The sequence below is a fragment of the Trachypithecus francoisi genome, unplaced genomic scaffold (genome assembly GCF_009764315.1).
Source record: "Trachypithecus francoisi isolate TF-2019V2 unplaced genomic scaffold, Tfra_2.0 Lachesis_group10, whole genome shotgun sequence".
NCBI lineage: Eukaryota > Metazoa > Chordata > Mammalia > Primates > Cercopithecidae > Trachypithecus > Trachypithecus francoisi.
The window spans coordinates 71614157-71902514 of NW_022681455.1; the positions used below are offsets into that span (position 1 = coordinate 71614157).

General features: G+C 36.3%; 1 long non-coding RNA gene across 1 annotated transcript; it reads left to right on the forward strand.

Annotated features, from left to right (window-relative positions):
• The first annotated feature begins 151976 nt into the window (after positions 1–151976).
• On the forward strand, positions 151977–164051 carry LOC117088731. The gene is made up of 3 exons (XR_004439291.1): positions 151977–152292; positions 162695–162916; positions 163760–164051. It is a non-coding gene; the product is annotated as an uncharacterized LOC117088731 (long non-coding RNA).
• Positions 164052–288358: the final 124307 nt, after the last annotated feature.

A 288358-nucleotide genomic window follows, 5' to 3' on the forward strand; every position in this document is an offset into this window, starting at 1 on the left:
GCCTCTCTCTCTGTCAGCTGAGATCTGGGGTTTATGTGGGCATAAGATAATGGGGAGGACATGCCAAAAAGCAACATTTAGGTAGGAAAACAGGGATGTGAAGTTCTCATTTAGGGCCAGGGGCCCAGGCCTGAGGGTGGAGCCCTTGTATGGGACCCCATCTTCTTCTGCCCAGTATTTCCTGGCCTCCTGACTATATCACAGCCAAGGAATGCAGGCAGCCTCTACAAGCTGGAAAAGACAAACAGATTTCCTCTGGAGCCAACAGAGAGAATACAGTCCCACCACCACCTTGATTTTAGCCCACTGGGGCTCACTTTAGACATCTGACCTGCATAACTGTAAGGTAGTAAATTTCTGTTGTTTTAAGTCAGTAAGTTTATGAGTTCACTATGACAGCAACTGAACACTAATATGATCCTCCAAAAATAAAAAATTAAAAATAAATCATTAAATAAAATACCCTGAGGTGTTTTCATCAATGAGAGTTATCTCATTGCTCCTCTCCAAGGAACATACCCACTGATCTATTTGTCCTTCTCAAAGTCCAGGAGAATGATTTGAATTTGAACTACCAGAGGTGGAGAACTTCATTCTTCCACAATGAACATAATGGATGTGTGGATAATGAATAGTGATTATGGATAGTGGATAATGACAGTGATCGTGAAAATAATGGATGTTTTAAAACATTTACTCAGTAGGTAAGGAAATTCTTTCAGAGGCCCAATTCAAACTCCAGTGTTAGGGTGTTTTATCTTTGTCTTGCCCTCGCAGCTCTGTCCTGAATGTCTATACACCTTTTAATCAAATAGAAAGTTTTGACTGACTATGTTAGCCCAACATGTTAGTCCAAACTAACATGTTTGGACTGGCTATTACTTCATCTCAATTTTAACTTAATCTTAATATTTTCTCCTTATTGGTCAGCATCAGCACAGAGTGTTCACCTCATTAATGGGTACCTTCAAGCCATGATTCATTCCCTTGAGAATAAGAATTAATTAGGTGTAATAACTAGGGAAAATTGACTATACTCATTGATGATATTATTCCATGGAAAATATCATGTACATCGTGTCTGTCATCATTCTGCTAAATAGCTGTGAATCAATACATTGTAGCTGTACTGAAGACAAAGGTTGTAATCAATTTATAGTCTTAGGCTATTTGCATGATTGAAATCTGAAAATTTCATGAAATTAGGGATAATTACAAATATCTCAATGCTTTGTGCCAGCCACAGAAACTCAATAACAGACTATTTGACAGAATGGTGTCATTTTAATCATGACATTGCAATGGAATATGAGAGGCGTCAATAAAATACTGATAGTGGAGCAAAAATCTGGCATGACACCTGATATTGAAAAAGTCAGATGGAATACAACCACATCCATTTGTTTCCATGTTGTTTATAGTGGCTTTCACACAGAAACTGCATAATTGAGTAATCGTGACAAAGACTGTACATCCCACAAAGCTTAAAATATTTACAATCTGGCCTTTTAGAGAAAAGTTTTATGACCCTTGCAATATAAACACAGAAATCTCAGAGATGCTGTCTTCTTCTTAACCTTTAATATTTAATTCTACTTCTGATTGTGGATGAGATTAGATCCTCCAACTTTCCATGTTTAAGACTCATTCAAAAAATTCACAAACCTCAAAATATTAGAAATGCAGGATATTGACTGATGATTTGTCAATTACACGATAAATTATCTTAACTATATAATTAATATGCTGGATTAAGAAATGATCCTCTTTGTGCCTAAGCTTCTAGGGCAAGAAAAAAAATGATCAGAAGGAGGAAGGTAGTTTCCCTCCACTTCAGGAGAAATCCTATTGTCATCTATATGTCTCTGGAAAACATTTTTTGAGCAAATATGCCAACTAAGGAAAAGATGAGCATAAGAAAAAGCTCAAGAGAGGAAAAACACTATTGAAATGCTAGGGGAATAGCACTGGCCACAGTAATATGACAATACAGTTAAATATATTAAAAACATATTAAAAATATATTTAGTGAAATAATCCAAGGATAATATTTAGGACACATAGTTTGAAATTATTGGAAAGTAGAGAAGTGAGGAAAGTAAAAGAATTGTAAATAGCACTGACATATAAATTGTGGTCAAAGTTGTACCATACTTGACTTTGATAATTAGAAAAATATAGATTAAAGCTTGTTTCTCAAACACTGAAACATTTTAAATATTTATTATTATGTATTTAATTTAAAATATTGTATATATTATAATATTTAGAAAATATTAAAGTGGCTAAATCATAATTAATAAAGCAAAAATCAGAAAGGAATATAGCAAGTGAAATTTAAAATTTGGTCTTCTGTAAAAATGCCCTTAAAAAGGCATTCGGCTGTTATAAATGTAAGTTCTTAATGAAGTTTAAATAAATGGAGAAAAAGAAAGATCTCATATGTTTTACAAAAGACAAATTAAATAGAAACATTAAAAGATTAATAAATCTAAAATGTGGTTATTTTAGAAAAGGCTACCAGTACAATTTTAAAAAGGGGGGGCAGTATAATAAAATTAGGCAAAGAATAGAAAACAGAAGTAAAACAAAAATAGAAAGGAGAATGTGGAAATATCAACATTAAAGAGTTTTGCTAAAGTGTAAGAAAAACTATGTAATAGCTTTTGCTCATTAATTTTGAAAAACTGTTTGAAAGATATTAAAAATAATTAAAAATGAGACAATATATAGCAAAATTAAAACACAAAGGAAATAGCAGATTGACAACCATGTAAGCAACTAACTTTTTTTTTTTTTCAAAGAATTACATATGAAGATAGCTCCAGGTGCAGTATGGGGCATTCTTTAAAATTTCATATAATATGGACTCTTTCCAAAGATTCAAAACAATGTACAGCCACTACCATTTGCTTGAATTAGCTTCATAATGATAGTAAAAGCTAATAATAGCACAAAAAGAAGAAAGGTAAAGACAATTATATTTGTGTGATACAACAATTCTAGGTAAATACTTAATTAACACATTTCAATAGCTCATAGAAAGACCTACTCACTCTAACAAGTAGAATTTATCTTAGGAATTAAAGGACGGTACAATGTTATAAAAATGTAAGTTAAATACCTCATTATCAATAGGTAGGCTATAAATAGAAATATGGTAATATCAACAAATTTGTCTGCCATTTTATGATTACATTTAATACATACTGATTTTTGAATAAAACAAACTCCTAGATAAATAGGAACAGAAAGTTCCATACTTAATATAATAAAAACTATCTTAAACTAATAGCCAGATTTGTACTTAAAATGGAGCTCAACAACTGTTTCCCAAATTGTTGGCTTTTTTTGTACACCAATCTTGCACATTGGTTCCTTAAATAAAGGAGGCTACATGGTCAAAATTTTGGATAGGGCAGCCTATTCTTGGTGTTATACAATTTATAGAATTTTAAAGGCTCCAAGAAGTCTATCAGTGAAGAGACCAGACTATTGTTTAACCATCATTTTTCAAACTAAAGGAACACAGAATTCATTTTTTCAATCACATATTAATATAAATTATATTCCACAGAACCGGCAGTATGCATACTCATTAAAATTAAGAAAATGACAAGGATTCTAGATTTCATCACTGTTGTCCAAAATTGTTTTGGAAATTCAAGCCAATATCCTCTCGCTTTCTAAAGTTAGAGAAAATGATCATAAGTCTCCTGGGGATATCTGTCAGTCAAAAGATGAAGATTTGAGTCTCTGAATCATCATTTGTAGGACTGCTGCCAATTCACATTAAAAAAATCTTCCTTGGGTTGGTACAACAGTGAGGAATAAAGTTCTATTTAAATCCATACATACACACAGAGGCACAAATACACACTGACTATTTGGTACCAGAGTTCAGCTCCCTATAACTAATACACTGATTATCAAGAAGAGCTGATGGTTCCACTAACCTCTAAATATATCCTACATTTGTTCAATACTTTCCATTTTCTGCTACCAGCTTTGTTCAAGTCTCTATCATCTTCTAACTGAACTGTTATAAATACCTCCTAACGTATCTCCTTACTTCCACTGCTGCCTCCCTACAATCCATTCCCCATGGAAAACCTAAAGAGAGGTTGATACTGTCTTTTTAACAAGAAATCACATCATAACTGTTATGGATGAATTTTGTTCTCCTGATTCATATGTTGAAGGCCTAACCACCAATACTTCAGAATGTGACTATATCTTGGAGACAGAGCTTTTAAAGAAGCAAGTAAAGTAAAAATGAGGCCATGTGGGTGGGCCCTATCTAATATGGCTGGTGTCCTTGTCAGAAGAGGAGAGTAGGACACAGGCAGGCATGGAAAGAAGACTGTGCTAAGACAACAGAAGCAGGTGGCCATGTGTAAGGCAAGGAGAAAGGCCTCAGAAGTAACCCCTGCCAACCCTCGATCTTAAGAACACCTTGATCTTGTACTTAAAGCCTCTGGAACTGTGAGGAAATACATTTCCACTGTTTGAGACACCAAGTCTTTGGTGCTTTGCTATGGCAACCCTAGAAAATGAATATAATATCCTTGTCCTGTTTAAAACTCTTCAATAACTAAATAAAATCTCAATATCTTCCCTTGGTGGAGAAGCTACTGCATTATCTGGCCCTCCTGTATCTTGCTCTTCTCATCTTCTCCTACTCAGCACCTTGTCCTCATTCATTTTCAGCAGCACTGGCATTTTTTTCCTTCCTTAAACATATTAAGACCCTTCCTGCCTCAGGTCATTAGCACTTGCTGTTCCTCCAATTAAGACAGTTGTTCCTGGGTAAGATGGCTGAATAGAAGGTGCCACCAATTGTCCCCTCAGCAAGGACACCAAGCTAACAACTATCTACACAGAAAAAAAACTTGATAAGAACCAAAAATCAGGTGGTCACTCATAGTACCTAGTTTTAACTTCATATCACTGAAAGACGCACTGAAGAGATAGGAAAAAACAGTCCTGAGCCACCGATATCACCCCTCTCCCACCCTTCAGCAGAGGTGGCATGGTGCTGGGAAACCATCTCTGGGTTTTGGGGGAAGGACAGCACAGTATTTGTGAGGCATTGAACTCAGGGCTGTCTTAGGAGAGTAGAAAGGAAAACTGGACCAAACTCAGCTGATGCCCACCCATAGAGGAAGCATTTAAACCAGTCCCAGCCAGAGGGGAATCTCCAATCCCAGCATTCAAAACGTAAGTGCCTACAAGCCTCGCCACCACAGGCTAAGCACTCTGTGTCTCCAGGGAAACTTGAAAGACAGTCTAAGACATAAGGACTGCAACTCTTAGGTGAGGCCCAGTGCTGAACTAGGCCCAGAGACAGTGGACTGGGAGGGCATATGACATACTGAGACACCAGCTGGGGCAGCCAACGGAGTGCTGGTGTCACCCCTCCCCTAACCCCAGCCTGCACATCTCACAGCTCCAAAAGAGATCCTATCCTTCTGCTTTAGGAGAAGAAAGCAAAAAAGAGGGAGGTCTTTGTCTTGCTTCCTGGATACATGCTCATCCACAGCAAGATAGGCACCAGTCAGTTGTGAGGCCCCCATTCCAGGCCCCAGCTCCAAGGCATTTCTAGACATATCCTGGGCTAGAAGGGAACCCACTGCCTTGAAGGAAATGACCCATTCCTGGCAGCATTCATCACCTACTACCTGAAGGTGCTACCTGGGGCCTTGAATAACCAGCAACGATACCCAAGTACTACATTGAGGGCCTTGGACATGTCTCTCAGACTTGTTGGTTTCAGGTGAGACTCAGCACATTACCAGTTGTGGTGGCTATGTCGCAAAACTCTTTCTGCTTATAAAAATCAGAGGGAAAAGTAAAGGGGATTTTAACTTGCACCTTATGTAACAGAAAGGCCACAGATGGGTAGAACACCAAGTGGGCTTTTGGACAGCATTTCTGGACCTGCCCTGAGCCAGCAGGGAACCCACTGCCCTGATGAATGAGTCCCTGGCCAGGCAACATTCATAAGCTAACTTAAGAGATATTGGAACTTTAGGGAACATCAGCAATAGACTGGCAGTACCCCTTGTGGACTACGGTGGCAGTGGGGCTATAGGGTGAAGTGTCTCTGCTTTTGGAAAGTTGAGGGAAAGGTGGGAAGGACTACAATTTGCGGTTTGAGTGCCAGTTCAACTGTAATACAACAGAACACCAGGTAGACTTCTAAGGTTTTTTACTGTAGTCCCTGACTCCCAGATAGCACTTATATGCACCCAACTCTGGAGCATCCAGGTATATAAAGCAAATATTATTAGAGCTAAAGAGAGAGATAGACCTAATATAACAACAGTTGGAGACTTTGACATCCCACTTTCAGCATTAGATAGATCTTCCAGACAGAAAATTAACAAAGAAACATCAGACTTAGTCTGCACTATAAATAAAATGAATCTAATAGATACTTACAGAACATTTCATCCAAGAGCTGCAGAATATACATTCTTTTTCTCATCACGTGAACTACTGTCATGGATGGACTATATGTTAGGTCATACAACAAGTCTTAAAACATTTTAAAAAATTAAAATAATATCAAGCATCTTTTCTGACCACAGTGGAATAAAATTTTGGAAACTATACAAATAAATAGAAATTTAACAATATGCTCTGAATGACCAGTGGGTGAGTGAAGAAATTAAGAAGGAAATTGAAATATTTCTGAAAATAAATGATAATGAAAACACAACACACTAAAACCTATGGAATGCAGCTAAAACGGCACTAAGAGGGAAGTTTGTAGCTACACATGCCACATCAAAATACAGGAAAAACATCAAATGAACAGTCTAATGATGCATCTTAAAGAACTAGAGAGTCAAGGGCAAACCAAACCAAAGACTTGTAGCAGTAAAGAAATAATAAAGATCAGAGCAGAAATACATGAAACTGAAATGCAAAAAAAAAAGATCAATGGAACAAAAGTTGTTTTATTGAAAAATTAAACAAAATTAATTAATCTTTAGTCAGACTAGGAAAACAAGAGTGAAGATCTAAATAAAATCAGAAATGACAAGATAATAGAACTGATACTGTAGAAATTTAAAGGACATTAGTGGCTACTATGAGAAACTATTAATATATGCTAACAAACTGGAAAATCTAGAATAAATGGAAACATTCTGAAACACTCACAACCTACCAAAATTGAACCAAGAAGAAATTCAAATTCTGAACAGACCAATAACAACAAGATCAAAGCTGTACAAAAAAGAATCCTAGTAAAAAAAATAAAAAAAATAAAAGCCTGGGACCTGATGGCTTCACTGCTGAGTCTACCAAACATTTAAACAAGAAATAATAGCAGTTCTACTCAAACTATTCCAAAAAATAGAGGAGAAGGGAATACTTCCAAACTCAGTTTATGAGGCCAAGTATTGCCTTAATAGCAAAACCAAAGACACAGCAAAAAAAGAAAACTACAGGTTAATATCTCTGATGAATAGTGACACGAAAATTCTCAGCAAAATACTAACAAACCAAATTCAACAATACATTAGAAAGATCATTCATCATGACTAAGTGGGATTTATTCTGGGGTGCAACAATGGTTCAACATTTGCCATCATCAATCAATATGATTCATCATATAAACATACTAAATAATAAAACGCATATGATCATTTCATTTCAATTAACGCTAAAAAAGCATTTGATAAAATTTAACATCCCTTCATGATAAATATCAACAAAAAACTGGGGACAGGAGGAACATACCTCAACATAATAAAAGCCATATATTACATACCCACAGCTAGTACCATACTGAATGGGGTAAAACTGAAAGCCTTTCCTCCAAGATCAGGAACACAACAAGGATGCCCACTGTCATCACTATTATTCAGTATAGTACTGGAAGTCTTAGCTAGAGCAATCAGACAGGAGAAAAAAATAAAGGGCATCCAAATTCAAAAGGAAGAAGGCAAATTATCCTTGTCTGCAGATAATATGATCTTATATTTGGAAAAACCTAAAGATGATACCAAAAACTATTAGAACTGAAAAAAAATTCAATAAGGTTGCAGGATACAAAATTAACATACAAAATTCAGTGACATTTTCATATGCCAACAGTGAACAATGTGAAAAAGAAATTTAAAATGTAATCTTATTTATAATAGCCACAAATAAAATGTAATACCTAAGAACCTAATCAAATAAGTGAAAGATCTCTACAATGAAAACTATGAGAACTGATGAAAGAAATTGAAGACACCAAAAAAAGGAAAAAAATTCCATGTTCTTGAATCAAAATTGATAAAATGTCCATGGTACCCTAAACAATCTATAGGTTCAATGCAATTCCTATGAAAATGTTAATGGCATTCTTAACAGAAATAGAAAAAACATTCCTAAAATTTATATGAAATCATAAAAGACCCAGAATAGCCAAAGCTATCCTAAGCAAAAGGAAGACAACTAGAGTGATCTCATTACTTAACTTCAAATTATACTACAGAGTTTTAGTAAACAAAACAGCATGGTATTGGCATAAAAACAGACATACAGACCAATGGAACACAATAGAGAACCAAGAAACAAATTCACCTACAGTGAACTCATTTTCAACAATGGTGCCAGAACATATACTAGGGAAAAGACAGTCTCTTCAATAAATGTTGCTGGGAAAGCTGGATATCTATGTGCAGAATAATGCAACTATATCCCTCTCTCAGCATACACACACAAAAAAATCAAATCAAAATTGATTAAGGACTTAAATCAAAGATCTCAAACCATAAAACTACTACAAAAACATTGGGGAAAATCTTCAGGACATTGGTCTGGGCAAAGTATTTCTTGAGCAATACCCTAAAAGCACAGGCAATGTAAGCCAAAATGGACAAATGGGATCACATTAAGTTAAAAAGCTTCTGCACAGCAACGGATACAATCAACAAAGTGAAGGGACAACCCACACAATGAGAGAAAATATTTGCAAACTACCCATCTGACCAGGGATTAATAACCAGAATATAAAAGGAGCTCAAACAACTCTATAGGAAAAATATCTAATAATTTGATTAAAAAATCGGCAAAAGTTTGAATAGACATTTCTCAAAAGCAGACATACAAATGACAAACAGGCATATGAAAAGGTGCTCAACATCATTGATCATTAGAGAAATGAAAATCAAAATTACAATCAGATATCATCTCACCCCTGTAAAAATGGCTTATATCCAAAAGACAGGCAATAACAAATGCTGATGAGGATGTGGTGAAAAGGGAACCCTCACACACTGTTGGTGGGAATGTAAATTAGTACAACCACTGTGAAGAACAGTTTGAAGGTCCCTCAATGTAATGGTTAATACTGTCAATTTGGTTAAAGGATACAAAGTATTGTTCCTGGGTGTGTCTGTGAAGGTGTTGCAAAGGAGATTAACATTTGAGTCAGTGGGCTGGGAAAGGCAGACCCACTCTTAATGTGGGTGAGCACCATCTAATCAGTTGCCAGAGTGGCCAGAATACAAGCAGGCAGAAAAACGTGAAAACACTAGACTGGCCTAACTTCCCAGGCTATATCTTTCTCCCATGCTGGATGCTTCCTGCCCTTGAACATTGGACTCCAGGTTCTTCTGTTTTGGGGTTCAGACTGGCTTCCTTGCTCCTCAGCTTGCAGACAGCCTATTGTGGGGCCTTGTGATTATGTGAGTTAACACTCCTTGATAAACTCCCATTTATATATACATCTATTCCATTAGTTCTGTCTCTCTAGAGAATCCTAATACACTCAAAAAACTAAAAATTGAGCTATCATGTGGTCCAATAATCCCACTGCTGGGTATATACCCCAAAGAAAGGAAGTCAATATATTGAAGAGATATCTGCACTCCCATGTTTGTTGCAGCACTGTTTACAATAAGTAAGATTTGGAAGCAACCTAAGTGTCCATTAACAGAAGAATGGATGAAGAAAATGTGATACACATACACAATGGAGTACTATTCAGCCATAAAAAAGAATGAGATCCAGTCATTTGCAACAAAATGTATAGAAATGGAGATCATTATGTTAAGTGAAATAAGCCAGGCACAGAATGACAAACATCACATGTTCTCACCTATTTGTGGGATCTAAAAATCAAACAGTAGATATAGAGAGTAGATAGTTGGTTACCAGAGGCTGGGAAGGGTAGTGGGAGGCTGGGTGGGAGGTGGGAACAGTTAATGTGTACAAAAAAAAAAAAAATAGAAGAACAAATAAGACCTACTACTCAATACAATAAAAGGGATATTATAGTCAATAAGTTAATTGCACATTTTATAATAACTTTAAGAGTGTAATTAAATTGTTTATAACTCAAAAGATAAATGCTTGAGAGTATGGATACCCCATTCTCCATGACGTGTTTATTTCCCATTCCATGCCTTTATCAAAATATCTCATGTACCCCCCAAATACGTATACCTACTATATACCCATAAAATTTTTTTAAGTAAAAATTAGGGTAGTGGGGAAACAAAGAAAACTCTTCCCATTGGTCTTCATGGGATAGATCCTTCTCATCATTCAGGTCTCAGCTTAAATGTCACTTCCTCAGAGGAATCTTCCTGACTACCTTGTCCAATGTGCTTTAGCCTCAGGTGGGAATAACTTTCCACTTTCTTCCCCTAATTTTCTTTATAGCATTTACCAGTTGTGAAACGTTCTTGTCTATTTAGAATTTAAGCTCTACAGTAGCAAAGATGTATGTTTGCCACCATATTTCTGGAGACTGAAATGGTTACTGGCCCATTGTAAGTACGAAAGAATATAAAATGTATTAGCAAGTACTCTTGAGAGCACTTTAAACCAGTGCTAGTCAGAATATAGGTTTGTATCATCTTTGTAGAAAGTAATTTCCCATTATGTCTCAGTTCAATTATTTTCAAACCTGTTTAACCCAGTAACACTATTTCTATAAAAACAATTTTAAAAATCAGAGTTAAGAGCAAAGATTTATAGAGTTGTGTAATACACATAATACAAAAAATATATACACCTACTATGTATGCACATAATTATTTAAAACAAAAATTAAAAATTTAAAAATATAAGGTAGTGGAAAAACATATTATTTTATATATACGTGAGCATATATATACACACACATATATATAGTAGCATAGTGTTATATATAATAAAATTAGAAACACCTCAGAGGTCTGACAAAGAGGAAATGGTAAATTAAACTATGATATCTTCACACAAATGGCAGTATTCATTCCACCTTGCTTTGGTAATCATACTTCCAAATATCTCTCCCCTACTGGATATGAGATTAGGTGTCCCATATCCCCTTAGCCAAGGGATAGACATTTGACCCACAGTAAGCTAATGGAGTCCTTATCTGAAATATGAATATTTTGCACACAGAGAGAAAGGAAAAATGAAATATTTATTTATTCTTTCCATTGCTGGTGCCTAGACAAGGCTCTCAAGCAATTTTTGCTAATAAGCTTCACCAGGGCTCTCTGATTTCTGCTATGGCTGACATCCCACTGGATACACTGTTCTGCCTTTCTGGTTTGAAATAATTTCAAAATATAAAATTATTTCTAAACTTATTCATAAGTAGTTGTTGCCGTCTGAGAGTTCTTCATTGCCACAGCTAACCCAGCCTCTGCCCAAGTACCTTCTGCATGACCCAACATTCCAATAAATAAAGGGATAATGCCTAGCTCAGCAGCTGCATGGTTGGCTTTGGTTCAGAAAGGTACAGTGCTTCATGCCATTCAAGATATTTTCAATTCCACTCTTGCTTCCTGTCCTTAACAAGTCCCTTTGATTTTGTGTGTTCAGCCATATTTTTCCTTTAATTTCATATTTGCTACATTAGTTCAATTCAGTATTTGTGACTGGCAAAAGAAGAATTCTATTTGATGTACTCTAAGTCTTGTTTTCAATGTTGGAAAATTCTTAAGTCAAAAAAATAAGGACACAAAACTATGTGAGGCCTAATTTTATTTAAAATATATTTTGGCATTTATATCAAATATTTGCATACATATATACATAGATACATGTAAAATATAGCAAAATCTTATAATGCTCATCTTTTGGTATTATAGTATAAGGAAAATATTCTTTATAATTTTCATTATTTTCCAAACTTTCTGCATCTATGTATGTATACACCGCTAAAGTTATATAATTTTAAAAATAATTAGGATGGATTATAGCTCTATCAGGGGACTCAGCTGTTATGTCAGGAATTGTTAGAAGTGAATTTATAACCCTAATGACTAGGAATATTTTAATTGCACGTGTTGATCTTCTTAGCCTCATATGTCTATGTCATATACATCAATTTCATGATGTGTAATTCTTGCTGTGTTGATAAACAGACTTGATGCTAACTTATATCATTTTACAAGATAAATTACTTGATCACCCACTTTTTAGCAATTATGCCTATTCTCAATTCATACAATGTTTAGGAAACTATTAACCCTTCAGCTGTCATTGGCCTTTACTATGGTACTGGAGTGTACCTAGGAAAAATTTCTATCTAGAAAGCATTGAAACACAAATTCATTCACTTTTTAAAGGGAAAAATTGGGAAACATGGTAGTATTGTCCATGGATAGAGTTTGTAGCTAGATCTTGTCTTGTATGAATGCTTTGAAAAATGCCACATTTTCATAAAATTCTGGAAAAAATTTCTCACTTCAAATTGCTGAATTAGTGTTTATAAACCAGAAGACAGAAAGTGTTGTGTTCAACAGCCAAACCTCCTGGTGACCCACAGCTGTGTCTGGACCAGGACTGCACATTTAACTCGAGGATGAAGTGCCTCTTTGGGTACCTCACTCCCCAGCATGGAATGTTAATGAGAATTCTCTACCAGATGTGTGGATTTAATGCTAGACAGGAATAATATTGAAAAGTATGCAATTAAACTTTTAACTTTTTTTTTCAGATAAAAAGAATGGGAAGGTATTATAAATAAATATACTTTAATGGTTGTTACTATTATATTAGAAATTAGTTGCATAATTCACTTCACAGTTTAATAATAGGTAAAATTAATTGAGGCCACATGTACCTACTTATGGCCATTTGAATGTATCTAGTGTGGTAGGTGACCCTTGCAATTGTTCCTGAGATTCTCTGCTGAATATTTCTCTTCTCTCATCTCCTGGCCAGACTCAGAGGAACCAATGGGGTATTTGGAGCAACCACTATGTGGAAGGAACCCAGATTCTGAGTAAGCAGGTGGGCCACCAGCCAAATAATTAATTGACATGAATGAGTAATAAAGATGATGCGTTAACAAATAAAGACACATATAGAAATAAGCATATTTGTGATATATAATATATACTTATAATATCTAAATAAGTATAAAACTTTACCAACATCATAAGGAAAATAAAAGTCGTGTAGGGCTTGAATGAAGAGGAAAACACATCTGGAGAGGATATGACTCAGGATAACCACTGCCTTTTCTAGCAATTCCTGACTGCTCAGGTTTGATTAGCACTTCCCACCTGACCCTGTGTGAAGCTCACTTGGCTTATTTGTCTGAATCTCATCTGTACAGTAAGTTCCTTGCAGCCAGGCTATTATCTTATTTATCTTGAATTACTTGTAATCACTTAGTCCCAGAAACATACATAGATGTTTCTCAGTAAATTTTTTTTTAATGAGTGATGTATGAAAATGAGAAACATTTCACAGCTGGACAGTAGAGATTGCATTTGTTAATAGAATTTTGATGGTGGCGACTCTGATGAGAAGGATATTCCAATCGGAGCAAACAATGTTAACAAAGAGCATCACAAAAAATAGGTGAGCAAGGCCATACAATGCTAGGCTGGAGGTCTCTGTAGCTAAAATTCACATTTTCTAATGCATGTTAGTAGGATAAATGTCTTTTTGTCTACCGGTGTTTGTCTCTGTTTCTAATGTGTATATGGCAGCATATGTGAATTTCGAAAGTAAGCACAGAGAAAATGGATAACATTCTAGAATATAAAACTAACATAGTATCACAGAGTTTCAAAATGACAATGACATCTATATGTAGAAAACAAAGTTGGTGAACATTAACAACATGAACTTTCTATTTTAATAAGAAAAATTGAAAATAAAGAATAATGGTATTGTAGAGATCAAAATAATTTACCAATAAGATTAAAAATTTTGTTAACTAGTTTGCTTTTTACTGATAAATCATGTAAAAACACTTACTTAGTCAAAGTATATTGATTGAGTGTGTATTATGGGTTAAGTGCTATTCTGAGTGCCATTTATGCACTGGGAATAAAATGAACATAGTCCCTGCTCTATTTTGTAACTATAGTCTGGTAGGTTAGTTAGATAAATAAATAAATAGTGTAAAATGATAAGAATCATGATGAATACTATGAATAAAGTAAATAGAGTGCAGAGACATAAAATAATTGTGAAGAATCTTCTTGTTTAGAATAAGTAGAGAGGCTGTTCTAACAATGTGACAATTAAGGTTAGTCATGTAAGGCAGAATCAGGCAAGTGTGTTCTAGGCACAGTGCCAGTTGCAGATGTTATTCCAGATATTAGTCAGAGCACCTGCCATCCTTCCTTCATTCACCAAATATTTAGTGTGTGGCTACATTAGGTAAATCGACATACTCAGTGCTTAAAGAGATAGAGAAATGGACCAGGCACAATTTCTGTCTTCGAGGAGGGATTGTAATTTTGAAATTATAACTGGCCATGTTGTGCAGCAGCTGGCTCCTACACATATGAGAGCTGCTTGTTAAATACTCAGGAATGTTGTAACCTGCTTGTTAAATAGTTGGTATCCTAAATCATCCATGGTAAGAGTATTTACACTACAATAATTGGCAGTCATTATAAATCAGGGTGTTTTCTTTTCTCTAGAGAGTTTGTGGTTAAATATTTACCAATAACCCATAACTCATCAGTTGTAAGGCTGACTCAAAAGGAACTGAAGCTACTTGTTGACTTTAGGCTCTATTATATTCTACTATCAGCTGTTTACATAGGGTGCAACTTTGAAAAAGTGCAAAAAGGATTATTTTATATTGCCATCTCAATATTGACAATGCAAAGTGCTTTCAGTAGCTTTTAGGGTTGGAAATTTGAGACTGTAAACTTGATAAGATCGACATTATGACTCTTATTCCCCCTCTACCCTCAGCATTAGCCAGACCTGTGATCATTGCTCATGAAGTTTGCTCTTCCAGGAATACTCTCCCCATCACAATCTCCATCTGTCCAATCCTGTTGTCTTTCAAGTATGAAATGATATCTCCCATCTTAGAAGAAAGATTTCATTTCCCCCACACTCCCTCCTTCAATAGCTCCATTTCTTCATTTTTCATTCCAAGTTCCTATTTTCATCCCAAGCCCCAAAGTTCCTATTTCAAGATTTTGTCTCCATCACGTCACTAAACTGTTACTGTGAAGGGCAGCAAATTCAAAGGACAATTATCAGTCCTTGTCTTCCTCAATCTTGCAGTGATATTTGATACAGATGGTCCCTCATCATTCTTCGCACTTGCTTGTGTGAGGCACATTTTCTCCATTTTCCTCCTACACCACCGGCCACTCCTTTCGGTCTGCTTGGCTGTGTACTTATCCCAATTTCAAATTCTAAATACAGGAGTTCCCTAGGTTCGGTCATTGAGAATTTTTCCTCTCTATTGACTTTAATTGGTACTTATGTATTGATTATGTATTAGGTATTGATGACTGACTTATTCTGAGTTCCAAGCACTTAGTGCAGCATAGAAAGCCCCTTCACAGTCCAGCCTCAGCCCAGCTCTCCAACATCATGGCCTTCCATGCTTCAATTGACTCACCATGCTTGATCACAGAGAAGTTCTAATTTTTTTCTTGAAGAAATAAAGCTGAGTCTTTAAGACTTCATTTCAGTTTCCCTCTGCTTATAATACTCTGCCCCTATTTCTTCAATGACTTACTGACATACTTTTTTCAGGGCCCTGCTTTAATGTTGTCTCTCAGACCATCTCATCTAGAATGTCAACACCATAATCTTACAATTCTTTATTTTTCTTCATACTAATTATTTTTGCATCTATATAATATATATGCACATGCATATGTATAAAATCTCACTAACATAGTGGCAAAACACTTTCTAAAATGTCTACCAATACAATATTATTTAATATACTATTTAATATATAGCATAAATTGCAAAGATATAGTACTTAGCATATAGTATAATGTCATGTAATATAACATAATATACTCTCCCTAGAATGTAAACTTCCTGAGAACAGAAAGCTATCTTTCCATAGTTCCATCACCCAAAAACAGTAAGAACTTAAAATACATTTTTTGAATGACTGCAAAAATCACCTAAAAATTAATAATCCCCATGTAGTCTTTTTATTTGACTATTTTTACACTTCTTTACCCTCCTCCTTTTATCCACTGTTGCACAATAATCTAGGCCATGCAGTAGTAACTTATGAGAACCAGGGCTTGAACCCAGATATTTTCATTACTTTTTACGTCAAATACATTTTTTCCATTATATTGCCACCTCTAATCATATATATTTTTAGAACCAGTTAGTTTGTAATATCAAATGCCATGGGCAATTTCTGACCACAAGATTTAATCATCAGGAAGATCTATTGAATATCTATGAGGTGTGTCCACTCTATTGGTGCTTGGGATCCAAAAACAAATAAAACACTGCTCTTGCATCCAAAGGACTCTGTCTTACACAGTATACATGCAAAAAATTATTGCACTAATTTCTGGGGAAATTATGTACAACTTGTACAGCAAAAGCCTCATATTTCAATGTTAAAAATTATTTTTGCAGAATGAATTTCTACACATACTTGCACATATGCACACACACATATGCACAATCATACATACGCACTTTTTAACAACCTTAAGTGTATGACTACATGATATGAACTCTTTCTTTTTGAGGATATTTATATTTCAGGGCCAGATATAACCACAGAAACATCTGACCTTAGCAGAAATATTATTCCTTCTTATTTGTCAAAAGTTGAGCATTAAAATCAAATGTGAGACTAGGAAATAGCAGCTTCACTTGGAGATTTCTCCACAGAGTTCTTGCTTTCAAAATAAAGTCAGTGGAAAAGAAAACGCAAATCCCTTTTCAATTATTCATTTTTTCCAACTTGGAAATTTTTTCAATACTTATTCTTTACTCTGGATATCAGTTATTCTTTTCACTGACTTGCATTATCTTTCCATATACACATATTTTCCAGGATCGTATTTGGCCTACAAATAACCTCACAGGTAATTTATTTTGCAAATAGTTCATGTTTGATCTAGGTGGCAAGGCAAATAGTTTTCATATTATTTAGCTGACTAGGGTGGAAGGTGGAAAAGAAAATTTTATTTGACGTTTCCTGTCAGTAAGCTGCTAGCGCTAAGAACAGAAACTCTGCGTAAGTAATAGCACTGGCTACTAAACTCTTTCATGCAATGATGATGCTAACTGTATCTTAATAGAATGATGTTGGCATGTCTTCCTTGAATATATTAAAAAGTGTATAAGGTTGATTAAACAGTCCCAAGCAGTCAGCGTTGCTCTTGGTAAGAACGTATTCCAAAAGCAATATGGATTTGAAAGTGTCATCTAAAAAGCACAAAAAGCTTTTATTGTAAAATTTGGTATCTAGCCTCTACAATGTATAATGATGTTGATTTTTATTACCATTCTGAATACAATAATTAAATTGAAGATTGATGGCTTAAGACACCCTCTTCATTTAGAATATGCAAGAACAATACTAAAATATTAATGATGATAATAATTAACATTTATACCACATATATTTGTCAGTCTTTTGCAATATAATTTCTCTGAAGACTTTAAGAAATCCTTCAATCAGAGATCTATGAGGTAACTTAGCATAGATAATTCATATTTTTAAGTAATATTAGCCTGTAAATTTTTAAAAATCATAATTTATAGTTATCTGTCTTTCTACAAAATTATTCTTTGGAAACAAAAACCTCTCACATTCGCCACTCATTGTTTGGGGAATCTACAAGTGTATTCCATGAATGTGCTGCACACTAGTGTCCTTGGCCACTGGTTAGCACCCACCATTTTCCTGCCCCAATTCCTGCTTGCTGTGGTGGAATCTCCTGTCTCTGTTGATGCCAAAGCAACAAATGCACCATCAAATATCCTGTCTATGAGGAAAAAGGAAACCTCAATCTGAAAGAGCCAAAGAAAACTGCTGACATCAAGGCAGTTCACAGCATGAACTATGAAAGTTCCATAGAGAATTTACTCAAAGACCATAAATTTTTATCTGCCTCCCCCCTCCTTTTTTTTTTTTGATAGTACAAGTTGAACTCAAAAACTGGGCCATCCTCAGAACCAACTGCCTCCTCAGCCCTTCAACATGACATTGAAACAGTTTTTCCCTTCAAATTTACAAGGAGAAAGGCCATCCCAACAATGTTAACTATCACTTTCCTATGAAAGTCATAAATAAGAATGTTTATGTGCAATCTACTGATTTTTAAGTCTTGATAGCTAATTTAAACCTTGTGAATAATATTCTTATTATAATATAGAAATAAACTTTAATTATGCATTACACGTAGAAAAAGAAGAGTTAGGATGTTTATAAAGAAGATTATTTTTAAATCAATTCAGTTCAACAATATTGTTTAATAGTTGGGGGAAAATCTAGGTTTACAATCAAAGCGCATTAAAATCACAGCACTGGTTAACTAGTCTACAGGATGAATTCGTTCTTCTTCATCCTCAGGAAATATTCCTGAATACTATTGTGGGAACAGCTCTTAACTGGACAGCTGTTATATACATCTTTAGTAGAGACAAGATTCCTGAGAAACTCTTATGTGGGATATAATTTTGCCTCATACATCCTCTTTAAAGAAAAGCAAGAAGTTCTGACATGGATAGCAAATAAGAAGCAAGTAAAAACATGTCAACACTTCCTGTGTGGCACGGCATAAATAATACGGCTGTGTGCAAGAAAACTATAGAGAATATAAGCACTTTAGGGAAAACTAAGGCTGATGGAAGGGATAATGGTTAAAACAAGGAGTAGCCTGGGGGACCATAAAAACTCCATGATCTCTACCAGTCTCCATCAAGCCACCTGAAAGAGACATACTAAAGAAAATGTCTGTTTGCTATGCAAATATAGCCTTGAGACAAATATGCTATTCCACTCTTCAAAAAAAATTGCTGTCCATAAATTTCCCTTGTGAGGTAAGGCAAGAGCAGGACTGGGGGAGGAGGGGCGGGGGGAATCAGCACGGTACTGAAGTGTCACTGCTGCCCAACATGGAGGAAAATAAGGTAGCTACCACAAGTCTCTGGACTCCTGTGGTAATATAAGGGTAATAACAAAGAAAACGCATGAAATTTTTGTATCATGACATAAAGTAAAAGGAGATTTTTATAGACAAATTAAAGTTTTGAAGTTTTGAAGTGAGCAATTAAGCTTATGATTAATCACAGAAAATATGTTATTGTCCTTGATTTGAGAATAGCTTCTGGCAAGAAAACTCAGCAATGTTGCACTCCATCAGATTCCACTCTGCAGTAGAGAAAGTAATCTCCCTAAAATAAAGATGATTCAGCACCATAGTTCTCACTCCATGAGGTTTAGATCTGAGTATGAGATCTGAGTATGAGATCAACATTTATCATGATGAGAGCTACCTATCATTTATTAAATTTAATAAAGATCTTAAATCAGTGAATGATAAATCATAGTCATTTCATTTTTTTAAATTTTACATAGTTCTTGGCTGTGTATGTATCTAAAAATGATTGAATTTAGTTTCTGTTGAACCTTGTTTCTTCACAGCTTGAACAGAATTCAATGTGATCACATAAAACTAAAACTGATAGCACAAAAACTTCTCATAAGACCTGAAAATAAAGTGAATACCAAGAAAAAGAATGGTATGATTAAAACTATTGTACAAATCTTAAGCAGATTAACATAACTTTATTAATTGTACTACATCATTTAAATATTTGAGACTTTCATATTTTCAACAAAGGCAGACTCTAACAAATTTTATATACTATCAGAAAGGCTTAACATCAAAGATTTCTCTTATCTGGAAAATGTGTGTGGTACTTCCTTGTGGATTTCAATCTACAGTGAAATGCCCTGAAAAGTGATCTTCTGAACCCCAGATTTTCCTGATATACTTTAGCATGTGATTTGAACAGCTGCTAATTCCACTTGCAATTTAGTCATCAAAAGTGGCTAACAGATTAAACAATAAAGTGGCAAATGTCATCTCATACAAAGAATAACTTGTGAGTGAACGTGATTTAGAATTCATGAAGTTTGCCTACCAAACAGGGACATTTGGAATTGCCTGTGGCGATAAATTTACTATGCAATTTTTCTGTGGAGATAATTCTTTTGGAGACTATTAGAAATATAATGCTGTAACACTGATTGTCTTAAAAATAATTTGTCTGCCACTTTAGCCCAGAGTCAGGCAAACTATACTCCCTGGGCCAAATCTGCTGTATCTCCCATTTTTATAAATAGAGTTTTTTGAAACACAGCCACACACAAGCATTCCTTATTGTCTATGGCTACTTTTGTGCTACAACAAAAAAGTTGTTATTACAGAAACTGTATGGTCTGAAAACCCTAAAATATAGTCTTGCTCTTTGTCGAAAAAGCTTGTCAAGCCCTATGTTAGTCTTAATTATTTGTTATACAAACAAGACTTAACGTTTATCATGAGAGCTACCTATCATTTATTATCCACCAGGCATTGTATTAAACCTTCCCATACTTCTTTCGTCTCACTTCAGTTCTGTGAAGTATTGTTATTCCCATTAAATGTATGAGAAATGAGAAGCTTAGGAAGTTTAAGTGCTTTGCCCATGTAAACAGTGGAACCAGGATCCAGCCTCAACTCTGAATCAAAATCCATATTATTCCTCTTAATCCATCTCATCTCCAGTAACTCCATGGTCTTCCTTTCTCCAGACAACTTGTATGATTTGAATCTAAGAGAAATAGTGCCAATAGATTAAGTAAGTGTCTTAGCCACTTGGATGTGAAGTTACGCTTAATATAGAAGAGAGGGAGAAATAGCTTTTAAAGTTTCCTGGAAGTGTAAAGAGTTCAATCTAAGTACTCAGATTGCCACAGTCTGTTTCAAAGTTTTCAAATAAGCCTGTGACTAATGGGAGGCACAATTTGTTTATTAATAAGTAAGTGTCTTTTGGCAAACAACATATGTCAAGCTTCACTTCTTCATCCTTTAAGAAGGAATAAAAATCATGGGAATTTGGGGTTATCACGAGAACATCTGCATGCTCAGTCTTGTCTGGCCAGTTTGACCTTCTGTCAAAGTGTTATGAAAAAATAGTTTTTACTCAAAGCAGACAGGCAAAACAGTCAGCTGTGACTTTTGGCAGAGGACTTTTTTCCCGTACCCCCACCCGCCTGTCCATGGACTATTTATTATTTTTCTCCTGAAACAGGTATGCCTCGCCTGTTCTCCAAGATATGTCATATATTTCTTGGGAATTATCAGCAAAGTATTTCAACGTGGTCTTTCTTTTCCATTCCAGGATGACAGCCTTAACCCAAGTTTTAGGACTCTCATGGGAAACTTGCAAAGTAGATGACTTGTTTGTTTACATCTTTAACCCCACATTTACCCATGGAGAATTTGAGATAGTTCCAAGAATATAAACGTTAAACTAACAGGCTGTATCATCTGAAAATAGCAACTTGATTCTGTTCTGGCAACTTCCAGAGGCGGGATATTTTCACACAGAAGGATACATCCCTTGGTGTAGAAGGGAAAAGAAAGAGAATAAAGATATATGTCATTATAGTTTGAAACTCTTATATGAAAACCTTAAAATTTCAAAGGAAAAGTATTCTTAAAAGACATCTAGTCTAACGCCCAATTTGTGAAAGAGTAAACTGAGGACTTCATCCCAAGGTAGGATGTAAGACGCAGGCTGTCCCAGACTCCACTTCGCAACTGTGCAGTCAAGGAGCATCAATCACATGGACACAATGCAGAACCCTCCAGGCATCCTGTGAAAGACACTGGGCTATCCTGTAAATCTACTAGTTATCTAGGGAGTCCTTCTTTTGAGTTTGGAAATTATGCAAATTTAGAAAATATATTTGGTTTACAAAGAATAAATAAGATCACCAATAAAATGACTTTGAAAAGTTAAATCATTATGCAATCTGAGATGATATTATTAGTAATAACCTGCTCTCCACTCCCTTCTAAAAATTTTAGTACTTATGACAAAAGAAAAATTATGGAAATTTGACATTAGTTGTTAAATTGTTTTCTTCTAGTTGTGAAATCATTTTTTTAATAGCCTATAAAAGCAAGAGCCATGTAAAAAAATTATTTTCTTCATCTTTTCGTCTTTCTTCGGCCCTTCTTCCAACTCCAACCCTTGCTGTCTCTCCCTGTTCCCAGTCCCCTTTGCGTCTCCACCCAAGAGGGAAATGCTATTTCTGAACCATGAAAATGGGGAGACTGAGATCAAGGAATTTCTGGAATTGTTGAGTTTCCATGCTGGAGTGTTCTTTGCAACAGTGGCCAAAGTTCAAATATTAAATAATACATTTAAAATTACATTGACAGAACTCAGGGGCATATTTTCACTAAATGAAAAGCACAGGGTTCTTAAGTACATATTTCCTCATTTGGTTTCATTTCTTAGACCAAGTTCACATTTTTTTTCACTGCCTAATGTGTACAGAGTTTGTAGCCAGGCTGTGACACCCCGTTTCCATGTTCCTTCCACAAATTAAGCTACTAAGGACATTGTCCTGCTCATCATATTCATCATTTATGTGTCCTCGTGGTATTGCATTTGATAGTGGAAAATATTATCAGCATATTATTCCAATGACTTTGGCAAAATATACTCTCCTTAATTGTAGTCTATTACATACACTATGTGAGACCAAGACTTGCAAAATTTTTCCCCCGTTTCCTGAGTCATCTTGTCTGGCATTTCACAATACATTCCAAGGAGCAACAGAAGGAGAGTAACCGCAACAGTAGCAGAAGCAATTCTTTGAGAGGAAATGCCTTTGTTTGAGAGGAGGAAAGAAAAACAGAAAAAGTAAAGGGAGGCAGAGAGAGGGGGAATCAGCACTGTGAGAGATTAAGAAAATAAGGAATATAGGTTATTCATTATTCACCTTCTTGTAGGATGGTTCTAACGACTCAATGGGTGAAACAGTAGAAGATAAGGATAAAGTAACTCAGAAAAAGAAATTAGAAGCAAAAACAGGTCTTGATCTTGGTCTGTCTTCTACCCAATTATACTTTGGTTTTGTTTGGGGGCAGGCCAAGCAGATTTAGGACACTTTAGGATTGGTGCACTGGGGGAAGAGGTATGAGCTTCCAAGTTTAAGTTTTAGCCTTTGATATGGTGCTATTATTTAGTCTAAGGATTTTCCTGCTGTGTTCAGTGGCATTATACACAAATAAATACCACTTTCCTTTCCAAAACAATCTCCAAGTGTGGATGATTGAGGAAAGTGGCCACAAATTTTCTGTTGATCCCGGGGATATTTATCCAGTTTTTAAGGGAAAATCAAGGATTTTTTTTTTCTCACCTATCAAGCAAAGCTACTATTAATTAAATGGCAGAGTCCACCAAAAAGACCTATCATCCCAGAAACAAAGGTATGCAGTTTGCACCTACACTTTGACTAGTTATTGAATAGTGGTAAATGGATGTATGACAGCACAGACAGGAATAGTAAAGGATTGTATGAGTAGGATCAAGCAGAAACATATTCTCAAGCTGTTTCATGCTCCCAAAAAGATTCCTGAAAATTATACATACTGGCCAAAATATTTTTGAGACTATTTTTCTGACATCTTGCTGACTTTGTATTTCTACAATTTGAGTTTCACAAAGACAGTATAGTTAGACAATATACTTTATAATAGATATTCTTTGTATACAAATAATATTACCTTGTAACAAAGCAGAGAGAAGGCTGAAACTAGCTCCAGTCAACTGCCTTAAATGGTTGCATGTCAGGAACACTTTAGATTAGGGTCAGGAAAGGAAAGGTAACTTCATCAACTGGCTTCATTGCCATAGTAAAAGAATTTAGTTGTCATCTAATAATTTCCCAAAGACAAGAAACCTGGGCACAACAGGACCTAGTGGCACTAAATGCACTCACATAGATGGGATGGAGGCAGAAATTGAGATTAAAAATCCTGAACTTTCTAGAGCTTATTCATTTGTTTATATTGCAGAGTATGGGGTTAACGAGAGGCTGATTAATGAAGTTTCTACAGGAGGATTTGTGTTACGTTCTGTCATTCTACCACAGAAAAGTTGTCAAAGCATTTGATTTGAGTTTAGGTCTCCCATCCACCTACACAGAACTGAGGAGAGACTGAAATGTATGCTTGCAAATGACCATTAAGCTGGGTTAATTCTTCCTCAAAGGGAAAAGGAACAAAGGAGAAGAGTGTCACAGCATCAGGGAGCCATTATACAAGACTGGAGTCCCAGGAAGGTGCTTCAGTCTTTCTGTGTTCCTGCTTTTTTTCCATAAGAGAGTGCAGCTAGGAGTTGTTGTTATTGTTGTTGTTGTTTTTAATATAACTTTTATTTTAAGTTCAGGGCTACATATACTGGGTTTTTATATAGGTAAATGTGTGTCATGGGAGTTTGTTGTACAGATTATTTCATCGCACAGGCATTTAGTCTAGTACCTATTAGTTATTTTCCCTGATCCTCTCCCTCCTCTCACCTCCAGCCTCTGGTAGACCCCAGTGTGTGTTGTTCCCCTCAAAGTGTTCTCATCATTTAGTTCCCACTTATAAGTGAGAACAACTGGTATTTGGTTTTCTGTTCCTGCATTAGTTTGATAAGGACAATGGCCTCCAGCTCCGTCCATGTGCCTGCAAAAGACAGAATCTTATTATTTTTTGTGGTTGCACTGTATTCAATGGTGTATATGTACCACATTTTCTTTATATAATCTGTCATCAATGGGCATTTAGGTTGATTCCATGTCTTTGCTATTGTGAGTAGTGCTGCAATGAACAGACACATGCATGTGTCTTTATAACAGAATGATTTACATTCCTTTGGGTATATACCCAGTAATGGGGTTGCTAGGTCAAATGGTATTCTGTTTTATGTCCTTGAGGAATAGCCACACTATCTTTCACAATGATTTCAACTAATTTACACTCCTACCCACAGTGTATAGGTGTTTTCAATTTTAAAATTTGTAATTAATTCTCTCAGCAGAAATAATTTCTGCAGGACCCTGATGGCAGTTGACAACATGCTCATCTTTGACAGAGTTTACCAGTTATTTACAGCCAAAGTAGTGTTGGATAACAAATCCCAGAAAACTCAGCAGCTTAGAATGATAAATATTAGCTAGCTTATAGGTCTTTAGGTTAGCAATTTAGATTGGGCTTAGCTAGGGTACCTGGGGTGACTCAGCTCTCCTTCATGTCCCTTTTATCCTCAGAAGGCCCACCTGTTTGTTCTCATGGTGGTCATCATGGCACAAGAGGGCAAAGGTGGTAACAAATAAGCACTTTTCAAGCCTCTTCTAGTGTCAACTCTGCTAACATCCCATTGGCCAAAGGCAGCCCCACTGCCAAACCAGAGTAAAGGGGACATCACCCCAACCATGGCAAACAGTATAGATGCACAGTGAGTGAAGTATTGGAGTCATCAATCTAGCATTTCACTCAAGGCAAACATGTGTAGTTATTTGGGCAGCCTGTGGGCCTTCAGCTTTCCTGGAATGATAAGATGCTGGCAGGAGAGAGATAGCAGTAAGAGGTGAAAGACTTTTAAAGAAAAGAAATGTTTTTAGTAGAGTTAGATGAGCCCTTGGCCAAGTAGAAAAACAAGCTATGAAGATCTATGTGAAATGACCTGCTGATGTGATTGGCAGAACATCAGCACTTTGGCTGACTGTTTAGGGAAGAAAGAAAACACATGCTTTTTGTTTGTCTGTTTGTTTTTCATATTATCCGCTATATGCCAGAGTCACATTAGGCTATTAGTATTCCTCATTTCAATGAACCCTTGCAATATTTCTAATGTTTTTGTGTAAATATCTCCATTATCTCCATTTTATAGGTGAAAACACTGAATATGGGTTAGCTTTTTAAAACATAACAGTGCAAGCAAATGGTGGAGTTACCTTTTCTGATTTCAGACGTTGTACTCTCTCTACCACTGCATTCTGTACACATATTTACATCTAGTGTGAATCATCTCCTGTCAACTTTTTTTCCTAAAGAATTCCCACAGGAACAATGAGTTGTGAAAACAGGCACCAGTCTGGAAAAAAAAAAAAAACCTGGCATAATTCACTTTTCTGACCTTTTCTCCCAGGACTGTTTTGAATGGTTTTTCTTTGTAATAGATGAAGAACACATGCACAGGTCCAACCCAGAGCACAAAAGGCAGAACATCTACATGAAGCAGAATTTTTTAAGCAGGATGTTTTCTTGACTTTAGGTCACCTGGGAATAATTATCTGCATTTATGCTTTAAGGTATTTTACCTTATTGAAAAAATATAAGACAAATGTTGTATGAGGGACTTCTGACTTTCATGTGTTTGCTGCTCTGGGCTGACAAAATGTTCAGCTCTCTCCTGTAACATATGCTTCAGTATTACCAATCATCGACAAAAGGTACATGCCCCAAATTTCCACTTACTGCCATTGACTTCTGGCCACAAGCAAACTTCTTCACAGCATGTATGTCATTAGCATTAGCCACTGAGTCAATCTGCTGAAAGACTGTGGAGATGGCATATAAGAACCAGCACCAAAGCCTGGGCCCCACCTTCATCCAGGAAACCCTCAGAAGATTCTACCGACACTGGGTATCCAACTTTCAGCTTATTCTTGGCAACTTGGACATGTGTATTAGAAAGGTTTCCTTGAGCAGAATTTATATGAAGTCTATACAGGGCAAAGCAACTCAGCTCACTCATGCTGACTCATGAGACTCATTAGATAATGAGCAACTATAGCCCCATCTCCTGGTACCCTTTGTACCCATTCAGGCTACACATGATTTTAAATAACCATTTGTCAGGTCTCTTTCTACACTGAGTGATTGATTTGATGCCGGTGTATTTGTATACAGCCTCTGGTTCAAGGGCTTGACTTCCACAAGCACTGAAATACAAAAAAAGCAGAAGGAAGGGAGGGCAGCTTGGATCCAGACTACTGTTGAAGCCTAGCTCTAAAATATATCTCTAGACACATATTTTATAGAATAAATTTTTATAATAGAACAGGGTATAAAAGTTAAAAATAATAGAAAATTACATATTTTCTATAATATATTCTTGACCTCCTGATGTTCCCACCTCAGCCTTCTGAGTAGCTGAGACTATAGGCATGCTCTATCATATCTGGCTAATTTTTTGTAGAAATAGTGTTCTGCCATGTTGCCCAGGCTGGCACCTACCCTTGATAAACTGTCTATCTAGATCCCTGGAACACAAACTTGGAGCATTCTAGATTGTGTCTACTTTTTCATATCCCTCGTCTGATCTTATCATAAATCATTTAGAGTTTCCCTCATAATTAGGCCTCAAACAACATTCTTCCCTCAATTCCAACTGTCATTTCTTTTGTTAATATTCTACTCATTTTTCTCTTGGATTCTTGCAATGGCCTCCTCATGGGTCTCATCTCGTACACTCTCATCTTCTCCACATCCATTTTCTACATTTAAGGAAAATTCTCTTTAACTTTTATCTTAATTTCAGGAGTATGTGTGCAGGATTTTTATGTAGGCAAATTTGTGTCATGGGGTTTTGTTGTAGTTGTGCAGATTTCATTACTCAGGCATTAAGCCTAGTATCCATTAGTTATTTTCCAGATCCTCTCCCTCCTTCTTCTTTCCACCTTCCAATAGGCCCTAGTGCATATTGTTCCCCTCTGTGTATCCATGTGTTCTCATCATTTAGGTCCCACTTACACAGGAGAACATGTGGAATTTGGTTTTCTGTTCTTGCATTAGTTTGACAAGGATAGTGGCCTCCAGTTCCCCTGATATACTTGCACAGGACATAATCTTGTTCTTTTTTGTGGCTGCATAGTATTCAATGATGTATATGTACCACATTTTCTTAATATAATCTGTCATTGATGAGCATTTAGGTTGATTCCATGTCTTTGCTATTTTGAATAGTGTTGCAATGAACATACAAACATGTGTGTATTTATAATAGAATGATTTATATTCCTTTAGATATACACCCAGTAATGGGATTGCTGAGCCAAAGGGTATTTCTGCTTTTAGGTCTTGGAGGAACTGTCACACTATCTTCCACAATGGATGAACTAATTTACACTCCCTCCAACACTGTATAAACATTCCTTTTTCTCTGCAACCTCACCAGCATCTGCTATTTTCTACTTTTTGATAACAACCATTCTGACTGGTGTTAGATGGTATCTCATTGTGGTTTTGATTTGCATTTATCTAATTATCAGTGATGTTGAGCTTTTTTCAATAGTTTGTTGGCTGCTTGCATGTCCTCTTTTGAAAAGTGTCTGTTCATGTCCTTTGCCCACTTTTTAATGGGGCTGAGTTGGAAAACATCACTGTCTTGCTACAAATACTTCAGTAAAAATCCTGAACTCTTTCATATGGCCCCAAAACACTTTGTAAGCAACCCACGTCTCTGGCTGTATGCCAACCACCTCCTACAATGCTGACAAAAGGAGAGGATGGATGAGGAGTTGGTTAAGTTTTGAAATGTAGGAGAAAGAAGCAAGTTAATATGATTAATGGGTCTACAACCATGGCACTCAGGAATCCAAATGACTTGTCTTTATTGATTTACTCATTTTATTAACAAATACTTTCTGTGAGCCTCCTGGTAATGGCTGGAGGCTAGGGATCTAGGAGTGAAACAAAGTACATCTAGGTGCTAGGGATGTATCAGTGAAATAAAGCAAATTGTTGTTCTCAAGGGGGAGATAATGACAACAAATAAAAACATAAAGCTATAACATAGCATACTGGCATGTAATGTGAAAAAAAAGAAAGGAAACAGGATTAAAGAAACATGCAGGGGAAGAGGTGGTTAGAACACGCTATTTTATACAAGGTGGTCAGAGACGGCATCACCGAGAAGGTGACATTTCAGCAGAGACCTAAAGAAAGCAAGAGAGAGTATGCCGTGAAGATATGTATGGAGAAAATATTCCAGAGAGAAATAACAAGTGCAAAGGTCCTGAAGCAAAGTCAGATTAAGGATATTTGTGGAATATAAATTAGGCCATGGTGGCTAGAGCAGAGAAAGTGAAGGGAGAGAAGTAGGAGGTGAAGTTAGAGCAGGAATCCATGAAAACTTGAAGGTCATTCTAAGGATTTTGGCTTGTACTAAGAGGGAATTGGGGAGCACTTGCAGAGATTTGAACAGTGACATGATCTCTCTGGACTTCTCTCTTCGTATCCATGTTTTGGGGAGGGGCACACTACTTGGATTTCCTTATTCTTACTCTCCTGAGTATCTCCGTATGCTGCTACCTTTGCCTGGAACATCCTTCCCACTCACATCTGACCCTCATTTGACTGTCAGTCATGTAGTACATCTTCAGGTTTCATCATATATATGGTGGAAGTATCAATTCTTCTCCAAGAATGATGGAGTTGGTGCACTTCCTAAGTGCCCCCATGACATTTTCTGTCAGGACAATTTTGGGTATAAAAAAGAAAGCCTAACAGTGGTTTAAACCACAAGAAATTAATTGCTTGCCTGTGAGATATCCAGAGGTAGAGAGTATTGATATTAGTTAAGCATCTCAGGAATATTCACAAGGATCCCGACTCTTGCTATTCTTCTGCTTCACCACTATTAGCATGTTGTCTTTCATGTTCCAGCTTGCCCCTAAGGGTTGCAATGTGATCACCATCTTGACCTCACAGTCATGTGACTTCAAACAATGGAATCCAAAACAAGGTCAGAGAGAAGGGATTCCTAGAGCTTTCCTTTTGCAGTGTCCTTGCCTCTTGTCAGGGGAGAACAGCATTCCCAGAAGCTCACTAAAAGTCTCTTTATGTCTAATTAGCCAGGACTAATGCATGTCTTTTACATTAAGTTTTTATTTAGCAATTTATTTTTAATCTTTTAATCTTTAATCTTTTAATTTTATTTTAGGTTTGGAGTGCATGCACAGGTTATATAGGTTAAATTGTGACTCAGGGATTTGGTGTACAGAATAGTTTTTTGTTTTTTTGTTTTTTTTTTTGGCACCAAGGTACCAAGCATAGTACCTGATAGGTTTTTGTTTGTTTTTTCTAAACCTCTCCCTCCTCCCACTCTCCATCCTTGGATAGGCCCCAGTGTCTGTTGTTCCTCTCTTGTTGTCCATGTGTTCTCATCATTTAGCTCTCACTTATAAATGAGAACATGTGGTATTTTTTTTTTTTCTGAATTAGTTTGCTAAGGATAATGGCCTTCAGTTTCATCCATGTTCCTGCAAATGACATGATCTTGTTCTTTTTATGGCTCCATAGTATTCCATGGTGTATGTATACCACATTGTCTTTATCCAGTATATCACTGATGGTCATTTAGGTTGATTCTGTGTCTTTGCTATTGTGAATAGGAGGAGTGCAGTGAACATATGTGTGCATGCTCTTTTTGGTAGAACAATTTATATTCCTTTGGGTATACACCACAATAGTAGTTCTGTTTTTAGTTCTTTGAGGAATCACCACACTACTTTCCAGAATGGTTGAACTAATTTATACTCCCACCAGCAGTGTATAAGTGTTTCCTTTTCTCTGCAACCTCTTCAGCATCTGTGGTTTTGTTTGTTTTTTACTTTTTAATAATAGCTATTCTAATTGGTGTGAAATGGTATCTCATTGTGATTTTGGGTGGTATTTCTCTAATGACTAGGGCTATTGAGCATTTTTTCATTTGCTTGTTCATATTTATGTCTTCTTTTGAAAACTGTCTGTTCATGTTCTTTCCCACTTTTTAGTGGGTTTGTTTTTCACTTGTAGGCTTAAGTTCCTTGTGGATCCTGGATAATAGACAAGAAATAAAGCCACACATCTACAACCATCTGACCTTTGACAAAGCTGACAAAAGCAAGAGGGAAAGTACTCTATTCAATAAGTGGTGCTAGGATAACTGGCTAGCCATATGCAGAAGATTAAAACTGGACCCCCACTTTATACCATATACAAGAATCAACTAAATGATTGAAGACCTAAATGTAAAACCTAAAACTATAAAATCCCTGGAAGATAATCTAGAAAATACTGTTTTAGACATAAGAACTAGCAAAGATTCCATAACAAAAATGCCAAAAGCAATTTCAACTAAAGCAAAAATTGACAAATGAGACCTAACTAAATTAAAACTAAAGAGCTTTAATTAAACTAAAGAGCTTCTGCACAGCTAACTAAACTATCAACAGTCAACAGGCAACCTACACAATGTGAGAAAATATTTGCAAACTACACATCTAATTCATATTTATAAGTGCATGTTTACCAGTATCACCCAATCATTGTACCCTAACACCTAACCCAGATCGTGACACATAGTAAGTGCCTTGATAAATACTTGTCAAATTAACCAATGTTTCATGACTTTAATTCTTTTTGTAAAATAGAATGTGAAGTTGAGGGTGGGAGTTTCATGAAAATCACATACTTCCCAGAAAAGAAAACAAATGTTGATTAAAAATGAGTAAAACAATTACAAAAGTATATTGTGGCCTTGCCTATATCAGAGAATAGCAAAATAATAATGTTCCAATTTGTATTTTAGAGTTCCCAAATAAAAATTTATAAAATCCCAAAAGGGTTGTACTGAAGTTTGTATTTCTAAAACCATGGAATTTAAACATTCTTTCAATATTTCCTCCTCCCTGGTTTTGGTTCATGGATAATAATCTTCAAAAAATTGTTCTCATCCACTGAACTGTATCTGAACATCACTGGTCAATTGCATACCATCAGCCGTCCAAAATAGGACAAGCATGAACACAAAATCACACATACATACATACACACACATATACTCACACACATATACAACCCTGGGGAACTCTGTTGTTGATGGTTCAGTGGGAAATTTCCAAGTTGGTACAGGTATACATGATATTTAATAATTTAAAAAGGAAAGTGACATAGAGTCAGTGAATTTTTTCAAGTATCACTTGCCTAAAGCTGGTGGCTAAGCATGCTTAATACCTTTTTGAGTCCCTCCTATCTTTGAGCCAACCTACAGGTTCCCTATGGAATGTCCTAGGGCTACAGCCTGGAGACTACTTCTAAGGGAATCTCTAGGCCTACCTCCCACTTTCTACTCCAAACCACGTGGTCTTAGTGTCCTCAAAGGAAGACCAAGAGCTAAAGTCTGAATCTGGCCAAGTGGCCTCTTCTGCTGAGAAATCAGTCTGAAGGTCCTGGGAAGTAAAAAAGAATAGGATGGAAAACGAGGACACTAAGACCACGTGGTTTGGAGTAGAAAGTGAGATCTTATTGAAATAGAAAGATTGTGTATTATCTTTAATGAATTTCACTTGGAATTTTGACTAAATATTAACTTAAGGATAGATGCAGGTAATATAAAATATAGGCCAGAAAAGACAAATAAATAATGTCTGATTTATTTAGATATTTGGCTTTCTTTGGCCTATTAAACGTATCACTGCTAACAAAGTTTTCACGACCAGAGAGCTCTAGAAAGTTTTATGGCAGCCATTTAAAAAATGATATGTGTATCAGTTTCTCCCCTTGACTGCATTTTATAATGTGAAACCTTCGTTTAAAGGAACAATTATAGGGCCAGGTGCGGTGGCTCACCCCTGTAATCCCAGCACTTTGGGAGGCAGAGGCAGATAGATCACCTGAGGTCAGGAACTCGAGACCAGATTGGCCAACATGGCAAAACCTTGTCTGTACTAAAAATACAAAATTAGCCATGTGTGGTGGCACACACCTGTAATCCCAGCTATGTGGGAGGCTGAGGCAGGAGAATGACTTGAACCCAGGAGGCAGAGGTTGCAGTGAGCTGAGATTGCATCTCTGCACTCTAGCCTGGGTGACAGAGCGAGCTCTGTCTCAAAACAAAAACAAAAACAAAATCAAAAACAAAATAAAAAAAATAAAAGAATGAACCACTATAGAATATCTCATTGTTGTGATTTATCTGAGTCCCAACCAAATATGTTTTATCTAGCTCAGAAATTCTCAATTTAGCTTATAAAATGCTATGCTTTACAATACTATAGTTTTAATATTGTTCTTTTCATACAGATGACTATTTTAGCACACTATTGTTGAACTCTAGTAGAATCCTTCATGAGACCCATTTGCTGCAAATAAAATAGTTTTCATTTTGATTAACAATCATTTTAAATGCTATAAAATATTCTATTATAAAAAATAACTGCAATTTAAATGAACATAATTAAATTTGATTTTATTCAAGCATTACTATTATCTGATTTAAAGTGTTCTATAAGAAATAAAAAAAAATTTTCACAAAATTGTGGAGTGGAGCATAAATTAAAAGAACCAATACAAAATAAATCTATAAAACTGGCAGCACTCACCTCATAGTTGGTTCACAGTTCTTAATTTTATAACTATATTTAAATTGATCTAACTTTTTTGAAAATCAAATAATCCAGCATTTGAAAAAATTTATGTACCTTTTCAGGTAAGCAGTATATTAATAAAGCATATTTCATTTTCAATTAAGTTTTTAAATAATTTTGTGAAGGTAAGGTATTAGTTCTTATCCTTATAGACTGGAGAAATCAAAGCATAATGATATTGTCTTTAATCACAGCTAAATTTTTAAATGGATTAGAACACTGATCTTTTGAATTTTTTAATGAAGTTAATTGTGTTTTTAAAGAAGTTGAATCTAGTAAGTATCTACTTATTACTTTCTTTGTAAAAGAAGTAAACCGGTTTTTATCTTGATACATGCAAACATTTACTCTTCCCTTGTATTAAGCGACATAGGGTCAAATTTAACTATTAGCATAAAAGTCTGAGAACATTTTTACTTAAAATATATATAACAGTTGAGGAATGTCATTAAAATAAAATTATTGTATATTTTTATATGCCCAGTATACATTGGTCCCTATGGCTACTAACACAAATTTAGTCAACTAATAACTTAAAAATACAAAAACACTTAGCTTTCTGACTTAATAAATTTATACATTTTACAGTGTTTAGAATAAAAAACTACTTGCATAAATTAAAAACCATGTTAGTAAAGTTCTATATCATCTTTATAGACATCTCAGTTACATTGAAATTATCTAATTACTAGTCTTCTCTCTATTAGAACATATTTTTCTCAGAGAAAAATAGTCTATATTCCATCTATTCTATGTCCAAATTATGGCATAAATTATGCCATAAAGTAGAGTAGTTGAATGTATCTAATCATAAATAACAGTTGTCTCTAGTCTTCTTGCTAAGTTTACTCAAGACCTTTGACAATGTATGTTTACTATTTTTATTTTATATTTGATAAAGTTAGGCTTTGTGTCCACACCCAAAACTCTTCTTGGATTGTAATCCCCATAATCCCCACATGTCAAGGGAGAGACAATGTGGAGGTAAATGATTCATGGGGTCAGTGTCCTCCATGCTGTTCTTATGATAGTGAGTGAGTTCTCATGACATCTGATGGTTTTATAAGGGGCTCTTCCCACTTTGCTCAGCACATTTTTTCCCTGATGCCTTGTGAAAAAGGTGCCTTGCTTTCCCTTCACCTTCTGCCATAAGTTTCCTGAGGCCTCCCCAGCCATGCTGAACTGTGACTCAAATAAACCTCTTTCCTTTATAAATTACCCAGTCTCAATTACTTCTTTATAGCAGCATGAGAATGGACTAATACAGTAACTTGGTACCGATATAGTAGGGTGCTGCCCTAAAGATACCCAAAAATGTGAAAGCAATTTTGGAACTGGGTAATGGGCAGAGGCTGGAACAGTTTGGAGAGCTCAGAGAAGACAGGAAGATGTGGGAAAGTTTGGAACTTCCTAGAGACTTGTTGAATGATTTTGACCAAAATGCTGATAGTGATATAGACAATGAAGTCCAGACTGAGGTGATCTCAGATAGATATAAGGAACTTACTGAGAACTGGAGTAAATGTCACTCTTGCTATGCCGTGGCAAAGAGGCTGGCAGGATTTTGCCTTGCTGTAGAGATTTGTGGAACTTTGAACTTGAGAGAGATGATCTGAAATTGGAACTTACATTTAAAAGGGAAGCAGAGCAAAAAAGTTTAGAAAATTTGCAGCCCAATGATGCGATAGAAAAGAAAAACTCATTATCTGGGGAGCAATTTAAGCTGTCTGCAGAAATTTACATAAGTAATGAGGAGCCAAATGTTAATTGCCAAGACAATGGGAAAAAGTTCTTCAGGACATGTCAGAGGTCTTTATGGTGGTCCCTCCCATCACAGGCCCAGAGGCCTAGGAGAATAAAATGGTTTCATGGGCCTTCCTGCTTTGTGCAGTCTCAGGACTTGGTGCCCTGCATCACAGCCATGGCTGAAAGGGGTCAACATAGAGCTCAGGCTGTTGCTTCAGAGGGTGCAAGCCCCAAGCCTCGGTGGCTTCCACATTGTATTGGGTTTGCAGTTGCACAGAAGTCAAGAATTGAGGTTTGGGAACCTCCACCTAAATTTCAGAGGACCTAAGGAAATGCCTGGATGTCCAGGCAGAAGTTTGCTACAGGGGTGAAGCCCTCATGAAGAACTTCTGCTAGGGCAGTGTGGAAGTGAAATGTGGGGTTAGAGCCCCACACACAGTCCCCATTGTGGCACTGCCTAGTGGAGCTGTGAAAAGAGGGCCACCATCGTCCAGACTCCAAATAGTAGATCCACCGACAGCTTGCACCATCACCGTAAGTTTGGAAAAGCCACAGACACTAAATGCCAACCCATGAAAGCAACCTAGAGGGAGGCTGTACCCTGTAAAGCCACAGGGGTGGAGGTGCCCAAGGCTGTGGGAGCCCACCTCTTGCATCAGTATGACTTGGATGTGAGACATGGAGTCAAAGGAGATCATTTTGGAACTTTACAATTTGACTGCCCTGATGGGTTTCAGACTTGCATGGAGACTGTACACCCTTCATTTTGGCCAGTTTCTCCCATTTGTAATGGGTATGTTTATCCAATGCCTGTACCCCCATTGTACCTAGGAAGTAACTAACTTGCTTTTTGATTATAAAAGCTCATAGGTGGAAGTGACTTGCTTTGTCTCAGAGGAGACTCTGAACTTTGACTTTTAGGTTAATGTTGGAATGAATTAAGACTTTGGGGGACTATTGGAAAGGCATGACTAGTTTTGAAAAGTGAAGGGGACATGAGATTTCAGAGGTGCCAGGGGAAGAATGATATGGTTAGGTTTAGTGACCCCACTCAAATCTCATCTTGAATTGTAATCCCCATAATCCCCAAATGTCAAGGCAGAGACCAGGTGGAGGTAACTGAATCATGGGAGTGGATTCCCCCATGCTGCTCTCATGAGAGTGAGTTCTCATGAGATCTGATGGTTTTATAAGGGGCTCTTCCCTTTTCACTCAACACTTCTCCTTCCTGCAGCCTTGTGAAGAAGGTGCCTTGCTTCCCCTTCACCTTCCACCATGATTGTAAGTTTCTTGAGGCCTTCTCAGCCATGCTGAACTGTGAGTCAATTAAACCTCTTTCCTTTGTAAATTACCCAGTCTCAGGTATTTCTTTACAGCAGCATAAGAACAGACTAATACAATATCCCTTCTGTTTTAATTTAGAGGCACATTTTATTATTCTTAGTATTTTTCCTTGACTCACAATTTACTCCTCTTAATTTTAAAATACGCGATTTTGGGGGAAAGTAATTTCTATGAGTAGTTGTAAGGGTCACCAATTTTGGTATGAAACAGATCATTCTCTCTACATTTGAAAACAAACCAACAAAGTCTTGTTCATTATACTAAAGATATCATGTGTTCTAAGTAATTTCATTTTCTAGTAAATACACGATTAATCAAGTAAACATTTTGATTTAAGATGGAGTCACTTAAACAGCACACTTTGCTGTTTTACTAATATTTTATGAAAATGTATGCATTGATTATTAGAAATTTTCTACAGTAGTTTTGTAAACACATTGTGTATCTTCATAGTGAAGGATGTATAAAAGATTGGATTAAAAGAAAACTTTGTTATTTGCTAAACAAGTCTTTTCTCTCTTGTCACTATCTCCTAAATTTGAACTTAAACAAATAATTACATTAAGAGATATAAAATATGAATTCCAAGTCATCAATATTACTTTAGAATCAATAACTAGAAGGAATTCCATTTTAATAAATGAACAAATCCACATTACAAATCATTACTGAAAGTATCAACCACTCACTGGTTATGAGGTTTCTTATTAATTATTTTGGCATCAAAGAGAGAAGAAATATTCAGATACTGAGTCAGTTCTCTCACTGTGCTGTGTATATTTTCACTAAACCATAAATACTCAGAAATTTTTGAAGATTAAAAAAGTCAATGATGGAGTATAGGAGAGAAAAGAAATTAAAGTTTCAGGCTAGTGTTACTGATTAAATGATAATTACAATTGCATTAAATTCAGAAGAAAAATTATTTTATTTGGGAGGAGTTTGAACTCTTTGAGTTTGAGATACCACCACCAGCCTACTGTTGACAACGAGGCATTACAGTTTACAACCATGTTAACACAGCCACAAATTATGTTTAGAATCCTCTGCGAGGAGGTCAGAACTGAATATTAAAGTGAATAAGATTACTTTGAGACTAAATATGTGACACAGAAGTGAGAAAACTAAGGAAAAACACTATCTATAGTTTGAAAATTATATGAGAAAGAGAAGCAAGCAAACAGACAGGGAAAAGGTCAGAGATATTGGAAGATAAACAGATGATGGAATGGTAAGGAACCCAAGGAAGGATAGAATTTTTAGAACAGAGATAAAGCCCAAACCAGTGGTTTGGTGGTCTATAAAATTTGTACTGACATTCCTCCTAAAATAATTTTGAAAAACTCTAGCCCCTCACACATTTAAAAATATTCAACACAAGTATAAATAATTTTAGAGAATGTAATTTACAACATACTATAGATGTTGATATAAAATAGTGTTATATGACTCTTCTCAATATATTCAATGGAACATAAAAAACAGCAAGTTGACACTCACCATCATCTACTATAAAAATAGATTAGAGGAGGTAGGGTCAAGATGGCCAATTAGAAACAGTGGTGTTCAGAGCCTCCCATTAGGAAAACAAAACAAAACAAAACAAAACAAACAAAGCAAAAGAGAATAAGCATGTGAATCCTTCACTGGCAACCAAGATATCCAGGTTCTCTCATCAGAACTGACTAGGAGGCTGGCATGACCCACTGAGAGAAGGAAGAACAGTGTGGTGTGATGGCCCACCTGAGAGCCACACAGGGTAGGGGAGCCCCTTCCTTCCAGTCAAGGGAGGCAATGAATGAGCATGCTACCCAGCCTGGGAAATCATGCTTTTGCCACAGAACTGTGCAACCCACAGACTGGAAAATCCCACTCTCAAACCCATGCCACTGGGGCCTACCTGTCCCAACCCTGGAATGTGCAGATTCTTGAAAGCCTCTCAGCTGGAATCTGCTTAAGCCTACCAAACTCCTGTGGGAAGGGGTGACCAGCACCTGCAGCTGTGGCTGTCTGCTGTCTAAACTGTTTGAACTCCTTGGGGGAGGGGTAGCAGCCAGCACTGGGACTGGCAACTGCCTAACACAGTAAAGCTCCTTAGACAGGGGAAGGGTAGCATCCATCTCTGAAGCTACAAGCTCTGCTTTTCCCCTGCTAGAGCCAGGGAGACTGGACGGCTTGGTCCCAAGGCTTGTCCCCAACAGCCTAATACATCGGCCGTGGCAGTCTGCAGCCAGAGTGCCCCTTCAGGCCTGACCATGACCCATGCATCATCACTGGGCAGGGCTTTCCTGCAGGAGGAACTCCAATAACTCCAGGCAGAGACTCAAGGGCAGAACCCGGATCTCCCTGGGCCTGAGCCCCTAGAAGGAGGGGTGGCTGCAGTCTCTGCAAACCAGTAGACCTAGCCTTTCCTCCTGGTAGTTCTGAGGAATCCAGGCAGCCCAGTCAAGTGGATTTCCCTGCAGCAAGGCACATCCCCTCCACCAAGGGACAAAGTGCTTCATTAAACGGGTCCTATTCCCCATGCCACCAACTGGGTGAGACCCTCCAACAGGGTTGTCAGACACCTTATACAGGAGCAATCCTCCTGGCATCAGGTTGATGCCCCTTGAGGTCAGCGGTCCCAGAAGAAGGGGCAGACACCTAGTTTTGCTGTTCTCCAGCCTTCTTGAGTGACATCTCTGGGTGGAGGAGCAAATCAGATGAATAGAGCCTGAAGTGAACCGCCAGCAAACCACAGCATCCCTACCAAAGAGGAACCTAACCACTGAAAGAAAAACAAGCAGAAAGCAACAACTACAGCATCAACAGTAACAACAACAAAAAAAGCTCCCACAAAAACCCCATCTAAGGGTCAACAGTCTCGAAGACTAAAACTAGACAAATTCAGGAAGATGAGAAAGAATCAAAAATTTCTGAAAACCCAAAAGGCCAGAGTATCTCTCCTCCTCCAAATGATCACAATGTCTCTCCAACAAGGGCACAGTACTGGATGGAGGATCAGATGGACAAATTGACAGAAGTAGGCTTTAGAAGATGGGTAATAAAAAACTATGCTGAGCTAAAGGAGCATGTTCTAACCCAATGCAAACAAGCTAAGAACTTTTATAAAAGGTTAGAGGAATTACTAACTAGAATAACCAGTTTAGAGAGGAACTTAAACTACCTGATGGAGCTGAAAAACAGAGCATGAGAACTTCGTGAAGCATACACAAGTATTAATAGCTAAACTGACAAAGCAGAAGAAAGGATATCAGAGTTTGAAGACCACTTTTCTTAAGGCATGCAGACAAGACTAGAGAAAAAAGAATGAAAAGGAATGAACAAAGCCTACAGGAAATGTGGGAATTCATAAAAAGACTGAACCTATGACTGACTGGAGTACCAGAAGGAGAGATAGAGAATAGAAATGAGCTGGAAAACACACCTCAGGATATTATCCAGGAGAACTTGCCCAACCTAGCAAGACAGCCCAACATACAAATTCAGGAAATTCAGAGAACACCATTAAGATACTCCTTGAGAAGATCAACCCAAAGACACATCGTCATCAGATTCTCGAAGGTTGAAATGAAGGAAAAACTGTTAAGGACAGCCAGAGAGAATGGCCAGGTCTCACACAAAGAGAAACCCATCAGACTAATAGCAAACCTCTCAGCAGAAACTCTACTGTCCAGAAGAGATTGGGGGCCAATATTCAACATTCTTAAAGAAAAGAATTTTCAGCTCAGAATTTCATATATGGCCAAAGTAAGCTTCATAAGAAGAGGATAAATCCTTTCCAGACAAGCAAACTCTGAGTGATTTTGTTACCACCAGGCCTGCCCTGCAAGGCCTGAAAGAAGCACTGAATATGGAAAGGAAAAACTGGTACCAGTTACTGCAAAAACACACCAAAATATAAAGACAGATAACACTATGAAGAAACTGCATCCAACAATGTGCAAAATAACCAGCTAGCATATGATGACAGGATCAAATTCACACATAGCAATACTAACCTTAAATGTAAATGGGCTAAGTGCCCCCAGTTGAAAGACACAGACTGGCAAATTGGATAAAGAGTCAACATCCATCGGTGCGTTGTATTCAGGAGACCCATCTCATACGCAAAGACACACATAGGCTCAAAATAAAGGGATGGAGGAAAAATTACCAAGCAAATGGAAAGCACAAAAAAGCAGGGGTTGCAATACCAGTTCTGACAAATAGACTTTAAATCAATAAAGATCAAAAAAGACAAAGAAGGTCATGGTAAAGGGATCAATGCAACAAGAAGAGCTAACCATCCTAAATATATACGCACCCAATACAGGAGCACCCAGATTCATAAAACAAGTTTTTAGAGACCTACAGGGAGACATTCCCACACAATAATAGTGGGATACTTTAACTCCCCACTGTCCATATTAGACCAATCAACAAGACATAAAATTAACAAGGATATTCAGGACTTGAACTCAGCTCTGGATCAAGTAGACCTGGTAGATGCCTACAGAACCTCTACCCCAAATCAATAGAATATACATTCTTCTCAGTGCCACATGGTACGTATTCTAAAACTGACCACACCATTGGAAGTAAAACACTCCTCGGCAAATGTAAAAGAACTGAAATCATAACAAACAGTCTCTCAGACCACAGTGCAATCAAATTAGAACCCAGGATTAAGAAGCTCACTCAAAACCACACAATTATATAGAAATTCAACAACCTGCTCCTGAATGACTCCTGGATAAATAATGAAATTTAGGCAGAAATCAAGAAGTTGTTTGAAACCAATGAGAACAAAGAGACAACATACCAGGATCTCTGGGACACAGCTAAAGCAGTGTGTAGAGGGAAATTTATGGCACTAAATGCCCACATCAGAAAGCTAGAAAGATCTAACATCACAATTAAAACAGCTAGAGAGGCAAGAGCAAACTAATCCAAAACTAGCAGAAGATAAGAAATAACAAAGATCAGAGAAGAATTAAAGGAGATAGAGACATGAAAAACCCTCCAAAATAATCAGTGAATCCAGGAGATTATTTCTTGAAAAAATTAACAAAATAGATAGACTACCAGCTAGACTAATAAAGAATAAAAGAGAGAGGAATCAAATAGACACAATAAAAAAATAATAAAGGGGATATCACCACTGACCCCACAGAAACACAAACTACCATCAGAGAATACTATAGACACCTCTATACAAATAAACTAGAAAATCTAGAAGAAATGGATAAATTCCTATATGCATACACCCTATCAAGACTAAACCAGGAAGAAGCTGAATCCCTGAATAAACCAATAACAAGCTCTGATATTGAGACAACAATTAATAGCCTACCAACCAAAAAAAAAAAAAAAAAAAAAAAAAAACCCAGGACATACACATACATAATTTACTTATCTTTTGTGTTTATGTTTCCTTGTCTGTTTTCACTTACTAGCATGTAAGCTCCATGTGGAAGGCAGTAAGCTTGCTGACTTTTTCCTTCCTTCCTTCCTTCCATCCTTCCTTTCTTCCTCCCTCCCTTCCTCCCCCCTCCCTTCTCTTCATCCTTCCTCTTTCTTTCTCTCTCTCTCTCTCTCTCCCACACACACACATACACACACACACCGCTCTCTCTCCCTCCCTCCCCAAACACCTAGAATAATGGCTGGCAAATAATATGTGCCCAGAAGTGGTTTTATAAATAAAAAGCATTGAAACTTCACATATACTTCATTTGATGTATGGAAAATAGCCCCATAAAAAAATAAAATTACCAGGTCAGTCCCAATTATCAACCTCAGCTAAATCTGACATAAGTTCTTTCCAAAAGTGTCTGATTTCCTCTTTCCTTTTTAAATAATTGTGTTAGTACTCAACTTCAAGGCAAGCATCATAATTTTGAATTGGAATTCTAAAAGAGCTAAGTAAGGTTGGCAGGGAGATTCAGTAGAAGGATGAAGCGCAGGACCCTGTCCAGAACTGGTGACCTGGATAGAATGAGGTGCTGCTACCTTCAGTACTCTTTTTTTTTTTTTTTTTTTTTTTTTTGAGGCGGAGTCTCGCTCTGTCACCCGGACTGGAGTGCAGTGGCCAGATCTCAGCTCACTGCAAGCTCCGCCTCCCGGGTTTACGCCATTCTCCTGCCTCAGCCTCCCGAGTAGCTGGGACTACAGGCGCCCGCCACCTCGCCCGGCTAGTTTTTGTATTTTTAATAGAGACGGGGTTTCACCGTGTTAGCCAGGGTGGTCTCGATCTCCTGACCTCGTGATCCGCCCGCCTCCGCCTCCCAAAGTGCTGGGATTACAGGCTTGAGCCACCGCGCCCGGCCCTTCAGTACTCTTTGATGGTAGCCCAAGGATGAAATCAACAAGGGTAAGAATACACATTCTCATTACGCTGGGAATTCAGAACAGTTACACACATGACACAATCTCAAAGTTCTAAAATCAAGTTTAACGTTAAGGATATATGTATATAACAGAGACAGAGAAAATAGCCAGCCCAGGCCTTAATCAATATTTTGGATTGTCCCTTTATTTGCAGCCAGAAGGCTCTTTTACATCCTGCACTCCCCGACCCCCACCCCACCCCGCCCCTTCTTCCAGGGGAATGTATTTTAGTAAGATTGATAAATGAAAGTTATAACTCTCTTTTCTAAAATGGGAAAAGGAGTTGTCGTAAAGCAGAACTAGAGTAACACTTAAATCCAGGACCAGCTACGTAATTTGTGACTGGAAATGTACAGCTCTTTTTGTTTAAAAAAATTATTAAGAATTTTCAGATGATGACAGAGAGCATTAAACCAGGGTGTGACCTTGTGCTACTGCACAGATCACATGCCTGTGAAGCTGGCCCTGACTGAATGACTTCAATGTACACATTCCAGGGGCAAGTCAGTTTTGGGAAAGAGTACCTAAAGAAGGTGAGAACTTAGAAATAGATTCCCTTATGACTCTCCATTTTCATTTGTCTCTTAGAAAGTCTGTGTACCACCAGAGATATGTGAACTCCAGCTTATCTGGGGTTTCCCACAAACTACATCCTCAAGTAAGTTCAAGATTGAATTACACATTGAGAGGGTTTATGTCACAATTTTCTGACATCAGAAAATTCAAAAAAGGCTTTTTAGCTTTGCTTTTGAGTTACTCCTGTTGACTGCATGAAAAAGTTATAGCTCTGGGCAACACAGCATGCATTCCTTATTTTATATCTATGAAATCCACAAGATAGGAAGGCCAACTAAATCTTATCAGATACCAAAGAAAATAGAAAGTAATAGACCTCAATAAATCCTATAAAAATGCTACATATGTGATTAAGGTCTTTAAATTTATGACCATTATTAAAAACTTCCAACATTAAAAATGGATTTATAAGGAATTCTGTGTGTTTGAAACTATTAAAAAGGGGAAATAACTGAACAACAAAGTAAAAAAAGTTAACTGGGACAGAGATCAAGGAATTAAGCTGCATAATCACTGTGACAATGACTCAGGTTTGTTTAAAGAGGGTTGGATGACTCTTAAATGTTTATAGGACACCTCTCTGCAAGCTGATGACTGATCATATATCTCTGGAATATATTACATCAGGGGTCCTGGTGTCTGGGGTTATATATGAACAGTTGCTAGCTTCTGGTCTCCAAGGCTATACTACAGTCTGTGCAAATTAATTTCATTACAACTATTTATAATTAATTTCATTATAATTTCATGAGCATTTGAAAACAGTTCATCATGGGGTTTCTTAAAGTTTAGTTCCCTACCATCTACCTCCTTTGTATCAGAATCCCTGGAGGGACAGCCCAGGAAGCTGTATTTTTGAAAAAGCTAGTTTCAGAAAATTTTTGTATCATGAGATATGGAAAACTAAGGCCTAGATGCCAAATCTGATCCAACACCTGTTTTTGTAAATAAAATTATTTTGTAACACAGCCATTCCCATTCATTTGCCCATGGTCTATGATTTATTTCACACCAAACGACAGAGTTGAGTGGTTGAGTCACAGACTGTGTGGCTTGCAAAGCCTAAAATGTTTACTGTCTGACACTTTAAAGAAAAAGTTGACCAATCTCTTTTCTGTCCTTTCAAGCAAACTTTAACTTTTTCATCCCAATAATACTTTTACCAGTATTGATGATAAATTTTGAAATTTTGAAAAGCATTTCCATTTTTTGTCCTTAGTAGAAAAGTAGTGTTAATCTAGAGTGCATATTTGTGGTGAAAGGTGGTCTTTGTTGCTGCCTAAAAACAGAATGTCTCAGATGCAATCCATAGTCTTCTCGCTGGGGTTATATGTCAGCAAAGATTCATTCACTGATTCACATTTCAGTCTACATTTATAAAGCAAAACTTTGGGTCTTTAGTCCTTTGCTCAGACCCATAATTTCAGGATTGAATTACACTCCGCTCCTCTCTAGAGGCTGAACCTTGAGGAAAGACCACCCAGTTTTAGCTCTGCAAGTCTCCAAAACTCTGAGGCAGTCTGTGATCTTTTATGGCTAAGCTTTGCTTTCTTCATCTCTTGCATGGCTATGCAAACTTATAGCTCACAAGGTTAAAGTTATCATATATGCCTTTGAAAATATAGAAGTACTGAGATATCTGTCTGTCCCAATAAATACTCTATTAAGCTTATTTAAATAAAAGAAGCATCAGATGATGGCCTTGTGTGTTTAATGCTTCCTCAAAGGAATATACATGGAATATTCTGTTTGAGCTTTCTTTTTCCATTATAATCATGTGATTTTTGGTCTTAGAACATATACTCTGTTTGAATAACATTAGATGTGGATTACTTATATTGTGCACTACTCATCTGAGATGTTTTGACTCAAAGAATTCAGAGGGCATCATTGACAACAAATATGCCCCTCTTATTATTTTTACTAGTGAGTATATCTAGGCTCCAAAAAGCTTATATAACTCATAAATAGTTGATCAATACAATAACTATCTATTGAACACTAGACAATGTACTAAAGCTTTAGCAGTCCCAGATTTTGATCTGTCATCAATTGGTAATGTTCTATTAGGAGAAAATGATCAAAGCTATTTTATAGGGAAATTAATTGGCATTTCAGATGATTTGAAAATAAGATTTACTTAGATTATTAAAATTTTCAGGATGATTTGTTGATAAGATTTTCTATTTAGAAGACATAGTATGGAAAAGTGATGAAATGTTAACGCTAAAGGAACTTTAAAAATTTTTCGAATCCATGTTCCTTCATTTTATTTGAGCTATTTGAGGAGAGTTATTCCCTGCTCCATATAGATTATAATTTCTCTGACACTGGAGAATTTGATCCTTACCTCTCTTTCCTCCCATATTTCCCATACCCTGTAAAAACCCTATATTCCTGCCAAATGGAAGACTTACCTGAATGTGGTTTCTAATATCCCACCTCTTGCTTACTGTCATCCTGGAGTGTCCTATTTCAGGATCTATAGTCATTTAAGTCCTACCATCTCTTATCTTCACAAACTTAGAGCTAGCTTCTTTTGCCTGGAATGTGGCACATCCCTGAGTCTCTCTCTCTTTCTCTCTCTTCTGTCTGAGTAGTTGAGTCAAGGTTGAGTCCACTCAACCTTGTTTGGTGTGCAGAACTTGGGCCTTGGGATGATGATCAAGATTTAAGACACAATTCTGAATATAACTTTTGGTAATTCAAAAGACTGTGGTAAGTTTCATACAAATATTGTTACAAAAACTGAATTGGGTGATGTGTATTAAAATAATGTGTCTTTGAGAAGTTCTACACATAAGTTGCTATAGTCATGTATATATTTTAATCCTTATAAGTGCAAGCACGGTCTTATTTATCTGTGCATCCATGAAGGCTAGGAACTTGTTATATTTTTCCTGGTATAGTTAGCACCAAACATAATGCCTGGCATGTTTGATATTCAGTAAGTCTTTATTACTTAACTGATTGATAAATGAGTAAATTATTAAGAAATGAAAAGGCATTTAATAAATACAGAAAAGTATGTCCTCTCTTGTCCATTTTTATAAATTTTTTTTTTTTTTTTTGAGATGGAGTCTTGCTCTATCGCCCAGGCTGGAGTTCAGTGGCATGATCTTGACTCACTGTAAGCTCCGCCTCCTGAATTCACACCATTCTCCTGCCTCAGCCTCCTGAGTAGCTGGAACTACAGGCGCCTGCCACCACACCCGGCTAATTTTTTTTTTGTATTTTTAATAGACGTGGGGTTTCATTGTGTTAGCCAGGATGGTCTCAATCTCCTGACCTTGTGATCTGCCCACCTCGTCCTCCCAAAATGCTGTTGTTTTTCTTGGTCTGAACAATTAACAGTACATTAATCTGTATTTCCATAGTATTTGGAAAATAACTTTAGACATAGTTTTTGACTTTGTAACTTCCTTTGGCATGATTGTGACTTATCATATTGAATAGTAATTGTGTAACAATATAGTCATATCAGAATGAGATTAGCTATTTTATTTTGTGTTAATCTCAGTACCTTCACTATGTCAGACAAAATAGGTGCTCAATACATTTTTGTCACATTGGATTAAATTAAATGTGTTGCTTGTGCTCTTGTATCATCACTCTGTTCTCTCTATCATAAAGAGGCCTCCCATTCACCCTGCTATTCTGTAGTTTTGCCTTCTGAACAGTGGGGGTTTTTAGGGGATGACATGGGGGAGGGGAGATCCGAATTTGTATTTACTACATCTGAAGCAGATCATCGCATGGGGACATATGAGGTGTACGTATAGGAGTGAGGTCAAGTCAAAGGAAAAGAATGGCTCCCCTTCTGCTACATTCATGTGCCCTATTTGATATTAATTGCCTTTCTAGATGATCAAATATCTGGAATATGAAAATACAATTATGTACTTCTCTGAACTAAACCCTTCAATGGCCCTGGGGATAAAGTTCAAACACTTTAAAATAAGGTTAGAAAGTCCTTCTTCACTTGGTCCTCCTTATTTCTAGGCTCTAGGCACAAGCAGCCTCTTGCAGACCTTTGTACCTACTATTTTCTCCCTGCCTCTGCCTAGAACATTCCATATGCTCCTTTGCCTTCCTCACTCTTTCTCACCTTTCAGAAATTCCAGTGGGGCACTTAAGTTAGTTATCACGTAAGCCAGAGGGCCAGAATGGAAACTTGAGAGTAACATGATTAGTTACAGAAAACATAGGGAACCAAATTCTTCACATCCTGAAAGTTACACCAAACTTATTCCTCAGATATTGGTAGTTCTCAATGTCACCAACAAATAAACAACAAAAATGTTTTCTTAAGCATGCTAGTCTTCACTGGAAGAATCTTAAACAGAAAGATCACTTCCCTTCTACATTGGTCTTTGAATGAACATTTTTCTTTTCTTAATCTCTTTGTTTCACACATAAAATGCAAGTAACCCAGACTGATTAAATAAGCTTGTTCATCAAAAACAAAATACAAACACAAAATGTCATTTTGCATTTCATAAATATTTTTCCGGTCTTAAATCCACTGAAAAATACCCCCCACCAAAAAAAAAAAACAGTGAGACTTACAGATGAAGCCTTATGACTGACCACTTATCAAAGAGGCCCTGAGTCTTTCAGTACCTTCTTGACCAACCAGGCCTGCTCCCAGCCACACTTTCACTGTTGACTCTCCTCCCGGTTACCCATGGGAAGGTTTCACACCACTTTCCTTTTTTTTTTTTTTTTTTTCTTTGAGACAGAGTCTCGCTCTGTCGCCCAGGCTGGAGTGCTGTGGCCGGATCTCAGCTCACTGCAAGCTCCGCCTCCCGGGTTTACGCCATTCTCCTGCCTCAGCCTCCCGAGTAGCTGGGACTACAGGCGCCCGCCACCTCGCCCGGCTAGATTTTTTGTATTTTTTAGTAGAGACGGGGTTTCACCGTGTTAGCCGGGATGATCTCGATCTCCTGACCTCGTGATCCGCCCGTCTCGGCCTCCCAAAGTGCTGGGATTACAGGCTTGAGCCACCGCGCCCGGCCACCACTTTCCTTTTTATCTGCTTGCCATTTCTCACTAAGATTTGGCAGTCAGGATATGGCTTGTCTGGATTCCAAGGGCATCCGAAATTTAGAACCCAAATAGAAATGTGAAAAGGGAGGTTTGGGTTAACCTCTGGCCACTTGAAGGGCAGTCCTTTCGAACATTATAAGGTCCATAGTTCAGGAGAATGGAGAAAAAATTTAGAGCACAATGATGTCCTCTAAAATCTTAACGTGTACTGGAAGTTGACCTGATAAATGATCTCTCCCTATTAACTGCAAACAGACTTCCCTCCTTAATATCTCAAGTAGGTCAGAAAGCTTGTTTCTTGAGATAAAAATAATAACATTTTATTTCACTTTTCTATTTTTCAAATGTGTGCATATGAAACTTTTCAATAAGGACATAAAGAGAAAGGACAGTTTTTTCATAATTCCCATGTTCAATATAGTATAAAACTTAAATTTTCATCCAAATTACCTTACTTCTTTCTCTTAAATAGGTTATTCATTCACAACAACTTCCTGTTAAAAATGTTTGTCTTGAGAGAGCTATTGTACTAGAGTAAGCAAAGAGAAGTAAAATAACAATGAATATATTCTACCTTGAAACTTCGTAGGGATGATCAGATTATTTCTCTTTGTCCTGCTCCCATGGATGGACTTTCTCAAATCTAAAAAAACAGGATTATTTTTAAAGGAAATTAGTATACAGTGAAGAAAACCTAAAGGAATGAAAATTTTACCCAGAGATGTTTTTTGTATTAAACTACCAACTATAGACCCCAAATAGATACAATAATTAACCGTCAATGAATGAGCCAATGAAGTTGTAGGACATTGTTTATTTTGTTACAGAAGTTCAAATACTTCCCTGATTTTTCTCTAAAATAACACCCTGAACATATCTATAGTCCTTTTCAATTTACAAAGGGATTTTTTCTCATCTCAGGTCTCATTTGAGCCTTATAACAAAGGCTTCTTTTGAGTCAAAAGTAGATATCACTTTTAATACAAACTTATATTAAAATTTTATTATTCTTTCCCGTTTTACTTATTATACCTCCTAGTCATAATTTTCATGTTCTTTTAAAAAAATAGTTTATCAACCAAATTGCTATTTATTCAACACTTTTATGCACATGTCACCCTGCAGTTCTGAAATAAAACTGTGTAAAATATAATCTCCCCAGTGGAGTCTGTATTTTATTTGGATAGAGAAAAAAAAAACCCTAATATATATTCTAAAATTACAACTTATTTAAATAAATGTTTATAATGTTCATATGGTTAATGTCAAACACTCAAAGCATCATATATAAATTGATTTCAAATAAGTAAAGAACAGATACCAGTCTGATTCCTTTCAAGCAAAACTGTAGAATGTACATATTTGAGAATTTAAATTAGTGTTGCCAACCCTTGAAATTTTCACATTAAGATTGCACTTTTTTTTTTTTTTTTTTTTACTTAGCATCCATGGCAACATCAGGCCCATATTCCCATGTAGTTCACGTGAATGGCTTGGAAGGAAGGCAGCTTTATCCAAAAGAGGTAAGTTGCACCCAACATTGGGGTTCTGTAAGGAACTATCTTGCTACAACCAGCTCAGTTCATTCATTAAGATCCTGACCTCCATATGCAGCTAAGCTTGCAAACTCTGTGTTAAACTAATAACTGCTGTGGACATTTGGAAGAGTGAGATACCACAGGCTTGGGTTCTAGGGTTCTAAAGATAGGGATGTATGATATGAGTTTCATGGAAAAGGAAATAGCTTTATGCTCCCACAAAAGCACAAAAAAAAATAAACCAGAGGTGGCTTTAATAAGAAAGAGGTAATCCGGTGGGCTAGATCACAGTGTTCAGTGTATCACCCAAAGGTTCTTGAAAAGGGAAATCACATTGGTGTTCTCTTTTATCTACTCCAAACTGTTCCCTGCTTACTGCAATCTGACTACTTCCCAGTCAGGACATGCTTGTTGTGCTGGTCTGTTTAACCTTTAAAGTGGCAGTCCTCAGTGGCTGTTCATCCAGCATGATCTATCCACAGTAGACATGATCTCCCTGTCATGGTTGGTGACTCGTGGTCAGAGCCACTACTAGAGTAATATGCATGGGCTCCTATTGGGGATAAAGAAAATAAGAATACATTTTCCTGTGGCTCCTCCCACAAACCCTTCTGATAAGTAGTTGCCAAACAGTGTTCTTCAAAAACTGAAAAAATTGTGTTTCTGGATTATACTAAAGTCAGAAACACTCTAACTTAAATATTTACTTTTTGTTTGTTTAAAGAATATGTTGGAATTATACAGACAGAAAAATGGAATATATAATAGAATAACTATAAATGAACTTCACTGCATACACTCACAAAAAGTTTATTTTGCTGGCTTAATAAAATATTAATTTTGGTGGAAACTAAATGATTTAATATGAATAAAGTAAAGCAAAATATAAAAGGAATCTTATTTTGTGTAAAGAAGCAGTACTTGTAGAACAGAGCATGTAAAAACATGATAAAGTAACTAACAAAGTCACTGATTCCTATTAATTTCCCCAAAATACTGAATGATGTCAGCCTGTGAAAATGAATTGCATTACTGTCAAGGTAATTCGGTTGCCGTGTATAAGTTCAGTGGCTACAATGTCATAGTAATGAACATTAGTCTTTGTGGAAAAAAAGTTCAATGTGTGCTTTGGAATGTCCTGCATCTCTGCCCTTTGAAACTTCATCTGGTCCAAATTACCATCTGCTTCTAATTTGATTCAGTGGCAGAGAATGAGCTGGGCTTCTGTACTTGAGCCGAAGCAGACATACTTCATTAAGTCTGGTTCTCGTGTTGTTCTTTATATATCAGCTAAAGTTTATAGTAACTTTATATAGACTTAACAACTTTATGAAGTTCTATTCATAATGCAGAGTGTTGCATTTAAGTAATGCCTTTTTGGTCACTTAACTATCAAATTAACTTGAAGCTTGTATGTGATTTTTTAGCTGAACAAATAAAAGCTTCTGCTATATCTCTTATGTTATATTATTTTGTCTTCCCACCTCAGAATTGTTATCATAAAGCAATTGAATGTATTCATTTTGAACAGATTGGGTATATGTTTGCTAGGGGTCTAACAGTCACTGGCCTATTCAGTTTATCTAATATGTAAAGATTGCTATTATGTGCCAGGTATTGTACATAGCCTTTGCCTTCCTTGAATTATCAGGCTTTTGAAGAAGACAGACATTAACCATGAAGACCCCAAAGCCAAACCTGTCTTAACAGTTCAAAGGAGATGATTTGTTTACTCCTCGCTACTATTCTGTACCCACAGTGTCCTTGGGTGCTAGTCAAAACAGAACTGGGTGTGATCGGCTCTGGCCATATTCACCACAGGCATAGCAATGTGGTATGTGGATGCTGCTCGGGCAAATTCTCTGATTCCTAGCCTTGTTTTTCCATCCAGACAAAAATTCATCTATTCATCTAAGGTCAAATCTGGCCTGCTGCCTGTTTTTATATGGTCCAGGAGCTAAGAATCATTGATTTTACACTTGTAAATGATTGAAAGCAAATCAAAAGGAGAAGAGTATTTTATGACACATAAAAATTGCATGAAAATCAAATTTCAGTGTTAACAAAGTTATATTAGTATACAGCTATGCTCACTCATTTATATATTGTCTATGTCTGCTTTCACAGTACAATAACATATTGAGTGGTTATAATGGCGGCAGTATGGCCTACAAAGCTGAAAAATTTACTAACTGTCCCTCTATAGAAAAGTTTGCCAGTCCCTGGTGTTAAGTGCCATATTTTCTCTTTTCTGATTTTTCTCATTAATCTATTCACTGTATAATGGAAACTGCCTAAGATATTATTCGTTCATTTCTTCTTCTAGTTCCTGAATTTTTCTTCCACACGCACATGACAACCTCACATTACAAAACCCTACAGTTTATTATTCCCAATTTACAGAGGGGAGGTGACAGATGCACAGAAGCACATGACCCCTGGGAATTTGACCTGATTTTTTTCAGCCTCATAATGTGACACAATTCATTTACCTATGTTTAGGGTGTTTCCATTCTAAGGACAAAAACCACATTCCTCCAATTAGCTACTAGATGCCATATTTTGAATAAGACAATTCTATAACATAGTTTGACACATAATACATTTTGGCTTCTTAATTCCCTAAAATCATAAGGGGTAAGGTTACATAAGTTTTAAATGAATTTGACAATTAGCCCTAATTTCTAATATCTTTCCTCCTCTAAAACTTCTAAGAATTTCTATAGTATAAATATTCATAAATAGCTAATATATTTGCAAAATGGCAAAATTTGACCACTATAGCCAGCTCTAATGAGCACCTATTTAAATATCTAAGTATGCTACCTACTTACTGAAACTCTCGAATATATAACAGTGATAACTGATTTATAGGAGTGAATTATATTGTTTAAAATACATTTCATCTTCCATATTTATCTGCATATAATATGAATGACTGATTATAACTATCTAATATGTTCCATTTTAACGTTTTCCGTACACAGATAACTGAAAACAGTTTTATCTATCATAGCATAATTTCACATGCCATTAAAATGCTGACTTCAAAATATAATGAAACTTCATTTGATTCTCTTCATTAGAAATATTACAGCAAGCTAAATACATTTAAACCATTTTTATTAGATTCTTAATTCTGAAAAATAATGTTTTATCATGAAGCAATATACTTTTGTGCCAAGAGAAAATAATTATATTTAACCTAATTCTTTGAACAAGACCCAAATGCTTTCATTACATTTCAAAGACACTTCTCCAATTATTAATATTGAACAAAATCATACATTTAAATAATATGTGTAGGGAAACAAATGTCTAATATTTGGCTTATACAGAAAGAAAAAATGAGCTATAAAATTATTCCTCAGAAAATTAAAGAAGATGAGTCACAGATCTTTATATTATTCACAGCATAGACGCTTAACAAAGACTGGACAAATATTTGTTGAAATTGAAGTGGAAGCTCTGCCTTGAACTGTGTAACTTTGGCCAAGTTACTTAATCTTGCAAGACTCATGTATTTAATTCTAAATTGGGAATAATAAGATTATTTGCTTAGTGAATATGTAAAACGTAGATTCAATGGTTTATAAAATTTAAAGCTCTGGACTATTTGCCTGACACAGAGTAAGCAATCGCCTTTCTTTACCCAGACTCTTTCTCTTTTCTCTGTTCTGTCTTCTATTTCTTCTAATTATAGTTTACTATTCTCTTTTGTATTTCATTCTTCCTTGCCCACTGTTCCTATACTAGGTACTATTAACATCACTGGAAGAAATCAGTGGATAAAATTAGAAGAACTAAACATGCCAAACTTCTGTTTCAGTCCATTTCTAATCCCCTTTTATAAGTGATTGTTTTGTTGCTTTCTTCCTTAAGGTGAAGGAAAAGTAAAATTACCAGAGTAAAAGTTTGTTCTGGTTTCAGAAGTGAATCCCCTTCCTGGTGGGCAATCTGTGCTTTTCTGCATAAATAAAAAGAGTCTTTTCTATGGCTTAGATGAGAATAAGGGGGTGTGTGTGTGAAAAATAATTGCGTAAATATTTGAAGGAGTAGAAGTTTAACATATAACCAACTTCCCAAAACATTTTACCTGAGAACTTATTCTAACCCAGGAAAAGACATTATCAAAACAATGGCTGGATCAAAAGAATAATGGGCAATGCATTATAAAGCATATAATTATAGATTGCACAACTGTACTAACGATGAAGAAGACAAAGGAAACTGGTGGACATAGGACAGGGAACCACAGGCTATCAATGCACCAGTGAAGAATGGCTTTGGGTTGTGAATATTATTCATACTTGAAAACTTGAAATAATAGATCTAATTTCTCACAATATCTTAGAAAACCAGTAACAACATGCTAAAAGTAAAGGCTCTGCAATCTGTGCTTCTGCCATGTAGTTTCTGAGACTGCAGTGGATGGTGAAAGCAACTGTCTGGTCATATTTGGATGAGATGGCTGACCTCTTTTCCTGAGAAGTATTCATGCTGGTGTATAACAGAGAAGGAAATTGAAACCCAAGCATCTCTTTGGTTTTCTCAGAGCCTGCAGTTAATCAGTATTTGAACCTGAATCTCAAGGATCTTCTTATGCTAAGCCTGAGACCAGACCAAAAGGATACATGGCACAGTGTTTTTGACCATCTTGACCAGAACCACAAAACACAGGAAATTTCTCAGAAATGGATGTTCTCTACTGATTTCCAAACCTTAGGTATGTCCTCTTAGGTAAGTGTCAGGAAAAATACGATGCCTTTAAAAGAAGCTTCCAAGCCACAGAAACTACATAGAATAGAATTGAGACAATGTTTGACCTTGTGCCTACTTAATTTATGACATATTATACTTGTCTGCTTTTTTATTCTGAAGCTTTAAAGAAGAACACACTTCCTTTGCCCTCATATCTCTAAGGAACTTCAATAGACAATTTTTGTAGGATGTAACAAGAGACAGAAACGTCATAAGATAAACTAGTTTTTTTTTTTTTTTTTTTAGATTTTTGTATTATACCAAAGTAGTGATAACACTGCCCAATTCCAGTATTCAACATCTATTTAACTGGTTCTTAGTACAGCTAAGCATTAACTTCCCAGAGCAAGACATTGAATCCAAATTTAATTTTATGTAACTGTAAGTTCAGTTTCATTCAACAGAAATTTATTGAGTGTCTGCTGTATTCCAGACCCATACTAAGTACGGGGATGAATGAATTGTGAATTATTAACAGCCTCTGCTCTCCAAAAGTTTTTACTATAGTGAGAAAAATAAATTGCTAAGTAAATTAGTTTAATATTATATAGTATGGGCTAACTGGGAAGCAATAGGGATATATCAGGGATAGTTAAGCTACTTAGTCTCAACAGAGGAAAGGTTCTAGGAAGGAGAGGCTACCCTAGTTGTAAGTTGTAGTAGGAATAAGCTTTCTTTAGGGGATATTGAGCAGTAGAAATAGTCTGAACAAATCTATACAGTGTAAAATTTCATAATGTATACATTCTGCATATGTAGTAAATATGAGGAGGGCAAGATGAGACTGAAGAAAAGATCAGGGCTAGGTCATAGAGGGATTATTTTATGTCACACTGAGGAACTTGATTCTATAGGCAAGAGGACATCATTTAAAAACAAGTACATGGTAATGTCATCACTTGAAATGAACTTCCTAGAGTACATCATGGAGGATGGTTGTCAAAGGGGCAAAAGTAGAGGTAGAACAACAGGTAATAGGCTGTTGCACAGTCCAGGAAAGAGATGATGCAAGCCTGATACAGGGCAATAATAGCAGGACAGGAAATGGAAAAAGCAAGATGTGAAAATATTTGAAAATTAGAATTTCTAGGTTAAAACAATTGATTAGATTTGACATTATTCAAAGAGAGGAAAGCCTATGGCAGGCTTCTGACTAGAGGAAAAATTGGATAGTTGAGCCATAGACAATAATAATAATAGAAGAAGAGAAGAAGGGTTTAAGGATGCACGGATAAAATAATGAAAGAAGTTTGTCATAGTCACATGTGTCTTGCAACCAATATTCATATTTTGAATTTCTTTCTTATCTTTACTATTTATATATTTTGTATATAATTAAGTTGATACGGCATTTAAAATGATATATTCTGCCTTTCATTTGACAATAGCATTATTTTTTAAAAAATATTTTACATTAAAAATTATTTTTAAACATACTTTTCAATGACTGTATATTTCTGTTGGTGGATTTACCATGATTTTCTTAAAATATTACACCTAGGCAATAAAACACTTTTTAAGAAATCAATGAGAACTCCTTGCAAATGTGCTTGCTATAACTCTATATATTACAACTGAATTAGATGCTACCGAAATATTTGGTTAGATTGAAGTAGCTCATAAAGTATTCTACCAAAAAAATCAGATTAATATTTTTTAGCAGCAAGTAGTTCACAGGGGTCAATCAAGTACAACATATTAAGATAAAAATATTAAAAGTTTCCTTTATTCAAAATATTGAATAAATATTCAATATTTGTATTGTATTAATGCTATAATACGTTTGTATTAATGCTATAATAACATTATGTTCTGGTTAGACTATGGTCTTAGAGTTAAAAGAGATATATATCCAAGAAAGAAAACTATGATATTTGTCATCAATCTTTTTCCTCTTCTTTCCAGTTACATGGTTCAGAGGGACAAAATCTGCAGATAAAATAATTTCTTTTCCCAGAGCTGGTCTTAAGCAAATTCACATAGTCAATCACATAGATAAAATGTTGGCTACACTGCCTATTGTTTTTAAAAACAGGCAATAAATGAAACACAAGAAATAAATATGACCAAGTATTTATAATCCTCACTCCTTGGTTGGCATAGTGTAGAACTATTAAATATACAGACTTAATATTACCATTATTGTTGGGCTTCTCTTTTTTTGCCATATTCTCAAGAGGGAATTTCAGTATAGATTGTTGTCCTTTGGCTTCATCTTTTGGAAGCTCATGAAAACTGATATGTAGGTGGTTTACACTCAGTGCCAGAATCAACACTGTTTTTGTTCTGAAAAGCTGAGGATTTGAAAACATTTCTTCTTCTCATAAGGATTTACTCAAGTATTTATATATCCTGTAATATTTGGCTTCAGTAACGTTATTCCTTCATATTTTTGATATTTTCACTTAAAATAACATGCTTCATAAGCAAGGAAGCAAACTACCACTAAAGAAATGAATACAACTTTATTTCCAATTGTTTTTCTTCCTGTCACTGTGGAAGTTGCATTTAAATATATTTCACGCATATGTCCTATTTTCCTTAAGTGGAAATCCTAGTAATTCAAGGGGAAAATGATGATATATTTGGTACTATGTAATCTTTCACTGACTGATGAAGACCCAATTCAAACAAAGAACAGTCTTTGTACACAAAATACTGGTTCAGAGTAAGTTCAGATTTAGTAGCTTAGACTTTAGAGATTTGTGTGTGTGTGTATGTGTGTTTGCCAGGGTAGTGGTAACCAGCGGTTACCAGCAGATACTTAAGTTACTTGTTATGCAAAGTTAAATAGAGAAAAAGGAATTCCTAAGTGCTTATAGGCTTAGGAATAGAGCTGTGCCACAGAGTAAATGGTATTTCTGCAGGTTTCAGTCAATTTTGAGAGATTTTATAATCAACAATTTTTTTCTACAAAGCAAAAGGTGCTAAGGTGAAAAATAATTCATATTTTTGAACAATCTTTCCTGAGCACCAGATTAGTACACATGACATAACAAAAATATAAATATGAGGGCTCCAGGGGTGGAGGATGACTAACTAGAGGCACCCTGCACTCACCTCCTCCACAAAGAAGGACCAGAAGAGTGAGTAGGTAACTGCACACTGACTGGAGCTTCTAGGAGAGAACACTGGAAAGAAAATGACAGGGAAACTCTGAAGCATGGAACAAGGGGGAAACAAAGCAGACAGCAGGTCCAGGATCAGTTCAGAGCCAGGGGAACTCTGTATTGCAGGGAAAGTTAAGTGAGAGATCCCCCTCAGTTCATATTCGCACCACGGGCTCTTGCAATCCTAGCCATGGGAGAGCCCTTCAACCTTTGAAAGCCCTGAGACTAATGTAGCCCTGAACCTGACATCCCCATGATGACATTGTTTCAGGGAGGGAGTTTGGACTGGGTCCCACTGTACCCTCCCCCAACCTGCTGAGACCCAAGCAGTTGCAGTGTAGAGCTATTTTGAAAGTTGAGCCCCCAGCAAAATACATCTTACCCTAGGACCCAATCATCTTTGCATCTCCACATCCCTGGAACCCTGTTGATATCCCCCAACGTCCACTCAGGAAGCTGCAGTGTCATGATGCTAGCTGGACCATTGGTGTGGCCAGATCCCCAGCATTCTAACCTACAGTTTCCTGCACCCCATGGAACAGGCCAGTACAGTGGACCAAGGGGGCTGTCTTCAGAAAAAGGGAACTGAAGCATGCACTCTCCAGAGCCTGCCTAGCACCCCTGCCACTGACAGCAACCACGTCTCATCAAGTGATTTCATAACTGGTCTACCCTACCTGTTGCTGCTGCCAGCACACATGCACACCAACAAGGCCTAAGGACAGTCCTGCCTTGCCTGCTGCTGCTGCCAGAACCTAGGCATATCATCTGAGGACCTGCAAATCAGCCTGACATGCCCACCACCACTGGTGCCCAAGAGTACCATCCAGTGGTCTAAGAATGGGCCTGCCCTACACATTATCACCACTACCAGCACCTGTGCACATCATCCAAGTCTCTGCTATCACCAACACCAGTACCTGAAGTTCAAGAACCTGAGGACAGGCCCACTCTACACACTGCCACCACTTCCAGTGCTCAAGAAAGCTGTTCAGGGAACTGCAGATTGACCCACCCTGCCTGTGTCTGTATTGCCACAACCAGCACCTGTGCATGCCATTCAGGGTCCTGGGGAGAGGCCTGACCTGCCCACTGGTGCCACTGCCAGTGCCTACATACTTCTACTGTGGTCTGATGACAAACCCATCTCACCTGCCATCATGGCTCACTTATACTGTCTGTGGGCCTATGGATAGGCCTTCCTTGTCCACCTCCATTGATGCATGTGTTCACCATCCAGGATCATAAACACTGACCTACTAAGAGCCTGCAGGAACCTGTAAGGGGCTTGGGGAACATTTTGTTCAACCTGCCACTACTGCCACTTCCAGTGTTCACCTGGGGACCTGGGGACCACCCAACCCAGGCCAGCATTACTACCACAGGTACCTTCACACATCACTTAGAACCGAAGATCTGCCCACCCAGTCTGCTGGTGCCACTGTTGGCACCTAAGCGTGCTGCATATAGGCCTGAAGACTGGCTCACCCAAACCCACCACCACCAGCACCAGCATATGCTGTTAAAACCCCAAGGACTATAAACTTGTTAAAACCTCAGGCACGCTATGCTTGCCATCACTACCACAGGTATCCAAGGTCTGGCCCACTCTGTCCTACCAAAGCCTCACCACAACCTTCACTAACAACTGCAGTCTAAACCACTGAGGAACTTACAGGTACCACTAATGCTGACTACAGCCAAGAAAGAAACCATATGAAGATTATACTACTACATTCACCCAGAATTAAAGAGGAGTCTACCCAATAAACGCTATAGATGCATCAATAGGAAAAATATTTACCTACAAAAACCAATCTATAATATTGGAATCAGTGACTGTTATACCAGTTATGCAGATATTAAAATGAGGAAACAAGACATGTGAGAAAGCAAGAAAATATGACATCATAATTCTCCAGTAACAGATCCCAAAGAAAAGAAAATCTGTAAAATGACTGAAAAGAATTTTTAAAGTAATATTAAAGAAAATTAGTGAGATACAAGAGAACACAGATGAACAACACAAAGATGAGAAAAACAATTCAAGATCTGGATGAGAAATTCAACAAAAAATTAGATATCATTAAAAAATAGAAATCTTGGAAATATATAACTCAATGAATGAAACAAAAACAATTGAGAACCTCAACAATTGACTAGTTCATTTTTCAGAAAATAAAATGTCTGAACTTGAAAATAGGACTTTTGAAATAACCCAGTCAGAAAATAAATAAAAGAAAGTTAGTTGAAAGTTGAAAGACATCTACAATGAGAATTACAAAACACAGTTCAAATAAATCAGAGATGACACAAACAAATGGAAAAACAACCCATGCTCAAGGAGAGGAAGAATCAATATAATTAAAATGGCCTTACTGCCCACTGAATCTACAGATTCAATGCTATTTCTATCGAACCACCAATGACATTCTTCACAGAACTAGAAAAAGCTATTTTAAAATTCATATGGAACTAAAGATGAGCCCAAATAGCTATGACAATCTTACACACAAAGAACAAAGCTGGAGGCATCAGGTTACCCAACTTCAAACTATATTACAAGCTATAGTTACCAAAACAACTTGGTACTGGTACAAAAACAGGCATACAGACCAATGGAACAGAATAGAGAGCCCAGAAATAATGCTGCACACCTACAACCATCTGATCTTCAGTAAAATTGACAAAAACAAGCAATGAGAAAAGAATTCCTCCATCAATAAATGGTGCGAGGATACATTGCTAGTCATATGAGAAGATTGAAGCTGGAACCCTTCCTTACACCATATACAAAGATCAACTCAAAATGGATTAAAGACTTAAATGTAAAACTCAAAACTATAAAAACCCTGGAAGACAACCTAGGCAATACCATCCTGGACATAGGAACGGGCAAAGATTTTATGACTAAGACACCTAAAGCAATTGTAACAAAAGCAAAAATTGACAGTTGGAATCTAATTAAACTTAAGGGATTCTACACAGCAAAGAAAATTATCAAAAGAGTAAACAGACAACCTACATAACAGGAGAAAAAATTTACAAACTATGCATCTGACAGAAATCTAACATCCAGCATCTATAAGGAACTTAAACAAATTTACAAGAGAAAACCCCATTAAAAAGTGGGCAGAGGACATGAACAGACACTTTTCAAAAGAAGACATACATGTGGCCAACAAGACTATGAATAAAAGCTCAATGTCACTGATTATTAGAGAAATGCAAATCAAAACCACAGATAGATACCATTTCACACCAGTTAGAATGGCCATATTTAGAAGTCAAAAAATAACAGATGCTGGCGAGGTTGCATTGAGAAGGGAACACTTATACAACTGTCAGTAGGAATGTAAATTAGTTCAACCATTGTGGAAAACAGTATGGCTATTCCTCAAAGAGGAATATAAAAAGAGAACTACCATTCACACCAGCAATCCCATTACTGGGTATATATTCCAAGGAAAATAAATCATTCTACTATAAAGACACATGAACATGAATGCTCACTGAAGCACTATTCACAATCACAAATACATGCAATTAACCTAGATAAAGGATATAACAATTGTAAATTGTACCCAATACCAGGGCACCCAGATATATAAAGCAAATATTATTAAAGCTAAAAAGAGACATAGACCCAATACCATCATAGTTGGGGACAGCAACACCCCACTTTCAGCAGTAGACAAATCACTCTGGCAGAAAATCAACAAAGAAACCTTGGCTTAATCTGCCCAACAGACCAAATGGACCTAGCAGACATTTATAGAATATGTCATCCAACAGCTGCAGAATATACGTTTTTCTCATTAACACACAAAACAGTCTCCAGAATAGAATATGATTAAGCAACCAAATGGTGTCAACAAATGTTAAAAAATTGATATTGTATTAAGTATCTTCTCAGACCAACATAAAGTAAAACCGTAAATCAATATAACAAGAGGAACTTTGGAAACTATAAAAATATATGAAATTAAATGACTTGCTCCTGAATGACCATTATGTCAACAAATAAAGAAAAACAAAACATTCCTTGAAACAAATGAAAAATGGAAACACAACATACCAAAACCTATGGGATACAAAAAAGTAGTGCCGACAGGGAAATTTATAGCAATAGATGTCTATATAAAAAATACTGAAAGATTTCAAATAAACAGCCTAATGATCCATCTCAAGAAAATAAAAAGCAAGAACACACCAAACCCAAAATTAGAAAAATAAATAAATATGAGTAGAAATCAATGAAATGGAGACTACATAACAATACAAAGAAGCAACAAAATCACAAGTATTTTTAAATTTTATTGATACATATTAGATATACATATTTTTACACTACATGTGATTTGATATAATCATGTAATCAAGTCAGGGTGATGGGAATATCCATCATCTGAAATATTTATCTTTAAGCTAGGAACATTCAAATTATTCTCTGTTGGTTATTTCAAAATGTACAATCAATTAATGTTAACTTTAGTTACCCTGCTGGTCTAGTGAACACCAGGTCTTAATTCTTCTAAATGTTTATTTATACCCATTACTCAACCTCTCTTCAACCCTCCCTTCCCCATAGTCTTCCTTCCTCTAGGAACCAACAATTGACTTTCTATTCTAACTTTTGATCTTTCACATATGAATGAGAATATGTGATATTTGTCTTTCTGTGCTTAGCTGATTTCACTTAACATATTGACCTCTGGTTCCATTTATGTTGCTTCAAATGACAAACTTTTATTCTTTCTATGCCTGAATAATATCCTATTGTATATCAATAACATATTTGCTTTATCCTTTCTTCCAGTAATAGACATTGATATTGATTCCATATGTTTGCTGAATAATGCTACAACAAACATGTCAGTGCAGGTATTTCTTTGATATATTGATTTCTTTTCTTTTGGATGAGCACCCAGTAATGTGATTGCTCTATCATATGGCAGCTCTATTTTTAGTTCTTTGAGAAGCCTCCATACTGTTTTTCATAATAGCTGTACTAATTTACATGCCCACCAATGGTGTACCAACACTGGAGAAAGTTCTCCATTTTCCACATCCTCACCAGTATCTGTCATTCCTTATTTTTTGATAAAAACCATTTTAATTGGAGTGAGGTGATATCTCACTGTAATTTTCGTTTCACATTTCTCTGATAAGTGATTTTGAGCTTTTTTATTCATATAACTGTTGGCCATTTCTCTGTCTTTTTTGAGAAATGTTTATTCAGAAGTTTTGTCCACTTTCTTCATCTTTTCTTTTCTCCTTTTTGGCTGTTGATTTGTTTGAGCTACTTTTACATTCTTGCATCAATCTCTTGTCAGAATAGTTTACAAATATTTTGTCCCACTCTCTGAGTTGTCTCTTCACTTTATGATTGTTTTCTCTGCTGTGCAAACTTTTGAGCTTATGTAATCCCATTTGTCTATTTTTATTTTTGTTGCCTGTGCTTTTGAAGACTTACAAACATATTTGCTCAGACCAATGTCCTAAAGCATTTCTCCAAGTTTTCTCATAGCAGTTTCATAGTTTGAGGTATTTGAGGTCATAGTATTTTCATGGTGTGAGTCTTTAATCCATTTTTATTTCATTTTTTTGTATATGGTGAGAGACAGGGGTCTAGTTTCATTCTTCTACATATGGTTATACAGTTTTCCCAGCACCATTTATTGAATAAACCATCCTTTCCCCAGTGTATGAAATGAATTGGCTATAAATATATGTGTAGTTATATCTGGATTCTATATTCTGTTCCATTGGTCTATATGCCAGTACCATGCTGATTTGGTTACTAAAATTTTGTAGTGTAAATTCAGGTATTCTGATTTGTATAGGTTTGTTCATTTTGCTCATGATTTTTGTTGTTGTTGTTGTTTGTTTGTTTGTGTTTTTGAGGTATTTGGTGGTTCCATAAAATGTTAGAATTTATTTTTTCTGTTTTGTAGATAATATCATTGGTATTCTGATAGGGATTGAATTGAATCTGTAAAGTGCTTTGGGAAGTTTTGTCATTTTAATAATATTAAATTCTTCTAATTCAGGCTCATGGACTATCCTTACTTTTTTGTGTCCTTTTCAATTTCAACCTATCAGAGCTGCTGAGATTGCATTCTGGGTCTTTTATCTCAGCTGAATTATTCACATCTGTAAGTGTAAAGCACTGGCAGTCAACTTATAACCATAAAGTCAACTTCATCTGAGATTTGACAACTACTTCTCCACAACAAGTAAAAGGCAGAGCCAAGAGTTACAGAGAAAAAGCATGTCCAGATGATATAATTTACCACGGTCAAGCTTTGACCAAAGTTAGACTTATTCCTGAACATATTGGTTAGTTGAGGCAATAAATTTTATTTTTGTTTGAGTCAGTTTGGTTTGGATCTTCATTCACTTGTAATCAAAAGACATCTAACCTTTACAACTTAGCTATAAAAAATGTCCTGTCCTTTTCTCCCCAGACAGCAGAAAATTTCGAAATAACCTTTCTTTAAACATTTTATTGCAAAACTATGATACGTTACAAAATTTAAAGCATTTGAAATCTAAGAAGAATGGCATTTCTGTGGAAATATTAAATGACTATCTGTGGAAAATTATAGTACTGTCCTGCCTGTTTTAAATTATGGTATAAAGTTCACAGCTGTATATTCTTCAATTATCTGAAATCTGAGAAGTCTGCTATTTAGGCTCTTAAACAAACCTGTTTATTTCACTTTTGAGATAGCGAGAATGCTAAGAAGTAATCATTTTATTAAAAACAATAATTAGAGTTTACATTTTATTTCTAAGTAAAAATATTTTCAAAATTAAATAGTTCTTGTTTTCGAGTCTCACATTTTAGTGGAGAAGATGAACACATAAACCACTGAAATCAGTGGTTTGCTTTGATCTTTATGTTTTAAGGATTGCTAATTGAAATGTATTTACATCCTATTTATCTGAAAGCAAATGACAGCACTGATCAGGTATTTAGAGGAATTTTTCTCACTATGTAATGGACATAATTAGGAATTGCCCTGGAAACACTGTATTAGGTATAAATCAAATAGACTTTCAGACAGGAATTGCTTATTTGATGCTTTCTTAACCTCAAGTTTGCTTCCCAGTCAATTATAACTTACACAGTCTTATTTGTATATGCCTTTTGAGCATCTACAAGGATTCCAATTTCACTAATCTACCTTCTTTCCTTTTGAAGATAGAGAAGGTAATAGAACTTGACCCTAGAAAGGAAACATAAAGTTGTAGAGTTTCCTTTTCTTTTCCTAATGAAGATTTGGGAAGCTTTTCTTAACTCTATTTTTTCACATGCTCCATAGTGTTTATGTAATAAAACTTTCAGTAGCAACCTAATTTTCACAATTGAGCAGATACAATGGAATTTGTTACTCCTTCCAATCCTATTAATGACAAAAACTGCTGCTTACAACTGCACATATTATGTGCCAGGTATTGTTCTGGTATTTTTGCATACATTAACTTATGTAATTTTCATTACCACTCTATGAAGCAAAATGAGGTTAAGAACCTTGCCCAGTTCTTATGGCTGCTCAGTGGCAGAGTGGTATAGCCACCCAGTCTATTAAGACTCTTACTCTTAACCATAGCACGCACTGCCTCTCTGCATTGGAGGGCTGTGTTGAAAAGAGGACCATCAAGTAATTGGAATTCTGCTAGACCTTCTCACTTCTATTTTCCAGGCCAAAAAAAAAAAACACTCCATGCAACTCTAATCTTATGGATAGAGTTTGATGTTCTAGAACTGATTCCATTGTTCAGTCCCAATGACAGGACAGCAGAAGAACCATCACTCATCCTTGCATAGCTACGAAATGTTTAATCCTGATTCTAATTTCCCTCCCTCTAGGTGACATTTAAAATGTCTGCTAACCAAATATGCTTGATATTTTGTTCTAAATAGCAGTTTAAAATATGCAGGCAAGGTTATAAAGTAATCCCCAAACGTTTTTCGTAACAGAGTCATTAAGGTTTCCTTAATTAGATGAAAAGTGACAAGTGCAAAATACATTACACATTTTGGTATCTAACAGCTATATTAACGCATTGTATATCTCAATTAGTTCAGAATATGGAATATATATTTGTAATTAGAACTTAATTTCCTATTCATGTATATCTATTAAAGATGTGTAGGATAAGAAATACAGACTGAGTTACTATGAATTGCAATACATTTGAAATCCTAGAGGATTTTAAATATTAGAAAAACAAAGTGCATTTTTGAATCAGGAAAAAAGAACTAAGTCAATCTCCTGTCCCCACACTCAGAGACTAACCAGTAGATCAGTATTCCATGGCACAATTTCTGAATTTAATTTCTCACCTTAAAAAAAGGAAAGGTTACAGTCTTTTACCCACCCTACCAAACCCTAGCTATATTGTCAGATGTTTCTTAAACTTCTTTAAGAAATTAGCATATTTTATATTTTTGATATTTTTACCTGCTATAAGTCATAGAGGCAATAAAGAAATGAAACTGATGAAGCACAATGTTTAGAGGTTGAAATAACGGTGGAGAGATTTGGGCTCCATTGTCTCCAACTGTGGTGGTAGACAAGTCACTTGGCCTAATTGAGGCTTAATTTTCTCATCTGTAAAATGACGGTAAAAATACTTCCTTTTCTAAATACTTCACAGGATTATCAGGAACAGTACATGAAATAATGTTTCTGAATGGGGCCTGTAAATTTTCAAGAGATAGACAGAATTAGTCATAACTACTCTATGGGTTTTCTAGGAGGAGTTGCAGGTCAGAACCAGTTGGGGAGGCTGTGTATTGCACAAAAGTATCATATCACATCACATAGATTTCTATATGAATGCCAGTAATTCTCCAGCAAAAGGTGATAGAGAATCTTGTTCTAATAACTTCTGCATGTTATGACAATTTTCCAATAGGAAGGAGTTCTTTTTCTAATTCTTACAAAGACCCTTTGTGTTGTGATAGAAGAAGCATTTTCCTGGCTTCTTGTCTCTTCCTTTCTCCAGTTCAATATTCATGCTGCAGTCTGATATCATTCCTAAAATGCAAGCTTGATAATGTTATTTTTCTGCCAAAATCCCAACCATGTCTCCTCAATTGCCTCCAGAATAAAGTGTAAATTTCAAAATTTGACAAAGCTCTTGGCCCCTTGTCATCACCCTAATCTCCTCTCTCTCTGCTCTTAGCCAGCTCCAGCTTTACTCCAGTGTGTGGAGAGACCCACAGTCCCTTAAACAGCACGCGTTTTCTCACCTCTAGCCTGAGGAATTACCTTCTGCCTGACACATCCTTCTGCTTCTCCATCACTCTAGGTGGTTTAAATGCCACCTCATATTTCACCTCCTCTAAGAAGCCACCCCTAATCTAACCTTTAAACTCAACCCTGTAAAAATCTTTGTCCCTTTGTTCTTTTGTAGTTACCTGTTAAGCCATTTGACTCCCTCAAGTAGATAATGAGCAACTGAAGGACAGAGAGTGTGTACAACTTGCCTTTGCACCTGGCACAAACTAGACCCTGCATACATTTGCTGAATGAAACAGAGTCTAGCTTTTACTAATCGATCTTCTGCTTATTTGCTTTGTGATTTTTGAGCAGACCTTTTAATCTCTCTCTAATTTTCCTGCTAGTAAAATGGAAGTGTTAATTAGTCAATCCATAAAGGATTTTGGTAGTTCTACATTTCTATAAATCTGAAATACAGCTTATATTAAAATCAAAGAAACAATTTAGTAAATGCTGTTATTATCCAGATAATAACTTCATATATTTGAACATAGCATAGGTTCCTAATAGTGCCATAAATGTGAAAACTATAAATAGCAACAACTAAAACATGAACCTGATTTAATTTCTGCAAAGAAATATTTTGTTCTTTTCTATCTAAATGAGAACATGTAAAAAAGTTTTATATTCTAAGAATATTTTTAATTAAAATATTTGAACCAACTTTTGAATCCTGTCTAATCTCAGCTGTTACTATATTCGGGATGTTTATTAAATTGGAGTGCAAAACCCAATGGAAGGGCACTCACATCTTCATCTCTTATTGCTAAATTTAAAAAGCAACAGCCCAAATACCATAGCAGTTGCTTATTATTGTACAATTATCCCTCAGTATCTGAGGGAAATTGGTTCCAAAATACACACACTTATCCCCTCCCCCACTACCCCATAAATATCAAAATCTTTCGATGCTCAAGTCCCTGAATTAAAATGGCAGTGTTTGCATATAACCTAGTCACGTCCTCCTGTATACTTTAAATCATCTAAAATATCATAACAAATATTTACATAGCATTTGCATTATATCAGGTATAAGTAATACATAGGTATTTCATACAATGCAAATGTTATGTAAATATTTGTTACACTGCATTGGTTTTAAAATGTATATTATTTTTTATTGTTATATTGTTATTTTTTATTGCTTTTCCACAGATATTTTCCATTGGCCTTAGTTGAATCTGTCCTGTGGCTATGAAGGCCTATTGTAATGGCAGGTTTTATTTATGTGCATCTACAATTATAACCTAACATGCAATTCAGGTTTACCATTCCCTGGACATGTTGCAGATAGAGTTGTCCATTGCAGGAAATAAGGTCACAAAAGCACAATGAGATCTACCAGAACTAAAACCAAAGATGTTAGAGAAACTCCAATATCTCAAATCATTACAGAAGTAATGAGAGTTCAAAATTAATTAAATGAGTTAAAACAGTTCAAAAGTTTGTTTTTACAATCAGCAATATTTTCATTCCCTCCAAAATTGTGATTTTCTCTTAACTGCTGTAGACATTTGACTTGGTTATAAATGAAACAAAGTCAAATAAAAATAAAATATATGGGGGCTATTCTTAAACTTTTACTGAGACCATGGTAACAATTTGAATGCTAGCATCAATTGCCAACCAGGTCTACCCAGTTCCCCTATCATGGGCTCTTTCATTAAGTCATCTCTGACCTTGTCTGTTGGATATAATAGAAGAGAGAAGACAGCTGACTATATAGGATTATTGAGGGTTTATGATTTCCTTACTTAGGTTTTGTACTCTGTAAGAAAGGGTCTTATAAGTCATTATACACCAGAACATACATGTAGGAGAACATGTAGCCTTAGAAATACGTTAGACTTTTTTTTCAAAAAATTTAAAATCTTTTATTTTTTGCTGCTGAAATGGAAAAGAAAAGGAGGAGAAATGTTTTGGTGGCTGAAACTCAAATACACACAAAGTTAGTGTGTGTGCATGTATGTTTATTTCCTTCTTAAAAGTTAATATCCCTAAATGAGAAGGTTTTCAACAAATGATCATGGCAATGGCAATGAAAATGCTTGGCAAGTGAAAATCAATTATTTTACAGTGGTTTAACATTTTCCAAATACCAAATATAATAGTTGTTTGACATTGTACATAATTCACTGGATCTTTATTTCATTTTTACAACAAATTTATGGATTAAGCTTCAGGGTAAATTACTTCAACACACAATCTGAAACTATTCTGGGAATGTGGAATGAAGAGCTGTACAATTATCTCATTAATTTCAAAGTCAGTATGCAATAGTCAAGTGCCAGCTCCTCCTGGGCAGTAGTGTCTTAAGTTTAAACATCCTGAGGATTCTGTGCTGTGAGCAGAGCAGTGTATCATTAAGATGTGGGTGGAAGTGGCAATAAAAGAAAGGGTTACTGGAGTTTGGACATGGGGGTAGGAAAGAAAGAAGTGAATCACAGAGGGAAGTTGTAAAAGATGCTAAAGCCCATGTGCCCTACATTTTAATATACTGACCAATAATATCACGTATCTAATGTTGATCAGTGTTTTTTAGCATGTTCCCTTGGATACATATAGGACATGAATGCTTCTACGACCCCCACCAATTTTGATACACCATATTGAGTGTGATTCCCAGAGGAATCCATTATTTTCTGTGTATTCTTGTAATAAAATATTTTGTTGAGGTTTTCTTTCTGTAGATTATATGATGATAATAATACAGGAAGTTTTTTCCCAAAAGAAAAAATTAGAGCATAAGATTGAATTTGGGTTTTTAAACTATACATATACACTTTCCACATTCATGAGATTAAAATACACCCCCATGGATGATATGGTCCCAGACTGAGAATCATAGATTTGCTGGATGTTTAAGAAGCAAAATGTACCATAGAGAATGACATTGAAAAAGGAAATATAACTGAGCTACATTTGATTTAGAGCTATTCATTAATAAAACCTTTGAATCATTAAGAAATTCATCTCATGTGAAATGAATACAAATCCACTGGCTGCACCAGGAGCCACAGGCAGTTTTAAAAGATTCAGCCTGTTGATATGAGAAACTGTATACAAATATAGGGATAAGAGTAACTGTTGGTAGATGTAATTGAAAACAATCTACAACAAATAGTTAAATATTAGTAGCACGCCTCTACTGCCACATCTACCATCTTACCTGTATCTGTGCCCATGTGTCTGCCTTCCCTCATGTTACTACTGATGGATGGTCCTATACCTAACAAAGTTCAACACCTTCCACTCAACTTTCACCTACTCAAGGTCATTGGTTCATGTTTTTTCTTCTTTTCCTTGCATTATGAATTTTTCCTCTCCACTATGTAACCCCATTTGGTAAACACAATTTCTCTCCACTTAAAAAACAACCAAACAAACAAAAATGTATCTCCCGAATCCATATCTCCTTCCAGACACTTTTCATTTCTTTGTTACCATTGATTGCAAAACTCCCCAAAATTATTTATGTGTGCTATCTTTAATTCCTTTAATCTATCCTCGTTTGATCCCACTCCAATCAAGTTCTTGCTAAAATCCTTCCATTGAAACAGCCCTTCAACTCTGTCACCATGTACTCCACTCCTCAATGCAAAATACAATTCTCTGTTGTCATCTTGCTTGATTTATCAGGAACATTTGGCTCAACTGATCTCTCCCTCCACCTTGAAACACTTTTGTCTCCTTCTTGGCTTCCAGGACAATGCACTCCTGATTTTCCTCTTTTCACCAGCTGCTCCTTTTTAGTCTCCTTTGTTGATTTCTCCCCATTTCCTCAGTCTTTACTCACATCTTGCAACTTTAAATACCATCTATATTCTGAAAACTTGAACACTTTTATCTTCAACCCAGACCTCTTTCCCAAACTCTAGACTAAATCAAATGCCACACACTCCCCCTACTCCACCCAGCCCAAAATCTCTACTTGGATATCTAATCAGAATCTCAAGCAAACATGTCCAAAAGTGAACTGCTAATCTTGTCCCTAAATGATCCTCCCACAGACTTCCCATCTCAGTAGACGACGTCTTTCCAGTTGCTCTGGCCAAAAATTTGCAATCATCTTAGGCTCTCTCTTTCTCTCAAAATCCTCACTGAGTTTCTTCTCAAATCCCATTTACTCTTTATTTAAATAATTTATTCATAATTTGAATACAACTTACTACCATCTTTCTTAGTTACATTACTCTAAGTAGAATCTACTCTTGCTTCCTCATGGTCTAGTCTCACTATAGTAGAGAGAGGGATTTTTTTTTTTTTTTTAATAGGGAGTGCCGCTCTGTCACCCAGGCTGGAGTGCAGTGGCGCCATCTCGGCTCACTGCAAGCTCCTCCTCCCGGGTTCAGGTCATTCTCCTGCCTCAGCCTCCTGAGTAGCTGGGACTACAGGCGCCCGCCACTATGCCCGGCTAATTTTTTGTATTTTTATTAGAGACGGGGTTTTACCATGTTAGTCAGGATGGCCTCGATTTCCTGACCTCTTGATCTGCCCGCTTCGGCCTCCCAAAGTGGTGGGATTACAGGCATGAGCGGCCGCATCCGGCCCAGGGACGTTTTTTTTTTAATGTTAAGTAAGATGATCTCACTACTCTGTTTAAAATTCTTCAGTGATGATCTGTTTCACTCAGAATAGGAGTAATAACATACACATAGGTACTCTATAAATAGGTATGAAATAGTAAATTACCATTTTCTTTGTTTTAAAATATAGTTAATTCTATATGCCAATTGAAATGTATTTTATATTATGATGAGATATGAGATTTAAACATATTTTTCTTATAAATTACTAATTATTTCTCTCAACAGCAGCCTTGGGTGAAGCTAAATTGTGATGTTTCTTTTGTTCTGTCATAATATCACTTAGTATTAGATTCTGTCTTTCCCTCTTCCTGCATCATGCTTTTAAATTTATTTTTTAAAAAGAAAATCAGTATATTTATGCTTTAACAAAGGATAGAGCTAGTCATCCCATTTTCTTTTTATTCACAACTTTCTCATTCTTCCCAGTTTATTTCTGTATATGCATGCCAACTCACTCACATACTACATCCTGGTCAGATGAATGATAAGAAGTAGCATCTCTTTCATACTTTTATGTCTAGACTCTTTTCTATTACTATTTCTACTTAGATTTGCTACTAGAATTTTGGGATTTCTGACATGATGCTTGAGACATGATATATATATATATATAAGGTAAAATATTCCTTTCTTTAATGCTTAGGACTGAAGTGGCAGATTTTTTTTTTTTCACATTTTTGAATATCTGTATTAGGTTGAGCATCCCAAACCTAAAAATCCAGAATCCAAAATGCTCCAAAGAGTATTCATTTTGAGTACTATGTTGGTGATCAAAATTTTAGGATTTTGGAGCATTTCAGATTTTGTAGATTCAATCTGTATCTCCTTCCCTCTAATTGGCCACTAATTCTGTCTGCTGTCTTTGTGTTGAACCTTGTTTTATCACACTTTCTATTTGATTATCTGCTGTTGGTGCCTGTCACTCCTGAGGTGAGGCTTCCCCGTTTTAATGACATCTGCACACTCCCTACTCCATACTCCACAACTGAACAATGATGCCAGCCTCTGAACATATATATTTTTTAATGGGAGTAAATTTGGACTTTTGAAACTAATTTTATAGTTTTTCCTTCATTTTTTGCTTAAAATGTTTCATTGCAAGTTTGTCAGTGTTCTCTTATAATTTGGGGACAATTATTGACATCTTTTAAAATAAGAACATTTTATTTCTTGTCATTCAAATCTTCTTATACTCTGTTATTTTCTCTAAATTGGTAACATGTTTCTTATTAGAGGCAAACGTGGATGTTTGTAAATTAATTGCTATTGTGAATTAGAGTTCTTTTTCATTGCATTTATAGGTGATATTTGGAATGATAGTCTTTGTGACTTGGAAACTTTTCTGGGAAAATTTATTTGGTATTTTGGCATCTTTTATAATTCTTCATTATGAAAGAATTTTTAAACTAGTTTTCATAATGTAATATATGTCATAATTTTGTCTTTTGCTGTATGTATATGCTTTGTTTATTTTGGCTATTTAAGAACTTTTGCATAACAAAGACTTGTAGAAAAAAGAATTTTATAAAAAATTATATAAATGCTTAAGATTTAAAATTTATTTTTAATACTATGTTCTAAAATTGTATATGTTGTGTGTGTATGTTTACGATATGGTTTGGTTGTATCCCCACCCAAATATATTGAATTGTAATTCCTATAATCCCCACATGTCGTGGGAAGGACCTGATGGGAAGTGATTGAATCATGGGAGTTGTTACCTTCATGCTGTTCTTGTAATAGTGAGTTCTCACAAGATCTGATGGTTTTGTAAGGGAATTTTCTCCCTTTTGCTCTACACTTCTCCTTCCTGCCATGATGTGAAGAAGGACATGTTTGCTTCCCCTTCTGCCATGACTGTAAGTTTCCTGAGGCTTCCTCAGCCCTGCAGAACTGTGAGTCAATTAAACCTCTTTTCTTTATAAATTACCCAATCTTGGGTATTTCTTCATAGCAGCATGAGAATAGACTAATACAATTTTTCAGATTATCTAAAGTATAGGACATACATACACTAACCATGTTATTTCCTCACCTCCCCTAAACATCACAATGCATTCCTTGAATTATGGATGAATGTATTCCTTGAAATATAAATTAATGTATTCCTTGAATTAGAAAATTTAAAAAGTAATTAATGGGAAAGGGACTTGGTATAATGACTATTTTTCACCATTAGTGTTGTATTTTCTTCTATCACAGTGTCAAGACATACACTTCGAAATTGAACAAGTATAACCTTTATTATGGAGCACTTGGCTCCTTCCTTAGAATAAGAGAAGCTTCAAGAAGGTTGGCTTCAGAAAGCCTGAAAGAGGTGGAACTAGCATGAATATGTTTCTCTGAAACTGAGAAATGTATGACCCCATTGCACTCAGAATGAAAGCAATAAAACTTAGTAGCAAAATAATAGCCAGACTCACAGGTTTAGACTTTATCTTTTAACCCAAGGCTACTGGAGAAAGGTTAATGCTAATGAAGATAATCTCATAAGCAGAACACTCAGAATAGAAATGGGGAAACTTAGAGAGCAAGCCCAAGGAAAACAGTGGATTTCCTCGTTGAACTCTTAATGTAATTCTATGAACATAGTACGCTAAGTACAGGAATGGGTTGAAATAAGAATCAGTAAAGACGCTTGCACAGGAAATATCCCTGGTTAGGGCACACACACACACAAACATTCATGCATACAAATGTATCTTGATAATTCTGCTTGTGCTAGGCTAGAAAAGCATTTCTTTAGCATTCAACATGTGCTGATGGAGCCAGACACCAAAAAACTTACAGAGTGAGAGGTTACAGCCCTGAGATGTAAGATTTGCTAAGGAAAATCCAAATACAGATCTTTTTTCTTAAGTAACAATTTTAATAGTCTATGTTTTGTATTATAACACTTTTTGTATTATAGGATTACAATATTAATTTTTGTATTATAAAATTTTAAGATGTTAAAAAATAGCTATTAACCTGAAAGTAAGGTTGATTATAAAACACATTGCTTCCTCATCACCACTGATATTAAAATAATCAATGGACAGCACTGGCATTCATATTAAATCAAGTTAAACATAGGCACAATCTACCTCCTTTCCTCAGTTCTGCCAGTGTCACTAAGTTGGCTTTTCCAAAGTCTACATAATGTCACAAACTAAATGAGACATTGGTCAGCCTTCCTTCAAGTACTCAGTGCAAAAATGTTTATTTTACATCTTTAAGTACAACTTTGATTTTGGGAAGATAAATGGAGAATTTGGGGGAGGGTTCTGTGTAAAGAAAAATATTTTTAAAACATACTTCATTGTAAGATTTTTAAGGAAAGCTATCCAAAAATTATAGCACAATAATAAGCTGATACATTGTTTTGTCTAAATAAATCCATTTGCCGCAGCACTGATTCTAGGATATCTTCCAAAGCTACAGATCTTTGGTGTTTCCCTTGGTGCACGCATGTGCATCTGCTGTGCCAGTGTGCTGTACTGCTTTGACTCAAATGTCCTCCATATCCAGGCATTAAGTCACTATACTGGACAGGCACCACTGGAATGCTGTGGCCTATATAACGTGTATGTGGTTTACATTTTCAGTAACTGGGAGGCAATTTAATTGTCTGACTCAATTACAGTAAGTAAGAGCCAGACTGCCAACTCTTCATTCACCTCACTGAAAACGAATGCCTCAAAGTCAAGCCAAATTCTCGAAGGAGAAGCTGGGTCAACAAAGCTGTTGCTGAGGCACGTGTGTTCCAGTCTGTATTTTGAGAAAGTTGTTGGTTTTCCTTGATTCTTTATTTCCAACTCTGGATCTCCGAAGCTGGTCAAACTCTAGGATAAACAGTGCAATTGAGTTTGACTCATAGCTGAATGGGGATTCTATTTTGGGCAACTGCTACTTAGATTAAAGCCAAAAGAAATAGTACCCAGTAGGAGGAACCATAATGAAACTGGGTTTTGATTAAGATGGAAAGTGTACATTTTCTAAGCAGCATTGATATGCTAGAATTCCACTGTGGTCTTAATCTCTGGTGCAGAGGAGTAGCTTGGACTCTTGGGACTGGACTCTTGGGACTAGACTACCTTATGTCTTCTATGGTTAACTGTCTGAAGATTAGTTTGCCAAGTGACTCCATCTTTGACATGCCACAACTGGCTTCTGACAAGAAGGTTGGGGGTATGCCTCATCACAGAGCTGACATGTGTCAAGAAACAGCCCAAGTGTCTATGAGAAACAACTCTTCCAACTCTGTTTCTAATGAGCTAAAGGAATCTGTAGAAATCTCTGTGGGATTTGCCAAGCAGTAGGTGTTAGATTTTGTCATCCCTTCTTTGGAAACTATGTAAAAGATAATCAGTAGGGGTGGTGATCAAGGCTGCCATTCACTGTGATAAGTCCTAGAGAAATTAAGAAAAATTCTAGTAAGAAAAGGAAAGCCGTAGTGAGAGATCTATTTTTTTAATCTATCAACTCTGAAAGCAAGTAATTCTTCAATATTTATAGTAACTATGAGAAACCATATAAATTAATAGGCACTCCTCAGCAGTAAACCACTGACATACCTTAAAAGTTGTAATGATTATGATAGAAAATTGTTCTTCTTTTACTCACAAGGTGAATTTATTCAGTTAAAGGAAGACTCAGAGTGGGACAGAAGAGAAGGCCGGGAGAGAAAACTCTGACCTGAGACCAAAGCTATTTTGTTTTCATTTTTACATGTATTTTATTTGGTAAAATACAAATAACAGAAAATTTATCATCTTAACCTTTTTTAATGTGTGCAGTTGAGCAGTGTTAAGTACATTCACATTGTTATGCAAGCCCACTCCAGAACTCTTTATTTTGGAAAACTAAACATTTTATCCATTAAACAACAACTCCCTGCTGTTTTGTCTTCAAATATTTTAGAAATCATTATGCTTATGAGTACAGAACAAATAATTTCTATTTTTTAACCCACTAAGATACCAACAGGTACTGTGGAAGGCTTTTTGCTTACTACCTGCTCAATGTATTTGAGGGAGTTAAAACACTTCCAAATGTAAGTCCAACTAGTTCATTTTTTGTTTCTATTTTATAGGTGTCTTTAGGATGATATGGCTATGTTTGAAAGATCGATGGATCAGGAATTATTATTTCAGTCCCATGACAGTATGTTTTTTCAATAAATACAATATAAAGATGATGTAATGATGTGAGATAAACTCTTTAACTGATTATGGCATTATACATCACCATCAAGGGATTAAAAAACAGTCTATTTTATAAACAAAATGTTAATCAACAGTGTCTGGCTCTTTCAAAGTCTTCACTTGCTTTCCACACAGTACATTTTAAAGATAGTATCTCATAATTTTCTGATAACTAATTCATTAAGAAATTTTCTTTTGGAAATCTTATACCTTGAAAGATATTCTTTTAAAAAATGGTTCACATAGTTGTTGGGGCTGGTAAGGACAGGGAAGTGTGGTGGAGGATAGTGGCCCTGGCATAGGATCTAAATAGATTTGGGCCCAGGCTCTGTCACTTTGTAACTGTTGGTTATATCTTTCCTTTTCTATTCAGTTTATCTATAAAATGAAAAAAAAATATGAAATAATGCATGTAAAGTTCAGCATAGTGCATGACACATAGGAAACAGTTAATAGAAGTCACTGATTATTACTACTGTCCTAAAATAAGAAAAATGGGTACATACATACACACACTGTCCTTTATTCCATTTACCAATGTACAAGATTGAAGTACTTCTTTAAAATATGATGCAAAGACCTCCAGTATCTTTGTTCTTAGACACAGTCTAGAAAATACTTGGCAAGTAAAATGTGGAACCACCTATGGTTCCTAGTTTCCTACTTCCCAGAAGACTCCATTCTCCTCACTGCTGAGGGCTAATATTTTAAATACAAATAGTATCAGCTTCCTCTTACTGTATTTTATTAATTATTTCCCTTCTATTCCCTTCCTCTCTCTTCTCTTCTCTAGAAAGAAGACTGAGATGTGTTGGCGGGCTTCTCAAGATCCCTATCGATGGCAGAAGGCTGACATGAGTTGTCCATAGTCCAGGCACACTGAGTAGGACTGCAAAATCAGTGCTAACAGCTGCCAATCATTCTTCATCTTAATGTTAAGATGAAAATGTTTTTGGAGGAATATACTTTAAATTCTGGGTGGTAACAACATCTTTTAAAAAGATTATTTGTGTATTTTTAATATTTTGGCAACAAATATGTCACTTCTATAACCAGAAATAATAAACATTTAAAGAAAAGAAAGAAAGAAATTGATAGTATGATTAAGAGAGTGCTCATCCAGTGAAGGAATCATTTGTTCCCTTTCTGCTGTTTCTACCACAATTTTTAAGAATCTTGACTACATGGAGATGCAGATGACTTGGACATCTGGGTTACGCATTTTATTGTTGTCATTCCTCGTGACATTTCTGACAACTTCCCTTAGGCATAAAAAACTCTATGAAGTACATTGACAAATGACACACACACACACACACATGTATATGATTGTTCAAATATATAATTTATTTATATTTCCTTCCTGGAGTTTCTACAACTTGTAAATTAAATTGAAAATGTACAAATTATTTCCTTTATTTGTCTGCTTTTTGGCCTGAGAGGTTTTCTCACGTATTTACTTTTTCCTTCTATTCATATGACGTTTGAGAATGTTGCATGCTTAGGCTTGTATCTTATCTTCTATAGAAGCCTTTGGTATGTCAGATAAATTTCTCTTGTTCACATGGAGTATATTTCAGTGGCATGACCCATTGATGTATACAGTTAAAAAGAGTAAACATAGTGACACTCAAAGCATTTTCTGAAAATAACATGTTGAAAATGAAATTAATAATATATTTTAAAATTTACTTAGAAGAGCAATATCTCTGGTACATGGACATATTTTTCTTGAGTGGAATTTTTCTAAATTTCTGTATATCTATTTTAAGAAATTAGAATATTTACAACTTCCTTAGTGAGAAAAAAGGTAATTTCATATACTACTTATTCCATATGCCTCTGTTATGTCAAAATCTCTAATATTTTATTTTTTTGGTCCAGTCAGCTATGTCAGGAAACACATCAGTTCACGACACAGGAACAATCCTTGAGTCTATTTTCTTGTACTGCTTTTAATTGTTTTTTTTTCCCCCTTTGCAAGTCAAGGACATCAGTTTCAATAAGCCTAGTGTATCAGTAAGCATGTTGACCACCTAATCACATAGACTTATAGAAAGCAGCATAATACATTATGGGCCAGGAACTTCAGCTTCCTGGACCACTTCTTCCCCAGAAATTCCTTACATGAAACCTGCTCTGCCAGACCAAGGCAAAGTTATTACCCACAAAACTTGGTGGAGTCCCTCTTCTCATGAGGCAATTTTATCTCAAAATCATTTTTTTGTAAAAAAATGAATAGCCTTACTCATAAATATGAGTAACAACTGTCATACTCAATTTCTAAAAATTTTGAAAAGAAATTAAACAGAATGGAGGAGATTTGCAGTAGGAAAACTTTGATGAGTAGCTCTTGAAATAAGTAGGAAAGAGTCTGCTCTATTTACAGAGACTTTCCAAGTCCACAGAGGCACATATTGAATATATTATGGGCCATTTTCTCCTCCTTTAATATGTAAGATGCTACTTTTTTTCTTAGATTCTCTGAATTTTTAATGTACTGATTGTTCATACTTTGGCTGCCTCGTGCATAAAAAATAAGCCTCATCATGATTTTTCAGGGAAGGTCTCTTTAATCTTACCTGTATATGGCATGTGTCATTGTATTGATCATTTCTGATGTGAAAAGACAGGACACCACACACTTTCAAATTCTATTTGGCGAATCTCCAGAAGTGAGTGATGAGTTCTTATGAAAATGCAAAATTAATTAAAATAATTACATTTGTTGGGTATTCAGACCTTCATATATATGTGTGTGTGTGTATATGTATATGTACGTTACAGTATTTAGCATATTAAAATGCTGTGATTATTTTATTACATTTTATTAATTTATACAGCATAATATATAATTATTCTCACCTCTATGTTAGCTTGTTGTACCATGATGATTTTATACCATATTAGATTATATTATAACACTTCTTTACATGAACCGAGATTATCTACAATACAATGACTGGGTCTTACTCTTCCTTGGCTTTGGAGTGTTTTGCATGATTATTGGCATACAGTAGACAGCCAATGTACACTAGAGTTAAGTGAGTGAAGAACAGATAGAGGGTTAAATAGATGGTGGGCAGTCATAAGCATATATTCGATACTATAATATTGTCTGTAAAACAAATGTAAGAGGATTAATTGGATTTTTCCTATAGAGCTCATTAGAATTAAGCATGATATAAATAGAATGATGAAGTAATACTACACAACAGGTTTTCTCATCAGTGGCAATGTGAACAATTTGGGCAGGATAATTCTTCATTGTGTGTGCTATCCTATGAATTATAGGATATACAGCAGCATCTCTGGCCACTTCCCAGTAGATGCCAATAGCAATCCTACTCGCTCCAGCTCTGAAAACCAGAAATGATTCCAAACATTGCCAACTAGCTGTGAGGCAGGGAGGGACAAAATCCCCTTCAATGAAGAACCTCTGTATATGGTGTCTGATTTCAGGATAGTATTACACATTTGTATTACATTTTCCTTTTCCAAAATGTAAATACATAATTGGGCAGAGAAATAAAGGGAATAGTAATGACATTTTCTGCCCAGATTGGGCAAAATGGAAAGCAATCTTTGTCTTCCAGAAAAATTGTTTCAAGAAATGTTATTTATTCTTGTAAGCTGCATATTTTCAGGCTGTAAAGTAAAAATAAATCTCTAGATGCCAAAATCCTAGTGCTTTTGAGCTCTCCAATGTGGTTTCCATGGGCTCTCCATGTGGTTTCCTCCTACAACGTATACATTCCCACCTCTGTTGGAAGAGCCCTACACTGCCTTCTTGTAGGTTTTATATTTGACTTCTATTTTAGAACTGATCTGGCAATTTTCCTAATTAAATATACCCATCATCCAAATTCTTCAGGATTTGTCTGTATTTTGCTTCCTTCTACAGGCTGTACAAAATCTGAGTCCTGAACTCCTTAGTTTGTACACAAAATTTAATTAAATCTAATAAACATTTTACTGACATGTTTCCAAAACACTTGCATTAAAAAAAAAATTTTCTCACTGAAGAGTCAGATAAGTTATATGTAATAAATGAAGAATAAACGGCGGAGCAAGATGGCCAAATAGGAACAGCTGCAGTCTCCAACTCCCGGCACGAGCGACACAGAAGACCGGTGATTTCTGCATTTTCAACTGAGGTACTGGGGTCATCTCACTGGGGAGTGCCGGACAATCGGTGCTGGTCAGCTGCTGCAGCCCGACCAGCGAGAGCTGAAGCAGGGCGAGGCATTGCCTCACCTGGGAAGCGCAAGGGGGAAGGGAATCCCTTTTCCTAGCCAGGTGAACTGAGACACACAACACCTGGAAAATCGGGTAATTCTGACCCCAATACTGCGCTTTAAGCAAACAAGCACACCAGGAGATTATACTCACACCTGGCCGGGAGGGTCCCACGGCCACGGAGCCTCCCTCATTGCTAGCACAGCAGTCTGTGATCTAACCGCAAGGCAGCAGCAAGGCTGGGGGAGGGGCGCCCGCCATTGCTGAGGCTTAACTAGGTAAACAAAGCCGCTGGGAAGCTCGAACTGGGTGGAGCTCACAGCAGCTCAAGGAAACCTGCCTGTCTCTGTAGACTCCACCTCTGGGGACAGGGCACAGCTAAAAAACAACAGGGGAAGCAGCAGAGGCCTGTGCAGCCGTGAACGACTCTATCTGACAGCTTTGAAGAGAGCAGTGGATCTCCCAACACGGAGGTTGAGATCTGAGAACGGAGAGACTGCCTGCTCAAGTGGGTCCCTGACCACTGAGTAGCCTAACTGGGAGACATCCCCCACTAGGGGCAGTATGACACCCCACACCTCACAGGGTGGAGTACACCCCTGAAAGGACGCTTCCAAAGTAAGAATCAGACAGGTACACTCGCTGTTCAACAATATTCTATCTTCGGCAACCTCTGCTGCTGATACCCAGGCAAACAGGGTCTGGAGTGGACCTCAAGCAATCTCCAACAGACCTACCACTGAGGGTCTTGACTATTAGAAGGAAAACTATCAAACAGGAAGAACACCTATACCAAAACCCCATCAGTACGTCACCATCATCAATGACCAGAGACAGATAAAACCACAAAGATGGGGAAGAAGCAGGGCAGAAAAGCTGGAAATTCAAAAAATAAGAGCACATCTCCCCCTGCAAAGGAGTGCAGCTCATCGCTAGCAACGGATCAAAGCTGGTCAGAGAATGACTTTGACAAGATGAGAGAAGAAGGCTTCAGTCAATCAAACTTTTCAGAGCTAAAGGAGGAATTACGTACCCAGCAAAAAGAAACTAAAAATCTTGAAAAAAGAGTGGAAGAATTGATAGCTAGAATAATTAATGCAGAGAAGGTCATAAATGAAATGACAGAGATGAAAACCATGACACGAGAAATACATGACAAATGCACAAGCTTCAGTAACCGACTCGATCAACTGGAAGAAAGAGTATCAGCGATTGAGGATCAAATGCATGAAGTGAAGTGAGAAGAGAAACCAAAAGAAAAAAGAAGAAAAAGAAATGAACAAAGCCTGCAAGAAGTATGGGATTATGTAAAAAGACCAAATCTACGTCTGATTGGGGTGCCTGAAAGTGAGGGGGAAAATGGAACCAAGTTGGAAAACACTCTTCAGGATATCATCCAGGAGAACTTCCCCAACCTAGTAGGGCAGGCCAACATTCAAATTCAGGAAATACAGAGAACACCACAAAGATACTCCTCGAGAAGAGCAACTCCAAGACACATAATTGCCAGATTCACCAAAGTTGAAATGAAGGAAAAAATCTTAAGGGCAGCCAGAGAGAAAGGTCAGGTTACCCACTAAGGGAAGCCCATCAGACTAACAGCAGATCTCTTGGCAGAAACTCTACAAGCCAGAAGAGAGTGGGGGCCAATATTCCACGTTCTTAAAGAAAAGAATTTTCAACCCAGAATTTCATATCCAGCCAAACTAAGTTTCATAAGTGAAGGAGACATAAAATCCTTTACAGATAAGCAAATGCTTAGACATTTTGTCACCACCAGGCCTGCCTTACAAGAGACCCTGAAGGAAGCCCTAAACATGGAAAGGAACAACGGGTACCAGCCATTGCAAAAACATGCCAAAATGTAAAGACCATCGAGGCTACGAAGAAACTGCATCAACTAACGAGCAAAATAACCAGTTAATATCATAATGGCAGGATCAATTTCACACATAACAATATTAACCTTAAATGTTAATGGACTAAATGCTCCAATTAAAAGACACAGACTGGCAAACTGGATAAAGAGTCAAGACCCATCAGTCTGCTGTATTCAGGAGACCCATCTCACATGCAGAGACATACATAGGCTCACAATAAAGGGATGGAGGAAGATCTACCAAGCAAATGGAGAACAAAAAAAAGCAGGGGTTGCAATCCTAGTCTCTGATAAAACAGACTTTAAACCATCAAAGATCAAAAGAGACAAAGAAGGCCATTACATAATGGTAAGGGGATCAATTCAACAGGAAGAGCTAACTCTCCTAAATATATATGCACCCAATACAGGAGCACCCAGATTCATAAAGCAAGTCCTTAGAGACTTACAAAGAGACTTAGACTCCAATACAATAATAATAGGAGACTTCAGCACTCCACTGTCAACATTAGACAGATCAATGAGACAGAAAGCTAACAAGGATATCCAGGAATTGAACTCATCTCTGCACCAAGCGGACCTAATAGACATCTATAGAACTCTCCACCCCAAATCAACAGAATATACATTCTTCTCAGCACCACATCGCACTTATTCCAAAATTGACCACATAATTGGAAGTAAAGCACTCCTTAGCAAATGTACAAGAACAGAAATTATAACAAACTGTCTCTCAGACCACAGTGCAATCAAACTAAACTCAGGACTAAGAAACTCAATCAAAACCACTCAACTACATGGAAACTGAACAACCTGCTCCTGAATGACTACTGGGTACATAACGAAATGAAAGCAGAAATAAAGATGTTCTTTGAAACCAATGAGAACAACGATACAACATACCAGAACCTCTGGGACACATTTAAAGCAGTGTGTAGAGGGAAATTTATAGCACAAGAGAAAGCTGGAAAGATCTAAAATGGACACTCTAACATCACAATTAAAAGAACTAGAGAAGCAAGAGCAAACACATTCAAAAGCTAGCAGAAGGCAAGAAATAACTAAGATCAGAGCAGAACTGAAGGAGATAGAGACACAAAAAACCCTCCAAAAAATCAATGAATCCAGGAGTGGGTTTTTTGAAAAGATCAAAAAAATTGACAGACCGCTAGCAAGACTAATAAAGAAAAGAGAGTGGAATCAAATAGATGCAATAAAAAATGATAAAGGGGATATCACCACCGACCCCACAGAAATACAAACTACCATCAGAGAATACTATAAACACCTCTACGCAAATCAACTAGAAAATCTAGAAGAAATGGATAATTTCCTGGACACTTACACTCTTCCAAGACTAAACCAGGAAGAAGTTGAATCCCTGAATAGACCAATAGCAGCTCTGAAATTGAGGCAATAATTAATAGCCTACCAACAAAAAAAGTCCAGGACCAGACGGATTCACAGCTGAATTCTACCAGAGGTACAAGGAGGAGCTGGTACCATTCCTTCTGAAACTATTCCAATCAATAGAAAAAGAGGGAATCCTCCCTAACTCATTTGATGAGGCCAACATCATCCTGATACCAAAGCCTGGCAGACACACAACAAAAAAAGAGAATTTTAGACCAATATCCCTGATGAACATCGATGTAAAAATCCTCAATAAAATACTGGCAAACCGGATTCAGCAGCACATCAAAAAGCTTATCTACCATGATCAAGTGGGATTCATCCCTGGGATGCAAGGCTGGTTCAACATTCGCAAATCAATAAATGTAATCCAGCATATAAACAGATCCAAAGACAAGGACCACATGATTATCTCAATATGTGCAGAAAAGGCTTTTGACAAAATTCAACAGCCCTTTATGCTAAAAACGCTCAATAAATTCGGTATTGAGGGAACGTACCTCAAAATAATAAGAGCTATTTATGACAAACCCACAGCCAATATCATACTGAATGGGCAAAAACTGGAAAAATTCCCTTTGAAAACTGGCACAAGTCAGGGATGCCCTCTCTCACCACTCCTATTCAACATAGTGTTGGAAGTTCTGGCTAGGTCAATCAGGCAAGAGAAAGAAATAAAGGGCATGCAGTTAGGAAAAGAAGAAGTCAAATTGTCCCTGTTTGCAGTTGACATGATTGTATATTTAGAAAATCCCATTGTCTCAGCCCAAAATCTCATTAAGCTGATAAGCAACTTCAGCAAAGTCTCAGGATACAAAATTAATGTGCAAAAATCACAAGCATTCTTATACACCATTAACAGACAAAGAGAGAGCCAAATCAGGAATGAACTTCCATTCACAATTGCTTCAAAGAGAATAAAATACCTAGGAATGCAACTTACAAGGGATGTAAAGGACCTCTTCAAGGAGAACTACAAACCACTGCTCTGTGAAAGAAAAGAGGACACTAAGAAATGGAAGAACATACCATGCTCATGGATAGGAAGAATCAATATCGTGAAAATGGCCATACTGCCCAAGGTGATTTATAGATTCAATGCCATCCCCATCAAGCCACCAATGAGTTTCTTCACAGAACTGTGAAAAACAGCTTTAAAGTTCATATGGAACCAAAAAAAGCCTGCATTGCCAAGACAATCCTAAGTCAAAAGGACAAAGCTGGAGGTGTCACACTACCTGACTTCAAACTATACTACAAGGCTACAGTAACCAAAACAGCATGGTACTGGTACCAAAACAGAGATCTAGACCAATGGAACAGAATAGAGTCCTCAGAAATAATACCACACATCTACAGCCATCTGATCTTTGACAAACCTGAGAGAAACAAGAAATGGGGAAAGGATTCCCTATTTAATAAATGGTGCTGGGAAAATTGACTAGCCATAAGTAGAAAGCTGAAACTAGATCCTTTCCTTACTCCTTATACGAAAATTAATTCAAGATGGATTAGAGACTGAAATGTTAGACCTAATACCATAAAAACCCTAGAAGAAAACCTAGGTAGTACCATTCAGGACATAGGCATGGGCAAGGACTTCATGTCTAAAACACCAAAAGCAATGGCAGCAAAAGCCAAAATTGACAAATGGGATATGATTAAACTAAGGAGCTTCTGCACAGCCAAAGAAACTACCATCAGAGTGAACAAGCAACCTACAGAATGGGAGAAAATTTTTGCAATCCACCCATCTGACAAAGGGCTAGTATCCAGAATCTACAAAGAACTCAAACAAATTTACAAGAAAAAAACAAACAACCCCATCAAAAAGTGGGCAAAGGATATGAACAGACATCTCTCAAAAGAAGACATGCATACAGCCAACAGATACATGAAAAAATGCTCATCATCACTCACCATCAGAGAAATGCAAATCAAAGCCACAATGAGATACCATCTCACACCAGTTAGAATGGCAATCATTAAAAAGTCAGGAAACAACAGGTGCTGGAGAGGATGTGGAGAAATAGGAACACTTTACACTGTTGGTGTGATTGTAAACTAGTTCAACCATTATGGAAAACAGTATGGCAATTCCTCAAGGATCTAGAACTAGATGTACCATATGACCCAGCCATCCCACTACTGGGTATATACCCAAAGGATTATAAATCATGCTGCTCTAAAGACACATGTACGCATATGTTTATTGCGGCACTATTCACAATAGCAAAGACCTGGAATCAACCCAAATGTCCATCTGTGACAGACTGGATTAAGAAAAGGTGGCACATATACACCATGGAATATTATGCAGCCATAAAAAAGGATGAGTTTGCATCCTTTGTAGTGACATGGATGCAGCTGGAAACCATCATTCTTAGCAAACTATCACAAGAACAGAAAACCAAACACCGCATGTTCTCACTCATAGATGGGAACTGAACAATGAGATCACTTGGACTCGGGAAGGGGAACATCACACATCGGGGCCTATCATGGGGAGGGGGAGGGGGGAGGGATTGCATTAGGAGTTATACCTGATATAAATGACGAATTGATGGGTGCTGACGAGTTGATGGGTGCAGCACACCAACATGGCACAAGTATACATATGTAACAAACCTGCACGTTATGCACATGTACCCTAGAACTTAAAGTATAATTTTAAAAAATAAAATAAATAAAATAAAAATAAAAGAATAAGGAAATGGAGATGTAGAGAATTAGGAAACTGTGAGCATATTACTGACGGAACTAGAAGTAAATCTAATGCCTTCAGTCCCAATTCCAAACTCTGAACTTGGAACTTCCACATATGTAAGAATGGCCTTGGGAGCTTGTTAAAAATGCACATTTTATGCAGCATATGCAGATCTTCTGCTTCTGTGGGTGTCTGTCCAAGAATTTCCTTTTTTACAATATTTATTTATTTATTTTTAGTATTTTGAGTGCCCAAGGTTGCCATCATTATGCTGGTCTAGGTCATGGTTAACCTTTTACAGGACTGTTCTGATTATTTTGTTTTTTCCCTTTTTTCCAATTTCCACTCTTCCCTCCCTTTCCCTACCATGCACATCCATCTTAATGTGTTTCATGCATGTTCTTAGATATCTGTGCAGCTTTGAAAATCTATAGGTTGTTTTGACTGTACCTGTGTTTTTAATTTTCAAAAATGGTATTTGAAAATACCACAGATCAGTTTATGGCTTTAATTTTTTATCAGCACTACATTATTAATATTTATTCACATTGCTATGTACATTCAGTTCTTTTTCATAGTTTTCACATAATATACACTCAACACGTTGCCTTGTTCATTTCCTTGAAACCGACACCTGAATTATTTCCATGTCCCAGTTGCCATACTCGGGGTAATGTTGAACGCCATCAAATTCCTTGATTGGCTTGTGAGAAAGTTTCTCTTCTGAAGACTTGTTTCACTAAGTCATAAGATAATATGTAACAAAATTTGACTTATTACATTCAGAATGCTGGCAGGGAAGGATATATTCATACACACCACTATGGTAGTACACTTCAACTCTCATCCCCGACCCCACATATTCTCACCAATATTTGGCACTATCTTACCTCAATCTTTGCCAATACCACTAGTATTAAGTGCATCTTTTGCCTATATTTTTAGTAAAAACTACATCATCCTGTGATAATTCTAATATTGGGCATCTTTCCATATTTTTCTTGGACATCTGTATTCTCTATTCTGGTAACCAGCTATTGTTTCCTCAGCTTTATTTTGTTTTGTTTATTTATTTTCATGTTTTTTTTTTTTTTTTTGAGACGGAGTCTCGCTCTGTCGCCCAGGCTGGAGTGCAGTGGCCGGATCTCAGCTCACTGCAAGCTCCGCCTCCCGGGTTTACGCCATTCTCTCGCCTCAGCCTCCCGAGTAGCTGGGACTACAGGCGCCCGCCATCTCGCCCGGCTAGTTTTTTGTATTTTTTTTTTTAGTAGAGACGGGGTTTCACCGTGTTAGCCAGGATGGTCTCGATCTCCTGACCTCGTGATCCGCCCGTCTCGGCCTCCCAAAGTGCTGGGATTACAGGCTTGAGCCACCGCGCCCGGCCTATTTTCATGTTTATTTCTTATATCTTATACATCAAATATCTCTCAGTTTTAGACATTGTGAATGATTTCTGACAGATTGTTAGCAGGCAGTTAATATTTTTGTAAAAAAATTCAGTTTTAATAATATCACATCTATTAATTCATACCTCTAATCTATTTGGTATTTAGCTTTGTGTATATTATAGTGTAGAGATTTAACTATATTTTTTCTCTTTCAAGTTTGCTGATTTGTGGTGCCCTCTGTACGATAAAGTTCCTATATATCCATAAACCTATTTTTGGGTCATATTCAGTTCCATGGATCTATTGATATAATCCTCTACCATTACCACAATGAGTTATTTTCTTGCTCTTTGTTTCTTGTCTTTCTTGTCTCTCCTTCCTTCCTTCCTTCCTTCCTTCCTTCCTTCCTTCCTTTCCTCCTTCCCTCCCTCCTTCCTTCCTTCTTCTTTCTCTTCTGTTTTTCTTTCTCACTTTCTTTCTTTTCTCCTCTATTCCTTTTCTTCCTTCCTGTTAAAATTTTCATCACTGTTCTTTAAAAAAATTCAATCACTATAGTTTTGTAGCATATCTATTGTAACTTGTCAGTCAGTGTTCTCTAGAGAAACAAAACCAATAAGAGAGGTAGGTAGGTAGGTAGATAGATAGATACATAGATACATAGATAGATGATACATACATACATACATATATAGATTAATCTTAAAGAGAAAAAAAGAGAGAGATTTATTTTAACCATTTTCCCATTTAGAAAAATAAAGTACAGCTTGCTGCCAGCACCTATTCTACATAAATAAACACACTTTTTGAGAATGAAGCAAATTTGACTGATTTTCAGTGTAAAAATAAAATAAAAACAGTTCTTAGAGTTATTTCTAAACAGCACTGATGACAGAATCATCAGGATCATCTATTTCAGAAACATGAGATTCATCAAATGAATCCTCGAGAACGATGTTGACATCACGTGTAGGAATTCTACATTTTCTAGGATTTGACATTTTCAGCGGTCGAAAATTACTGTATTTTGTAAATGGAAATACCACTACTAAAACCAGAATGGTATAAATAGAATGATGTCTTTTGTTTCCAAAGTTGATATACTAGAGTAATGCAAAAATAATAATAAAAGCAAGATATTTCATGGCAAAGTTATCTCGGGATAAACACTGCAGCAAAAGTGCCGTGTTCTCAGGGCAAACTGTCAAAGGATTGAGGAATTGGCTCATGTGAGTGCGAAGAATGAAAACTCTGAAATCAATAGGACAGGCCAGCAGAGTAGAAACTCAGACAGGATTTCTATGTTACAATCTTGAGGCGCAATTCTCTATTCTCTGGAAAACCTTAGTGTTTACTCTTAAAACCCTTAAGTTACTGAGACCCACCTATGTTATCAAGAGTAATATCATTTACTTCAAGTCAACCAATGGCAGCTATTAATATCTACAAGATACCCTCACAGCAATGTCTAGACTAGTGTTTTTTGTTTGTTTGTTTGTTTTTTGTTTGTTTGTTTTTTGAGATGGAGTCTCACTCTGTCACCAAGGCTGGAGTGCAGTGGCACAATCTCGGCTCACTGGTTCCTCCGCCTCCTGGGTTCATGCCATTCTCCTGCCTCAGCCTCCCAAGTAGCTGGGACTACAGGCACGTGCCACCACACCAGCTAATTTTTTTGTGTGTTGTTAGTAGAGACAGGGTTTCACCATCTTAGCCAGGATGGTCTCAATCTTCTGACCTCGTGATCCACCCACTTCAATCTCCCAAACTGCTGAGGACAGGCATGAGCCACCATACCCGGCCTAGACTTGTGTTTTATCAAACAACTGGGCATCATAGCCTAGACAAGTTAGTACATAAAATTAACCATCATGGTGTTGGAAAAATTGTACGCAGAAGAGTTAAACTGGACCCCTACATTTCACCATATAGAAAAAATAACTCAAAATGGATTAAAGACTTAAATGTAAGAACTCAAACTATAAAAGTTCTAGAAGAAAAGCTAGGAAACACTCTTCTAGTCATTGACCCTGGCAAAGAATTTATGATGAAGACCCCAAAAGCAAATGCACCAAAATAAAAAATAGACAAATGGAACTTGAACTAAAGAGCTTCTACACAGCAAAATAAACTATCAACAGAGTAAACCACCAGCCTACAGAATGGAAGAAAATACTTGCAAATTATGCCTCTGACAAAGCATTAATATTTAGATTCTATAAAGATTCTAATATTTAGATTTTATAAATAATTCAAACAAATCAACAAGAAAAATAACTTCATTAAAAAGTGAGCAAAAGACAGACATTTCTCAAAAGAAGATATACAAACAGCCAACAAACATTTGAAAAAAATGTTCAACATTACTAATCATCCTAACTAAATAGAAATAGAAAAATATAATAACCAAAATAAAATCTCAATAGATGAACCTAACTGCAGAGTGGCAGAGACGGAGGAAAGGATTGGTGAATTTGAAGATAAAATAATAGAAATTACTCAATCTGAACAACAGAAGAAAGTGGACTGTTAAAAAAATAAACAAAGACTTAGGGACCTGTAAGGCTATAACAACAGCTCTAAATTCATGTTAACAGAATTCTGGAGGAACAGGAGAAACACAGAGGCACTGAAAACGTAGTTTTAAAATAATGGGTGAAATGGTAGAAAATATGTAAATCTACCTGATTCAAGAAGCTGAGTAAACCCCAAACAGGATACACCCAAGAAATCCATGACAAAACACATCATAATGAAATTTCTAAAAACTAAAAACAAATATAAATCTTGAAGGCAGTAGGAAAAAAATCTTACCTATGGGGGGAAAACAATTTGAATGACAGCAGATTTCTCATCCAAAATTGTGGAGGTAAAGAGGAAGTGATACAATACTTTTCAAGTACTGGAAGAAAAGAACTGTCAACTTAGAATCCTATATGCACTAAAATATTCTTCATTAATGGAGAGGAAAGCAAGACATTCTCAGATGAAGAAAGACAACTGTAGTTTTTCACCAGCAGACCTACTGTAATGAAATGACTAAAGAAAATTTGCCAAACAAAAAACAAATTATAAAAGAAAGAATCTTAGAACATCAGAAAGCAAGAAAGAAAAAAAGGAAAAGTAAAACTATAGGTAAATATAATAGACATTTCTTTTATTCTTGAGTTTTCTAAATTATATTTGACGGTTGAAGCAATAATTATATCACCATCTGATCTTCTCAATGTATGTAGGGAAAATATTCAAAACATTTATATTATAAATGAGGGATGTTAAAGGAGTATAAAGGTAGGTAAGGTTGCCACACTTCAACTTAAAAAGTGTTGCAACAATTGACTGTGATAAATTACATATGAACAATGTGATGATGGTATAACAATATGATTCCATTTAGATTATAATCTTGAAATTACAAAATTATGGAGACAGAGAGCAAAATGTTGTTTACCAATTGTTAGGGATAGTTGGAGTAAAGGATGGGTGTGACTATATAGGGGTATAGAGAGGGATGTCACTGTTATAATAATTTTGTACCTTAATAGTGATAGTGTTTACACAAACCTGCAAGCAATAAAATGGCATAGAACTATATACATATATGTATATATGCTAGTTTCTTGGTTTTTATACTTCATTATTGCTGTATTAGATGTAACCATTACAGGAAACTGGATGAACTGAAACACAGAAACTCTCTATATTGTCTTTACAACCCTCTGTGAATTTACAATCAATTTCATATAACAAAATTTAAGCAAAATCTGCATCATCTGTCAACATAGTAATAAATTAACTTTTGAAAATAGACTCAGAGTGAAGAGATTTAATACATTTTTTTCCTTTTTCTGGGATTTAGGAGGTCTTACATTTTGGAAAGATGGAATCATTCCAGGAGACAGTATCACCGTGTAGAACTAGATTAGGCTGTGAGCTCTCAGTTGTTCTATCATGCATTCAAAGAAATAATGTAACTGCTTTTTGAAAAAACATAATGCTAGGTGGGAAAGTCAAAGTCAACTAAAACAAAGTCCTCACTTCCTAGAGACCTAAAGCTTATAAGGGGAATACAGGCATGTAACCAAATCAAGGCTCTAAAGTCCTATAGATCATGTAGCTCTTTGTACAGAATATATTGAGAGTTCAAGGGAGATGTAGCACTATCAAGGATGCCTAAAGAGAGAATGCTTCTTGAAGGAGAGAATCTTCCATCTGAGAGTTGAAGGATGAATAGTTTTTCAGACAGAAAAGGATGAAAAACAGGGCAAAGGGCTCATATATAATTTCTCTTTGTAAATTTAGCACCTAAAACTGATGGCTATTATTGAAGAGGCACTCCATAAATATGTGAAACCCTGGGAAGTTAGGACTGTATGGAAGGAGGGGAGAGGAATTCTAATCATGAAAGTTAGGAAAAAGAATAAATTCCTATTTTTTTCCCCGAGTAGTGCTTTACCAGTGGTGGCAAAATTTATTTCTCTTGTGTGTCTAACTAGAGACAAACTAAACAATAGAATTTTTAAAAATAAAACAAAATTTCAAGTCTTTTGTTTTTTAAATTTTTAAAACAGAGCTTAATGAATAATTTTAGTAAATTATTGGAATTTGTAAGTTCTAAAGTTTTATATTACTTTTTGTGTTTGTTTCTAAAAATGTTAACCATTGTAAAATAGAACGGAACAAAGATTTTGATCTGCCTATTTGAAACTCTGTAATCAACAGAAGATACAAAAATAGATCTCAAATTCTTTAGGCAATATCTATGGAAACATATAAAAGTTCTTGTTATTGAGTTGTTATTAAAATGGCAATTATATAACTGCTCACTACTATGTGTGAATTTAAGACTTGGAGGCTAGCCCATGTTCAATAGTTTATTAAAATTGAGGCAGAAAGTTAGAAATGAAAAACTAGTTAAATGTGATTTTTAGATCTCCACAGGATAGATGAGTTAAATGGTTATATAAAATTCTCGTTTCTCAATAAGTAATGATGCCTCAGAAGACAGTATTTTATTTTCACTTCTCACAATAACAGAATATTTTAGCAAACAAAAACTCTTATTGGCATTTAAAGACACAATGGAAAAATATATGCAATTGGTGTTGGCAGAGTTGTGCATCCTATGACACATCATTTGCTGTTATATTTGCCATGATCCTTGAAACTTCAAGTCAGATGTTATATAGGCAAGCCAATGTTTAGAGCTAAATTTATATGATTTTTCCTCATGGTAGACAATGAGGTGTTTAAATTGGAAGTTATTCAGTTGTTATAATCCATTTAGATAGACAATCAGATAATTTATATTGCAAGCCACAAAACAGGACATTTCTGAATTTTTACTTTTATTAGAGATACATATGTGAAATAACAAGGAAAAAATACAGTGGTAACACATTAACTATTCAATAAAGATAGCATATAATACATGTAGAATACATATATGTGTATATGTACATGACAAATGTGATATATGTGTGTATGCATATGTAAATATATATATAATATTATAACCAGGTATCTTTCTTGAATGTGCTAATGAATATTTCCTAAATGCAGGGCTCTCTACACAGTATTTTATTTTTCCTCAAGAATTTTTAGCCTCAAGAATCCTAAGAGATATGTAATATTACTATCTTCATTTAATAGGAGAGACCACTGAAGCCTAGAAAAGTTAAGTGACTTGACCAAATTCACCCAGCTGGTAAGAGGTCAAGTCAGAAAGCTAAGATAAAAATGGTAAGCCTGACTTTAGAGGCCATATACGGAGACAGTAGGCACCCCACACATTTCTATTGAAGCGAATAGCCTCTTAACATGGCAAAATGTATTGGAATATGTGTCTCTTAGGCTTGTTTAACTTAATTTTTTAAAACCACAGTCAACATTTCTCAAAGGGTTCACTTAATTCATTATTGGGAATTTTTCAAAAGTCATTCCACAGCAATTTTCTAACATAGGAAAAAAATTGTGACATTTTCAAGGAATAGAAATTAAGCAGTCCATATGGCCATGTTTCTCCTGGAAACAACATATTTTGGCTCAGTGTTGGACCATGCATCAGAGACTGGGCAGGCTCTAGCATATGTCCCAGAACCACTTGATGATTGTTTTAGCAGGAGTTACCAACACTTTAACAGAGTTAAGCCAGGCACTTGTGCAAATGAGTTTTGGCTCCACCTCCGTGAACAGCTGATAGAAGACAGACTTCAAGTGTTCTAGTCTGGGAGAATATCAGGGCATGTCATGGTGTTTTTAGTCATATGCTCACATTAACCTGCTTTACAGAATGATTAAACTAGAAGGTATCAGAGAGAATGTCTCACCTAACTCCCACATTTGGCAGCCAGGACTGGAGAATAAAGTGATTGACCCAAAGCCATGCAGATAATCAAAGGCTGAGTTAAGGGGAACTGAGATCTCCTGGCTCAAACAGTGATTTCAGCCACTCCTAACAACAGCTGAGAAGTGGTCTTTACATTTTAAGTATGAAACCTCCTAACTTCAGTGGTTGGAGTTTAAAGGGGAGTATTTTTGGTTTGTGTGACTGAAACAGCCACAACAATATCAACAATGACTACTTTTTCTCTTCATCTTTCACCAGTATTTTCTCTCTATTGACTATTCTCAGTTTTCCCAATGTAGCAAATGACTCTAGCAGCTCTAGTTTCAGCATCTTCTTAAGTTCAAGTGAAAAGGAAAAGAGAATCTCTTTTTCTTCAACAATTTCAAACTAAAATCTTGAGTCTGAGTTTTCCTGGCCAGAATTAAGCTTGTACTTATCCCTGAAAAATCATCAATGCTACATTCGTGAATTTACCAACTGAGGCAGAATTTAGGTCACATGACTCTCCAAAGCCTCTTCAAAACCACATGACTCAGAGTGAGGCAGAGGTATTTGGGATATTTTCAACAGGAGAAAGGAAAATGAATGGAGAGTGCCAAAACAACTTATGTCAATTATACAATTATAAGTACACCCAAAATAAAGTATGGAAAACAGTATTTTCACCTATCGTAATAGAGTGAAAGATTTATTCTGTTGAATATTTGCCATATTTCACTTACTTTCCACATTCAGCACTCTGCAATATTTAAAGAAGAAAATAAGTCTCCATATACTGAATAAAGACATATCAAAATTTGTGTGACAACATATTCCTTAGATTAGTTACATTTTTTGTTTATTTGTGTGTTTGTTTATGAGACAATGTTTCACTCTGTTACCCATACTAGAGTGTGGTGGTGTGAACATGGCTCACTATAGTCTCAACATCCTGGGACCAAGCAATCCTCACACCTCAGCCTCCTGTGTAGCTAAGACCACAGGTGGGCATCACCATGCCCAGCTACCTTTTAATTTTTTGTAGATATGGGGTCTGTGTTGCACAGGCTAGTCTCGAACTCCTGGGCTCAAGCTATCCCCTCAACACTTCGGCTGACCTCCCAAAGTGTTGGGATTACAGGTGTGAGCCAGTGCACTCAGACTTACATTTTTTAATAAATGAATTTAAACAAAGAAGGAATAGAAACATGTTTTTAAACACAACAATTAACAAACCAAAGTGTATTGAAAAGTATTGGAAGGGACAGCAGGGTGAAAAAATGTTACCCCACCTGCAGGAGGTGGAAAAGGTGATAATATAAAATAAATATTTTCACCTGTCCTAATAGAGTAAAAGATTTACTCTGCTGGATATTTTCTGTATTTTGCCTACCTTCCACATTCAGGACTCTGCACTCTCTTGCCCAACTATTCCTTTAATTTTCCCATAATACATTTTTTTTTAACATTTTATGTAATATATGTATTTGTTATTTCTTTGTTTTACTAAACTGTGTTTCCTACTGGAATGTAAGCTTCAAAAATTTGGAGATCTTTGTACTTGTTGCTGATATAGCCTAATGTCTAAAAGATTGCCCAGCATACAGTGGACATGCAATAGATATTTGTTTAATGCTATAGAGTCTTATTTGGTAGCCATTAGCCACATATGACTATTTACATTATAAGTTAGATTATTAAAATAAAGTTCATTTTAAAATTCAGTACATTATTCACACTAACCACATTTTAAATGCTCAATAGTCACATGTGACTAGAGGTTACCATGTCAGGATGATGCAGTTATAGATCATTTCTATTATTTTAGAAAGTTGTTTCAGACATTGCTAGTTTAATAAATGAATACATGTTCAAAGTAATGAAGAAGGTAAGTGGGTGTCATGATAACTGTCAGATTAATGAGATTAACATTTAAAACTAGAAAGCTACACTAAGTCTTGAAAGACTGTATAGAAAATCAGAAACAGTTAAGAGTATCAATAAAAAGTTTCTGATAAAACCTAAGTCTGAATTTGAATCTAGATTAATTAGGTAAAAGTAGAGAGACTGAACCCTTTGGAGACAGATCTGAAAGTGGAAATTAGTAAATCTTAGGCCATTAAATGTAATACTCATAACATTAATTTTAAAATTGCACAAAAAAACCTTTTCAGCCTATTAGTCTCAGAAAAAATACTTCATAAAAATAAGAAAAATAGGTATAGAATTTTTAATAAAAATAAATGACATTTGTAAACTAGAACTACACTATATGGACATGGACAGCCAATGGAGGAATGAAGCCTGGTACAACATCAGCTTTCTAGTGTCTCACTTTTATTTTTAAGTAGGCAGCCAAGGAATCACCAGGCCTTTGTGAAAAGTCTTTGACATGGAAGAGTGAAGCCAAAATAACCTCATGGAAAAAGGAATGTTAGAAACAAGAGATAATATTAAGCCTGGGAAGAAAAGTCCTCAAAGAAAGATTATCTTGCATCTATGAAAGAAAAATGTTGTGTCATAAAAAGTAGTAAGGAAGAGAGAAGAGATTAAAAGAAAGAAAAAAGAAACATTAAAGAAAGAAAAGAGGAAGCAAGTATGCAAGCACTATCTGAAATAAAAAATAAAACAACAATTGTTTTTAATTAAAAATAAAATGATTTTTTAAATGACAGAGTTGAAGAATGAGAACTTTATACATATTATTTGAAAACCTGGTACATTTTTAAAACATCTAAAAAAAATTGGAAACAGGGTTCCTGTTTTCTTTTTTAAAAAGGAAAAACATTTCATACTCATTGATAGGAACAATCAATATTGTTAAAATGGACACACTTCCCAAAGCAGTTTACAGATTCAAGGACTACAGTAAGCAAAACAGCATTGTACGGGTACCAAAAACAGACACATAGACCAAAGGAACAGAATAGAGAACCCAGAAATCAGACCACACACCTACAATCTGATCTTTGACAAACCTGACAAAAACAAGCAATGGGGAAAAGATTCCCTACTCAAATGGTGCTGGGATAACTGGCTAGCTATACGCAGGAGATTGAAACAGGACCCTTTTCTTACATTGTATATAAAAATTAACTCAAGATGGATTAAAGACTTAAACCTAAAACCTAAAACTATAAAAACCATGGAAGAAAGCCTAGGCAATATCACTCAGGACATGGGCATGGGCAAGGACTTCATGACTAAAACACCAAAAGCAATGGCAACAAAAGCCAAAATTGACAAATGGGATCTAATTAAACTAAAGAGCTTCTACACAGCAAAAGAAACTACCATCAGAGTGAACAGGCCACCTACAGAATGGGAGAAAATATTTTCAAACTATGGATCCAACAAAGATCTAATATCCAGCATCTATAAAGAACTTAAACAAATTTACAAGGAAAAAAAATCAAAAAGTGGATAAAGGACATGAACAGATGCTTTTCAAAAGAAGACATGCATATGGCTAACAATCATATGAATAAAAGCTCAACATCATGATCATCAGAGAAATGCAAATCCAATGCACAATGAGATATCATCTCATGTCAGTCAGAATGGCTAATATTAAAAAGTCAAAATATACAGTTACTGGCAAGGTTGTGGAGAAAAAGGAACGCTTATACACTGTTTGTGGGAGTGTAAATTAGTTCAGCCATTGTGGAAGGCAGTGTGGCAATTCCTCAAAGACCTAAAGACAGAAATACCATTTGACACAGCAATCCCATTGCTGGGTATATACCCAAAGGAACATAAATCATTATGTTATAAAGATACATACATACACATGTTCATTGCAGCACTATTCACAATCTCAAAGACATGAAATCAATATAAATGCCCGTCAACGATAGACTGGATAAAGAAAATGTGGTACATACACACCATGGAATACTACGCAGTCATTAAAAAAAACAATGAGATCATGTCCTTTGCAGGAACATAGTTGGAGCTGAAGGCCATTATCCCTAGCAAACTGACAGAAACAGAAAACCAAATACTGCATGCTCTCACTTATAAGTGGGAGTTAAATGATGACAACACATGGACACATCGAGGAGAACAACACACATTGGGGCCTATTGAAGAGTGGATGATAGGAGGAGAGAGAGGATCAGAAAAAAACTAACTAATGGGTACTAAGCTTAATACCTGAGTGATGAAATGATATGTACAATAAACCCCCATGACACGTTTATCTATGTAACAAACTTGCACTTGTACCCCTGAACTTAGAAGTTAAAAAAAATTTAAAACTCTAAAGTTTTTATAGTATTATTTACATCTTAAAACTATCTGCATGTAGTGTGCACATAAAAATAAATCAATAAGCTGTTAAAAACTAAATATTTTAGCCTATAATTACTCAAGAACTAAAGGTTCTCCTTTTTTCTTCTTAGCTCACTTTTTGGAAAATATGATTATTATCTTCATAAGCCTCTTTATTTATTTCATAACCAAAGGAAACGTCAGCTTTGCAGTCTTATTATTATCAGGATTGTAGATCCAAGTAACTTTTTACCATTTTAATGTTTATTTCTAGCAAGTTGCAATAATTATAGGCCACAGAATGAAGGATACATTATTCTGTCAGTTTATATACATACTAGATTATATATTGTATTAGAATTTCTTCTATTACCCTTTCTAATGTTTGTGAATACTTTTCTATTGTCTAAATAAAAACTGCTTCTAGTTTTCTATACCTGTAAAAAATAAAAAGCAAAAAACAAGACTGACATTTGTATTAGAATATTATTTATGCTTACTGATCTGGAGAACTTCTGTCTCTGTGTGAAGCTTTAGAACATAATTTTATTTTCCATTAGGTGTGTACATAAGCCTAGTTTTGAACAACAATCTTAATGCTACTTTTAAAAAATGTTTATGGATACATAGTAGGTATATATATATATATACATATATATGCAGTACATGGGATGTTTTGATACAATCATGCAATGTAAAATAAGCACATCATTGAACATGGTGTATCCATCCTCTCAAATATTTATCCTTGGGTTACAAACAATCCAATTACATTCTTTACTTTAAATTATACAACTAAGTTATCACTGAATGTAGTCACCCTATTGTGGTACCAATAGTAAGCCTTCCTTATTCTTTCCGTTTTTTTTTTTTTTTTTTTTTTTTTTGTACCCATTAAAATATGCACACCTCCCTGCCAGCCTCTGACTACACTTCCCAGCCTCTGGTAACCATCTTTCTACTCTCTATGTCCATGAGTTCAATTGTTTTGATTTTTAGATCCCACAAATAAGTGAGAACATGTAATATTTGTCTTTCAGTGCCTGGCTTATTTCACCATGTCATTGCAAATGACTGGATCTCATTCTTTTGTGGCTGAATAGTGCTCCATAGTGTATCTGTACCACATTTTCTTTATTCATTCATCTGTTGATGGACACTTAGATTGCTTCCAAATCTTAGCTATTGTAAACATTGCTGCCACAACAAACATAGGAGTGCAGATAGCTCTTTGATGTACTGATTTCATTTCTTTTAGGTACACACCCAGCAGTGGGATTGCTTGACCATATGGTAGCTCAATTTTTCATTTCTGAGGAACTTCTGAACTATTTTACATAGCGGTTGTACTAATTTAATTCCCACCAACAGTTTACAAGCGTTCCCTTTCTCCATATCCTCACCAATATTTTTTATTACCTGTTTTTTGAATATAAGCCATTTTAACTGGGGTGAGATGATGTCAGTGTAGTTTTGGTTTGCATTTGTCTGAATAATGCTACATTTTCAACAGAACTCTTCAGAGTGTGTTTGATAGACCAATGAACTAGCCACCATTCAAACGTGCATGCCTACATGTATTCATTCAACACACACCCACCAAGAACTCACTAGAGCTGCCCCAGTCATTGCAGTTTTCTCAAAGGCCTCACTAGAATTTAAGCTTCATAACAGCAGAGTTTTTGTCTACTGTATTCAATGTCATCTCTCTATCACAGAAAATGGTGCCTGGCATGTGGACAATGCTCAATAAATGTTTGTCTCTTGACTGATGCACAGAAAATACTACTTAGGGTTTTAGGGTTGGATGATAACTAGATTAAAACCATAGCTCTGAGGCTTGCCATATCTGTGATCTTGTCAAATATCTTAAATCCTGTATACATACACTATCTTATCTATGAAACAGAAATAAGATGCACATAGTTCTTGTAAAAATTGAATACGGAAAAAGTATAAAATACATAACATAGTATATATTTAGAAAAATGTTATAAAATATATAACACTGGCTAGATTAAAAGTAAATTCTCAGTAAATTATATCTGTAATTATTAAGGCAGTAAGCCTCATAAAAAATATAATTTATTTATAACCATAACAAAAGTGAAGTTTACTACAGCAAAGGTTTGTGCCAATAAATTAAGAAATGCAATTTACTAGAGTTTTCTCATTGGGTAATTATCAGAAAAACATTTCTGGAAGGAAGGTTCTCCTAATTTCTATTTTTTCTTTGCTATAGAACAGGTGACTAAATTAGTACTGATGATATTTTTAATGCTAAATTTTATAAATATTAGACTTCTGATGATCCCAAATCACTCATATCTATCTCTTTAAGTTTCAACAATATAAGCTAGGAAATGTGTTACTGGGAGTAAAAACCAGTCTCAGATCAAGTGTTGAAAAGTGCCCCCTCCAAATGTCTTGCCCAGACTACAGGCAGCCCCTGTGATGAGTATCTGGCCTGAGTCTGGTTACTTGTTCGGGTAGATGTTCATCTCATCTAAATCACTAAAGCTACTTTTTTAGATGGAGTCTCACTCTGTCGCCCAGGCTGGAGTACAGTGGTGCGATCTCCATTCATTGCATCTCATCTCAGTTAAGATGTTAACTGAAAGCTTAAATTGGAGTGTTAGTGACATTGTTTAGACATGAGCCTTTCAAGATGGTATTTGAGTAATTCATATGCAGTGAGTGCTAAGAAAAATAGATAGAAACATTGGCTGAAACATGTCATTTACCCATATGTCAAAAGATTTGAAAATTCTCATGCTTTTCCTAACTGTAGTAGAGATATTTGGTTGGAAGATGCAAAAATCAATACCATTGAGAAAAGCTAGTTATAACTAGAGAAATTCTTTACAATATTCCATGTAACCACTATTCTTTTCTAACTTAAACTCACATGCAACCACTAAAGAGACTAAAACATGTTCTAAAGAAATTTATGAGAAAATTATCACTATTGATTATAAGTGTTTCCTTATTAATACATATATATCCTCATATCTATATATATGAAGGATACCAGATACCATTAGTTGACTTAGACAACATACTAAAAGCAATAACAATAACAACTGATGATATTTTATGATTTGGCCAGAGGAACTTTTATGTCTGAAAAGATAAAATAAAAGGACTATAGTAATGTAGAAAACATCTATAACTTAATATAGGAACATAATCTAAAAAATAAAATTCTCCACATAGTTTGTAAAAGAAAATATAATAATCATATGGCTACAATAACACAAGAAGAAATAAAACCACAAAAGGATGAGCCAGAATTGCAGTGGAAAAACTCTAAAGAACAGAACATCACTTAAAACTGATGATCAACTTCTAAATAAATTAGAAATAACAATGAACATTATACAGTTGAACTGAAACTGCTTCTATAGAGAAAAGCATCAAGATTACTACAGTGAATTCAGAGGAAAAATAATGCGTATGAAGAAAAGATTCCTGAAATGAAGGAAGAATTTCATTTGCAGAGGAAAGAGCATACCCTATTATAAGAAAAATTAATATGAAGCAATGAATACATGGTCAGGCATATCCTGGGTGAGTTATGCTACTTCTGAGATATTATAATAATTCTTCAGACATCCAAGTAAAAAAGCAACTCATTTATCAGACAAGAGGAAGAAAAATTAGGCTAGCTTCAGACTTTGTCCTAGGCATATTTAATGACAGAGCACAGTGGAGCAATGTGAAGCTTTAGAACACAATTTTATTTTCCACTAGGCAGGTATAAGCCCAGTTTTGAGCTACTTTTTTAGATGGAGTCTCACACTCTGTCACCCAGGCTGTAGTACAGCGGTGTGATCTCCACTCACTGCAACCTCCACCTCCTGGGTTCAAGCCATTCTCCTGCCTCTGTCTCCTGAGTATCTGGGATTACAAGTGCCTGCCACCATGGCCAGCTAATTTTTGTGCTGTTAGTAGAGAGAAGTTTTCACCATGTTGGCCAGGCTGGTCTCCACCTCCTGACCTCAGGTGATCCACCCGCCTTGGCCTCTCCAATGTTATATTTTCAACAGACCCCTTCAGAGTGTGTTTAGCAGTCCAGTGGACTAGCCACCATTCAATAATGCATGTCTACATGTATTCATTCAATAAATACCAACCAAGAACTCACTAGAACTATATTACTCATTGCAGTTTTCTCAAGGATCTCATTAGAATTTAAGCTCTATGACAGCAGAGTTTTTGTCTATCTTATTCAATATCATTTCCCTATCACAGATAATGGCACCTGGCATGTGGAAGATGCTCAGTAAATGGTTGCTCAGATGTGTTTGTTGACTGACTCCCAGAAGAAATACTACTTAGTATTTCTTAGTAACACCATCTTAGGAGAGTCATGTCTGAACTATGTTAACTAACACTTCGATTTAAGCCTTCAGTTAACATCTAAGAGAGATAAGAGGACATTTACCTGAACTAACAGATATTCATCCCTGGGGCTGCCTAGAGGCTTGGGAAAACATTGTGAGGGGCACTTTTCAACACTTGGTCTGAGACTTGTTTCTACCCACTGTAATACATTTCCCAGCTCATACTGTTGAGGTTTGAAGAGGTAGATATGAGTGATTTGCTTCACAGTGGAGCTAAGGGTGTGGAAAGACCCCAAAATAATGCATGCTATTGTCATGCTGGTATTCAGGATAAAGGCAAGTAGACGCTTTCAAATTTTAAAGAATTCAGGGACTAAAGCACTCTTGAGCCCTAGTTGGGAAAAAGAAAAGCACCAAACAAAGAAATCAAGCCAACAAAGTCATGAATGGGAAAGTCATGGTGAAAGCCATGTTCACTCAATATCATAAGACCATGAAGCAATGTGTATGAAACGCCAAGAGAGAAAAAAAGTGTGACCAAATTCTGTATTTGACCATATTAATGTATTATTAAGGCAATTGGCAAATGTTCTCAAGTCTATAAAGACTCAGGGAATGTTGAAGTTCTCTTCAACAAAAGATGGTGAGATTCAGTCAATCAGAAGATTATTTAAACTGAGATCAGAAGTGGAAAAGCCACAAGAAGACTAAATACAATGGAAATCATTAATACATAACAGAATGTAAGTGTTATTATGTTTTTATCAACTTAAAAATTTCTAAATAACAAAATTTAGGTTTAGAACACACTTCCATTTAGAAGTGGAAATGCACTAATTTCCTCATATTGAAAACTGGGAGCCAATGTTGCTATTCAAAAGTAAACTGTTTATTTTAAAAATATGTCTCTAACTTTTAAAATCTTTATAATTTTAAAAAACTTGGATGGGCTTTTAGAGATTAATATCTCTTATGCAGAAACATTTATTTGAAGTTCAACTATTACTTCCACTCCCTCCTATTAAACTTAAATGTAATAATTTATATATTTAAAATAGTATGTATAGTATAATACTATTTTTACAAATGTATTTATCTTTCAGTTTATATGTATGTATATAGGCTTAGATGCCTTGAATTATGTCCATCTAGTATTAACATCTTTCTAGGCGGTATTAGTTTTTTTTTTTTCTTTTCTTTTCTGTATTGACTAAAGTTCTTGTAATAAGCATGCATCATTTTTATAAAGTAATAACATCATCTTTCTAAAAATTTATTTCTAAAGGAACAAGAGCAGAGAACAAATAAGGGAGGTCAGTGACAGCATTAGACCGAATAGCCCCAGGTCTGAAGGTGTCATTTCAGGTTAATCCTATTTCATTTGCATAGGACCATATTCATCAGCATACAGAGCCACCCAGTAAAAGTCACTCCCATTCCTGAGAAAATACATTTCAGATTTGTTTCTGGCACCCAGAGAAATGTGTTGTGTAAAGGCACCAATATCAGCTCTGTACTATTGATCACATGTATTGATTATATGTCTTTCCTTCGTGCATAGTTTACCATTATTTATATTTTCTTTGACATTTTGTACCCAGAGAAAATTAATCTATTATTTCAGCAAACACATATGCATCACTTACAAATATGAGGTCCTAACAGGTGAATGTGACCACCATAAGCTTATAATTTTCTCTGGGAGACAAACACAGTGACAGACCATGAGGATAATTAACGATTTGCTAGACAACTGAGAAACTGCTGGTTTGAGAAATCACTATTTTCTCAACTTGTACTACCATATCCTTAGTCCCACAGTTTGTTCCTTCAAACAAATTAAGTTCAATGCCAGATGGATATGATGTGATTTATAAAAAATAAAATAAAATCGATTTGAAATGTTTCTCTATTTGAAATGTTTTGGGAGTATAAGTTGTGCATTATGCATTATTTATATTCTTTCTTGGTAAAACAAAATTAACTTTTTAAAATAATAAATTCTGTGGTTTACCATATGGTCTCCTAGAGTCCTTGTTACTATTTGTGTTCAGTGCCATTCAGTTTCTTTTTAAATGGATTTTCCATTGAAAGCTTAAACTGATGTCTAATGGAATTAATGTATGAAGTTAGGGTCAGACAGCATGAATTATTCATTGGATTCTCACACTTGCATTTATGGTTAAGTCATCATAATATATCATAGTTGCCATAGAGAATGTTAACCTAAAACCAACACTTATGGCTCTTTTTAAAGTACCTTTATATGTCATATATGTGTTATAACATTCCTAGTATAAGGGACAAAAGATTGCTACTTAATAAAATTACATTATAACTTTAAATAAAATATTATCCTTAATGAACACAGAGTTGTGCACATATACTTTTCGAATAAATTTCACAACATTTTAAGCTTTCAACTTCTTTAAATACCGCTTGAATTAAATATATATTTTAATACATTAGTCTAGAATTAATACTGAATTCTATATCCCTTAGGATTACGCATGAACACAAAAAGAAAAAAGTATCAAATTTGATCCACAATATAAACATTACTAGTGTTATTTAGGTATGTCTCTCTTTTTTTAACTTAATTACTTAATTTGAATTACTATAACTTACAGTAGTGACATACGGTTAGTTCATTTCTAAGGCATGTGTCTGAAATGGAGTTTACAGGCTATGAGTACCAGTGCACTTAGAATAAAATATAAAACTCCTCCTGATGACCTGCCCAGGTTTGTGAGATTTGCTCTCTGATACAGCTCCTCAAGCTTTCCTTCTACTTGCTACTCTCTAGCCACACTGACCTCTCTGAACACTGTAAGCTCATTCCTGACTCTTATCTGGCTCTTCTCTCTGCCTACCAGATTCTCCTCTAATCACACCATGTCCAAGTTGAAAATTAAGGTCTTAGTTCAAATGTTTTGGGGAAAACATTTTCTTGTTACATTTTCTTCATAACCCATTACTGTTTGAAGTTACCTTGTTGATGTATTTCTGAGCTCACAAATGAAAATCACACGTTGAATACTGTCTCACCTCTGGGATGTAATCCCCAAGAGACTAGACATTTTTCATCTCTTGGTCTCTGTGTTCCCTATTACCAGGCCAAGGAGTACATCCAAGATGAAATAAGCTATCATCAAATATTTGTAGAGCGAATGAATCAGGATCATCTAGGGCAGAGGTCTGCAAACTTTTTCTGTAAAGGCCAGATAATAAATAGTTTGGCTTTGTGTCTTTTTAATTTCTTTCTTTTTTTTCTGATTAAAAATGTAAAAACTACTTAGGCAGGCCTTACAAAGGTAGGCCATTGGCTGGATTTTACCCATGGGTCATAGGCCTGCTCAACTGTATGTTGCTGCTCCAGAACCATGAATTGAAATCTCTCTAGAAATGGTGTCCAGAAATCTTCATATTCTCAAGGATCTAATCCATTTTTTGCCATTGATAAATTTGAGAACTAGGGAATTAAAACGTGGAAAATAAGTTTAGGAAGCTCACCTAGGAAAGCAAATAATATCAATAAATTTACACTAAATAATATATTTTTCAACAAAATGTTAAACAATGGTTTAATTTTTATAAGAATTATTTATACTTATAATTTTATAAGAATTATCAATTAACCTAAAGTCTCCATATCTAATGAGCAGCAGCAGCACTTTATCCACTTTTTTAAGACACCAGGAACTGGAGTTTGTTTATTCTATTCCATTATAGAACTGAGTTCTAAAAATGTAAACTTCAATTTCAATGAAAATTTCAACACTTTGTTCTTCATCCATTTTCAGACATTGCAGCAGGCACCAGTGCTCACTACAAAGCCAAACCCTTTTTTCAGCAAAGACTGCCATGGAGCTGGGTCACTAAAAGGAAGAAGGCTTTTAATAAGACTTTCTTCAAAAGGCTCTTACATTCTATTTCTGTTGATTGGTGCAGCAGTATTTTAGTGAAATGGAAAGTGCAGCTGTGACTCTTCTTACTTTCTACATACTAATCCTTCATTCAGCACAAACCTTGAAAACATTTTTCCTTCTATAAGATTTTAGTGGCAAATGTGATTTATTATTTGCTGGATACTAGGGCAAAATATAGAAGGAAAAATAATTAAAAGGAACAACTGTGATCTATTTTTAATGTTTTGAATACATGTTTTACGATTTATATTAAGCCTAGACCATGTTTTCTCATGTAGTCTGGTTTCAAATATGTCCAGTTCAAAGCTCTGTGACTCATAATTTATCGTTCTATTATTTTTATACATTTATTAGTAGTATTTATACCCTTATTACTTACTATACTACTTATTTAAACTTTAATTGTGTTCCAGGGCTGCACTAAGCACTCCTATGCATGTGTACCCTGGAACAACTCCTACTTTAACTCTCTTTTTACTAATTGCCGTCCTTATTTTGTGGAGGAAGAAGTCAAAGCTGAAAAAAGAATAGGAAGTCAACCCAGGCCACACCCTGATAAGAAGTAGAGCTGGGAGGGTCATCGTTTCAGGGAAGTCTGAAAAATGCCGATAGAGAAGGGGAAAAAAGAAAGAATGAAGCAAAGATTATGAAGAAAAACAAAGAAAGAAGTTAAATAAGGTGGTAAGGGAGAAGTTGGGAACAAAAATTGATTGTGGGTTTTTCTATTTGATAAGGCTCTCAAGATAATGACAAAAAATGAAGAAAAATATTTCTCTCCATGGATCTTATCTTCTGTTTAGTGTTTTAACTTCTCTGTGGAAAGTATTATGCTGCTGCATGAAATGAGGTATATGTATTTTATTATTTTTCCTAAATTTCGAGTATTTTGAAAATAAAAGACCTTGCCAGACACAAAAAGGAAACCCTACTTAGCCAAATCACATCTACTAAACTTCTATCACTTCAAGCTAATTTTTACCCCAGTAAATTACCAATTAAAGGTCAGATAAAACATAACCCACCTGAACCAAACGTTTCTATTTGATTGTATATTTGATTCTCACTGATTCAACATTCTGTCTTCAAAGGAAAGTTTTCTCAGAAGACAAGCAATTTCTAATAGATTCCAAAACATGGAGTCATAGAGTGCTAAGAGCCCAGAACATCATGTAGAAAGTAGATTAAAATATGAATAGTCACGTACATACACATGTCTGCAAGATCATGCAGATGCACACACAAACACACCCAACTTTCTCTCCAGAAAGTGTTTGAAGTACTTATTGTGCTGTTACCATGTAGACATATAGAAACTGATTTGTATGGTTATGTCAGTTGTTTTAAAAAGCTATTTTGTATATTCACTGCCAATTGTTTAAAACTATATTTATTATAAGATCTAACTCTAACTGCTCTTAAGCAATTGAAGCTCTATACCTCTGAGATCTGTTTTATTTTTTCCAATTATAATTTTTACATGATAAAGAGATGATGATAGATGCCTAATAAATCATGACCTACAACTCTCAAGATAAAGTATTTTGGCACCTAAGCCTTTCTGTCCTTTCTAAAATGAGTTTTCCTCAAGGATAGGGACCTTATTGATTCATCACTGTATCTTCTGTACCATGCAGCAGACATATTATTAAATTAATGTACTGAATAAACAAATGAGTACTTCTGATCCTTCCCAGTCAAACTCTTTCCCTGTCAAGAATTTTCCACTTTTCCTATGTCTTTCTAGAAGAGGAGTTGCTACTCCAGTTGCTAAGAATGTGAAACTTTAGTTAAACCACATTCAGTGATGTATCAGTTAACTATACCTTACGGATAACAAAATTTCCTACTTCTTCTTCCACTATCAATGCATCAGGATCTCTTCTTCATTTTTCACCTGGACAGGACTTCTTTTTGCTGTGAGAAGTCTATCCCTTTCTCTTTATGACCCAGCTCTAAGAATGTGTGACTGGTTGAGTAGACTTGAGATTTACCCCATAGTCACAGTCATATCACTCTCTCTTCCCATAGGCATGTGTGAGCATGTGGGTTCCAATATTCAGATTCAAAATATTCAATAGAAAGCCCCAGTTTGGCATGATATGAAGCCACACTACAATATCCAATCTTTTCTATGGCTTTGCTTTGTCATATAAAACACTTTCCCAGATATTAATCAAATTGTTTTGTTTCATGAGCAACTTTCATTATTTGTGCATCATCTTCCCTTAGTTAAAAACTATACAAGTGAAGGAAAGTTAATGATAGTAGCTTTGGAGTACTCAAGCTTTACCTTCAAATCTTAACCAATACTTACTTCCTTGTATACCCCTTCACACCCAATGTAGTACTTAAATAGTTGTGTAGTACACACCTTATACTTACAGTGAGGATTCCCTATTTTTATGAATTCATTTAATACTCAGTAGATGTAAGAAAGCAGAAAAAGTTGGTTCCAGACTACAGCTAAGGTAGAAGCTGTGTAAGGACTGAACTTAAATTATAATCTAAGTAATAAAGGTAAAAGGACATCAAGGGGTGGGACAGCGCATGTTGGGAGCATCAATGTATTGGACTTTCCAGGAGAGATGCTGAATTGTTAGCATGGGGGTTCTGGAAGGAGTGAGCTTAAAAGAGCAAAGGTCTTGGTCAGTGATTGGTATGCATAGCAAGTGTTGCAGTCATTGATAATGACAAAGTCTAGGTAATTGTCATGAAGGAAAGAGCTGAGGAAGTGTGGAGTCTGGAAAAATAGGAAGGAAACGTGCTGGAAAAAAATCATCTACTTATATAATAAAGACAAGAATAGTATCTGAACTAAAACCATCAGGAAATGAGAGGCAATTAGCTGAGGCTGAAATGGCAGTGAGAAGGTATTAAACCAATCATGTGAAACTTAGGGAATAATTTTTTTTTTTTTTTTTTTTGAGAAGGAGTCGCACTCTGTCGCCCAGGCTGGAGTGCAGTGACACGATCTCGGCTCACTGCTACCTCCGCCTATTAGGTTCAAGGGATTCTCCTGCCTCAGTCTCCTGAGTAGCTGAGACTACAGGCGCGTACCACCACTCCCGGCTAACTTTTTGTATTTTTTGTAGAGGTGGGGGTTTCACTGTGCTAGCCAGATGGTCTCGATCTCCTGACCTCATGATCCGCCTGCCTCAGCCTCCCCAAGTGCTGGGATTACAGGCGTGAGCCACCGCGCCCAGCCCAGGGAATGATCTTGAATAGACAAAAAAGATGCCCAGCCAATATTTAGGCATGGTAGTATAAGCGCTATAAGGGAAAAACAAAACAAAACAAGCAAACAAAATGACCCACTAATTATAGAGCTGTAGGAGTCGCAGGGTATTCTAGAGAGAGCCAGGTTTCCACAATGGCAAGAAGGTGAAGGGTAAGTTCAGAAAAGAGGATAAGAAAATAGCAGATTCTTGCTCAAGATGAACTGAGAAATCCAGAGAACACAAAGAGTTTCAGGAGCTGGAGAGAGGAGAGAGAAAGACACAGAATAGAACATGGACAGAGTGGGGCCTCTGAGAGCTAGGACTTATCATGAAGCCTGACAATTTAAAAAGGGGGGCAGAATGAGTCTTGGCCTAGTGGGCTCAAAATAGATAGCAGTGGCCAGGCTGTCAGCGTTGTGAAGTAAGGAGAAATGGATTTCTGTAGCAACCCCCTTACCCCATGCTAAATGTCTCGGTCCTAGGGTACAATTCACCCTTAACTCCTAATGGGAGAGAGATGACCTGACTCTGAGTAGATATGCCCACCTATGACCTCTGTAATAGAATTGAAACTTCTCTAGAAGCCAGAGTCATTCCCTTCCCCATGATGCAGTATTCAAACATACTGAATCACTCTTCATTCTTTAACAGCTATGTAACTCTGGGGAGGTTAATTTCTCTGAGCCACTGTTTCCTCATCTTAAAACATTTATAGAAACTGTGATAATTAAATGAAGTAACATAAATTTTCTGGGTTTGTGCATGGCTCTTAGTGAACACTGAATATATGTTAACTGTCACTGTTTGTTTCCCCAAATCTTAAGTTAGTCACTCAGAAAAGAAGATCAAAGCCCTTTGTTTTGTTCCTCTAGTTAAAATTAATTTCTCTGCCATACAGAAATTTAGCCACTCATTTTAATAAGTTAGTTAACGTTTATCAAACATGTCTTGAGTATAAATCATTTGTGTTAGCACCACTACAGCATCTAGGATGGAGAAACAGACTTTTTACATGAAGAAGATGTGTTGATTTAAAACTATTTGGTAATTATTGTCATGTCTAATAGTCTTGAATATATTACGTGTTGTGTTTAAACATTCTGTTTCTCTAACAAATGATACTCTATAGATTTCCTGACCTGTGACATTCACAGTGAAGCTAAGCACTATAGTTCAAAAGCTGTGATTAAAACAAAGCAATAAAAACTATAGTTTGTTCTTTTTTTATTGGGATATAAATTGGAAAATATATAATGGAGATGACATTGAGATCATACTTTTTCCTATGAACAACATAGGAAAATCAGAATAGTGAATATTCAAACCTCTGAAGATATTTGATTTTTCCAATGTCATTTCATGCTACTTTAACTCATATGTCTGAAGGATAAAGAAATGCTCATGCTATTAAAGAATGTTACTTTTCAAGCAAAATCATGTAACAAAATACAAGAGATTTTTTAAAGTGTATGTTTTAATAAAATATTTAATCTTGCTGAAATTTGAATTCAACATAATTTTCCATTTGTACTATTTTAATGTTTGAGCCTTCACCACCTTATAGTTAAGAATTTCATTATATGTATGACTCCTACTTTTTGGTTTCTGAAATAAATATTTTTACATAAGTGAAATGTTTTAGGAAATCAAGGTTTTGATCATACCCTTTTACTTCCTAAAAACCTTGATTTAAGTAAGATTTTAACTTCTGAGTCTCTATTCTAATGTATTATTTTCATTATTGTCATATTTTAAACATAGTTTGTTATAGGGTTTTTTTTATTCTAGCATTCTTACATTATCCTTACAGAAAATAAAATACAAAGAAGTGAAGAAGACTGAGAAAATACTTCTCTGCTCACTCACCAATAAAATAATGTTTTAAAATTTTGTGTTATAATTTCATTTTGAATACTTTCTTTTTAAAAATGTTTATAATTTTCTTGTATAGTGTTCTGATGGGTTTTGAATCATTCTTTATAAATATGAAAACACTATTTTACCATTACTTCCTAATTGAAATGTAAAAAATATAGTTGTGTCAGGCAGCAATTTTTAAGAGAAAAGGCTATTTACATAGTACAGTTGTTGAAACCAAGTCTGCCCATCAGCCTCAATGTACATGTCTCCAATAAAAACCTGAAATCTAGTCTCTCTCCTCATATGATTCAAACTGACAATAAAATTTTTGTGGTATGGCAAGGGCTTTACTTGAGGGCAAGGATGTATCCTATACATTTTTACAACCCAATCTTTAACCTATAGTTCTGAGTTTTTGCTATGTGACAATCACTGTCTACAGTGAAAAACAAATAGAAAGGCTGCTGTGATGTTTCCAACCAAACTGTGGTCCACTATTTTTAGTGTTCATTGCAATATGATACATTCAGTTTGGGTGTTGAATCAAAACTGTATAATTTTGTTTATTTATATAGACAAACATTTAAAATAACTCAATTCTCATTGTATTTTGATTCTGAGTATATCATGTTCAATAGAGATTTTGATTCCAAAATCTGGTTAATACTGTTAGCCGAGGCAGGTGGATCACCTGAGGTCGAGAGTTCAAGACCAGCCTGACCAACATGACGAAACCCCATCTCTACTAAAAATACAAAAATTAGTTAGGCATGGTGGCCCAGGCCTGTGATGCCAGCTACTCAGGAGGCTGAGGCAGGAGAATCACTTGAATCCAGGAGGTGGAGGTTGCAATGAGCTGAGATCATGCCAGCACACTCCAGCCTGGGTGACAGAGACTCTGTCAGGAGGGAAGGGAAGGGGAGGGGAGAGGAGGAAAGAAAGGAAAGGAAGGAAAGAAAGGAAGGAAGGAAGAAAGAGGAGAATGAATACCATGCTAATAATGCTAATATGCTTGCTGTGGGTCTTCTTTCATTCATGCAGTGGGTCTTTTAAACTTGAGACTCATGTTCTTTCTTTTGGGGAAATGCCTTTGTTTGTTTGTTTGTTTGTTTTTTAGGCTAAGTGAAGCAATGGGACTTGTATTATTTCTTAATAATCTCTTCTTCACCATTTTATCTCCTAACTGAAGTTCCTCTTATATGTATTTTGAGCCTCTTGGACTGATCTGCTAAGTCCATATTGTTAACCCCGTTTTCTCCTCATCTTTCTTTTTTCTTTCTAGGAAACTTGTTCCATTGTCATCTTCCAATTCCATTATTAAACTTTGTGTATCAGCTATTATCATTATAATTTCAGTGAGATTTTGTCTTCTAATAGTTACTTTTCGTTCTCATTGTCCAGAATCTCGTTATAGGGCATACCTACTTTCAAGAAATACTGTATTTTTTCAGCCAGGGAAGTAGTATGACCTGTTAAAAGTCAGTATTCTGTTACTAAGGAGGGGGAGCAAGTATAATGTGGACGGCCACTGGATGCCTCTATAACAAGTTCCAAACAATTAATTTAGATAAAATAATAACACAATTGCAATTACATTATTTGGTTTGGTTTATATCAGTAGGTCTTCCTGTCATGGAGTAGAATAAGTGATGAGAAGTAAGCATTAGAGAAAATTTATGTTAAATAGGATAATTATTGAAAACAAATACACCTGACCCAAATATCTTTTTGACTTTTAAATTCAGCACAAAGCTTCAATTTAGAATTAATCAACCCCATAACTCCTAAAATATATAAGATATGTTAATATAATCAAATTATGCTTGTAACAAATTGCAGTCAGAGGTCTTATTCTTATTTTAAAATTGTAGTAAATTGCACCAGTTATTTTTATTCCCCTGACCAAAGTCTGACTTTTTTTTTTTAATTACTGAAAGCATCATACACTAGCTCAGATTTTAGAAGGACATACCTGCAGGACTGAGGAAGGAAGGATAAGCAGTTTGATAAGTTTTGTCAGCCAAACCAACCTCCCACATCCATGTAATGATGGATACCATAGTCTCTCCTCATTTTTTATGAATTTATTCAGATTTCTACCCCCTTGCTTTTGGTCAGCTCTTGACTTAAACAATATAAATCTTAGAAAAACTTGTATTAACATTAAACAGTTTGCCAGATGACAATGATCAATTCTTTAATCAGAAAAATTAAACTTCTAATTGAAGAGACAGTATTAGTGGAAGATGCAAATCTTCCACATCACTTAATATCTTGTTTCTGAATATAAAACCCTCATTGGATTAGCTAGAGAATATTTGTTAAATGTTTATTGAGTTACTTTAACTATATTTAATTAATACTGACATTTCTAGCTATTAAAATATTTAAGTTACAAATGTAAAACCCAAAGCTATAAAAAAAACCAGAAGAAAATTTAGGCAATACCATTCAGAACATAGGCAGGGGAAAAGATTTCATGACAAAATATCTAAAGAAATTGCAACAAAAGCAAAAATTGACAAATGGGACCTAATTAAAGAGCTTCTGCACAACAAAAGAAACTATAATCAGAGTGAACAGATAACTTACGGAATGGGAGAAAATTCTTTCAATCTATCCATCTGACAAAGGTTTAATATCCAGAATCTACAAGGAACTTAAACAAATTTACAAGAAAAAAACCAATAATCCCATACAAAAATGGGCAAAGGATGCCAACAGACACTTCTCAAAAGAAGACATTTATGCAGCCAACAAACATATGAAGAAAGGTCAACAACACTGATCATTAGAGACATGCAAATAAAATCCACAATGAGATACCATCTCACACTAGTCAGAACAGTGATTATTAAAAGTCAAGAAACAATAGATGCTGGTGAGGCTAGGGAGAAATAGGAACACTTTTACATTGTTGGTAGGCATGTAAATTAGTTCATCCATTGCAGAGTGATTCCTCAAGGATCTAGAAACAGAAATACTCTTTGACCCAGTAATCCCATTACTGGGTATATACCCAAAAGAATATAAATCATTCTACTATAAAGATACATGCACACATATGTTTATTGCAGCATTATTCACAATAGTAAAGACAGGGACTCAACCCAAATGCCTATCAAAGATAGACTAGATAAAGAAAATGTGGTACATATACACTATGGAATACTACGCAGTCATAAAAAGGAACAAGATGATATCCTTTGCAGGGACATGGGTGGAGTTGGAAGCCATTATCCTCAGCAAACTAATACAGGAACAGAAAACCAAACAATGCATGTTCTAAATCATAAGTGGGAGCTGAACAACAAGAACACATGGACACAGGGAGGGGAACACCACACAGTGGGGTCTGTGGGGGAGTAGACGGGGGACAGCATCAAGATAAATAGCTAATCCATGTGGGGCCTAATACCTAGGTGATGGGTTGATAGGTGCAGCAAACCACCATCGCACAAGTTTACCTGTGTAGCAAATCTGCGTGTACTGCTCGTGTATCCCGGAAATTAAAATAAAATTAAATTAAATGTAAAAATTAAATTAAATAAAATATTTAAGTTAGAAGAGAATGCTGGCTGACAGCAAATATGAAATAACTTGAAATTTAAAGAAATCTAAAAAATCGATTAGTATAAGTTCTCAATGTGCTTATTTCGTATCTGCTATATTTAAAACTTGTATGTTCTTTCTCTCAAAATACACAAACTCCAAAAGGTTAGAAATTATATTCATAAAATTTAACTTTACTTAGACTCTGTTTAAAATATAGAATAGGTCACATTGTGGAATGATCAAATCAGACTAATTAACGTATTATATTATCAAGGTTCAAATTATGACGAACGGAATTAGAAACCAATTTCAGTGACTAAGCATTTTGCAAAATAAAAATATTTTTTGTTCACCAACCTAGTCTCCTAATGTTTACATCACTAGAAAACACCAGAAGTTTTGAAAAATTTTGATCCACATTCGATCAAATTACAAGCAATTAATTACAACAATTAATTATACCCAAACCAAAAAAAAATAGTATAATTCATTTATATTTATAATGTATTTCTGTATGACAGATGTCTATTATTTATTATCTATCATCTAACAAATTATCTTACAAATCGAATGATGTAAATACGAAAGACTCATTAATATATAGCTATTTAATCCTTTCCAGTTTTTTTTTTTTTTGAGATATTTTAAAAAATTAAAATAAGAGAAACAGCAAAATTTACCCGGGTTCATCCATATTACTGGAAACTATTGCTTTTGGCACTGCAATTAAAACTAATATTTGTGACTGCCAGAAATAATGAAGTTTTGGATTTATGATGAGGAACTGAGAGTTATACCCTATTTTATCTTTGAAGGTGAAAGATTTACAGTCACTGGGGCTTGAACTGATGTGGCTCATTCATTCCAGAAATGTGGGAGTGAAGGAATGTGAGTGCAAGGTCAAAAATGCTATTGTGTCCAGGTGGAAGTGAAACAATAAAAAATAAGCTACTAATTGGACAATTTATTGTAAAATGCTGTCTGTAAAATGCATAAAACCCTCAACTTTTCATTAACAAAATCATAAAATTTAAGGAACAATTACATATTTATATCATTATACTCTTAATCTTTATTTTCTCTGCAGATATTAAATCTCACAGAAAGGTATTCCTTATTAATCTTTACAAAATTGTCATTTCCCCAGTGAAGCCAATTTACGTTAAAAATAATGTTCAGAAAATGCTGGTGCCTGCTCTCTCTCCTCTTTTACCCACCTGTTGTTCTCCCAGCAATCTTCCTATATGTTTATGTGTGGACAATTTCTATTGTAACATTCTCCATTCCATTAACTCGAACTCTTCCTCTGAGCGGGGGCGGGGGGGGGGAACCCTAAATGGCTCTAATAGTTATGTTAGTTCGTTCCTTTGTCTCAGAGGTTTCCAAACTTTTGCTTTTAGCTTCCTTTTCATTGGGACAAAAAATAATCAGGAACTATTTTCTTCATCTATCTCAGGTGCTTACTGAGTTTCCTAAATATTAATTATGGTTTCTATGCATTCAGAATCACGGGACTCACAGATATGGTACTGTGTTCACTACTACATAGAGTTTTTCTAGAAAAAAAAAATTCTTTATTTTTATCTTCTATTTGTATCCAAACGATGGTAAAGCAAAATTCCTCTTTAGCTAGGTACAGCAATTTTTTCTTTAGGGAAATACTAATAGAGTCACACAGGTTAGCTTGTAGGTAGACAAAAACATAGGCATAGACATAAGCATAGATATATAGTATTTTTGAAATCAATAGTCAGTAATACACTGAATTCTGGCACATTATTTCTTCAATGAAAAGCTTATGAAAGACTTAAAAGAAATTTAAAATATTCCTGTCAAATTGAACATACATTTATATTATTAATAAAATTTTCCCTCTTCCATTTATTTTAAATTTACCTACATTAACACTAAACTTTAAATGAGTATGTAAAATTAAAATGCATATGCATACATGTACATATGACATTAGTATATTGAAATTAGCATATTATAAATGTAATACTAAAATATGCTAATTTCAATATACTAATGTCATATGTACATAGATAACATATTTCCTTGAATAGTCTTGACATTAGCATATTTCAATATACTAATGTGTTTTTCTGGCAACTTTTCTTGTTTCTGACCTTCTTCCTTACTGATTACATGTCTCCTCCCCAAACAGAGAAAGCTAGGGTCCAAGAAAGAGTGTGGCAAAATACAGAGAAAAGAGAATTACATCCTGTACAGTCCCAGAGATAAACAAGAAGAGCTACCTGCTTAACAACTCATGTCCAGTCTCAGAATTGAATGCATTTTTATTCTTGCATTACATGAGATATCCCTATATCCTGAACATCAATGGCTTATTTTCACTTCAAAAAATTAAATATTGTACAATGAATTTTGACATTAATGCTAAAGATTTTTAAATTTTTTATTGTGGTAAAATACATAGAACATAAAGTTTACCATCTTATCTATATTTAAGTGTACACTTCTGTCGTGTTAACTGTAATGTTCGAAAACATCATCTCCATGACTCATCTTGCAAAATAGAAACTCTATACCCTTTAAACAATAACTCCTCATTCCCGCTCCTTCTCCCCTGACAACTACCATTCTTTCCTCTCTGTGATTTTAACTACTCTAAGTACATGGTATAAGTGGATTCAAACAGTATTTGCCTTTTTGTGACTGGTTTATTTCACTTAGCATTATGTTCTCAAGGTTCATCCGTGTTGTAGCATATATCAGAATTCTTTTCCTTTTTGATACTAATATTCAATTGTATGAATGTACCACATTTTGTTTATCTATTGATCCATCTATGAATACTTGGGTTGTTTCCACATTTTAGTATTGGGAATAATGCTGCTACAAACATACAAACATGGACATGCAAATATTTCTTTGAGATCCCACTTTTAATTCTTTCGAGTATATAACCAGAAGTGGAATTGCTGCATGAAATGTGAATTGTATCTTTAATTTTTTGAGAAACCACCATAGTGATTTCCACAGCAGTTGGACCATTTTATATTTTCCACCAACAATGCATGAGGGTTCCAGGTTTTCCACATCCTCACCAACACCTGTTATTTTCTGGATTGTTGCTGGCAGCCATTCCAATGGGTATGAAGTGGCATTTCATTGTAGATTTGATTTGCATTTCCCTAATAATTCATGATACTGAGCATCTTTTCATGTGCTTAATGGCCATTAATACATCATCACTGAAGAAATGCTTATTTAAGAATTTTGTCCACGTTTGAATTGCATTAACTTTTTTAGTTTTAGGAGTATTCTGTATATTCTATATATTAACCTCTTAGATATGTGGTATACAAATCCTCTTTTCTATTCTTTTTACTCTGTTGATGCGCATTTTTATTTTTCATGAAGTCTGATTTGTCCATTTTTCTTTTGCTGCCTGTACCTTTGATGTCATATCTAAGAAATTATTGTCAAATCTAAAGTGGTAAAGATTTTATCCTAGGTTTTCTTCTATAATTTTTATTGTTTTAAGTCTTAAATTTAGGCACTTGTTTTATTTTCAGTTAATTTTTGTATATGGTATTTGGTAAGGGTACAGTTTCATTTTTCTGCATATGAATATCCAGTTTTTTCATACTATTTATTGAAAAGACTGACTTTTCCCATTTGAATAGTCTTGGCATCCTTGTCAAAAATCATTTCACTGTATATGCCAGGATTTATTTCTTGGCTTGTTATTATATTCCACTGGTCTACACATCTGTCATTATGCCAGTACCATACTGTTTGGATTATGGTAGCTTTGTAGAAAGTTTTGAAATCAGAAAGTGTGAGTCTTCCAACTTTGTTATTCTTTTTGAAGAATATTTTGCCTATTTGAGGTCCCTTGGGATTCCATATAAATTTTAAGATGAGCTTTTCTATTTCTACAACAAAATACCATTGGGATTTTTATTAGGATGGCATTGAATTTACAGATCAGTTTCGGCAGTATTGATATCTTAACAATATTAAGTCCTCAAATCCATAAATATGCAATGTGTTTCCATTTATTTATATTGTCTTTAATTAATTTCAGTAATGTTTTACAATTTTCTTGGTACAATTCTTTCATGTCATTTAGTTATTAATAATTCCTGTTATTCTTGATGTTACTATAAATGGAAATTTTCCTAATTTCCTTGTCACATTATTCAGCACTAGTATATAGAAATGCAACTAATTTTTGTGTTGATTTTGCATCCTGATATTCTATTGAATTCATTTATTCCAAAAATTGTGGAATCTTTGAGTTTTTACGTATAAAATTATATCATCTCTAAACAGATAATTTTACTTCTTTCTTTCCAGTTTGGATAACTTTTACTTCCTTTTCTTGACTAATTCATCTGGTTAATACTTCTAGTACTATATTGAATAGAAGTTGCAAAAGTGAACATCCCTTCCTTGTTCTTAATCTGAGAAGAAAAGCTGTTAGTCTTTCACCATTGAGTATGATGTTCACTGTGGGTTTTTCATATATGGCTCTTATTATGTTGTTGTTTCCTTCTAGTCTCATTTCTCTGAGTGTTTTTATCGTGAAAGGGTGTTGAATTTTGTCATACAGTGCATCAGTTTCAATTATCATGGGGATTTTAAATTTTGTTCAAGTGGTATATTACCTTAACTCAATTTCATATGTTAAGGAATCCTTTCATTCTAGTAATAAACCCTACTTGGTCATGGTGTATATTTTTTAAATATGCTATTAAAATTGTTAACATTTTGTTGAGGAATTTGCATCAATATTTACAAGGGATGTTGTTCTGTAGTTTGTCTTTCTGGTAGTGTCTCTGTCTGGCTTTGGTATTAGGGCAATACTGGCCTTATATAATGGGTTAGAAAATATTTACTACTCTTCAGTTTCTGGAAAAGTTTGAGGAAGATTCATGTTAGTTCTTTTTTAAAATGGTAGAATTTACCAGTGAAGTAATCAGGTCCAGGGCATTTCCATGTCAGGAGATTTTTTCATTATTGATTTAATTCCCTTACTAATTAAATGTCTAATCAGATTTTCTATTTATTTGCTACTTAGTCTTGGTAGGTTTTGTGTTTCTATGAATTTGCTAATTTCATCTAGGTTATCCAATTTTTTCGGTATACACTTGTTCACAGCACTCTATTATAATCCTTTTTATTTCTGTAGAATCAGTAATAACGCCCCCACTTTCACTTCTGACATCAGTAATTTAAGCATTCTGTATCTTTTTCTTAGTCTATCTAGCTAAAGGTTTATCAATTATATTGACCTTTTCAAAGAATCAACTTTTGGTTTCATTCATTTTCTCTATTGTTTATCTAGTCTCTATTTCATTTATCTCTGCTGTAATTTTTATTATTTTCTTCCATTTGCTAGCTTTGCATTTAGTCAATTCCTTTTCTAGTTCTTTAAAAGTTAGGTTGCTGATTAGAGATCTTTCTTGTTTTTAAGCATTTATAGCTATACATTTCCACTTCATGACTGCTTTTGTTGCATTCCATAATTTTGGTATATTGTGTTTTCATTTTTATTTATCACTAAGTATATTCTAATTTTTGTTGTGATTTCTACTTTGACTTATTTGTTGTTTAAGAGTGTATTATTTAATTCCCACAATTTTATAAATTTTCCAGTTTTATTTATCTTATTGATTACTAACTTCATCCCATTATGGTCAGTGAACATACTCTGTATGAGATCTACCTTTTTAAATTTATTGATACTCAATTTGTGACTCAACACATGGTCTATCCTGGAAAATTTCCCACGTACTCTTAAGAAGAATGAAGATGCTGTTGTTTGGGGTACAGTGTTTTGTATATGTCTATTAAATCTGGTTGGTCCATTGTGTTTTCTTCTACTTCTTATTACTTATCTTTTGTCTGGCTATTCTATCCATTATTGAGAGTGCTTTCTTGAAGTCTTCAAATATTATTGTAGAACTGTATATTTTGCTCTTTAATTCTGTCAGTTTTTGCTTTCTAAATTTTGATGGTCTGTTTATTACATGTGTGAATCTTTATACTTTTATGCTCTGTTGAAATATTTATCAATGTATGCTGTTCTTCATCTTCTGTAAACTTTTCTGATTTCAAGTCTACTCTGTCTGATATTAGTATACGCATGCATCCCTGCTCTCTTTTGGTTACTATTTCCATGGAGTAACTTTTTCATTCTTTCAATTTATTTGTTTTGGGATCTAAAGTGAGTCTTCTGTAAACAGCATATAGTTGGATCATGTGTTTTATTTTAATCCATTTTGCTATTCTATTTTTTGATTCAAGAATTTATTTACATTTAAAGTAATTACCAATAAGGAAGCACTACTATCACTTTGCTTTTTGTTTTCTATATACTATTTGTCCTTTTAGTCCCTCATTTCCTGCATTATTGTCTTCTTTTGTCTTTTGTTGATTATTTTCTTTTTTTGGAGACAAGGTCTTGCTCTGTCACTCAGGCTGGAGTGCAGTGTTATGATCACAGGTCCCTGCAACCTAAACCTCCTGAGCTCAAGCAATCCTCCCACCTTAGCCTCCAGAGTAGCTGGAATCACAGGTATGTTCAACCATGCCCAGCTAATTGTTTAACTTTTTGTAGGCATGGGGTCTCACTGTTACCCAGGCTGGTCTCGAACACCTGAGCTCAAGCAAACCTCCTACTTTAGCCTCCCAAAGTGCTGGGACTACAGGTGTCAGCCACCATGCCTGGCTAGTTGATTTTTTTGCAGTTATGTGTTTACATTTTAATCTCACTTTTTTGGGGTGTCTTCTATAGGTATTTACTTTGTGGTTACCATTGGATTACACTTAACATCCTAAAGTTATACTACCCTAATTTTAATATGTATCAGTTTAACTTCAATAACATAAAAAACTTTGCTCCTTTACAGCTTTGTCCCCTCCTCATTTTGGTTGTTAATGTAAAAAATATTACATCTTTATATTTGTGTTTCCCAAAACATAAGTTAATAATTCTTTTAAATGCATTATTTTTAAAACTATGTGGAAAACAAAATTTGAAATTAGTTCAAAGTTACAATAATACTAACTTTTAGATTAATAATTTTAATGTATTAATTTCTTAAATTACTTAGAAATTACAAAAGAGTTACAAACCATTGTTATATTAACACTAGCTTTTATGATTACCCATGTATTTACTTTTATTAAGATCTTTTTTTAATACAGTTTTGAGTTATGGTCCAGTCATCCTTTTATTTCACCTTATATAACTTTCTTGAACATTTGTTTCAGGGAAAGCGGTAACAAACTGCCTCAGCTTTTGTTTATCTGGGACTGTCTTTATTTCTTCCAGACTTTTGAAGGAAAGCTTTGCCAGATGTAGGATTCATGGTTTGGCAGATAATACTTTGAATATATCAGACTGATACGATTTGGATTTTTGTCCTCTCCAAAATCTCATGTTCAATTGTAATTCCCAGTGTTGGAGCTGGGGCCTGGTGGGAGGTGATTGAATCATGGGGGCAGGTTTCTAATGGTTTTGTACCATTCCTCTATTGCTGTTCTCATGATAGAGTTCTCACAAGATCTGGTTGTTTAAAAGTATATGGCACCACCCTCCTGTGCTAGCCATGTGAGATGCCTTGCTTTCCCTTAGCCTTCTGCCATGATTGAAAATTTCCCAAGGCTTTCCCACAAGCCATGTAGAGGTTACCATGCTTCCTGTACAGCTTGTGGAACTGTGAGCTAATTATATCTATTTTCTTTATAAATTACCCAGTCTCAGGCATTTCTTTATAGCAGTATGAGAATGAACTAATACACAGACCATAGCTTTGTGGTCCCCAGAGTTTCTGTTGAGAAATATGCAGGTAATTTTATTAAGGATATTTGTATGTAATTAATCACTTCCTTCTTGTTGCTTTCAAGATTCTTTCATTGTGTTTTAAAAGTTTGATTATAATATTTCTCAGTTTGGGTCTCTGAGTTCATTTTACTTGGAGTTTGAGCTTCTTGAATTTTTATATCCATGTCTTTTATCAAATGTGGGGAGTTTTCAGCCTTTATTTCATAAAATGGTGTTCTTTCTTTTATCTCTCTGTGTACATCCCTTTTCTCTCTTCTTCTCTTCTACTTCTGAGAGTCTTACAATGTATATGTTGACCTTCTAGGCAGTGTTCCACTGGCTCCTTAGGCTCTATTTACTTTTCTTTAATCTATTTTCCTTCTGTCCTCAGACTTAATAATTTCCATTGTCTTATTTTCAAGTTCACTCATTCTTTCTTCTGCCTGTTCAAATATACCTGTTCAAATTTCTTTAGTGATTTTATTTCAGTTATTGAATTTTTCAGCTCCAAAATGTTTTTTATTTCTTTTTAGGTTTTCTAGCTCTTCACTGACATTTCTATTTTTTTGGATTTTTTTTTTTTTTTTTTTTTTTACTTTCTCCTCATCTTTCTCTAGTTCTTAGAGCACTTTCAAGAGAGTTGTTTAAAAGCTTTTCTCTGATCTTTTATCAAGTCTTCCCAGAATCTTCTGAGGATTTTTATTTTAAAAAATGCTTATCACAAAACATTTAAAACATATCCAGTTTCTGTTTATTCATTTTTTTCTTTAAATGAGTTATAAAGTAAGTCCTCGCTTAACATCACTGATAGGTTCTTAAAAAATAAGAGTTTAAGAGAAATAATGGGGCCAGGCACAGTGGCTCATGCCTGTAATCCAAGCACTTTGGGATGCCAAGGCGGGCGGATCATGAGGTCAAGAGATAGATACCATCCAAGCCAACATGGTGAAACCTCGTCTCTGTTAACAATACAAAACTTAGTTGGGCGTGGTGGTGCACGACTGTAGTCCCAGCTACTCAGGAGGCTGAGGTAGGAGAATCGCTTGAACCCAGGAGGCGGAGGTTGCAGTGAGCCTAGATTGTGCCACTGCACTCCAGCCTGCAACATCATTTTATAACAACATTTATGAGAAAAATGGTTTGTTATATCATGTTTTATTTAAAATTGCAGTTTAAAAGAACCTATCAACAATGTTTAGTAAGGGCTTACTCTTCCTTCCTTTTTCTGTGTATGCTTTGGGATCCTTTGCTGAAAATGGGACATTTAAATCTTTCTTACAGAAGAATTCCAAATAAGCAGTTGCTAACCCTTCCAGGAGATGAAACTTTATACTCACATATGGGCTGGACTTAGTGATTATGTCTGAAGAATAAAATAACCCGAAGGTGAGTCCCTCCTGAGAATTGGCCAAGGCAGAAAAAGGCTGTTTGCCCCAGGTTATGAATTTTGACTTTCCTTTTTCCTACCCACACCATCCAATGGCTGAATGATGCAAGGGATGGGTAGAATACAAAAACTCAGCCTTTTGCCTTAAAGAAGACAACACTGAAGACTATGCCAACTCCAGAGTACCTTGTGAGGTTTTTGGAACCTCTCTTGGAAATGCATCGAAGTTCCACTTCTCCTTCTGCTCAATCTCACTTCTTTATTTCCTTTATACTTGTTCCAGGGAGAAGTCTCCAGTAAACCTTCTGCATTCAAATTCCCATCTCAAAGTCAACTTATCAGCAACCCGATCTAAGACACCTTATAGTGTGAAAGAGAGGTGGTAGAGAGAAAGGAGGAAGGTGTAAGTTGAGGAAGTAGATGTAAGATTATGGAGCACGTACAATGGTGAAACAGAGTCAAAAGCTTGGAAAAGTGAATAATGGTGAGTCACTTTCATTAGTCTAGAGGGTAAAGTACAGGGCAAAATGTGATAGGAGAGGGAAGCATGTGACAAAATAAATTTAGAAAATCTCTTGGAAGACCACAGGCAGGAGCTGATCATAACAGAGGGGAAAGGCTCTGCTCTCACAGTTTATGAGATTCCCTAATAGACTTTGAGTGAGTCTCAGGTGTACCTCTCTCCCACTCAGCTTTGGATACTATTCCTGTATCACTGAAATGGCCCATCCCTGCCATTGTTTAAAAGGTCACTTGGGCCCAGCCCAAACTGTCACATGGTCTTCAGTTTAGCAGGAATATATACATTGTAGCCAAGTTTTATCCTGTGTAATAATGTCTTGTGGTATCTAAACTGGTTGAGACAATAGTGAAATTATTTATTGTATGGGAGAAGAAAATTAAGAAGTTACTGGAAAGCACATAAAAATTAATTATTATATTGCATAAATTGAGTTCATGGCTACAAGATAGAAATGAATGTACTATAAAATGTAGACAAGATTTTCTTTAGACCATGCTCCTATAAAGGAACAGGCTGGCTGAGAATTCATATGGGCAGCTCTTGGACCCCAAAAGATGATGAGAGTCACTAAATTCCTACAAATTACGATGGACGTTCCAAGAGCACTAGGAGTGTAATGATAGACCATGAATTTTAAACACAGACAATGCCACAGCTTATCTGGGTGAACCCTGTGACTTAAGAAACAGTTCACCTACAATAGGAATTTCAGATGCTCAAAGGTTTATGCCATCCATCCAGTTGTATTCTAACCTCAGTAAAACTGTAATTCCAAATCTTACTTTCTCAGGGATGGGTATTTTTATCCATAGTGAAAATCATAAAATGAAAACTGTGTGTTCTATTTCTGTGTTATCTGTCAGCTAATTATTGAAGATATGGTTAAAGGAAGGACTCTAAAAATATGATCTTACTAAAATAAATATTGTTTTCCAAATGATTTCTGCAGAGAATAATTTAACTTGTAAGTAAAATTAATCACTTTCTAAATTCTCATATTGAAAATTAATTCAGAGATTATAAAAATTATCTAGAAGCAAATTTTAAAGTTCTGGAGTCTTCAGGACATAAGACTGTGAAGGAAACAGACATGGTTTTGTCTGTTTCAAAGAGTTTCACTTAAAATGCATTTTTTAACATATTATCAAGAATTCTTTTGTGTGTGGGTGGGGTGGTGGAAGCGTGGTGGTGATGGTGTGGGAAACTTTTCTAAAGTGAAATAAAGGGATTTTAATTTTATATTTTCCTTCTTCTTCTCCTTCATTTCTATTAATCAACTAGTGCTTTCAATGAAATCATCACAAAATAACTTATTATTTTAAAAGTTTATCCATTTCTGTCTCCTAAAGAAAGTTGTCAACCTAATCCTTTTAAGATTTTTGTATATGTGAATATATACTGATTATCAACAATGAGACTTTGAAAATAAAAGCATAACAGGAAAATTAAATGAAATTTGCATATACACATAGATATGTATATATATCTATACCCACTACATTTTATGTATTCATTTATTTTTCTCTCAAGAAATTAGAATAATGTGAATTAGAATGCCTATAAAATACTAACAGTGGAAAAAAGTGTGACTGTAATTTTATACCAGAGCTTTCAGGATGTTTTAAATTTAACTGATCTGTTTTTACAAACAACCCTGTTAATTTATCTTAAAATTTTTTGCAAATATGGATAACTCATACAAACAACATTTTTTCCACTATTCCAAATGTTTTTAGAATAATCAGTTATTCATACAGGAGCCATTTCCAAGCATACAAAAACAATTCCTAGAATATGTACCATGTGGTAATGTCTTCATGGCGTTTACTTTTTTCTTGCATTTAGTTCATTTTTGCACCCTCGACTTCATCTATTTTACATTCTACCAGATGCATGATTTTTGTATGGGAAAAGTATGTTTACATAATTTTAAAAACATGAATCAACTTATCACATCTAATTTTCGTAAGTTCAAAATTGAGAACAGAAAATGGTAAGATCTGGCTGTGTCTTAAAATGCTGTTACCTTGCCAATTTTTTTACTAGTTATTCTGAAATTACATTTAAATTTACAACCAAAACATGAGCCCCAAACTCTTAACTATGTTATTTGAAAACATATGACTCTGAAATAGGTATCTTATACAATCTCAGATCTAAAATTGGATTTCAGAAAGATAAGAGAAAGATACAAGAATAAGGTGTTATGAAATTAAAGAACATAACCTGATGGATTTTTATTTTCTGGAGGACCCTTTCTCCAAGCTGTTGACCAAGGTATAATTTTCACTAGAGCAGTTCTGTACTATTTCTGCAACCGCGCATTATAAAAATGTTTTTTTCCCTTTCAAATTCTGCAACAAGCTAAAGGACTTATTGGGAAAAAAAAAAAAAAAAAAAAAAAAAGATGGTTTCTTGATTCTAAGAATGATCCAGAGAACACCATTATGGTGCAAAATTAAAGTTTAATATGTCCAAATATAAATATATTTTTTCTCTATACCAAGATAGCAATAACTAGTTATTGCAAGGGCATCTGCATTTTAACAGAGGCAAAGAGGTAAGTCATAGGAATACATCTAATAGCAGGACTTCAGGCATCAGTCGACAAGACATAGGAGGCCTTCCTTAGGAAAGCAGTGATTTGGCAGAAAGAACTCAATGTCAGACAGGCTTGACTTGACTGGTGGCTGTGCCACTTACTAACCCTGAAACAAAGACAGGGCTTCAACATTTTTCTAAGTCTCATTTTCCTTATTTCTTAATTTAAAAAACAAAAACAAAAACACCCACACATACACTTTGCTTGGTTATTTTGATTATCATTTCAAACAAGGTAAGCAGGAAGTAGGTAACCAATGCTAATCTCTATGTAAGCCTGCTCAAAAAGCTGGTTTTGCCATCTTTAAAGTGTAGAGTTCTCCATCAAAGTTCTGACTGAAGAGTCAAATATATACATAATTCAAAGTAGTCTATATATTCCTGGCAAATGATACTTTAAGGAGATTAAAAGAGAATAAAAGGAATGCCATACATTAATTGAATACCTGCCATATAACCAGACACTATTTCTCCAAGCATAATATATGATAATTCATTTATTCCTGAGGAGTACCCTATAAGATAGGAACTATTTTAACCCCATTTTTCTAAGAATAGAAAAATGAATTTAAAGCCAGAGAGCTTAGTCATCTTTTCCAGAAGTCCTATTGATTTTAGCGAGAAATGAGATCTAGAGTCCATGATTAAATGAATTTAATTTTTTAAAGTTATTTTATTATTGGGATATATCCCACAAAAAGTACATATTCAAATTACCCTATTTTGAAATCACTTGGAATTTTATCTTCTCATGTGATTATACCACTGACAATACATATTTAGGTTTATTTTTAAATTTTTATTCTTAAGGATTATCCTTTTATTTATTTAATTTTATAATTATGTAAAATATTTCCATGGTCCCCAAATTAAGCAAAGCTATATTTTGAGAAAGCTAGCTTTTCAGTTTTCAATTTTTTTTTCTTTGAAATGGAGTCTCTCTGTCTCACAGGCTGCAGTGCAGTGGGGAGATCTCGGCTCACTACAAGCTCCGCCTCCCGGGTTCACGCCATTCTCCTGCCTCAGTCTCCTGAGTAGCTGGGACTACAGGAGCCCACCACCATACCTAGCTAATTATTTTTTTTTTTTTTTGTATTTTTAGTAGAGACGCGGTTTCACCGTGTTACCCAGGATGGTCTTGATCTCCTGACCTCGTGATCCGCTCACCTTGGCCTCCCAAAGTGCTGGGATTACAGGCTCAATTTTTATTTTTAATACCGACAGATATATATATATATCTTTTTTTAGCTAAACAATAGCAAACTGCACAATCTTTCTTTTTGCCTGGAATTTTTTCTCCTTTGGATGGGGATATTAACATTTATCCTACTAGTCCCCTGTAAATAGGCAACTAGGTTTCTTCCAGTTTTTGATATTACAAATTGTTCTTTGAACAGCTTTATGCAAACAAAGTACCTATTTTTGGTGATGTATCTTTGAGATAAATTTCTAGAAATACCATTTCTAAGTCAAGAGGTAAATGGATATGCGATCTATTTAGATTATTTTGAAATGTACCATTACCGTGTTTGTGGCATTTGCAATTTCACTAACAATGTAAGAGTGCTGTTTTACCATAACTTCTTTAGTAAAGTATGTTGTGAAACTTTGTAGTTTTAACTTTTACTTATAGTGAGAAGTCATATCTCAACGAATTTTTCATCTTTTTTATGAGTGAATTTGAACATCTTTTCCCACTGATTAAAAGACATATGTATTTCTATTTTACTATTGAGTTTTTATTTTCTTCTTTATTTAAAATAAAAAATATTCTTTTTTAAAAAGCCTTTCATGAAACAATATTTTGTTTGGCATGTTTTCATTCCATGTTTGCTTTGTACAAGGAACTGAAAGATGTATTCATTGTTTTAATTTTACTTGTTATTGATATTTGAAGCTTTCAATTCAAATTGCCTTCAATGGATCAGGAGAATTCACTTAGAGTTATTTATCAATCATTTTTATAAGTTCATATCCAGATAAGAAAGTCCACTTCAATAAATTAATTTGGGAGTCTTGTATAAGGCAGCATACAATATTTATCAACATAGGCTGAGCTATGCTCTAGTAACAAACAAGCTCTCATAGCTTATTGATTTAGCAACAAAGTGGTTTATTTCTCATTCACATCACAATATATATATAGGAAGAACTGCTCTCTTTGGTGGTTTTCCTCCAAGTGATAACTCAAGGACCCACTTGGAGGAGAACCACCATGGTTCCTTCCATGTTGAGACACTTATCTTAAACTTGTGGTCCCTAAATTTGCCACAGAAGGAGAAGGGAGAGCATGGACAATTGTGAAGAAGGTTTATGGTAAGCCCTAAAAAGGGTGTACATCACTTCTACCCACATCCTATTGACCAGAAGTGAACCAAAGAGCCTCAGAAACAGTTTTCCTGTGTGCCCAGAAAGAGCACAGTAACTTCCTCCCCTCTCCTCTCTTCTCTTTTCTTCCTTTATCTCTTTTATGGGTATAAAACCAAGTTCGTATAACATGATCTCAATTCCAACACCCAAACAATCAATGATTTCATTAACGGTGGATACATTTCCAGTGGGATAATCATATTGTTCTGGTGATTCTAATATTTGGAATTTAAAATACTAGTCTCTGCTGTCACATTTAGATGAAGTTGATCCATGGACCAAGAGCACCATTTTGATGTAGCCAGGTTTGACCTATGGGCACAAATGGCAGAGTAAACAAATTCTTTGGCAAAAAAGAAACCAGAAGTACAGAGAGCAACAGAAAACGAAATCAAATGCCCCCAGATGGATGGAGGGAATCATGTTTATTTGTGTGTCTGATCAAACAAAACTCAATGTGCAAGAATATGGCTTTCTTCATCTTTCCACAAATGCAATTGCCATTGTGGGCTCCTCTTCGTACTGATAATAGAAAATATTATCTAGTCACTGCCTAAATTTAGCAGAGATTACTTTGCTCTATCCTGATTTTAAATTTCATAAGTTTAGGATTTAAACTCAGTTGAGGAGAGAGAATGTTAATTTAGAACTTCTTTCTTCTCACTACTGAGGTTCTGGAAGTGTGCAGTGGTTCATGGCATTTGGTGGCAAAGGGAATCTGGTCCTTGGCCACCTCTTAAAACTAGCCTCCACCGAACACTTTATATTTGGTCATTTTCATTATGTGCTATTAATGCTAATAGCACTGGGTTTACTATGGTGCCTGTTGTCCAAATTACAATAACAGAACTCTCCTTCCCTACTAGAACTCCAAAGCCTTTTGCAGTCTCTAGCTGCCTTCTTCCACACTTCCCTGGCATCCTGAGTCTTCCTTTAGGCCTGACTGCCTACTCAAGCCTTGCTGTCTTACAGCTGTGCATCATTTAGAGTGCAGGGCTTTGCAAGGCTGACGGGATCCTGGGCTACACCTGGAAGCATAGGCCAAAGTATTCTTGCTTTAGGATCCCCTCAAATTTAATTTTTCTGTTGTCATTTCCTCCCCAGGGGCAAGACTCAACGTTCTTTAGGACTTGGAGGTTTTAGTTCACAACAGTGATTAACACTCCTGTCCTCCTCTCCAAATTTGGGAGAAAAATATCTCTTGATCTAGCCCAGAAGAGGCACTAGTTTCCTTTCTGTGTGTGGGAAAAACTATGCACATCTTTCCAATGAAGCCATTTATGTAGATCACTCAGGCAGACAATAGCTAGACTGTTTCCCCCGGTTCCCTTTTCTCCCACTCCTTCCCTAAAGCAAAGCACAAACAGACCCTGTGAGCTAAAGGAAACGGGTTTGGTGCAGAGTTACATATGTAGTTGGCTGACCCATTAGTCATCAAATCAGACAAGTCCACTCTGTGAATATAGATGACAGAAACTGTGTTTACCCAGCTGCTACACCTATACTTGAACTTCTAAAGTGGGCAAAACTCTATAGCACTTTAAGCTGTGAGAGAGCTGGCTCTTGTGTTTAAAAATAACATATAAAAATTTAAAAACTGAATGGCTGGATGTGATTAAACAGAAAAAGGATAATTCAGATTGTGTGTTGGTTGTCAGGTTTTTCACATGAAATATCTCATTTAAGTCTCATAACCATTGTGAAACAGATATTAGCTGCTTTATTTGGGGGAAGAGGAAACAAGATTGAGTTACTTAAGTTATAATGAGACCACTGTTAAGGGTTAAATTGCATCCCCCCAGAAGATGTATTGAAGTCTTAAACCCGTGGTTCTGTGAATGTGATCTCATTTGAAAATAAGGTCTTTAAAGGTATAATCAAGATTAGATGAGGTTATACTGAATTATGGCAGGCCCCTAAATCCAGTGATTTGTATCTTCCTAAGGAAAAAAGATTCAGAGACACTCAGATGCACACAAAGGGAAAACAGTCACATGAAGTTGTAGACAGTGATTGGAGTAACGAAGTTGCAGCTGAGGAATGCCAAGAATTGCCAGCAACCAAAAGGCAAGGAAGTAGTCTTCCCTAGAGCCTTCGGCAGAAGCCTGGCCTTACTGACAACTTCAAACTTCTAACCTCAACTGTGAGAGAATACATTTCTGTTATTTTAAGCCACTCCGCTTGTGGTAATTCGTTACGACAGCTCTGGGAAACTAATAAAACCCCCCATTCACTGAATGCCTACAAGGTCACAGACATTCCCCTGACCATCTATTATATGCTACTTAATTTATTTATTATGCCAACCATCACCTCTGCTGTAGATCGAATGTTTGTGTCTCCCCAAAATGTATATGTTGAAAGTTAATCCCCAGTGTGATGGTATTTGGAGGTGGGGCCTTTGGAAGGTACTTAGGTCATGAGGGCAAAGCTTCCATGAATAGGACTAGTGCCCTTACGAAACGGACCCGAGAGCTCTCTTACCCTTCTGCGATGTAAGGACTCAGTGAAAAAGACAGTTGTCTATGAACCAGGAAGTGGGCCCCCACCAGCCACCAAATCTGCCAGCCCTTTATCATAGATTTCCCAGCCTTCAGAATTGTGAGAAATACAAGTGCTGTTGTTTAAAAGCCATCCAGTCTATAGTACTTTGTTATATCAGCCCAAATGGACTAAGGCAACCTTCAATTACAGAGTGACAGCAAGGCTTAGACAGGCTAGGTAGCTAACCAGTGTCATAACATTTCAAAGTGATAGGGCCAAGATTTTAAAGTTCAGAGTCAAAGAATCTACTATACTATAAATGCCTTTTAGATTCACACAGCCAGAAAGTGAATTTGAAACCAGGTTTTCAGATTCTAACTCTTATTGCTAGACGGAATAAAAAGCTAAAATGCCACATTTTTACTATAAAGCTGACATTAACAAAGGCTTGTAGGGATGTCATTGTAAGGTTCTAAGCATGACATATTAGACAAAGAACTATAAAGAAAGACTGCAATGGAAATATGCTAGTGAAATAATTTAATTATCTTAAATGATTTGGTTTTGCTGCAGTTGTCTTGCATTAAACTCTAATCACACAAGATGCAGTTAACAAAGATCTTTTTTGAAATTTTTCAATTTTTTTGTTACAGGATATTTCAAAAATATACCAACATAGAATAATATCAGACACCCAAATATATAACATGTGACTTCAATAATTATCAGTTCTTGGCCAATCTTCTTTTATATACATCTCTAGCCATCAATTCTAACACAAATTATTCTAAACAGAACTTCTGTATTATACCACTTCACACACACACACACACACACACACACACACACACTGATAATATTACATAATCTAGGTATTTCTTCCTGTAGAACCACTGTAGAAAAGGGAAAAAGTAAAGGAGTTTACCTGACAGGTAATCTGGCACTACCTGCTCCCGACCATAGCTGGACCAAAGGTTTTGTCCTTCTGCTTCTCCCTTCCTGCCTGGAGAAGGACTCAGGCTACCTTGCCAATCTTAATTCCTCAAGAAAAGAGAATAAGTCCTACTAAGTCTAACTAAGAACTAGAAGTTCTTTGCCGGAGAAAGAAAATGGCAGCATTCGCCTCTAGCCCTGTTTTTCTAACTCTCTTGATAATAAGAATCACCTGAGATTCTAATTAAAAATGAAGGTTAATTCCCTACATGTTGCCCCGTTCAGCAATAAAATATGGAAATATTATTTATCTGAAATAAAATATACAGAACTACAATTATTTATTGTTTATATGGAATTCAAATGTGCTGATATCTTGTATTTTATCTGGCATCTTTACTGGTAATGATTACGAATCGTGTTTTTAACATGCACTTCAGGTGTTTCTTGTTTCTGGGCAGTTTCCTTTTTAGCCACGCCTGCCCTCACGTTTCCAAGTGACCCTTATAAATGCTCAGATTGGCTGTGTAAATGTCACTATCATTGTTAGTTATCACTTACGAATACTTGCCATGACTTGCAGTCATATTTACATAGACTCTTCAGCATGTGTCAGATGAAGTTAGTTTATCCTTTGTTGGTTATAGCAGTAAATTATTGATTTATAGTTATTCTTCAAATTTTGTAGATCATAGTAATTGTTTCAATTTTAGAAATTAGAAGAAACCTTTCACAACACATGCTAGAAACTGTAAAAGGGGGTCTTTGGAGGTGGCATGTAATGGTTCTTCTTGACCTTAAATTTTGACATCACTTGCAGCAAGCTCAGAAACGACAGAATGTAGCAGATCTTGACACACTGTTTTGTCCTCAGAGAATCTTCCTCTCTGGAATGTGCTTTTTCTTTTGGTCTGATGAAACACCAACTTCTTGGCTCAAAGGATATATTCAAGGGCCAATTGTTTACAAAAACATTTTCCTGAGGGCTTTAAAGTAGTGGTCTAGATGATAGATGGTGTTTTAAATGCATTTGCCATGTGTGAATCCCTGGAGGATCAGTAATGGCAGCATTTCCAAAAGTATTATCAATAATTAGACATGTTGGTCTATGAAAAATTACCCTCAGATATGTTGAAGCCTGGACATGTCAATGATTCCCAGATTTCTAAAGTCAAGGTGTGAGAAACTAATTGCCAAAAGTGCAAAGACAGATTTAATAAACATAACTGCATCCAGCTTCTATAGTCTAGAAGCCCAAGAAAATTTCAGGACTTGATTTTACAGAACTTTCATGACCTTTGGGAGCCTTCCAATAAAGAAAAATCAAGCATATTTGATTTAAATAATTCTAGCCTTCAATGATAAATAAAAAGAATCCTTCACAAACAAGATCTTGTAAAGTTTTTATTTTAAAAGGCCCAAATTTTCTCTAGGGTTTTAAAATTATTTTCATAGATTTGAAAGTTTTGGCTTCTCAGGACTAATACACTGGGAACAATGAAAGATAAACTAGGAAACTTTCCTCTCGCAGAGCCTTGGGTTAAAAAGACACATGATTTCTGTGCTTTGGTCAGATTACTACATGAAATCTACTCAGATTCCACAAAACCATACAGAATGACAGGACTTTGACAGTCTCTCTCTCTCATTGCATATATATATATGTATGTATGTGTGTGTGTGTATGTGTGTGTGTATATATATATATATATATATATATTTTTTTTTTTTTTTTTTTTTTTGAGATGGAGTCTCACTCTGTCACCCAGGCTGTAGTGCAGTAGCGCAATCTTGGCTCACTACAATCTCCACTTCCTGGGTTCACGCCATTCTCCTGCCTCAGCCTCCCAAGTAACTGGGACTACAGGTGCCCACCACCATGCCTGGCTAATTTTTTCAGTTTCACTATACTTTTACCTTTAAGGCTTTGTTAAAAGTTTGGATGATAGTGGCTCTCCCGCAGCATCATTAAATGAGATGTACAATCGATCTTGAGTAAATTAATTGAAGAAAAAAGAACAAATGAATGAACATATCTTGAGTGAAGGACCAGCCATTTAATTGTGGATGAAAATGCTGCTACAAATTTTTCATATTAACAAGCATGCAATCAGCATAAAGAATGATGATGTTGAAAGTAACATATTTTCCTAACTGCATCAGTTACCGTGAAAAAGCAATAAACAATTCTTAAGAAAACCCTTCTGAGCAAATACTTTGGTTGTCCAAAATGAGGAGGAGCTGCCCACCCGAGTGTTTCAAAATGAGAATGATGACTGTCTTTTTCCACAAGGAGTATGCCAACTCTGAGAAGAGCTATGAGTCGTGTCACTGATTTTATGCAATTCTTGATCTTTAAATTTTATTTTCATTACAAGTGTCTGGTACTATATAAATCAAAAGAGGGAAAAAACCTTAACCACTTCAGCAATGAACTCAAGGCCATATATTTGATTTTTTAAAATACCTTAAATCTTGCAAAAATCTTAGCTTTCCTAATATTCTGATGTAGTGTTTATTTCTGACTATTTTAGTGCTTCTCAGTTTACTTTGGACTATTACAAGGCTATCTTTGAATGTGGACATAGTTTTCTTTGTTTGACATTAATTCAAGAAGCTTTATTTTACCACAGGCAATTATTTCCTATTGATTTTTACTACTAAACTGTTTCTCTTTTAAGACTAGTAAACTTAAAAATTAGTCAAGCTGTCTTAGGTCTCAGAAACTTGCTCTACCCCAAAATCAATTCCACTTATTTTTACTCAGTTCATTGAGGTAAAGTTTACATAACAATAAAATTCACCAATTTTAAGTGTACAATGAGTTTTGAAAAATATATGCATTCATATTTACATATTTCATCATGCCACTTACAGTCAATCTTCTTTCCCCAGCTCCAGCCTCTGGCAACCCCTGATTTGCTTTTCATCACCAAGATTTTGATTTTTCTAGTCATATCTTCTAAATATTTGTATTTCGCTTCTTTCACTTAGCAATGATTTTGAGATTCATTCATGTTGTATTTATCACCAGTTTGTTCCTTTTGTTAGTGAGTAGAATAGATACACCACAATCTGTTTACTCATTGTACTCATTGAAATGTTGATGGATGTCTGGATACTATGAAGGTTTTGAATATTATGAATATTTATATACAAACATGTGAGAATGTATGTTTTAATTTCTCTTGGGTACCTAAAAGTAAGAATGTTGAATCTCACAGTAAGCATCCACATAACTTTATAAAGAAACTCCAAAATATTTTCCAAGGTGGATGTGGCATTTTTCATTCTCACTAGCAATGTGTGAGAATTCTACCAACAAGAGGAGAAAGACTTTATAATATTTGAGGCAAGGAGAAAAGTCAATCAATTTACTTTTTAAAAAAGAAAAACCTGCCATTTCCTAATCTTTTTATATTGGTTTTGTTTTTCCTGATTGTGGGTTACATTTTCCTGCTATTTGAATTCTTACATTCTTTCAATTTTCCTGCATTCATAGAAGCAGGAAAATATGATCAAATGGTTGGCAATGTGTATTATGTAATTTCACTTTGTTCATTGCTGGATTTTGTTGTATTCTATTAAAGAGTATTAGAGTTTGTTTGGCCTTTTATGACTTTCTTTTAAGCTCAGAGTGGATCCAGACCTCTGTTAGAATGGATTTTTAGGTTAAGGCTAACTTAACTCCATTACCAACAAAACATTCTTGTGAGGATTCAACCCAATGCCACAGGTATCTTGAGATTTTTCCACTGTCACTTGTAGGAATACAAACTATTTTCTCATCTGCTTGGATTACTGCTTTACAGTATTTTTATTTTGTTTTATTTTTCTTTTGTTTTCCCACACCTGGGTAATTTCCTCTAATACATGCCATAGGTAAGTACTCAGCCAGTGATGAGCCTCCCCACCTCACCACATCCCTGCCCACAGATCTCTGAAGTTCTTATTCTATGCAACTTCCTCCTCTCTGTCCCACAGATTGTGGCTGTCTTGGATTCCCAAATTCCCAATCTCTGTCTCTACAATTCAGTGAGACTTTGGGGTTCTGTTTGAGTTTCTTCTCAGCTCACTACAGCTTGGGAAATGCCTCTAGTCAGTAAACTGAGGGAATTGTGGCACTCCCCTCACCTTATTAGGTTTCCTTTTCTCAGTGGTCATGGTCCTGATGTCTATAGTTCAATGATGAAGAGTGGTGCTATTTTTTTGGGTGGCAGGGGGTGGGAATCTTTCAGTCGTTTATGATAACGGGGTTAAACCTGGTCCCAATTAATTCATTCAAAGCTACGAGTACAGGTTCTTCAGGTTCTTTTATTTCACTTTCAGATTTTAAAAAAAGTTATGAAGTAAAATAATGAATGGAGAATAATATCAATATGGAATAATGATGTCTTCATTATTATGTAACGTATTTTTACAAATCCTTCACTAAAACAATTCTCGTGTTGGATTTTACATGTTCACCTGTTTGTTGAATTTCTCAATACAGCATAATTAGAACTATTTGTGTTGCAATATATTTCAATCATAAGAATTCTTAACCTTCACTTCTTTCCAGAAATTTTAATTGCTACATTTTATATGGTTACAATTTTGATATGTAATTATTTTTATCTCATAGTTCATCCTCTTTAATGACTGATATGTAATAGTTAAATTTATCCCAAATTTTAACTTTTAAAAATGGAATTCAACCTTGCAATAAATGAAAAAACAGCACCTGGATCATTCTGACCTTTCTCTTCTTAATTAGTTCCAATACATTTTTCTTCATAGTCATTCTTCGTCTGTCTATTCTTTGACTTATTTATTTTTTCCTCCCCATATTTGCTTTACAGTTGTTAATTACGTATTCTAATAAATAAATTTGTTTGGACAAGGACTGCCTGGGCTGCCTCTCAAAAAAGTTTTTAGGCAGGTTTTCATTCAATGAGTAAGAGTTGTTCAATGCTTCATTAAGTTTTCATGACCATATATTATAGAAGGGACAAGTGGAATGGGCTCGTATTACTGGGAAACGTGAGTTTGTGAGTCTAAAACTTGCATCAACCCCAGTACAAGTAAGATAATTAGGAGGTGAAAGATTGGAAATTTTACCTATATCCTATCATAAGTTCAATTCTACTGTCTTCAAGTCTAAGTTTTCTTTATTCTTTTGTGTATCCCTAGTAAGATCTCTAAAATACTAGCCATATACAACTTTAAATATGAATATAATTAAACTCTTATCATGAAAACTTTTTTCCATTTTGATACACTTAAATGAGAAAGCTACATTTAAAACAATCTCTATTCAAATTGTAATAATCTAAGTTACTATATTGTTAAATGGAAATTACTCCAGATTTTATGACTTTATAAATAAAATGCATAAACCAAAGATAACAAAAAAATACAAATCTGAACAGAAAGCACAGAAATAAATCATGTATAAAATTGATTTTGATTTGTGACAGATGTGTTACTCAATTAATACAGCAAGGATAGAGAATCCCATAAACTTTGTGGGAGAATTGACTAGCCATGAGGAAAAGAATAAAATTAGAAACTGACCTCACAGTTTGCAAAAAATAAATCCCGAGATTGATTAAAAAAATAACCGTTAAACCAAACCTTGAAAAAACATTATTTAAAAATGTAAATACCTTTATAACTTGGGGGTAGAGAAGAATTATGAAAATAAACCTATACACACACAAAAATGACAAAGCATAAAGGAAAAGTTCATTTAATTTTACACTAAATCACAGTAAGATAAACTTCTGAAAAACAAAAGATACCGTGGACAAAGATGAGACAAACCCAGTGGTTGATAAACCTAAAAAAAGATATGCAACCTCATGAGTACCAAGAAAAAGCCAATTAAAGCCATAGTGAGCTACTATTTTGAAAATATAAGATTCACACAAATCAATAAATTAGACAGTATACATTTCTGGTGAGAATATGTAGGAACAAAAATTTCCTTACATTTGTGTTGGGAATATAAATTAGAACAATCATTTTGGGTAGCAACTTAGCAATATAGAATACAATCAATATATAAGTAGCCTATGATCCGGCAAGTTCACTTATTGGTATTCTCTGGAGAAACTTTACAAGACACATGTTCAAAAATAAATGAAAATACTTGTATGGCCTAAATTGTAAATAATATCATTTGTAATAACAAATTTTTTAAAACTTAAATTATCATCAAAAAGGAATAAATACATAAATTGTAGATTATTGATAAGATAAAGTAATGGACAAAATTGATAGATCTTTAAAATGGATAAATTTTAGCATCTTTAAAATACTTTGAGACCAAGAAGTTGTATAATGTTACAAGAAATATTGTAGTGTATTTTAGTTTTTAAAACATGCAAAACGCTAACAGATGAATAATTATAGATGTGTGTACATCCAAGGGTTATTACACATATACATATTTCCTAGTTTTGTCAACTAAGAGTGCCCAGAAGCAATAACATGCCAAGTAGCAAGAGCGTACCTGGTATTCAGATTATATATATATAGTTTCTAATAATGTTCTCCAATAAAAAGAAACAGATCTCCTTAAAGAATTGACTTCTAGGATTGATACTGGAAAAATACAAGATAAGCCTGGAGCATATTGTAGTGTCAGAGAAGAAGGAAGTGCTCAAAACACAAAATGATGGGGTAGCAACAAAGGTGCCAACTTGAAGAACTCCCAATGGCCAAAGCTGAAGCAGTATGAGCAACAAAATAAATGAAGTAGTATTTATATCCCAAAGCACAAGGTAAACATTTATGAGTTCATACTGATATAAATGAATGCTTAAATAATTAAATACATACAGACATACATAAATGACAGAGAAGAGAAATGTGTACAGAAGAGCTCCAAATAATTTGTGTATATCTTCCCTCTCAAAAAGTCATAGTTTAACTCACTCTTCCCTTGAGTGGGGCTACACTTAGTGTCTTCCTTTCAAAGAGCACAGTATAGACATTCAGGAGGGGGAAGTGGAAGGCAGAGGAGATTATAATGGAGAAATTTGACAAATACTACTCAATGAGGTGATCTATGTTTACATGATCAGGGATAAATCATGTTGATAGCATGCACCTTTAATATTATGCAATGAAAATGACACGACCTCTATGACTGTCCTCCTCAAAGCCTATACCCCAGTCTAACCAATCTATGAGTAAAACATCACCAAATTGAGGGGCACTACAAAATACTTCTGAGTATTCTTCAGAGCTTTCTAGGTAATCAAATACAAAGAAAGCCTGAGAAACTGTCATGGCCAAGAGGAGCCTAGGAAGACAAGATGACTCAATGTAATGTGGTATTCTGGATGAGATCCTGGAATGGAATAAGAATATTAAGTAAAAACTAACAAAATTCAAATAGATTATAAAATTTAGTTAATAATAATGAATCAATATTGGTTTATTAGTTGTGACAAAGTATCATAACTTCTATAGATGTTAACAAGAGGGGAAACTAGGTACAGAGTTTGTGGTGACTGTAGTATCCTCAAAAATCTCCTATAAATATGGCCAGGCACATTGGCTCATGCCTGTAATCCCAGCACTTTGGGTGGCCAAGGCAGGCAGATCACTTGAGGTCAGGAGTTCGAGACCAGCCTGACCAACATGGTGAAACCCCATCTCTACTAAAAATACAAAAAATTATCTGGGCGTGATGGCAGGCACCTGTAATGCCACGACTCAGGAGGCTGAGGCAGGAGAATCACTTGAACCCAGGAGAAGGAGGTTACAGTGAATCAAGATCACACCACCGCACTCCAGACTGGGCAACAAGAGCGAAACTCCATCTCAAAAAAAAAAAAAAAGTTTCCTATAAATCTAAAACCATTCTAAGTAAGACATTTATGAAAGCAAAAAGATGTTTGTATTTTTTTGCTCTTATCCCAAATGAAAATGTTTCCTTTAATCATGCTGTAAGCATTTCTTAATTATTAAGAAGTAATTTATATTTACACTCTCATTACATGATATGCATAAATTCTTCAAAATTCTCATTTGAAGAGTTCCACTGTTATTAAAAATTATTGAAATTATTATTATCATTAATACATTAAATATCTACAATTATCTATAAAGTCAAGGAGGTATGCTGCAAAGTAATTAAAGCAAGAAGTAAATAATATTCACAACTTTTAAATGAAGGAAGCAGTCCTCTGAAATTTCTTTCTCTCTGTCCTCTGTAGTTGCAACAACTTTAATAGGATGTCCAATACTCTAAGTAGATTTGAAACAGTAAATTAAGGAAATGTATAAATGGAGGGAAAAAACAGGGAGAATTAAGGTAGACTAAATGCTAATTCAGGATGAAAGTATTTATTTTCACTAATAGGACATGGCTAAGGAACATGAATAAAATGAAAAGATAATCCATTATCTAGGGGGAAAAAATATAAGAAACAAGGGCTAATGGAGCAGAACAGTAAACCCTTTTCTTCCTCTGTGGCACATAAGGGAGGGTAGCAATGGGGAGTGGAGATGGGGAGAATGGTCCTGAGCCAGCTGCTGCCTGTGAGTGGTGAGCTATAAACTGTTGCTACTCCCAGCAGATCCCATGGAACCTGCCTCCAGCCTTCTGCTGGAATTCAGTCTTGTTTAACTCAGTATTAAGAATTGTGCTGTATATTTCAAGGGCCATAAAACGGGAAAACCAGAAAATATGCCAACAATGCTCAGTGAAATTTATAACCCTTCCCCAAATGATTCTGTTGACCTGCTTTACTTCATGCTGTCCTTTATAAATATCCTTTTATTTAAATCATCCAACTTAAAAAATATCAATTATTTCCTATTGCATGACCTGACGTATGAAATTAATGCCTGCTGGTGGTATTTTTTTAAGTTTTTAATTACATGCCTTGCCAAGGACAGAATTTATTATGTTTTCTATGAAAACCAGTTTTTTTTTTTTTTTAATACTACTTTTATGCATTTTATTAAATTTTATATGAAGTATTAGAATCTTTGAAATCTTTTCAAGATAAAAATTATATTATTTAGCAGAATTTAAAATCAATGTAAAATAAAATTCCTTAAGAGAGAAGACGCAATTAAATAAAATCTGCTCATTAAACCTCATTTAGTCAAAGCAAAAAGAGAAGTTCCTAGCAATAATAATCTAAAAAGGAAACAAGATTTACTTATGGATTACAAGCAAATATAGAAAAGTGACATAGTAATATCTAAGTTTTCAAAGTTTATTTTCAACGTAAAATGTAGATATTTAAAAGTAATCCTTGAGGACAGAAAACCAAACACTGCATGTTCTCACTCATAGGTGGGAACCGAACAATGATAACACCTCTCACAGTCAATATAAGTACTGAGAATTTTATGATGCATTATTTTCTAAATAGAACTTTCAGAATGAAATTTCTTCATCTTAAACTTTAAAAGAGAAGGGCAAGAATTTTATCCCTTTGCAATGTTAATGTTTTACCTTAGAAGGAGCCAAATGGTGTTACAATAGAAATGAAATGCAGTATAACTTTAGAGTACTATGTACTCTATAATTTTTTTTCTTTTTTCTTTTTTTTGGTAATTCAATTAACAGTACAAGTAAAAGGAGGATAATGCAAAATTTCTGCTGAGTTTAAAAACTGCTTTTTTGAGGTACAATTGACATACAACAAACTGTACATATTTAAAGTATACAATTCAAATTTGAACACATGAATAAACCCATGAAATCATCACTGAAAGCAGTATAATGAATGTACTCATCACCTCCAAAAATTTCCCCATGCCTTAATGTCATCCTTCCCACTTCCCCGCTCCTATTTCCATGCAGTCACTTATCCTGTTTTGTCACTATAAATTAGTTTGCATTTTCTAGAATTTTATATAAATGTAACTATAAAGTGTGTACTCTTTTTAGTCGGGCTTCAGCATAATTATTTTGAGAGCAACCCATGTTGTCTGAGAAATAAAAATAAAATCCTAAGTCCCCCAACCCACTGAACAAACCCTCTCTTGGGTAGGGCACCTCAGAGAAACTTAAAAACTGAATTTGGGCCATGAGAAGATAGGAGGTTGAACAACCTCCTTAAATCTCCTCCTTTAGTAATCACCATTAGGCTACGAATTAAACAGAAATCAGCCCCGTATGTTAAACAGAAACCAGCCCTTTTGAAAGATGTGCTTTGCTGCTGATCTACACAACTGACCTGTATTTCTTTCTGATAAAGGACCACCAATAATAGACTGCTTTTGGCCAGTTTACAGAGGCTGCATACAAGATGCCTTTGCTTCCTGCATTTCACCTCTTCATGCATACAGCCTAATTTTCATAAATTGAAAGTGAACATGGGACATATGTTAACATGCAAGTTTGCTTACTATGCATGTATGCAAGCCTCCTTTGTGAATATTTATAACTTATCATATAACCTGTTAAATACGTATACTTAGTCGACTCATTCAGCATAAATTTCTATGTCATTCTTCTCTACGAACATCTGCTTCTGGTTTCTATCAGAGGCTGTACTTCCCCAGTAGCAACCCTTTATAAAACACAGAATTCTCTAAATTTATGAACCTCATTATTCTTCAGCTGACATGTTATGTGTCAACAATTCTTTGCTTTATATTGCTGTATAGTTTTCCATGGATTAGATACCACCATTTGTTTATCTTCTCACCTGTGGGTGTATATTCGGGTTGTTTCCATATTTTGGCTGTTACAAATAATGCTTATATGAACATTTATGTCCAAACCTTTAAGATATCCTCTTAAGAGAATGAAAAGACAAGCTATACACTGGGAGAAAATATTTACAAATCATGTGTCCCTCAGAAAACTTGGCATCTTGAATATATGAATTGCATCCTGAATATATAAATAACTCTCAAAACTCAAAAATAAGAAAACAGATATCCCAATGAAAACAATGGGAAAAAGATTTTAAGAAATATTTCACCAAAGAAAATGTAGAGATAGCAAATAAACTCAGAAAAAGTAGCTCAACATCATTAGTTATGAAGCAATGCAAATTCAAATCATAATTAGGTACCAGTACATAGTGATTAGAATGACTAACGCTCCCAGTGCTAGCAAGGATGTAAAGGAATTGAAACACTCATAAATTGTTGATCTTAATGTACAATGGAACAATTCCTTTGGAAAACAGTTTGGGAGTTTTTCAAAAAGTAAACATATACCTGCCATATGACTCAGCTTGTCCAAACCTAGGTAGTTACACACAAAAAAATGAAAGAGCATGGCCTTTCTGCTGAGTTTATTCACTCTAATATTTGTTCTTCTAATCATTATTCAGTTCAATTCACAACTACAGTGATATCTGTGCTTACCAGTTCACCTTTAGCTGTACAGCTATAATATTAAGCTATTTTAGAAAAGTATGCTGAACATTTTTTACACTGCAATAAAAAAACCTTGCCTCATGGTTAATTCCTACTTGCTAATTATTTACATGTATAGTTTACCCTCAAGCAACATGGATTTGAACTGCAAGCATCCACTTATAGGCAGATTTTTGTTAACCAAACGTGGATTGAAAATACGGTGTTCTTAGGATGCAAAGCAGGCATATTGGAAGGACCAACTTTTTGTATACTCAGTTTCTTCAGGGCTGACAACTGGCCTTGAGTATGTGCAGATTGTAGTATATGCAGGCGTCCTAGAACCAACCTCCTGTATATACTGAGGGACAACTGTAGTGTCAATGGCAGATCTTGATAAATTTCTTTCAGTAAGCATCTAACCTTAACCCCAACAATGAAGTTAGTAAATTTTCAAGTAGCCCAAAAGTATATTTTCCAAAGTTGTTGTTACAGAACAAATCCTTTATTTAAGGATGGTAGTAAAATGCAGTGAAATAGACTATCTGAAAGCCTACAAAGATAGATTTCTTCAATTGTATCAAGTTAGATTATTATGCTAGTTCTATACTAAGGATGGATTCTTTATACCTTAGACATAGCAAGGAAGACACATTAGTATATTTGAAAATAAAATTGTCTATAATTTTATAGAAATTCTATCTATAGAATAGAGATAATAATATTTCCATCTCACAGGGTTGTTTGAAGATTACATGAGATAAAGAGTGTAAAGCCCAAAGTGAATACCTGGCTATGGCCAACACCCACTGAATGTTTTTCTTTAATACTGTCAATAATAACTCTTTGTTTTATTAAATGAAATTCACACAAATAAGCTAGTGATAAAATTAACTGGGCTAATATCGTTCCAGATGTAAGCGAGAAAAGTGAATTCTGGTAGATTTATTATATATGCCTCAAACATATTTTCATTTTGGCATAAATATTAAGAAGCACTAACAATTAAGGAAGGCCATTCAAATACAAAAGTTGAGACTCTCCAACAGATATGCAAAAGCATTATAGATGATACATTTTTAATCAGTGTATCTTTTGTCTTCAGTTTAGTTGCTAATCACGACCTCATCACTTAAGGAGATGGATAATTTTTTCAAAACTCAAAATTATAGTTTTTAGTGCATTTGTAGTTTTAATTTTGTTGATTTGTGTTTCAAATTTATGTTACCTTTCTAGTAAAAATCTTGAGTAATATTGGCAGGTCAGAAGCACAGTTCACGAGTTATATATTATACAAACATGGATCCGCATCCTAATTCTAAGTTACTAGTTTGTAACATCTTTGCCTCATTCTGAAAACTGAGTATTTTGAATAACATAAAGTACACTAACTTAATCATTTAAAAAACCACACAGTTTCATTTCAAATTGCCTCACTTTATGTAATTTATGGAAGAGACACTTACAGTGTTATCTTCCCAGCATATTTCTATAACCTACAATTATAGCATCACATTGTGAATACAAGCTCATATTTCCTAAAATTAATTCCTGACACCAAAATAGAATGTTGCTATTGCGCTCAGACATTTAATGTTTTTGACAGACTTACTATATCTATGAAGTGGAGTTGTATTTCTCAGAAGTATTTTTAAGAATGTTTAGCTATGTCTTTTAAAATTTCCCAGAGAATTGAAGAAGGCAACCATTACTTAGTGGATGGTTGGTCCAAATAAGGCTTTTTAAAAAAAAAACTTCCATTATTACTAATAGTTCTAATAAAGGTTAAATTATAAGTACTCATAGCCAATATTTTTTAATTGAAATTCTACAACATACTTATTTTTATCTTAAGGTTGTATTTATTGATATGCAGTTTAGTATTACAATTTATTCAAAATAAATAAAAGTAAAATATATGTTTATAGAATTTTATAAAACATTAGATATTCCTTCTAGCATTTATAAGTTTTTAAATTGTGAGATAATTTCACAAAACATATCTCTACATATAATCAAGTATTACATTCAATCCTTTTTCTTGTTAAAAGATGTAATTTTTTCACTTCATTTTATTTCCTTTTGCTTGATTATATTAAATTTCAAACTTGTAATTTTTAGAAATTTCCATGGCAGAACCCATAGCATTCCCCTGCCAACCCCAAACACTTCATATGCAAGTATAATATAGAAGTATCATCTTCTCTATAGTTTCCTAAGCAGTTAGGTAACCTGTACCAGACATGAGCACTTTCAAATGACTGAAGGTCCTGAAAAGTTCATATCTACACCTATAGACAATTCAGAAAATCCAGAGGTTAACTGCTCTAAGACACTAGGATGGAATCAGGAACAACCCCACAGGAAATCACAGCTGCTGACATTCCCTCTCCAAAGCACCAACTCATCATACTTAAAGGGACACCTAGAAGCCTATTTCTACAGTATTCTGATCTTTATGCTATCTAAAACCTACAAGCATCCTGTAGGTGCTACAAAGATATAAGAACACAGACTTGGAACTCAAAAGGGCAGTGTCCAAATCTTATCTCCAACACTTGCTTATTAATTGGGCAAGCTTAACTTCTCTGCATGGTATTCATCTACAAGACAGGAGTATAAATAAAAGTATCACACGTTGTTGTTGTGAAGCTTAAAAGAGTTTATAAGCAAATAGGACAACGGCTAGTGTTATTCTTCAAACTGTATGTTTCAATGCCTTATGATTTTTGTTTTAGGAAGTTTTGTTTGTTTATTTTTAATAATTATTCTGGTAGGCACACAAATTTTCTTTTGGAGACACATTATGAGAAATTTTCTTCTGCTAACATAATTGATTGCAATCCTTTATGAAAATATTCTTCATTAATAAACATTTATTGCATGCCTGCTACATGCCAGGCATCACACAAAGGGAACCAGTTGAGAAGTGTTTCAAGTATAAAACTTGAAATTACCTTTAAATTCAAATGACACTGAAAATAATAAGTATCCCCAAAGTGGTGTCTGAGAAGGTGCAGTTTCTTTGCACTTTTAAGAGGAGAATGGAAAGTCATTGCCTTCTAATTGGAGAAGACAGCCACAGAGACGCATGTTTTCAGATGGAACATACAGCCCCATCATGAAAGGAAGATGCATAAAAAATCATTGCCCAGGGCAGAGGTTTACAAGTCTGGGCACCCAACATGGAATCTGGAAGGCCAAGGTTTCTCCTTTTTAGGAGTGGTAGAGGGTAAAGGATGAAGAATCATAAAACATGATACACTGTCAAGTGAAAAAGAGCAGAGCACAAAAATGTCTCTGTTTTGGTTATAATGTTTATGTATGGAAACACTACACAAGAAAACAGAAAAATGAAAGCAGTTGGTAGGCCAACATGAGGAGATGGTGAGTAAATTTTTCTTCTATTTGATTTATTGTATTGTTACTATAATGTTATTTAGGCAATAAATACAATCCAAAAGAAAGTAAAAATTAAGACCAAAAAGTAAAGACATATTTTAAAACTACCACAAGCAAGTGAAAAATTATCAAAGTAAAATAAATTTGAGTCAAATATCAAAATGAATTTGAATTAAAACTATCAAACTGAATGTTATTTATTTAAAGCATTATCCTAAAATATCATCTAAAACAATCCCTAACATGGAAACAACTTGTAGATTGAAATGGCATTAATGTATTCAACAGACTTTCTTCCTTTACTGCTCAGCTCACTTTTTCTCTCCATGATGAGATACAGGTTGTTGGAGGCTCCGCTTCCTTCTTTCTCCTCTCCCTGGGGCCCTCTTCTGCCACCAGATTTCCATGTCACCTCTGGAGCTCACAACTCACCAAGGGATCCATACTTAGTGAAACCTTGATCCAAAGTTAGATCAAAGAAAATCGAGTTTTGTTAAACATCTGAGAAGTAGCCTAGGACTACCTCTCATTTGTAACTTTGTTTTAAGGAAAATGATACTTACTGGGTAAATTTTCCCACGAATTCCAAACTTGCAACTTTCAAGAAAGCTTTCAGAACAAAACCTAGTCTAGCCTGGGCCCTGATTATACTATATAATTCTTATATTCAGGTATTTCACTCAAACATCATATCATTCCAATCAATCAATCAGTCTCAGTAGTCAGATTTCTTCCAGAATCCTATGGAACTACAGGATTAGCACTGCTAAATGTAGTCGTTTTCTTTCTAAACTTAAGGAATAGTTAACATCATAGGCCATCATATAGAGGACAGTAGCAGAGATATGGTTAACAACATGGTAAATGCATTTTCACCAGAGTGCTGACTTCTAGTAGATCAGGACTACAACTCTGCTCTTATGAACACAAGAATACTACTTATGTTCTATGTCTTTTCCATTATAGGTATACAGAGAACTACTCGGGGAAATTACTTAATCCAGATTGTAACCAAAGTCATACAATTGCAACATCATTTAAATTAAGTTTTACTGGACTAAACAGTTTTGGAAACTAACATGTATCTGTTCCATTTTTCTTTTGATAACTTTTGATAACCTAGGTATTTACAAAAAGAATAATGAGACAGTAATTACCTTTAACCTACTAAAAGCGGTACCTTTGGAGAAATGTAGAAGGAAAAACTTCAACTGTTCCTTTTATTAATGATATTTCTTTACCAGCACAGACACCAACATACTCTGGCAGCTTCCACAATCTATATTGTGCTAGAATTTTCATTCTATGACATTATTATGCACTTTCTTATGTGTTGTTACATGATTGTTCTCATCTGTGTATTTAATCTGTCAAATTATATTGCTGTTTCTTTAGAATGAACATGGTTTTTCTTACTTTTGCACATCCCCTTACTGTCTGATTGCTTGAGATCATCTTCATGAAATAGTTCTTAAATAGATGTTTCAATGGTTTAGTTGTTTAAAGATATGAAAAAGCATTCACATACTTTTATAATTTTACTACTAAGAATAAAATATATATTGGCAGAAAAATCAAATTACATTAATTTGGATAGCTGCCCTGATGAAATTAAATGATTATTTGACTATTAACAACATGTGATTTGACTATTAACAATATACATGCTCTTGTATCTGCTTTGTGCTATTTTAAATACACTGCATGTACAGGCTGAGTGCTATGGCGAGCCCTGTGGGTTCCCCCTTCAGGACTGTGGCACTCATTTCTCCAGATGCTGGTAGTGTTCCCTGCTGATGGTGTGCACTTAAGGCCCTCTCCTGAAATTACCTTAGACCATGAGGAACTGCCTCACTGAAGACTATCACTCCCTACACAGAAGCAAGCATTTTTACTCTTGCCTCAAATGGGGACAATTGAGAAGGGCTACCCTGCTTTCAAGAGCTCCATGGGATCAGCTAAGTCCTGTGTTGTATTTGCATCACAGTTCAACTTTTTCCTCTGCAAAAGCCTGCCTCCCTCACTCTCTTCAGGAGTGTTCCCAAGGCATTACACAATAAAACCCTTGCATGCAAACCCCAAATCTGTGTCTGCTTCCTGGGAATGCAACCTGTGACAATCTTTCCTATCTTATGATCCAGAATAAAATATAATATGGGAAAGACAAATAATTTGTCCACAGGCAAACTTTGCACCCAAAATATCTGCATCTGGTATTCTGTGTTTCCTAAGTGAAAAAGAACAGCAGCTAGGATGTTTTAATCATTTTATTTCCCTTGTGGTTGCTCAGTCGGGGCACTCCCTCGTCAGGTATTAAAACTATGCAACTTCATTAAACACGACTTTAGAAACTCCTTACCCACAACGTATGTGCCAAAACAAATGTACTGCTATCCGTCAAGTAGACCTAATGAATATCTGATGAGACATTTGATACACTATTACATGATGAAAAAGAAAAACAAATCTATAGAAAAAGAATGTGTAATACTTCCTTTTACTTTATGTACAGCATAACCCAGAATATGAGATGAAAATAAAATCACATATTTATTTTTTCCCGCTAATTTCTCAAACTCCAAAATTGCCCTTAGTAGTAGTAGGTACACTCTCTCAATTCTGAGGCTGGGAAGGGATTTAAAAAGAAATTAAATTGCATCTTTAACACTTTATTCCTTTAAACAAGCCTGAGGCAAATAGGATAATTCTGAGAGATATATATGTGTTCTTACATTGCCTTTAGAGCTTTTCTGTATTTATGAAAATTTTTATAAAAATGGGTGAATCGTCTGATAGTCAGTGGAATAAATACAATCTTGATTCATTGGGCACCCAATAACATATGAAGGAGACAGTTTTGTTTATCATAAGTTGATTTATTTGGAAGTCAGCTCAGCCTAAATTCCTCTTAGACACCCACTGAGTATTGTTTGCCCGGTAGTGTGCATTGCCAAGGCATCATTATTGTGTCACACCCAAGTGGTCATGGCCTCGCTCTGACCATCTGTACAGGTACCTCTTCTTATACCTCTACACTGTGACTTTATGCAGGGTTCACTTGCAGTTTGAAAGGGTTCCTGCTCACAGTAAGTTCTAGATTTTGTATGCATTTACCCTCCTTACTCTCTCTTTTCTTCCTCTTTCTTCATCCTGCTTTCAGTAGTCAATTTGCATGTCAAGATCAAGGTTTTCCTGTTTGTATCTACTCAACCATTCAGCAAATTTAGAAGTTCAAATGTCCTAACAAATGAAAAGAAATGTTAACCAGTCTTTATAGAGCAACCATCAACACTATGTGTAAAACATAGAGGCATTGCTTTCTTTGTCCAGAACTCAGAAGTCTAGCAGCATTTATATTTATCTGGAATTTATCCTACACTCAAAAATTGAGCCAAAAAAGCTTTCCAAAAGACTAGAATTATTGAGTCCACATAATCAGCCACATACTCAGTTTGCACAGAGGAATATCCCACAGGCCCAAACTCAGAAACATCTTGCCTTATTTTAGATATAATTTTTCTAAGCCCTGTAATCTTGGTTTCATGTTCTCTAAATATATATTAAATTGGATGAGTCAAGAAGGGAATGATAATAATAATAACAATAGCTAGATTATTAGGAGAATAGGAGAAGAGGCTAAAGCTTTCTGAAAATCAACAACAGGGATTTCAAAATAATAATAATATGGGGCCACAATATAGAGTGTTTGTTTGTTTGTTTGCTTGTTTTGAGATGGAGTTTCACTCTTGTTGCCCAGGCTGGAGTGCAATGGCACTATCTTGGCTCACTGCAACCTCTGCCTCCCAGGTTCAAGCTATTCTCCTGCCTCAGTTTTCCAAGTAGCTAGGATTACAGGCATGCATCACCATGTCCAGTAAATTTTATCTTTTTAGTATAAATGGGGTTTCTTCATGTTGATCAGGCTGGTCTCGAACTCCCGACCTCAAGTGATCCACCCGCCTTGACCTCGCAAAGTGCTGGGATTACAGGCATGAGCCACAGTGCTCAGGCAACATATGTTTTTTAAAACTGTAATAGAATCTAAAGAGCTCTCTGTATTGCTGCATATTATAATAGTGTCAAAAACAAGAATATAAATACTGTTATAATAGTAATTAATAAATTAAAAAAATCTAAATTACATATTAGAAAGTTTCCTGGAGGGGCGGAGCAAGATGGTCAAATAGGAACAGCTCCAGTCTCCAACTCCCAGCATGAGCGACACAAAAGACCGGTGATTTCTGCATTTTCAACTGAGGTACTGGGGTCATCTCACTAGGGAGTGCTGGACAATCGGTGCTGGTCAGCCACTGCAGCCCAACCAGCGAGAGCTGAAGCAGGGCGAGGCATCGCATCACCTGGGAAGTGCAAGGGGGAAGGGAATCCCTTATTCCTAGCCAGGGGAACTGAGACACACAACACCTGGAAAATCGGGTAACTCCCACCCCAATACTGCGCTTTAAGCAAACGGGCACACCAGGAGAATATATCCCACACCTGGCCAGGAGGGTCCCACGCCCATGGAGCCTCCCTCATTGCTAACACAGCAGTCTGCGATCTAACCGCAAGGCAGCAGTGAGGCTGGGGGAGGGGCGCCTGCTATTGCTGAGGCTTAAGTAGGTAAACAAAGCCACTGGGAAGGCCGAACTGGGTGGAGCTCACAGCAGCTCAAGGAAACCTGCCTGTCTCTGTAGACTCCACCTCTGGGTACAGGGCACAGGTAACAACAACAACAACAAAAGCAGCAGAAACCTTTGCAGACACAAACGACTCTGTCTGACAGCTTTGGAGAGAGCAGTGGATCTCCCAACACGGAGGTTGAAATCTGAGAAGGGACAGACTGCCTGCTCAAGTGGGTCCCTGACCCCTGAGTAGCCTAACTGGGAGACATCCCCCACTAGGGGTAGTCTGACACCCCACACCTCACAGGGTGGAGTACACCCCTGAGAGGAAGCTTCCAAAGTAAGAATCAGACAGGTACACTCGCTGTTCAGCAATATTCTATCTTCTGCAACCTCTGCTGCTGATACCCAGGCAAACAGGGTCTGGAGTGGACCTCAAGCAATCTCCAACAGACCAAGAGACAGCCCTTCTGACTGTCAGACGGAAAACTATCAAACAGGAAGGACACCTATACCAAAACCCCATCAGTACGTCACCGTCATCAAAGACCAGAGGCAGATAAAACCACAAAGATGGGTAAAAAGCAGGGCAGAAAAGCTGGAAATTCAAAAAAATAAGAGCACATCTCCCCCTGCAAAGGAGCGCAGCCCATCGCCAGCAACGGATCAAAGCTGGTCAGAATGACTTTGACGAGATGAGAGAAGAAGGCTTCAGTCCATCAAACTTCTCAGAGCTAAAGGAGGAATTACGTACCCAGCAAAAAGACTAAAATCTTGAAAAAGAGTGGAAGAATTGACAGCTAGACTAATTAATGCAGAGAAGATCATAAACGAAATGACAGAGATGAAACCATGACACGAGAAATACATGACAAATGCACAAGCTTCAGTAACCGACTCGATCAACTGGAAGAAAGAGTATCAGCGATTGAGGAGCAAATGAATGAAATGAAGCGAGAAGAGAAACCAAAAGAAAAAAGAAGAAAAAGAAATGAACAAAGCCTGCAAGAAGTATGGGATTATGTAAAAAGACGAAATCTACGTCTGATTGGGGTGCCTGAAAGTGAGGGGAAAATGGAACCAAGTTGGAAAACACTCTTCAGGATATCATCCAGGAGACTTTCCCAACCTAGTAGGGCAGGCCAACATTCAAATTCAGGAAATACAGAGAATGCCACAAAGATACTCCTCAAGAAGAGCAACTCCAAGACACATCATTGCCAGATTCACCAAAGTTGAAATGAAGGAAAGAATCGTAAGGGCAGCCAGAGAGAAAGGTCGGGTTACCCACAAAGGGAAGCCCATCAGACTAACAGCAGATCTCCTGGCAGAAACTCTACAAGCCAGAAGAGAGTGGGGGCCAATATTCAACATTCTTAAAGAAAAGAATTTTCAACCCAGAATTTCATATCCAGCCAAACTAAGTTTCATCAGTGAAGGAGAAATACAATCGTTTACACATAAGCAAATGCTTAGAGATTTTGTCACCACCAGGCCTGCCTTACAAGAGACCCTGAAGGAAGCTCTAAACATGGAAAGGTACAACCAGTACCAGCCATTGCAAAAACATGCCAAAATGTAAAGAACATCGAGGCTAGGAAGAAACTGCATCAAATAACGAGCAAAAAACCAGTTAAAATCATAATGGCTGGATCAAAGTCACACATAACAATATTAACCTTAAATGTAAAGGGACTAAATGCTCCAATTAAAAGACACAAACTGGCAAACCGGATAAAGAGCAAAGACCCATCAGTCTGCTGTATTCAGGAGACCCATCTCACATGCAGAGACATACATAGGCTCAAATAAAGGGATTGAGGAAGATCTACCAAGCAAATGGAGAACAAAAAAAGCAGGGGTTGCAATCCTAGTCTCTGATAAAACAGACTTTAAACCATCAAAGATCAAAAGAGACAAAGAAGGCCATTACATAATGGTAAAGGGATCAATTCAACAGGAAGAGCTAACTCTCCTAAATATATATGCACCCAATACAGGAGCACCCAGATTCATAAAGCAAGTCCTTAGAGACTTACAAAGAGACTTAGACTCCCATACAATAATAATGGGAGACTTCAACACTCCACTGTCAACATTAGACAGATCAACGAGACAGAAAGTTAGCAAGGATATCCAGGAATTGAACTCATCTCTGCACCAAGCGGACCTAATAGACATCTATAGAACTCTCCACCCCAAATCAACAGAATATACATTCTTCTCAGCACCACATCGCACTTATTCCAAAATTGACCACATAATTGGAAGTAAAGCACTCCTCAGCAAATGTACAAGAACAGAAATTATAACAAACTGTCTCTCAGACCACAGTGCAATCAAACTAGAACTCAGGACTAAGAAACTCAATCAAAACCGCTCAACTACATGGAAACTGAACAACCTGCTCCTGAATGACTACTGGGTACATAACGAAATGAAAGCAGAAATAAAGATGTTCTTTGAAACCAATGAGAACAAAGACACAACATACCAGAATCTCTGGGACGCATTTAAAGCAGTGTGCAGAGGGAAATTTAGAGCACCAAATGCCCACAAGAGAAAGCAGGAAAGATCTAAAATTGACACTCTAACATCACAATTAAAAGAACTAGAGAGGCAAGAGCAAACACATTCAAAAGCTAGCAGAAGGCAAGAAATAACTAAGATCAGAGCAGAACTGAAGGAGGTAGAGACACAAAAAACCCTCCAAAAAATCAATGAATCCAGGAGTTGATTTTTTGAAAAGATCAACAAAATTGATAGACCGCTAGCAAGACTAATACACAAGAAAAGAGAGAAGAATCAAATAGACGCAATAAAAAATGATAAAGGGGATATCACCACCGACCCCACAGAAATACAAACTACCATCAGAGAATACTATAAACACTTCTATGCAAATCAACTAGAAAATCCAGAAGAAATGAATAATTTCCTGGACACTTACACTCTCCCAAGACTAAACCAGGAAGAAGTTGAATCCCTGAATAGACCAAGAGCAGGCTCTGAAATTGAGGCAATAATTAATAGCCTACCAACTAAAAAAAGTCCAGGACCAGACGGATTCACAGCTGAATTCTACCAGAGGTACAAGGAGAAGCTGATACCATTCCTTCTGAAACTATTCCAATCAATAGAAAAAGAGGGAATCCTCCCTAACTCATTTTATGAGGCCAACATCATCCTGATACCAAAGCCTGGCAGAGACACAACAAAAAAAGAGAATTTTAGACCCATATCCCTGATGAACATCGATGCAAAAATCCTCAATAAAATACTAGAAAACCGGATTCAGCAGCACATCAAAAAGCTTATCCACCATGATCAAGTGGGATTCATCCCTGGGATGCAAGGCTGGTTCAACATACGCAAATCAATAAACGTAATCCAGCATACAAACAGAACCAAAGACAAGAACCACATGATTATCTCAATAGATGCAGAAAAGGCTTTTGACAAAATTCAACAACCCTTCATGCTAAAAACGCTCAATAAATTCGGTATTGAGGGAACGTACCTCAAAATAATAAGAGCTATTTATGACAAACCCACAGCTAATATCATACTGAATGGGCAAAAACTGGAAAAATTCCCTTTGAAAACTGGCACAAGACAGGGATGCCCTCTCTCACCACTCCTATTGAACTTAGTGTTGGAAGTTCTGGCTAGGGCAATCAGGCAAGAGAAAGAAATCAAGGGTATTCAGTTAGGAAAAGAAGTCAAATTGTCCCTGTTTGCAGATGACATGATTGTATATTTAGAAAACCCCATTGTCTCAGCCCAAAATCTCCTTAAGCTGATAAGAAACTTCAGCAAAGTCTCAGGATACAAAATTAATGTGCAAAAATCACAAGCATTCTTATACACCAGTAACAGAAAAACAGAGCCAAATCAGGAATGAACTTCCATTCACAATTGCTTCAAAGAGAATAAAATACCTAGGAATCCAACTTACAAGGGATATAAAGGACCTCTTGAAGGAGAACTACAAACCACTGCTCAGTGAAATAAAGAGGACACAAACAAATGGAAGAACATACCATGCTCATGGATAGGAAGAATCAATATCGTGAAAATGGCCATACTGCCCAAGGTTATTTATAGATTCAATGCCATCACCATCAAGCTACCAACGAGTTTCTTCACAGAATTGGAAAAAACTGCTTTAAAGTTCATATGGAACCAAAAAAGAGCCCGCATTGCCAAGACAATCCTAAGTCAAAAGGACAAAGCTGGTGGCATCATGCTACCTGACTTCAAACTATACTACAAGGCTACAGTAACCAAAACAGCATGGTACTGGTACCAAAACAGAGATATAGACCAATGGAACAGAACAGAGTCCTCAGAAATAATACCACACATCTACAGCCATCTGATCTTTGACAAACCTGAGAGAAACAAGAAATGGGGAAAGGATTCCGTATTTAATAAATGGTGCTGGGAAAATTGGCTAGCCATAAGTAGAAAGCTGAAACTGGATCCTTTCCTTACTCCTTATATGAAGATTAATTCAAGATGGATTAGGGACTTAAATGTTAGACCTAATACCATAAAAACCCTAGAAGAAAACGTAGGTAATACCATTCAGGACATAGGCATGAGGAAGGACTTCATGTCTAAAACACCAAAAGCAACAGCAGCAAAAGCCAAAATTGACAAATGGGATATGATTAAACTAAAGAGCTTCTGCACAGCAAAAGAAACTACCATCAGAGTGAACATGCAACCTACAGAATGGGAGAAAATTTTTGCAATCTACTCATTGGACAAAGGGCTAATATCCAGAATCTACAAAGAACTCAAACAAATATACAAGAAAAAAAAACCCCATCAAAAAGTGGGCAAAGGATATGAACAGACATTTCTCAAAAGAAGACATTCATACAGCCAACAGACACATGAAAAAATGCTCATCATCACTGGCCATCAGAGAAATGCAAATCAAAACCACAATGAGATACCATCTCACACCAGTTAGAATGGTGATCATTAAAAAGTCAGGAAACAACAGGTGCAGGAGAGGATGTGGATAAATAGGAATACTTTTACACTGTTGGTGGGACTGTAAACTAGTTCAACCATTGTGGAAGACAGTGTGGCGATTCCTCAAGGATCTAGAACTAGAAATATCATTTGACCCAGCCATCCCATTACTGGGTATATTCCCAAAGGATTATAAATCCAGCTGCTATACAGACACATGCACAAGTATGTTTATTGTGGCACTATTCGCAATAGCAAAGACTTGCAACTAACCCAAATGTCCATCAATGATAGACTGGATTAAGAAAATATGGCACATATACACCATGGAATACTATGCAACCATAAAAAGGGATGACTTCATGTCCTTTGTAGGGACATAGATGCAGCTGGAAACCATCATTCTTAGCAAACTATCACGAGGACAAAAAACCAAACACTGCATGTTCTCACTCATAGGTGGGAATTGAGCCATGAGAATATTTGGACACAGAGTTGGGAACATCACACACTGTGGCCTGTCCTGGCGTGGGGGGAGTGGGGAAGAATAGCATTAGGAGATGTACCTAATGTAAATGACAAGTTAATGGGTGCAGCACACCAATATGGCACATGTACACATATGTAACAAACCTGCTTGTTGTGCACATGTACCCTAGAACTTAAAGTATCATAAAAAAAAAAAAAGGAATAAAGAGCTTTGGCACACACACAAAAAAAAGAATATAAGCACAAATGAGCACGTTAAAACTTGTAGAACTGAAACTTCTTCTTCCGTTAACACCCAGTGCCATCTCAAGGTAAAGAAAAGGATGATCTAGTAAGATTTGATAAGATGCTAGGCAAAAATGTTCAACATTATTAAGAAGACTACCAGAAATACTAATTTATATCTGCTTTCATGATGGATGAACCTCAAAGTATATATTGAACTTTGCATATCAGCTAATAACAATATAAACCCATCCCAATTAGAAGAACCCTTAAAACTACATTTTTGTTTCACCTTTAGAACATTCACTTGGAATTTGTTTTTATTTGTGTTTAATAAGGTATATCATTCACTCAATAGTTACTTATTAAGACTCCCCTGTCCAGGTACTGTTATTGACAATAGAAAGATATCATTAAATACAATACGTTTTCGTTTTAAAAAATTACTACTTTAATGAAGTTTACAAACAATTATATAAATAAGTAAACACACATATAACAAAGGAATGCTCTCTTACAATTTATTTTATTCATTGTGTGTTTTGATACCACTGGTATACATGCAAAGCTCCAAGGTTCTTACATGCTGTGTAAGTCACTCCTCCCTACATATGTGACTTTGATTCTTGCTCAGTATAGTTTCAAACTTCTCTTCCCTGTAACATGACATATTTGCAATTCTTCAAATATCTTATTATAACACTGTTTTTCTCAGTGCTTCGTGAGCCTCTCTTCCCTCTGACTGGAATATTTCTTCTTGTCTTCATTTCCCTTACCTTTTTGTTTCTCACATGTCTTTTCTCACTGTTCAGTCCTCCACCTCTCTGCAACCTCATGCAGTTGTTCCCCAGAATGTACCCATTCTATTCCTATGCCCTCCATCACTGTACCCCGTATCCATTATTGAATTTACCACAATGTTCTGGCATCATTTGTCGACATAACTATGATCTCCTTCAGGGAGAGATCCATCTTATTTTCTCCAGTACTAGCACTATGTCTAGCAGACTGTAAGGCCTATAAACATTTTAATGGTATTGTATTAAACTAGTCTCCAAATGGTTTTCAGGTAACTAAAGTTTTAATCTTTGTGTTTCATCAAATAAATTTAATCAAGGGATTAGCCTTGCTGGTTTTCCAAGAGAATGTATGCCTGGTCAACTAGCAATTAATAGAAGTATTTGTACCACATGCTACCTTTATTTTAATATGTCTGAACCCGTTAACCTGGATCTTGCTTGGCAAGATTTGGTCCACCAACAAAATGGTTATAATTTTGTGAGTTAGACTAGTATGATAATATCGTATAAAACAGGATTGCTAGAGGTTGCACGTAATATTTTTACTTCCAGGAAACAAGATGAACTAGAGTCAACATGTTCCCAGTGGCATTGTACTTTCTTATTAATTTTATTGAAAAGCCGCTTAGAAAGAGATGCATGCTTTACAGCTATGAATACTGATGATGCATGTAGAATTGCAGGAACTCAAATTGCATAGTCCACAAAACACCAAATAAATTTCAAGATGTGGATAAAGTACATAACTAACGTAGCATCATAAAAATTTTTAATGATGCAATAGAACTAACTCAATATCAGGAAGAGAATAATTGAATAAGATAGTTCAGTCAAGATGATCTCATAGATTATGTAATCTTGCCCTCATTTCAACTATTATAAGAACTAAATGGGACCAAAGTTGTTTGGAATTTCTATAGATGCCAGTCTCTTTAGTTGCTCATTAATCTCCAAATAGCAAACAATACATGAACTTCTTAGCTGTTTTTAGTTTAACAGATGTAATCAAATTACTATAAACATAGTTGCTTATCATATCCATCCAAATTTCTGGAAAATATTAAAATTTGTTGTCAAAGTAATGAGAACAAAAGAAGCTGTGCCCTGGCATGTGTTCCATTGGGAAGATCCTGTTGCTTTTTGCGTACTTTTTAGTGCAATCATGGTTGCAGCTGAACCTTATTACTATTTTCTCTCTCATAATCTTTCTCTTGTTTACTTTTGAGAATGGCATTAAATGATAAAAATTACAAATTGATACCAAATGATAAAAATTACAAATTAGTTCATCACCACATTTTTCATGGTTCACCCATAATTTTTTCTTCCTTGATGAACAGATCATTGGAGTCTTGCCTTTGTAATTGGGACAGCCGGCCTGCAGAGACAATCTATTCTCTCTGCTGAGAGCTGAACACTCACTAGGACACCCAGGCCACAGAGAGGAGCTACCCTCTGCTGGTTTCCTCGGAGCTGTTCGATGGCTCAATAAAGCTCCTCTTCATCTTACTCACCCTCCACTTGTCTGCATATGTCATTCTTCCTGTGTACAGGACAAGAACTCAGGACCCACCAAATGGTGGGGCTAAAAAAGCTGTAATACAAACAGGGCTGAAACACGCCCCTTGCTTGCTACCTTCAGGTGACAAGAGGGAGAGAAGAGTGAAGGAGATAAGAGCTGGGGCCCTTCAGGGGGCCCAGACCTGGGAGCTCCTGAAGCTAGGGCTGTGACTCCTCATTTGGGGCCCTGCATTTCCTGGAGTCTCCAAGCTCTCAGGCACCACCACATTCCCTGGTGGCAGCCATGAAAGCTGCTTGCAGTGCAACTGGGCCAGCTGCAGCCTCACAGGGAACTGGCACCAGTGTTGGCATGTGGAGCTGCCCACCCCGCTGCAGCAGCCAGCGTGCCTGACTGTGTGCCAGACTACAGTTTTGCTCACTCACACACCTCTTGCCGCTCTGCTCCAGTCTCTTCAGAGACGTGGAATCCAGGCCAGCAGTGCAAGCCCAGTTGCAGCCTGCTAGGCCACGTGGGCCCAGCAGGCCCGAGCAAAACTCAGGAAAAGGCGCCACCAGCCACAGAGGTTTTTGGCAAGAAAAGCAACACCCCCAAGCATCCCGTAACAGTTTGACCAAAAAACCTAAAGTTCTGTTTTGATAACGCACTTAAGTTTGTGCGAAAAACTACCTCTAGCAAAGAATATATCAGTTAGAATATACTTTCTTGCCACAGGATTCCTGAACCCATTAAGGTATATGACAACATAAGGCAATATTTCCTTCGTATCTAAATGTGTGCTCCTGTGTACGCCAAAGATAAAAGTGAGGTGCCAATAATTTTTCTTTCTTTGATTACTTCTTAGCCTTACTGTTTCTTCACTTTGTCACATGCTATTATTTGTTGGACCCCATCTGTGAAGAGGGTACTTGCTTCCCGCAATGCTACTATCACTGATAGGAAAAATAGGAAAACCTGGAAATAAAACCATTTATTCTGCCACGGAACTTCTCAGAATTTGTACCACCCGTGATGACAGGGCTGATCTTCACCCAAGACAGTGAGGGTTTCTGGAAAAATTCTCTGGGTAAATTCAAGTATGCTATAAACTCAGTGACGTATTTGCTTTGTAGAATTTAATCCACCATTTCAAGTCTTTCTCATTTTTATCAATAATATGAGCAAAATATACACAACAATTAAAATGTGAAAAATACAAGGGTCAAACGGTCTTAATAAAAATTTAATGTCTGATTTCCTGCAATATAATTGCTTTATGTTTAATGTAAACATAAATGGTCTTTAACCTGTGCTAACTTGATATTATAGCCGCAAAGAAAGATATGCTCAAATTTTGTCTCTCTCACATATTAGCTGTTTGCCTTAGACAGGTCACAACTTCTCTAAGCCTCACTTCCCTCACCAATAAGGGGAGTGTAATACAACATTTGGCCTTCCTATTGTAAAGGCATTATTGCAAAAATAAAACAAATCATTAATGTAATGACAATTAGTACATAATTGAGTGCTATATAAATGTTTTTATTATTAGCATGTTGAGTGTGAGTTTTTCATTTTGCACTGTCTTAATGAGTGCATTTATGATACTGTAAGTGTTGAATTATATATATGACTATACTTCCAATATCAAGATTGTGAATGCCAATAAGCAGAAGCAGCAGAAGCAGAGCCCTTAACATCACAGATTTTACACTCAAAAATATAAGTGAATAAATACCATCTTTTAAACTAGTTTTCAGCAATTCATATTTAGAATTCCCCAGGAGTTAAGTTTGAATATTAAGATAAATGGACAGGCAATTATATTTCTCATGTTGGGCTAGTTACATTCATTTGATTTTTGAGTTTTTTGTAAAGTTTTGGAGACCCCTAAATATATTTAGCTGATAAATATTTCCCCATTTTGTAGGTGAGCAAACCAAAAAATAGAGAAGCTGAGTGACTACCACACGATGGAACACTATGAGGAGTGAAGTGTATTTGGTGTCCAGCCTCTCACCCCGCCTCACAGTCCAGTGGACCCAACTCCAGTGGAGTCACCTTTCCAGCTGCAACACAGACTCCTCCTGAGTCTTAACCAAAGTGCCCTCTCTGACTTAAATTGCAAACACATGTGTTTCGTGTTTGTAGCTGGATGCCAGTTCATATACTACTGGAACATTTTGTCTACTGTTACATAATTAAACTGGAAGAAACCCTTGGTAGGATGTGAAATAGCAATATGACCCAAAGATCATTAAAATGTCAAAAGTCCTTTAATGATAGTGTATATTTGATTAACCACACAAAAATATTGTCTGGATTTTATTTATATTAAAATTAATATTTGGAAAAGAATATCTGCAAAATAAGATGATTTTGCCTTGTTGGTTTGCTTGTCTGCAGCATACCAATACCTAACAAGGTTATACTGAAGCTTGTGTGGTCTAATAAGGACAGTGCTAAGTCACAGAACAAAAGAGATCATCCTCATTGTGGATATATTGCTAAAATCATCAAGATGTTGGCCGAAAACCTATTTATTTATATATTCATTTTGTTTTAGGCAGAATAATTTAAACTATAATTTGTCACATTGAATAGCAATGACACTTCTGTTCAGAGTCAGAAGAGTTTAAATGGAATGGGATTCCCTGGAAATTTTTTCTTCCTTTAATTTAAAAGAATGTCAGAATGTTCTGCTTTATTCCATTGAGTCATAAAGAGAAAAACTGAGTTAACAAAGGAAAATCCATGAGTCTTTTCTCTTAAACATTCCTATTAACATTTTAATTCAGCTACATTCAGAATCTTTATGATAGGAAAGAATTTTTTCATAATTGTTATGATTACATTCATTCTGACAAACAGAAGTCAATATTTAAACTCGTCCTAAGACAAAGACTAAACATGCCAAAAACCAGTAGATTCAAGATGTACTGTCATTCAATTCCCTTGGTGAACTACCCTAAAGCTTGAGTTTGCTGATTTTCACATGTACTCTTTTCTGCAAAATTCACTAGCTCATGCCAGTGGAGATTTAATACCACATGCCTGTGCTTAGTTGAGAATTCCAATTTGAAGTCTCCTTGGCAAAATACGGCTGTTTATTTCAGGATTTTTTCTCCTTGCTTTTCCAAAATTTCTTAAATCCAGTGTAAGAAAAGACAAGTTTACTTAATACTTTAAAAGTCTGGGTGTACAGTGATATGAAATTCTTATTGAATTTGAGTTTCTTACACAGATTATGAACCACCCAGATAATCAACAAAAAGTGGTCAATTATTTAAATGAACTTAAATATGTCAGTTAGTGTATTTCTTTATCATCCTGTAGGATACTCATGTAAAAGGCATAAAATATGAAATATGTATTCTTGGCCATGGATGTTTCCCTAGGAAGACAACAATGCTATAACAGAAAAAGTCACTATAAAGAAAAAATCTACAACTGATGACACCAGTGACATTCCCCTTGGGTTGCAACTAGAAGTGGCTCTTTCACTGTCGAAAGAAAGAAGAAAGAAAGAAAGAAAGAAAGAAGAAAGAAAGAAGGAAGGGAGAGAAAGAAAGAGAGAGAGAGAGAGAGGAAGGAGGAAAGAAGGAAGAAAAAGAAGGAAAGAAGGAAGGAAGGAAGGAAGGAAGGAAGGAGAGAGAGAAAGAGAGGAAGGGAGGGAGGGAGGAAGGAAGGAAGGGAGGAAGGAAGGAAGGAAGGAAGGAAGGAAGGGAAATTAAAAAGTCATGAAGTCATGTCAAACAGGAGAAAAATGCCACAGCTCAGGAAGAGTCAAGATTTCCAGCAGATGGTTTAGTAAATCAAATCAATTTTTAAAAAGCTGCCAGGGGAGTAATAATTAAGGTGCTTACAAGGAGTAAATGATGGCACAGTAATGGACACCCTACTTACAGGATAGAGTATAAAATATTTTATGGATTTGTTTCTCCAATGCTTTCTTGTTTTTTTGTTTGTTTGTTTTTTTTTTTTCTTTTTCTTTTTTTTTATTTAATTATTTGTTTTTTTATTTTTTTATTATACTTTAAGTTCTAGGGTACATGTGCATAATGTTTATATCATGTATAACTCCCCAATGCAATCCCTCCCTCCTCCCCCCTCCCCATGATAGGCCCCAGTGTGTGATGTTCCCCTTCCCAGTCCAAGTGATCTCATTGTTCAGTTCCCACCTATGAGTGAGAACATGCGGTGTTTGGTTTTCTCTTCTTGTGATAGTTTGCTAAGAATGATGGTTTCCAGCTGCATCCATGTCCCTACAAAGGACGCAAACTCATCCTTTTTGATGGCTGCATAGTATTCCATGGTGTATATGTGCCACATTTTCTTAATCCAGTCTGTCACAGATGGACATTTGGGTTGATTCCAAGTCTTTGCTATTGTGAATAGTGCCGCAATAAACATACGTGTGCATGTGTCTTTGTAGTAGAGTAATTTATAATCCTTTGGGTATATACCAGTAGTGGGATGGCTGGGTCATATGGTACATCTAGTTCTAGATCCTTGAGGAATCGCCATACTGTTTTCCATAATGGTTGAACTAGTTTACAATCCCACCAACAGTGTAAAAGTGTTCCTATTTCTCCACATCCTCTCCAACATCTATTGCTTCCTGACTTCTTAATGATTGCCATTCTAACTGGTGTGAGATGGTATCTCATTGTGGTTTTGATTTGCATTTCTCTGATGGCGAGTGATGACGAGCATTTTTTCATGTGTCTGTTGGCTGTATGGATGTCATCTTTTGAGAAATGTCTGTTCATATCCTTTCCCCACTTTTTGATGGGGTTGTTTGTTTTTTTCTTGTATATTTGTTTGAGTTCTTTGTAGATTCTGGATATTAGCCCTTTGTCAGATGAGTAGGTTGCAAAAATTTTCTCCCATTCTGTAGGTTGCCTGTTCACTCTGATGGTAGTTTCTTTTGCTGTGCAAAAGCTCTTTAGTTTAATTAGATCCCATTTGTCAATTGTGGCTTTTGCTGCCATTGCTTTTGGTGTTTTAGACATGAAGTCCTTGCCCATGCCTATGTCCTGAATGGTACTACCTAGATTTTCTTCTAGGGTTTTTATGGTATTAGGTCTAACATTTAAGTCTCTAATCCATCTTGAATTAATTTTCGTATAAGGGGTAAGGAAAGGATCCAGTTTCAGCTTTCTACTTATGGCTAGCCAATTTTCCCAGCACCATTTATTAAATAGGGAATCCTTTCCCCATTTCTTGTTTTTGTCAGGTTTGTCAAAGATCAGATGGCTGTAGATGTGTGGTATTATTTCTGAGGACTCTGTTCTGTTCCATTGGTCTATTTCTCTGTTGTGGTACCAGTACCATGCTGTTTTGGTTACTGTAGCCTTGTAGTATAGTTTGAAGTCAGATAGCGTGACGCCTTCAGCTTTGTCCTTTTGACCTAGGATTGTCTTGGCAATGCGGGCTCTTTTTTCGGTTCCATATGAACTTTAAAGCAGTTTTTTCCAATTCTGTGAAGAAAGTCATTGGTAGCTTGATGGGGATGGCATTGAATCTGTAAATCACCTTGGGCAGTATGGCCATTTTCACGATATTGATTCTTCCTATCCATGAGCATGGTATGTTCTTCCATTTGTTTGTGTCCTCTTTGATTTCACTGAGCAGTGGTTTGTAGTTCTCCTTGAAGAGGTCCTTTACATCTCTTGTAAGCTGGATTCCTAGGTATTTTATTCTCTTTGAAGCAATTGTGAATGGAAGTTCATTCCTGATTTGGCTCTCTGCTTGTCTGTTACTGGTGTATAAGAATGCTTGGGATTATTGCACATTAATTTTGTATCCTGAGACTTTGCTGAAGTTGCTTATCAGCTTAAGGAGATTTTGGGCTGAGACGATGGGGTTTTCTAAATATACAATCATGTCATCTGCAAACAGGGACAATTTGACTTCTTCTTTTCCTGACTGGATACCCTTGATTTCTTTCTCTTGCCTGATTGCCCTAGCCAGAACTTCCAACACTATGTTGAATAGGAGTGGTGAGAGAGGGCATCCCTGTCTTGTGCCAGTTTTCAAAGGGAATTTTTCCAGTTTTTGCCCATTCAGTATGATATTAGCTGTGGGTGTGTCGTAAATAGCTCTTATTATTTTGAGGTACGTTCCATCAATACCGAATTTATTGAGCGTTTTTAGCATAAAGGGCTGTTGAATTTTGTCAAAGGCCTTTTCTGCATCTATTAAGATAATCATGTGGTTCTTGTCTTTGGTTCTGTTTATATGCTGGATTACGTTTATTGATTTGCGAATGTTGAACCAGCCTTGCATCCCAGGGATGAAGCCCACTTGATCATGGTGGATAAGCTTTTTGATGTGCTGCTGAATCCGGTTTGCCAGTATTTTATTGAGAATTTTTGCATCGATGTTCATCAGGGATATTGGTCTAAAATTCTCTTTTTTTGTTGTGTCTCTGCCAGGCTTTGGTATCAGGATGATGTTGGCCTCATAAAATGAGTTAGGGAGGATTCCCTCTTTTTCTATTGATTGGAATAGTTTCAGAAGGAATGGTACCAGCTCCTCCTTGTACCTCTGGTAGAATTCAGGTGTGAATCCATCTGGTCCTGGACTTTTTTTCGTGGGTAGGCTATTAATTGTTGCCTCAATTTCAGAGCCTGTTATTGGTCTATTCAGGGATTCAACTTCTTCCTGGTTCAGTCTTGGGAGAGTGTAAGTGTCAAGGAAATTATCCATTTCTTCTAGATTTTCTAGTTGATTTGCATAGAGGCATTTATAGTATTCTCTGATGGTAGTTTGTATTTCTGTGGGGTCGGTGGTGATATCCCCTTTATCATTTTTTATTGCGTCTATTTGATTCCTCTCTCTTTTCTTCTTTATTAGTCTTGCTAGCGGTCTGTCAATTTTGTTGATCTTTTCAAAAAACCAACTCCTGGATTCATTGATTTTTGGAGGGTTTTTTGTGACTCTATCTCCTTCAGTTCTGCTCTGATCTTAGTTATTTCTTGCCTTCTGCTAGCTTTTGAATGTGTTTGCTCTTGCCGCTCTAGTTCTTTTAATTGTGATGTTAGAGTGTCAATTTTAGATCTTTCCTGCTTTCTCTTGTGGGCATTTAGTGCTATAAATTTCCCTCTACACACTGCTTTAAATGTGTCCCAGAGATTCTGGTATGTTGTATCTTTGTTCTCATTGGTTTCAAAGAACATCTTTATTTCTGCTTTCATTTCGTTATGTACCCAGTAGTCATTCAGGAGCAGGTTGTTCAGTTTCCATGTAGTTGAGCGGTTTTGATTGAGTTTCTTAGTCCTGAGTTCTAGTTTGATTGCACTGTGGTCTGAGAGACAGTTTGTTATAATTTCTGTTCTTTTACATTTGCTGAGGAGTGCTTTACTTCCAATTATGTGGTCAATTTTGGAATAAGTGTGATGTGGTGCTGAGAAGAATGTATATTCTGTTGATTTGGGGTGGAGAGTTCTATAGATGTCTATTAGGTCCGCTTGGTGCAGAGATGAGTTCAATTCCTGGATATCCTTGCTAACTTTCTGTCTCGTTGATCTGTCTAATGTTGACAGTGGAGTGTTGAAATCTCCCATTATTATTGTATGGGAGTCTAAGTCTCTTTGTAGGTCTCTAAGGACTTGCTTTATGAATCTGGGTGCTCCTGTATTGGGTGCATATATATTTAGGAGAGTTAGCTCTTCCTGTTGAATTGATCCCTTTACCATTATGGAATGGCCTTCTTTGTCTCTTTTGATCTTTGATGGTTTAAAGTCTGTTTTATCAGAGACTAGGATTGCAACCCCTGCTTTTTTTTGTTCTCCATTTGCTTGGTAGATCTTCCTCCATCCCTTTATTTTGAGCCTATGTATGTCTCTGCCTGTGAGATGGGTCTCCTGAATACAGCAGACTGATGGGTCTTGACTCTTTATCCAGTTTGCCAGTCTGTGTCTTTTAATTGGAGCATTTAGTCCATTGACATTTAAGGTTAATATTGTTATGTGTGAACTTGATCCTGTCATTATATTAACTGGTTATTTTGCTCATTAGTTGATGCAGTTTCTTCCTAGCCTTGATGGTCTTTACATTTTGGCATGTTTTTGCAATGGCTGGTACCAGTTGTTCCTTTCCATGTTTAGGGCTTCCTTCAGGGTCTCTTGTAAGGCAGGCCTGGTGGTGACAAAATCTCTAAGCATTTGCTTATGTGTAAACGATTGTATTTCTCCTTCACTGATGAAACTTAGTTTGGCTGGATATGAAATTCTGGGTTGAAAATTCTTTTCTTTAAGAACGTTGAATATTGGCCCCCACTCTCTTCTGGCTTGTAGAGTTTCTGCCGAGAGATCTGCTGTTAGTCTGATGGGCTTCCTTTGTGGGTAACCCGACCTTTCTCTCTGGCTGCCCTTAAGATTTTTTCCTTCATTTCAACTTTGGTGAATCTGGCAATGATGTGTCTTGGAGTTGCTCTTCTTGAGGAGTATCTTTGTGGCATTCTCTGTATTTCCTGAATTTGAATGTTGGCCTGCCCTACTAGGTTGGGAAAGTTCTCCTGGATGATATCCTGAAGAGTGTTTTCCAACTTGGTTCCATTTTCCCCCTCACTTTCAGGCACCCCAATCAGACGTAGATTTCGTCTTTTTACATAATCCCATACTTCTTGCAGGCTTTGTTCATTTCTTTTTCTTCTTTTTTCTTTTGGTTTCTCTTCTTGCTTCATTTCATTCATTTGATCCTCAATCACTGATACTCTTTCTTCCAGTTGATCGAGTCGGTTACTGAAGCTTGTGCATTTGTCATGTATTTCTCGTGTCATGGTTTTCATCTCTGTCATTTCGTTTATGATCTTCTCTGCATTAATTAGTCTAGCTGTCAATTCTTCCACTCTTTTTTCAAGATTTTTAGTTTCTTTTTGCTGGGTACGTAATTCCTCCTTTAGCTCTGAGAAGTTTGATGGGCTGAAGCCTTCTCTCATCTCGTCAAAGTCATTCTCTGACCAGCTTTGATCCGTTGCTGGCAATGGGCTGCGCTCCTTTGCAGGGGGAGATGCACTCTTATTTTTTGAATTTCCAGCTTTTCTGCCCTGCTTCTTCCCCATCTTTGTGGTTTTATCTGTCTCTGGTCTTTGATGACGGTGACGTACTGATGGGGTTTTGGTGTAGGTGTCCTTCCTGTTTGATAGTTTTCCGTCTGACAGTCAGAAGGACTGTCTGTTGGTCTGTTGGAGATTGCTTTAGGTCCAATCCAGACCCTGTTTGCCTGGGTATCAGCAGCAGAGGTTGCCGAAGATAGAATATTGCTGAACAGCGAGTGTACCTGTCTGATTCTTCCTTTGGAAGTTACCTCTCAGGGATGACTCCACCCTGTGAGGTGTGGGGTGTCAGACTGCCCCTAGTGGGGGATGTCTCCCAGCTAGGCTACTCAGGGGTCAGGGACCCACCTGAGCAGGCAGTCTGTCCGTTCTCAGATCTCAGCCTCCGTGTTGGGAGATCCACGGCTCTCCCCAAAACTGTCAGACAGATTAGTTCGCCTCTGCACCGGCCCCCGCTGCTTTCCCTATTGTACCTCAGCTGTGGGCTGTCCCCAGAGGTGGAGTCTACAGAGACAGGCAGGTTTCCTTGAGCTGCTGTGAGCTCCACCCAGTTCCAGCTTCCCAGCGGCTTTGTTTACCTACTTAAGCCTCAGCAATGGCGGGCGCCCCTCCCCCAGCCTCGCTGCTGCCTTGCGGATAGATCGGCAGACTGCTGTGTTAGCAGTGAGGGAGGCTCCGTGGGCGTGGGACCCTCCCGGCCAGGTGTGGGATATATTCTCCTGGTGTGCCTGTTTCCTTAAAGCGCAGTATTGGGGTGGGAGTTACCCGATTTTCCAGGTGTTATGTGTCTCAGTTCCCCTGGCTAGGAAAACGAATTTCCTTCCCCCTTGCGCTTCCAGGTGAGGCGATGCCTCGCCCTGCTTCAGCTCACGCTGGTCAGGCTGCAGCAGCTGACCAGCACCGATTGTCCGGCACTCCCTAGAGAGATGACCCCAGTACCTCAGTTGAAAATGCAGAAATCACCGGTCTTCTGTGTCACTCACGCTGGGAGTTGGAGACTGGAGCTCTCTCTTTTTTTTTTTTTTTTTTGGACATGAAAAATATTTCTAATTGAATGTGGGAATTTGGGAGGGTGAGACTTTGTGTTTAATTAAATTTGCACAGTTTATAATAAATGCAATTGTTCCATCATGATTTCTGTATAGAGATGTAGAAATATATCATCCTGAGGAGAGTTAGAATATAGACACTGATATGGTTTGGATCTATATCTCCACCAAATCTCATGTCAAATTGTAATCCCCAGTGTTGGTCCTGGTGGGAAGTAATTGGATCATGGGAGCAGAGTTTTCATGAATGGTTCAGCACTCTCCCCTTGGTACTGCATAGTTATAGAGTTCTTATGAGATCTGGTCATTTGAAAGTGTGTGGCACTTTCTCCCTCTCCCTCTCTTCCTCCTGCTCTAGCTATGTAAAATATACCTGGTTTCCCTTAGTCTTCTGCAATGATTCGAAGTTTCCTGAGGTCTCCCCAGGAGCAGAAGCCACTAAGCTTCCTGTACAGCCTGCAGAACCATGAGTCAATTAAACCTCTTTTCTTTATAAATCACCCAGTCTCAGGTACTTTTTTTATAAAACAGTGTGAGAACAGACTAATACAGACACACAGACCAAATAAAGTGAAAGAACTAGGGCCCTTATATAAAATGTATTCTTGGGGTGCATGTGCCCTTCTCTAGCTAGGATGGTAAATATGATCCCAAACTATTAATTGAAAAGTGAAGACAAATTTATCCCCAATTCCATTGTATCAATACTCAGAAACAGTAGCAGAGAGATACTACAGATGATTGGAGTCAGGCAAAGCCAATGAAAAATCTAGTTACATTTTTTTATTTATTAAAATATCTCTCTGAAATTAACAAACAAATAAAAAGCTTATTGATATCAGTATATTGTGAACTTTTGCTCAGTCAGACTTATAGGAAGTCTGAAGTCTGGCCACTGTTTCACAAAGTGGGAACTGGGTCCTAAGGCTTAGGGTCAAAAAATATTATTAACTAAATGGTCTGTCTATCCTAATTAACTCCCAAGTCAGGGTGTTTACCAGAGCAAACCCTTTTTGTCTGAAGCAGACATCCCTCTAAGTGTCCACAAAGACAGCATCTTCAGGTGGCTACTTAATGGTCAACCAAATCTTTAGCCCAGGGTGAGGATTAAGAGCCCTCAAAGTGCTGAAGAACTATTAGCAGTGGTGAAGTTCCAATTCCATTTTGTATTATAGCAGTTACAGCGGTTATGGAGAAGGAAGAGCAGATTGCTCAGAGGTGTTGAAAATGGTGAGAGCAAGGACCTCATTTGAAACCACATATGACAGTAGAGTTATGGAAGCAAATTTGGTGTGACTTGTTAGAACAGTGGTACCTCTACAAGCTGCCTTGACTTGGCTCTTCAATATAACAATAGAAGCGACATCAAGGACCAATCTGAGGGTTTCAGGAATGCAAGGGGTACAACTTCAGGAAGCAGTTGGTGCAAATCACTTTGAAAAGTATGAGAACAATGGAGGCTGTGTGGGTACTTTGTCAAAATGAATCAGTCATACTAGGGAGAAGGGATCTGTGACTTTTATCCCACTGAGGGTTAGAGCAGACATACTTTGAGCTGCATGTGGCATGCATAAGATTTGAAATATACTGACTTTCTATTTCTACTTGACAATACCCATATTTCTGAGTGGATGCTCTCTTCTGATGCTTCACATCACATAGTATATGTCAGTCCATATACCACATGATATTGTGCCAGGCTTGATAATAGTCAGAATTATTTTCTTATCTTCACCCCGTGTTTTTTATATTATTGTTATATTTTTTATATTATTTTTATATTATTGTTAGTCACACCAAATTTGCTTTCATAACCTCAATCTTCCCAAATAATATGAGAACATATCAGAATACCTTTCTCCTATGCATGTAGGAGAAATTAACCTAGGATAATATTGCTTCATTTATTATTTCTTCAAACAACTTTGGATTTATAGATTTAAATTCATTTTAACCATTTTTTGAGAATGAACTATGTTGATACTGGAAGAGGCAATCTAGGCAACAGTGCAATGTTCATCCTATCCAACTGGTCCGCTTCAAGTTTAAGAATAAGATATTTACACAAATAATTACAGTATAGAACCAAATGTGTATTGGTTTCAATTAGGAAAATATATTATTGTCCCTTCCTCATGTGACAACTTACTTTAACTTTTCCCTAGTGTTTTTAAAAATATATTTATAATGTACACTATAGTAGTTAATATTTATGTATTCTTGAAGCAATCTAGGTTTTTACTGATTTAAAGGAAAATGCTTGTCTACACTTTCCAATAGTCTGACATTCGAAGCACTGAATTTTTTCTACTGGAAAAAAAAAAAAAGTAAAAATTTTCACAATACCTTGTCATTACTACTCAGTTTTACAAAAATTGACTCCTTTGTCTTTAATAATTAAAAGTAGAAAGTGAAATATTTATAGCGGATAACTACTAAGATGGCTTTAATTTTATTTTTCCTATGTAAACTTGTTTTCTGATGACTTCATTTTAAGTTAGACACCATGATCTTCCCCAATTCTGGAAAAATGTTCTTTATTATTGCTTCCTCTTAGAATTATAGTTTATTATCACATGTTTCCATCTGGAAATAAATTACCCAGTCATGCTCATGTGCCACACTGAGTCAATCCGGAGTGTCTCCAATGTCTCTGCCAAACACAAGCATAGTCCAAGCCAAAAGATGTTGGCTTTCCTATTGGGTTAATGAGGACAGTATTTAAATTCTATGTCATGGTTTTAAGTCAACATTTAAGGCAAAAGGCGTTCATTTATTCTGTCCTTAATAAGACAGTCAAATATAAATGTGGATTAAAACTGAGAGCTGCTTCTTGAAGTGGAAAATTTCTGTCTAATTTTCTCCCTTTTCCTGATGAAAATGTCTTTGAGTATTATTTATTTTTCATTTTATGTTGTGAATTTTCTTTTCTATCTTTCAATCAAATTTTAAAAGTCTCTTGACAAACAAAATAACCTAAGTCTCACCATGCCTCAACAAACACATCTACCAAAGGACCCAGTGAGTTTAAGAAGACAGGGGCCTGTATAGTCCCAGCTACTCAGGAGGCTGAGGCAGAAGAATGACGTGAGATAGGGAGAAAATTTTAGACCACATGCACACACAAATTCTATTATCAACAATGTTAGTGATCACAATTCTTGTTACCTATGCAATCATTGCTTGGTTGTAAACTTTATACCTTATTAAGGAAGGTCACTACCATTGAAGATCTAAGTAAAAGTAGAAATGATAGCTACAATTCTACTTACAACTCAAGCTTATGCAAACCTGGAATAAAATGCTCTGTGGGCTTCTGTTATGTACAGTAAAAAATTATTAGTACTTATCTTACTACTTGTGATATATAGAGAGAAGTATGTATTACATACAAAGAATCATTTCCTGTCTATAGATTCTCATTAACGAGATTTGGGTGTGGCAGGGACTCCACGTTCAACAAGTTTCCCAAGTAATGCTTATGAAGAAGTAAGCAAGAAGTAAGTTTGAGAATGACTATCTAGAGATGAAATTCAAGGTTTTGTAGCACCTTCACAGAGGATAAATTTTTCAGGGACAAGAGATATATCACTTAATCTGAATTGGTATTAAGGCAACCCTAAGTAGAGCCAGGAAACAGAAATTCACTAAATTGTAAATTCTTGTTTCCTGGTAGAAAATTCTGAGGAGCATATTTAACACTGAGCATGAAATATCTCAGTACCAGAACAGATAAAAAGATGAACAGAAGACTCAAATAGATGCAACGCAAAACGTTGAGAAAATTTAAAACCTGCATTAAGAGAAAAGAAGGAACTGAGACAAATTGTGACAGAGTTTTAGCACTTCAAATTTAATGATAAAGCTTTCTCAAGGATCTAAGTGTTATTGACAAGGCAGAAGAGTAAGGGAAAAAAGAAAGTAGAATGTCATTCTAAATGCTGAAATCTTGCCAGTCTGTGGAATATATCCCAAGCCAAATTCATGGTACCAATTTTTTTTTACTAAACTCACTGCAATAAAAATCATCTCAAGTACTGAGAATCATGAATACACTTATTCTGTATGAAGGGCAGTTATGAGAGGACTCAAATCCACATTTTTCTTTCTAAATGGAGACATAGAAAATAACATCCCAGATTGTAAGATATACTTATTTTCTAACTGGGAAGAAGTAAGAAATTGAGCCTAGTTGGCTGGAAATTGGGTGGGAAGGGATCATAAGGTCAAGTCATGGCTGCTGCTTGGGTAATTAGTAATAAAGAATATTTAAGGAAAAAGATGCAGGATGACAGTAAGCTTACCAGCAATCCAGGGAACCATGAGGGGTAGAGGAAACCCCACATATACTGAGCCCTAGCTTGAGACCTTCTTCTCTTGACCTTGCAGCAGTTCATCTGAGTCATTTAGGGATAAAATTATTTGTGGGAGATGGCTCCACCCTTTAATACTCAAAACCAGTTATAGACAGACCTTAGGCATTTTCTTCATACTTCCATTTCTTCCATAACTTTTCTTGGATCTGTAGAATCTACCTCAGTAATCAACTACATAAGGCTTAATTTAACCTGAAAGACATGAATTTGTCTCCTCAGATGCTGCACATAAGCTGGATGGATGAAATCTGTATTTTAAAAACCTGTGAAATTTTACTTCTAACAAGGAAGTAATATTTCTGGCAATGAATTCCACTCACTCACTCAACCCCACCCTCCTTCATAAGCAATGCCTAATCATCAAGTGGGTTTATTTATTTTGCCACTTAAATATTTAACATCTACCAAGGATCTGCTTTCAATTTTTTAAAGGCACTGTGTCTTTTATCTTTGAGCATTTTCCAGCCATTTAAATAAATAGAAATATAGAGTGGTTTCATCACTCAAGCAGGACACTTATGCATGTCTTGTAGTATGAGTCATAATACATGTATGCTTACCCTAGGAGACCCTCAAACACTTTGGAAGTAACAACTCTATATGACTTTCTAGATTTAAATATTTATATCCATATAATCCCTGAGATATGTCATTATAGACACAGTGTACATATAAGCCACCTTGTACGTCACATGCAGTGTATTTTTTGTCCTTTCCCTTTCCTGCTATGGACACTCAGAATAGCTCATAACCAGAAGATATTTTATCAGTGGCTGGATATGGTGTTTTAAAATCATGTTCATAAAGGTTTTGACACTCTTCCCATCAACCAATAGAAATGGTAGGAATGATGCTCTGTGAGGTCAGATAATAAAACATGATATGTCTTCTGCCTGGCTCTCTTGGGACACTCACTTATAGGAAAGCCAGCTACTATGTAAGCAGTCAAACAGTCTTGAACCTGCCATGTTGTGAAGAATCACAAATTAGTGTATGCAAGAGACCCTATGATAAGAGAGAGAGATGGTTGGTGAGCTCCCAGCTGATACCATGTACTCTTCCAGCTCCACTCACCTTCTCATCTGACTGCAATAGTTTGATGAACTTCAATCCAAAACCACATAGTTAAACTCAGTCTAATTTCTTGACTCACAGACACTGAAAAATAATAAACTGATTTTGATGTAAGTCACAAAGTTTTTGAGTAATTTATTTTACAGCATTAGGTAACTGAAATACTCAGACAAACTTGCGCTTTTTATTGCCTCTAGCTATATAAGACACTTTGGCTCTCTTTGCCTATAGGCCTTGGTGGTGGAAGCCACTGGCAGTGATGTCCTTAGATAAAGTCCTTAAAGACCAAGGAATTGAGAAAATAATCAAAGTGATGCTGAAGGCTGACAATGCCTTTCACTAAATTTCTTTATGTCCAGAATTTTTACTGAGTCCATTCATATCTCTTCAATAGAATTCTGGAGATAAGCCAAAATTAAGCTTTCTGCCTACCATAGAAAAAGTGTATGGATTTATAACTGTGACAGAATAAGAACCAGTTGAACTGCTTCAATTCACTCAGGCTTTTGATAGGCCTGGATTCAGATTCTGGCTCAACTATTTATTAGTTATTTAACCATGAGCAGAGTGTTTTCTAAGGAGGCAATTTTATTCATCTTCTCAGAATGAAGTTTCAAGAACCAGGAACAAGTGCCCAAACAGGAGTTTGGGGACAGAGTGGTAAGTTTGGTGGGTATAGGTTGGTGGCTTGGTTGGAGGGTTTTATGGGGGTTAAAGGGTGGAGGGAAGCTAATGGGTATTTCACATTAAGCAGATAAACAGCAGTTAACAGCCTAATTGTGCACTTAGTTTCTTGAATTATTACTCAAATTTGTGTATCACTATCATTTATATTAAAAATCTTTAGTAAATATTTACATGGGTAATTTTAAGTTTATTTAAGTTAGGGTATGTTGTGAAAGCTCTCCACACCTGGGAAATCTAGTTAGTTTGTTCCTAATAACATAAACCTGGTTGCAAAGAGTTATTTGTGTACTGAATCATCAAATAATTGTTAATTAATTGTATAACCAATGTTCGTAAAAGTTTAGCATCAGCACCACCTGCAGTATTTGTTCAAAACAGAGATGCCTGGTCCCCAATGCAGGTATACCAGATCTGAGTCTCTATAAAGGAAGTCAAGAGACTGCCTTTTCAGTAGCTCTCTAAATGGTTGTATTAGTCCATTCTTATGTTGCCATAAAGACCTGCCTGAGACTGGGTAATTTATAAAGGAAAGAGGTTTAATTGATTCACAGTTCTGCAGGGCTGGTGAGGCCTCAAGAAACTTACAGTCTTGGCAGAAGGGAAGCACATCCTTCTTCAAATGGCGGCAGGAAGGGGAAGTGCTGAGCAAAAGAGGGAAAAGCCCTTTATAAAACCATCAGATTTCGTGATAACTCACTCACTATCATGAGAACAGCATGGGGGTAACTGCCCCATGATTCAATCACTGCCCAACAGGTCCCTCCCACAACATGTGCGGATTATGGGAACTATAAATCAGTATGAGATTTGGGCAGGGACACAGCCAAACCATATCAGTGGTCATGAGAAATCCTGCTGGAAAATGGTTAGGGAGGCCATGGTCCTTCATAAAAGGATTCCCAGATGTCCCAGAAACAGGATTTCTCATCTCTGTTTCACTATAGGCCTTTACTGCTACTTGTTATTTTATATTTATGTCTCCACAACATCTTCCCTTTTCTGGAATTTTTATTTCTTCTTAAATTTCCAACTACTCTTCTTTCTTACCTCCCATTCTACTTATTAGAAGGCTTTCCTCCTACCTAATGTAGAAGGTAGAAGTTATTGAAATGAATTGTCTTTGTATTCCCATCTTAATGCATTCTTAATCTGGCTGAGAACTGAGTGTCTGTTTTCTTTATGTGATTCTACTGCTGCATGTCTGAGAGTGAAATTGCTCCAGTTTTTATTTTTCTCTACTGTAAACTATGAGAATCTACCATGGATCTCATAACCAAAGCTAGAGAGTGTTTTTTAAACTTTTAGACCTATATAGCATATATTTTTTATCCAACATCACTCTACATAAATAAAAAGAAAACACAAATAAAATTATTTGATTAAAGTACTTAGAACATTCTGAACACTTCTAGAATAAAATTCATTGATTTAGGTATTTTTCCACAAAATAATTCTTTTCAATTTCATCATGATCATTGGTCACACAGCTTTTCTTAAAAGAATTCACCACTATCTCCAGGATAATAGTTCAAGGTGATGGCACTTTTTGTGTATATTTTCATGTTGGCCCTTTCTTAATCTTTCCATAAATGTCAGTTAAACAACTATGTCATGTCCACCTCCTGGCTGATAATAACTGTAAAACAACGTTAATTGAAAGACAAATTTTGACATCAGAAATGTTAAAATATGAAAAAATGTGCATCTTTGAATCTATTAAATTTTGGTAGTGCTTAGTAAACAGTCTTATGGTAACAATGATGATGGTGATTATGATGATGAAGATGATGAATACTATTTGGGAAATGTATCTTTGTACTTGATGAAGTGTGTGTTTATGTATTTGGGAATGAACACCTGATAGCTGTATTCATGGAGGTGCTATAAAAAAAATAGATGTATACAAAATGAGCAAGAAAGCTAACGGTCTGAGGTGTGACCTGATAAAAATTTTCGTTTCATATCTTCTGATAGCAACCAATTTTTCAGAATATTAATCATGACACTAAAGTTTACTATTCTGATATCACACAAGTTAAACATTTCATTGTCAGTGCTAACACTAAAATTAGGAGCTTATTATCACTGTTTCTCAGTTGCTTGTGGCATAATTTTTATGGGAAAAATTCTTCATGGAATAAAAACCTATCTTCCAGTCCAGAATTCCCATATTTTAGGGTTCCCATATTTTTATATGTTTTACATACTACATTTTCGTTCTTTTTCTTTATACTCACCACATTGAAAAATTAGCATTTCTACTACAAAAATAAAACAGACTGAAACAGAGTGTCCAGACCATTCAAGATGAAAGCCATTTAGACCTATTCACATTTCACCAACTGGTTAGCATTCCTGTACAAATATTCTGTATTTATTTTGAAGTTTCTTCAATTAATATTATTGTTCTTCTATTTCCTACAAATGATGTACTTGTGCCATTCCAGCTGAATCATGCATTTTCCAGATGGCAAAACATTCTAAAGAAAGTATTGCAGTGATAGGTCTGGCTAGCAGACTCACCAACTCTTCCTTGTGCATCTCCACTGGGAATAAATTAGTTTGGGCATGGCCTCCAGGAATGCAGTCAAGATCAAATTTCTCCTTTATTTCTGCAGAAACAACAGATCTGGAGAGAAAGAGCACACTGCACAAACTCTGAGTTTCAACGACTTTTCATTGGAAATTTTCTTTCTCTATTTTTTTATATATATATATTTTTAATTTTTTTTATTATACTTTAAGTTCTAGGGTACATGTGCATAATGTGCAGGTTTGTTACATATGTATACTTGTGCCATGTTGGTGTGCTGCACCCATCAACTCATCAGCACCCATCAATTCGTCATTTATATCAGGTATAACTCCCATTGCAATCCCTCCCCCCTCCCCCCTCCCCATGATAGGCCCCGATGTGTGATGTTCCCCTTCCCGAGTCCAAGTGATCTCATTGTTCAGTTCCCATCTATGAGTGAGAACATGCGGTGTTTGGTTTTCTGTTCTTGTGATAGTTCGCTAAGAATGATGGTTTCCAGCTGCATCCATGTCCCTACAAAGGACGCAAACTCATCCTTTTTTATGGCTGCATAGTATTCCATGGTGTATATGTGCCACATTTTCTTAATCCAGTCTGTCACTGATGGACATTTGGGTTGATTCCAAGTCTTTGCTACTGTGAATAGTGCTGCTATAAACATACGTGTGCATGTGTCTTTATAGCAGCATGATTTATAATCCTTTGGGTATATACCCAGTAGTGGGATGGCTGGGTCATATGGCACATCTAGTTCCAGATCCTTGAGGAATTGCTATACTGTTTTCCATACTGGTTGAACTAGTTTACAATTCCACCAGCAGTGTAAAAGTGTTCCTATTTCTCCACATCCTCTCCAGTGCCTGTTGTTTCCTGACTTTTTAATGATTGCCATTCTAACTGGTGTGAGATGGTATCTCATTGTGGTTTTGATTTGCATTTCTCTGATGGCGAGTGTTGATGAGCATTTTTTCATGTGTCTGTTGGCTATATGAAAGGCTTCTTTTGAGAAATGTCTGCTCATATCCTTTGCCCACTTTTTGATGGGGTTGTTTGTTTTTTTCTTGTATATTTGTTTGAGTTCTTTGTAGGTTCTGGATATTAGCCCTTTGTCAGATGAGTAGATTGCAAAAATTTTCTCCCATTCTGTAGGTTGCTTGTTCACTCTGATGGTAGTTTCTTTTGCTGTGCAGAAGCTCTTTAGTTTAATGAGATCACATTTGTCAATTTTGGCTTTTGCTGCCGTTGCTTTTGGTGTTTTAGACATGAAGTCCTTGCCCATGCCTATGTCCTGAATGGTACTACCTAGGTTTTCTTCTAGGGTTTTTATGGTATTAGGTCTAACATTTCAGTCTCTAATCCATCTTGAATTAATTTTCGTATAAGGAGTAAGGAAAGGGTCCAGTTTCAGCTTTCTACTTATGGCTAGGCAATTTTCCCAGCACCATTTATTAAATACGGAATCCTTTCCCCATTTCTTGTTTCTCTCAGGTTTGTCAAAGATCAGATGGCTGTAGATGTGTGGTATTATTTCTGATGACTCTGTTCTGTTCCATTGGTCTATATCTCTGTTTTGGTACCAGTACCATGCTGTTTTGGTTACTGTAGCCTTGTAGTATAGTTTGAAGTCAGGTAGCGTGATGCCTCCAGGTTTGTTCTTTTGACTTAGGATTGTCTTGGCAATGCAGGCTCTTTTTTGGTTCCATATGAACTTTAAAGCAGTTTTTTCCATTTCTGTGAAGAAACTCATTGGTAGCTTGATGAGGATGGTGTTGAATCTATAAATTACCTTGGGCAGTATGGCCATTTTCGTGATACTGATTCTTCCTATCCATGAGCATGGTATGTTCTTCCATTTGTTTGTGTCCTCTTTGATTTCACTGAGCAGTGGTTTGTAGTTCTCCTTGAAGAGGTCCTTCACATCCCTTGTAAGTTGGATTCCTAGGTATTTTATTCTCTTTGAAGCAATTGTGAATGGAAGTTCACCCATGATTGGGCTCTCTGTTTGTCTGTTACTGGTGTATAAGAATGCTTGTGATTTTTGCACATTAATTTTGTATCCTGAGACTTTGCTGAAGTTGCTTATCAGCTTAAGGAGATTTTGGGCTGAGACGATGGGGTTTTCTAAATATACAATCATGTCATCTGCAAACAGGGACAATTTGACTTCTTCTTTTCCTAACTGGATACCCCTGATTTCTTTCTCTTGCCTGATTGCCCTAGCCAGAACTTCCAACACTATGTTGAATAGGAGTGATGAGAGAGGGCATCCCTGTCTTGTGCCAGTTTTCAAAGGGAATTTTTCCAGTTTTTGCCCATTCAGTATGATATTAGCTGTGGGTTTGTCATAAATAGCTCTTATTATTTTGAGGTACGTTCCATCAATACCGAATTTATTGAGTGTTTTTAGCATGAAGGGCTGTTGAATTTTGTCAAAAGCCTTTTCTGCATCTATTGAGATAATCATGTGGTTCTTGTCTTTGGTTCTGTTTATGTGCGTATGTTTATTGATTTGCATATGTTGAACCAGCCTTGCATCCCAGGGATGAAGCCCACTTGATCATGGTGGATAAGCTTTTTGATGTGCTGCTGAATCCGGTTTGCCAGTATTTTATTGAGAATTTTTGCATCGATGTTCATCAGGGATATGGGTCTAAAATTCTCTTTTTTTGTTGTGTCTCTGCCAGGCTTTGGTATCAGGATGATGTTGGCCTCATCAAATGAGTTAGGGAGGATTCCCTCTTTTTCTATTGATTGGAATAGTTTCCGAAGGAATGATACCAGCTCCTCCTTGTACCTCTGGTAAAATTCAGCTGTGAATCCATCTGGTCCTGGACTTTTTTTGGTGGGTAGGCTATAAATTATTGCCTCAATTTCAGAGCCTGTTATTGGTCTATTCAGGGATTCAACTTCTTCCTGGTTTAGTCTTGGGAGGGTGTAAGTGTCCAGGAAATTATCCATTTCTTCTAGATTTTCTAGTTGATTTGGGTAGAGGTGTTTATAGTATTCTCTGATGGTAGTTTGTATTTCTGTGGGGTCGGTGGTGATATCCCCTTTATCATTTTTTATTGCGTCTATTTGATTCCTCTCTCTTTTCTTCTTTAGTAGTCTTGCTAGTGGTCTGTCAATTTTTTGATCTTTTCAAAAAACCCACTCCTGGATTCATTGATTTTTTGGAGGGTTTTTTGTGTCTCTATCTCCTTCAGTTCTGCTCTGATCTTAGTTATTTCTTGCCTTCTGCTAGCTTTTGAATGTGTTTGCTCTTGCTTCTCCAGTTCTTTTAATTGTGATGTTAGAGTGTCAATTTTAGATCTTTCCTGCTTTCTCTTGTGGGCATTTAGTGCTATAAATTTCCCTCTACACACTGCTTTAAATGTGTCCCAGATATTCTGGTATGTTGTATCTTTGTTCTCATTGGTTTCAAAGAACATCTTTATTTCTGCCTTCATTTCGTTATGTACCCAGTAGTCATTCAGGAGCAGGTTGTTCAGTTTCCATGTACTTGAGCGGTTTTGATTGCGTTTCTTAGTCCTGAGTTCTAGTTTGATTGTACTGTGGTCTGAAAGACAGTTTCTTATAATTTCTGTTCTTTTACATTTGCTGTTTTTTTTCTCAATTTCTTAATTCACCCACAGGTCATTCAGGAAAATATTGTTTAATTTCCATGTGTTGCAATGTGTAGTGTCCAAAATTCCTTTTGCTTTTGATTTCCAGTTTTCGTCCATTGTGGTCATAGATGCTTGATAATATTTCAGTTTTTTTGAATGTTTTAAGACTTGTTTTGTGTCTTAATATATGGTCTATCCTTGAGGATGATCCATGTGCTGATGATAAGAATGCATGTTCTCCAGCATTCAATGAAATGTTCTATAAACATCTGTTGGGTTCTATAGTGCAAATTAAGGCTCATGTTTCTTTGCTGTGTTTTTGTCTAGAAGATCCCACAAATGCTGAAAGTGAAGTGTTCAAGTCTCCAGCCATTATTGTATTTAGGACCATCTCTCTTGTTAGCTGTAATAATATTAGTTTTCTATACTTGGATATTAATATTTTCTCTAGGTTTGAGAAGTTCTGTGTTATAAGCATGGGTCCTCCCGTGTTGGGTACATATATATTTAAAATTGTGATATCGTCTTGCTGAAATGACACCTTTATCATTATATAATTACCTTCTTTGTCTCTTCAAATAATTTTTGTCTTGACATCTTTTTTTGATATAAGTGCAGCTACTTGTGCTTTTTTTTTTTTTTTTTTTTTTTTTTGGTTTCCATTGACATGGAATACCTTTCTCAAGTCTGTGTGTTTCTAGGTGAAGTGAGTTATTTTGTAGGAAACAGACCACTGGGTCTTTTTTTTTTTTTTTAATTCATTAAGCCATTTTTGATGTCTTTTTATTGGAGAATTTAGTCCATTTACATTCAAAATTATTATTCATAATTAAGGAGTTACTCCTGTTATTTTGCTATTTGTTTTCTGGTTATTTTGTGGTCCTTTCTTCTTTTCTTCCTTCACGTCTTTCTTTCCATGAAGGTAATTTTTCTGATGATAAGACTTAATCTCTCCTTTTTATTTTTTTTTTTGCACCAGTTATATGTTTTTTAATTTGAAGTCATGACAAGGCTTGCAGATCCTATCTTATAGCTCTTTATTTAAGCTAACAACTTAATAGTGTTTGCACAAACAAACAAAAAGAAAACTAATAAAAACTCTATACCTTAACTTTGCCCCTTACTTTTTAACTTATGTTGTTTTTATTTTTATCTTACCCTAACGTCTATGTCTTGAAAAGTTATTTTTTTTATTAGTTTATCACTTAAGTCTTTCTACTTAAGATAAAAGTAGTTTACATACAAGAGTCACAGTGTTATAATATTCTGTGTTTTCCTGTGAACTTACCATTACCAGTGAGTTTTGTACCTTAAAATGATTTCTCTTTGCTCGTTAATATATTTTCCTTTGTGATAGAAGTAATTCCTTCAGCATTTATTGTAGGATAGATCTGTTGTGGATAAAATCTCTCAGCATTTGTTTACTTGGGAAGTATCTTCTTATGTTTCTCCTTCATATTTTAGGAATTTTTTTCCAGATATACTATTCCAGGGTGTACATGTTTTATCTTTCAGCACTTTAAATATGTCATGCCACTTTCTCCTGGCCTGTAACTTCTCCACTGAAAAGCCTGCTGCCACACATATTAGAGCTCCATTGTATGTTACTGGATTCTTTTTCTCTTGCTGTTTTTAGGATCCTTTGTTTATCCTTGACCTTTGTAAGTTTGATTATTAAATGCCTTGAAGTAGCTTTCTTTGTATTTAAGCTGCTTGGTGTTCTATAACCTTCATATACTTGTATATTAATATTTTTCTCTAGGTTTGAGAAGTCCTGTGTTATAACTATGGTGTACTTGGATTTTGATTTTTTTCTCTGGAAGTTCTCTGTTATTATCCCTTTGAATATTTCTCTCTTGGGAAGTTCTCTGTTATTATCCCTTTGAACAATATTTCTACCTCTGTCTCTTTTTCTAACTCCTGTTTAAGGCCAATAACTTCTAGATTTGCCATTTTGAGGCTATTTTCTAGTTCTTGTAGGCATGCTTCATTGTTTTTTATTGTTTTTTCTTTTGTCTCCTCTGATTGTATTTTCAAATAGCCTGTCTTCGAGCTCACTAGATCTTTCTTCTGTTTGATCAATTGTGGTATTAAAATGTTCTGGGACATTTTTCAGTTTGCCAATTGCATTTTTCAACTCTATAGTCTCAGCTTGATTCATTTTAATTATTTCAATCTCTTTGTTAAATTAATCTGATATAATTCTGAATTCTTTCTCTGCATTACCTTAAATTTCTTTGAATCCCCTCAAAACAGTTATTTTGAATTCTCTGTCTGAAAGGTCGCATATCTGAGTTTCTCCAGGATTAGTCCCTGTTGCCTTATTTAGTTTGTTTGGTGAGGTCATATTTTTCTGGATCATCTTAATGCTTGTGGATGTTTGTCTGTGTCTGGGCATCAGAGTTAGGTATTTACTGTAGTCTTTGCAGTGTGGGTTTGTTAGTGCTTGTCCTTCTTGGGAAGGCTTTCTAGGTGTTTGAAAAGATTTTGGTTTCATGACTTAAGCTGCATCTGCTTTAGGGGACAGCCTAAGCCAGTAATACTGTGGTTTTTGCAGACTCGTAGAGCTTACTGTCTTGATGGTCTTGAATAAAATCCAAAAGAATTATGTGGGTTACCAGGTGGAGACTCTTGTTCCCCTCCCTCACTTTCTCCCAGACAGAATTTCTGTCACTGTTCTGAGCTGCCTGGTACTGGGGGTGAAGTGACACAAGTACCCCTGGGGCCACCATTACTGGGGACTGTGCTGGGTCAGACCTGAATACAGTATAGCACTGGGTCTTGCCTGTGGCCCACTATAACTGCTACCTGGCTACTGCCTATTTGTACTCAAGGTCATGGGGTTTTACAATCAGTAGTTGGTGAAGCTAGCCAGGCTTGTATACTTCCCTTCAGGGTGGTGAATCCCCCCAAGCCCCAGATGGCTCCAGCAGTGCCACCTGAAATCAGACAGTAGAATAAAAAACCCTAGAAGTCAACCTTGTGTTCTACTGTACTGTGGCAGAACTGTCACTAAAGCCACAAGGCGCTGTCCTTCCCACTCTTCCCTCTCCTTTCCTTAGGCAGGGAGCCTTACTCTGCAGCCACTGCCATATTTGATGTTCCCTTAAGGCCCAAGGGCTCTTAAGTCAGCTTGTGGTAAATGCTGCTTAACTTGGGACTCACCCTTTAGGGCAGCGGGCTCCCCTCTCACCCAAGGAAGGTCCAGAAGATGCTATACAAAATTGAAGGCCTGGAATCAGGGATCTCAAGAACCCACTTGGTATTCTACCCTTCTGTATCTGAGCTGGTAACCAAGGTGCAAGACAAAGTTCCATTTACTTTTCCCGCCACTGTTCTCAAGAAAAGGATTCTCTCCCCATAGCCATTATAACTGGGAATATGCTGAGTCTCACCTGAAGCCAAATATTCTCAGTCTCACCCAAGGTCAATGGCATACTATTTATGCATTGCTGCTGGTTAGTCAGAGCCCAAGGGCTCTTTAGTCAGAAGGTGATGGGTCTGGATGAATCTAGGTCCTTTTCTTCAAGGCAGTGAGTTCCTCTCTGGCCCAGGGTGTGTCTAGAAATGTTATCTGGGATCTAGGGCTTGGAAGGAGGAACTCATGACTCTGACTGGTGACTTGTCCTGATGTGGTTGAGCTAATATCCAAGATGCAAGACAAAGTCCTCTTACTCTTCCCTCTTCTCTCCTCAAGCAGAAGGAAGGTGTCTCTTTTGGAGCTGTGAGTTGTACAGCCTGATGTTGGGTAAAGGGTGACAGAAGAACTCCCTTAGTTGCCTCTGCTAATGTATCACTAGGTTGTGTGCCTCTCATGTTCACTCTGAGCCCAGTTCAGCAGTAGGACCTTCAAGTTTATTTAGGGCTCCAGATTACTTTAGTCCATGATGACAGGGCTTGCCTGAACTCAGGCTTTGACTTCTGGAATGGGTGATTCCCCTGTGTCTAGAGCTGGCTTAAATACTCTCTCCATAGGTTAGTGTCAGCTCATTTCAGCCTGGTTTTTTTTTCTGCTGTGACAGAGTAGCACCGATTTCAGTGCAACATCTCACAACCCCTGTGCTCATCTTCTTCCAAGCACACAGATTCTCTTTCTGCACCATGCAGTTATGCTGGGGGATGGAGAAGGCATGGGCTTGGTAATTCAGACTGTCTTTCCTACCCTTTTTTAGTGACTCAGCAACACGAATTCAAAACCAGGTGCTGTGAGTGCTCACTTGATGCTTGGATCTTATGAAAGTGCTTTTCTTGTGTGTAGATAGTTGTTAAATTGGTATTCTTATAAGAGGGGTGATGATTGGTGTAGCCTCCTGTTTGGTCATCTTGCTCTACCCCTCCTCACCTATACACAGTTTTATAATCTGTAAATCTACATTTTATAATCTACCATACATGAATTGGTAAAGGTTTAGATTATATGGATCTGTGAAGTTTTAGGAACACGAAAATTGGAAATTTAATTTTAGTTAGTTTAACCATTTGAAATTGCATTTAGTTACTTGTAATAGCCAATTATAGTAGCTTAAATAATCAAATGGTTTACTGTCTTGTGATAAAATATCTAAAAGTAGGCTCACCAGTGAGCCATAAAATCATCAATGTCCTAGGTTTCTTCTGATTATCTGTCTTGCCCTTTTTTAATGTGCTCCATCCTTGAGGTTGCTCCATGACTACAACAAGGCTTCTAGAACTCCAGCCATCTTATTCACTTTCTAGGAAAAAAGCAGGGGAAAAGAAGGGGGCAAAAAGAAACTTTCCCTAGTTGCATAATCTTCTTTGAAATCTCTTTTAAAAGAATTTCAGAAGCCTTACCCATTGACTTGCATTTTCATACTATTGATCACATCTAACTGCAAAGGAGCTCATTACCACTTTGAATAAAAACAGATCTGTGTTACTAAAGATGAGAAGAGTGGGTATTGAATAAGCTGATAGCAATCTCTGCTTCAGGTTCTTTCCCTTCTCATTCTGCAAAGCATACCTTTTCCCTCCATTTGATATGTAAAAATAATTTTCCAACAGCCAACTAGGAAGGTGGAAGATATCTACAAGGAGAACTATAAATCACTGCTCAAAGAAATCCGAGATGATGCAAGCGAATGAAAAAAACATTCTATGCTCACGAATAGGAAGAACTGATCTCATTAAAATGGCCATATTGTCCAAAACAATTTACAGATTCAATGCTATTCCTGTTAAACTACCATTGGGATTCTTCACAGAACCAGAAAAAACTATTTAAAATTCATGTGGAATCGAAAAAGAGCCCAAATAGCCAAGGCAATCCTAAGCAAAAAGAACAGAGCTGGACATATACTAACCAACTTCAAACTGCACTATGGGGCTACAGTAACCAACACAGCATGGTACTAGTACAAAAACAGACACATAGACCAATGATATAGAATAGGGAGCCCAGAAATAAGATTGTACACCTACAACAATCTGATCTTAGACAACCCTGACAACAAAAAGCAATGGAGAGGGGATTCCTTATTCAATAAATGGTGCTGGGAGAACCGGCTTGACATGTGCAGAAGATTGAAATGGGACCCTTTCCTTAAATCTATATGATAGAAAATAAACTCAAGATGAATTAAATACTTAAATGTAAATCCCAAAACTATAAAACCCTATAAAAGTGGAAGAGAGTATCATTCAGGACATAGGCATGAGCAAAGATTTCAAGATGGAGATGCCGAAAGCAATTACAACAAAAGCAAAAATTGACAAATGGGATCTAATTAAACGTAAGAGCTTCTGCACAGAAAAGGAACTATCAACAGAGTAAACAGACAACCTACAGAATGGGAAACAATTTTTGAAAACTATGCATCCGACAAAGGTCTAATATCTAGCGTCAAAAAAGAACTTAAACAAGTTTTCGAGAAAAAAACATTAAAAAGTGGAAGAAAGGACAAAAACAGACACTTTTCAAAAGATGACATACATGTGGCCATAAGCATATAAAAAAAGTTCAACATCACTAATCATTCAAGGAGAGCAAATCAAAACAACAATGCAATGCCATCTCACACTAATCTGAATGGCTATTACTAAAAAGTCAAAATAAAACAAAACAGATGCTGGTGAGGTTGTAGAGAAAAAGGAATGCTTAAACACTTTCGGTGGGAGTGTAAATTAGTTCAACCACTGTGGAAGACAGTATGCAATTCCTCAAAGACCAAAGACATAAATACCATTTGATCCAGCAACCCCATTACTGCATATATACACAAAGGAATATAAATTATTCTGTTATAAAGACACATACACTCATATGTTCATTGCAGCACTCTTCACAATAGCAAAGCCATGGAATCAACCTAAATGCCAACTGATGATAGATTGGATAAATGGTACATATATCATAAAGAAAACATGGTACATATGTATCATGAATATTATGCAGTTATAAAAAAAATGAGACCATGTCCTTTGCAGGGACATGAATAGAGGTGGAGGCCATTATTCTTAGGAAACTGACACAGGAACAGAAAATCAAATGCTGCATGTTCTCACTTATAAGTAGGAGCTAAATGATGAGGACACATGGACACATAGAGGGGAACAACACACAATGGGGCCTATTGGAAGGTGAAGCATGGGAGGAGGGAGAGGATCAGGAAAAATAACTAATGGGTAATAGGCTTAATACCTGGGCGATGAAATAATCCTAAAACAAACCCACATGACACAAGTTTACCTGTGTAACAAACCTATGCATGTATCCCTGAACTTAAAATAAAACTTTAAAAAATGGTATTAATCTCTAAAAAAAAATTCCAGAAAAATATTTTAATATAAAAATGTGTCTTTAAAAAATTAAAATCACTGTTGTTTAGGCACTCATTTCCATTTGTTTGCTAATTAATATTATAACATCATAAAATTTTAACCCTGAAGAAACATTAACGATTACTGTTTCCATGTGAGCTATTCAAAGCATGGTTCAGATCAGTGCCAACTAACGGACTATTCTTTTTCTTCACTTAAGTATAAAAATTAAGAGTAAGAGTAAGTGTTTCAATACATTTATAGAAATTTGACAGATTAATAATATACATGTATAATTTAATAATTAAGATGATATATTTTGTCTTTTTTATTTCTCTAGTAGTTACTTTTATTGTATTTTACCAAATTATTAATTCATGACACATTGGAAATTTAAAAATAGATAGAAATGGATATTTTCACTTGTAACCTTTTCAATTTTTAGGCAATAGTGGTAAAGTATATAAGGCTGAGATATGATCCTGTAAATACAATGTGATAATTATAGAATCCATTTTGCTACATTAACTGTGTAATAATACTGTTAAAATTCAAAATTTTAACTAGCAGTCTTTTAATATCTAAGCATTGCAACATAATAACTTGGCAAAATTTTCACCACATTATAATTATTTATTCATTACATTGTAGTGGAAAAGTATAACCAAATGACTGCTGAAAGTTAGAGTCTCAGAATTGACATTTTGGAAGGAGAAGGTAGGATAACTCATGCTAGATAATTTTGCTATAAAATTCTTGCACAAAAACTATTTCTCTGTAAACTCAAGAATACGTAGTTTATTTGTTCCACAATAACATTAACGTATAATGAAGAATTATTTTTAATGTCATTCATTATCTTCTTACATTTCTATTGAAGTCCATTGATTAGCATGGACATAGCGAGTTTTCAAAAAGTGCAGAATAGTAACTTTGCACTAAACTTTAAGGGATGCATAATATAATTTAAAGTCAAGAACAATTTTTCTGTTCTAAATTTAAAATCTGATGATAAAGCAATAAAAATACAACTATTAATTATTCTTAATATGCTCAATTTACATTAAATCATTTATAAACAATATCTTCTAATTCTTCTATCTCCTTTGTTTTAGCACTTTTGAATTGGTAGTATGTTGGGGCCAGAGATATTATTTATAACAAAAACTTCTGCTTGAGCTTGGAGTTACCTGTGCTGAGGTTAACAAGCAAAATAACAGCCCCTTCCACATGATTTGTAGTTTGTGGCACAATATTTGCTTACTTGCCAATAGTATCTTTAGTATCCTTCAGTCTTGAGAAATCTGTTTTTGAGGAATCATGAAAGAAGTAGCAGGTATCTCAGTCATGATCTGAATAATATTCTTGGGAAAACACAGAAGGCAGGAAGCAGCAAGCAAGAAGCCAGACCAGACTCAGAGAAGGAGTATGATGAGTAATAATATTTAGTGTACAAAGGCACAGATACAATCCATCCATTACTTACCATGCTTAGAATTATTGTAGACCCTCAACATATGTCTGCAAATAAACTAGAATAAAAAAGTCAGAGACAGAGTTTGGGTGTGGATGGTAGAAGAGATACAATAATAAAGTCTAAGAGGAAGCAATTTTCCTTACTGTACTACAAATTCACTGAGATCATACACAACATCAATTCATTTTTATATCTATGATCTCTACCACATAGAAGTCATAATCAATGCGGGCAATGAATGAATACATGATTTATGATGGCTTCAATGAAAACAGAAACAGAGAAACAGTATGTCCTAAGTGAAATTGAAGTGGATTTACAGATAAAACAGGAGGGAGAACATGGATAAAATTTCAATGTATGAGGACCCAAGAAGAAATGAAGAGTGAGGACAGTAGGGACAGACGGAGGCAGGGATAAAGACAGATATATGTAAAGTGGTATGTGTGTATCGGTGTTTATAGGTGTTGATGGAAAGAGTCAGGGTGTAGAGAAAGGTTGAAAACATAAGGGTTAGGCTACTGAATGAGTAAGAGCTAAAAATTTACAAAATTATATATTCTTAGTTTCTTTTTCAAATTAGGACAAGAATGTAAATAAAACAATAAAACAGCTTGAAATTGTATTATCTAATAATATATGAAGAGATGATTAAAATGCATAGCATAAAACTTGGTTACTTGATGTTCTTCAAACCTATAATTTTGTAAGAACAAAAGGAAGTGAGAGATTGCATCCAGAGAAAAATGCTTATTTGCAATAAGTTAAACTAACTAATAACCAAGCCTTCTGAGTTTCCCAACCAAACTCCTTAGAATTATGGACAATAATTTGCAATCAGGTTATCAGAATTCATTTTATAAAGACATGCCATTAAACTCAATAAAATTTAATTGAGTTTTGTAACTTTCCATCCTTAGTAATGAGCCAAGGATAAAGTGGCCAGATCTCTCATTTTACCTAATGAATTTTTTTTAAGGATTAATGTAGGTATATGTCTAAATGTTATACCTACAAACATAAACATTGATTCTCAGTGTCAGTCAATGCTGGTTCAACATTTAGAGCTCTTCATTTACTCTCACATGAAGTGTTCTTTGAATACTCATTACTTGTTGATGAAGGTCTCCTTTGTTCGTTTACTCATGAACCTAAGGGACATTAAAATGCTATCAAGATAGGTGCAAGTCTCAACAAAGCAAAGTTACAAACAATTAGGACTTGTTAATTTCTCCAGTTTAAGATACCTCCAGCTACACTTCCCACTTAGAGTGTGCTGTACGACCTGCCTGACACTTTTCTAATCAATTATTCTTTTTTATAACCAATTTTTTTATACTTCTTTCTCAAATCTCCTCTGTGACAACTTCAACATATATACAATCCCATTTTCAAAAACACAGGTCATAATAACTCACAGATCTTTCTGAATGCCCTCTTTTTAGGCAGGCTTATCTAAGAGACGGCTTGTTGTGCCTCAACTCAACATAATACCCAATCATGTTTTATCTCCTCTCCAACCCATACTATTACTAATACTAATATTAACTACTACTACTTCTATTACCACTACCACCATCACCAACACCACCACCTACTAGTGCTACTAACTCCTGCTATTGCTGCCACTGCCATTGCTATAGATTTATCAGAACTCCATTGTAAGCCAGGCATGGTGCCAAACTCTTTACTCATGATAGTCCTGTAAGACAGGATTATACAAATTTTATTCATTTGTATTTTACAGATGGTACTGTCAAAGCTGAAATGAGATTACATAAACCGCTAGTAAATGTCGGAGTCTGAATTCAAACACAGGTCGCCTTGGTGCCAAAGCTTGGGTTGTTTCTATTCCATCAAATGACAAAAGGACAAAAAGAACAAAAGGACAGGATTTACCCAGGAATTGGCCAAGACATCAAAGATTTCTGAATTTAGAATCTAGAAAAACATAAGTGTACATGCTGGAATTGACTTGGACAGCTGGAAAGCAAGAATGAATGACTTTCTTGGTACAAGATATTCTGGGTTTTTTTATTTTTTATTTTTTGTAACACTCTAGTTTACCTGTGGATTATTTAAAATGTAAATATCTCGTTGGGGACAAGATATTTGGTACATACTGCTCTCTAAGTACTGTAGACATTAAGGGATGGAAAAGTTCACTGAGTCTTACGAAATTCATCACAATCCATGTAGAATTATGCTGGTTTAACAAAGACAAAGCTTTACCGAAGTTGCAAAGGACATTAATTAATGAAAAGAGATTGTACACTTTATGTCTACTTTATTTAATTACACCAAAAGTGTAAGAATTTGAAGTTCATTGTGCCAGTTTCCCATGAATCTGTGAAGTACTGCATTATGAAAAACAACTTCACTTACAGTTTGAAATTATAGAGATGGGAAGAAAGTGATAGGGCAAAACCTCATATTTCTTACCTTATCCAACACAGTGCCTAGTAAAGAAAAGAAAGAAAACATTAAAATTAGAAGGGGCACAGTGAAAGGCCTTCAAATATATTTCTTTTTAAAAAATTAATAACATCAAATAAAAATAAGTACTTATTTGGTGTAGGCACATAGACTATATATAGTAAGTGTTTGAAAAATATTTGTTAAATAAATACTTTTCACTTGCAAACATATTTTAGCTTTCTGGAAAGATAGAAAGTTGTGTTTAGCCATTTTAGATCTCTCATATACAATTTTATAATTTTAGAGTATGGTTCATAACTTTAAAAGTCATCATGTCAGTATTAGAATGCCTGAACAGACCAATAAAAAATAAAGAAATTGAAGTAGAAATTAAAAATAGCTCAACAAAGAAAAGTCCAGGATCAGATGCTTTCATGGCTGAAGTATACCAAACATTCAAAGAAGAATTATTAGGGGCGGAGCAAGATGGCCGAATAGGAACAGCTCCAGTCTCCAGCTCCCAGCGCAAGCAACACAGAAGACAAGTGATTTCTGCATTTTCAACTGAGGTACTGGGTTCATCTCACTAGGGAGTGCCGGACAATTGGTGCTGGTCAGCTGCTACGGCCCGACCAGCCAGAGCTGAAGCAGGGCCAGACAGCGCCTCACCTGGGAAGCGCAAGGGGGAAGGGAATCCCTTTTTCTAGTCAGGGGAACTGAGTCACACAACAGCTGGAAAATCGGGTAACTCCCACCCCAATACTGCGCTGTACCAAGGGTCTTAGCAAATGAGCACACCAGGAGATTATATCCCACACCTGGCCAGGAGGGTCCCACACCCGCCCACGGAGCCTCCCTCATTGCTAGCACAGCAGTCTGCCATCTAACTGCAAGGCAGCAGCGAGGCTGGAGGAGGGGCGCCCGCCATTGCTGAGGCTTAAGTAGGTAAACAAAGCCTCTGGGAAGCTTGAACAGGGTGGAGCTCACAGCAGCTCAAGGAGACCTGCCTGTCTCTGTAGACTCCACCTCTGGGGAAAGGGCACAGCTAATCAACAACAACAACAACAACAACAACAAAGCAGCAGAAACCTCTGCAGCCGCAAGCGACTCTGTCTGACAGCTTTGAAGAGAACAGTGGATCTCCCAACACGGAGGTTGAGATCTGAGAACAGACAGACTGCCTGCTCAAGTGGGTCCCTGACCCCTGAGTAGCCTAACTGGGAGACATCCCCCACTAGGGGCAGTATGACACCCCACACCTCACAGGGTGGAGTACACCCCTGAGAGGAAGCTTCCAAAGTAAGAATCAGACAGGTACACTCACCGTTCAGCAATATTCTATCTTCTGCAACCTCTGCTGCTGATACCCAGGCAAAGAGGGTCTGGAGTGGACCTCAAGCAATCTCCAACAGACCTACAGCTGAGGGTCCTGACTATTACAAGGAAAACTATCAAACAGGAAGAACATCTATACGAAAACCCCATCAGTACGTCACCATCATCAAAGACCAGAGGCAGATAAAACCACAAAGATGGGGAAAAAGCAGGGCAGAAAAGCTGGAAATTCAAAAAATAAGAGCGCATCTCCCCCTGCAAAGGAGCGCAGCTCATCGCCAGCAACGGATCAAAGCTGGACGGAGAAAGACTTTGACGAGATGAGAGAAGAAGGCTTCAGTCCATCAAACTTCTCAGAGCTAAAGGAGGAATTACGTACCCAGTGCAAAGAAACTAAAAATCCTGAAAAAAGAGTGGAAGAATTGATAACTAGAATAATTAATGCAGAGAAGGCCATAAATGAACTGACAGAGATGAAAACCATGACACGAGAAATATGTGACAAATGCACAAGCTTCAGTAACCGACTTGATCAACTGGAAGAAAGAGTATCAGTGATAGAGGATCAAATGAATGAAATGAAGTGAGAAGAGAAATCTAATGAAAAAAGAAGAAAAAGAAATGAACAAAGCCTGCAAGAGTATGGGATTATGTAAAAAGACCAAATCTATGTCTGACTGGAGTGCCTGAAAGTTAGGGGGAAAATGGAACCAAGTTGGAAAACACTCTTCAGGATATCATCCAGGAGAACTTTCCCAACCTAGTAAGGCAGGCCAACATTCAAATTCAGGAAATACAGAGAATGCCACAAAGATACTCCTCAAGAAGAGCAACTCCAAGACACGTAATTGCCAGATTCACCAAAGTTGAAATGAAGGAAAAAATCTTAAGAGCAGACAGAGAGAATGGTCGGGTTACCCACAAAGGGAAGCCCATCAGACTAACAGCAGATCTCTTGGCAGAAACTCTACAAGCCAGAAGAGAGTGGAGGCCAATATTCAACATTCTTAAAGAAAAGAATTTTAAACCCAGAATTTCATATCCAGCCAAACTAAGTTTCATAAGTGAAGGAGACATAAAATCCTTTACAGATAAGCAAATGCTTAGAGATTTTGTCACCACCAGGCCTGCCTTACAAGAGACCCTGAAGGAAGCAATAAACATGGAAAGGAACAACCAGTACTAGCCATTGAAAAACATGCCAAAATGTAAAGACCATCGAGGCTAGGAAGAAACTGCATCAACTAATGAGCAAAATAACCAGTTAATATCATAATGGCAAGATCAAGTTCACACATAACAATATTAATTTTAAGTGTAAATGGACTAAATGGTCCAATTAAAAGACACAGACTGGCAAACCGGATAAAGAGTCAAGACCCATCAGTTTGCTGTATTCAGGAGACCCATCTCACATGCAGAGACACACACAGGCTCAAAATAAAGGGATGGAGGACGATCTACCAAGCAAATGGAGAACAAAAAAAAGCAGGGGTTGTGATCCTAGTCTTTGATAAAACAGATTTAAACCATCAAAGATCAAAAGAGACAAAGAAGGACATTACATAATGTTAAAGGGATCAATTCAACAGGAAGAGCTAACTCTCCTAAATATATATGCACCCAATACAGGAGCACCCAGATTCATAAAGCAAGTCCTTAGAGACTTACAAAGAGACTTAGACTCCCATACAATAATAATGGGAGACTTCAACACCCCACTGTCAACATTAGACAGATCAACGAGACAGAAAGTTAACATGGATATCCAGGAATTGAACTCATCTTTGCAGCAAGCAGACCTAATAGACATCTACAGAACTCTCCACCCCAAATCAACAGAATATACATTCTTCTCAGTACCACATCACATTTATTCCAAAACGGACCACATAAATGGAAGTAAAGCACTCCTCAGCAAATGTAAAAGAACAGAAATTATAACAAACTGTCTCTCAGACCACAGTGCAATCAAACTAGAACTCAGGACTAAGAAACGCAATCAAAACCGCTCAACTACATGGAAACTGAACAACCTGCTCCTGAATGACTACTGGGTACATAACAAAATGAAGGCAGAAATAAAGATGTTCTTTGAAACCGATGAGAACAAAGATACAACATACCAGAATCTCTGGGACACATTTAAAGCAGTGTGTAAGGGAAATTTATAGCACTAACTGCCCACAAGAGAAAGCTGGAAAGATCTAAAAATTGACACTCTAACATCATAATTAAAAGAACTAGAGAAGCTAGAGCAAACACATTCAAAAGCTAGCAGAAGGCAAGAAATAACAAAGATCCGAGTAGCACTGAAGGAGATAGAGACACAAAAATCCTCCAAAAAATCAATGAATCCAGGAGTGGGTTTTTTGAAAAGATCAACAAAATTGATAGACCGCTAGCTAGACTAATAAAGAAGAAAAGAGAGAAGAATCAAATAGACGCAATAAAAAATGATAAAGGGGATATCACCACCGACCCCACAGAAATACAAACTACCATCAGAGAATACTAAAAATACCTCTACGCAAATCAACTAGAAAATCTAGAAGAAATGGATAATTTCCTGGACACTTACTCTCTCCCAAGACTAAACCAGGAAAAAGTTGAATCCCTGAATAGACCAATAGCAGGCTCTGAAATTGAGGCAATAATTTATAGCCTACCAACCAAAAAACGTCCAGGACCAGATGAATTCACAGCTGAATTTTACCAGAGGTACCAGGAGGAGCTGGTACCATTCCTTCTGAAACTATTCCAATCAATAGAAAAAGAGGGAATCCTCTCTAACTCATTTTATGAGGCCAACATCATCTTCATACCAAAGCCTGGCAGAGACACAACAAAAAAAAAGAGAATTTTAAACCAATATCCCTGATGAACGGTGATGCAAAACTCCTCAATAAAATACTGGCAAACCAAATCCAGCAGCACATCAGAAAGCTTATCCACTGTGATCAAGTGGGCTTCATCCCTGAGATGCAAGGCTGGTTCAACATATGCAAATCAATAAACATAATCCAGCATGTAAACAGAACCAATGACAAAAACCACAAGACTATCTCAATAGATGCAGAAAAAGGCCTTTGACAAAACTCAACAGCCCTTCAAGCTAAAAACTCTCAATAAATTTGGTATTGATGGAATGTATCTCAAAATAATAAGAGCTATTTATGACAAACCCACAGCCAATATCATACTGAATGAGCAAAAACTGGAAGCATTCCGTTTGAAAACTGGCACAAGACAGGGATGCCCTCTCTCACCACTCCTATTCAATATAGTGTTGGAAGTTCTGGCTAGGGCAATCAGGCAAGAGAAAGAAATAAAGGGCTTGCAGTTAGGAAAAGAAGAAGTCAAATTGTCCCTGTTTGCAGATGACATGATTGTATATTTAGAAAACCCCATCATCTCAGCCCAAAATCTCCTTAAGCTGATAAGCAACTTCAGCAAAGTCTCAGGATACAAAATTAATGTGCAAAAATCACAAGCATTCTTATACACCAGTAACAGACAAACAGAGAGCCAAATCATGAATGAACTTCCATTCACAATTGCTTCAAAGAGAATAAAATACCTAGGAATCCAACTTACAAGGGATATAAAGGACCTCTTCAAGGAGAACTACAAACCACTGCTCAGTGAAATCAAAGAGGACACAAACAAATGGAAGAACATTCCATGCTCATGAATAGGAAGAATCAATATCAAGAAAATAGCCATACTACCCAAGGTAATTTATAGATTCAATGCCGTCCCCATTAAGCTACCAATGAGTTTCTTCACAGAATTGGAAAAAACTGCTTTAAAGTTCATATGGAACCAAAAAAGAGCCCGCACTGTCAAAACAATCCTAAGTCAAAAGAACAAAGCTGGAGGCATCACAGTACCTGACTTCAAACTATACTACAAGGCTACAGCAACCAAAACGGTATGATACTGGTACCAAAACAGACATATAGACTAATGGAACAGAACAGAGTCCTCAGAAATAATATCACACATCTACAGCCATCTGATCTTTGACAAACCTGAGAAAAACAAGAAATGGGGAAAGGATTCCCCATTTAATAAATGGTGCTGGGAAAATTGGCTAGCCATAAGTAGAAAGCTGAAACTAGATCCTTTCCTTACTCCTTATACAAAAATTAATTCAAGATGGATTTGAGACTGAAATGTTAGACATAATACCATAAAAACCCTAGAAGAAAACCTAGGTAATACCATTCAGGACATAGGCATGGGCAAAGACTTCATGTCTAAAACACCAAAAGCAATGGCAACAAAAGCCAAGAACTTAAAAGTATAATAATAAAAAACTAAAAAATTTTTTTAAAAATTTGTTGAGCTTTTCAAAAAAACAACTTCTGGCTGGGCGTGGTGACTCAGGCCTGTAATTCCATGGTCAACATGGCGAAACGCTGCCTCTACTAAAAATACAAAAATTTAATGGGCATGGTGGTGGGCGCCTTAATCCCAGCTATTCAGGAGGCTGCAGCAGGGGAATCACTTGAACCTGGGAGGCTGAGGCTGCCATGAACCAAGATTGTCCCACTGAACTCCAGCCTGGGCGACAGAGTGAGACCCAGTCTCAAAAAAGAAAAAACAATGAAAAACAAAAAACTAATTTTGTGATCTTTTGTATTGTTTTCTTCATTTCAAATTCATTTATTGCCGCTCTGTCTTTTATTATTTCTTTATTCTACTAATTTGAGGTTTATTTTCCCCTTATTCTTATAGTTCTTTAAGATTCATCATTAAGTTATTAATTTGAAGTTTTTCTTTCTTTGATGTACTCATTTATAGCTATAAACTTACCTCTTAATGCTTCTTTCTCTGTATCCCATAGGTTTTGGTATGTTGTGTTTCCATTATCATATGCTTCAATACACTTTTAACTTTTTTTCTCAATTTCTTTTTTATTATTTATTTTATTATTATTATTATTATTATTATTATTATTATACTTTAAGTTCTAGGGTACATGTGCACAACGTGCAGGTTTGTTACATATATATACCTGTGCCATGTTGGTGTGCTGCACCCATCAACTCATCAGCACCCATCAACTTGTCATTTTCATCAGGTATAACTCCCAATGTCATCCTTCCCCCCTCCCCCCTCCCCATAATAGGCCCCAGTGTGTGATGTTCCCCTTCCCGAGTCCAAGTGATTTCATTGCTCAGTTCCCACCTATGAGTGAGAACATGTGGTGTTTGGTTTTCAGTTCTTGCAATAGTTTGCTGAGAATGATGGTTTCCAGTTGCATCCATGTCCCTACAAAGGACACTAACTCATCCTTTTTTATGGCTGCATAGTATTCCATGGTGTATATGTGCCACATTTTCTTAATTCAGTCTGTCACTGATGGATATTTGGGTTGATTCCAAGTCTTTGCTATTGTGAATAGTGCTACAATAAACATATGTGTGTATATGTCTTTATAGCAACATGATTTATAATCCTTTGGGTATATACCCAGTAATGCGATGGCTGGGTCATATGGTATTTCTAGTTCTAGATCCTTGAGGAATCGCCATACTGTTTTCCACAATGGTTGAACCAGTTTACAATCCCACCAACAGTGTAAAAGTGTTCCTATTTCTCCACATCCTCTCCAGTACCTGTTGTTTCCTGACTTTTGAATGATTGCCATTCTAACTGGTGTGAGATGGTATCTCATTGTGGTTTTGATTGACATTTCTCTGATGGCCAGTGATGACGAGCATTTTTTCATGTGTTTGTTGGCTGTATGCATGTCTTCTTTTGAGAAATGTCTGTTCATATCCTTTGCCCACTTTTTGATGGGGTTGTTTGTTTTTTCTTGTAAATTTGTTTGAGTTCTTTGTAGTTTCTGTATACTAGCCCTTTGTCAGATGAGTAGATTGCAAAAATTTTCTCCCATTCTGTAGGTTGCCTGTTCACTCTGATGGTAGTTTCTATTGCTGTGCAGAAGCCCTTTAGATTATTTAGATCCCATTTGTCAATTTTAGCTTTTGTTGCCGTTGCTTTTGGTGTTTCAGACATGAAGTCCTTGCCCATGCCTATGTCCTGAATTGTATTACCCAGGAGAAACTCCAAATACTGTGGGTGCCCAAGCTGTGGAAGTGGGAAAGTGGGATCATCTGTCCATGAACACACATACCAACTGAGGAAACTGAAGGACTAGATCATGGGAGAAGATTCTGAGCTTTCCTGGATCTGAGTCAATTTAGAGAGCCAAGAGAAATACAGGTGCAGAGGAAACAGTGGGAAAAGCCCTGTGGGCTCTCTGGGTTCCCTGGGGAGCCATTTCTGCCTTGTGTCATAGGGGTCCTTGGGGAGGACTACCAGAGGTACTGGAAAAAGACCGCAAGAAGAAGGAAACCTCCAGCTAGTATAAAAATAGGCACATAGACCAATGGAACACAATAGAGAACCCAGAAATAAACCCAAATACTTACAGCCAACTGATCTTTGACAAAGAAAACAAAAACCTAAAGTGGGGGAAGGACACCCTATTCAACAAATAGTTCTGGGATAATTGGCAAGGCACATGTGGGAGAATGAAACTGGATCTTCGTCTCTCACCTTATACAAAAATCAACTCAAGGACTTAAATATGAGATCTGAGACCTAAAAGTATAAAAGTTATAGAAGATAACATCGGAAAAAAAAAAAAAAACCTTCAAGACATTGGCTTAAGCAAGAATTTCACGACCAAGAACCCAAAAGCAATTGCAATAAAAACAAAGATAAATAGCTAGAACTTAATTAACTAAAGAGCTTTTGCATGGCAAAAGGAATAGTCCACAAAGTAAACAGACAACCCACAGAGTGAGAGAACATCTTCAGGATTTATATACCTGAAAAAGGACTAATATCCAGAGTCTACAACAAACTCAAAAAAATTAGCAAGAAAAAACAAACAATTCCATCAAAAAGTAGACTAATGACATGAATAGACATTTTCAAAAGCAGTATACAAATGGCCAACAAACATATGAAAGAATGCTCAACATCACTAAGGATCAGGAAAATGTGAATCAAAACCATAATGCGATACCACTTTACTCCTCTAAGAATGGCCATGAACTAAAAATTGGAAAATAATAGATGTTGACAGGGATGCAGATAAAAGGGAACACTTCTGTGTGGCTGGTGGGAATGTAAACCACTGCAAAAACTATGGAAAACAGTGTGGAAATTCCTTGAAGAATTAAAAGCAGAACTACCATTTGATCCAGTAATTCCACTATTAGATAACTAACCAGAGGAAAAGAAGTCATTATACAAAGGAGATACTTGTTCACACATGTTTATAGCAGCACAATTTGCAATTGCAAAAATATGGAAACAACCCAAATGCCCATCAGTCAATGAGTGGATAAACTCTGGTATATATATGATGGAATACAACTCAGCCATACAGAAGAATGAATTAATGGCATTCACAGCAACCTGGTGGGATTGGAGACAATTATTCTAAGTGAAGTAACTCAGGAACGGAAAACCACACATTGTATATTATCACTCATAAGTAGGAGCTAAGCTATGAGGAAACAAAAGCATAAAACTGATACAATGGATGCTGGGGACTCAGGGGGAAGGGTGAGCAGGGGTAAGAGATAAAAGAGTACAAATTGGGTTCAGAGTATACTGCTTGGGAGATGGGTGCACCAAAATCTCACAAATCACCACTAAAGAACTTACTCATGTAAGCAAATACCACCTGTTTTCCAGAAACCTATGGAAATTAGAAACTTTTTTATAAAAGGTCTTATGGTAACTACATTCCATGAAATTAAAAAACAAAAGAAAAAACATACTAGAAATAAAGGAAAACAGGAAATCTTAGTGGAGAAATAACAAATATGTAAAATAACAAATATGTAAAACAACAAAAGGAAATTTTAGAGCTAAAAAATTAATATCTGAATGAATGAAATGAATTAGATAACCTGAATAACAGAGTTCAGATAAGGTAGCAATGAACTCAGGAACTTGCAGATTAAACAGAAATTACCCAGAAGAAAAGAGAGAAGAAAAGTGTTTAAATGAATAGAGCCTAAGAGACCTGTGGGATAATATTAAAAAGTCTAACATGCATGTAGTTAGAATGTCAGAAGTCAAGAAGAGATTGAAGAAGACAAATATTTTAAATAATAGGCAACAAATTCCCAAATCCCGTGAAAGACATACATTTACAGACTAAGAAGATTAGCAAACTTTAAATAAAATTAATTATTTTTAATGTCTAGAAACACCATAATCAAAGTACTGAAATTCAAAGCTGAAGAAAAAGTCCTGAAGGTAGCTATAGAAAAGCAACATGTAACACACAAGGGAACAACAATTTGTATTTCTCAGATTTCTCATCAGAAATCACACAGACTATAAAACAATAGAACAATATCTCAATAAGTTGTTGAAAGAAAATAAAATTTCATATCCAGTGACAATATCCTTTATGAATAAAAGCAAAATAAAGAAAGTTAAGATAAAGGAAAGCTAAGAGGATTAATCACCAACAGATCTACTCTATAAGAAAAAGCAAAGGACATCTTCAGGATGAAGACAAGTAATACCACAGGAAAACCAAGATCTTCACAAATAAAAGAACATCAGAAATGTCTAATATCTGCATGTAAGATTGTCTTCCTGTTAAAGTTCTTTCTAAGATATATATTTGTTTAAAATACTTAATCAAACAATTTTATTTTTATCCTAGTTGAACGAGCTTTAACGACATTTTTGAGACAACTGGAGAAATGTGGATATGGACTGGATATTAGATAATATTGAATTACTTTTAATTTTTGTATAGGATAATAGTATTGTGATTGGAGAATGCCCTTATTTATATACATATGTTGAGGTGTTAAGGGATATAAGAAAGAGAGCACGTGTAAATGTGGCATGCTAACAATTGTTGCAATTAAGGACATAGGCTGTTTATTGTCCAGATTTTTCACTTTTTGAAAAAAAATAGTTGTGGTGGAAACTAACCCTTTGATGAATTTCTAACACATATTGACTAAAATTTTGGAAAAGTGTGAGGAAATGAACTCAATATATTTGACAATTTTGAAGACTTATACTTAACCTACAAATCATTAAATGAGGAGAGTGAGCCAAGGTAAGCATAAAAGGGCAGGTAGCAATTGGAATCTAAGATAAGCATTTTAGAAACATTTTTTATAAGTGTGATGTGAAAGCACTAGAAAAACTTAAGTCGTGGAGTGACATGTCCTAATTCACATTCTAAAAAAATCACTCTTAGCCGGGCGCGGTGGCTCACGCCTGTAATCCCAGTACTTTGGAAGGCGGAGGCAGGCGGATCACAAGGTCAGGAGATCGAGACCACGGTGAAACCCCATCTCTACTAAAAAAAAAATACAAAAAAAAAATTAGCCAGGCGCGGTGGCGGGTGCCTGTAGTCCCAGCTACTCAGGAGGCTGAGGCAGGAGAATGGCGTGAACCCAGGAGGCGGAGCTTGCAGTGAGCCGAGATGGCGCCACTGCACTCCAGCCTGGGCGACAGAGCAAGACTCCGTCTCAAAAAAAAAAAAAAAAGAAAAATCATTCTGGTTATTCAGAAAACAGTGAATTTGTCGGGGTAAGATTAGAATCAATCAGATTGTCTAGAATCTTATTGAATTAGCATATGAAAGCAATAATGTCAGCTAGAGTGAGGCTGCTCATCTTAGAGATGGAGCAAATTGTTCTGACCAAAGGTGTGGTTTAGACATAAAGTGACAGTACTTGCTAATGAATTAATTGTATTAGGGTAAAAGGGAAGGAGAATAATCAAGAATAATGCTGAGTGGAAAGGGGTGCCAGTGACTGAGATGGTGTAGTCTGTCAGAGCACTAGTTTAAGATGGCCAAAGAAGAGTTTGATTTTGGCCATGTTATGATTCAGATGTATGTTAAGGATCTAAGTGGAGAGGTCAAGTGGGCAGTTCATATATGAAACTGGAGTGCTGGGAAGGACTAGGACAATGATATTTGGGAGATGCTATTACACAGATGATATCATAGTCATAGGATTGTGCACAATTATTCAGAAATATGAAGTAGATACATAAAAAAGAGACTGAGAAGAAGTCTGAGGTGGGAGAAAACTATAAAAGATTGTGTCATACACGCCAATGGAAAAATAAAGGATGTGGTCAGCGATAAAATGCTACTAAAAGCTCAGAAAAGTTAAGAGCAGAGAAATGTCTCCTACATGAGGCAAACTTATTGCTATTTCTATGCTTGTCAATGAGGTCTTAGAGTGGTGATGACAGAAGTCAGAAAGGGACAGATAAATAAAATAATATCAGATGAGAAATTGGGGACAAAAAGGACAGTGCCTAGAGTAGAAGGTGGAATTCCCATTGCAATTACAAAAATCCCAAATCTTTTCCAATGGCCTATCAGACCTTACATGGTCTACAGTCCTGATATGGTTTGTCTCTGTGTCCCCACCCAAATCTTATCACAAACTGTAATCTCCATGTGCTAATGGAGGGACCTGCTGGGAGGTGATTGGATCATGGAGGAGGTTTCTTCCATGCTGTTTTCATGGTAGTGAGTTCTCACAAAATCTGATGGTTTTAAAAGTGTGGCACTTCCTAACTCTCTCCTTCTCTCCTGCTGCCATGTAACACATGCCCTGCTTCTCCCTCACCTTCCACTATGATTGTAAGTTTCCTGAGGCCTCCCAGCCATGCCAAACTGTGAGCCAATTAAACCTCTTCTATGTAGAAATTAACCAGTCTCAGGTAGTATATTTATAGCGTGTGAGAATGGACTAACATACAGAATTGGTAGGCAGTGAGGAACTGCTCTAAAGATAAACTGAAAATATGGAAGTGACTTTGGAACTAGGTAGCGGGCAGAGGTTGGAACACTGTGGATGGCTCAGAAAGAGACAGGAAAAGGTGCAAAAGTTTGGAACTTCCAAAGGACTTGCTGAATGGTTTTGACCAAAATGATAATAGTGATGTGGATGATAAAGTCTAGGCTTAGGTGGTCTCAGATGGAGATGAGGAACTTGCTGGGAACTGGAGCAAAGGTTACTCATGCTATGCTTTAGCAAAGAGATGGGTGGCATTTTGCCCCTACCCCAGAGATTTGTAGAACTTTGAACTTGAGAGAGATGATTTAGGGTATCTGGCAGAAGAAATTTCTAAGCAGAAAAACATTCTAGAGGTGACCTGACTTATTCTGAAAGCATTTGGTTATACTTGTTCACAAAGAGATGGCTTGAAATTGGAACTTATGTTTAAAAGGGAAACAGAGCATAAAGGTTTGGAAAATGCAGCCTGACCATGTGGTAGAAAAGAAAAACTCATTTTCTGGGGAAGAATTCAAGCCTGCTACAGAAAATTGCATAAGTAACAAGGAGCTGAACGTTAATAGCCAAGATCATGGGGTTTCCAGGGCATGTCAGAGACCTTCACAGCAGCCTCTCCCATCACAAGCCTAGAGACTGAGAAGGGAAAAATAATTTTGTGAGTCAGGTTCAGGGCCCAACTGCTCTGTGCAGCCTCAGGACTCAGTGCCCTGGTCCCAGCCACTCCAGCTGCAGCCATGGTTAAAAGAGGCCAATGTACTGGAGGCTGTTACTTCAAAGGGTGCAAACCCCAGGCCTTGGTGATTTCCATGTGGTGTTGGGCTAGCAGGTGCACAGAAGTTAATAATTGAGGTTTTGGAACCACCCCCTCAAGATTTCGGAGGATGTATGAAAATACCTGGATGAGCCAGGTGTGATGAGTCATGCCTGCAATCCCAGCACTTTGGGAGGCCAAGGTGGGTGGATAACCTGAGGTCAGGAGTTCAAGATCAGCCTAGCCAACATGGAGAAACCCCATCTCTAGTAAAAATACAAAAATTAGTCTGGTGTGGTGGTGGACACCTATAATCCCAGCTAATCAGAAGGCTGAGGCAGGAGAATCATTTGAACCTGGGAGGCGAAGTTTGCGGTGGGCTGAGATCACATCACTGCATTCCAGCCTGGGCAACAGAGCTAGACTCTGTCAAAAATAAAAAAAGAGGAAAATGCCTTGATGTCCAGGCAGAAGTCTGCTGCAGGGTCAGAGCCCTCATGGAGAACCTCTGCTAGGGCACTGTGAGAGGGAAATATGGAAATATGGGGCTGGAGCCCCAACACAGAGTTGCCACTGGGCACTGCCTACTAGGGCCACTGTCTTCCAGATCCCAGAAAAATAGATACACCAACATCTTCCACCATGCACCTCAAAAAGTTGCAGGCACTCAACAACAGCCCATGAAAGCAGCCAGGGAGCTGAACCCTGCAGAGCCACAGGGGTGGAGCTGCCTAAGGCCTTGGGAGCCCACTCCTTGTATCAGCATGCCCTTGATGTGAGACATGGAGTCAAAGGAAATTTGGGAGCTTTAATATTTAATGACTGCCCAGCTGGATTTCCAACTTGCATGTGGCCTGTGGCCCCTTTGTTTTGGCCAATTTCTCCCATTTGGAATTGGAACATTTACCCAATTCCCATACCCCTATTATATCTTGGAAATGACTAACTTTCTTTTGCTGTTACAGGTTCCTAGGCAGAAGGACTTGCCTTGTCTCAGATGAGACTTTGGACTTGCACTTTTGGGTTAATGCTAGAATGAGTTAAGAACTTGGAAGACTGTTGGGAAGGCATGATTGGCTTTGAAATGTGAAAAGTACATGAGATTTGGGAGGGGTCAGGCAGAATGATATGGTTTGGCTATGTCCCTACCCAAATCTCATCTTGAATTGTAATCCCCATGTGTCAAGGAAGAGACCTTATGAGAGGTGATTGGATCATGGGGGTGGTTTCCTCCATGCTGTTCTTATGATAGTAGGTGAAGTCTCATGAGATCTGATGATTTTAAAAGTGGTAGTTTCACCTGCACTTGCTTACTCTCTCCTGCTGCCTTGTGAATACGTGCCTTGCCTTGCTTTCCCTTCATCTTACAACATGATTCCAAGTTTCCTGAAGCCTCCCCAGTCATGCAGAACTATGAGTCAATTAAACCTGTTTTCTTTTTACCCAGTCTCAGGTAGCATCCTTATGGTAGTATGAGAAGAGACTAATACAACACCCACTCCCACTTTCATTTACTACTTTTCAGCAAAATCTATGTTATCTCTGCCTCTCCAAATCTTCAAAAAACTTTTTTGCCTTTCTATTATAGGGCATGTGCACTTGTTTTTCTGCTGTTTCTTTTGCTTGGAATGTTTTTTTAACCAGTTCCATTCAACTGACTTTCTTTTATAGTCATTACTAACTCAGCTCAAAAGTCATCTCCAAGAAGGCACTATCTAGCCTTCTCACTTAAAATGGCTCACAGCCACCCTATCCATTACCTGATTTTTCTTCTCTGCAACACACATCACTATGTAAAATCCATGCATTTATCTGTGTTTCTAACTATAATTGGATGGTACTTTTTACAAGGGCAACAGTGTTGTCTGTGCTGTTTACCCTGGATCCTCAGTCCCATAATAAAAAGTCAATTAATAATGTTGGGTAAATTGATGCATGGAAGCAAATGTGAATCAACTATTAAATTCAACTGTTTTCTTTTCTTTTCTTTTTTTGAGATGGAGTCTCGCTCTGTCGCCCAGGCTGGAGTGCAGTGGCCGGATCTCAGCTCCGCCTCCCGGATTTACGCCATTCTCCTGCCTCAGCCTCCCAAGTAGCTGGGACTACAGGCACCCACCACCTCGCCCGGCTAGTTTTTTGTATTCTTTTAGTAGAGACGAGGTTTCACCGTGTTAGCCAGGATGGTCTCGATCGCCTGACCTCGTGATCTGCCCATCTCGGCCTCCCAAAGTGCTGGGATTACAGGCTTGAGCCACCGCGCCTGGCCCAACTGTTTTCTTCATATATGAAGATATCTGAAAAATATTCAGAGCATTCAAGAACTCAGGAAAAGCAGCAGTTATAAGTAGTACTTCTTTGGAACATGAAAGCAAGCAAGCAAACAAATAAATAAAAATGACAGTGAAAGGGAATCAAACAAAAGATAAATCCAACGGGGAACTCTAAAATGGAGAAGCCATAGTAAAATGGACTCGTATATTTTAGATTAGTACAAAAAAAATTGTGGAAATGGTAGCTCACAGAGACTATAAATGCTACATGTCTTAGAATTGTAAAATTTAAAATATATCAAAATCAGAGTGTATTCTGATTATTAGGGAAAACTGAAGGAAACTTAAATGAGGTACTTCCTCATCTTTAAAATAGGTTAATCAACCAATTTTGTCTTGCTGAAATGTATAGCTTTAAAATAGTCACCAACCCACCAACCTTTAAGTTTTTCATAATGTTTTTAATTAGTTTTAGAAGAATCCTCTAAGATTAATTACCTTTTGTTGAAAGGAAAAATTATTTGAAGTTTAGCAATTCCCTTACTAGCTTTCCTTTGGTTAATTTTTTTAGATCAGTTTTTTTTCTATTGAAAGAGAATGTATCTTGTGATTCTGTTTTCCTTAAAGTATATATTATATTTTATATGATATGTTATTTGCTATACATCATATCTAATATCTATCTATATATAGAGAGAGAATATTTCTTGGATATTTATCACATGTATCTTTTTCATAAAATAATAAATCCAAAAAAAAATCTTAAGGTGGTCTCAGAAGGCCTACAGGATACACAAAGGTCCTTGGCCAGCTTCAGGCCACCCAGAGTTGTTTGTTGTCCACCCTGGGACTTCTTGGGGGTCTTGGCATGCAAGGAAATGATGAGGGCAGAGAGCAGCTGCTGCGAAAGTGTATGAACTAGTCTACTCATCAACTCCAAGCCTACTTCCAGAAACACCTCTGCTCTTTGAACGGTTATGATAGAATCCCTTACTGGGCCAATTAAAAAAAAGAACATTTTTTTTTTTTTAAATAATTAGGAGATAGTTAGAGATATTGCCGGTTTGGATTTTGTAGCAATCAGATGAAATCTCTCTCTCTCTTTTTTTTTTTTTTTTTTTGAGGAGTCTTGCTCTGTCACCCAGGCTGGATAGCAGTGATGCCACCTTGGCTAACTGCAACCCCTGTCTCCCGGGTTCAAGCAATTCTCCTGCCTCAGCTTCTAGAATAGCTGGGATTACAGGTGTGCACCACCACATCCAGCTAATTTTTGTATTTTTTAGTAGAGACGGGGTTCCACCATGTTGACCAGGCTGGTCTCCAACTCCTGACTTCAGGTGATCCACCCACCTCGGTCTCCCAAAATGCTGGCATTACAGGCACGAGTCACCACACAGGGCCCAAATACCTCTTTTAGAAAGCCAAATGCTTTTTACCTAAATAATTTTATAAGTATTTTTATTCTTTCTAACTGGTTTGACAATATTTTTAAAATATTACCTAATTATTTGGAAATATAAAAAAGTATTTATTGGCTGGGCATGGTGGCTCACACCCAAAGTAATTCCAGCAGTTTGGGAGGCTTAGTTGAGAGGATTGCTGGAATCCAGGAGTTCAAACCAGACTTGGTAACATAGCAAGACCCTATCTCTACCAAAAATAATAATAAATAAATTATCCAGGTGTGGTGATGCATGCCTGTAGTCCCAGCTACTCAGGAGGCTGAAGTGTGAGGATCTCTTGAACCCAGGAATTTGAGGCTACAGTGAACTATGATCATGTTACTATGCTCCAACTATAGCAACAGAGAGAGGCCCTGTTTCAAGAAATAAAATTTAAAAATTTTATTCATATCCTTTGCCCAGTTTTTGATGGGGTTGTTTTTTTCTTGTAAATTTAAGTTCTTTGTAGATTCTGAATATTAGCCCTTTGTAAGACGGATTGATTGCAAAAATTTTCTCCCATTCTGTAGGTTGCCCGTTCACTCTGATGATAATTTATTTTGCTGTGCAGAAGCTCTTTAGTTTAATTGGATTCCATTGTCTATTTTGACTTTTGTTGCCATTGCTTTTGGTGTTTTAGTCATAAAGTCTTTCCCCATGTCTATGTCCTGAATGGTATTGCCTAGGTTTTCCTCTAGGGTTTTTATGGTTTTAGGTCTTACATTTAAGTCTTCAACCCATCTTGAGCTCATTTTGGTATCAGGTGTAAGGAAGAGATCCCCTTTCAGCTTTCGGCATATGGCTAGCTAGTTTTCCCAGCACCATTTATTAAATAGGGATTCCTTTCCCCATTGCTTGTTTTTATCAGGTTTGTCAAATATCAGATGGTTGTAGATGTGTGATGTTATTTCTGAGGCCTCTAATCTGTTCCATTGGTCTGTATATCTACTTTGGTACCAGTACCATGCTGTTTTGGTTACTGTAGCCTTGTAGTATAGTCTGAAGTCAGGTAGCATCATGCCTCCAGCTTTGTTCTTTTTGCTTAGGATTGTCTTGGCTATGTGGGCTCTTTTGGTTCTATGAGAAATTTAAAGTTGTTTATTCCAATTTTGTGAAGAAAGTCAGTGGTAGTTTGATGGGGATAGCATTGAATCTATACTTTGGGCAGTATGGTCATTTCACAATATTGATTCTTTCTATCCATGAGTATGGAATGTTTTTCCATTTGTTTGTGTCCTCTTCTATTTCCTTGAGCAGTGGTTTGTAGTTCTCATATACACCATCAAATACTAGGCAGCTACAAAAAAGGATTAGTTCACGTCCTTTGCAGGGACATGGATGAAACTGGAAACCATCATTCCCATCAAAGTAACACAAGAACAGAAAACCAAACACCTCATGTTCTCACTCATAAGTGGGAATTGAACAATGAGAACACATGGGCACAGGGAGTGGAACATCACACACTGAGGCCTGTCGGAGGGCAGGGGGACTGGGGAGGGATGGCATTAGGAGAAATACCTAATGTAGATGACAGGTTGAGGGATGCAGCATCCATCATGGCACGTGTATACCTATGTAACAAACCTGCATATTCTGCACATGTAACCCATAACTTAAAGTATAATGATAAAAAAATAATAATATGCAATATGGAATAATATGCAATATGAAATAGTAACATGATTATAATAATATTCTAATTGAAATTGCATTCCTTCAGAATAAAATATAATTGATTGACCTATCAATTGTGCTTCCGTATGAGCTCTAGCAAAGAAGAGAATATACCATCTATTGAAAGAGAAGAAAATTGAAGTAGAAGGAAATATAGCTCATATTAGGTCTCTCTCTTTTGTATTGGCCTTTATTATAAAATACTCGAGAAAAAAATCTGTGCTATTAAATGTCTTTTTTACAATGATATCAAACACTATTGATTAAACAATATACCAGCTAAAAGAGAGAAATGTAGGAAGTTATAATGAGGGAGAGAGAGATAAATTACACTGTTTCTACTCTGCATTCCATGAATAAGGGAACATTTTGTTCCTGATATGCATTTTAAAATCCCTCTGGCAATTGTTCTTTCATGGGCAATCTACCAATATTCAAACATTTTATGGTCTTTAGTGCTCTCCAAAAGATTCCTTTAAACCACTATGTTCTTTAAAAGAGGTTAGCCCCTTCACAGTCCCCTGCTTGGCTCTGGATGCAGTTAAAACAAGATAAAGAGGAACAGAATTAGGATGACTGATCTGATATACCTATTAAAGCCAAACCAGATGGTCCCTGCCTGCTTTGTAGCCCATGTTGTTCATCATCAGATTATTTTACTCTCATGTCTGAAATCTTTTTGTTTCTCATAAATTTTGGAATAAAGCCAAATCCCTTACCATAGTCCACAGGACTCTACACCATCCAGCTCCTGACTACTTCTACATCATCTCTTTCTTGCTTCCTGTTTTATTAGACCTCATATGCCTAGATTTCCTCCTCTCCCACACATTTCCAATCTTGACTCCACCTCTGAGTGTTTACGCTGGGTGTTCCTGCCTCCAGGTGTTCGCACTCTACTGAGAGCAGTTTCTCTCATATTTTCACCAGCCTAACTGCCTTTCATATTTTAGACTTTGGATTAGATAGACCTCCTCAAGGATACCTTTCCTATCATTACATTTAAAGCACTGCCTCCTCCAGTCATTCACTCCCCATATTCCACTCCTCACCTTTATTTTTGTGATAACTCTGAAAGCTATTTGAAATCTCATCATTTTTAATAACTGTCTACCTGCTTTCTTTCTGCCTTCCCTCACTGGAATAGCAGCTCCATGAGAATAGAGACTGCCTATGTTGCTTATTTGGCATGTAGTATGTGCTCGACAAATAAATAAATGAATGAAAAATGAAAAAATCAACCTCTCTCTCAGCCTCAAACTCAATATATTGGCTGAAAGTCTAAGGAGTAACCAATCACCTTGAGGTGTTTTGTGCATATGTTTACATAAATACTGGCTTTTAAAAAATTTATAAAACGTATCTAACCTAAGATAAGACTTTTCTACCTATAGTTACTCATATTTAATGCCCTTTATTTTGCTATACAAATTATTCACTTTCTATAAATGTCTCTTATTTATTCAAGGATTTAACTATACAGTACTCCATTTTATCTGCAATTTTGCTTTTCATAGTTTCAGTTACTGCAGTCAACCATACTCTGAAAATATTAAACAGAAAATTATAGAAATAAATATTCATAAGCTTTAATTGACTACTGTTCTGAGTAGCATGATGAAATTTTGTGCATCCCACTCAGGATGTGAATCAGCCTTTGATTAAGCACATCTGTGCTATAGACGTGTCCCACCTGTTAAGTGACTTAGTAGCCATCATGGTTACCAGATCAACAGTTGAGGTATCAGAGTGCTTGTGTTCAAGAAACTTATTCATGGACCCAAAGCACAAGAGTAGTGATACTGACAATTCAGATATGCCAAAGAGAAACTAGAAAGTACTTCCTTTAAGTGAAAAGATGAAATTTCTCAGTAAAGAAAGAAAAAAAAAATATGCTGAGATTGCAAAGATCTGTGGTAAGAACCACTCTTCTATCCACAAAATTATGAAAAAAAAGAAAAAAAAAAAAAGAAAGTTGTGCTAGTTTTGTTGTTGTACCTCAAACTGCAAGTTATAGGCACAAGGTGTGATAAGTGATTAGTTAAGATGGAAAAGGCATTGAATTTGTGGGTGGAATACATGAACAGAAAATGTGTTCTGATTAGTGGGAACGTATTGCATCAGAAAGCATTGAGGCTAAGCTGAATGAAGACTTTAGCAAAGAATTCACTACACTGAGTGACACCAAGCCATTTACTGCAAGTAAAGGATGAAGGATAGTTACACAGATTCAGGACTACAGAAGGTCAATAGTAGCCTGATGCTGCATCACAATACTGCCATTTACCTCACTTCATCATGTAGGCATTGTATCATCTCACATTATCACAAGAAGGGTGAGTGCAGCACAAGAAGATATTTTGAGAGAAAGAAAGACACCACATTCACATAATGTTTAGCACAGTATATTGTTCACATTTTCCTATTTTATTATTAGTTATTATTTTATTAGTGTTTTATTATTTACTCTGCCTAATTTATACATTAAACTTTATTTTAGGTATTTATTAATGGAATAAAACATAATACATGTAGGATTCAGCACTGTTCATGGTTTCAGGCATTCAGTGGGGGTCATCCTCCCCTAGAAAAGAGAGTACCATTGTATATTATATGTATCATTTCTACAATTATTTAATATGTCAATGACAGTAAGGAAATATTACCCTCTATCAATCAAGGAGCATTAGAGATTAAGAAAGAATAAGATTAAAAGCAAAGGTTGAAATTAAGAGTACAAAAGAAAAGGGACATACACAGTAACATTTCTATTCTGTCTTACTATGCTTATACTTGTAGATAAATAAACACATAAATATATATGTGAATGTATAAACACACACACACGTCATACATACATATGTATACATATATGTATGTATGTATACTGACCATGAAAATTGTATGAAAGCATCATCAAATGGCATAGAGTGATTTAAGAAAAAATTACATTAACATTTTTGGTAACAAGTCAGACTGTTTTTTTGAGACAAGAGGTCTCGCTCTGTTACCCAGCCTGAAGTGCAGTGCTGTGATCTCGGCTCACTGAAACCTGTGCCTCCAAGTCTCAAGAGATACTCATGCCTCAGCCTCATGAGTAGCTGGGACTACAGCAGTATGTGTCACCACATTCAGCTAATTTTTGTATTTTTAGTAGAGATAGGGTTTTGCCATGTTGGCCAGGCTGGTCTCGAACTCCTAGCCTCAAGTGATCCACCCACCTCAGCCTCCCAAAGTGCTAGGATTATAGGCATGAACCACCACAGCAGCCTAAATAATTTTAAATGATACTGAAAGTAGTTTTGTGGGAGAAGAAAAACAGCTCCTTTTCTTATATAAAAATATTATGTATATTAATCACAAAATTATTAAATATATTTTAATGCTGATTTAATATAGTACAATGGTAGCCCTCTATAATTATCAGTATTTCAAATTTAAAATGGAAGCAGTAAACCTTGATTTTGCCTCTGTTACCATCAACATAGCATAAGATTATTTCATATTTTTCCCTCCACCCTCTAGTACCTGGAGGAACTCTTAATACTGAGACTGAATGAAGATAGTAAAAAACCAAACCCAAGGCCAAAGATAGTCTCTCTAGGAGTGAGTTAAGCCAGTTGTGACCATTTAGGTTTAGGTTTAGTTTATTGACGAGGGAGTTTAGGTTTAGTTTATTGTGGTTTTTTTATCCTTTTTAAGAACAAGAAAAATGTAATTTATAATTTATGATTCCATCTCTCTGTCAGTGCCTCCAATGATGTCTCCACCCAAGCCCATTCTGTGCCAAAATGAAGCTCACAGTAAAAATACTGGCACTGGATCCTTGCCCTTACTCAGAACTTGCTCTCATCTGTGGCTCCTTATTTCTATTCAGTGGCTTCCATCTGGGTTTTGCCTCTCTGTCCTGTCAGATTACCATGTGAAAGGAGCTATTCACCTGGCTTTTCATTCCCATATTGTTTCTAGACACATCTTTGGATCAGGATTGTCTCCCTGCCCTGTGGTCTCAGGCCAGGTTTGGCTGACAGGCCCAGCAAGAGTTTCCAGCTAATCAGGGAGAGAAAAGCAAGTCATATTTAAACCCTAAGGTGATGAAATCAGAAAATTTTAAACCAAGCAATCATTGCTGTTACTTGGAGAAACAGTAGCATTTAGCCCAATTTGTCCTTCTGATCATCGTAAGTTAAATTAGGTAGAGTCAATAAAATGGAGAAGGTGAAATTTCAGCTAAACCTTAAGGAAGGGTAGAATGAAGTCAAGCATAAAAGACGAATAATGCATGTCAGATGGCAGTAAATAATTCGGCCAAGGCACAGCATGGGCAAAATACATACAACAGACAATCTTGGGAAAACAGCCTCTTTCAAGTTTGCAAAACTAGGGTTGATCAATTGATGAGACATTTTGAATGCTGCCTTTTTCATACTCTTGTACATTGTATTTTGCTTTTTCCAAATGGTTGTCTGAAGACCACCTGTATTATACTCACCATATAAACCTATTATATATAAGTATCTCTGACAGTGAAGGCAGGTGATCTGGCTTTATCAAGTTCACCAGTTCATTTGTGTTTAAGAAAAAATACTATCAAGTAATCAGTTGTAAACATTTTTCTTAGCAATCAACCATCATATGTTGAAACTTAGTATATAAAACAAAAGCCCTATTTGTATGGTGTGTGTGTGTGTGTGTGTGTGTGTGTGTGTGCGCGCGCGCGCGCGCATGAGTGTAGGGAGCTCTTGGAGCCAGAAGCTCTCTGTTATTTTTTTAATTGCTGTAATTAATTGGGAAATCACAAAGGAGCCTTTGGATGACAGTGAGGTGTTTAGAAGCCTCACCAGTCATGAGTTTGTGAAACAGATTTGAAGACAAAGAGACTCAAGGTGAAAGAAAAGAGAAGAGAAAAAGGAAAAGGAAAAGGAAAAGAAGAAAGGAAGGAAGGAAGGAAGGAAGGAGGAAGGAAGGAAGGAAGGAAGGAAGGAAGAAAAGCAGCTAGAGGCTACCGTAACAGATATTAATTTGCCACTTCAAAGTCCAATGTGTAGGAAACGCCAAGTAACTTTAATTTCTTTGACTTAGTTAAATCTCACTTTAAGACCCGCAGAGTATCTAACTCAATACTAAATTTAGTCTCAATCATCTTTGTTGGATAGCTTTTCCAAATCTATCCCATATATGTAGGAAGGTCTTGGAATCTAAAGCAGAGTAATCATTACAGGAAACCCTCTCTGGTTTTGGTCCATCCATATCACTGCCAATAAGCTCATTAGACAAGTATACTCCATGGCTTAAAGTCCAGTGGCTCTGGATGTCAGTACAATGTCTGGATAAGCACTTCTGAAAATTCTCTCCTCCATAAAAGCAGTGAGAAAACTGGCAAAAAGTGGCCAAAATTGACTACTTCAGAACTCTGGAAATTAACCAAAAGTTTGCAGCAACCCAGGGGGCTTTTAGAAAGGAAAGAGAGAGAGACAGAAGGAAGACAGAGAAGGAAGGAAGGAAGGAAGGAAGGAAGAAGGAAGGAAGGAAGAAGGAAGGAAGGAGGAAGGAAGGAAGGAAGGAAGGAAGGAGGAGGGAGGGAGGGAGGAGGGAGGAAGGAAGGAGGAAGGAAGGAAGGAAGGAAGGAAGGAAGGAAGGAAAAGAAAGAAGAAAGGGGGGAAAAAAGGAAGAAGGGAGGGAGGAAGGAAGGAAAGAGGGAGAGAGAGAGAAGGAAGACAGAGAGGGAAAGGGAGTGAGGGAGGGAGGGAGGAAGGAAGGAAGGAACAAACGAATGAACAAAGGAAGGAAGGAAGGAAAAGAGGGAAGGAGGGAAAGAAATAAGAAAGGCAGGGGAAGGAAGGAAGGAAGGAGGGATGGAGGGAGGAAAGAAGGAAAGAATAAGCTCTATCTCAGTAAGAACAGCAAGCTTTGTGTCATTTTAACCTGCCCAAGTCCCATCCTTATTCTTCAGCTTCATAGTAGCCTTGTAAAACAACAACCCATACTCTGTGAGAACCAGCAGCCTGCAAGTCACCTAAAGAAGGAGGCCAGAGCTCTTTCAAAATCTGAAATAACCTCAAATTCCCAAAGAATTGTCATTATTTAACTTCTCTGGTCATTCACTAAAACATCTTACTTGCAAGGCTATCTGCATTTGACCTGACTCAGAGTTCAGCCAGTATGAAAATCCTTCCCTTTCTCCCTTCCTGCTCAAAAGCCTTTCCCTGTAGTGTTGTTATCAAAATCAATTATAGGCAACTATTTACTTTGTGGTTACCTTTGTGGACAGGCACTGGGGGAAATCTTAGACTAACCAAACTGTTTTAAAAAGAAAAGCAGAGGAATGAGATGGCCATAGAAGAGATCTGAAATGCTTTGATGTATTCCTGAAAATCTAGCCTAGGCCACATGAGTGTAGGGATATGCTCATGACCAGTGCTACGTGCATTTTTAGGAAATACCTGAGAATGCTCTAAGCTCTGACTTCAGACTGACATTGAGGCTCTATGCAATCAGGAAGTGAAGGATAAGGTTGAGTTGTCAGCTGCCTGGCTGAGTGTTGAAGTGTACTCAAAATGCATACAGAGCCCCATTTCAAAGACTGAGAGACCTTTTGGTTCCAGATATTTAAGGATATCTAAATAACTAATGGATAAATATAGAAGACAGTATACATGTATTTTTGTTTGCAATTCGTTCTTTTTCTATATTATTTTTTTAAAAACTCCATAACAAAACAATTCTAGATTTAAGTTAGCAGGCACACAATGTATAAAGATGCAATTCGTGACAATAACAGCATAAAGGATGTGGGGGACTGAGCTATCTAAGAGCAGTTTTGTATACTATTGAAATCAGTTAATATTAAACCAAACTGCATTTGCATAAATTAAGATATTAATTGTAATCCCTAAGACAACCACTAAGAAAATAACTAAAACTATATATAGTACAAAAAACAACAAGAGAATTAAAATGGTACAATAACAAATATATATTGAAGACAAAATACAGCAGTAATGGAGAAAGAGAAGAACCAAAACACATTAAGACATATGGAAAGCAGATAGCAAAAAGGCAACACCATTCAGGACATAGGAATGGACAAAGATTTCATGATAAAGATGCCAAAAGCAACTGCAACAAAAGCCAGAATTGACAAATGGGATCTAATTAAACTAGAGCTTCCACACAGCAAAGGAAACTATCAACAGAGTAAACAGACAACCTACAGAATGGGAGAAAATTGTTGCAAACTATGCATCCGACAGAGGTCTAATATCCAGCATCTATAAGGAACTTAAATAAATTTACAAGAAAAAAAAACAAACAAACCCATCAAAAAGAAGGAAAAGGACATGTACAAAAACTTTTCAAAAGAAGACATACATGCAGCCAACAATAATATTAAAACAAGCCCAACATCACTGATTATTAGTGAAATGCAAATCAAAACCACAATGTGATATCATTACACAACAGTCAGAATGGCTATTATTAAAAGGTGAAAAAAGAAAAGATGCTGGCAAGGTTGTAGAGAAAAAATGTTTATACATTGTTGGTGCAAGTGTAAATTAGTTCAACCATTGTGGAAGACAGTGTGGCAATTCCTCAAAGACCTAAAAATAGAAATACCATTCAATCCAGCAATCCCATTACTGAGTATATACCCAAAGTAATATAAATCTTTCTATTACAAAGACGCATGCATGCATATGTTCATTGCAGCACTATTCACAATAGCAAAGACGTGGAACCAACCTAAGTTCCCATTGATAATAGACTGGATAAAACAATGTGGTACATATATACCATGAAATACCATGCAGCCATAAAAAAAAAAACAACATGATGTTGTCTGCAAGAACATAGATGGAACTGGAGGCCATTATCCTTAGCAAACTAACGCAGGAAGTGAAAACCAATACTACATATTCTCACTTATAAGTGGGAGCTAAATGAGAACACATGGACACAGTGGGGAACCACACATACTGGGGCATATCAGAAGGTGAAGGGTGGAAAGAGGGAGAGAATCAGGAAAAATAACTAGTGAGTACTATTCTCAATATCTTGGTAATGAAATAACCTGTACAACAAACCCCCATGACACAAGTTTACCTACCTAAACACCTGTACATGTACCTTGAACTTAAAATAAAAGTTAAAAAAAGAAATAAAAAATAAAGAAAATGTCAAAACAAGTTAAAAGAAATTGAGGACATATCAGAGCAATAAAGAAAATAGGATTGGCATAAGCCAGAATTACGAAAACTCATAAATGAGAACAAAGGAGACAAAGATCTGCAGAGGAAGATAATAAAAGAATTCAAAAATTACTTCACAATTGAAGAACAAATTGAAAATAACACTAAAGCAAATAAAAATAACAAAGTGACAAAGAGAAAGAGATATGGAAAGAACATGATTGAAAAATAAATAATGAAAGTGATTAAAAGAATTTGAGAGAAAGTGCTAGATAGACAACTTGTAAAAAGACTCAATATATGCATAACAAAAGTCACCAAAGATGAAATCCAAAGCAATAGGACAGAATAAATACTAAACATTACAACCAAAGAAAATTATTTCTAAAATTTCAAAAAGGCTTGAAACTATATATTAGAAGATATGTGAGTCGGATGTCAGCAAGATGGCCAACTAGAGACCTTTAGCACTCATCCTTGCCACCCCCCAAATAGAGACAACCAAAACAACCAAGAAACAAATACATGTTGAGAGAAATAAGTAAAGGAGAGCACCAGAGCACATCAAAGAACTAACAGAAACTGGTGATCACAGAAGCTCAGGATAGTTCTGATAGAGAACAGAAGGAAACACCTAGCCTCCATCACCCTATCCCTGAGTCAGAATCAGCCAGGAAGCAGGAGAAACTTCTGCTGGAGGGGAAATGGTCAATCAGAAGATCTCAGCAGTCCCCAACCCCTTGAATACCTACAATCTTCACCCTGCAGCCTCACAGGTACTAAATCCAGCTGAGAGAGGTGCCTGGAGTCCACACCTCTATGCTCTCCCTAGAGAAAGAATTAACACTGTGTCCTGCCCCTGCAGCCCACATGGCTACTGCACTATATCATCTTAGAACTGAAACTGCTGCAAGAGTGTGTCTTGCTTCTAGTGCAAGTGGCACCAGAGTGGCACAACAGAGCTGTGAGCAGCTGTTACACTCTTCCTTGTGGGTCTAAGTGGCAACGGAGCCACTTCGCCTACTCAGCTTAGTCACAGCTGCACCACAGCCCACTGAGGCTGGAGTTAAACGCCAGATACTTCCTCCTAAGGAAATGATGCCTTGGCAGAGCTGCTACATCTATCCATCCCAATGGCTGTTGCACCCTGCCCCTAGGGATCTGAGGTGAAGCTGCCCATGGCCTTTTAAGAAAACAATACCTCAAAATTTCTCATTGGCTTCTTTATTAATGTCTCTTAAATAAGATGTAATTTAGATATATAAAGTATTATCATAATTTGCATCAAAACTTTCCTTTTCTTTTTCTTTTCTTTTTTTTTTGAGATGGAGTCTTGCTCTGTTGCCCAGGTTGGAGTGCAGTGGCGAGAGCTTGGCTCACTGAAAGCTCTGCCTCCTGAGTTCATGCCATTCTCCTGCTGCAGCCTCCTGAGTAGCTGGGACTACAGGCGTACATGCCTGTAGTCTACCATGCCTGGCTATTTTTTTAATTTTTTTTTTTTATACTTTAAGTTCTAGGGTACATGTGCATAACGTGCAGGTTTGTTACATATGTATACTTGTGCCATGTTGGTGTGCTGCACCCATCAACTCGTCAGCACCCATCAATTCGTCATTTATATCAGGTATAACTCCCAATGCAATCCCTCCCCCCTCTTGCAATGATCATAATTATTCCTTAAGATAATGGCACAGTCAGGTAGTGGAGGGAAAAGAAGTAGGGACATCTGGTTAGAGGCTTTTATAAGAGATTGAAGGAGAGAAAATTAGGGCTTCAGTTAGAAAAATGACACGCAGAAACTGAAGACAAGGTAGTTCTCATCATATGTCATTATCAAGAAGAAAAAATATTTTTAATCCTCTTTGGTAGGTAGAACAAGAAGATAGTCCCTAAGATTCTTGCCCTCTAGCTCTTTATCCTCCCCAAGATAATGAATATGATGAAACATTTCTCTTGTGATTCAGTTTTTATATAAGGCACAATTTAAGAATGGGAAATTGTGTTTGGTGGGCCTGACCTAATTAATCGAACCCTCAAAAGAGATGGGGCTATTCCTATGGAAAGAGATTCAATTGTGCGAGGGTTGTGATACCAGGGAGACTTTCTATTGTGGTACATGAAGAAAAAAACATCATAGGGTCTTGATTATAAGTGACTCTAAGAGCTAAGAATGGCTCCTGGCTGTAGCCAGATGGCAATGTGCTACAACCACAGTCCTACAGCCACAGTCCTACAGCCACAGGGAAGTGAATTTGGCCAACAACCTGAATCAGCTTGAATGCTGATTCTTACACAGCACTCCCAGAATGGAACACAGGAAAACCAAAACTCTGATTTCAATCTGAGCAAGGAATTTAGCCACACCACACCTGGACTTCTGAGATAATAAATAGTTGTTTGTTTTAAAAAAAAAGGAAAACAATACCTTAACAAAGCCACTTTATCTGTCTCTCCCAGTCACACCTGTGCCCTGCATCCTTGGATAGAGCTAAAGCTGTGCACTCCTTCCTAGGGAAATAGTCCTTTGGTGGAGTTGCTCTATCTACCACTTCCAGTTGCTGCTGTGCCATGCATAAAGGAGCCAGAGCTGAAGCTGAACACTGCCTCCCGCAGAAATGGTGCTTTGGCAGAACTGCTCCAAAAACCCCTCCCAGTTGTATCTTTACCTGGCTCCATGGTTTTCCCTGACTCCTTCATGGGTGGGAACTGGAGTGCATAGGCACCAACATAGGTGAGCTTCAATCACTTGAACCCACTGTGCTTAATCCTTCACAGGACGGAACATGCTGGAGAGCAAGTGCAGGAGCTGGGGGTGAGCACTTTTGGGTACTGGCAGGAACAAACTGCATTGACTCCACAGCAGCATCTAGCAGGGTGCTCCTGACTCCTAAAGCCCCAGAAGGAATATTATAATCAGTGACCTTTTAGCTTTGCCATCCACAGATGGCTTAAGTGTTCAGAGCTCAGTGGAGGGCTAATGTGACAACTTTTTGCACCTGCACCTGAGTTCTTGTCTAGTATCCAGGAGGAATGAGGTCACACAAACAAACTGGAGATAGTAAGTGCAGGGGATTTTATTGCTGATGAAAGTGACTGTCGGCACAATGAAGGGGAGCTGAAAAGGGGATGAAGTAGGAATATAATCTTTCCCCAGAGTCTAGCCATACCCGACCAGACTCCTCTCCGAAGCTACGCCAACAAGCCATCCTTCTGAAGTCAAGCTGCTTCTCTCCAACATCCAACCAAAGTCTCCATTGTCCAGCTGCTTCTCCTCTTCTCTCTTTACTGGTGGAGCCTGGGGATTTTATGGGCACAGAATTGGCAGGGGTGGGGTAGAGTTTGGCCATGGGTGGTTTTGGAAAAGACAATATTTGAGCAAGAAAACAGGGAACCACTTTGGGCTGTGGTTCCAGGCTTGAGGCTGTGGTCCTTGCTAGGGACCCACCCTCTTTTGCTCAGAATTCCCTTACCTCCTGTCCCTATCAATGGGACTCAAAGTAAAGCTACATACAGCCTTTTAGGGAAGAGGTACTTTGGTAAAGCCATGCAATATACTCCTCCCAGTTCCTGCTGCACTCTATCTTCCTGTGCTGTAGCAAAACAACACCTGGCATCCCAAGGAAGAGATGTTCTGGCCTCCCAGAGCAGCAACATCCTCCTGTGCATGAGCTGAAATGGTACTCTGATACTTGGGAAAACAGTACAGTAAAGGCCACTCTTGCTATCCAAAGGGACTGGAGGCTGCAGCTGATTGTAGATCATGTCAAAACCAACAGGAAGAGAGATTCCTTTGGCTCAGTTCCTCATTGTGGAGAAAATGAGAACAATGGAGGACCTCAAAAGCCCTCAACACCAAGAAACTTAACAACTGATAATGGCACCACCACTGCTGCCACAAACTCCCATAGCCTAGGTCACTGAGGCATCCACACTATTCACTGATGTTGACAGCAGCAGAGGAAGTCTCATGGGTGTTATATCACTGTACCTACTTGAAACCAAAGTCACCACATTCTTCTCAATTGACACAAAGACCCATCTCCAAATGAAAGTCTTCTTCTATGAAAGCCACTCTGCAAAATTTGAAAGAGGTAGTTGCTCCATCAATGCACAAACATTAATGCAGGGACATAAAACACATGGAAAAGCAAGGATATATGATAGCACCAAAAGAATGCAATAACCCTACAGTAACATACCACAGAAATGAATTTTCATAAAATGAATAAAAAATAATAATCTTAAGGAAACTCAGGGAGATACAAGAGAATACAGACAAGCATTTCAACAAAAACAGAAAAACAATTCATGATGAGTATGAGAAATTTAATAAACAGATGGATATCATACAAAAGAACCAAAAAGAAATTGTATAGCTAAAGCATTCAATCAATGAAATAAAGAATTTAATAGCTTCAACAGCAGGTTTGATCAAGCAGAAGAACAAAAGCCTCTGAACTTGAATATAAGTCATTTGAAATTGTAAAATCAGAGAAAAATAAATAAATAAGAATGAAAAAGAGTAAACAAAGCCCACAGGACTTATGGGACAATATTAAGTGCACAAATTTTTGCATTATGGGATTACCAGAAAAGACTAGGAGAAGAGAATAAAAAAGCACCAAAAATCTATTGACTAAAATAATAGCTGAAAACTTTCCAAGTCTGGGGAGAGGTATGAACATCCAGATCCAGGAAGCTCAGAGTCCCAAATACATTAAATTCAAAAAGTACCCTCCAAGGAGCATTATAGACAAATTGTCAAAACACAAAGATAGAAAGAGAATTCTAAAAACAGCAGGCAAAAGCAACAAGTCACATATAAGAGAATCTCCATCAAACCAACAGCAAGTTTCTCAGGTGAAACCTCATAGACCATAAGATATTGGGATTATCCATCCAAAGTGCTGAGGGAAAAAAAAAGTGCTAACCAAGAATACTATGCCTAGCAAAGTTATACTTCAGAGACAAAGGAGAAGTAGTCTTTCCCAGACAAGAAAAACTAAAAAAACAACACAACTAGTTAGCATTACAAGAAATGTTCAAGGAAGTCTTACATCTGGAAGCAAAAAGTCATAACTATCTTCATGAAAACACACAAAAGTATAAAACTCATTGCTAGAACAGATACAGAGGATAAAGGAAAAGGAATAAAAACTTATCACCACAGAAAACCACCAAACCTCCATGAAAAAAAGAAATAAAAGAACAAAAGATATACAAAATAACCAAAAGACAATTAAAAACATAAGAGTAAGTCCTCGAACTGGATTCCAAGGTGGCTGAATAGGAAAAGCTCCAGTCTACAACTCCCAGCATAAGCGACACAGAAGATGGGTGATTTCTGCATTTCCTACTGAGGTACCGGGTTCATCTCACTGGGGCTTATCAGATAGTGGATGCAGAACAGTGAGTGCAGCCCACCAAGCATGAGCCAAAGCAGGGCAAGGCATCACCTCACCCAGGAAGCACAAGGGGTCAGGAAATTCACTTTCCTAGCCAATGGAAGCTGTGACAGACAGCACCTGGAAAATTTTTTGGGTCACTACCACCCTAATACTGTGCTTTTCCAACGGTCTTAGCAAACGGCACACCAGGAGATTATATCCTGCACCTGACTCAGAGGGTCCCACATCAAGGGAGTCTCCTTCAGAGCACTCCTCAGCAAACGTACAAAGTTAGCATTTAAAGTTAGCACAGAAGTCTGAGATCTAACTGCAACACAGCAGCGAGGTTGGGAGAGGGGTGCCCACCATTGCTGAGACTTGAGTAGGTAAAGAAAGCGGTCATGAAGCTCGAACTGGGTGGACCCCACTGCAGCTAAAGGAGGCCTGCCTGCCTCTGTAGATTCCACCTCTGGGGACAGGGCATAGCCGAACAAAAGGCAGCAGAAACATCTGCATACTTAAATGTCCCTGTCTGACAGCTTTGAAGAGAGTAGTAATTATCCCAGCATGGAGTTTGAGATCTGAGAACGGACAGACTGCCTCCTCAAGTGGGTCCGAGTAGCCTAACTGGGAGGCACCCTCAGTAGGGGCAGACTGACACCTCATATAGCCAGGTACCCCTCTGAGATGAAGCTTCCAGAGGAATGATCAGGCAGCAACATTTGCTGTTCAGCAATATTCACTGTTCTGCAGCCTCTGCTGCTGATACCCAGGCAAACAGGGTCTGCAGTCGACCTCCAGGAAACTCCAATGGACATGCAGCTGAGGGTTCTGACTGTTTAAAGGAAAACTAACAAACAGAAAGGACATGCACACCAAAATCTCATTTGTACATCATCATCATTAAAGATCAAAGGCAGACAAAACCACAAAGATGGGGAAAAAACAGAGCAGAAAAGCTGAAAATTCTAAAAATCAGAGTGCCTCTCCACATCCAAAGGAACACAGCCCCTCACCAGCAAGGGAACAAAGGTGAACATCTCTGTCCTCTTTTGACGGGTTGAGATAAGAAGGCTTCAGACGATCAAACTTCTCTGAGCTAAAGTAGGAAGTACAAACCCATTGCAAAGAAGCTAAAACCCTTGAAAAAGATTAGACGAACATGTAACTAAAATAACCAGTGTAGAGAATTCCTTAAATGAACTGATGGAGCTGAAAACCATGGCACGAGAACTATGTGATGAATGCACAAGTTTCAGTAGCCGATTTGATCAATTAGAAGAAAGGGTATTAGTGAATGAAGATCAAATGAATGAAATGAAGTGAGAAGACAAGTTTAGAGAAAAAAAGAGTAAAAAGAAATGAACAAAGCCTCAAAGAAATACGGGACTATGAGAAAAGACCAAATCTGCATCTGGTGTACCTGAAAGTGACGGGGAGAATGGAACCAAGTTGGAAAACACTTTGCAGGATCTTATCCAGGAGAACTTCCCCAACCTAGCAAAGCAGGCCAACTCAAATTCAGGAAATACAGAGAATGCCACAAAGATACTCCTCGAGAAGAGCAACACCAAGACACATAATTGTCAGATTCACCAAAGTTGAAATGAAGGAAAAAATGATAAGGGCAGCCAGAGTGAAAGGTTGGGTTAACCACAAAGGAAAGCCCATCAGACTAACAGCAGATCTCTTGGCAGAAACTCTACAAGCCAGAAGAGAGTGGGGGCTAATAGTCAACGTTCTTAAAGAAAATAATTTTAAACCCAGAATTTCATATCCAGCCAAACTAAGCTTCATAAGTGAAGGAGAAATAAAATTCTTTACAGACAAGCAAATACTTAGAGATTTTGTCACCACCAGCCCTGCCCTACAAGAGCTCCTGAAGGAAGCACTAAACATGGAAAGGAACAATTGGTACCAGTCACTGCAAAAACATGCCAAATTGTAAAGACCATTGATGCTAGGAAGAAATTGCATTAACTAATGACCAAAATAACCAGCTAACATCATAATGAAAGGATCAAATTCACACATAACAATATAACATTAAATGTAAATGGGCTAAATGCTCCTATAAAAAGACACAGACTGGCAAATTGGATAAAGAGTCAAGACACATCAGAGTGCTATATTCAGGAGACCCATCTCACCTGCAGAGACACATATAGGCTCAAAATAAAGGGATGGAGGAAGATGTACCAAGCAAACAGAAAACAAAAAAAGGCAGGGGTTGCAATCCTAATCTCTGATAAAACAGACTTTAAAACACCAAAGATCAAAAGAGACAAAGTAGGCCATTACATAATGGTAAAGGGATCAATTCAACAAGAAGAGCTAACTATCCTAAATATATATGCACCCAATACAGGAGCACCCAGATTCATAAAGCAAGTCCTTAGAGACCTACAAAGGGACTTAGACTCCCATGAAATAATAATGAGAGACTTCAACACCTCACTGTCAACATTGACAGAAAGTTAAAAATGATATCCAGGATACAAACTCAGCTCTGCACCAAGCGGACCTAATAGACATCTACAGAACTCTCCACCCCAAATAGACAGAATATACATTCTTCTCAGCACCACATCACACTTATTCCAAAACTGACCACATAGTTGGAAGTAAAGCACTCCTCAACAAACGTACAAGAACAGAAATTGTAACAAACTGTCTCTCAGACCACAGTGCAATCAAACTAGAACTCAGGATTAAGAAACTCACTCAAAACCACTCAACTACAGGGAAACTAAGCAACCTGCTCCTGAATGACTACCGGGTACATAATGAAATGAAGGTAGAAATAAAGATGTTCTTTGAAACCAGTGAGAACAAAGATACAATATACCAGAATCTCTGGGACGCATTTAAAGCAGCGTGTAGAGGGAAATTTATAGGACTAAATTCCCACAAGAAAAAGCAGGAAAGATCTAAAGTTGACACTCTAACATGGCAATTAAAAGAACTAGAGAAGCAACAGCAAACACATTAAAAAGCTAGCAGAAGACAAGAAATAACTAAGATCAGAGCAGAACTGAAGGAGATAGAGACACAAAAATCCCTTCAAAAAAATCAATGATGCCCTCTCTCACAACTCCTATTCAACATAGTGTTGGAAGTTCTGGTCAGGGCAATCAGGCAGGAGAAAGAAGTAACAGGTATTCAGTTAGGAAAAGAAGAAATCAAATTGTCCCCACTGCAGGTGACATGATTGTATATTTAGAAAACCCCAACGTCTCAGCCCAAAATCTCCTTAAGCTGATAAGAAACTTCAGCAAAGTCTCAGGATACAAAATCGAAGTGTAAAAATCACAAGCATTCTTATACACCAGTCACAGACAAACAAAGAGCCAAATCATGAGTGAACTCCCATTCACAATTGCTTCAAAGAGAATAATATACCTAGGAATCCAACTTACAGGGACGTGAAGGACCTCTTCAAGGAGAACTACAAACCACTGCTCAATGAAATAAAAGAGGACACAAACAAATGGAAGAACATGCCATGCTCATGGATAGGAAGAATCAACATTGTGAAAATGGCCATACTGCCCAAGGTAATTTATAGATTCAATGCCATCTCCATCAAGCTACCAATGACCTTCTTCACAGAACTGGAAAAACTTATTTTGAAGTCCATATGGAAACAAAAAAGGTTCTACATTGCCAAGACAATCCTAAGCCAAAAAAACAAGGCTGGAGGCATTCATGCTACCTGACTTCAAGCTATACTACAAGGTTACAGTAACCAAAACAGCATGGTACTGGTACCAAAACAGAGATATAGACCAATGGAACAGAACAGAGCCCTCAGGAATAATACCACACATATACAACCACCTGATCTTTGACAACCTGACAAAAGCAAGAAATGGGGGAAAGATTCCCTATTTAATAAATGGTGCTGGGAAAACTGGTTAGCCATATATAGAAAACTGAAACTGGATCCCTTCCTTACACCTTATACAAAAATTAATTCAAGATGGATTGAAGACTTAAATGTTAGACCTAAAACCATAAAAACCCTAGAAGAAAATCTAGGCAGTACCATTCAGGACATAGGCATGGGCAAGGACTTCATGTCTAAAACACCAAAAGCAACGGCAACAAAAGCCAAAATTGACAGATGGGATCTCATTAAACTAAAGAGCTTCTGCACAGCAAAAGAAACTACCATCAGAGTGAGCAGGCAACCTACAGAATGGGGGAAAATTTTTGCAATCTACTCATCTGACAAAGGGCTAATATCCAGAATCTACAAAGAACTCAAACAAATTTACAAGAAAAAAACAAACAACCCCATCAAAAAGCGGGCAAAGGATATGAACAGACACTTCTCAAAAGAAGACATTTATGCAGCCAACAGACACATGAAAAAATGTTCATCATCACTGGCCATTAGAGACATGCAAATCAAAACCACAATGAGATACCATCTCACACCAGTTAGAATGGCGATTGTTAAAAAGTCAGAAAACAACAGATGCTGGAGACGATGTGGAGAAATAGGAACACTTTTACACTGTTGGTGGCACTGTAAACTAGTTCAACCATTGTGGAAGACAGTGTGGCAATTCCTCAAGGATCTAGAACTAGAAATACCATATGACCCAGCCATCCCATTACTAGGTATATACCCAAAGGTTTATGAATCACGCTGCTATAAAGACACATGTACACGTATGTTTATTGCAGCATATTCACAACAGCAAAGGCTTGGAACCAACCCAAGTGTCCATCAATGATAGTTTGGATTAAGAAAATGTGGCACATAGACACCATGGAATACTATGCAGCCATAAAAAAATGATGAGTTCATGTCCTTTGCAGGAACATGGATGAAACTGGAAACCATCATTCTCAGCAAACTATCGGCAAGAGCAAAAAACCAATCACCACATGTTCTCACTCATAGGTGGCAATTGAACAATGAGAACACTTGGACACAGAAAGAGGAACATCACACACCACGGCCTGTTGTGGGACGGGGGAAGCGGGGAGGGATAGCATTAGGAGATACACCTAATATAAATGATGAGCTAATGGGTGCAGCACACCAACATGGCACGTGTATACGTATGTAACGAACCTGCACGTTGTGCATATGTACCCTAGAACTTAAAGTATAATAATAAAAAAAGAGTAAGTCCTCACTTACTAATAACAATCTTGAATGTAAGAAGATTAAATATCCCAATCAAAATATATAGACTGGCTGAATGAATAATTTTAAAAAATTCAAACATAGAACACCCATAAGAAACTCATTTCATCTCAAGAGACACTGATAGACTGAAAATGAAGAGTTCGAAAAAGGCAGTCCATACAAACAAGCCAAAATTGAGCAGAAGTAGAAATACTCATGTCACATAAGACAGACAGAAATCAAAAATTGTAAAAAAGAGACTGAAATCCACTATTTAATAAGAGAATAGAGAACCTGGAAATAAATCCATGTATTTACAATCAACTGAGTTTCACCAAAGATACCAAGAATATTCATTGAGGAAAGAACAGTCTCTGCAATCTGCAATAAATGGCATTGGAAAAAGTGGATTTCCATATGCAGAAGGATGAAACTAGACTCTTATCTCTCACCATATACAAAAATAAACACAAAATGGATTAAAGACTTAGTTGTAAAACTTGAAAGTATAAAACTACTAGAAAACAACATAGGGGAAATGCTTCAGGACATTGATCTGAGCAAAGATTTTATTAATAAGAACTCAAAAGCACAGGCAACAATAGAGAATATAAACAAGTGAATATTATTAAGCTAAAACAATCTCCAAAGCAAGGGAAAAAAACCTGGCAGAATGAATCGATAACCTGCAAAATGGAAGAAATATTTGGAAATTATTCATCTGACAAGAGATTAATACCCAGAATATGCAAGAAAAAAATCAAAAACAAACAAAATTCCAATTAAGCAATGAGGAATGAGCAAAAAAGACATCTCTCATAAAAAAAACATAAATATGGCCAACAGGTATATGAAAAGTATACTTAGTATCACTAATCATCAGGGAAATGCAAATTGAAACCACAAGAAGTATCAGTTCACCCCAGTGAAAGGATATTATCAAAAAGACAAAAATGACAAATGCTGGAGGGGATGAGGAGGAACTCTTCTACAATGGTAGTAGGAATGTAAATTAGAACAGTTATTATGCAAAACAACATGGAAATTTTTCTAAAAAAACTATCATATGACCCACTAATCCCACTCTTTGACATTTATCCAAAGGAAAGTGAATGAACATGACAAAAGAGTCTTGTGTTTATTGCAGCACTATTCACAATAGCAAAGATATGGAATCAACCGAAATGTCCATCAGTGGATGACTAGAAAAAGAAAATGTGGTATACACAAACAATAGAATATTATTCAGCCACAAAAAAGAATGACATCCTATCATTTGAGGCAACATGGATGAGCTTGTAGGACATTATGTTAAGCGATATAAGCCTAGCATAGAAAGATAAATTCCTAATGCTTCAGTCATATGTGGAAGTGAAAAAAGTTGATGACATAGAAGTAGAGAGTAGCATTGTGGTTACCAGAGGCTGAGAAGATGGGAGGCTGATTCTGAGAGGTTGGTTAACAGATACAAAATTACAGCTAGATAGGAGGAATAAATTATAGTGTTTTACAGCACTATAGGGTGACTGTAATTAACAACTTACCCTCTATTTTCAAATAGCTAGAAGAGCAGATTTGTAATGTTACCAACACAAAGAAATGATAAATGTTTCAGGCAATAGGTATGTTAATTACCCTGATTTGATCATTATACATTGAATACATGTATCAAAATATCACAATCTTTCATAAATATGTACAAATATTATTGTCAATTAAAAATAACAAAAGCAAAAAAATGAAAACAAAGAACTATATCACATACTTGGGGGAAATCAACCCAGAATGGACAAAATTACAATATATTCTAGTAAAAATATTGAATTGAAACCTGAAGAAAAAATATCTCAAGAGTCCAGACACAAAAACCACGTCACTTACAATAGAAAAAATATAGATTGATTTAAGACCTTTTCAGGTTAGTGTTTTATGCCAAAATACAATGGAGCAACATATGTAATATTTCAAGGGAAAAAAACTTTGTTATTCACAAATATTTATTTAGTCAAATTGACTTTCTTTTATAAATAAACCATAAGGAATATGAAATATTGTTGCCATGAGAACTTCCCAAATAATCTGCTAGAAAATAAGCTTCAAGATATTAAAATGACCAGAGATTCACTGGCATGAAGACTAGTTATGAGCATAAAATCTATATTTACCTGTTGAAATACAAGTAAATAAGCATTTCTTAAAAGATAATATAGTATATGATAGTTACATTCTCTTACAAAATAGAAACAGTGTAACTACAACAATCATTCATGAATTGGAGGTGTATATGAAAAGTAGAACAAGCTCACTAATACCAAGTATATTGTTTAAATTTAGATTGCTGAGGATGAAGAAGATTAGGGACTGGAAGACAGTACAAGTTAATTTTTCTTCTAAGAGTAGCGAATAAATTGGTAGCCTCCAAAAAGTGGATGGGCATTAAAAGTATTGTATAAACGAATTAATATGCAGGTAACCATTAGAATGAGAAAACAAACATTTCTAAATATAATATAATAAAAAATAGAAAACAAATAAATCAAATTACATAGTAGACTACATCTACTTCCATACTTTTGTTAATACATAGATAATATATCCATATATAATGAAATACAATATTGCAGAACTGAAGGCAAACATGTTAATCTTACCAATAAATTAAAATGTGCAAAACATATATTAAAAGAAAAGATGTTCAAATGGGTCAACAGAGCAAAAATAAATGCTATAGTATATACTAAAGACACACCTGCAACAAAAGAAAATCATAATGATAAAATAATAGGATAAATATACAAGCATAGAAATACAAAGAAAGTAAATTTGGAAACTTTTAATATCTGAAGGCATAGCAATCAGAATATTTTAAAAGGCAAAAATGGATACTTTCTAGTGCTAAATTTTATAAAATATATAGTTATTGATATGTATTTATTCATCCAATGAGAAAGAAACAGCTTTCATAGGGCAGAAACTACATGAGTTTCCAAGATAGACAGAAACACAATAATAGTAGAATATTTTAATACACCTTGCTGATCCAGCTGTGATGAAGTCAATAAAACATTAATAAGACCTATGTGACATAATCAGTAAAGTAAATCTAAACCTTGATAGTACAGAATATATCCTCTTTGTAGGTATACATGGAACATTTGCCAAAAAAGGGAGTATATTTTAGACCACAAGTTAACCTCGATAGACTTTAAGAACATAAATTATACAAAACAGCATTAGAAAGCAAAAGGTATCATTCCTATTAATTTAAAAAGCTCACAAGTAAAAATCTTCAGTCTGAGAGGAGATATATGGACCAAAATTATAGATTTTCTAAAAAAAAAAAAAAAGGAAAAAGAGAAAATCTGATGTATTAGAATATATTGGACATTGATAAAAATTATCAGAGGAGATTTTATAGCATTAAGTAACTGTATTAAGTATATTGACTGATGCTATATATGGTTGATCATAGTTACATACTTATAGTTCAGGTCTCCTATGTCCTTAATGATTTTCCACCTATTTATTCTATCAATTACCAAGAGAGGAATAATAAAGTCTCCAACTATAATAATGAACTTGTCTATTTCTTCTTTCAAATCTATCAATTTTCACTTCATTTTGAAGCTCTGTTTTTAGGTGCATACATACATTTAGGATTTCCATGTCTTCTTGGAGAATTTATAATGTGTCCTGTTTCTTCGTAATATTTCTTATTCTGAAGTCTACTTTATCTGAAGTTAATATAGCCACTCTAGCTTTCCACACTCACCTAAACTCAGCCTTTATTGCTTCATTAAAAATTATTATTTTAATCTTCCTACTGATTTGTATGGCATTTGCTGGCATCAATTCAAATAAGCAAATGCATAGGTCCTGTTTCTCCCTGCAGGTTCCTGTCTCTCTACAGATTTCAGGTAAGCTGTCTGCCTTGCAACTTTAGTTTTCTGATGAGTGCAAGAAAAATTGTTAATTTTTCTTTTGCTCGGGCTTATATTTTATTGTGGGATGGGAACGATGCTTTCCAGCTGTATACATCTCTGGGATAAAACTGGAAGCCTTGTAGTAGATTTATTTATTTCTGAGTTTAGTGTGAGTAGCCGTAGGCATACCATTTCTGATATTACATGTTTCTACTTACATACAGGAGACATTGGAAGAAGTCAGTAAAAATATTTTTTTTTTTCCTCAGGATCACAACAGGATGCTGAGAGGCTCACTTCGAAGCCTCATGGCTTATTAGGCTTCTCTGATCCTTAACCTATGTTCTGACTGCTTTAAAAGCAGAAAAATCCTTTCTTAATGTTTTCTGGCACAGTTTCCTTCCTCACATCTGGAAATGCAGTTGTCTGTATTATACGCCCCTTAGTGACCTGGGCGTGAATTACAAGGGAAGTATGTGATCTTTTTACACTTTCCTACCCATCACTTCCTTTTTCTATCATTTGCACATTCAAATTTTGGAAACTTTTTTTGTTTTTGTTCACAGACTATCAAATACAGTCATAAGATTTGAACCTTCCAGGGCTGGGCACAGTGGCTCACGCCTGTAATCCCAGCACTTTGGGAGGCCTAGGTGGGAGGATCACAAGATAAGGAGATCGATACCATCCTGGCTAACACGGTGAAACCCCATCTCCATTAAAAAAAAAAAAATACAAAAAATTAGCCGGGCCTGGTGGCGGGCGCCTGTAGTCCCAGCTACTCCGGAGGCTGAGGCAGGAGAATGGTGTAAACCCGGGAGGCGGAGCTTGCAGTGAGCCGAGATAGCACCACAGCACTCCAGCCTGGGCGACAGAGCAAGACACCGTCTCAAAACCAAACAAACAAACAAAAAAGATTTGAACCTGCAAGAAATCTTGGAGATAATGTAGTCCAACTCTTCATTTTGGGGTGGGAAAGGGGGCTTAAGAAATATAAATAACCCTAGTTTTACAAAAAGAAAGACTGTCATCGATTACCAATGATCCAATAACCCAACTTCTTTCTTTCAACAGTGTTTTTTTTCTTTCTTTCAATATAAGGTCAATGAATGAGCATAGATAGGGAAAAGAGGTGTGAGGCATAACAAATCTTAAGACCTATGCTAGCTTATTGACCACATAATTAAAGTATTACTAAAAATCTTTTATTTTATAAATTTTACTACATTTTAGCGTAACTCTCTATTTTAAAAAAAGTCTCTTATAGTTAAGCTTTCTTTCTAGTCACAGCTATACAGTTTTTTTAAAACGCCATGTGCTGTGAAATCCATACCTAATTTTTTTTATCTTAAAATACTTTTGGAATTTACCAATATGCCCTCAAGGTGGTTACAATAATTATTTTACAAGTTTATAGTTAGTATAGCATTTCTATAATTTTGGCTGCATTCTGCATGTCTTTTTTTTTTTCTCTCAATATATTTGCCCCTGTGTTTTTCATGTACAGTATGCACATTAAATTTTTTAAATACAATAAATAAAAATAAGTTTACCTCCTAAGATTTCTACTATGTTTTTAATTGCACAAACATACATAATACAATTTTAAAGAGCTAAGTTTAAAGAAAGAATATATTAAGTTCACTATGTAAATAATCATTTTTTCAGACACTTTTATCATTACATTATGAATAGTTAATATGAGTTTCCTTTGTTTTATTCCTAGATTTCCTAATGCCATGACTTGACACTACCAAACTAATCAGAAAACAAAATAAGCATTATATGCTAGGCTTTTATGGGATTAAATTGTGATAATACAGTTTAATGACAGAACTCAAATTCTTGAAAATTTTGTTGGCACTTCTTATTTCTGTCATGCATCTTACATGCTTGGTTTAGCAAAACTCTTGGTGTTTAAATGCTACAAGATGTGAATGAACTTGTTGATTTGAGAGTCCAAGTCATAAAATAGAAGATTTTGATTTGTACTCCAATATTTTAAAAATATTCTTCCATGAAACTACATACCTTTAAGTTCTAAGGTGCTGAGTAAAAGCTTGAGTGCATATTATATAAAAATATTTAAATAAATATTACAAAATTCAGCTAGTTGTCTGAATCTTTCTACACAGTGTCAACGATTACATCTTTGGAAACGTTTAGCTGATTATATGAATTTTTCATCCAAATGTTTGACATCATGTGAATTCAAGTTTGGTTAGCTTTGTCTTCATACTGAATATAATTAATATAAACAATGAAGTTTCCATTGAACATTATAATAAACTTGTCTTATAAAAATGAGTTGTTTAGCTTCAGTAACTGAAGAAAAATGTGGAAATCATCTTTTATTTTTACCAAATCTCAGAAGTATGTAAGAGCACATAAAAAAAAAATCAGAATTAATACTTCCCCAATGTAGTAATTTATATTATTTTTAATTGCTGAACTGGTTTTATACTAGATTTATTTTTCTGGTTGGAAGGAAGTTAAAAAGATTTAGGAGGCAATATCACTTTATATTCATGTATATGCCACAAGTTACAATAAAAATATTGTTTGTATTCTTCCCTTTGCCTTCCAGTGTTCTTGACATTTACAATCTGGTTGGTCCACGATATTGACAAACAAGAGGAAATAAATGGAAGAAGTGATACAGTATGCATTCTTATTTTCTATTTCTGGATGTGTGTTAGATAAACCGAAGCAGAGGATAGGCATGGAGAGAACAGGAGCTAATGTTCAACTGCCCAATCTGGGTATCAGGAAATTACTACGTAGAGAACCAGGTACCAATACATCTCAACCCAGCCTAATTAGGAGAGTGTAGAAGCATGGTGAGACAGAGGAAGAATCTGATTGGCTTTCCTGAGCCTTTCTCACTTCCTGGGTAGTTTGGAGCGTAACAGGAGAGTCAACAGGGCTGCCAAGGTCCCAAAGGGTCTGAAATTGCTTACCAGACTGACAGACAGTATGGAGTATGTGGCAGATCCAGGAGGAAGTGAGAAGAATATGAATCGGTGAAGGGCAGGTGCCCTACTGTTTCTCAGAAATAAGAGACCTCAGTTTCACCAGCTATAGACTCTGGAAGGCCTAGGAACCATCTGCTAGTGGCAAATGTTATCACCCCAGAAACCAGTGGACCCCAGGCAGCCGGTATTCAGGGCTGAAGATAAGAGATAAGAGACCAAAGATAAGACACCACTACTTTTCCCAGTCATACCACTAAGGCATGCAAGTCCTCACCCCCTGTTCACTTATATTCCAAAAGTATCTTAAGAAAAGAGGCAGAGGAAGGAAGATGATATTAAGAGACAGAATATTACCAAAGTGACTACTGAAAATATCAGTTCAGACCAAGTCTAAAGCCAGAATGTACAATAAGTTTATATTTTTTTCAGCTAAACAATATGTGAGAACTGATGAAGCAGAAATTAGCTCTAGATCAAATAATGTACATTTTCCTCTGCATGTATGAATTGTAGTAAACACATATACACTTATATACATAATATACATATATACACATAGATATAATTACCTTGAGTGGCTGGATGTGGTGGCTCGTGTCTGTAATCCCAGCACTTTGGGAGGTTGAGGTGGGCAGACCACTTGAGGTCAGGAGTTCTAGACCAGCCTGGCCAACATGGTGAAACACCTTCTCTACTAAAAATACAAAAATTAGCTGGATGTGGTAGGGCGTGCCTGTAATTCCAACTACTCTGGAGGCTGAGGCAGGAGAATCACCTGAACCTGGGAAATGGAGGTTGCAGTGAGCTGAGATCACACTACTGCACTCCAGCTTAGGCAACACAGCAAGACTCTGTCTCAAAACGTAATAATAATGAAGAAAAAATAAATAAATTGCATTCAGTGTTATGTATTACTCAGTAAAACAGGATATTTAATTTGTCAGATTCACAGTATTTTTCATTTATGTAAGAGGTAACTTTTTAATTATTAATACGAATATACCAAAATAAAGCAACTTAATACCATGAAACTGCAATGGTTTAAACCTTTAGTCCAAATAATAATGGAAAAGGGTCATTTTGGAATATTACTCCAGCAGCAAAATGATTTTTAACTAAGAGTCTTATACTATCTCTAAATCACTCTCATTTTAAATATATCTTGAAGTGTTTCTTTTCTTGGTTTAAATTTAATTGACTGAAATAATTTAAGCAAAAGATGTGCATGGCTGGTGTTCTTCAGAAATGTGATTATTAATGTTTCTCTGTAAAAGAAATACCTTATTGAAAGACATGGTGTATTAGCCCATTCTCATGCTCCAGATAAAGACATAACTAAGACTGGGTAATTTATAAAGAAAAAGAGGTTTAATGGGCCCACAGTTCCACGTGGCTGGGGAGGCCTCACGATCATGGTAGAAGGCAAGGAGGAGCAAAGCTACATCTTACATGGCAGCAGGCAAGAGAGTGTGTGCAGGGGAACTCTACTTTATAAAACCATTAGATCTTGTGAGACCTATTCACCATCATGAGAATAGCACACGAGAAAGACCCACCTCCACAATTAAATTACTTCCCACCACGTCCCTCCCATGACTTGTGGGAATTATGAGCGCTACAGTTCAAGATGAGATTTGGGTGGGGACACAGCCAAACCATATCACACGGCATTGAGGAAGCACACTGATTGCATTGTTGAACTTACTGGAAATTCTGATTTTAAAAATTTAGACAAATGTTGATAATATTCACTTACCTCTATTAACTACGTATTTTTATTTTTCCTATTATACTTTAAGTTCTGGGGTACATGTGAAGAATGTGCAGGTCACACATATGTTTATTGTAGTACTGTTCACAATAAAAAAGACTTGGAGCCAACCCAAATGCCCATCAATGATAGACTGGATTAAGAAAATGTGGCACATATACACCATGGAATACTATGCAGCCATAAAAAAGGATGAGTTCATGTCCTTTGCAGGGACATGGATGAAGTTGGAAACCATCATTCTCAGCAAACTAACACAAGAACAGAAAACCAAACACCGCATGTTCTCACTCATAAGTGGGACTTGAACAATGAGAACACATGGACACAGGGAGGGGAACATCACACACCGGGGCCTGTCAGGGGGTGGGGGCTATGGGAGGGATAGCATTAGAAGAAATACCTAATACAGATGATGGACTATGTATTTTAACAGTATTAATGAATAATTATTATCAATTAATAATAATAATGATTTTCTAGGAACTAACCACACATGTTCTTGAACTCAGCTTGTGTTTTATTTATTTTCTTAAATAATTTGTTTCTCATCACCTTGACTGGCCTCTTAGTTTTACCAAAACAAAAGCTCTGACCCCCAGGAATATGTGCACAGGATTTTTTCCTTTTTATTTTTAATAGACACATAATAGTTGTAAATACAGAGTGATATTTTGATAACTTTAATAATCAAATTAGAATAACTAGCATATACATTACCTTGAACACTTATTATTTGTGTTTTAAACATTCAAAATCATCCCTTCTAACTTTTTAAAAATAATTCATCCTATAGTGCTACATAACACTGAAACTTATTCTACACATCTAGCTGTAACTCTGTATCTGTTTGCAAGAGAAATAAACTGAAAACAACTGGAATGACCATCAATATGGGAATGACTGAATAAATTATTATGTCTCTCTACTAAGTATGAAACTAGTCATTAAAATTATAATTTAGGGTTCACACACCCTAACCCATGGGATGGCCAATAAATACTGTTAAACCAGTAACATAGGTTGCAAAATAATGTGCATAATGTATATCATCTACTTCAGGTGTTTTTTGACATAATTTGGATTTTTTACTATGATTTGTAACCACTAAATAGTATTGGAAACATCTGATCATTAATGGATTAGTAGAATTCCCCTATGAAACCATCTAGACCTGGTGTATTTTGTGTTTACTGGGTGGGAGACTTTCTTTCTCTATTTTTTATATAATAATGGGTCTGTTAAGATTTTCTGTTTCTGATGATATCAATTTTGTTAAGTTGTATTTTTCTAGAAAATCAGCCATTTCATCTGAGCTTTGAAATTTATTTGCAAAGATTGTGCAAATTAGTCTCATCATTTAAAAATTTTCCTTTTGAACATTATTTTTTGATGGTTATTTTCCTCTTGTCATTTCTAATTTTGTCTGTTTGTGCTTTCTTCTCTTTATATTGGTAGATTAATCAGTGGTTTATTCTGTTGGTAGTTTTTCAAAAAGAATTCTCTTTCAACAAGGAATTTCAACCAACAAAATGGATATTTTGCAAAGAACTGGCTTTTAGATTTATTTACAAGTTCTATAATTTTTCTGCTTTCTAATTCATTAACTTTTTCTTTTGTATTTACCAATTTCTGCTGCTTTATTGTTCTCTATCATTTTGAATTTAAGTTGTTTATATTATTATTGTACATAATGGTTACATGAATATATAGCTGATTCTAAGCCTGGAATAGTCAAAAATACAAGATGAGCCTGAAGCATCTTGTAGTGCCAGAAAGTAAGGAAGTACTCAAATAAATAAATAAATAAATAAATTGTGGGTCATGTCAAATTGACACAGGAGCCAATCTGAATGAACTTTGAGCAGTAAAAGCTGAAATGACTTGAGAAAGAAAAGTTTTATCTTACAACCAAAAATACAAAATAAATGTTTTTTTTTTTTTTTTTCCTGTGGACAGAGCCCTGTTCTTAGAACAGAACCCTCAGAAATAATACCACACATCTACAGCCATCTGATCTTTGACAAACCTGAGAAAAACAAGAAATGGGGAAAGGATTCCCTATTCAATAAATGCTGCTGGGAAAATTGGCTAGCCATAAGTGGAAAGCTGAAACTGGATCCTTCCCTTACTCCGTATACAAAAATTAACTCAAGATGGATTAGAGAGTTAAATGTTAGACCTAATACTATAAAAACCCTAGAAGAAAACGTAGGTAATACCATTCAGGACATAGGCATGGGCAAGGACTTCATGTCTAAAACACTAAAAGCAATGGCAACAAAAGCCAAAATTGACAAATGGGATCTAATTAAACTAAACAGCTTCTGCACAGCAAAAGAAACCATCATCAGAGTGAACAGGCAATCTACAGAATGGGAAAAAGTTTTTGCAATCTACTCATCTGACAAAGGGCTAATATCCAGAACCTACAAAGGACTCAAGTAAATTTACAAGAAAAAAACAAACAACCCCATCAAAAAGTGGGCAAAGGATATGAACAGACATTTCTCAAAAGAAGACATCCATACAGCCAACAGACACATGAAAAAATGCTCATCATCACTGGCCATCAGAGAAATGCAAATCAAAACCACAATGAGATACCATCTCACACCAGTTAGAATGGCAATCATTCAAAAGTCAGGAAACAACAGGTGCTGGAGAGGATGTGGAGAAATAGGAATACTTTTACACTGTTGGTGGGATTGTAAACTGGTTCAACCATTGTGGAAAACAGTATGGCAATTCCTCAAGGATCTAGAACTAGATGTACCATATGACCCAGCCATCCCATTACTGGGGATATACCCAAAGGATTATAAGTCATGCTGCTATAAAGACACATGCACACATATGTTTATTGAGGCACTATTCATAAAAGCAAATACTTGGAATCAACCCAAATTTCCATCAGTGACAGACTGAATTAAGAAAATGTGGCATATATACACCATGAAATACTATGCAGCCATAAAAAAGGATGAGTTTGTGTCCTTTGTAGGGACATGAATGCAGCTGGAAACCATCATTCTCAGCAAACTATCACAAGAACAGAAAACCAAACACCGCATGTTCTCACTCATAGGTGGGAATTGATCAATGAGATCATTTGGACTCTGGAAGAGGAATATCACACACCGGGGCCTATTATGGGGAGGGGGGAGGGGGAAGGGATGGGATTGGGAGTTATACCTGACGTAAATGACGAGTTGATGGGTGCTGACGAGTTGATGGGTGCAGCACAGCAACATGGCACAAGTATACATATGTAACAAACCTGCATGTTATGTACATGTACCCTAGAACTTAAAGTATAATTAAAAAATAAAAGAAGAAAGGGCTTATATATGTATGTTTGGATTTCTTTAGATATGGAAAAGTTTTATTTAAAAATAACAATATTTGCAATATTCTGAAAATTACATCCTTTGCAACTCTTTAAACTTATGAAAAAAATATTTTAAATCAATTAAATTTTAAAAAAAGGTAAGTTTTATATTACAACCAAAAATATAAAATCAATATACATGAGTTCATACTTATATGAATAAATTATTTTAATAAATAAATGCTGGAAGAGAAGGAATGCATTTTCCTTACAAGAGAACTCCTAATACTACATGTATATATACTACTTTCTTCAGGCAGTTAGCTTAATACCCATCCCCTTGAGTGTAAAATGGTTTTAGTAACTCACTGTCAAAGAATATAGAAAGGGAAAAATAGTAACTTTGCAGTGGAGAAACTTAGTAAACAGTACCTTAACCAAATTATCAAGGTTAGCATTATCAATACAGTGTTGATATTGTGTACTACTCTCGATATATGTGTGATGAAAAGAGTACTTTTCTTCTGTGATATTCTTTCAAAACCCATGAACCCAGTCTAATCATGACAGAAACATTAGCCAAAGCCAAAATGAAGACATTCTATGAAGTACCTAGCTAGTATTCTTCAAAGTGTCAAAGTCATGAAAAACAAAGCAATCCTGACAAACTGGAGGGAACTAAGGAGGCATCACTACTACCCAATGAAACATGGTATCTTGGATTCAGTTCTGGACGTTAGTAAAAAAAAATAAAAATAAAAATAAAACTTATGAATGAGTTATTAATAGCAATGTACCAATGTTAATTCTTAGTATGGACAAAAGGACCATGGTTACATAAAAGGTTGACATTATGGAAAACTAAGTAAAGAATATGTGAGAACTCTATTACTTCAACAACTTTTCTATCTAAGATTATTTTAAAATAAAAATTTAAAAAATCTAATATGGATTTCAAGGGCTTAAGATGAAATTAATGAAGTTTTAAATTGTAGCTTTATCGAGTCAGCTAATGAAGACTCGAGGGTGTTGAACTATAGTTTTTTTTTATAATAATAAAATTTTTATTGTTTAGTGTTAAAATCTCATTAATATACAATCATGATCATATAGAAAGTAACTTCACATTTTTCCTGTGCCTATATTTCTAAAACTCACATTAGCATCTTTATTTAAATAGAAATGTAATAAGATATTGCATTTATATTCAAATAAATGAATGACCATGAATGAAAGTAAAATCCAGGAATATTGATATAGGCTACTTTTTGTCATTGCCAGATCATGAAATGATATACATCATCAGTCGTAATCATATATGCATTTTTTGTGGTAGACAAAAAATAAAATAAAATTTAAAACTGATCTTAAAGGTTATTTTACTAATATGCAGAAATCTATTTCTGGGTTTCTTTTTTATCTTTTATTTTAGGTTTATGGGTACATTTGAGGTTTGTTACAAACTGCATGTCATGGGGGTTTGGTGTAGATTATTTTGTCACCCAGGTAATAAGCATAGTACCTGACAAGCAGATTTACTGAGCATTTATTATGTAAAGAGCACTATGCTTGGTTCTTAGATGGAAAATTACGACGTCTATCTGTTATAGTCCTTGAGGGACCTCAACATCCTTAGTAGATATGCTCCAAGACTTTAAAGGAGACTTCCCTGGTTTAATTAGGTACAAGAGACTGTTTTATAAAAATGTAAGGGCCAAACTAACTCTAAGAGACAGACGCTGTATCCCAGTCTACAGGAAAATTCATCCACTCTTTTGTATTTAGAATATGATCATATAATCTTTTGATGAAGCAATTTCTTCAAGCCTTTTAAATTATTTGCCCAGGCAAGTATTTCTGGCAAAAACCAGCTCAAAGCAAAATTATCATGTAATTAGTTAAACATATTGTATTTGAATATTCAATTTCAGCCAAACCACAATCTTATCATTTAAAAATACTCTGTTTTCTATTACCAAAACTAATGATTTCTCCAGGAATTAAACACTTAGGAAAATATTACAATATGCTTTGCTGGCCTCAAACTAGACCTATTTTGAAATAGGTCTCTACAAGCATCTGTTAATGAAATAGAATAAAACAGAACAGAATAGGAATAACCAAAATGTATTTAATGAAATAAGAATTAATATTTTTTTGATTTTTTTTCAGTTTAAGGGTGTGTGTGTATGCACATGCACATGCACATGCACACACAGTAAACCCTGGTGTAAAATATCTTACATATGGGTCAAGAAAATATATTAAAACTATCTGCTTTAAGGGATTGTGCAGTGATGTCAGAGGACCAGAGCATATAAGTTTTATGTGAGGAATCTTAACAATAAGCAACATGAAAGTAAATAAAATTTTTAAAATATCTTGGGGAAACAGAAAGAAGTTTTTGGAGGAAGTGAGATTTAAACAGAAGTCTGAAAGTTACATATAAAAACTCCAATAAGTGGACACACTAAACAATAATATTACAGGTGGCTGAAAAGGTGAAGACAAATGCAAAGAAATTTGGGGCCAGGCACGGTGGCCCACGCTTGTAATCCCAGCACTTTGGGAGGCTGAGGCAGGTGGATAACCTGAGGCTAGGAATTCAAGGCTAGCCTGGCCAACATGGTGAAACCTTGTTTCTACTAAACATACAAAAATTAGCCAGGTGTGGTGGCAGGTGCCTGTAATCCCAGCTACTCAGGAGGGTGAAGCAGGAGAATCGCTTGAACCCAAGAGGCAGAGGTTGCAGTGAGTCGAGATCATGCCACTGCACTCCAGCCTGGGCAACAAGAGCAAAATTGTCTCAAAAAAAAAAAGAAAGAAAAGAAAAAAAAGAAAATTTGGGAGTGATCACATAGACAAGTTTGGGACAAAGTAAGGGTCCAAATTTTAGGAGATTAAGCTGGAAAGATATATTGAGCTAGATTGTGAAGAGATTAGAATTTCAAGATAAGGATAGTATGTTTTTCCTTAAAATAACAGAGAGTCATTCATAATTTTTATGGAATGGAGTAGCATCACATAGGAGGGTTACTATGACATTGATACTAAAATAAAGATAAACTGAGAGTGGAATATTGGATACAAAGGTTTTGAATATGTAGGTATGAATTAAAAGGTTTAGTTTATTATAGAGGAAGAGAAAAATCTGCACATTGAGAATGTCTAAGCTTTTACATAAAATATCACATTGAGTAAAACAATAAAGTTTCAGAGTATGTACTTAATCAGAATACTTAACCACACATGTAAGGCATATCCACAACCACTATAATGATTGCTGTTACTTTGTTCTAGTCAAAATTTAGCCTCTCATCACGTCCCTGATATGTAATGAAAATGTCCCTGGGAAACTCCACATCTCTGTTGAAGAAAATAACAATCCATTTTATTCCTGACAAAGTAAGAGAACATTCTGGAATATCTGATGCATTAAGTTTCTATGGCACTCACATCTAATTTTCAAAGTGAAATAGCCTTTTGCATTAACTAAAAATTAACAACTTATTCCTCCTTATATCCTATTGTTTTCATTAAGCCTTGAGTATGAAAAGATGCTATTGCTATTTTTAATATAAATTTTATAAATAAATCTTACCTTTTAAAAATGAAAATTTGCATTAATTTTAATATCCTTGAAAATTGATATCAATTTCACAGTCATCATTTATCAATCTATTAAAATCATTCTGTGATTATTTAATAAAATATAAACAAGTTTCTCTTGCAATGTGAATAACAAAAAAAATTAACAATGGAAATAAACCCCAGGTGTATTGTAGAGTTGGATAGGTAATTATTTTAAATTCTATTTTTCACAAAGAAAATTGTATGGGAGATTTATGGAGGCCAAAACTGTCTCTCTCTCTCTCTCTCTCTCTCTCTCTCTATATATATATATATACACATACACACACACACACACACACACACACACACATATAGAGAGAGAGAGAGAGAGAAAGGCCAAACTTATTTCTTTTTTTTTTTTTTTTTTTTATTATACTTTAAGTTCTAGGGTACATGTGCATGACGTTTATATCATGTATAACTCCCCAATGCAATCCCTCCCTCCTCCCCCCTCCCCATGATAGGCCCCAGTGTGTGATGTTCCCCTTCCCGAGTCCAAGTGATCTCATTGTTCAGTTCCCACCTATGAGTGAGAACATGCGGTGTTTGGTTTTCTCTTCTTGTGATAGTTTGCTAAGAATGATGGTTTCCAGCTGCATCCATGTCCCTACAAAGGACACAAACTCATCCTTTTTTATGGCTGCATAGTATTCCATGGTGTATATGTGCCACATTTTCTTAATCCAGTCTGTCACAGATGGACATTGGGTTGATTCCAAGTCTTTGCTATTGTGAATAGTGCCGCAATAAACAAACGTGTGCATGTGTCTTTGTAGTAGAGTAATTTATAATCCTTTGGGTATATACCCAGTAGTGGGATGGCTGGGTCATATGGTACATCTAGTTCTAGATCCTTGAGGAATCGCCATACTGTTTTCCATAATGGTTGAACTAGTTTACAATCCCACCAACAGTGTAAAAGTGTTCCTATTTCTCCACATCCTCTCCAACACCTGTTGTTCCTGACTTCTTAATGATTGCCATTCTAACTGGTGTGAGATGGTATCTCATTGTGGTTTTGATTTGCATTTCTCTGATGGCCAGTGATGATGAGCATTTTTTCATGTGTCTGTTGGCTGTATGGATGTCTTCTTTTGAGAAATGTCTGTTCATATCCTTTCCCCACTTTTTGATGGGGTTGTTTGCTTTTTTCTTGTATATTTGTTTGAGTTCTTGGTAGATTCTGGATATTAGCCCTTTGTCAGATGAGTAGGTTGCAAAAATTTTTTCCAATTCTGTAGGTTGCCTGTTCACTCTGATGGTAGTTTCTTTGGCTGTGCAAAAGCTCTTTAGTTTAATTAGATCCCATGTGTCAATTTTTGCTTTTGCTGCCGTTGCTTTTGGTGTTTTAGACATGAAGTCCTTGCCCATGCCTATGTCCTGAATGGTACGGCCAAACTTATTTCTATCAATAAACTTTGTCTATGGGGGTTACCTACACCAAATGGTTATACTAAACTTGTCTACATGATCACTCCCAAATTTCCTTTTTATTTTATGTTTATTAAATGCCTGGCATTTTACTGAGTGCTTTATATGTGATAATCACATGAATATACCTATCATGGAAGTGCTAATATTATACAGTGATATTCTGCATGTATAGTCTTGATGTGTGTCCCCACTCAATCTGAATTATATTGAAATATAATTCCCAGTGTTGGAGGTGGGAACTCATAGGAGGTGACTGAATCATGGGGGAAGACTTTTAATGAATGGCTTAGCATCACCCCACTTGGTACTCTTGTGGCAGTGAGTGAGTTCTTGTGAGATCTGATTGTTGAAAAGTGTGTAGCACCTCCCCCCTTACTCTCTTGCTCTTGCTTTCACCATGTGACATACCTAATTCCCATTCACCTTCCACCATAACTGTAAGTTTTCTGAGGCCTCAGAAGTTGAGCAGATACCAGCATCATGCTCCCTGTACAGCCAGCAGAACCATGAGCCAATTAAATCTCTTTTCTTTATTACTCAGTCTCAAGTATTTCTTTATAGCAATGCAAGAATGGCTCAATACAGAAAATTGTTACCAAGGAGTGGGCCGTTGTTATAAAGAAAATGCAGAAATCTGAATATGTTGAAACACCTTAGGAATTGGGTAACAGGCAGAGGTTGGAAGAGGTTGGAGAGCTCAGAAGAAGACAGGAAGATGAGGGAAAGTTTGAAACGTTTTAGAGACTGATTAAATAGTTGTGACCAAAATTCTGAGTGATATGGATGATAAAATCCAGGCTGAGGAGGTCTCACATGGAAATGAGAAACTTATTGGGAACTGGAGCAAAGGTCATTTTTGCTGTACCTTAGCAGAGAACTCAGCTGCATTGTGCTTCTGCCCTATAAATCAGTAGAACTTAGAACTTGAGAGTGATGAGTTAGGGTATCTAGATGAAGAAATTTCTAAGCAGCAAAGTGTTGTAGATTTGACCTGACTGCTTCTAACAACCTATGTTCATATGCAGGAGCAAAGCAATTACTTAAAGCTGGAACTTATATTTAAAAGGGAAGCAGAGCATAGAAGTTCAGAAAATTTGCAGGCTGGTCATTGGTAGAAAAGAAAAGCCTATTTTCAGAAGAAGAATTAAAGTGGCTTCTGAGCAACCACTTACTAGAGAAATTTTAATAATTAAAAATGCAAGTACTAAAATCCAAGACAACGAGAAAAAGGCCTTGAAGGCATTGCAGAGCCCTAAGACACAGCCCCTCCTATCACAGGCCCTGAGGCCAAGGAAGACAGAATGGTTTTGTGTGCCAGGCCGAGGGCCCTGCTGTCCTGCCCAGACTCAGGACCTGGCTCCCTGCATCCCAGCCACTTGAGCGCCAGCCGTGACTCAAAAGGGTGAGTCAAAAATAGCGGTGAGTCAAAAATAGAATCTATAGAAATTAGAAGCTAGTCTCCTCTGCAAGTTTCCATTTGAAAGTAATAAATGTTTTTAGTGTTATTTCTGGCCATGTCATATTATTGAACCTTATTAAATGCCTCACATTGTACTAAGTGCTTTATATGTCATAATCACACAAATATATTTGAAATGTGGATCACACTTCCCTATTACTTTCCAAATAACTTGATATATATTAGCAATGTATGGCTGTAATTAATCATCAGTCTACTAGTTAAACTGAATTTTATAATCAGGATTTTTAAAATTACTAAACACATTTTTTTTTTTTTTTGCTGCAAGAAGCATGTGGAAGAAATTTAAAATCATCATTCCCATTATCCAAAGATAAGCACTCAACACATTTTGCTATAAATCATTCCAGGCATTTTTTTCCTCTACTTATAAGGCAAGATAATTTTTAAGTGTTTTGTTCTCTCTGCTGTGGATATATTTTTTTCTTTATCCCAAGAAATTAGTGAAATCACATTTCAGGGGATTTATGTTACAGATATACCACAAGAGATGATGGAACTTCTGTTGGGAAAAACTAAGGGGTACTCAAAGCACTTAAAATTAAGAACTGTGCCTGAGAAGCTGTGGGAAGATATGCTCTGACCAAGAACAGAACGAACGCACCCAGGCCATCTACCTACAAGCTTGTGAAACATTACCTTGGTAGTGGTAGCCAACATGGAATGAGGACCCAAAAGCTTTTCCAGAATGTTACATGTAGCATAAGACCCACAGAGCTTTCTTATGTTTCTAAGGAGAAAGAAGGGAGAGAGAAAGAAATGTAATATGCTTTGAACCCTCTGTCAAAATAAATTTATAAATGTATATGATTTCAAACTGAGTATAAAATTGTATGTAAGCCCTTTGAACTGCTATGCACTTACTTGCCCGAATTAATGTAATAAGGGCATTTGTTGGTAACTAAAGTCCTCCTTCAATCTTTGATTTTTTAATTTGAGACATAATTCACATACCATGAAGCTCACCATTTAAGATGTGCAACTTAATAGTTTTTAGTATATTTACAAGGTTATGCAACCATCACCACTATCTAGTTCAAAACTATTTACATCACTCTAAAAAGAAACCTTTGGCTGTTAGCAGTCCCTTTTATTTCTCTCCCACCCCTCATTTCCTGGCAATCAATATTCTACTGTCTGCCTCTGGTACTTTCTCTTCTAGACATTTAATCTAAATGGAATCATATAGTATGATTTATGTTATATGATGTTTTTTAGGCTTCTTTCACAAGCCTGTTTTGTCAGGCTTCTTTCACAGGCATGTTTCCCAGTTTCATTCTATGTTGTAATATACATCAGAACTTCATCTTAAAGTGGAATAATATTCTGTTATATATTGATGGACATATGGATTGTTTCTACTTTTTTACCATTATGATAAATGCTGCTATTAACATTCCTATACAAGTTTGTGTGTGAAGATGTTTTATTTCTCTTGCATATATACTTAAAGGTAAAATTACTGGACAATATTATAACTCTATATTAACTTTTTGAGGAACTGGAACACTTTTTCACAGCTGTTGCACCCTTTACATTTCCATTAACAATGTGTTAAGGTTCCAAATATTTCACATCCTTGAAAGCACTTGTTATTGTCCACCATTTTTATTAGAACAATCCCAGTAGGTATGAGGATCCAACTGAATAGTATCTCAGGGTGGTTTCCATTTGAAGTTACCTAACGGCTGATTATGCTGATTAGCTTTTTAGGGGCTAATCAGTTATTTGTACATCTTCTTTAGAGAAATATATATTCATATCCTTAGCCCATGTTTTAAATTTGGTTATTTAGATTTTTACTTTTTAGTTGTAAGAGTTCTTTACATATTATGGATACTAGACTTTTATCCAATATATTATTTATGTATATTTTCTCCCACTGTAAGTTTTTTTCACTTTCTTTGCTGGTATCTTTTGAAGCACATTAAAAAAAAAATTGGAAAACAAACAACCCCATCAAAAAGCGGGCAAAGGATATGAACAGACATTTCTCAAAAGAAGACATCCATACAGCCAACAGACACATGAAACAATGCTCATCATCACGGGCCATCAGAGAAATGCAAATCAAAACCACAATGAGATACCATCTCACACCAGTTAGAATGGCAATCATTCAAAAGTCAGGAAACAACAGATGCTGGAGAGGATGTGGAGAAATAGGAATACTTTTACACTGATGGTGGGATTGTAAACTAGTTCAACCATTATGGAAAACAGTATGGCAATTCCTCAAGGATCTAGAACTAGAAGTACCATATGACCCAGCCATCCCATTACTGAGTATATACCCAAAGGATTATAAATCATGCTGCTATAAAGACACATGCACATATATGTTTATTGCGGCACTGTTCACAATAGCAAAGACTTGGAATCAACCCAAATATCCATCACTGACAGACTGGATTAAGAAAATGTGGCACATATACACCATGGAATACTATGCAGCCATAAAAAAGGATGAGTTTGTGTCCTTTGTAGGGACATGAATGCAGCTGGAAACCATCATTCTCAGCAAACTATCACAAGAACAGAAAACCAAACACCGCATGTTCTCACTCATAGGTGGGAACTGAACAATGAGATCACTTGGACTGGGGAAGGGGAACATCACACACCGGGGCCTATCATGGGGAGGGGGGAAGGATTGCATTGAGAGTTATACCTGATGTAAATGACGAGTTGACGGGTGCTGACCAGTTGATGGGTGCAGCACACCAACATGGCACAAGTATACATATGTAACAAACCTGCACGTTATGCACATGTACCCTAGAACTTAAAGTATAATAATAATAATAATTTTAAAATTGGTTAAAGTACTATTTATCTACTTTTTCACTGGTTGCTTTTGCTTTCAGTGTCATAGCTAAATCATTGCCTAATGCAAGATCATGAAAATTTACATCTATGACTTCTCCTATGGTTTTTATACTTTCAGGTCTTAGTTAGGTCTTTGGTCCGTATTTGGGCTCATTATGGCATATGAGACAAAATATACGTGTACACTTTTTATTTTGCATGTTCATATCAGGCTGTCTCAGCACTATCTGTGGAAAAGAGTAATCTTTTGTACTTGGAAGAAGTACAGAAGATTGTCCAAAACTAATTGAATATAAGTATATGGTAGATATCTGGATTATCGTTTCTTCTACTTTGTTAATCTATATGCATATCTTTGAGCACCACAGAATCTTGATTTTTGTAGTTTTGTGGTATATTTTGAATCAAGAAGTGGGTTTTTCCACTTAGTTCTTTTTAACTTTTTTTTTACTATTTATATAAATTTTTGGATCAGTTTGTCCTTTCTGTAAAAACAAACAGCAGTTGTTCTTTTCACAGGAATTTTCATGCATGTGTAGATAAATTTGGAGAGTATTACCATCTTAATAATATTAAGCCTTTCAATTCATAAATGAGAAACGTTTTTCCATTTATTTAGATTTTCTTTTATTTCTCTCAACATTTCATGCTTGGTATGCATGCCCTGTACTTTTTATTTTTTAAATTTATTGCTAAATATTTTAATATTATTGTAAATAAAATTGTTTTCTCTATTTCATTTTAGGATTATTCATTGTTAGTATGTAAAAATACAAATAATTTTATATGTTGATCTTGTACACTTCAACCTTGCTATACTTATCTATTAGCAAGTAATAGTTTTTTGAATGAATTCTTAAGGGTTTTCTATATATAAAATTTTAAATTTTATATATAGTATTACTCCTTCAAATATAGGGTTCCTTCTTCCTTTCCAATCTAGACACCTTTATTTTTACTACTTAAATGTTTTAACTCTATCCTGTAGTAAAATTTGAATAGTAGTGAAAGTTGTTATTATGCTTGTCTTGTTCCTGATTTTAGGAGGAATCCTTCAGTGTTTCACTTTTATGTGTAATATCTGCTGTGGGTTTTGCAAAGATGTTATTTATCATGTTTAGAAGATTCCTTTCTAGTCATCATTTGTTGAGTGTTTTTGTCACAAAGTGATGTTAGATTTTGTCAGATGTTATTTCTGCATTTACTGAGATGATTGTGTGTTTTTTAAAAAAAACTTTATTCTAAGAATATGGTGTATTACATTGATTGATTTTTATATGTCAAATTAAACTTGTATTCCTGTAATAAATCCCACTTAGGCATTGTATTTTATCCTTTCTATATGATACTGGTTGTGGTATGCCAGTATTTTGTTGAGAATTTAGGGTTCGTATTCATAAGGGATATTGGCCTATATTATTCTTTTTTATTATATCATGGTCTGATTTTGCAATCTGGGTAGGATTGGCTTCAAAAAAATTAGTCAGGAAATGTTCCCTTCTCTCCTATTTTTTGGAAGAGTTTGGTGTTAATTCTTTAAATATTTGTTAGAATTCATCAGTGAAGCCTTCAGGTCCTGGTACTTTCTCTGTGCTAAGTTTTGTGACTACTAAAACAATATCTTTACATGGGGTAAATCTAATCTAATCTGATATTTTTTTTTCCTTTTGGTAGTTATGGCTTTCTAGAAATTTGTTCATTTTATGTAAGTCATCTAATTTGTTGGCATACAATTGTTCATTGTGTTCTCACATAATCCTTGATTTCTGTAAGATCAGTAGTAATCTCCCCTCATTCATTCCTACTTTTAACAAATTGAATTCAAATACAATTTTCTCTTTTTCTCTTGGTCAGTGTAACTAATGATTTGCCAAAGTGGTTGTTCTTTGCCACAACCAACTTTTATTTTCACCAATTTTCTCCCTTTTTTACCTTTTTTATTTCATTTATTTCCACTCTAATCTTTATTCTTATTCTTTCTTTCTTCTTGCTTTGTTTGTCTTTTTCTACTTTCTTAAAAAGGAAGAACAGGTAATAGATTTAAGATGTGCTTTGTTTTGTTGCAGACATTTAAAGATATAAATTCCCCCTTTGAGTACTATTTGTCCTAAATCCCCTAAATTTTGGTGTATTGATTTTTTTATTTTCATTTATCTTCTTATTTTCTAATTCCCATTTTGTTTTTTTGACACAATGGTTATATAGGAATGCATTGTTTACTTTCCATATATCTGTGGATTTCCAAAATATTCTTCTGTTATTGATTTTTAATTTCAGTTCATTATAGCTGTAGACAATACACTAGATTTTAATCATTTTAACTTTTTTGAGGCTTGTTTTCAGGCTTTGCATATTATCTGTACTGCAGAATGTTCCATATGCACGTAAGAATGTACAGATTGCTGCTCTTCAGTTAGGTGGTTTCTAGATATCTATTAGGTCTGGTTGGTTTATGCATTGTTCAAGTATTTTATTCTCTTGTTGATAATGTGTAGTTGTTCTATTAATTTTTAATGGGACATAATAGTAATCACTTATTATTATTGATGTGTTTATTTCAATTATTTCAGCTTTTTGTCATGTATTTTGGGGCCCTAATGTGAGGTGCCTGTAGGATATAATTGTTATATCTTCTTGGAATGGCCTTTTATCATTACACAGTGATTTTTTTTTCTTTTGTTTGTTTCTAGTAACCATTTTTGTATTACTACTTTGTCTGATATTAAGATAGCCAATTCAATTCTCTTTTGCTTACCAATTTCATGGCATATAGATTCCTTTCTTTTCAGTCTATTTGGTCTTTGGATCTAAAATGTTGGCTCTTATATAAAGCATATAATTGGATCATGTGTATTTCTTCCAAGTCTGTCAATCTCTACCTTTGCATCAAAGAATTTAATAAATTTGATTCATTAACTGGTAAGGAAAGACTTGTCTGTCATTTTGCTATTTGTTTTCTATGTGCCTTATGTCGTTTAGTTCCCCCTTTCCTGTATTACTGCCTTCTTTTTCATTAAATAGCTATTTTTTCACTTATCGGTTTAATTTGCTCATTTTTATTGTATATTATTAAGTCATTTTCTTAGTAGTTGCATTGGGGGTTGTCATTATCACCTTAATTTATGACAATCTAGTTCAGGTTAATACCAATTTAAGTTCATAGAAATACAAAAACTTCATTTAAATATAACTCTGTTCCCCAATCTCCTTTAAGCTGTCTTCCCAATAGTGCTGTTGTACACCTCCAATAAATCTGATTTTTTATTTCAGTTAGTTTACTTTCCAATTCCAATGAGTGAAGGAAAGAAGAAAATAAAGGGGATGGCTCCTAAGCCTTCCCATACCCACAACAGTCTCATCTCTTTAGGAAGCTCCAAGGAGAAAAAGACTAAAGCCATGACATAAAAGGAAGAATTTTTTCATCTGAGATACTGGGGCTCAAACATAGAACTGTGCAGCTTTGAGCCTCTATATAGCAAAGTGCAACACAGAGTTACAGAGGGTCAGTTCCCCCTTACTTAGGTATGGGTGATCAGCTCACCACCTGACCACTTAAGGTAGTCACCACAGAATACTACCATGCTCTACTATGCTGGACAGAAAAAAGATGGACCCCAAAACACCCTCCCCTGAGAAGCAGCATTCTATCCATAAGCTCCAGCAGCAGTCCTGTTGGCAGTGGGGATGTTTCTCGAGTTATTGACATGGTGGACCTCACATAAGCAGCTTTAGTCAAATAACGTAAATACACATTTCCTGAGCACCTGTGAGACAATCTTGGGGACTTACAGATATACCTGGAAAGAATTTGAAACAACACTGAGGTACAGAAAATTTTGAGTATTAAATACTAATGTGACCTAATATATTCTCACAGGTTTTCCCTCATTTTAAATAGTCTTTATTTATTAGAGCAATTTAGGTTGACAGGAAAATTGAACAGAAAGTACTCAAAGTCTATAATTTACATTAGGGTTGCATTATATATTCTATGTATTTTAACAAATGTATGACTACATGTATCCACCATTATAGTATCATACATGATAGTTTTACTGCCAAAACATCTACGCTCTCTCTATTCACCATTTTATCCCCCGTCTAACCCCTGGCAACCACTGATCATTTTACTGACTCCATAGTTTTGCCTTTTCTAGAATGTAATATAGTTGGAATTACACAGTGTATAACCTTTTACGATTGGCTTCTTTCACTTAGCAATATGCATTTAAGTTTTAAAGTGTACCACGCTTTTAAAATGTCTTGATAGCATATTTCTTTTTAGCACTGGATAATATCCCATTGTCTGGATGTACTGGAGTTTATTTATCCATTTGCCTATGGAAGAGCATTTTGGTTAATTCCAAGTTTGAGCAATTATTAATAAAGATGCTATGAACATCCATGTGCAGGTTTTTGTGAGGGTGTGTTTTCAACTCATTTTGAGTAAATACCAAGGAGTATGATTTCTGGATCCTATGTTAAGAATATCTTCAGTTTTGTGTGAAGCTGCCAAACTGTCTTCCACAGTGTCTGTGCCATTTTGAATTCTCACCAGCAATAAATGAGAGTTCCTTTTGTTCCACATGCTCACCAGTATCTGGTGGTGTCAGTTTTCTGGATTTGGGGCAACCTAATAGGTATATAGTAGCATTTTGTTGTTTAAATGTGCACTTCCCTAATGACGTATGATGTGCAGCACCTTGTTGTATGCTTATTTGCCATCTATATAGGTTTTTTGGTGAAGTGTTTGTTAGGTCTTATGCCCACTCACAGACTTTTAAAGTTTGAGACTAATCAGGTTATATCCTAGATAACACTGATTGAAATATTTTCTCACAGAATCAACCTAAGTGCCCATCAACAGTGGATTTGAGAAAGAAAATGTGCTACATATACACCATGAAGTACTACTAATCCATAAAAAAGAATAAAATTGTGTCCTTTGCAGCAACATGCATGCTGCTGGAGGCCATTATCCTGAGTGAATTAATGCAGAAACAGAAATATCGCATGTTCTCATTCATAAGTGGGAGCTAATGCATACACACGGACATAAAGATGGAAACAATAGACACTGGAGACCCCAAAACAAGGGAAGGTAGAAGGAAATCAAGTGTTGAAAAGCTACACATTGGGTACTATGTTCAGTATTAGGGTGGTGGGTTCAGTAGGAGCCCAAACTCCAGCATTACGCAATATACTAATACAACAAACCTACACAGGCACCCCCTTGAATCTAAAATAATCATATTTAAAAAGACAGAAAACAGTTACTTTCAAGATTATGATCTAATTTAGGGTTTAAATTCCTTTATTCTATTCATCTATCTTTTTTCTTTCTTTCTCTTTTTTTTTCTTTTCTCTTTTCCTTTCTAACAAAAGCAAGAGACTATGCATGTGATTTGGTGACGTGATATAGAAGGTAGCAGATAGAATTGCCAGACAAAATATAGGACACAGTTAAATTTGAATTGTAGATAAAGAATAAACAATTTTTAGCATAAGTATGCTTCAAATATTTAATTATTTCTCATTTATTTGAAATTCAAATTTAACTGGGTATCTTGTATATTTTTCTTGTCAATTACATTTTAAATTTTCCTTGGTCATGGTAATTTTCCTCACAAGTTTTTAAGTCAGCTGTAAACTCTCAAAATGTTAAAGTAGAAGAGAAGAAAAGCTGACTAAGTTTAAGGGGGTAGCGGGGAAATAGCAACTTGGCCATGATTTCTCAGTTGATTGTTTTCAGGCATCTTTTTTCCTTAGTAAGTTTTGTCCTACTCATCTACGTGATCACTTAGATTTAACCAAATTAATATCTTAGCTGAGGTCATGGCATCTTTCTCATAAATTGGTAGATTTGAAACACAGAAAATAAGTACATTGTTCTTTCTATTGAATTACATAACATATTGGGTAGAATCAGAATATTCAGCAGTACATTGCCTAAATTGGTGTTTGCCCCCAGTAACAACTGTGCTTCTGATTTGCTACAGATTTTAAGAGAAGGGTAACTACATCCTTCTCTTTAAACTTATCTTTCTTGTAAAAAAAAGCATTACACTTTTTGGAATAAAAAGTTCTGCTTTTACTTCAGTAACTATTACTCTAGTTGGTTCATGATTCTCTTCCTTTGTCTCCATCTTTACATTCATTACTGCCATCTTTTCCTTGACTCTGCAATGTTTTATTGGAAAATGGTTAAAACCAACTACAACAACAACAATAACAAAACCCTGGATTACTCTGGGTAATATTTTTGCCAAATAAACTGGAGTTTCCAGGGGAAAATGAAAATCCAATCCAGAGTCCAGAGATAAACAAGCCTAACTAAAACACAGCAATCAATTTTCTTGTCAAGGCACTTGGTGCTCCTAATGATGGGTTCATTTTTTTTTTTTTCAGACTCAGCCTCCATCTTTCTCACTGATGTGTTCTCAGTTTTGCTGCTATAAAACCAAAATGTTGATTCTTGATATAATTTTGTTGAAATAAATAGGTAAGGAGACTATGTTTCAGCTAATATTTTATTAGCTTCATTTTTAGAATTACTAAGGTCATTGTTCCCATGTTGCTGTTCAATATTTGCTAAATATTTATCAGAGTTCTTAAAAATAGGTTTCAGATCACAGAGTGGGCTTGCATTCAAGTGTTTAACTATCCAGTCATGAACAGTTTAAAGCAGCTAACTGCCTGTCTGGTACAGGGATTACTATGGCATGAATTACGGTAAAAACAGAAGTGTGAGGCTACCGACTGTCGCTATTAGACTGTAGATCTGAAAATTTTTTCCTCAGTTACAAGAATAGAATGAAACGTTGCCTTGGTTTCCTGGCTGCATTTGGACTGGTGAAGAAAAGGGCACTAGTTCTTGTTGTTTCCATTTGGCAGTCCTTGTAAAGGCTAACTCCACTACCATTACCAAATTCAGAAAATGCTTCTCCTTTCAGAATATACAACCAGTCCTTTGAAATCTTTGAAAGCCCAATCCCCTATCTGATTGAAATCCAACATTTCTATGTTTTGCTTTTTTTTTTTTTTTTTTTTTTTTTTACTCTACTCTTCAAAATTTCCTCGTTGGCCACTGAGAATGTTCCCAGGTCTTCTGCTTCATCTTCTTGATTCCAATTCCTATCTGTCACTTCCTTCTCAGCAATCTTTTGGTCATTTTTTTGAACTTCCATGGTGGCTACCACAGTACTTGATGGATTGTGAAGCCCAGGTGCACAGGGAGCTACTAGTTTCTGGATGAGTGGATGGGTCACTTCTGGTATTCTTTCAATGTACTTCCCACATGAAGTGCTTCGTAGTCAGCAAACCAGGAGTTTCTAACACCATGTCCCCCATGGGCCTCATCTCTCTATGTTGGGGAGTGAGGAGGAGAATTGTCTGTCTCCCGAAGACCACTGGAGTAACAGCACTAAACACACTCCATTTTGTAATTCCAAGAGCATCCGACATTTTTATTTGCTAAATCCTCCAACCCTTTAGCAGGGATCTGGATATTCCAAGGAAAAGATGAGAAGCATCATCAAGACTGAAAGGACTGACATCACTAGTAGAAACTAAGGGGGAGGGTCTTGATTGCCGAGAGAGGTAATTGAGGTCCCTACACAATGGAGTCATATATACTTCCCCCTTGTAAGCCCCTAGATAGGGGAAACCACTTGGGAGGGGTGTTTGTTTGTTTGTTTCTGGATACTAAACTACATAATTTCCTGAAAGCAACTGTTTTGAATCAATGTTACTTAGAAGTAGTGATACTGAGTGTTTTCCAGTGAGCAGAAGTTGACACTCTTGGGAAAGTTAAAGTTACATTTTAACAAATCAATTGTGACAGTAAATTTTAATGTGTGATAACTGCCTTTTGGAGATGTATTTACAGTACCAAGATGTGGTGCCAGGATTACATGTAGTAGGAGAACAGGAGCAGGAAGCTCCCTTCCCTGCCCCAGACACACACACACACACACACACACACACACACACACACCACAGGATGATGCCTGTGCTACTGATGACAGTCGCCAGTGCAGGTCTCTGGATACCCCACCACCACTACTTTCCAAGAAGAGCCGACATCAAACACTATATCCTCCATGGGAGTTTATAAGAGAAGCAGAGGGATCTCTGAATCAGAGGTGCTTCCATAGATGGTGTTTTAGACAAAACACAACGTAAGAGGGGTTTTAGATGAAGTGTGGGAGAGATGATGAGACTTGTGCTCTGATGGCTTCTTGCAAGACACAACATCCTTAGAGTCAGTATAGCAGATTCAGTGATAGTGTATCTTCAATATGAAGTCTGGAAGTCTGATTTTCTTTATAATTCTTCACAGTAGCTAGCACAGTGATCTATTTAAAAGGACAAATTGGTAAACAAAACCAAATGTTACTGAGCACATATGCTCTGAAAAAACAGAAATTGGGAAATTCCCATTGGCGAATCTGTTTTTAGTGTTGACTGAATACCTGTGGTCTGGATCTGCTGAACATCAGTGTCCTTACAGCTCTTCAAACCATGTGTACAGGATTCTTCCTGACACACTTGTCAGGAATTGTAGCACCTCTTATTATTAGCAGATTTTGAAACATAACAACATAAAACATTATTTAAATATAGGCTTTGAGACAATCCTCACATATTGAAGAGGTTTTTAAATAACCAAATGGGTGTTTATTGAAAATTTATAACTGGTTTCCATTAACAAATGGATAATTTCAGAGCTGTTCAACACAATATTATTTTGTCTATAATGTCATTTAAGTAAAACATGACATTGTACTAATTTTTGAAAGCAAGTAAATTATTTCTTCTTCAAAATGCATTAAGTACTTGATGAATACCAGATACTTGAAAAACATAAAGGTTGCTCTTGAGAGATTTATGGTCTAGTAGGGAAAAGCAGTTAAATAAATTAGGTTAATATATTACAGATGGGAGGGGAGCAGTAACCTGTACCAGCCTCAACCAACCACCCAGAGTATGTTCCACACTTGCTAAAAGAAAGACAACTTTCATTGACACAACTTCATACATAAAGTCTGTCCTACAAATGAACAAGAAAGACAAAAATATCTGAATAAAAAAATGAATTAAGCAAATAAACATATAATATACAAAGGAAAAATACAAATGGCTAATACATAAATCTATTGATATCATTAAGGAGAAACTTAAGAATTTTAAAAATAAAGTCATGTGATAATTATCTAATGAAATGTTAAAGAATAAAATTAGTAAATTAGTAATCATGCATAGTTTTAAGGAGAATATAGAAAAACAGGTGCTTTTCAAAAACTGCTAGTAGAAGTGTAAATACATATCACATTTCTGGAAGGTAATATGAAAGTACATATTAAATCTTTGTTATATGTATACCTGTCAATCTAGCAATTTAATTTTTAGGAATTTAACTCAAAAACATAATTAGACGTATATACAGAAGATATTATAAGGATACTCCTTGAAGCATATATTATAAGAGCAAATGCTTGGAAACAACCTAACTATCCCAAACAGGAAGATTACTTAAAGAATAGCATTATATTGGTTTTAAAAGCAAGCATGGGTTCTGATTCCATTCCTGACTTTCTTACTAGCTGTATGCCATTCTTGGGGGTGACGGGGGGAGAAACAGGGATGTATATCTACATGTATATTTAAAATATGCAGATTGTATTTGATGGCAGGAAAAATATTCGTAATACATAGTTTGTTGGAAAGCAAGTATTATTGTATAGCATATTTTCATTTACAAAAGTATTTACACACATATACATACAGACAATATTGGTTGTCTATCTAACAATCATTCCCTAAACCGTCTTACTGGCTAGCAGAGCTCACCTCACACTTTAAGGCTGGAAATGCTAATAACTAACTTTCCCAGATTCCTCTGCATTATGGTCATGGGCATATGACTCAATTTTGGCCAACAGAACTGGAGAGGAGGTATACCTGGGGCTTCTGGGAAAATTTTTCCTTTCTGAGAAAAAGAAAGATATAAGGAGAAACTCCACATTCTGCCTCTGTAGGAGGCAGTGAGAAAGGTGATGTCTGAGCTTGAGTGACCATTTTGCAACCATAATAAGACAAGCCAAGGAACAAAAGCCAGTATGCCATGGACACTGGAGCAGCTTAGACAATGTATTACTCTGCTCAGGCTGCCAGGAAAAAAAAAAAAAAAAACCGACTGGGTGGCTTAAACAACAGAAATACATGTATTCTCTCACAGCCCTGGAGGCTAGAAGTCCAAGATCAAGATGCCAGCAGAGTTGGTTTCTTGGCATGCCTTTCCGCCTTGCTTGCTGAGTCCCCTTCTTGCTGTGTCCTCATGTGGCCTTTCCCCTGTGCATGCACAGAGAAAAGAGCTATCTCTGGTGTCTCCTGCTCTTCTTTTAAGGACAGCAGTCCTATTAGGACAACACCTTTATGACCTTACTTAACCTTAATTATCTCCTCAAAGGCGTTATCTCTAAATATAGACATGTTAGGGATGAGAGCTTTAACATATGAACTTGTGGAAAAACGATTCAATCCATAGTGGACAATAACCATTTAACTAACGATCCTGTGATTACACATGTGTATGTACCTTAGCAATTATATTTAATGCTCGGGGGAAAGTCTGGGAAAGCCGAAAGCTGGAGTTAGACAAAGACACAAAGATTTAGTTTTCTTTCAATTTCACTTGAAAATAAAAGCATGACTTTATAAGCAAGACATATCATTGCAAGGCAGAAGAACCAGCTCTGTAAATCTAAAAATCACACTGTATTTAACAAATGTTCTTCAAAGAGAAGGCATCCCTATCTGTTGCAATCCATATATTTAAAACACACTAAAAATAGGTCAGAAAATCATTTGCACCTGGAGAATATGTACTCTCAACAGTCAATCCCCACAGATTATAAAATTGTGTCTCTGAACGCAAAACAGTTTAATAAAATATGTTAACAGTAAGCATACTTTCCTCAGGAATTTGTTCTATTACTGGAAATTATGTAAATAGCTTCTCCTGTTTTCTTCAGGAATTTTTAAAACTTTATTTACATGTGTCTTCCACATTTTTCAGAGAAAATATTTACTAACAAACTTTGTGGGATTATCTCAACTATTTACATGGCTGTTTATTTCTTTTAAAGTCTGCACCATTACACAACTTTACATTCCAATTTGTGAAATTGCCGTACTAATTAAAATAAGATTTGCTATTGTACTATTCTCTGCCCTTTATTTTAATGGTGGAAGTTTTGCCACATGAAAGGGACCAGATTTGTCATTAAATTTTAAGGTATTCGTAAGCAGAATTTAGTCTAGAAACATTATAAAAAATGCTTCTTTTGAAATTATGAAAAAGGCTCCGAAAAGAGTCGTGTCATTTAAGTGTAAAATACAGAATCATTTAAGTGTCATTTAAGTTGCACCATTTAAGTGCCTCATATGGAATCACTCATTAGGAGACAGCAGGAGTCCAGAGGGTGACTGAGGGATCTGAAGGATGTGCAGGTGTGGGCAGGCATAGGGCACAGTGTGCCAGCTGGTACTTTAGTGGCCAATAAGTTCTCATGACAACCAGTCATCTCACTGGTCCAATAATTTTTCTTTATTAAAAGAATTTCCTTCTGCTACCTTGTAAGTGGAATTACTACTGCCTAAGAAAACAGGTCTCCCAGTAGATAACATACCATAAGATGTAGAGAAGTTAGAGGGGAAAAATCTAGACAGTTTAAGATAATATGCTGGCTTGCACATGTTTGCTTTAGTTACTATTACAGCTAATAGCTGTATCATCAAAGCACTTAAATCTAAAAACGTCATTTGGTAAAATCACTCAGTTTTCACTTAAATGGCAAATGAAAGAATTTATATGTATTCCAAAAACCCATAAGTGCTCTGCAACAATTTATGACTGGTTAACAGCTTAGAGGTACGTATTGGTTGACACTACACAGTTATATTCAGTGGAAAATGGCAACTAAACATGAAGACTAATAGAAAGAAAGGCAGCTACATTTTTCCTTCCACTTATTTTAATTTGTGGATTTATTCTGATGCATGTTCAAAATTTCTAAATCTAGAAGTTATGTCATCACCATGGTATTAGTTTCCTAGGGTTATGGTAACAAAATACCATAACCTTTGTGGCTTAATTAACAAATTTATTGTCTCATAGTTCTGAGGTTAGTGATCTGAGGTTAAGGTATTAGAAGGGTCAGATTTTTTCCAAGGGCTCTGTTCCAGGACACTCTCCTTGGATTATACGTAGTCATCTTCATGCTCATGTGGTCTTCACCCTATATGTCAGTCTAGCTCCAAATTCCTCCTTTTTATAAGGATGCCAGTCATATTAAATTGAGTCCACTCTCATCACCTGATTTTTAACTTGGTAAAGACTTTGAGATACTGGGAGTTAAGACTTCAGCATAGGAAAGAAGACACAATTCAACCCGTAACAATCATAAATCTCAACAGTCATGACTGCAAATATGGAAACATACATGCTTAAGAGGCAGGCACTAGAGATTATCTTTCCAGCTCATTATGGAAGCGGAGGGTCTTTTCATCCAGGGGAGAACACTGGCAGTCTTTTAGGTTTTCACTAACACCAAATAATCATATCACCTGCTCCTCTAATTTCTCAAAGTTAATGCACTGTTGCTTTTAAGTGATGTGAGATATTTACAGAATAGAAGATGATTTAAAATATATGCTTTCTGCGCATTACTTTTAAAATTATAAGTAAACTTTTGAATCTCATCCCAGCACTTTGGGATTTCGAGGCAGGCAGATTTCTTGATGTCAGGAGTTTGACACCAGCCTGGCCAACATGATGAAATGCCATCTTTACTAAAAACACAAAAGTTAGCCGGGCATGGTGGTGCATGCACGCCTGTAATCTTAGTTACTTGGGAGGCTGAGGCAGGAGAATCTTTTGAATCCAGGAGGCAGAGGTTACAGTGAGCCAAGATCGCACCACTGCACTCCAGCCTGGGTGACAGAGCAAGACTCCATCGTACAAAAGAAAAAAATAAAATAAAGTATGCTCTTTCATCAAGTGAGTCATTGAAGGTCTACCTCAAAGTCCACTCCACCGAATCCATACCTGGGATCTTGTTATATTAACTCCTTGCAGGGTGTTTGGTCACAGACTTACATTTTTATTTTAATCCTCAGTTTATCAAGGTAATATTGGAAGTAGGCCTTTGAATTTTGATTCCAGATTTACTAAGAAACTACTGCTGCCTATTTTTTGCTAAGTTTGGTCATTAGGAAAAGAATTGTCTTTCTCAACAGCCAACTTGTTTTCTCTTCTCTAAAAATGAAAATTACATTAATTTAAAATGTCATCTTTCTTGCACTGGTGATCTGTTATCAGAGTGTATGTTTTCAGAATAATTATGTTGAGTTTTACATTGGGCGTATTTGTTTTTCTCCTCTTAAATGTATTGTATTTTTTTAAAAAAACTTGTGTGGGGGGTGGGGTGTACTGTTTGGCAAATTTCTCTCTAAAACTTTTTGGAAATGCATGGGAGAAGTGAGTTAACGACTTGAAATTTAATATACATGAAAAATATATTTATTTTTGTTCTTTATATTGTCTATTAACCCATGCCCATAACTATGATGACAAAATTACTCTGAACAACTAAGGATAATTAAGAAAATTCTATCTGTCCATAGATTGAATGGTTCTTAAAGTTTATGAATACCTGTTATTCCAACTGCATCACATGGCTGAATGATGAGTACCGGATGATTTAAGCAAATGTCACCCGAAATACTATGGGAATTTTAATAGCCTCCTTAATAGGCATAGTTAAGAACTACCTGTTGTCTTAGCAACATGTGACTTACTAAGGGCTTAATTAAAATTGAGTCTGCTAAAGGTATTCTCAGTAACTTTAAAGCTGAGGTTATGCTTCCCTACTGTCAAGACACTTGTGTTAATCTGCTGTGAGTAGGACTATAAGAGAATTTTATATCAAGTCTAAAATCAAGTTCAGAGACAGAAATTTTAAATAATACTTCTTTTGTATATTTTATAAATTAATTTTGTTTGCTTTTATCTGTAGCATCACCAAAATTTGATGAACATTTGAGATTGAACAACATTCTATTCATGTGCATTTATAAGTTGGGTAACACTTAAACAAATTCCTTAATTTATCTGACTCTCAGAATCCCCCAAATCAGATAATTATACATTCACATCAAGGTTGTTTTTGTTATTAAATGAGTAGATCAATCTTTCATTGATTGATATATAACTCTTAGACATATTAAATTACCAATTGGGTAATAACCAAGTTCTTATCTTCCCACTTCTGTTCAGGAAAATATTTCATATCTGGGGTATTTTATTTTAATTTTTATTACATAAGCTGAATTAATCAGAGTATAAACTTTAACTCAGAATTTAGACCAGTTGCAGTTTTCTGTCTTTTCTATAAGAATTCTTTTTCACAAAGGATATTAATCCAGAGTCCTTGCTTACCTATCAAGTTTCTTCATGTAAAAAGAAAACCTTATAACCCAATAACTCCCCCCACTAATTGATATGTACACTATTCTATCTGCTGGGCCTATTTGCTTGTGTTTGATAATTCAATAGTATTTTTCTTTTGTGATGAGATGTTTATGCCCCATCTTTCATTATGATGTAGTGTTAGCCAATTGTCTGTCTCATTCTCACTGATCATCTGTTCACTCTCCTTGGGACAGCTTCTGATTTCTTAGTCCAAATGGAGCTATGATGCCTGGAAATGAGGCAGATGAGTTTATGCAGGAGTAGGTTACCTGGTTTTGGTCAAAATATTTTAATAAATCATATGTGAATTCCACAATATTCTTTTCTAAAAATAGATGAAGTCATACTCTTAAGTCTCAATAGAAAATCTGAAAATCTAAATTAGGGTGTGAAACTTCTCACACCTCAAGTTATAGGGTAACATATTTTCACATACCATTCATGGAAAAAAGACATTATAATAATAGTTTGTATACTAAATGTGTTGATGTAACTTCAGATCTTTGTAGACTCAATAGATCTATGCCAAAATAAAAAAGGAAAGAGTAACCAATATGTATGAACTAAATACTTGAAGTTGTTTAAGTTAATATATCATGTTCCCCACAGTGTTGACTTAACCAAAATTGGAGAAGCTTGATAGATTGCTGAATGGCAGTAACATACCTTAATCCACACATGCAATTATTTTATTCTATTCATATGTATGTATCATATTTCCATATATCTAATATAAATAATGTTCCAAATATAATCCATTCCACCTAATATGTAAAACTTTTCATGAAACGAGTATCTTTTTTTTTTTTTTTGTGATGGAGTCTAGCTCTGTCACCCAGGCTGGAGTGCAGTGGCATGATCTCGGCTCACTGCAACCTCCGCCTCTCAGGTTCAAGCAATTCTCCTGCCTCAGCCTCCCAAGTAGCTGGGACTACAGGTACATGCCACCACACCTGGCTAATTTTTTGTGTTTTTAGTAGAGATGGGGTTTCACTATGTTAGCCAGGATGGTCTCAATCTCCTGACCTCATGATCCGCCTGCCTCGGCCTCCCAGAGTGCTGGGGTTACAGGCATGAGCCACTGTACCTGGCCAAACTGAGTAGCTTTAAACTTGTAACCAAAGGAATAAAATTATCTGTGTTTGTTTTTAAAATATATTTCAGTGTCCGTGGGACTCAGTATTAAAGCTGTTGTCAAAAGAAACAACTGGATGATAATTCAATATTACTTGTCAACTAAGGATTTTTTGCTGTTTTTTGTTTGCTTTTTTTTTTTTTTTTTTTTTTTTTTGAGATTAAATCTCACTTTATGGCCCTGACTGGAGTGCAGTGGCATGATATCGACTCAATGCAGCCTCTGCCTCTGGGTTCAAGCCATTCCCCTGCCTCAGCCTCTGGAGTAGCTGGGATTATAGACTTGTACCACCACATCTGGCTAATTTTTTTGTATTTTTTAATAGAGATGGGATTTCACCATGTTGCCCAAGGTTAACCTCAAACTTCTGACCTCAAGTGATCCACCAACTTCAGCCTCCCAAAATACTGGGATTACAGGCATGAGTCATCGTGCCCAGCCTCAACTAAGGTTTTTGAAATTATTTGCAAAATTTCATCCTCCCTATATCTACAGTTGCTACAATTGCCTCTCATTTATCTTCTTTTATGGCAGCAGAAACCCAGAACTAATGTGTTTAGAAGATGAAGTAAACAATTTAAAAATATTGTGAGTGATAACAACCAGAGAATGCTGTCAGAGCTTTAAAAATTCAACTTCATAATCCCATAACATATATGGCAGATCCATTTGGTGACAAGACCATCTGCAATTCCTGGTGCTAACAGAAAACTACATGACAGACTTAGTTTTTGTTTTTGTATTTTGAGTACTTTAATCTTATTTCATCCACTTGAATGTCAGTTCTGCTGCCAAAGAAATTTAGCAATTACTCTATGTAGTGTTTGCATTAGAAGCTGCTAAAAACAATAAGTGCATAGTGAATAGGTTCCAGAAAACTAAACTCAGAGCGTGGGAATGTACAGAAAATATGCTGTAGTTAATTTACCTAATAAAAATTATATGTTTTGTTGTTTGTTTTTTTTTTGAGACGGAGTCTCGTTCCATTGCTCAGGCTGGAGTGCAGTGGCATGATCTCAGCTCACTGCAACCTCCACCTCCCAGGTTCAAGCTATTCTCCTGCGTCAGCCTCCTGAGTAGCTGGGACTACAGGTGTGTGCCACTACACCTGGCTAATTTTTTGTATTTTTAGTAGACCACCCTGTGTTGTCAGGATGGTCTTGATCTCCTGACCTCGTGATCCACCCACCTTGGTCTCCCAAAGTGCTGGGATTACAGGCATGAGCCACTGCACCCAGCCAATAAAAATTCTTGATAGCACAGATTTATTTTTGTTTTTATTGAGATACAATATATGTCTATGATTTACCATCTTTGTTGTTCTATTTTATCAATCTGCTCTCTATCTTTATGGGATTCACTTTTTAAAATTTGTTAAATTTTTAAATTTTTCAGGTAGCAGAATGTTATTACATTAGTAATATTTTAAGTAATTTGCAGTTTTCATTTGTCTAATAGCCTAAATTTATAAAGTTTTAAACTTATCATCTGTATGAAATTATACAAAATAGCATCATAGGTCCTAAAATCAGCAAGTTCTACCATTGCTCACAGCTTTTTGTAAACTGAACATGAAGTGAGACAGTCACTGAAATGCATTTTCCCCATCTTATCTGTAGATTATTTAAAAGGCATGATGACAACAATGAAATATAGTTAAATACACAGATAACTAAAACTATAAAACTAGTATGACCAAAGGAAAAAAAAAATTGATTTCTTTTGCATAGAAAGTAAACACTGCTAGGATGGGCGTTGTGGCTCATGCCTGTAATCCTAGCACTTTGGGAGGCCAAGGTGGGTAGATCACGCAGTCAGGAGATCGAGACCATCCTGGCCAACACAGTGAAACACTGTCTCTACTAAAAATACACAAAAGTAGCAGGGCGTGGTGGCATGCACCTGTAGTCCCAGTTACTTGGGAGGCTGAGGCAGGAGAATTACCTGAACCCAGGAGGCAGAGGTTGCAGTGAGCCAAGATTGCACCACTGCACTCCAACCAGGGCGACAGACCAAGACTCATCTCAAAAAAAAAAAAAAAAAGAAAAAGAAAAGTAAAGAAAGAAAGAAAGTAAACACTGCTGATTTTATTAGACATCTATGTGCTTTTATGTAGGACTTCTTGCTATGATCATGCAATTTATAGCCAGCCAAGAAGCTTGAGTGATGATCAAAATATTTCTTGCTGCACCTACCAAGTGCTGCTGTTTCACTTGCACTCTGTGAAGCCAGAGGGAGAATCTTTTTTCCAATTTATCAATGTAGAGAGGAGATACCTTTTCTAAGTCACTGTATGTGATGTAGGTGAGTCAATGTGTGTGATGGCAGAGAAGCCCCATCTTTTGGATCATTTTATTTTTAGTTAAACCTACCCAAAACTTGCCACTAAGGCTAGTAATTTCATATCATATCAATCTGAGCAGTTTACTGTTTTAAAGCCTTCTGGAGAAGATGGCATTTTTGGTATACATTGAAAACACTTTCAGAATTAGCTGAAATAAAATAAGAAATAATACAGAAGGAAATGTATCTATTCTCAAATGGCGGAACATCTCACAATTCACATAAGATGCATCAAATAATTTAAGAAAGATATAATTTAGTCCAAAATGAAGGACGACCTTGGAAATGTTCCACTAACATTCCCCAGCATGTGGGCACAAGCACTGGAGAGTAGAGAGGGAAAGACAGGAAATTTCTATATATTGCCCCATATCCACAGGTCATCTGTGGAGATGAAACTGGAAGAGACACCGGGAGCTTACCTATTACCATTATCTGTTACTATTACTTCTCCTCTAACTTTACTCTTAACTGACAGATGTTAGATGTGAAGGTGAGGATGGGTTGTTTGAGAAGTGGAAAAGAATATTCTCAAAGCCAACTCTGCAGTTTCAGACCAAAGATAACTTTGGAAGGGCAGTGGGGAACAAAACATGTGTTGATCTATGAAACGAAACTTGAGCTTTTTTCTAAACTGAATTCTCACCAAAGTGCTGGCTTATGCAGAAGCAAGGTGAACCAAGCAAAACTGGAGTGTCAAAATTTGTAGCACAAGAGTCTCAACAAATTTATAGAAAAATTGGGCAAATGGAAGTAAAACAGAGCCAAACAAGAACTCAGATTTTATCTGCCCATGGTGTGATATTAACAGTGTAGACTGCTGAAGAAAATATAAACTATTAACATTTCACCCTCAAGCTTGAAAGGGAATATTTATACAATGCACAAGTAAACAAATAATGAAGTCAAATAAATTGCAACCACACTATTCTGGAGCAAATAGCAGGTGCAGTAATAACCATCCACTATGAGACAAATAGATAGAAAAATAGTGTAACCTGGAATTACAATAAAATATTATAGCTATAAAAATGATAAAAAAGAAAAGGAACAGTGGATATCAGAAATACATGAATTTTTAGAAATTACTATATACTTGTATCATTTAAAAACTTAAACCAATGTATCTGTACATTCAAGAAATGTTGAAGACTCAATGAAGCATGCTAAAAAATGAGTTAACATTATCACAAGGATGCTGTTCTATTTAAAATATTAAATAAGCACAACCAAACAAAAATTGTGGAGAAAAATAATACCAATTGATAATTTATAACATCAAATCATCAGTATACAGAATACTCTAATAACAGTATGGAAAAGTAACTTCAGAAAAATTTATACAAAATGAGGAAATGAACGAAGTGATAAAATGATAAGGAAAAGACATTAGGACTGATATTAGGGATCCAAAATACAAAGAACTGGTGTTCTTCAAAAAGTGACTGGGATAAATAGAACAGGAAGCTTCTTACAGATATTAGTGGACTTCCACTTATATATAATAGCCTAGCCACATTTCTTTATATCTTTTCTGACACAAATTTGCCCTAAAATGGCCTTACAGTAGTGAAAAATTGTATTAGTCAACACTGTTGAAGCAGCAGTGACAGATTACATTCTGGAAGATAGCAAGCTGATGGGAGGTGATATTGAAGAGAGATTCAGAAACTGAGAATACCATAAACCTGAGAGTTAAGGTGTGCCCTTACTTTTTTGAGCATCCAATGACCACTCACACTTTCAGTGATTCACTAGAAGGAATCACAGGACTCGGCAGATAATTTTACTAATGGCAAAGATTTATTACAGCGATAGAATAAAAATCAGTAAGAGAAAAGACACAGTGGATTCTGGAAAAACGAATGTTCAGGCTTCGTATTCTATCTTCCTTCCTTGTCACACAGAGCACATATTCCCTCCATCAGGGAAAATGCAGCAGCACTCTGTGTTATATTTCTGCTTAGGGGACCCTGCTTGAGACTAATAATTTAGAATTTGTATTGGGGGCAGCTCAGTAAGTACCTTTTGGCTAGCAACTGCAAAAATTCCTGACTTTCAGAAGGAAAGCAAGTCTTCATTATAAATCTCAGTGTTTGCACAATCTAGGCACAGAAAAACTAACTTATCAGTTAGTGACAAAGTGAACATTTTGAAAGCCAAGTTACCAGATGCCTGCCAAGGGCAAACCATGCAAGCAGACTTTTCTACAGACCTTCTAACCTCAAATCTGCTGTGTTAACTCTTCGGCACACCCATTCCCAACCTTTACTAAAAGACTCCTTCCAGAGGGGTGTGCTCAAGACGGCCGAAAAGGAACAGCTCCAGCCTCCAGCTGCCAGCATGAGCGACAGAGAAGACGAATGATTTCTACATTTTCAACAGAGGTACCAGGTTCATCTCACTCGGGCATGTCAGACAGTTGGTGCTGGTCCACGAGTGCAGCCCGACCAGCGAGAGCTGAAGCAGGGCAAGGCATCAACTCACCTGGGAAGCGCAAGGGGGAAGGAAATTCCTTTTCCTAGCCAAAGGAAATTGACACACACAACACCTGGAAAATTGGGTAACTCCCACCCTAATACTGCACTTTACCAAGGGTCTTAGCAAATGGTACACCACGAGATTATATCCCACACCTGGTCCAGAGGGTCCCACATCCATGGAACCTCCCTCACTGCTAGCACAGCAGTCTGAGATCTAACCGCAAGGTGGCAGCAAGACTGGGGAAGGACGCCGACCATTGCTGGGGCTTAAGTAGGTAAACAAAGCCACCAGGATGTTCGAATTGGGTGGAGCCAACCACAGTTCAAGGAGGCCGGCCTGCCTCTGTAGACTCCTTCTCTGGGAACAGGGCATAACTAAACAAAAAGCAGTAGAAATCTCAGCAGATGTAAATGCCCCTGTCTGACAGCTTTGAAGAGAGCAGTGGATCTCCCAGCACGGAGGTTGAGATCTCAGAACTGACAGACTGCCTGCTCAAGTGGGTCCCTGATCCCTGAGTAGCCTAACTGGGAGACATCCCCCACTAGGTGCAGACTGACACCTCACACCTCACACAGCAGGGTATACCTCTGAGACAAAGCTTCCAGAGCAAGAATCAGACATCAACACTCACTGTTCAGCAATATTCTATCTTCTGCAGGCTCCACTGCTGATACCCCAGCAAACAGGGTCTGGAGTGGACCTCAAGCAATCTCCAACAGACCTACAGCTGAGGGTCCTGACTGTTGGAAGGAAAACTAACAAACAGAAAGGACACCCACACCAAAACCCATCAGTACGTCACCATCATCAAAGACCAAAGGCAGATAAAACCACAAAGATGGGGAAAAAGCAGGGCAGAAAAGCTGGAAATTCTAAAAATCACAGCACCTCTCCCCCTCCAGAGGAAAGCAGCTCATCACCAGCAACGGAACAAAGCTGGACGGAGAATGACTTTGACGAGTTGAGAGAAGAAGGCTTCAGCCAATCAAACTTCTCAGAGCTAAAGGAGGAACTACGTACGCAGTGCAAAGAAACTAAAAACCTTGAAAAAAGAATGGATGAATAGATAACTAGAATAATCAATGCAGAGAAGACGATAAAAGAACTGATACAGATGAAAACCATAACACGAGAACTACGTGACAAATGCACAAGCTTCAGTAAACAACTCGATCAACTGGAAGAAACAGTATCAGTGATTGAAGATCAAATGAAAGAAATGAAGTGAGAAGAGAAGTGTAGAGAAAAAAGAGTAAAAAGAAATGAACAAAGCCTCCAAGAAATATGGGATTATGTGAAAAGACCAAATCTACATCTGATTGGTGTGCCTGAAAGTGATGGGGAAAATGGAACCAAGTTGGAAAACACTCTGCAGGATATCATCTAGGAGAACTTCCTCAACCTAGTAAGGCAGGCCAACATTCAAATTCAGGAAATACAGAGAATGCCACAAAGATACTCCTTGAGAAGAGCAACTCCAAGACACATAATTGTCAGATTCACCAAAGTAGAAATGAAGGAAAAAATGTTAAGGGCAGCCAGAGAGAAAGGTCGGGTTACACACAAAGGGAAGCCCATCAGACTAACAGCAGATCTCTTGGCAGAAATTCTCCAAGCCAGAAGAGAGTGGGGGACAATATTCAACATTCTAAAGAAAAGAATTTTCAACCCAGAATTTCATATCCAGCCAAACTAAGTTTCACAAGTGAAGGAAAAATAAATCCATTACAGAGAAGCAAATGCTTAGAGATTTTGTCACCACCAGGCCTGCCCTACAAGAGATACTGAAGGAAGCACTAAACATGGAAAGGAACAATAGGTACAAGCCATTGCAAAAATATGCCAAAATGTAAAGTCCATTGCTGCTAGGAAGAAACTGCATCAACTAGCGAGCAAAATAACCAGCTAATATAATGACAGGATTAAGTTCACACATAATAATATTAACCTTAAATGTAAACAGACTAAATAGTCCATTTAAAAGACACAGACTGGCAAGTAGGATAAAGAGTCATGACCCATCAGTTAGCTGTATTCAGGAGACCCATCTCACATGCAGAGACACACACAGGCTCAAAATACAGAGATAGAGGAAGATCTACCAAGCAAATGGAAATCAAAAAAAGCAGGGGTTGCAATCCTAGTCTCTGATAAAACAGACTTTAAACTATCAAAGATCAAAAGAGACAAAGAAGGCCATTACATAATGGTAAAGGGATCAATTCATCAGGAAGAGCTAACTATCCTAAATGTATACGCACCCAATACAGGAGCACCCAGATACATAAAGCAAGTCCTTAGAGACTTACAAAGAGACTTAGACTGCCATACAATAATAATGGCAGATTTTAACACTACACTGTCAACATTAGACAGATCAACAAGACAGAAAGTTAACAAGGATATCCAGGAATTGAACTCAACTCTGCAACAAGTGGACCTAATAGACATCTATAGAACTCTCCACCCCAAATCAACAGAATATATATTCTTCTCAGCACCACATCGCACTTATTCCAAAATTGACCACATAGTTGGAAGTAAAGCACTCCTCAGCAAATGTACAAGAACAGAAATTATAACAAACTGTCTCTCAGACCACAGTGCAATCAAACTAGAACTCAGGACTAAGAAACGCAATCAAGGCCGGGCGCGGTGGCTCAAGCCTGTAATCCCAGCACTTTGGGAGGCCGAGATGGGTGGATCACGAGGTCAGGAGATCGAGACCATCCTGGCTAACACGGTGAAACCCCGTCTCTACTAAAAATACAAAAAAAACTAGCCGGGCGAGGTGGCGGGCGCCTGTAGTCCCAGCTACTAGGGAGGCTGAGGCAGGAGAATGGCGTAAACCCAGGAGGCGGAGCTTGCGTGAGCTGAGATCCGGCCACTGCACTCCAGTCCGGGCGACAGAGCGAGACTCCGCCTCAAAAAAAAAAAAAAAAAAAAAAAGAAACGCAATCAAAACCGCTCAACTACATGGAAACTGAACAACCTGCTCCTGAATGATGACTGGGTATATAACGAAATGAAGGCAGAAATAAAGATGTTCTTTGAAACCAATGAGAAGAAAGATACAACATACCAGAATCTCTGGGACACATTTAAAGTAGTGTGTAGAAGGAAATTTATAGCACTAACTGCCCACAAGAGAAAGCTGGAAAGATCTAAAATTGACACTCTAACATCACAATTAAAAGAACTAGAGAAGCAAGAGCAAACACATTCAAAAGCTAGCAGAAGGCAAGAAATAACTAAGATCAGAGCAGAACTGAAGGAGATAGAGATACAAAAAGCCCTCCAAAAAATCAATGAATCCAGAAGCTGGTTTTCTGAAAAGATCAACAAAATTGATACACTGCTAGCAAGACTGATAAAGAAGAAAAGAGAGAAGAATCAAATAGATGCAATAAAAATGATAAAGGGGATATCACCACCAACCCCACAGAAATACAAACTACCATCAGAGAACACTATAAACATCTCTACGCAAATCAACTAGAAAATCTAGAAGAAATGGATAATTTCCTGGACACTTACACTCTCCCAAGACTAAACCAGGAAGAAGTTGAATCCCTGAATAGACCAATAGCAAGCTCTGAAATTGAGGCAATAATTAATAGCCTACCAACCAAAAAAGTCCAGGGCAGAAGGATTCACAGCCGATTTCTACCAGAAGTACAAGGAGGAGCTGGTACCATTCCTTCTGAAACTATCCCAATCAATAGTCCTCCCTAACTCATTTTACGAGGCCAACATCATCCTGATACCAAAACCTGACACAGATACAACAAACAGAGGATTTTAGAAAATATCCCTGATGAACAGCGATGCAAAAATCTTCAATAAAATACTGACAAACTGAATCCAGCAGCACATCAAAAAGCTTATCCACCATCATCAAGTGTGCTTCATCTCTGGGATGCAAGGCTGGTTCAACATATGTAAATCAATAAATGTAATCCAGCCTATAAACAGAGCCAAAGACAAAAACCACATGATTATCTCAATAGATGCAGAAAAGGCCTTTGACAAAATTCAACAGTCCTTCGTGCTAAAAACTCTCAATAAATTCGGTATTGATGGAACGTATCTCAAAACAATAAGAGCTATTTATGATAAACCCACAGCCAATAGCATACTGAAGGGGCAAAAACTGGAAACATTCCCTTTGAAAACTGGCACAAGACAGGGATGCCCTCTCTCACTACTCGTATTCAACATAGTGTTGGAAGTTATGGCTAGGGCAATCAGGCAAGAGAAAGAAATCAAGGGTATGCAGTTAGGAAAAGAAGAAGTCAAATTGTCCCTGTTTGCAGATAACATGATTGTATATTTAGAAAACCCCATCATCTCAGCCCAAAATCTCCTTAAGCTGATAAGCAACTTCAGCAAAGTCTCAGGATACAAAATTAATGTGCAAAAATCACAAGCATTCTTATACACCAGTAACAGACAAGCAGAGAGCCAAATCAGGAATGAACTTCCATTCACAATTGCTTCAAAGAGAATCAGATACCTAGGAATCCAACTTACAAGGGATGTAAAGGACCTCTTCAAGGAGAACTACAAACCACTGCTCAGTGAAATAAAAGAAGACACAAACAAATGGAAGAACATACCAGGCTCATGGATAGGAAGACTCAATATTGTGAAAATGGTCATACTGCCCAAGGTAATTTATAGATTCAATGCCATCCCCATTAAGTTACCAATGACTTTCTTCACAGAATTGGAAAAAACTGCTTTAAAGTTCATATGGAACCAAAAAAGACCCTGCATTGCCAAGACAATCCTAAGCCAAAAGAACAAAGCTGGAGGCATCACGCTACCTGACTTCAAACTATACTACAAGGCTACAGTAACCAAAACAGCATAGTACTGGTACCAAAACAGAGATATAGACCAATGGAACAGAACAGAGCCCTCAGAAATAATACCACACATTTACAGCCATCTGATCTTTGACAAACCTGACAAAAACATGAAATGGGGAAAGGATTCCCTATTTAATAAATGGTGCTGGGAAAATTGACTAGCCATAAGTAGAAAGCTGAAACTGGATCCTTTCCTTACTCCTTATACGAAAATTAATTCAAGATGGATTAGAGACTTAAATGTTAGACCTAAAACTATAAAAACCCTAGAAGAAAACATAGGTAATACCATTCAGGACATAGGCATGGGCAAGGACTTCATGTCTAAAACACCAAAAGCAATGGCAACAAAAGCCAAAATTGACAAATGGGATCTAAATAATCTAAAGAGCTTCTGCACAGCAAAAAAAAAAATACCATCAGAGTGAACAGGCAACCTACAGAATGGGAGAAAAATTTTGCCATCTACTCATCTGACAAAGGGCTAATATCCAGAACCTATAAAGAACTCAATCAAATTTACAAGAAAAAACAAACAACCCCATCAAAAAGTGGGCAAAGGATATGAACACATACTTCTCAAAAGACAACATTCATATAGCCAACAGACACATGAAGAAATGCTCATCATCACTCACCATCAGAGAAATGCAAATCAAAACCACAATGAGGTACCATCTCACACCAGTTAGAATGGCAATCATTAAAAAATCAGGAAATAAGTGGTGCTGGAGACGATGTGGAGAAATAGGAACACTTTTACACTATTGGTGGGACTGTAAACTAGTTCAACCATTGTGGAAAACAGTGTGGCAATTCCTCAAGGATCTAGAACTAGAAATACCATATGACCCAGCCATCCCATTACTGGGGATATACCCAAAGGATTATAAGTCATGCTGCTATAAAGATACATGCACACATATGTTTATTGTGGCACTATTCACAATAGCAAAGACTCGGAATCAACCCAAATGTCCATCAGTGACAGACTGAATTAAGAAAATGTGGCACATATACACCATGGAATACTATGCAATCATAAAAAAGGATGAGTTTGTGTCCTTTGTAGGGACATGGATACTGCTGGAAACCATCATTCTCAGCAAACTATCACAAGAACAGAAAACCAAACACTGCATGTTCTGACTCATAGGTGGGAATTGAACAATGAGATCACCTGGACACAGGAAGGGGATCATCACACACCAGGTCCTATTGTGGGGAGGAGGGAGGGAGGAAGGATAGCATTAGGAGATATACCTAATGTAAATGACGAGTTAATGGGTGCAGCACACTAACATGGCACATGTATACATATGTAACAAACCTGCATGTTGTGCACATGTACCCTAGAACTTAAAGTATAATGGGAAAAAAAAAAAAGACTCTTTCCCCTACTCCTTTTCCATATAAAGAGAAGTGAAATTAGACTAGACAAAACTGAACTAGGATGTTTTAAGCTGCAGACCCAAATACAGAAATGAAATGAAGGAGTAAATGCAAGGAGAGTAAGTGAAAGTCTGTCTGTTGAGCTGAAGGGTTCTCAGGCTACCCTACTGCCCAGGGGATTGGAAGATTCTACTCTGAAGAAACTAAATATTTCCCAAGAAAGCACTACATCATACTTCATGTAAAGATTTTTCAATAAAATTAAAAATATCTGTAATGTATTTTTTTTTAAATTAAGTAACTTATTAAGTTCTTTTAGTAGGTAACTGAGATGGTTTGCTAAGTATTCCTTTTCTAAAAACTGCCTCTTCCACTATCAACCTGATTTATATGGCAGTGCTTCTTTCAATACAGTGTAACCCTGTCCCCCAGTCCAACTTGATTTAGGGTTTGTGCCCAGTTCATGTTGAATCCCTTTCTAGGATATCTTAATTCAGTCCTAAGGAAAGCTTGAGGTCATTCTCTTCTCGGGGCCTTCAGAATAATGAGGTGTCAAATATGGAAATCATTGGCAAATGCATTTGCTACCATGTGGATAAATTCGTCTTGCAATGAAAGAGGATAAAGTTCAACAATGAAGAGGAACAGTAGCACGTGAGAACTTGGTATAAAATGTGCCATTCTACCAATGCCCCCTATAATCTAATTATTTCATTGGTAAAATAAAGGAATTGAATGCTGGTTTTCAATCCTGGCTTGGCTTTGGGGGGCACCTGGAGAGGTTTTCATCTTTATTTGTTTTTTTGTAAAGCCCAGATCTCACTTTTCACACTTTTTCTTTTTCCAAGTACCAAATTCTATCATCCTATGATTCAACTTGAAAAGCTATTTAATATATTAGGCTAACCTGAGGGATATTATGGAGATAAAGATTCAAGAAAAATTGAATGAATTGAAATTATATCATAGAATCTATATGCATATACCTAATTTATCCATATTCCAAAAGATGTTAGTCAGTTAATTATTAGATTTGTTATTGTCACTATTTATCACAATGACAAGAAAGGAATAGGCATATCTGAGGCAAGAGAAGAGTGTAAATAATACCAATATGGAAACAAAAGCTTTTATAGTATTTAAGGAGAATCTTGCTGTACAAAGGCAAGAGCTTTTTAAAGGCAATAATATTAAATTCAGTCATCTACAAAGAATTCAAGAATTGTTTTCAAACGTCTATTTTATCTTAGAGAACAGCTAAAAAACAAAGATAAGTAGCTCTTCCAGCAGGGCCTTCCAGACCTCCAGCCTACTATAGATACCCTGGAAGTTCAACACACCCAGAGGTCACAGACTTCTTTCCTCCCTCCCAAGGAAAGAAACAGAAGAAACATGTCCATTTCTCATTTTCATCCAAGTCTTAACATCATCTAAAACTTTTATCTTCCAATTGCTTTTTAAATTATTTTATAAATCAAGTCAATTAAACATTCAGAGCATCTACCCTAGACAAAATACAATGCCAGCTCTAAAAGAAAAGAAAAATAAATACAAATTCTGCCTTACTCTAAATTTAGGGGATAAAATATGCCCACATATAAAAAGTATGGACACCACAAATATGTAAGTGTGTATATACACACATTTATATAATATATATACAGACATATATATGTAGCTCACCTGATATACAAATGTGTGTGTATATCATCTTTATGGCTCACCTAATACATAAACACACACACACAGACACACACACACATACACAGACACACGAGGTGAGCTATAAAGGTAGTAAGATCATATATTAGAGCCATTATACACTGAAGAGCAAAAGTCCAAATTTGAAATCCAGGATACTCACTTTATAACAGGTTATTAAGTCTCCACTTGCCTATTTTCAAAATGTGAATAATGATATTCATTTCAAAAAGCAGTTGCAAAAATTAAACAGGTTTACATGCAATATGAATATCATTATATCTAGAATACAGAAACCATTAAAAAGATGAATTGTCTTAGTCAAGACTCTTTTGACTGGATTAAGGAAATGTGGCACATATATACCATGGAATACTATGCAGCCATAAAAAAAAGGATGAGTTTGCGTCCTTTGTAGGGACATGGATGCAGCTGGAAACCATCATTCTCAGCAAACTATCGCAGGAACAGAAAACCAAACACCGCATGTTCTCACTCATAGGTGAGAACTGAACAATGAGATCACTTGGACTCGGGAAGGGGAACATCACACACCGGGGCATATCACGGGGGGGGGGGGGGGAGGGGAAGGGATTGCATTGGGAGTTATACCTGATGTAAATGACGAGTTGATGGGTGATGACGAGTTGATGGGTGCAGCACACCAACATGGCACAAGTATACATATGTAACAAACCTGCACGTTATGCACATGTACCCTAGAACTTAAAGTATAATAAAAAAAAAGAAAGAAAGAAAAAAAAAGTTCAACTATTTTAAATATCTTTCTCAAGGAAATTTTTTAAGGAAAGTTTAATGGGGCATCAGGAAGCACAGAAACCAGTAATAAGCCACTGGAACTCTAAGTAACTATTCTCACAATTGTTTCTCTTTTTCCTTTTCTCTCTTGCCACATAGCCACAGCACATGTTAACACACACTTTGGAACCTGCGGAAAACTCATAACCATCCATCCATATCCAGTTTAAATATGATTTGTCCTGCAAAGTGCTCACAAATGCTGCAGAGTAGAATTAATCACCCTGCTCTTTGTGGTCCCATGCATATGTGCATACTGGTACATACTCTGTGAAGGTCTATCCTCTTTGAGAGAGATAAGAGTGAGAGCCCCAGAACCTATGACTACAGGGACTATCAGAGTTAGCTTGGTCTTCTGTACAAATGGTTTTTAAACTGCTGCCTCTTCTGTTTCTTAAAGTTCATAGTTTCCTTTTTGTTTTCTAAAACTTATGTGCAGATGTTCCAGTTATCTATCACTATGTAACAAATAACTTCAAGACTTAGTAGCTCAAAACAATTGTTGTATTTCCAATCACAGTTTCTGTTGATCAGGAACATAAGAAGATATTGGATAGGAGGTTCTAAAGCCCAAGTGTCTCATGTGACTGCAGTCTAATGCTGGCTGGAGCTGGACCAGGTGACTGGCCAGGTATCTTTTTTCTAAACATTGTCCCAGAGCTTCTCCATGAGTTCTCCACGTGGGATAGTTTGGGCTTCTTTATTGCATGGTCTTCCCAGGACAACTGAATTGCTTGTAAGGCAGGTTAGGGTTCTAGTGTTATTGCTACATAACTAACTACCCCAAGTGGTTTAAAATGCCAAAAAATATTTATTTGCTTATGAATGCTTTCAAATTTCATGGTCTGAAATTTGAGCAGGACTAAGCATAGTGTCACCTAGTCATTCAACTAGAAATTGGAGAGTTCACTTTTAAGATGTCTTGCTCATGTGGCTGACACATTAGTACACTTTATTGGCTGAAAACTCAACGAAGACTGTGGAACCGGGATCCCAGAGTGAGCCTTTTAATACATTTTTAGGGCTTCCAAGAGTGAGTATCCCGTAAGAACAAGGGAATTTTGTGGCATTTTCAAATCTAGTCTCAGAAATCACACAGCATCACCAATGTCACATTCCATTGGTTATAAAAAATGTTGCTAAATATGCCAAAATTCAGGGGAAAGGAATTAGGCACCACCTCTGGATGGAAGAGCGGCAAGGTTCTAAAAGAAAGTGTGGAATGGGAAATTTTGTTGAGGAAGTCTTTGGAAAACACAATTTTCCACAGCATATTCCTAACAAGTGGAAAATCTGAAATCTTTGGGGTAGGATGTATTGTAGAATTCAGAATTATTCAGCTATTAGATAGGTTACATGGTATATGTAATATGTATTATGTAAACTCCCCAGTAGATCTGGGAAGTAATTGTAATCAAACACATTAATACTTTCCCAGTATGGTAGTCATTCTAAGTAAATAAACATTACAAAGAGATGGGTGTCAGTTCAGATAACATTTTGCAACCGAATGAATTGGACATATGTATATGAAAACAAAACATTTTCAGAATTTTTTGGGTTTTGGTTTCATAAATAAGTGATTGTATAACAAAAGTTACAATGTTTAGGAAAGATTAATGTCTTGGTGTTTTCTCATGTACCTGTATCTTTTTATTTTTAGGTCATAAATTTTTCAAGGAGTGTAGTACCAGTCTGCAATGTTTACATGTCAAGATGAACTAAAAGCAGAATATTAATTTAACATTTCAAGATTTAACATCTCAAGATAGCCAGGATTTTAGGGTGGGAATCCAAAATCACATTGGCAATGACAATGAAAAGTTTCTACTATCTAGAAATTAAAAAGAATATGAAGAAAAAACAATAGTGGTGTTAGAGAAAAGTAAGGCTCTTCCACTAACATTAATTCAACATAAATATGGTTTAGAGGAATCTCAAGAGAAATTTGTTGTTGGCAGTGCTCAGAGATCATTGCTCCTGCATAAATTGCCCCTTTAAAATGTTTAACATTTTAACATGAAAAATTTAATAACAATTAAAATTTTTGATAAAATTTCAGATTTTTCTCTATGGCACTCTTTCTATGATGCTGTTTAACCTCAGCTTTAACTAGACACTGACTTTAACACCCAAACTTTCAGCATCTGACCAAAATGTGTATTTTGTTACCTCTTTAAACAGTTCAACATATAGAACTTTTATTCTTTCATTTAAAAAATATTTGACTACAAAAGCAAGATAAGAACAAGTTAAGTATTACTTGATCTTTGATCTTCAATAATGTTCATTTTTCCAAAGACTTGTGTTACAATACCCATTTTATAGTGTTATATATTTTTCAATCAACTTTTTTAAGGCAATTAAGAAGCTAAAAGAATCATTACATTTTAAAGCTTAGAGAAATTTTGCATACTTAACCTCACCTCATTTTATACATGGGGCAACCAAAACACAGGGCGGCAGGTGGATTTGCCCAAGCAAGTTTTTAATCAGTGGTGTGGAAATTTTCATCACTTCAATTTTCTCCATAAACCCATGATTAAAAAACCAAACTAATCCTTCCACTATGAATGATAGAAGAGGCTCTGTCCTTGACTTCCACTCATTTTCACAAACTAAGAAAAATTCTTTTTACAGTTTTTCCTCAGCAAAATATTTCTCAACTTCTTTTTGATCAAATATCAGTAATATGCATAGTTTTCCTGATAAATAGGTGATTTCTCAGGTAATACAATTCACTAAGTTTAATTTAGCTGTTACATTAAGAAATAAACAGCTGAATAAAATATTCACTGTTAAAAGTTTAAACGATAATAAAATAATACATAAAAGATTTTTATGTACTTTCTTGTCAAACATGAGTCCATAAAGGTTTGCGCAACTCAGAACTGACCTACACATCAGTAAAATCTGAATAACAAACTAAATTACAACTAAATAACAACTAAATAACTAAATAACAACATTTAGCATCAACAAAAAGCATGATGAATGCTTTTTGGGTGGTGAACTACTTGACTTTCATTTTGATAAAACGTACCTGCATTCAAAATTTGTAATAATACAATTTTCAACATTTTTTCCAGAACTACATTTTTCTATAAAATATAAACTATAAGTCATGTATTCACCCACCTACACTTTATTTCCTCCTCTCCCCCAATACTTTACTTCTCAGAAAGAGAAAAAAAAATAGAGCTGATTTAACACTTTTAACATTAACCTCAGCTATGTCTGCAGGGATATAGAGTGATGTGATTTTGTTTCGAGGTTTTTCTTTTTCCTTTTGGAATGTGGAACGTTAATTTGTGCCTCCGTTTTGTCCAGACTTAAACACCCATTCTCTATTTTATATGTCTTGTAAGACCCACAGAGTCTGAGAATGTGACAGAAGAGCCCTTCCATGTCTGGGAATGCAACAAGGAACATATTATATCTATTTTTAAATCTTCAAAATTCCTGTAGTAGCTGAAAGCTGGAAATGCTACTTGGATTATCTCATTGTTGGACCTCACCTAACACCCAGTTATCCTTTCTCTCACATTGTGTACTTGGACGTTGCTCCTGCCGTTTATGTGCTTCCTGCAATATCGTCATAGACCACCATCACCTCCACATTCATTCTCCAACCACTGCCACCACAATACTCTGACTAAATGATAACCTGTGGCTGGAAAGAGTTAGGGTACTTTTCTAAAAGCCAAACTAAATTCCACTCAACAAAGTAATTGAATGGTATCTTTGTGAGTTTGAATTGTTAAATAAGGTCTAAAAGATAGCATAGGAATGAAGATTAGCAGAAGTCAATACGGCAGACAAACCAAGAGACTGGAGCTTTATACTTTGGAGAGACAATTTGAGCTTTTGTTCCACTAAATGATATTCATACATGAAAGACACCTGAAGATGTTGCAACCATGACACCTCCAGATGTATTTCCAATGGACTCTTCCTCTGAGATTCAGCTTAACTGAATATGTATTTACTGATTACCTTCCACATGAAAGGCTTTATGTTTATTGGCTCTTCTGTAACAAGTACTGTGATAGGCAATAGAAAGATAGAGATGTCATACATTCTCCTTCCTTAAATAAGTCACAATCTAATATGGATGACAGACACTGGCAATACTAGAAAAAATGAGCTGTGCTAGAAATACAGGCAGAAAGAGCTGGGAACCCAGAAAAAGGACACCAATCCATCCTGAAGATAAAAGTGATACTTTCGGGAGAGATATGCATGGTGGATGACAATGGGTGAATGACAAAAGGGATTGGGACATAAGGTGACTTTAGGCAAGGGAAACAAAACAGATAAAAGCACTGGACAAAGCATAACAATTTAAGAAACCGCAAATTGGTGTGCTGGGAGCACATATGTAGGTGTGAGATGAGATAAGGCTGGGGAGATAATATCATGGAATAATATTATGAAGGGTTCTGTACTATCAGTCTACAGAGTATGGATTTTATTTATCAACAATGAAGAGCCATTGAACCATTGAACAATTTAACCAAGGGACAGGAGAGATTTACATTTAAAAAAATTCTGGAAGCAACAGAATGATGAGCTAGATTTCTGAAGTAAAGCAGTGGTCATGGAAATGAGAAGGAGGAATTTGAAAGCGATTTAGAGTTTAGTCATTTGAGAAACAAAAAAAAGGTATACAATGATCCTCATGTTGTATATTTATCTTAATACAGGGCATTTGCAAAAATAAATGAGTTAGAAAGAGAAATAAATTTGGTTTTGATGAGGTTGAGTTTGAGAAACCCGAGAGATATCCAGGAAAGAGCCCTCAAGGGCTCGTAGTCTGGGGAAGGTGGTTGCATGTGAACAAATAATAGAATGTGAGTGATATGGTTTGGCTGTGTTCCCACCTAAATCTCAACTTGAATTGTATCTCCCAGGATTTCCACATGTTGTGGGAGGGACATAGGGGGAGATAATTGAATCATAGGGCCAGTCTTTCTCCTGTTAGTCTTGTGATAGTGAGTAAGTCTCATGAGATCTGATGGGTTTCCGCTTTTGCTTCTTCCTCATTTTCTCTTGCCCCTGCCATGTAAGAAGTGCCTTTCGCCTCCCACTATGATTCTGAGGCCTCCTCAGCCATGTGGAAGAGTAAGTCCAATCAAACCTCTTTTTCTTCCCAGTCTTGGGTATGTCTTTATCAGTAGCATGAAAACAGACTAATACAGTGAGTACATAGCAAAGGCATAGACACTGGTTGTTTAGAATATAGTTTACCTTTCCTAGGAGACAGAGTCTTGTAGAGGCAATGTCACAGAAAATCTCTCACAGGAGAGATAATACATAAGAAAAGTCTTGAAGATCCTTAAATGTGGAAAGGAAAAAAGTACTAAAGTACAGGATCATAAAGTTCCATGTAGTGGGGCTCTGGATAGTTCAATTCAATAGTACTAGATCACAGAACAGACCAAAAAGAAGGAATGACTGAAGATTAAATGAAGCTCAGTTTTTACGTGTGTTTGCTTATTTGGGGTTCTAAAACCCATCATTTTGGTTTTAAAAATGAATTGGATTAAGCGAAGATTTCTCAATGTCAGCATTTTTGACCTTTGGGGCCAAATAATTCTTCTTGTGAGGACATGGGACTGTCCTGTGTGCTAGAGGATATTCCTCACCATCCCTGGCCTTTACTCATTAGACACAAGTAACACACCTCCCCCTATTTGTGACAACAAAAAATGTCTCCAGACATTGACAAATATCCCCTCTGGGGAAGGTAAAACAACTCAGTTGAGAACTACTGGGTT